Source organism: Crinia signifera, chromosome 8 (genome assembly GCF_055691185.1).
Source record: "Crinia signifera chromosome 8, ASM5569118v1, whole genome shotgun sequence".
In the NCBI taxonomy this organism is placed as follows: domain Eukaryota; kingdom Metazoa; phylum Chordata; class Amphibia; order Anura; family Myobatrachidae; genus Crinia; species Crinia signifera.
Window position 1 is genome coordinate 58290774 of NC_139224.1, and position 288358 is coordinate 58579131.

The window sequence follows — 288358 nt, forward strand, 5'->3', positions numbered from 1 at the left end:
CTTGCTGTTTCAGTAATTACACGGTTCTCCTTAAAAGTATATTTAATTAACGTATAAAACACATACATACATACATTTAATATGAAAATAAAAATAAATATGGAAATAAAAATGAGTGCTGGTGAATCATTTATCGCTAGAGAATATTTTATTAAATTATAAAGTCCCGTATTGGGGGAAATTGTGAGCTGACTGTATATTACCATCCAATCCGTCTGGTAAGATTTTGTGTCCAGAGTCTGTGTACAAGGGAACCTTGAGCCTTTGAAAACATAAGGCACCACAGAACCGTTGATGTCACAGACTCTGGACACAAAATCTTACCAGACGGATTGGATGGTAATATACAGTCATCTCACAATTTCCAAACCTCCAAAGGCTCTAGGTAACGTCATCTTAGAGCGGGTCATAGATGGGGGTTTGGAAGACCAAATGTATCTTGTTAACATGGATGTTCAGAGTTGTAGAGATTTCTTAGGGAAGGTATAGGGGATAGTACGGAACAGGTACATCAATTTAGGAAGCAGAGACATTTTAGAAGCTGCTATACGACCCATCCAGGAGATACCATACAACAGCCAAGACTTAGACACGTTGGTCAGAGTAGTGAGAAGAGAAGTGAGATTAACAGTGAAGACATTAGGGGGGACATTTACCAAAATGGATTCGTAGAAAAAAGGTGTATTCGTAGGGAGAAATACACCTTTTTTTTACGAATTTGTATTTTCGGGATTTACAATCCCAAAAATACAACAATTCGTAGTCCTAAAGATGGAACATTCGTATTTGTAGTTACAAATACGAATGCCCTACACCATCGATAGGATACGACAGAAATCACCATTCAAAAGAATGGTGGTTTCTGATTTACTAAGCAGCCGTACTGACAATACGGCTGCTTAGTGGTGTGAAACACCCACGCAAATACGACAGGAAAATAGAACACCATTTTCCTGTTCTATTTGCGTTTTAGCCTGCACGGATCAGTCAGATCCGTGCAGGCTACAGTGTAAAAAAATAGAAAAAATAAATAAATAAAAAAAAAACGGCGTGGGGTCCCCCCCACAGCCATAACCAGCACCAGGCTGAAGGAGCCGGGGCCGGTAATTAAAAATCAGGGAACCCGACAAATAGGGGTTCCCCGATTTTTAACAACCAGCCCCAGGCTCCAGGTCCGGGGCTGGTTCCCAAAATACGGGGGACAAAATGACTAGGGGTCCCCCGTATTTTAAGAACCAGCCCCAGGCACAACCAGCCGGCAGGGTAATGTCACAGCCGGGGGACACTTATAATATAAGGTCCCGCGGCCAAAACATTCTCCCTACCGACCAGTCAGCCTGGCCAGGGGCCCTGGGGGAGTGGGGACCCCCCCAATGAAGGGGACCCCCCCTCCAGGACTTACCTGACCAGGCTGAAGCCTGGTGCTGTCCTCGATGCCCCTGGGCGGTGGGCATTGAGCTGATAAATGGTGTAAAAAAAAGATGAACCTATTGTTTTTTACTGTGGCACTACAAGTGCCAGCAAGCCTCCCCAGCAAGCTGGGACTTGGAGAACCACAAGTCCCAGCCTGCTGGGCATTAAAGGGCCCGCTGGCACTTGTAGTTCTACAGTTAAAAAAATAGTGCATAAAACACACTGATACACTTTTAAAATAAAACTTTATTACACACAAAGCCCACACATACTAATACTTACCTATCTTCTTTCCGTAGGTAGCCCTGATGTCCTGTGTCGGCGTCTTCTGGTCCTGTGTCGTCGTCTTCCTCCATGTCGACCGTCGCTGTCGCCGTCCGGATCCGACGAAATCCATTTGGGAAGCTGTGGAAGGAAACCATACTCACCTGTCCCAGCGCGACGTAGTCCAGGTAAGGGTCTTTGCAAAAAAATAAACCGAACACCCCGAAACCAGACCGGACTGATGGAGACGCACGTGTGTTTGTTTACATCGTGCGGCTCCGCCTCCCGAATGCCGCTATTGGCCGCCTTGCGGCCTAGCGGCTCCTGATTGGCCGCTAGGCCGCAAGGCGGCCAATAGCGGCATTCGGGAGGCGGAGCCGCACGATGTAAACACCGTGCGTCTCCGTCAGTCCGGCTGGATTCGGGTGTCGGTTTGTTTTTTTGCAAAGACCCTTACCTGGACTACGTCGCGCTGGGACAGGTGAGTATGGTTTCCTTCCACAGCTTCCTCCATGGATTTCGTCGGACCCGGACACCGGACGCCATCGCCGACAGGGACGTCGACTTCAAGAAGGACGTCGACATGAAGAGGAACGCCGACACAGGACCGGAGGACATCAGGACCAGGTCTACCTACGGGAAGAAGATAGGTAAGTATTAGTATGTGTGTAATGGGTGTATTAAAGTTTTATTTTAAATGTGTGTCAGTGTGTTTTGTGCACTATTTTTTTAACTGTGGAACGACAAGTGCCAGCGGGCCCTTTAATGCCCAGCAGGCTGGGACTTGTGGTTCTCCAAGTCCCAGCTTGCTGGGGAGGCTTGCTGGCACTTGTAGTGCCACAGTAAAAAACAATAGTTTATCTCTATTTTTTTACACCATTTATCAGCTCGATGCCCACCGCCCAGGGGCATCGAGGACAGCACCAGGCTTCAGCCTGGTCAGGTAAGTCCTGGAGGGGGGGGACCCCTTCATTGGGGGGGTCCCCACTCCCCCAGGGCCCCTGGCCAGGCTGACTGGTCGGTAGGGAGAATGTTTTGGCCGCGGGACCTTATATTATAAGTGTCCCCCGGCTGTGACATTACCCTGCCGGCTGGTTGTGCCTGGGGCTGGTTCTTAAAATACGGGGGACCCCTAGTCATTTTGTCCCCCGTATTTTGGGAACCAGCCCCGGACCTGGAGCCTGGGGCTGGTTGTTAAAAATCGGGGAACCCCTATTTGTCGGGTTCCCTGATTTTTAATTACCGGCCCCGGCTCCTTCAGCCTGGTGCTGGTTACAGCTGTGGGGGGGACCCCACGCCGTTTTTTTTTTTATTTATTTATTTTTTCTATTTTTTTTTTACACACTGCAGCCTGCACGGATCTGACTGATCCGTGCAGACTGCTAGAAATAATTCGTATTAGCGGCCGTATATACGGCCGCTAATACGAATTGTTACACCATCGGAGGGTTACAAAGCAGTCGTATATGACTGCTTTGTAACTGATCCTCCGGAACACGACTTTGCATACGACTTAAACAGTCGTATGCAGTCGTAGGGAAAATACCAATACGAAAAACTAGGTTTTTCATATTGGTAAATTTCCCCCTAGATGTAGATGGGGGGATATGTATGCCCAGGTATTTTATTGAGTCCGTTCGCCAGTTGTACTTATAGAATGATTGTAAACGTGTTAGGGATCCGGAAAGGTTAATCGGGAGGGCATCCGTTTTGGTAGTATTCAATTTATAGTAGGAAGCTGCACTATTGGAGGCTAATGTAGTATGGAGGAAGGGGAGCATTCTAATGGGGTTAGTTACAAAGAGCAATACATCGTCAGCGAAAAGGCTTAGCTTGTGGTGATGCGGGCCTACCTGCAAACCCGGGTAATTAGGGTCGTTACGTATAGTAATGGCTAAGGGTTCTATTGAGAGAACAAATATTAGGGGGGAGAGGGGACAACCCTGTCTCATGCCGTTTGTGATCTGGAAAGAGTCTGAGAGAAAACCGTCGCTGAACACTAGGGCCGACGGTGAACTATAGAGCGTCATGATCGATGTGAGGATACGATCTCTGAAGCCAAAGCGTGAGAGCACCTCTCGCATATATTGCTAGTTCAGCCTATGAAACGCTTTTTCTGTGTCTAGTGATAGGAGAAGAAGGTCCTGGTTTCTGGAGAGGGAGTCTATTAGGTTGAATACTCTCCTCGTGTTATCCGAAGCCTGTCTTCCTGGCACAAAACCTGTCTGGTCTGGGTGCACCAGCAACGGGAGGAACCTATTAATGCGGAGTGCATCAGTTTGGCAAATAATTTAATGTCGCAATTCAGTAAGTAATTTTGGCAAAGGGCAAGGTCCTTACCGGGTTTAGGTATAGTGACAATACGTGCTTAAAATAATTCTGGAGGGGTAGAACCCAGGGAGGATAGTTCGTTGAAAAGGTCTGTTAGGTATGGAGTTAGAATTGGTGCTATCCTGTTGGGCTTTAATAGTTCTTTTGACAGCATTTTCGCCATAACACTGATCACTATAACCCCATTTTTTGTGGTAGTGTATGGTGTAGTGGAAATTTTTCAGGAGAATAGCCTAACCAGTGGATGTGTGGCCAAGCCCCCTTAGGCAACTGGATGTTTACACTTGGGGGAATGCTGGAATTAGCAGAGGAGTGAAAATGACTATAGTGTATTTAAAAATAATTAGTTTAAGAAAGCTCTCTGTAGGTTTTGAATCATATATCTAACATGAATGGTGTTCAAAAAAACTGCAGTAATTGGAGGCTTACCCTGCAAGGCCATGCCCCCTCTACTGATGCTAACGGTGCTGCCATGAAGCCACACCCCATGCATGCATGCAAAAAGTAAAACCCTATTTTTGGAGGCATGTGCTTGGAGACTCCGGCGTGCCCCCTCCCCCCATTGCCGCATGCTTACCTGTCCGCGCGTCCCGGCTCCCCTCCTGGCTTCAATAAATTCTATGCAGACGGACCACGATAAAATGGCCGCCCCCATACCGCAGACAGTTTCAGAGAATTGTAGACCCAATTTAGGGTAACGGTGATGTGGGGTGCGGTGCTCCTGGACTGGATGGGCTGGGTGGCTTTAGTGCGGCATGCCCTTACATTCTATTAACACTTTTCCCTCACTAACACTATCTCTATCCTATTTTAATTACATTCATTTATCTCTCTCTTTTTATATAGCTTTGGCTTCCTATCACTAATTATTAACACTTAGTATATCACTGGCATGCCGCACTGGGCTTCCCAGCTTATGATGGTTTTTTGGGGTGCCGCACCCTGCACCTAGATTTAGCGCTAGGGACCCCCAATATACAGAGAAGCCTTGACGCGGCTTGGGGGCATAGCATACACCTGCGCAGGTATATGTAACCAATATCTCTGAATTCTATTATCATGTAGTGTTCTAGATTGGTTACTAGCATTGCTCAGTGTGCTGAGGGAAAAAATTTCTTGTTTTACTTACCCAGTTTCAGAGAACAATCTGCTTTATGGGGCGGCCATTTTATCGTGGTCCGTCTCCATAGCATTGATTGAAGCCAGGAGGGGAGCCAGGACGTGTGACAGGTAAGCATGCGGGGGGCGGGGGGATTACTATAGCACTGCAGCCCCCCCCCCGGCGCCCCCATATGCACAGCGACCCCCCCCCCCCCCTGCGACCGCGGTGCTATAGTTACGCCACTGGTCAACAACCAATGTGCCACCACTGAAGTAAACACAGGAGGTCCACTTCTGTATTAGCCTAGGGCAGCTGAAACCCTTAAATAGGCCATGGATAAGTATTTATAGTTCTGGTGCTGCTAACTACAAGAAAACTGTATTGGCAAGTATTGTTTTCAATCATGCTATTCTCAGTACCATAGTATGGCAACTCCATCCTTATTAAATAGTTCACAAGCTCAGTTAACACAGTAATTATACAATACTAGGAAAACTGCAGGTCCTGGTACAGGTCACATTGTGCTTTTGGGGGCCGGGATACTTATGACCGGGGTGCCTGCCCCTACTCTCTTTACTTCCTATGCTGTGAGAGCTGTTTATGGTGAACTGGTGGCATAATTGTCCTAGCAGCACCAGACCTGTGGTGTAGCAGCTCTGGCTGGGGGGAAGGCTTGCCAACTTGGCTGAGAGATCCTCAAAATATCCAGCAAAAATGCCAGCGTCGCTCACAACGACTGTTTCTTTTTTTGGGTGCAATATTTAACTAAACTTCTATGAATTGACTTGGCCGTATTAGTATTTATTTATACTAAAAGAACAGTCCATGTGAGCGATGCTGGCATTTTTTAGCAGATATTTTGAGGATCGCTCACAGCAACGTTGGCACTCAAAGGGTTAAACCAAAAATATAAGCTAATTATGCATTAAACAAAAAAAAAAAAATTTAAAAAAAGTGTTACGGGTCATGGAGCTATTGCCCCCGGTCCCCCGCAAAGCCTTCCCGATCCTCCTGAATTTCCAAGTCCAGTTTCAAAATCCGGACTGCGCATGCGCTAGTCCGGCGCGATGGGGGGCGGAGCTTGGCACTAGCGTGCATAGTAAGCAGCACTGCCACGGCGCCCAGCAGACAGAGCCTCCAGGCAGGGAGACTTTACCAGCAGCAGCTGCGGAGTCTTCACCTCACCCCCGCATTGAGGAAGCTGCAGGGCAGGCTGAAGACAGTGGCAGGGGGAGTGACCGGGAGCTAGAACAGGAAGCAGCTCGGAGGACAGGCTGGGGGAGGAGCAGGAGTGCTCCGTTCTCAGGTTAGTGCATGATGACAGTATTTCTACCTCCAAGCTGGCTGGTACTGTGTGTGTGCAGTCAGCTCTGTGTTTGTTTTGTGTTTTATATACTGTAGCTTGCCACTGACACCAATATGTGTGTAGGTGACCTGGGTGTATCTATAAGAGCTGGCAGTGACCCCTGTGTGTGTGTGTGTGTGTGTGTAGGCTGGTAGTGGCCCCTGTGAGTGTGTGTGTGTGTGTAGGCTGGTAGTGGCCCCTGTGTGTGTGTGTGTGTGTGTGTAGGCTGGTAGTGACCCCTGTCTGTATGTGTGTGTGTGCTGGTAGTGACCCCTGTGTGTGTGTAGGCTGGCAGTGACCCGTGTGTGTGTGTGAGTGAGTGTGTGTGTGTAGGCTGGTAGTGACCCGTGTGTGTGTAGGCTGGTAGTGACCCCTGTGTGTGTGTGTGTGTGTGTGTGTGTGTGTAGGCTGGTAGTGACCCCTGTGTGTGTGTGTGTGTGTGTGTGTAGGCTGGTAGTGACCCCTGTGTGTGTGTGTGTGTGTGTGTGTGTGTGTAGGCTGGTAGTGACCCGTGTGTGTGTGTGTGTGTGTGTGTGTGTGTGTAGGCTGGTAGTGACCCGTGTGTGTGTGTGTGTGTGTGTGTAGGCTGGTAGTGACCCCTGTGTGTGTGTGTGTGTGTGTAGGCTGGCAGTGACCCCTGTGTGTGTGTATATATGTGTGTGTGTGTGTGTGTGTGTGTGTGTGTGTGTGTGTGTAGGCTGGCAGTGACCCCTGTGTGTGTGTAGGCTGGTAGTGACCCCTGTATGTGTGTGTGTATATAGTTAGGTACTGATCCCTGTTATTGTGTGTGAGTACACTGGCATTGTGTGTTTGTGTATAGAACACTGTCCTGTGTCTGTCTGTATTTGTGTGTGTGCGCGTGTGTTATGTGTAGGCTGGTAGCTGGCAGGAGGCTCAGCTTTTAGCCGGCAGTCCTCCCAATGCCCCGCATAGCCCTCCCAATACCCCCAGAATAATCAATCCCCATCTAAAAATCTGGACAGCACAGCGGAGCCTGGCACAATCATGCCTAAGAGGCCTGCCAAGCACCGCTGCCCGTAGTCCGCACAAGAGCCACCTAGGCCAGCAAAGCCTGCTAGTAGCCAGCCACCAGAGAAAAAAATTAAGAAAATGGGTGTCGCTGCACTGGGCCATGCCCACTTTACTGGAGACCACACCCACCTTTGTAGCCCCACCTGCATCCCGGATTAGCCACGCCTCTGGTGTGCAGGTCCTGGTTTTAACCATGCACAACTTGTGAGGCATGGAATCTCCCTGAAACCAGTTTCCGAAAGTAGGCAAGTATGCTGTAATATGATCAATAGAGTGGCCACCACATCACGCAGTGTAAGGGACAGAGCAGAGCTGCTGCACATGAGTAGTGTACCAGCTTCTTCTACCACATTTACTGTATGTGTGGGTCTGAGCCCTCAAACATCGCAATGGACCAGAGAGAAGCTGGCAGAAGGAAGAGATAGGAGCCTTACCATAAAGTGGGAGATTGTGAGCTTAGAAAGTGCATTACTGGTTCTATTATGTTTGTGCATTTATTTATTATATGTTTGACCTTTTCCTGACCACTTACTGTCACTTATTTAAATGTTTAAACCATTGTTAGACCATCTGTACTGTTAAATAGTAATACTGTATTCCATACAGTATCCATTGTATAATAACACCAATTTTCTGGGCATTTACCACTCCCCTAGACTCCCGTACTTACTCCAATGTGCTGCATAAAAATCCTGCGTTTGCAACTGCGTGGTTATAATGATACAATAACAATGGCCAGGCCCCCACACAAGGCTCAGTTGTTGAGCTCTGCCTCTGGCCTGCCCCTTTTGCGGCACACCCCCTGGCCCCACCACCTGCTTGCTCTATCTGGCTTAAATGTCCCTAAAAGTTGGCAACCCCTGTCACAATCTTGCCAGAACTCTGTGTATTTGTCCTGTCTTACCTGCCTGTCAGTCTTGTATCTCAGCCTGCTGTAGCAAGATCTGAGTCTTTGCTAGTAATGAGCACCTGGGTGAGTTCTATAGTTACCAGTGGAGAAGTGTCAGGCTAGTTCCCTGTTTGCCTCATCCAGAGACTGTGAACAGGTGTGGCCGTTTCTAATCACCCAGCTGCCCAATCAGTGCTGCTCTGAGGGGTTATCCTCCCAGCCCTGCATGAACACTGGGCTTTTGCATTGTTGTCAATCCCTTGGGAGGAAGCTTCAGCCTGTGCTCCTGCTTAAGCTCTGTGGTGTTCCAGTTACCCAGCATTTGCATCCAGCTATCCTGTACTGCTGGTATCCCCAGCTTCCAGCTATCCTGCACTGCTGGTATCCCCAGCTTCCAGCTATCCTGCACTGCTGGTATCCCCAGCTTCCAGCTATCCTGCACTGCTGGTATCCCCAGCTTCCAGCTATCCTGCACTGCTGGTATCCCCAGCTTCCAGCTATCCTGCACCTGTGCTCCACCTGCATCCTGCACCTGTGCTCCACCTGTGCTCCGTCTGCATCCTGCACCTGTGCTCCGTCTGCATCCTGCACCTGTGCTCCGTCTGCATCCTGCACCTGTGCTCCGTCTGCATCCTGCACCTGTGTGCTACAGTTCCTGCACCTGTGACCACCTGCACCTGTGCTTCCGAGTTGCCTGCACCTGTGCTTCCGAGTTGCCTGCACTTGTGACCACCTGCCTCTGCGTGCCTCAGTACCTGCACTCTTCACCTTCGACCACCTTCACCGCTGCACTCCGTGCTTCCAAGTAACTATTACCAGATTCCAGCTTCCCAAAGACTATTACAACCTTTCAATTGTCTCCTGTACCAGTTTTCATTCTATGCAATAAACATTACCCATTTGTATCCACGTGCCTCCGTCCTGTTTCCATTTGGTTGTCAGTTAGCCACCAAGGTCACTCCCGGGTCGCAAATCCTTAGTCGTGACAGTATGCAAAAGCCCATGGACTTGGCTAGTGACTTTAAAGTGGCTATGCAAAATCTGACAGCAATACCAATGGGAACCAACCACCACTCACTTATCCAGCTACAAGAACTCTTGGCAAAAAAATTTCCCATAATTACTACGTTACTCAGTTACACTCCTGAGGTTGTGAAGCCCATCAGTTAGTTCCAAAGTGAAAGGAGTCTCAGTTACAGTGTAGGATAGAAAAGGATAGTGGATAACAAGTTATCCACCGGTGTGGGGGGCGCAAAGTATATGGGTTGTGCTGCCAAGCTGCAGTGTAGGAAAAAGGGGATAGTTAGTCCCCAACTGGAAAGAAAAAAAGGCGAAGAACACTGCGCTAGGTACAATTGAATGACAGTATAAAAATTAAATACATAACAATAATTGCCAATGATATGCCTACCATTGGCACATCATTGGCAATTATTGTTATGTATTTAATTTTTATACTGTCATTCAATTGTACCTAGCGCAGTGTTCTTCGCCTTTTTTTCATCTCAGTTACAGTGCCTGTGAAATCTGAAAGGCCTTTCAACCTTCAGAGCGAAATTCCTGTCCAGGGCAAGCGGAGGTCCCAGCTTTCAGAATCTGAATGCCAAAGACTCTGGTCTCTCCGTTTATGTTTCTACTGTGGTAATCCAGACCACGTCATTGAGAATTGTTCCCTTCGCAAGCCCAAGAACAAAGTGACTCTGACCACTTCCAGTCTTCAGTTTCACGTAGCCCCAGGTAGGGGTCCTCAGTCGCCAGCCCCAGGTAGGGGTCTTCAGTCGCCAGCCCCAGGTAGGGGTCTTCCGTCTATAGCACTGAGTGGGGGTCTTCCGTCTACAGCACCGAGTGAGGGTCCGCAGCCCTCTGCCCCAAGAGGGGGTCCGCAGCCCTCTGCCCCAAGAGGGGGTCCGCAGCCCTCTGCCCCAAGAGGGGGTCTGCAGCCCTCTGCCCCAAGAGGGGGTCCGCAGCCCTCTGCCCCAAGAGGGGGTCCGCAGCCCTCTGCCCCAAGAGGGGGTCCGCAGCCCTCCGCCCCAAGAGGGGGTCCGCAGTCCTGTGTCCAATCCGGTTCCAGCCGGTTCAAGTACCTCCATTGATGATCCGGTTCCAGCCATCAGTCAGGAGGCTTATTCGGTTCAAGCCGATTCCGACACCTCTGGACCTCATCCGGTCTTAACCGTCAGTCCAGAGTCCATGCCGGTTCAAGTATCGTTAAGTCCCTGCCGGTCCTAGCCAGTTTAAGTTCCACCAGATGTCCTCCGGTTCCAGCCGGTCCGAGTTTGTCTACGTCCAAGCCTACACCGTCCTTCTGCCCAGAGACTCTTGCAAACTTGCCTGGTCCTGATAATTCCAGCCAGTCTTCTATTGTCTCCTATTCTGTTGAACAAACAGTTGACACTCCAGAGACTCTTTACTTTGATGGGGATATAGCTCAACTACGCATGATCGCCCGTTATCTCCTCTCTGAAATGGAGTCCAATCCAACAACAAATATCACTCCAAGTAATTCAGTCCGACATCTCTTTTGTTTTTTCAGAGGCAAAGCCTTGGATTGGGCTAATCCCTTTATAGAAAACAGTGATCCCATCTTGAATGATCTTCCTGCATTTCTTAAATTAGTTCAACAAGAGTTTGCCACAAAACGAACTGGTTCAAAGTCTTCACAAAAGTCTCAACCTCTGAACATTAATTACATAGCCTTGTCTCCTGCTCCTCAAGATTCCTCTAAGTTTGCTAGTCCTCAGTCTTGTCCTTGCCAGTGCTCATCGTCTTCAAATTCTACACTATTTTTAGAGTCCTCTGTGGAAAATTCCAGTCCACGAAAGCCTGTATCCATGGACCTGAGAGTCGGCACTCTCTCTCTCTGTCTCATCATCAAGTGGAACCTTCTACGGTACCTTGTCCCAACAGGTCTTCAGAAACCTCCAGTCAGAGCAAGGCGGTCTTGACTCTAGACATGGATTCTGATTCCAAGTATGATGAGGATTATGACTCTACCCCTTTCCTTGAAAATCCTGTTTCACCTTGCCATGTCTTACCTCTGAGAGAAATTCAGTTGGATGCTACAGATGGCTATCCAAAAGCCCCTGGATATCGTACAAGATTTAATTTGAGTCCTAGTGGTGCCTTAGCCTCAAGGGCCCGATCTTCTCGTCTCTCAGTTCCAGTCAAAAATACTTCAGTTATCCCTGATGAATATGATTCTACGTCTTTCTCCAGTGGTCCTCTTCGTCCTAGTCAAGTGTTCCTTCGGGACGGAATTCATCCTCATTATCATGTCCGAGGGAACGGGAATTCCGTTTACATCGACGATGGATGCTCCACTTGTTCTGATGATGAGGCAGAATTGTGTCCGGGGGCCACCCGAAAAGGGGGGGTACTGTCACAATCCTGCCAGAACTCTGTGTATTTGTCCTGTCTTACCTGCCTGTCAGTCTTGTATCTCAGCCTGCTGTAGCAAGATCTGAGTCTTTGCTAGTAATGAGCACCTGGGTGAGTTCTATAGTTACCAGTGGAGAAGTGTCATGCTAGTTCCCTGTTTGCCTCATCCAGAGACTGTGAACAGGTGTGGCCGTTTCTAATCACCCAGCTGCCCAATCAGTGCTGCTCTGAGGGGTTATCCTCCCAGCCCTGCATGAACACTGGGCTTTTGCATTGTTGTCAATCCCTTGGGAGGAAGCTTCAGCCTGTGCTCCTGCTTAAGCTCTGTGGTGTTCCAGTTACCCAGCATTTGCATCCAGCTATCCTGTACTGCTGGTATCCCCAGCTTCCAGCTATCCTGCACTGCTGGTATCCCCAGCTTCCAGCTATCCTGCACCTGTGCTCCACCTGCATCCTGCACCTGTGCTCCGTCTGCATCCTGCACCTGTGCTCCGTCTGCATCCTGCACCTGTGCTCCGTCTGCATCCTGCACCTGTGCTCCGTCTGCATCCTGCACCTGTGCTCCGTCTGCATCCTGCACCTGTGCTCCGTCTGCATCCTGCACCTGTGCTCCGTCTGCATCCTGCACCTGTGCTCCGTCTGCATCCTGCACCTATGTGCTACAGTTCCTGCACCTGTGACCACCTGCACCTGTGCTTCCAAGTTGCCTGCACCTGTGCTTCCGAGTTGCCTGCACTTGTGACCACCTGCCTCTGCGTGCCTCAGTACCTGCACCCTTCACCTTCGACCACCTTCACCGCTGCACTCCGTGCTTCCAAGTAACTGTTACCAGATTCCAGCTTCCCAAAGACTATTACAAACTTTCAATTGTCTCCTGTACCAGTTTTCATTCTATGCAATAAACATTACCCATTTGTATCCACGTGCCTCCGTCCTGTTTCCATTTGGTTGTCAGTTAGCCACCAAGGTCACTCCCGGGTCCCAAATCCCTAGTCGTGACAACCCCGAGGAGACCCATGTACAGCCTCCTCAGGCGGGGCCCCCTCTTTTCTCCTGGCTGCTGCAGTGCCGCTCTAGTGCACAGCTCAGTAAAGTCTGAGCGCTACTGCGCATGTGCGGAATCCCCAAAAATGGCGCAGCGGCCATTTTTCATCGATTCAAGCAGCGCTGTTGCCTTCATTATGGGACTCCAGAGGTGTAAGTATGTATGCGGTGTGGGCCACCTTGGGAGTCAGGGGTCCATGTGCAGGGGGGTCCATTGTCCCCTTTAGAAATACACTGCTGCCCTATTGCCTAAACATAATCCCCTGATTGACACTAAACACCCCCCCCCCCCCCCCCCCCAGCATACTTACGTTCACAGTGCAAATTATATAATTTCAGACTCCTCTTTGGGGAACCGCAAATGACGCCTTTTGGCTGAACTGAGGACGGGGCTTGATGACATCAGCGCACACCCTTTTCCCCCCAAACTGAACATCCCCCCCCCCCCCCCTCAATAGGAGTACAAAAAAGTAGGCAAGTATGGTGCTAGGACGCTACCCAACTTAGGGGCGTCTTAAGAAAGAAGAAGGCCCCTTCTCTGGCCGGGCCCCTTCCTCTCTACCGGGAGTTGCAGACCATGCTACAGTATGAGCACTACAGTGCTCGGGTTCCGCTGCGCATGTGCAGATCTCCGGAAAAATGGCACAGTGGACATATTTCTTCGATTTCCACAGTGCTGTGCCCCATCGCTGGACTCTGGAGGGTAAGTATTAAAAATGGGTGCAGCATGTGCGGTGTGGGCTCCCCTAGCACTGCACCCATTATAAATATGATCCTGACCAAACTCTTAAATATTTACAAGCACATGGCCAATTCTACTTGCACTACTATTAGGGGTGGGTAGAAAGATCACAACATGTCTCACAACATCTGAGCCCTGGAAATCAGGGCCCCTACCATGACTGAAAAGGACTATTTACTGTGACCATCTCGCTATCATCTGGATGTCAGCTTTAACAAAAAAAATATTTCAGTGCAAGTCTTTACTGACTGTCATTAGAAGAGTGCAGGAGTGCACCACCCTGTGGTAATCTGTGGTACTTGCTTTACAGGTGATTTTTTTTTTTTTAACTTAAATTTTTTTTGATTCACTCGGAAAGGCACAATCACTCTCTAATGGACAAAACCATGTACACTGCAGGTGGGGCTGATGTAACATGTGCAGAGTATGGCTGTGTACACACGGGGGTGATTTTTTTTCTAATATCGCGGGCAATATGGTCGCTGAGCGACCATATTTCCCGCGATGGGAGTGTGCACCGGCGATATATCACCGGGTGCGCGCTCCCGTTTTCTATCCCATAGTGATCGCTGGTTGCAGGAACATGCTCCGGCGACCAGCTGATTTCCACTGCCGGGCTCCCCCAGCAGTTTCTTTTTCATCAGCGACCATCTCTAGACGCTGATGCAAACGGGACACTGAGCGATGTGTCGTTCATCGCGAGCGATATATCGCTTGGCAATATATCCCCCCGTGTGTACGGGGCTTGAGTTAGATTTGGGTGGGGTGTGTACTTCAAACTGATATCTATATCGCAGTGTAAAAATAAAGCAGTCAGTATTTACCCTGCATAGAAACAATAAAGCACCCAAATCTAACTCTCTCTGCACATGTTACATCTGCCCCACTTGTAGTGCACATGGTTTTGTCCATTAGAGTGTTTGTGCCTTTCCAAGTGAATCAGAATAACCCCCTATGTTCCTGCTTTTTTTTTTTTTTGTCTCTCTTTAAGCCTAATAGGATAGAGATGGACTACACTAGACCTTGGAGAAAGCGCTATATAAATAAAATTGTAATTATCATCATTATTATAATGATGAACTTTATTATTATTACTATTATTATTATTATTAATAATAATAATAATAAATTATTTCTGGTACTTAATATAGGGTATACATATTTTTATCCCCCCCACCTATAAAAACAGCAAACATTTGAGAGAATCACAGAGCTTTACCCAGGACCACATTCCCTCTATAGCGAATCGCTCTGAGCCTTTGAGTCTGTACTGGATTTGCAGTTTTATTATATGATTTTAAGAGACATTATTGTTTTTTGAGAAACAAGAGGGTATAACATTAGAGCAGAGAGAGAGGGAGAGAAGGGGAGAAAAAGATAGATGCATACCCTCCAACATTTGAAGATTAAAAACCGGTACAACCTCAGAAAAGGGGTGTGGTCATGGGTAAAGGGGCGTGGCTGCGACTCCTTTTTCTATACTTTCAATGGACACATACTGTATGCTTAGAAACTTAAAAAAAACACTGCAAAGTAATCAAAAATACCAGCGATTAGACACATGTTTAAAAATAGAAATGAGTGACACATAATTAAAACTAGGTACAAGTAAGTACTGTGCCGCTCTTCCTTACCTCCCTTACATAGCTCCACAGTGTCCACAAATTGCAACCACGCATGCGCCGTCTGTAAGAATGCTCACACAGATAACCCCTCTGAGTGCGGGCGGGTCTGCGGTGCCGCGTGATGTCATGATTGAACTCACGCTGGCCAGGACCCACAATGCACCTCTGGGAAGGGGTTCCCGGACAGGTTGCCAGGAAGGGATTTGGTTGGTACCCACCAAGCCCGTGGATGAAGGGGGAGGACTTTCCGCCTGTCACAGCTAAGGAAAGAGGAGTAGCCTGAAGATCAAAAAACGGTACAGTCGGTACAGTCAGTGGCGTAACTACTGTAAGGCAGCCCTAGCTGCCGCTTGGGGGAGCAAGCGGCAGTGGGGTCTGTGTGGGCACCGGCACCCGCTAAATGCACTGACATGCTGCTGCTGCCTGCCTCTGCCCACTGGCTGTGCACCGGAGGTAGTGACACACCTCCCAACCTCATCACACAACCACAGAAGCACCCTACCTCCCTGACTGCAGCACTGGTGGAACAGGCAGACTCATGGTCACTGCGTGGGAGTATGCGGCTCACTGTCCCAACTGTACAGAGCATGGTGCAGGGAGATAAGACGCCAGTCACTGACAGGGAGCCCTTTACAGCATGGCAATGGAGTCAATTCCACTTCCAAACTTTGGAAGAGCATCTGCATGTGCTGCTCTTCCAATGGAGCTCTGCGGTGCACTTGCTGCTGTTGAAGAATTACTTGTTTCTGTCCCAGAAGCCTTACTAACACCTGCAATATGGGATAGGATGGCTCCTGCCTGGTATTGCTGCAGGAAGTAATGGCCAACCCACCACTTCTGCTGGACTATGAGATGGGACTAACCGGTCCATCTGCAGGCTGCAGACTCCTGAATTCTGTGAGTCTGACTCCGACCCACCAGCCATTGTCCAACAGTGCAGCTGTATCCAGGAGTGCTTTAAGAGAGGAGGAGGCCCGTGTGTAGCCTCCTCCATTCACTTCAGTGGCCGGCTGGGTCAGGGGGCAGGGTGCCATTTTCCCTGTGGTCCAGTTTATGGCAATCCCACTAACTTTTATAAATGCTTTAGGAAGGACCTTGCCCGTAGGTTACTACGAGTTTTCAATGAGGCATCTGAGTCTGGACGATTTCCGTAAGAAAGGCTGGAAGCTCAAATGGTAGCACTCACCAAACCCGGAAAACCTCAGACCACAGTTCAGAATTTTCATCCAATAGCCCTATTAAACTCTGATATTAAACTCTTTGCGAAGCTGATTGACAATCGTTTATCCCCTCTACTCCCCTCTCTTATTGCAGCAGACCAAATTGGCATTGTTTTGGGCATGCAGGCCACGGATAATACCTGTAGAGTGTTTAATATCATGGAACACTGCGATTTCAAGAAGGAACCATTATTGTTCATTAGATGCCAAAAAAGGCATTTGACAGATTACACTGGGGTTATTTGAAATCTGTGTTATCCCATTATCCCATTTTAGCTTTTTTGGTTGATTTTTGGTCTCAATATTTGCCCTTTATACAGCTCTATCATCAAAGGTTTTTGCCTGTCATGAGTGCTGCCCTTATAGCTGATCTGTGGGGTGCCATACGTTCCTTAAATTGTCTCTCGTTTTTACTGACATAGCACAGACCGCATGGGCAACAGGGGACGTATATCACGAACCTCAATGTACAAGTGAGGGGACTCGAGATTTGGGAATGCGCTATATGATCACCAATTGGTCTTTCAGGGGTTACAAGAGCCATCATTAATGCCATGTTATTGGAGAGGCAAAAGCCTCAGGTCCATACAGATATTACTGGGTTAGGGACCTCCAAACCAACAAGTTTCTTGCCAGTTCAGAAAAAAAGGCTGTTACAAATGCCCAAATTGTGTGACATTTAATGACAGGATGGCAATGCACAGATCCGCAATCAAAGAGGCATTAATTAAAGGGAGAAGTGAACAACCAGTTGCGAGGCATTCTGCCTTAGCCAGACAAAGTGTCTCTGCAATTCGATATCGCATTATCGATCATGTCCCACCACTCAGAAGAGGAGGTGATAGGGGGTAAGAGGCTTCTGCAGTTGGACCTTGATAAAGCTGACACGGGTCAGCGAAACGCGTAGGTGTTACATGTGGATTCCTCCCTTGCCACATCATCATACTTTGGACTTATCTGCCACACTTTCTGGACCTGAGCCCCAATCCCTGGGAGAACTTTCACCATCTTTGGACCTACACTGCATACATTGTTGAGGACAATTCCAAGTTTTGGGTAACCTTTGCCCTAATTCTTCAGGATCTACGTACCTCCAGCGGCATTCCAACCAAGTGGTCCCCCCAAGGACTTTCCACAAGGGACATACGCCCGGTCCAGTGCAGGTTATATCACTGATAAAGTCCAAAACCATATCAGCTATCATTGTACTTACTTTGAATATATCCGGATTAATTGTTATTATATTATTTATATACTTTTTATTGTGTCATAAAACTGCCTTTTTAGAATTTGATTCATTCGTAAGAAATAATTTTTAGCGCTGCTTCCATTCTTTTTCTGTTTTTTTCCTGTCAGTAGCTGACTACTCCCCCCCAGCTGCTTATTTTCCATTGAATAAACAGCCCAGGACAAGCTCTCCTAATCAACCTAGGTTGATTTCGTTTTTTTCTCAGCTGCCTAAAGCTGCCTAATGGTAGAGCCAGCCCTGGATGAGGGATAAGTCAGTTTTGACCAGCCAGTCTTTCAGATTCTTTCCTCTAGAGCAGGCATGCCCAAAGTCAGGCCCAGGGGCCAATTGCGGCCCGTCCTGTCATTCCAGCTGGAAGCGGGCAGAGCATCAGATGTGGGAATCACAGCACAGGACACTAAAGGTGGGCGAGCGCGCCTTTACCTTGCTGTCTGCTGCAGTGAGGAGGTGCCAGCCGCCACAGTCAGTTGTGTTTGGGATCCTACCCCTGATGCTGCACTTGTATATCACCCTACTCCACAATCACAGTGACAGCAGTGTTTGGGGAGGGGATCAGCAAGGGGGAAGCTTGCTCCCGTAACATGCAGAGCGGAGGAGGGCAGCAGCGGGAGCCCAAGCATCTCCTGTCCATGCAGTTCCTGCTTTGCCTCTCCTTCCTCTGGCTCACACAAGGGGCTGGGAAACATACAGAGAAGGGAGGGGGCAGAGTGGGGGACATACAGTGAAGGAGGGTCAGGGTGGGGGACATGCAGTGAATTACGGCAGTTATGGCCATCAGAGAAGGGGGAGCAGGGGCAGGCTGGGGGACATACAGTGAATGGGGCATAGTGGGGTACATAGTGAATGGGGGTCATACAGTGAATGGGAGTCATACAGTGAAGAAGGATCAGGCTTGGGGACATACAATGAATGGAGGCACTGATGGACATTAAGAGAAGGGGGGCAGGCTGGGGGACAGAGTGAATGGGTGCAGAGTGGGAGCCGCCGAGTCAGAATACAGGCGGAGAAACGTGTTTTTTGGAGTGAGCCTCTGTTACCTTACCCCACAGACCATCGAGTCTGCTGTAAGCTGCTTCAGAGTCCGTCCCACAGCAACTTCATCTGCTCAATTGGATTTACCCGGAGAAACTCCTTTAATTGGTGGAGATATGGATATACTGATACTCACAGCCCTAATTGGATTACAAATTGTGCGGGACTGGTAATTATCATATCATATTGTCATTGCCTCTGAAAGGAACTCTTAAAGTGACAGCGACCTCGGTTACTGTCACAACTCCCAGATTCTACAAATTAAGGGTACACACCCTTTATAAGAGGCTGCAAATCCTACTCAGCTAAATAAATCTTTTTACTGTGTGAATAGGTGTTAATTACAACTAGCGCTTCTATTGTGACCCTAGGGCCACTAACCCCATTTGCCAGAGACATAAAACTCCTGCTCCCCCGTTTTTTTCCCATTGCTCTTGGTCATAAAAGTGAGTATCCGGAGTTTGAGCTTCATAGGTTAAGGCAAAAGTTTGCCTTTAGGGACTAAAGATTTGAAAATTCGGCTACTTTCCAGTATTTCCTCCCTATTTTGAACTTTTTGGTGCTAGAATCAGAATCCTCTTTCTGTAGTATTGTTATCTACTTTCAAATTCTTGACAAATGATTTAATTTCACAGAAATTGTGATCTTCTTTCCACATTTGAGGAGCTTTTTCAACTAAGCTCAATCTTGTCCAAACACATGGTAAAGTAACCATGAGCTAGGACCAATAATAATTTTGTAAATGGATTCATGATTTTTAAGGCAGGGCAATAGTCTGCAGCTGTATACGGACCATCCTCAGCATAAGTGTCATGAAGCCAGCATCAAATTGCAGCCCTAGTTAAACAGTGACATAGATGCAGATTCTGGATGATTATATCCTTTCATCCTTATATTATATCCTTTTTATATATATATATATATTTTTTTTTTTTGGGGGGGGGGTCATAACCGCATCCAATCAGCAGGTAGTAATATACAAATGGGTGTTTATACAGTGCTCCAAGATGTGGCCCCTAGCGGCCTCCACCAAAAGACGGAGTCCTAATTCCCCAATAGAATAGAGGAGGAAATGGTGTTAGCTCTCTCGGGTTAGATGGTCCAGTCCAAGTAGTGGGGTGTTTAAAGTATGAAACAGTCTATTGGATGGGGCAGTCTGAAGTATTGGATGGTCAAGGAGCAATAACTGTAGGCTGGCTGTTGTTGTTTAAGTACAAAGATATCACAGTCTTTAAGTGGATATAGGTCCAGGATATGTCCCACAATGTCAGCGTGTTAAGCTGGAAGACTTGAGGCTGAATGTTCTGACAGTCACGTCTCAATGTGGGGAGTTATATGTCTTGTCTGTAGGTAGTGATGATGTACCTCAAACGTCAGGAAGAGGTTTGCCAGTAGTACTGCAAATAAGGAAAAAATGATAAACGGTGGTATATGCTTATGGTTATGACATACGCGGAGCTGCACACAGGGGAACCCATTCAATTGTGAGTGATTGTGAATGGATTTTGCGAGGCTGCAAATAGAAAAGACAGCGATGCACAGGGGTGGGGTTTCAATCTGCCAGGGAGGGGGCTAACTGATCACTTGGCTGCAAAAAATGGCAATGAGGTGTAAATAGACCCCTCAGTTTGAGTACCGCTGTTCTAGACTGACCCCATTAAACTATGTGCACAGCGGTCTGTCTGTATTACAAATATTGTAGACAGTATTATTTTTTATTTTATGTTTCAAAAACTTTCAAATTTAATTTTCAATATATGCACAAATAGAACATAGAAAACTATAGTTACATGACTATAACTATGCACATCAACAGTATATAAAGAAAATAAAGGCTACATGCCCAGGGAAATCAAAGAAAATGAGAATAAAAATGAACATAACCAATCATCTACAGATACACAAACTTCTACGATAAGCCCAGTTGTGCCCAAACTTTTTTCTTTGAGTGCCATTTAAAATAAAGAATGGCACTTATAGTTTTATTGTATACTGTACTAAAATTAATAAAGTAAAAGTATTTTTAATTATAAAAGCTAGGGATTTTACTCACTGATGAAACGCTGTACTAATGCAAATGGTGGAGTTGTGACTTTGGCTACATGCTACTGTCCCTGGTCTACATTCTCCACAGATACTGTACCTACCCTCAAATACAATCTGCAGTCTGTATTATATTCAGGTTATGGTAACTTTCCTCCTCCATAGATACTGGAGCTGGTTCCTATTCCCCTCAGATAATGGCCCTGTTCTCACTCTGAGCTAGATGCACTAAGCTTCAAAAGTGATAAAATGGAGTGCCTTGGAAGAAGAACACCAGAGGCTCAAAACGCGTCGACAACAGTGACTGACCATCCTTTTGAGTGAACCTGCCAAGTGCTAAGGTATTTGGGGCCACTGCAGGGTGCACTTCCGGACTGCATCCCTGCCCTAACACCATCCCTTGCTGGCTCCAAATACCAGTAAGGATTCATCTCCTTTTATTCATTTTAAAGGAATTTTATTGTGTTACAATTTTTTATTGTTGTGTCATTAATAAATTGGATTATACCTTCAAATTCGGGGCGCCTGGTTATATTAGCACATCTACCCCTTTTTTCAAGTATGAAAAACCACCTTTTTTGAAGAAAAAAACATAAAAAACTCATGCCGACCTAATGCTTGTGTGGACCTATTTCATGTATAGACCTAGTGACTGCGTCCCAGTCAGGGGTGGCTGCCTATTTTCATCATGATCAATGACTACATTAATATTATTATTTTATTTATAAGGTGCCACAAGTGTATCACAGCGCCGTACAAAGGAACACTACAGGGAGACAAGACTTAACATTACAGTAAATAAATAACAGAAATAGAGTACAGGTACAATGAATGCCACAGTTCAGTACACATTAGGGATGGGTAATCATATGATGTTTCATCGGTAACATCAGATTTACGCTTTCAATGTTCGATGTTTAACCCTGCAATGTTAAGGATCCAATGTTTCCTCATCATCGCTAGATTTCTCCCCCAATGTTTTTCTCAATTTTCAAATTTTTTTTTTTTTTTTGTGTGTGTGTGTCACTGTGTGGTGCTGTCACTGCTTTCGGCAGCAAGCTCAGTCCTTGTTTTATATTCATAAACAACTTAAAAAACATACAAAACAGTAACACACACCGGGCCAGATGCACTAAGCTTCAAAAGTTATAAAATGGAGATAAGCCCCCAGCCAATCAGCTCCTACCTGCCATGTCACAGACTGTTTAACAAATGTGAGGCAGGAGCTGATTGGATGGTGGTTTATCACTCTCCATTTTATCACTTTTGAAGCTTAGTGCATCTGTGTGATGATGATGCAGACTTTAGTTGAGAGAGGAGAAGAGAGAGATAAAGATTAACTAAAGAGGAAGTGAGAACATTAAAGCTACTGTATAGTATACTCCTAATATTGCAACAAATATTAAGGTACAGTATGATCTATTTTGCAATGTATGGACAGTTTTTTTGTTACTTTCTATGTTCAACTTAAGTTAGTAGCCTGTTGCTACTGTTAAAAATCAAGTTAAAAATGGTACTTCCTCATCTTTGCAGCCACCGCTTACGCTACGGAACTTAAGTAGCGTACGGTGAGCCGCGAGGGTTATTTTCGCGGTCCACGCCACCATCTATTACTTTTAGTAATGTTGTGGCAAGCGAAGCACAGTGAGCCACGTAGCCTGAAACATGGTGGAGCAATTGTGAGGGGACAATCGCGATTCACGTAGCGGCTAACGTAACTGGCGTAAGCAGCGGCCGTAAAGATGAAGTACCTTAAAAATAGCAGATTGTGAGCTGCTGTGAGTTGCTGCAATAAAGTTTTGCTAGTTAATGCTTCATTTTTTCCCCCCGTAACAAATTTTAGTTACCACATAACATGAATAATATATCCAATGTGTGTGTAAACTCTAAGCCATCAATAAGATAAACTTAATAGAAGGATTATTTATCATTTCATAAGCTTATTAGTGTATTATATGCTTAAGTAGGCAGTTTATTACTAAAATATGGAAACATCGGTTAACATTGGTTAACATCGGCTTCAGAGTACCAATGTTTAGGTATATATGATGTTTTGTAACCAATGTTGAAAAACATCATTCAACTGATGTTTTCTTTGGTACTTGTTTCCTAGCACGGCCATCACGATTTCTATTGTGGTGGTCGTGTCGGAAAAAATTGCGTCGGTCGTGTCGGGTGCATACCAAAACGCACACGACGCGACCGATGCGATGTACCCGATTTCTCCATAGGCTTTAATGTTAAAATAATTTAACATTGAAGCCTATGGAGAAATCGGGTCCATCGCGTCTCCATAGGCTTCAATGTTAAATTATTTTAACATTGAAACTGAGTACATTTAACATAGAAAAAATATGGGCCATTTCTCATTGGCTATGGCCCCGGCATGTGTGTAAAAAATAATGGCCCCCCATTGTGACCGCCACCCCCACGATTGACGAGAACCCGAAGCGTGGCGAGCGGCGCGGTGCGCATCCTCCGACCTTTTCATTCCCCTACTATCCACGTCGGCGTGGAGTTGAGAATATATAGTGTGGCGAGCGTAGCCCCCCTCGTGGGCTTGACAGGTATCCGCGGGGCTCGCCACGCTTCGGGCTCGGTGGCTCGCTACGCTCGCCACACTATATATTCTCAACTCCACGCCGACGTGGATAGTAGGGGAATGAAAAGGTCGTAGGACGCGCACCGCCGCCGCTCGCCACGCTTCGGGTTCGCGTCAATCGTGGGGGTGGCGGTCACAATGGGGGGCCATTATTTTTTACACACATATGACGGGGCCATACCCAATGAGAAATGGCCCATATTGGGCCATTTCCTATTTTTACCTATGTTAAATGCACTCATTTTCAATGTTAAAATATTTTAACATTGAAGCCTATGGAGAAATCGGGGGCATCGCGTCGGACGCGCATAGGCTTCAATGTTAAAATATTGTAACATTGAAGCCTATGGGGAAATCGCGGGCATCGTGTGCCTTAAAGTTAAGGCACACGATGCCTGCGATTGTGGCCGTGCTAGGAAACAAGTACCTTTTCTTTCAATGTCCCATCCCTAGTACACATTACAGCTTAAATGTAAGTAGTGAGGTAGTGAGCAACGTACTACTAGGGGCTGGTGGTCGAAGATGGACACTGAGGGGGAAATTTACAATGATGTGTATTCTACTTCACATGTGATGTTGCTATGGGCAACCAATCAGATCCTGTCTACTATCTTCTAGAGCAGTAGTTTTCAACCTCAGTCCTCAAGGACCCCCAACAGTGCACATTTTCCAGGTTACCTGCCAGGTGTACAGGTGCACTCATTATTCACTGACACATTTTAAAAGATCACAGGTGGAGCTAATTATTTCACCTGTGATTCTCTGTGGAGACCTGGAAAGTGTGCACTGTTGGGGGTCCTTGAGGACTGAGGTTGAGAACCAATGTTCTAGATGGCGGTAAATAAATAAGTAGATTCTGATTGGTTGCCCACAGCAACATCACATGTGAAGTAGAATACACATCTTAGTAAATTTCACCCTGAATGTTTGAGTATGGGAGTGCAATGTGAAGAGAAGAGGGCCCTGCTCTGAAGAGCTTAGAATCTAATAGGAAGGGGCAACCGATAGATTACATGAGGTGCAAGCAGTTGGGAGGTGGGTTGATGGCAGGATGTAAGCAGGCAGAGACGGTCAACGTGTGTGGCAGGGTCAGAGGGCAAGCCTCAGGACTAAGTTATGTGTCTTATTCAGCATGGTTATAGATTTGTTACCATGTTTGGCTTATACACAGTAAAAAAAAAATCTATTTGAAAAAAGGCGCAAATTGTGCTGGCAACAAAGTCTCAATAAGGGAGGGCATTTTATTCTCAATGTGACTGGGTTGGTGTGGATTAGCACTATGCATTAAGCACTAGATCGACACCGACAAAAAGGTTGGCATGTACTAGGGCAACATTTCCAAAAGGTTGACATGCACTGGGTCGACAGTGATAAAAAGTTGACACAATCAAAATATCGACATAAAAGGTTCGACGTGAGCTTTTCAGGTTGTTTTTTTCAATGGCAACACCTGAGCGCATGTACCTCCAGTTGGCGTAGCGAGGAAGTACCCTTCCATTCTGTGCACATACATTATGTCAGTAAATACTGTGTATTTTACTCATGCCTGTAAAATGTCACTCACCTATATTTCAATATATTACAGAATTTCAATTCATTTAAGCTTGAATAAGAATATGTAAGTAAAAATCGGTGATGCTTAGAAATGAAGGAAGCTCTACGTAATAGTATTGTATGGTCTGAAGGATGTTTGTATGAATCTTGCTGACACTGCCACCTCACCAGTGCCATGTTCTCCTTGCTAGTTACACGTGTATGGGAAACTACTAGTAAGCATTCCCACCAGGCTGTGTGACCTGTAACATTAACCCCATGAGCTGGCAAAGCTAAGAATCCTGATTCTAATTCACATCCTTATAACGTTGGAGGTGAGGCAGTAAACGGAAGATGACTGTCGGCCGGCCAGCCTCTATCCCATCCCCTTTAATCGGGCCGAGTCTAGCGATGTTGTGCTGCCTCCCAGCCCTCTCCTCCTCCTCCTCCTCCCACTCACTCAGTGCTGCCCCTGTGTCCTGCAAGCAGCAGCCACGTCACCCGCCAGCTGCGGAGTCCTAGAGCAGGATCAGGGCTCTCAACCCGGGGCACCCAGGGCATCCAGAGAACCCCACAGAACAGCTGTACAGTAGGGGATACACTGTAATTAGTTACCCATTTCCACAAAGTTTCGTGCTTTAGCTAGAGGGATAGTAACAGCGACTGGGGAAACTTTGTTCCTCTGTAACTCGCTACGCTGTGCACTTACTGTATGTGGTTACATTACATGTGCATTGTACTATATGTGGTTACATGTGTAATGAGCACATGTGACTTGTCCTATCAGTCACAGTAGTTACATTAGTGGGAATCCAGAGTCTTTGTTAGCAGCGCTTTAGGGTTCTTTATTTGCAGGAAAAATGAATGTTTTTAGAATTCTCGGAGATCTGTGCCATTTACTAGCGATGATCATTCTGCTGATGAAAATGTGGAAGACCAAATCGTGTGCTGGTAAGATTTGGGGATTGGAAGGAAGTCACTAATGATGTTATTATCTGGGGGCAGCAGAGCACTGTAGTGGGTGGGGGCAGGTTGCACTGGGCCAAGGAAAGTTCTGAGATGAAATGTGGATCTTATGCTAGGATACAGTATGTACAGATGTAGCTATGCCCATCACTGCTGCACTAATCACAAAGTGCGACTTCTGCAGCACATAGAAAAGCATTACTGTATGTTGTTACCCAGTTTGTTTTATCACTGTCTACTATTGTAAAGCGCAATGGAATCTGCTGCGCTATATAAGAAACTAAATAAATAAATAAATTGTGCAGCCGCGAGTCAGCGCAGAGATTGCACACTGCGGTTGCGATTTTGGCGTGACGAGCAAGCACGATATGCTATCACGGCAACGATGCGCATGGTAACATCTACATAACCTCCTGACTTTTAAATGTATTTCCCTTTGGTATAATGTATGATTCAGAAGGTATATGTGTTTGTGACTGTCTTTACAGTATTGTTTGATTGATTTAATGAGCCACCAGTCAGCCCCTTTAAAATGCGAGACATAAGCGGATTGGCTGATACTTTATCAAAATGCCATCTCTTTTTCTTTGAGCTTAATTAAATCTCTCCTTTTATGTTTTCTGTACTATAACCAGCATCTCTTTCCACGCTGCCTCGCCTTGGGGTGACAGAGACAGGGTGGAAATGTTATGCTTTTCATCTAGATAAATGTTAATGAAATAATCGGGTAGATTCAGTAAGCCACAGGTTCTACGCATAGCTATTCTCAGCCCTGAGCTAATCAATTGAGGTTCGGTAGCCTGCACTTTATGACCCAGAGGGTGCACTTAACACAGAATATTCCTCACGGCCTCAGGAGCGGTGTCAAACGCACCTTCTGAAATTTAACGCACAGGTTCCGGCTCTTCTAGTGGAATCTAGGGATTAGTGATTCCCATTGGTGTACCATGCAAGGGGTCTGATTAATGATTTAATAACTCGGAGCTTTACCTGTGTGGTAAACACTGCAATTCATTGACTCTAAATCGATAAAGCATTATTTATTAACGCACACAAATTATTCAGCGTGTCACAGAATGGTTTAATCATATTAAAAACTGGGTACACACTTACTAATATATTGTTCGTGCAATCAAGTAGCCAGTATATCATGAGCCCGTCAGTGGGTGTTTACCCTTGATATTTCGGTGAATGATGTTGGCTGCACACAGCCAATGGCCAATATATCTACAGATGTATCGGCACATTTGGCTGTGTGTAAAGGCGGTTATATCTGTCGTATACTTGCTCCAGTGACTGACATCTCAACTGTGTGGAAACATTTAAATACTCATTTGTGATGTCAGGCATTGGGTGGGCGAATGGTAAATGTGCATGTACTTACCAATTGTCAGATAGGTCAGCGGATTGGCTGATCTGTCGACCAGTGGTGTACCCAGCTTTAGTTCCCTATGTACAGTAGTGCCTCGCAAGATCCCTCTCTGACAAAGTTGCTTCCAGGTGTACATAATAAAGTGACAACACATGCTTTGCTGCAAAAATTCCTTACAAGGAAGCGACGTGTCCACACAGTAGTACCCCCATTCACCTATTCAAATTGCGCCACACAGTTGTACTCCTTGTACACAATACCCACAGTAGTGTCCCTCATACATATAATGTCCACAGCAGTAGTGCTCTTTACATTTAATGCCCACAATAGCAGTTTGTCTTGCCACAGAGATTGTCCACAGTAATAGTGCCCCTTACATGTAATGCTCACAGTAATAGTACCACACTTAAGCACAGTGGTATGCCTGGAAGGTGCGGGCTGTCCCGTAAAATTTCTGGGCATACCACCAGTATGTAGGTGTGCGCCAGTGGTACCTCCAGCTGTCCACCATTGGCCATAGGCGTGTGCAGCACATTTTATTAGGGGGTGCACCATCAAAGGAGTGTGCATAGCTCCACCTATTGGGCGTGTCTAACACTGCCAATCAGGTGTGTCTTCCATCATCTATTGGCATTTGCTACAATATAAACAGGCTCTCAGCCACACCAAAATCTCCTGCCTATTTCAGTTTTAATCTTATGATTACTCTGTGTAACGGTACATGCAAATACAGTCATACACATATATGGATGACGCAGGTATTTAGTGATATGACAATGGTCCAGTTAGTACAATTAATAATGCAAACACACATTATTGATTGATGGGTGCTTCTTTAAATGGAATACAGTTCTAAAAAGCAAAAGTCTTTGGGTTAAGGGTATTGCTGGTATTGTTAGCGGCAGAGGTGTTCATAAGGGTGAGGCACAGCATTAGGGGGTGCACCCCTAACACTCAATGTGCGCACATCTATGCCATTGGCGCACCACCTCTAGCACCCCCCCCCCCCCTTTCATCCCACCCCACAGCTCCGGCAATCGTACGCTGGAGCTTCCCTGACGCTTCTCCCGTCACCAGTGAGCTGGTGCCAGTGGCAGGCCCTGCTCGGGAAAGTTTGGGAGTTCAGACGCCCGATTCTCCCGAACATCCCCGAGCCTGCCGCCTGGTCACTGCTGTGAATGGCAGAGGGGGCAGCGGAACAGAAACCCTGCAGTCCGGGGTGGTGAGTTGGCTGGCGGTAAGCGACGGGGGGGGGGTTACACGACAGGGGGGCTGCCGCTAAGTTCTCTGATGGGTTTAGACTTGAATCCCCCCCATAAATTCTGGAGTATCGGGGTGTACCCCGCTATAGTTACAAAGATTGAATCTTAAATCACACCATTTCCTATCCCCTGGATGTCTGTTTCTGGAAAACGAGTGGAACTGGATGGCAACAATCTGTAAAGGCCCCCATACATTTATGCGATTTGGGGCAATTTCACCAGATTCCAACGGATCCTGCCAATAAATCCCATGCGGTCACGTGCTGGACCCCATCCAAGCGGTGGGGAACAGGGTGGCATTTGATAGCAGGTGGCTCAAGGGGGATTGGATGGCCATACACTGGTTTGACTTCTTGCAGTAGTGTATGGCCACCTTAAGTCTGTCATTCACAGTACTAACATTCAGGGTGGAGGCAGAGTTTGGAGGTCACAAATATCCTGTGATGGCTATCGACATTCCTAGTGTGCTATACAGTATGTCCTTTATGTGGTAAAGCATTATGTGCCCCCATTTATCAAGGATGCATTACCGCTAGGGGTTATGTTATCCTTTTAGTATTCATCAACTAAGTTTACCGCTGTTTGCCTATGTACTGCTCATGCCAGCTATAGTCTGTGCAGCGGAGGCATGTCAGATCTTAGGTCACCAAACATCCTGCAGTAAACAGGGCAGCATATTGTTAATTACATATTACATGCCATGATGCCAAAATACAGGTCCAGCGCACTGCTATAGAGGCGATTTCCCTTCCATGCTGGCCTATATAAACAGGAGGTTCCAGGTGGATCTGACCCCCACCTGCTGCCACCATAATAGGACCATTAGATGCAGAAGGAAAGAGGGGATGGGCCTGGAGGAGGCTGCTGTCTGTGAGGAGAGACAGGCCTGCAGACGTCAGAGTGGAGGACACACCAGGCCCAGGCTCTTCCTTTCCCACTATTTCAGTAAGTGGTGATTGTGAGTGTATCTGTTAGTAAGTGGAATCCATGTCATTAAAGGGTGTCTGTCAGTATTTATGTATGTGCCAATAAATGGTCACTGTGGACACGATGCACTAAGATTCAAAAGTGATAAAATGGAGAGTAATAAACCACCAGCCAATCAGCTCATAACTGACATGTTACAGGCTGTGTTTGAAAAAGGACAGATAGGAGCTGATTGGTTGGTTGTCCATCACTCAAGGGCCATTTTGTTTTATAGAAAACTCAGGTTGTTTTCTTCTCAAAACAATTTGCTGCTTAAAATCTGGTAACATTTGGCCCATTGTAAAAAATGGATCATCACCAAGGAAATAATGTATTTTGGTGTCTGGGTACTACAGAAGCTCTTCACCGACCAGCTGAAGGTGACAGGAAGGGACATTGCATTGTGGAAATCCGAAAAAAATCGGTATTTCAACAAGTTTTACAACATATTGTTCACTTGTTTACAATAAATATAGGTTGAAATACAAATTGGCATTTTTCTGATAGTGATATAGGAGTGTAATCTATAATACTGTGTATATTTTTGTAGGCATATCAGGAAAAAGTCAGTTACTGTTTGCCCTCGTATTTACCACACGTTACTTGGATTTGCTGACCACGTTCATATCCATCTATAACTCGTTTATGAAGGTAAGGAGAACATTTCAGGATTGATGGATGACATGTTTGGCTCTTTGGGAGTGCTCATAACATGGTTATACACTAGAACAGTGGTTCTCAAACTCGGTCTTCAGGACCCCACACAGTTCACAATTTCCATGTCACCCATCTGAACTAGAACTCCCATCTTAGTAAATTTCCCTCTATTTCACATGTGATTTTGCTATACCTATTTAATTGACATCTTCTGCAGCGGCACATGCACTAAATAGGACTCTCCAGAAAAGCCATGCCCCGTGTATGGTGAGTTCAGTGAGTGGGTATGCTTTGCTAGTGCTTTATTGGTCTAGTGATACATATGGGCGTTTCATTCTTCATGTCTCACTGACGGTATATTTACAAGAAGTGGCGATGTTACCCATACCAACCAGTCAGATTCAAGTTATCCTTTAGAAGGTTCTAGATAATAAGTAGAAACAAGGGTACTCTTTACCTAGAACGGCGCCCATCGCGGAGATCGCGGCATCGCGGGCAGTACATAAACGGCCGCGACGCGATGCCCGCGATCACCGCGATTTTCCCATAGGGAACAATGTTAAAAAGCCTGATTGACCGCGATTTTGCATTCAATGCCTCAATGCCCGCGATTTTCCCATAGGAATCAATGTTAAATGGGCTACAGAGCCCAAATAGGCACAATTAACCCTTAAATGTCCCCCCAATTTTTGTACGCCACCCCACGATCCACGCCAACCCGAAGCGTGGCGAGCGCAGCGAGCCCGCGAGGGGCGGCGGTACGCGTCCTCCGACCTTTTCATGCCCTACTATCCACGTCGGTGTGGAGTTGAGAATAGAATAGTGTGGCGAGCGTAGCGAGCCACCGAGCCCGAAGCGTGGCGAGCGCAGCGAGGGGCCGCGGATACCTTCACAGGTAAACGCGTCCCCTCGCGGGCTTCACAGGTGTCCGCTTTTCGCCACGGATACCTGTGAAGCCCGCGAGGGGACGCGTATAACTGTGAAGGTATCCGCGTCCCCTCGCGGGGCTCGCTGCGCTTCGGGCTCGGTGGCTCGCTGCGCTCGCCACACTATTCTATTCTCAACTCCACGCCGACGTGGATAGTAGGGCATGAAAAGGTCGGAGGACGCGTACCGCTGCGCTCGCCACGCTTCGGGTTGGCGTGGATCGTGGGGTGGCGTACAAAAATTGGGGTGACATTTAAGGGTTAATTCTGCCTATTTGGGCTCTATAGCCCATTTAACATTGATTCCTATGTGAAAATCGCGGGCATTGAGGCATTTTAAAGTAAAATCGCGGTCAATCAGGCTTTTTAACATTCTTCCCTATGGGAAAATCGCGGTCATCGCGGGTACACGATTTTTATGTACCCGCGATGACCGCGATTTTTTACCCCCGACGCCCGCGATTCTAATCGCGGGCGCCGTTCTAGGTAAAGAGTACCGAAACTAGTTATGTGCAACATCTCTACTTCTAAAAACTCATCCTTTAGTAACTTTTCCTGAGTCCCTCTGTGAATGTGAAGGTCTTACCTGTCACATTACTCCCTACCGCATAGATGTACACATCCTTGGTAGAGGTCATGGGGATTTCTGCACGAACACTGTGGGGTGAATTTACTATGATAGCATATCAACCAATCAGTTCTATCTATTATCTTCTAGAAGGTGCTAAATAAATAAGAAGTAGAATCGGATTGGTTGCCTATAGCAACATCCCATTTTCAATCGAACTCCCATAAATGTACCCTTTTGTCAGACATTCTATGATTTTCTTTGAATTCTTTTGGCCCTGACCCTCTTGTATCGAAATTCAATGTTGACACGCAATGTGTCACTATTAATATTGCTACAGACTGACCAGGACAATTATCTTTATCCCATGCTATAGACCAGAAGCTGGTTCCAGCTTGAATGCCAGGCACAGGATACCCAGCCTCAGCTTGTTTATTCAGAGCAAATTAACTATTGTTGCATTGTAGGTAACGTTCAGGATGACCCCACAAACATTGATGCCAAAACCATTCTTTTTCCTCAGGTCGTCTTCCTTATTTGTGCATATATCACAATTTACCTAATCTACATAAAGTTCCGTAAGACTTATAGCACGGAGAATGACACATTCCGAATGGAATTCCTTTTGGTGCCGGTGATTGGGCTGTCCTTCCTGCACAACTATGAGTTTACACCTTTGGAGGTGAGGAAAACTGACTTCTAATGATTTCAGCATTCAACAATAGTTTTTAGTTCTTTTATAGAGAAAACACTGAAAATGTAAGTTGTATATGTCAGGCGTAGCGATGTACTAACTGCTGATATGTTTTTGGAAGGTCAAGAGACTTATTAAAAAAGGGATGAAAACCGGTAACCTCCACAAAAAAGCCTGAGACCACAACTCCTTTTCTCCTATCATCCCCTTATTTTCTCTATTTAGTCACTGTGCCAGCCTCATGCTATCCCACATCCTTTCATCGCTCCAAAAACAGATACATAGTAAGGTCCTGCTCTACAATGGATATATATATATATATATATATATATATATATTGCTATTTTTCAGCAGGAACCAGCAGGAACTCAGTTCCTGAACCTCTAATTAAATATGATATCATCAGGAACTAAAAATCTACTTTTCATAAGATAAGTTTTATTTTAAAGTCACATGTGAGTGCCTTTGTTTCTAAATACAATATATACATCGATCTCTCCCTACCTCTCTATTATATAGGTTTCTTTTTATTTAATTGATCCAACCCCAGACCTGGAGTTCCTGAACCTATTTTTCCAGAGTGGATGGTTAAAAAATGAGTGTGCCTTAAACTACCTTCAATATCCTGCTCTGTATTCCATGTTATAAGGTTACAGCTCCATAGCTTATTTTTACAGTTTGTAAAATAAGGTGTGCGATAGCATTGGATTTGCCTGACAATCATATAATGTGAATAAACCACAGTGTATCCCTCTCTGCCTCCATATTACTGGACCTAAACACTCCCATACACTTATGCGACTTTCGGAGGTAGGATCCCGTGGCAGCTTCCCGGGTGGCAGGGTCATGTGTGATATATTACATGAGGTCCATAGGAACCCAGAAAATTTGGGAACCACAGATACTACTTTTATTTTATTTAAGAAAAACAAATCAATTGAATAAATGGGAATATATAGTCAATCAAGAATGAATATACAGTCACCAACTACTTTTAAAATGACAAAAGACATTTTTTAAAAAGTATGTTTTTTTTTACAGGGTGTAAATTGTAAGAATCATTGACATTTTCGACTTTCTCTGCGCTTATAGGTGTTGTTCTCATAATATGAGCAGTTGTATGGATAAATCTATAGGCCTATTTCTAGTCAGGTATCCACTGGCTATATTAAAGGGTTCTCTGTTCTCCATTGATTTCTATCTAGGAGATTTGAAGGAGGGAGTTGAGACCGCAGATCAGGGAAGCATATTATTTCCTTTCAAGCTTCATGTTGCCCAAAAGCTGTCTACTGTAGGTACAGGAAGCAGTGTTTAGGCTGACAGAGGACAGACCCTTCACTGGATCCTTCTCTCATGAATGCTGAGAAATTAACATTCTGCAGAAAATTATTACAGCAATAATGATAGGATGGACACAAAGTGTATTCAATGACTACATACAATATATGGCTAAAAGTATTTTGTTGAAATCGCTTTCTGCCACACCCATAGCTAACAGGTGGATAAAATCAAGCATTCAGCCAAACAATCTCCATAGTCAAACATTAGCAGTGGAATGGGTCAGTGACTTCCAGCTCAGCCCATTTAAAGGATTTTACTTTTCCAATAAGTTTGTTTCTGAATGTCTGTCCTGGTATCTGTACGGGTGAATACACATTAGGCTGAAGAGCAATTGGGATGATAGTTTATGCACTTTCCCTTCACCCCGGACAACTCTCGGATGCAATATCTTCTGATTGGCCACAGCTAGATGGAAGATGAGATCTACGGGAGCACACAATCCTGCATACACACGGCACGATGCAGATAATTGTGAAGCTTCAATATGGCAAATCATCTTGATATCGTGCAAGTGTGTACCCAGACTAAGCATTGTTGCAAAATATGGAATAGGGAATGGTTATCTGTGGATTGGATTTTTTGGCACAAAGCTAGCACTGCACTTATCGGGAGACCGGTCCGATAAAGGAGTATACGTATAGATAGGTAGGTTGTGCTGTGCTCGGCTCCTTGTTGGGTGTTTGATATGAATGAACAGCAATATGGTGTAATAAGCGAAAAATTTGAAACAATGAGATGTAATTGGTACAAATACATTTACTATACTTCAATGGATATATAGTAATACAATAAAGAGGATATTAAAATCAAGTCCCATTTGCAGGCAGGGAGAAATCATTTGATGGTTGCCGACCATCGAATGATCTCTCCCGTGCACGCAGTTCAGAGTCACTCTAAACTGCAGGCGCCTTGTGCAAGGACAGGGTGGGCAGCGGGCGCCGGTGATGTCAGCTGGCCGCCCCCTGCATGTCCGTCACAGGTTCATTACCCTGGGAACCCCCAGCGTTCTCATGGGAACGCCCATGGAACGCTGGGTGTTCCCATGGGCGTTCGGGGCTGCCCGGCACCTCCCGCCCTTCTACGTCCCCCCCTCGGCGTGTAAAGTTCGCTGTGGGTGCACGCACCCTGTGTCTGCACATGCGCAGAAACGCGCATGTGCATGCGCAGACACTAAACATCGATCCTCCGTGCGAACACATGGAGGACCGAATGAATCAAAATAAGGCCCTATACCTGCAATGGTTCGGCTTACTTAGATGAAGACCACAAGCAACAAGAATGTGGCATACCACCAGGGATTTCCTTACAATAGGTCCTTTTTTCTTTTCTTTCAAGAAGTCACTGCAAACACAGCATATTAAAAAAATATATATATCCTGACCTCAATCTCATTGAGTACCTATGGGATGAATTGGAAAGCTACAGGAAAAACCAAACCTCATCTCCCAGCATCAGTGCCGGGACCTCACTAAGGAACCCGTTTATTATCAGATTTTAGATCTGACCGTTATAATTTCTTACATGGATACCCTGAAATTATTACTATACATACAGTATGTAGGGACATCTAAGTTAGGTGATTGCTAATGGAATCACTTTATTTCCTGCTAATGGAGCTGGTCACTCCATCAGACCGCGAATGCGTGAGCATCTATAGCCAAATCACAGAAACCTTTGCAGTCATTATGGCAGCTGCTTCTGTGATTGAAGAACCCCATGTGGTTTCACGTACAGTCAAGGGAACCCTAAATTTTCAGGTACCCTATGTTTTTTTTTTTTTTTTATAAATAAGCCCATAGTCCTTTTGTGGCCAAATAGATGTGGACCCCCATAGCCAATTCCAAAATCTACAGCCTTCCTGGAGGTGCAGAGGGTGTTTTAGTAAAAAGGGAAAACTCCATATTAATTACCACAAATTTAGAATGAAATCTTCAACAAGTGTATGAATGTGTCTGCATCTTACTAGCCATTTACTGGATGTTTCTATAAAGCTTGGACAGGTTTAGGGTGGCCAATCCCGGGATCGGGATCGGCGGGATCCCGGGATTTGGCCCTAAAAAGTCCGGGATTTCAATCCCGGGATTGGAGTATCCAATCCCGGGATTTCGGTATTAGACTGCGCATGCGCAGTCTAATACCGGGCAGCGTCTGAGCACTCGCTCAGACACTGCTCAGTGCCCGGATGTTTCAGACCCCTGCGTGCGTCCTGCGCAGCGTGACGGTCACGCTGCGCAGGCCACGCACGCTGCCCACACTACTGACTACTGCCCACACTACTGACGCTCCTCCTGGCCGCCCGCCCCCCACCTCTCCTCCTGCGCCGGCCAGCCCGCCCCTTCACCGACGCCGGTCCTGCGCCTTCCTCCCGCTGCAGTGATGATGAGATGAGGAGGTGCACGAGCCCGACGGCAACGTGCACCTCAGAACCCACCTCCACTCCCGGCCGCCCGCCCATGTAAGTAAATCTGCGGGTCGGCTGGTGTGGGGGTGGGTATCGGGTATACGCCAGGAAACTAAGGATGCCAATCCCGGGATCCCGGGAATCCCGGGATTGAGCATTTTTCAATCCCGGATCCCGGGATTGAAAAAATGCCCCGGGATTGGCATCCCTAGACAGGTTGCAGTTTGTTGTATGATTTAAATTATAAAAATGTTCGGTGAAAAAAAAAAAGCAACAAACAGAAAATCCTTCCCCTAGATCCCTAGATAGAGAACAGAAGTAGGAATAGTAGTAGTAGAAAAGGAAGAGGTATTTCCAGGACCTACAATGAGGCAATATGCCAGAGCTGTCTGGAGATATTTTTCACTAGCAGACAAACCTGATCAGATTTCCTCCTGACATAAGTCGTCTTCAATTCTTATTGGACTTATCCCAAAAGACAATCAGCACCTGAATTAAGCAGTTACTGTAAAGTTCACAATTCCCTGAATCAATGTAGCATCGGAAAACCAAGCCTATAATGATTTATGTACACAAAGATCATTATATGGGATTCAAACATGTCAAAACCGCAATGCCTGCTGAATAAAGAAAATTTATGAAATTACAGAATATAAAGAACATAAAACAGAAAAACGACACGGTATCCGGACTGATCATAGATTCACTCTAGCTCCACAGTCATAAGGTCTACCACTATTGGTCGACAGTCAAAAATTCAACAGGGTTTAAAGGTCAACAATCAAAAGGTCGACAGGGTCCAAAGGTCGACAGTCAAAAGGTGGACAGGGTTTAAAGGTAGACAGACAATAGGTTGACAGGGTCAATAGGTCGACATGGAAAGGTCAACATGCATATTTTTACTAAATTTTGAGACGACAGGCGGTATTTCATGCCCTACCATCCACTATGGCGGACACCTGTGAAGCCCGCGAGGGGACGCGTATACCTGTGAAGGTATCCGCGTGCGCTCGCCACGCTTCGGGCTCGGTGGCTCGCTGCGCTTACCACACTTTCTATTCTCAACTCCTCACCACGCTTCGGATTCACGTTGATCGTGGGGTGGCCATTTCACACTTCAGGGTGCCTATTTGGCCTCTGTGGGCCATTTAACATTGTTCCCTATGGAAAATCGCGGTAATCGCATGCAATTTTTTTGGTCGCATGCGATGCGACCGACGCGATTTAGATTTTAACATGTATTTCTATTTAAAATCGCGGGCATCGCATGCCATTATAATGGCATGCGATGCCCGCGATGGGCGCCCTTCTAGGTAAAGAGTACCCAATCTTTCTACACAAGCTGAAGATTACTGAGCAGTCAGAAGTTGTTCAAGAATGGGAAACACATTAGGATTAATAGTTTTTTGGCTCATCCACCATTCATGGGATGATACTTGTGACACCATAAAATCAGTAAAAAAAGGATTCTTGGAATGCTGCAGCTTTTGCCTGTAACTTCACTATTAATGGTAGGAGAAAATGTGACCAATTTCTTCTTGCCTTTACTTAGTTGAAGTTCAATAGGAGTAAAGGGTTTGGATTGAAGTAAACATTAAGATTAAACCACAAGGTGTTTCTCTATGTAGATGTTTTTTCTTTCATGTCCTATGTTGAGAGAGATGCTTGATGCTAGGCAGATTTAGCACCACTTATTTCTTTCACCTCACTATATCTGCAATGGTTCAGCTTACTTACATGAAGACCACAAGCAAAAAGAATGTGGAATACCACCAGGGACTTTCTTACAATAGGCCCTTTTTTATTTTCTTTCAAGAAGTCACTGTAAACACAGCATATTAAAAAATATATATTTAACCATTTGGTTTAAACCAGCCCCAACCCTTCTGGGAAGTAGGCTTCCGCAACACAGCAGGAGGGTTACATGTTAAGCGGAATGCAGTTTAAATCCCGGCGGTCGGGATCCCGGCGTTCAGAATCCCGACCGCCGGAATCCCGACAGTTTCTCCCTCCGTGGGTGTCCACGACACCCCTGGAGGGATAATAAATTAGCATGCCGAGCGTAGCAAGGCACCGGGCCTGCTGCATGGCGAGCGCAGCGAGCCCGCAAGGGGGGGCAGATCCATGTCCCCCCCTTGTCGGGATTTCAACGGTCGGGATTCCGGCGTCGGGATTTTGAACGCCGGGATCCCGACCGCCGGGATTTCATACTGAATCCTGTTGAGCACCCTACCCTCTGAAAAGTTATATGCAGCTGGTCTGGTTTCACATATGATACTGGAACACTAGTCGGTGGTAATTGCATATCTTGATACGGCTGTATATTTACACTTTATTTTCAGTTGTATGTATCTTAATATACAGGAAATTCAAAATACACATATAGACTTAAAGTAAGTTCTATAATGTCATAGTGCACATGAACAATGATGTTCCTCCTCTTAGTACCTTACCACTGAGATGTAGGCAGAGTGCCAGCATTCACTTGCAGGCCAAAGACAAGCTCAGGAGTATTTGCTATGTCGGGGTAACTGAATTAAACAGTGGTGTACACAGCCGAACATCGCAATGGCAAATTGCATAGAATTACATTTCATTTCCCCTGTTAAATTCCTAATACAGGTTGAGTATCCCTTATCCAAAATGCTCGAGACCAGGAGAATTTTGGATAACGGATTATTCCGTATTTCGGAATATTTTAATATTTCAATGATGTATTTTGAAGTATCTTGCATTTATGCTGTATAAACACATAATATACACACAAATATATTTTATTACCACATAAAATACACACAAATATATTTTAATTGTTCAAAAAACAAGGTTTCAAAACGTGAAACAAAATGTGTGTACTATCTCAGCACTGAATTTGAATGCCAAGCAATCATTGTCTTGCACATATATAGTGCCAGTTACATATCATGTCCCCAGTGATGCTGTTACAAATGTCCCCAGTGAGTTTTTAGCAATAAAAAAAAAAAAATTTCACTTTCTGGAATGTCCGTATTTCGGAATAATTCGGATAACGGATATTCGGATACGGGATACTCGACCTGTACCAGTACTGTGACTTTGTTACAAACAGCATGTATGAATTTATGTGACAATAAGCACATTTACTCTGGTTACTTCTAGATCCTATGGACATTTTCCATTTACCTGGAGTCGGTGGCCATCCTGCCTCAGCTCTTCATGATCAGTAAAACAGGAGAAGCCGAATCTATAACTACTCACTACCTCTTCTTTCTTGGGCTTTATCGTTTGCTGTACTTAGGCAACTGGATCTGGCGTTACCATACAGAAAAGTTCTATGACCAGATAGCTGTGGTCTCTGGAGTTGTGCAGACCATATTCTACTTCGACTTTTTCTACCTCTATATCACTAAAGGTAAGTTGCTAACTATACCTAGCAATCTAAATGGGCAGTTAAGAAACATGTAGGCAATGGTCAAGGGAGCAATAGAAAAATAATGTTGATTGTTGACAGTCCCGATACGTAATGTATGGGGACTGTCAACAATCAACATGCAAATAATGGCCACTTTTATTTTCGGGTTATTTATTTCATTTTCTTACCACTTTTTTCTCCCCATAGTGCTACGTGGAAAGAAGCTGAGTCTGCCTATGCCTGTGTAATGGACTAGGTCTCCTGAGCCTGATATCTGGACTCATGCCCACACCACCAATCCTTGGACACCTTCACTCCTAATAATGTGTGCCCCATTAACTCTTTCCATAATGGGGCAAACATGGTACACTATATTTTCTATAAATGTAATAAAATATATTTGGTATACACTCTTGTAAATATCTGATACATAAATCTCCTGTTTCTAGCAGGAGGGAGGACAGAGATGAGAGAAACGGAGACAGGCTAGGGGGACAGAAACTAGAGAGTGGGAGGTAGGGGATAGGGATGAGAAGGGGACTGCAAGTGCTTACAGGTAGGAACAGTCCTGCAGTGTCCCACATGCTCCAGGAGGAACTGGGATAGAAATAGAAGAGCATAACATTCGGTACACATAGTTGAGAGAAAATGAGAAGTGAGTAAAGAGAGTGTGGAGTCAGGGGGGGGGGGGGGGGGGGGGGGGCGGTGTGAGGCAGAGATGAGAGCGGGTGGAAAAAACACTGGCACAAGTCACAGTGACCACAGTGTATGACAGCTCCACAACACCAGTATTTATATATGTCCAGGCTGAAGGAACCTAGTGTTCAGAAAAAACAAACATGTAAGTAATATTTAAATGTTTTACATCTAGGACACGTATGCCAGGTGGTTTTTGCTGACATTTTTTCCTGACATTGATGATCAATTGCTAATCTATACAGCCTAATTGAAGTATTCTGGTTACTCACAGTGAAGACAGACTTGAATGGGCTTATCCAAAATAAAAATGCAGCAAGTACTGTATATTACTGCTAAGGGCCCCAAATGTCCAGTGACCGCACCCAATTTGAAAGATTTATTCCCTGGAAATTGTATTTGTAAATGTCCTTATTTTAAAATAAAAACACTCCATAAAAATCTCTCTTGTTAATAAAAATGTTTTAACTGAAATTAATTCAATGGAAGTTAGTTTAATTAAAGTCAAGACTACAAACAGGTTTGGGCCTACTAAATGACAGAACTATACTGTAAGCCAGGGGTGGCCGGACTTTTACAACCCGGGATCTACCAGCATTCACCCCTGTGTAAAATATCCCCCTCCAATGCAATATGTCCCTTACACATTATGCAACACGGAATGAGACAAACTTCACATTACAGTATGCCACACATGATGAGCTGAAATTCACCTTCTGACACAGGGAATGTCCCCGATATTCACCTTCTGACACAGGGAATGTCACCGATATTCACCTTCTGACACAGGGAATGTGCCCGATATTCACCTTCTGACACAGGGAATGTCCCCGATATTCACCTTCTGACACAGGGAATGTGCCCAAAATTCACCTTCTGACACAGGGAATGAGCCTGAAATTCACATTCTGACACGGGGAATGACGCCGAAATGCACATTCTGACACAGAGAATGAGCCCCAAAATCACCTTCTGACCCAGAGAATGAGCAGCAAACTTCACAGTATGCCACACAGAATGAAAAATTATTTTATGCGGTGGGAGGGGCTCTCTTTAAAAATTTAAATTACAGTAATCCCAGTTGCTGCCTGTGAAGGAGTTTTGTGCCCCCTTAAAAACTGCATCACAGGCAGCAACTGGGATAAACTTACATTTGTAAAGAGAGCCCCTCCCACCACATAACATAACATAACATATAAAAAACAACACAAAAAAAACCTATTGACAAACTTATCCCGCCACATGCAGTGCACAGTCACTTAGTAAACTTACTATGATCCCTGCCTTTTGGGTACATCTTCCTGCTGCCACTGAGCGCAAGTCCTGTCCTGCCCCCGGTGAGCCTTCATGCTGCCACTGTGCGAGTTGAATCCTATCCCGCCGCCACTGAGCCTACCAGTCTGCTCAAATATGTGCTTCTCACTTGCAGTGCGCAGGTGACGTCACCTGTGCACCCGCGCACTGCATCCCTGGGAACGCTGAAGCCTCTGTTCTGTCAGAGGCTTCAGCAGCTACAGTATGTGCAGGGAACTTGATCGCGATCTAACTGCGGGACCTCCGCAATCAACAGGTAGATCACGATCAAATCTAAAATACTACACTATGGTGCGCCTCCTTTCTTTCTACTTTTATATATATATATAAAAAAAATTTTTTTTTTTTTTCAGGAGCCCAGCACTCTGAACCCCCCCCACCCCACATTCGTATTTGTAAATACAAATAGGAATGTCCCATCATTAAGAATACGAAAATATGTTTTTTTGGCATAGTAAATGCCAAAAATACGTATACACCCAAAAAAAATTTATTTTCTTATGAAAATACGATTTTTTTTCTACTAAATTTTTTTAGTAAAATTTTCCCCTTAATGTCTACATGTTTCGGGGATTTTCACCCCTTGAAGAAGGGGTGAAAATCCCCGAACATGTAGACATTAAAACAAGTAACCAAATACAATGCAAATCGTGAATAAATACCTTAAACTAAGCTGATGCCACATCCTCCTTCCCTCGCCCATGTGCTGCACGCCGTCATTCCTCTTCCTCCCCATCCTACGCCTATTCTCACTAGGCAGCTGACATAGGCGGAAGTTCCGCACTCAGCTGAGCTGCTCCGTGTGCCGGGAATGACGTGGTGTCTGTTACCTAGGTGACAGAGACACAACATAAACAAACATACAACACAATACACAAATGGATAAAGATATATTATATAATCTATCACAATCTAAATACTTGTCGGGAGTGAAAATGTGTAAGCTGTGTGCCGTGAAAGATGAGATCACCTGAAAAACGGTGAATGTATGTGTTATTGTGTTCGTAAGCAACCTGTTCTGTTTAAAAACACTGCCGTGCATAATAAAGGTGCAATGCATAAAAGCATGCCTCTCTGTATAAATAGCATGCAAAAATGGTATACCTGAAGCATACTGTGTCATGGGCGCAAAATAAATGCTAGTGATGTACGTTAAAGCTAAATTTGCATCAGAATAACTAAAGAATTAATTAATACAGGCAAGAAATTGTTGCACAAAACAATTGCAACACGCCAAAGCAGGGCAACTGCCCAAAGAAAAAATAATAATGCTAAGATGCCTATGTATGGACATAAAGTACTTCCTATAAGGGGACCCTGTCATGTGCTGATAACGCATTGGGGAGAAAGTCCCATCTCTAATGTTTGCATTGCCCAAGTGACAATCCCTTGCCAAAGGGACTCTCTGGTGACAAACAATACTATATCATCAAATATTTTGGAGACCAGCCATGTTACCAAAACACAAATAAAATGCATACTGAAATTTTGCTGAAGTTCTGCTACCAAAAAAGGGATTTTTGTAAGAACTTACCGTTCGAATCCCTTTCTCTGATATGGTCCTGGTGACACAGCTCAACACTGGGATGTAGGAGGGTCCGAAGGAGCCAGGCACCTAGCCTAAAGCTTTTAGAGGGTAGGCTCCTCCCCTACTGCATCCCGGACTCTTCAGTTCAATCTTTCAAAGCCACTGGAATACATTAACTCAGTACAAACGCCTGCACATATTATATGCACATTTTTCAACAATAACTTTTAACCAAATAACATGAACATCATGAACCTGGCATACTTACTGAGCGTAAGGGAGGGATCGCTGTGTCACCAGGACCATATCAGAGAAAGGGATTTGAACGGTAAGTTCTTACAAAAATCCCTTTTTCTCTTTCAATGGTCCTGGTGACACAGCTCAACACTGGGACGTTCCAGAGCCGGTCCTTTGGTGGGTACGCTCAGGTCTGCAGCTCTCATCACTGCTCGCCCGAATGATGCGTCCTCCGACGCGAACTCATGGAACCTATAGAATTTGGCAAATGTATGAACAGATGACCAAGTGGCAGCCCTGCAAACCTGCTCAGCTGTTGCCCCATGTCGAACCGCCCAAGAGGTGGCAACCGACCTGGTGGTATGCACATTAATCCTGGCCGGAACAGGCCTACCAACTTTAGTGTATGCAAACACTATAACAGAGCGCAGCCACCTAGCAATGGTCTGCTTCGATGCAGGCCAACCAATTTTGTGTATGTCATACAATACTAACAAGGTGTCAGTTTTTCTGACACTCTTTACTCTGTCCACATAGATGCGTAATGCACGCACAACATCCAAATTCATCAATTTGTCCCTTTTTCTCTAACCCTCTGGGGGTTGAAACACAGGCAGAACTATCTCCTGATTTAAATGGAAAGCAGAGACTACTTTTGGTAAAAACTGGGGTACCGTCCGAAGAACCGCCCTATCATCATGAAATATTAGGAAGGGAGACTTGCATGACAATGCTCCCAATTCTGACACCCTCTTTGCTGATGCCACTGCCAACAAAAATACCAATTTCTATGTAAGGAACTTAAGGTCAGCCGACCTTAATGGTTCAAAAGGTGCCTTCTGAAGGCATTCCAAAACCAGCGACAAGTCCCAAGGTGCCACTGGTTGTTTGTAGGGGGGTTTCAACCGAGACACCCCCTGTAGGAAGGTCTGTACTTCCGGCAATAACGCAATCCTTTTCTGGAAGTAAATGGACAAGGCCGAGATCTGCACTTTTAGGGATTGAAGGCTTAACCCAGAGGAAAACCCATCCTGTAAAAATTCCATCATTTTTTATGTTGTGTCTCTGTCACCTAGGTAACAGAGACGCCATGTCATCCCCGGCACACGAAGCGGCTCAGCTGAGTCCTGAACTTCCGCCTACGTCAGCTGCCTAGTGAGAGTAGGCATAGGATGGGTGGAAGAGGAATGACGGCGTGCAGCACGTGGGCAAAGGAAGGAGGATGTGGCATCAGCTTAGTTTAAGGTATTTATTCACGATTTGCATTGTATTTGTTCACCTGTTGTTTCTCTGGCTTGATAAAGGTGCGCAGCCCTGAAACGTTGCCTTTGTTTACCACATTAAACCCACTTGATTTGTTCTAGTATCCAGTCTCTGAGTGCCGCCTTTCCTGCCTGTCCATATGCACGCCACTATACATTTGGGAAGGCACCAGGGCATATTTGGATCAACAGCAACCAGGAGTGCCGGTATATATATACATAATAGTGACAAAGATGTGGCACTAGGAGTCTGGTGCAAAAAGAATATATTTTCAAAAGATGTCACAAGGTCCGACGTTTCAGAGGTGAATATACCCCTTTTTCAAGGTGTGATAACAAAAAAAAAGGGGGTATGTTCGCCCGGAAACGTCGGACCTTATGACATCTTTTGAAAATATATTATTTTTGCATAAGACTCCTAGTGCCGCATCTTTGTCGCTATTGTTTAACCCTTTGTTGAGGGCACAGGAGCAGTTGTCTAGGTAGTGGAGTGCTGGACCCCTTTGCCAGTATACACACACACACACATATACATACACACACACACACACACACACATATATACATACATACAGTATATAGGCACATTATATATTTCAATAAAAAATAAGAGCCAGATAGGTTAACACAACCATTTAGAACATTAACATTGTGACTAATTCCAAAACAAACTTAGTGATGCACAAAGTAAACACAAAAACAGAGCAATAATTATACAAAAATGAAGTAAACAACATTACAGGAACATCAACAGCATTTTTGAATAGCAAAAAAGATACGAAAACCTCCAACGTCTCAGAATGTCACTTGTCTGAATGTCCCATTATATGTAACTAGGAACTTTTGGGTGAACAAGGTAAAATAATTGCTAAAATATTGTCGCCCTGTGGTACCCAGCCAGTTACTTACAGCAATATGCTTGTGCAGTATTTTCCGATAGGGCTGGAAAGCTGATTGGTTTCTTGCAGTATCCGGCTTTGGTTATGAATGGTGACATAGAATGAAATTATGTCACTTACTGCTACGCCCCTTTGCACAAAGAGAATACAGAAGATCAATCTCCTTGGAATAGTCTTTGAACTCAGAGCTGGAATAGGAAAAGAAGAGAAGACCGTTAGAATTCATTTTCCTGGACAGACCATAACATTGCATGTTATTTTTAGATTTGTGTAGGAATATATACTGATAAATAGTCCACAGTTACAAAGCTATTTAGTGGAAAGTCTTGTTTAATTATTAAGTTGTAACTTATTATGCAGAGACTAGTTTATATTAGTATTATTATATTATATGAGTCAGTTTATAGTAATAGTCACAAACATCTACGCATACTCCCCTACTTGACAGTTGTTCTATATAGATTTCTCAGATTTACGTCTCGGACCAAAGTTAATTGTATAAATATAACAATCAACCATTTGGTTAGACTCACCCTGTGGCCCTTATTAAGATCTGATCGCAGTATAGATTTGTTTGGAAAATGGGCGAAACCATGTGCACTGCAGGTGGGGCAGATGTAACGTGCAGAGAGAGTTAAATTTGGGTGGGGTGTGTTGAAACTGAAATCTAAAGTGCAGTGTAAAATTAATGCAGCCAGTATTTACCCTGCACAGAAACAAAATAACTCACCCAAATGTAACTCTCTCTGCACATGTTACATCTGCCCCACCTGCAGTGCACATGGTTTTGTCCACTTTCCACATAAATTTGTACTGCGATCAGATCTGAATAAGGGCCTGTGTGTGGTGGAATTTACCTCACTGGGGATGCATTTTATTGTGCGCATACCTGACTTCCTGTGTGACTAAACTCAGCAGCTCTTAAGTCAGGTACACACTATACAATTGTGGATTATCCAATAATTGTATTATCAGACAATTATTTGGATAGAGCAGTGGTACTCTAACTGTGGGTCCTGACCATCTTGGCATGGGGTCGGAACTCAATGTTGCTGACTATCACGCTAATGACTCTAATCTCGGTTTTTGATCCTGAGATTGAAAAAATCAGTTGGATCGTATGTTATTTCAGACTCCTAGGATCACTGAATTAGAGATCAGAGGAGTAATCAGGCAGCTCTACCCCCAACTATCCTGTCTCGTCAACAAGAAGGCTATACTCCTGGATCCCTCAATTACATGTAGATATTCACAAGGGGCTTCCTGGGTCCTAGATTATCTTAGCTGTTGAAAACTTAAAGATAAAACAGGCAAACCATAGTCAAACTCAGAGCAGGCAGTTCTTCTAAGCAGGACCCTGAACCTGTAAAAAAACCTCTTGTAAGTAAGTGCAGCGTGGGAGCGGAGCGGATGGGGGACACACCTGGCAGATCTATCTGTGAATCGATGGAGCAGTTGATTTTGGCGATTATCCACTGAACATGCCAGTCCTGACGACATAGTTGGGCAGGCTTTTGAACTTTCCCACTGAGCTCGGACATCAGTCTCTGCAGCCAGTGTATGGGCAGGCATTAGGTTGCCTGCACACACAGCCAGACCTGCTGATATAGCTCAAAGATATATTGGGCCAAATGTATTAACACTTAACAAGAGATAAAGCAGAGAGTGATAAGGGACCAGCCAATCTACTCCCAAATGTCATTTTTTTAAACAGCCTGTTGTGTGGCAGTTGGAGGCTGATTGGGATGTCCTTTTGATCTCTCCATTTTTGTCTTGTTAAGGGTTAATACATCTGGCACTGGATTCGATATGAAATACAGACTGTCAAAATCCCAACAGTCAAAATACCGACAGCTATTGCCCGACTGTCAAAATTCCGACATGGTCAAAATACTGACATATAGAATGTAGACAGGTGACACAGTCGACATGGACACATAGTTGGTAGTCAACCGAAGCCCCTGGCATTGCTCGGCTTACTATTTTATTCTCCCACCACGCCCTACTGGATGGTAGGGCATGAAATACCACCTGTCAGCACATGTTGGGTCAAAAAACAGTGAAAAAACCCATGTCGACCTATCGACGAAAGTCATGTCGACTTTTTCACCTGTGTACATTCTATATGTCGGTATTTTGGCCTTGTCGGGATTTTAAATGTCGGGATTTTGACCATGTCGGGATTTTGACCGTCGGTCAATGGTTGTCGGGATTTTGACCGTCGGTCAATGGTTGTCGGGATTTTGACCGCATCCCCTGGCACCATTGTCATCGGCTGTGCTGTAGAACTAATGCTGTGTGTGTGAATGACATAGTTCACAGACATATCGGGGGTTACACATCTTTCACCCTGCTTGTGATATATGACCTACAATAAACGTACATTACAAAGCAAATCCAAATCACAATTCTTGGGCCTGAGATGAAATGTTCTGGTCTAATTTTTATATGAGAGAAGATAAGTAATTAATGCAGGTTTACAATAATTCATTTTAATTCGTAGTCTATATATAAATCCCTGTGTCAGAGGAATTGTTATTTTGTATTGCTTAGACACTGAATGGGTTATTGCATCACCATAACAACCTGATATTTAACATGTTGTGCTTTTAATTATTATTAGAATCATCACACTCAACTGCATGCAGCCGCCTCCCCAGGTCTCTTCGCTAATGACTATACAGCATCAACTTAGATAGGATTTACTTGTAAGGAGATCAGTAGTTTAGCTTCCTGCTGAGACGGGAGATCAGACCTGGAGCTAAAATTATAGGATGTATCTATATATATATACACACGTAGCTGTCCACGTTGTCACCTAGTTTCAGTCTAGCATTTTGCAAGGTTTTTTTTCATTCACAATCAAAAAATAATTAAGTCAGAATCTAGTCATATGGCAAAATCTAAGAGACTGATTCAGTGTGACCACACTGACAAATACAGTAGATGGGGCAGTACGGATGGTGTAATGGTTATGCATTACTGCCTCACAGTGCTGAGGTCATGGGTTTGATTCCCACCATGGCCATAACTGTGTGGAGTTTGTATATTCTCCCCGTACTTGTGTGGGTTTCCTCCGGGTACTTCCGGTTTCCTCCCACAATCCAATAATATACTGTTAGGTTATTTGGCTCCTAACAAAAATTAACCCTAGAATGTCTGTGTGTACGTGTACATGTGGTAGGGAATATAGACTGTGGCAGGGACTGATGTGAATGTTCAAATAATCTCTGTAAAGCGCTGCGGAATATGTATGCGCTATATGTGTTGTAGTGAATGTGGGTGTGTATTGTACTGTGAGTGGTGTGTTATGTGTGAAACATAAATAAATACATTTCTAAAAAGGTTTGTACTTTGTACATAAAGGAAAGGATATAGAAAACTATATCACCAAAAGGTGCTTCAGTACGAGTGTGCGTGGCTAAAAGCAGCAATCTAAAAAAAGGAAAGAGTGGTCGATTGCGCTAAAACTGTCACAATTCAGGGTAAAAAAATAATCAAAGGTGGTCAGGTGTGCAAGGAAATCACCTTGAAAAAGCTGCTGTGGACAGCGAAACGCGTAGGTGCTTTTCAAAAGTGACTTCAGATCCTTGTTAACCCTTTGCCAGACAAATCACCATCTCTCCAACGTTGTGGATCCTGCTAAGGTACTGTACATTAAGGAGCTATACTGTATCCTCCATTTGGGACATTTTTCTCAGGAAAAAGTGAACTGGTCTATCTACCACATTTCGAGGCACAAGACCATCTTGGAGGCATGCCACCTCCGTAAAGACCCAGTATTTCTTTCTGGAAAAAGTTCTACCAGCACCTGAGTTTCGGTACCCACAAAATTGGATTACAACTCCTGGACAAACCGACTATACCTGTGGATCCACACAAAACCTACTTTGGAAGTTTCCAAGAACTGGCACTCATTGGACAATAACGGGTGACTATTGATCTGAATGTCTGTTCTCTCATTTTTTAAATCTTCCTTCCTATTTTTTTGAATATTTATAATATATTTTATCATTAAAGTGTTATTTCCTTGCATACCTGACCACCTTTGATTAATTTATACCCTGAATTGTGACTTCGTTTTAGCGCAATCGACCACTCTTTCCTTTCTTTGTATATTGTACTTTGTACATACCTGGTATTTGTGATCTATAATTCAGTTGTAGTTGTAGTGCTGCGCTCCGCTCCTTTTAAGTGTGTTAATGATGACTGACAAGTGTGTGTATATTGCAAGGTGATTTTTACTTGGAAAAAACAGTAATAGAGTTTTCTTGCATGCAATAACAATTACAGTACGTTAAATCAAAATATATTATACAATAAATGTTGATAACATTCGGTCTATAGCATATAAAGTGAAAGACAATTATAAACAAATCAGTGTAGTGTCTCAGGCTTGACCAGCTGTTGGTCTGGAGCTCGAATGGCTGTGCGGGGTTATGCACCCAGGCAAGGCAAGGGTATTCGGGTCCGTGGTTGCAGGGGTTTTGTGGCAACGCATGGGGACGTTCAGGTTGCCGCAGTTCAGACGCTCCCCTTAGGGCAGTATTCAATGAAAATATTCTCCGTGCACGGCGAGCATTTTTTTTTGCTCGCCGTGCACTCTCCGTGTTCCGGAGGGCTCGCTGCCACTCCTGCTCCCACTATTCAACGTTTTTAAGACTCGCCGCCACTCGCGGCGAGTCTTAACCCCTGCAGCGGACGAGCGTCCGCGGCAGGGAGCTAACAGGGAGCCGGGGGACGGAAGCACGGAAGCAGCCAGAGAGAGATTAAAGTCTCCCTGGCTGCTCCAGAGGAATGTATAGGGGTGGTGGGCTCCCCTGGACCCAGGCAGCACAGGCTGCCCCCCCCTATAGCCAGCGGGGGACCCAGTATTCACTGCATCCGAACGTGCATATTAACTATCGGGTGCAGTGAATATATGAATATCTAATGAGCGGCTCGAGCGCTCGGGCCCCCTGCTGGCTGCACTGTGTAAAAAAAAAAAAAAAAAAAAATAATGAAAAAAAATATTTTTTTTAAAATTAAATATATATTCATGTGCTATAAGCACATGAATAAAAATAACATGCCCCTTCACAGGAAAAAAAAACCTGATTTTTTGACACCAAAATTAAAAAAAAAAACCTTTGCGTTTAAAAGTTCACATTCCAGCTCTCCATCAAAAGATGGAGAATTTCTACACGGAGAGAGACGGCGAAAATCACTTAGAAAGACGGAGAACATTTCACATTGAATAGGGTTGCTCGCTTTTGGAGAGCAAAATGCTCCGACCAAGGCGAAAAAAGCACAAATTCTCCACAAAAGACGGAGAACTTTTCTCATTGAATACTGCCCTAAGTGGTGGGTTAACGTTGAACTGTCAGTTCGTATTCAGGTTGCTGCCAACTGCGGAGTCAATCTATTCGGCAGCTTGCATTGTTTGTCCTGGTGATGAGGGGCCAGTCACTGGTGTTTATGGTGCGGGTTGGTGATCTGCCCGTGGGTAGGGGGCTTTTCCGAATGCCGGTGTCCCAGGTGTCTGGGGTCCGTTGGTGGTGTCAGTGCGAGCAGGGATGCTGCCGGGTTGGACACTGGTCGTTCGGCTCTCTCAGGTACCCTGGGTTGGTTCCGGGTGTCTGGGGACTGGTGTCGGTGTCCCCTTGGTGGTACACGTGTGGGGGAGGGGGTGCTGCCGGGTTGGACGTAGGTGGTTTCCCTCTGTGGGTTGGTCTGTCAGTACAGGTTGCCGGGGAAGGCTCGTGCACTGCCTGCTGCCAGTGGGGGGGTGAAACGTGGTCCCTCTGGCAGAGGGGGCAAAGACAACTGGTGCCAATCAGCCGTTTTGCCCTCCTTGCCGACTGATCCGCCTACTCACCTAGTCCTGCTCCGGTTTCCGATGGCGCTGCTCGTTCTCCTCTTTTTGTCCGTCTCCCTGGGGGGGGGGGGTTGGGAGTCGCCGCTCTTGCTCTCCGGTGTGCGAGTAATTTGGATGGCAGTGTCCTTTTTCACCAATGCATTTCGGCCTTCTCTGCAGGCCTTCTTCTGGGGAGTTACAGGATATGGCCTCTGGGTTGGTCTTTATTGTCTGTGGACGGGAGCTGTGGGGGTGGTCCATTCTGTGAGTGGTCTTGCTTTCCCTCATTTGATTGGTGTTCGTTGTCTGTCAATCTTCATTGTCAGCTGGGTGCCTGAATCTGAGGTTTTGAGTTATGCTGGTCATCTGGTGGTAATGGGTGGTGCATTTTGAGTGGTGTTGATTACTGTATGTGTGCGTGGTGTAACTGGTTGTCATGGTTATCCGTGGGGGCATTCTTCAGTGCTGTTCCATATAATTTCTGGGTGTTGGTGGCAGTGTATCGTGGGAGTGGTACAGATATCATCTGGTACATATGAGTGTCCTGGGTTATGCTCAACACATGCAATTAGGGTGGATGTCATGTACTTCCACGTATAGCAACCAACGTATGCAGTTTGTCTTAGGTAATGGTATATACGGGTGCTTTGTACATAAACATGGCAACTATTTGGTAACAATTAATGTGGTTGTCGTGTGCGTATATATATATATATATATATATATATATATATATATATATATATATATATATATATATATATATATATATAGTTGCATTAAACATGTTTTTGAAGTGTACTTCCGTCTACAAGTCTTTGAGTGCCGCTTGCTACACCACAAGGACTGTATTACTGGACCCAAGGGGTCCCACTTGAAGGCACCAAAGGGAGTGAGTCCTAGGGGACAGTGGAGTGCCGGAGCATCGATGTGGTAGGTATATATACATTTGTACTTCAATTACAGTGGGTATTATATAATCTTATGTGAAGTCACTCTATGGGCGGTATTCAATGAGCCTGATTCGCCATGTTTTTATGGCGAATTTGTGCTGTTTGGCGAATTTTTGACAAAAACGGTGAATCACCCTATTCAATGAGCAGATGGCGAATACATTTCAAGGTTTTTTTCGCCATGATTCACCGAGTAGCAATCGCTATCTTTTTATGGTGAAGTGGAATGTGAACTTTTAAAATAAAGTGTTTTGTTTTTTACATTTGGTGTCAAAAAAATCAGGAATTTTATTCTGAGGAGGGGCATGCTATTTTTATTCATGTGCTGTAAGCACATTAATATATATTTAATAAAAAAAAAAATGTAAAATATTTTTTATATATTTAAATTTTTTTTACACAGCAGCCAGCACGGGGCGCCGGAGCCGAGCCGTTCATTAGATATTCATATATTCACTGCACCCGATCGTTATCGGGTGTAGTGAATATACCCGGTCCCCTGCTGGCACCCCCAGGGGGGGGGCAGCCTGTGCTGCCTGGCATCCGGGGAGCCCACCTCCCCCCCACATACGCTCTGGGGCAGGCAGAGAGACTTCCAACTCCCTGCCTGCCACCGTCCTAAGGCTCCCTGCGGCATCGCCGCAGGAGCACAAATTCACCAGTCAGGGGCAGTCGAGGCTCCGGAACGTGGCGGGCAGTGGCGAATGTGCAGCGAATCCTAAACAGGATTCGCTCCACGTCGCTGGCATTCACATTGAATACCGCCCAATGTATGGATGTATGTTTAGAGTAGGTGTCTGGATATTTATTTATATCCTATGTGTGGATGTTTATTTGCAGCTGGTGTAGGTATCTTAGACATACACAGGTGATTAAACATTGGGGTGTGAGTGAATGTGGTTCACATGTATGTATGTGCATATTTTTGCGGTATGTGGGGCCACTCAGCTGTGGAATCGGTGGTCCTGTTGATGCAATCGGTGGTTCTGTTGATGCAGTTCGTGTTGCTGTAGTTTGGGTATCGATTGATGGGGTGCTGGTCATCGTTTTTTTCCGACTATTGATTTTATTTCATTGTCCAAGTTTAGTCCTCGTGGATTTAAGGTTTTCAGCTCATACATCCTTCTGTGCTCTGTTGTGTTTATTTTATGGGTGTAGTTACCCCCTCTCCAATTAGGTTGCACTCTTTCTATTCCCAAGAAGGAGAGTGATTTTGGGTCGCTGTTATGGAAGTCTTTGTAGTGCTTTGAGAGGTTGTGTTCCTCAAAGCCTTTATTAAGGTTTCTTATGTGCTCATTTATACGTGTCTTCAGTGGTCTTGTGGTTCGTCCCACGTATTGTTTGTTGCAGGGACATTGCAGTAGGTATATTAGTCCTTTACTGTTGCACGTGATCCTGTTTCTTATGGCGTATGATCTTCCTGTAATTGCGGATATAAAGTTAGTGGTAGGTTTGGGGCTTCTCTTCCCTTGTTGTGTGCATCCTACGCTGTATCTGCAGTTGTAGAACGCGTTAGTCGGGTCCTTCTTGTCGATTGTGGTCTGTTTGCTCTGTGTTGGTGGGATCTGGCTGTGTACTAGCTTATCTTTTAAAATCCTGTGATCTATAATAAATTGCACATTTTCATACACCTCTCAATGAATAGTCTAGCACAGCAGACCAGAATGTGGTTCTAGTGCCCATTGTACAAGGGTACCTACAGTATATGCCAAAAGAGTACTTAATGAACATGCTTGCATGGCAAACGTCTCGCATGACAATAAAAGCATGTTCAGACACATATGCTGGGTAGTACAGCACAGTCTCTAACAGGTGCATGAGCTGGCTGCAGGGGAGACAGGCCCAGGAGGTGGTTCGGGTAACACATCAACATACGCACCCAACCAATAGAAACAAGTGCTACAATACACTAAAAATAATTCATTGCAAGGCTTATGCGCATATGCCCAAAATGTACTAAATAGGAATCTTATACAATGAAAGACACTCATTTACTAAAGTAAAGGCCAAAAATTTTGCACAACAAGATAACAATTGGTAGAAGTGTAGTAACCGACCAAAACATTGTCAATTATACTTCAAAGTTACCAATAAGCTAATATATACTGTATAAGCACTTAATTTCGCGAGCAGTAATTTTCGCGATAATGACAAAATCGGCGATTTCGCGAGCTGAAAATTTTGCGATTATCTACTGTACCTGCTACTGTACCTGATGTAAATAGAACCCCCGTAGGGGGGGAGGATATTTCACGCAGCTTTAATTTTCCCGATTACGGAAGGCTCGCGAAAATCGCGAAAATTAAAGCCATGCGAAAATAAGTGCTTTTACAGTAATGACCAACAAGCTAAATCAAAATGGAGCAACATGATTTAATGTTATATTGCTCCAGCTATACAGTTATACACCAAATTCAGTCAGAAGACTCAGAACATGGGATCAGGACGCCTATCCTACATAGCTCCAGCGATACCAATAGACCGACAGTTATGGGAGAAGGTGCATACTGTATAACTCCTCTTTTCACAAAAAGCTGAAGATCTATAAAGAGAACATCTCCAGACATGAGAAAGAACCAAGATGGGAGTCGGATCATAACTGTAATTACTATACGGCACCACAGGAATCATGGATGATAGATACATTTTTGGTCATCACCATGTTCCCACATCTGATCTCTACCCCATGCAGTTATTGCTTACCGACTCCAAAAACACAGCCCTTACCCATGCCCAGTTTTTGTGCCACCCATACTTCTGCCTATCTCACTGGTGATGGTCCCATTGGCAAGGGGAGATCAGGGTAAGGTTAAAAAAAAAACAACATACTGTACTATGAAACTAGAAAAGGCCAGGATCTGGGATGCTGCTGCTGTGTAAGAAGCAGCTTGAAAGATTTACTGGGTAATGTAAAAAAAAAAAAAGAAGCACATCTTCAACATGCCTGGACAATGACCTGAATTCTTCTAACAAACATGTCTACCTGCCAATCAATATTTGCCCATCAGCTATAGGCTGTTTCCTATCTCTCATTCTGATCTGAAATCTCTAAGTGGAGAATGACGACTTGTGGTGTAATTTTAAGCATGCAGATACTTTGATGCTGTGGGTGTATACTTAATATTCATGGAGAGGCTTAAAGAGAACATGATGCTTCCCATTGTTGATCTGTAAAAAGGGAGATTATTCACATAGAAGCCAACAGTTGAGTTAAAGCCCCATACACACTTAGAAATGTTTTAAATGTTACTTATCACACATTTTCTCCTTCTGAGCTATATTGTTTAAGTTTGCTATTGTGTTTCTATTATATAATAATCTAGAACTGTCAATCTGTGAGTGTATAACACTGGGCGGAGTCACAGAGTGAACTCCACCAGAACGGTCAATCTGTGAGTGTGTGTATAACACCCGGCGGAGTCACAGAGTGAACTCCCCCAGCTGCAGGAATATCCCGCAGTCAGGGGGCATGGGGTATGGCTAGAGGCTCACAGAGCCTCTGGGTCATGCCCCCATAGCGTCAAAATGGGGACATGGCCTGGAGGGAGTGCCGCAATTATAGGCCACACCCCCTTTAATTAGCCCATGCCCCAAAAAAATTTGGCGCGCGTCCCTGTGTCCCTCCGTCTCCCTACAAGTTGGGAGGTATGCAGCCAGCAGTCATGAGGATGGTGTCCCCAAACCCTACTGCTGCTCGTCACAGTTCACTCAAAGATTGTCTGGTAATTCCGCCTCCTCCAGCACAAGCTCCAAAAGAGACCATGCCAGCAGCCAGACATACAGAGATTGGGACAGGCTGGGTGCAGGGTTGGTTTTATCTGTATGGGGTGCAGGGTAGGGGTACAGGTGTGTAAGGGATACTGCTGGGTTCAGGGTAGGGGTACAGGTTTGCGATGGCGTGGCTGGGTGCAGTGTGTACAGGTTTGAGGAACGTGGCTGGGTGCAGGTGTGTGAGGGAGGTGGCTGGGTGCAGGGTAGGGGTACAGGTATGTGAGGAAGGTGGCTGGGTGCAGGGTAGGGGTACAGGTGTGTAAAGAAGGTGGCTGGGTGCAGGGTAGGGGTACAGGTGTGAGGAAGGTGGCTGGGTGCAGGGTAGGGGTACAGGTTTGCGATGGCGTGGCTGGGTGCAGTGTGTACAGGTTTGAGGAACGTGGCTGGGTGCAGGTGTGTGAGGGAGGTGGCTGGGTGCAGGGTAGGGGTACAGGTATGTGAGGAAGGTGGCTGGGTGCAGGGTAGGGGTACAGGTGTGTAAAGAAGGTGGCTGGGTGCAGGGTAGGGGTACAGGTGTGAGGAAGGTGGCTGGGTGCAGGGTAGGGGTACAGGTTTGTAAAGAAGGTGGCTGGGTCCAGGGTAGGGGTACAGGTGTGAGGAAGGTGGCTGGGTGCAGGGTAGGGGTACAGGTGTGTGAGGAAGGTGGCTGGGTGCAGGGTAGGGGCAGGGGCTGGCTGGCAACTTTTAGCCTGGGGGGCAAGCCCAGAGCATCGGCCCATAAGTAATGGAGCATCGTTAAATTTTAGTTTTAAAAATATGGGTACTTATGTATTATCACGGAGCAATTTGCTAAGTGGGCTATTCTGCGTAGGAAAATCACATTGCATGGGCCATTTAGAGGGCCGTGCGATGCAATGCAATTTTCCTATGTAATTGATTCACTGCTCTCTCAGCCCCAGGGGATCGCATCACATTTTTTTTTTTTAAATGTCATTTTTCTATGGCCATTGCACCCACTATATCGCATGGCATGGCATCGCATCACATGTCCCGCAAAATCGCATGCGATTTTATAGGGTGTGCGATGCCATGACATTAGGTATACATATAGGGCCGCGGATTGCTTTACATGCGATTTTTCGGGAGGTGAGATGTAATGCGATGGCCTGGGGACATAAAAACAGTGAATAAATTAAAGGGGGGAAAAACGCATCGCATGCCACTAATATGGCATGCGATGCAATTTTTTTTACGCAGATTAGCCCTCTACGCAATTAACAAGTGGGCTCCGTGCTAGGTAACAAGTACCATGATGTTTTAGGGCCCCCCCACTATCGACGCCACCCCGAAGCGTGGCAAGCGGTGGCTGAACGCGTCCTTTGACCTTTTCATACTCCCACTATCCTCGTCGGCACGGTGTTGATTTTATATAGTGTGGAGAGTGCAAGAAGCCACCAAACCCGAAGCGTGGCGAGCGCAGCGAGGGGACACGGAATACGTGTAAAGGAATCCGCGTCCGCTCGCTACACTATATAAAATCAACTCCATGGCGACGTGGATAGTGGGGGAATGAAACCCTCGGAGGACGCATTCCGCCACCGCTCGCCAAGCTTCGGGGTGGCATGGATAGTGAGGGGGTACGTAAAACATCATTGAATGTCATACAATGATATTATGGTATAGGTAATGTCATTGCACGCACACCCTATAAAACCGCATGTGATGCGATGTGATTTTGCAGGAGGTGCGATGCGGTCCCCCGGGGCATACAGAGCAGTGAATATTTGACAGTAAAAAATCGCATCGCATGGCCCATGCGATACGATTTTCCTACGGTGCCATACGTAGGAAACTTGGGAGCCGTGATAATACACAAGTACAGGTTGAGTATCCCTTATCCAAAATGCTCGGGACCAGGAGAATTTTGGATAACGGATTATTCCGTATTTCGGAATATTTTAATATTTCAATGATGTATTTTGAAGTATCTTGCATTTATGCTATTTAGACACATAATATACACACAAATATATTTTATTACCACATAAAATACACACAAATATATTTTATTTGTTCAAAAAACAAGGTTTCAAAACGTGAAACAAAATGTGTGTACTATCTCCGCACTGAATTTGAATGCCAAGCAATCCCTGTCTTGCACATACATAGTGCCAGTTACATATCATGTCCCCAGTGATGCTGTTACAAATGTCCCCAGTGAGTTTCTAGCAAAAAAAAAAAAAAAATTGCACTTTCTGGAATGTCTGGTTTTCGGAATAATTTGGATAACGGATATTCGGATACGGGATACTCGACCTGTACCAAAATATGTAAAATAATAAAAAAAAAACACAATAATAGGACACAACAGGCTACTCCCCTGTATAATATCACCCCTGTAATATCAGGACATCACAGGCTACTCCCCCTGTATAATAAAATTAATGCCATGACACCACAGGCTGCTCCCCCTGTATAATAATTTATTATACAGGGGGAGCAGCCTGTGGTGTCATGGCATTATTATTATACAGGGGGAGCAGCCTGTGGTGTCACAGCATTATTATTATACAGGGGGGAGCAACCTGTGGTGTCACGGCATTATTATTATACAGGGGGAGCAGCTTGTGGTGTCATGGCATTATTATTAATAATAACACATTAAAAAGGAGGACACCTCAGGAAACAGCAGAATCTTTTTTTTGTGAATCTGATCCTCACCTGCTGCTGTGGCTCCCAGATTCTGTTTGCTGCTTGATGCTTCCTGCGGCCACATTCCCCGACTCCCCCTCCACTCCTCCACCTGCCTGCTGCTTCTATTCCTACTTCCTTCACAGATGCATGGGCGGGTGGCGCCATCGTCATGACGACCAGTCCACACCCAGCGTCTGTCGCCGCCGGGCAGAAGAGGGAACAAGCTGCCGGGCCCTCCTCCACATAGCCCTGGAGGCCGGCGGCCATGTTCCTGTAGCCACAGCCATATTTTAAAAGCCTACAGGAACATGGCCGCCAACAGTGGAGGAAAAGAGGAGGAGGCTGCGGTTGCCGCTGCGGCCCACAGCACTCCTGTTAGACCGGTCTGGGGGGGCACATGGCACCCTGCTCCCCGGCCCAGCACAGGGATACAGGTGTGAGGAAGGTGGATGGGTGCAGGGTAGGAGTACAGGTGTGTAAAGGATACTGCTGGGTGCAGGGTAGGGTACAGGTGTGTAAGGGATACTGTTGGGTGCAGGGTAGGGGTACAGGTGTGTGAGGGAGGTGGCTGGGTGCAGGGTAGGGATACAGGTGCATGAGGGATACTATTGGGTGCCCGCCCTCTCACTGCCCTTCCTCTGCTCCCCCTCTACATCCATAGTCAGCTGTAGGTCTGCGATGTGCACGGCAAGTTACTGCCTGTAATTGCCATAACGCCCTCACCCGCCACACATGCCTGCCGACCACCCCCACCCCTGCCTAAAGCGATCTCTGCCTGATTCCACTAATCTCCCTCTCCGTCCACAGCCGCACAGCGTTACAGTAAGCAGCCAGCCACATCCACGAGGAGGTCTGTGAACAACATGTGCGCGGTAAGCATATTTCACACGATAAAAGCCTTCACACGTTAAGGGGGCAGAGCCCCACATGGCGGTGTGAAGAGCGCCTGTAGGGCGCGATGAATCACCTAGTGCTGAATATTAGCCTCTGTCGTCCTGCATATACAGACCACTGAGAACATTGTTAACGAGGGCTGCAGCATGGCCTGCACCATTGCTTCCTACCGCCTGCATCGACAATTGTGTATTCACTTGCCAAAGCCAGCATCCCAATATCGCTGGGTACAGTCTAATTATTGTGGTGGTGGGAGCCCGGAGAATGTCCAAAGGCTAAATGACAGTGTTTGAGTGTAATACGCTGCGAGAATGTACAAACTCACATGTAAAGGTGCCCATACACGTACCAATTACCCGGTACTTTTTGTGCTAAAATAGCATCATTGTGCATATGTTGTGCATGGGATGCGATGCTATTTTAGCACAAAAAGTACCGGGTAATTGGTACGTGTATGGGCACCTTAACTTGCATTTCCACTGCTCGCAGATGTTTTCCCATGAACATAGAGGAGGTATATGTATAGGATTGGCGGGTGGCTGTGCAAATAACGGAACACACATGGGTTCCATCTTTTTCAAAGAGGAGTTATATGTGCATACAAATACACATGGAACGCCTCTCTTCTTGCCGGCGGCTGGCGATAGAATCGCACACACCCTTTACACGGAGCTCTCCGCCGCTCCCCAGTAGCTGCCCGCACCCCCCACCCTAACCCTGCCCATCTATCTGAAGCTCCCTACGCCGAATGACTGGGACGCGCGTGCGTGTGAGACGCTTGCGCCTCCCAGTCAGATGGAGTGCCTCTCTACCAGCCATCGCCAGCAGGGGCAATCTGTCGATTCACAGCGCTGAATGAGGGGCGCTCCATCTGTATAGCTCCTGGGGGGTAGTTTAGGGAACTGGGGAAGCACTTCTTCTGGAATCCCTACCTGGGCTGACTAGTTATGGCAATAAACCCCTGCTAATGGATCCCAGTGCTGGTTCTAAAAATACAAGGGACTTTTTTGATACAGGGACATGTCAAAGAGCCAGGAGCTGCTTATGCTGTTAGTGGGGATGTCTGTAGTTTTTCCCCCCCCTAATCTTTTTTTTACTTTTACAGTAACATATGCACAGATCTCAATGATCTGTGCATCCTTCAGTCAAACTCACACCTTCTAATGAAACCCACGACGCAGGAGTTTACTCGCAAATAAACTTGCATGAACTCAAATTTTAATAGCCTCAAGCTGTCCAACTAGTGCGAGCCATGGAACAAACTTGCAAGATGAGAGTTTGTTCTTGCAACTTAACTCGCACCCTATTACATCCATAGTCTTATGTGTATGGTCCTACTGGTAAACAAGAGTATAGACAGAGAAAGGTCCAGGCAGTAACAGCAGGCCAGGGAAGCGCAAGATAGGAGCGCACATATGTAGCTTGTGGATAGAGATCTTTCCTTATACATCTAGCCTCAAATACGCTATGAGGCACTAGATTACTGCCTAAAGTGTACAAAGAGCTGTTTTTTTTCATGCATATGTGCGTCTTACTCATAACACAACACAATCGCTTCACAAAAGAGTATGGATTAAATTTGATACGCGACACTTGTACATACCTCCCAACTGTGGTGTAGAACGAAAGAGGGATGCTTCATTGCGCCAAAAAATCCTGTTGCTAGGAGGTGAGGGACTCCCACGAGGCCACGCCTCATTTTCGCCACCTTGGGGGCATGGCCAGTGCTGTGTGAGCTGCTGGCCATGCCCCCTGCCCATCTTCCTACTGAGCAGAGGGGACTTCCAACTGCGCCCGCCACCATGGGACACTGCTGGCCCCGGGTGGATGTATCCCCAAAAAACAGGATGGAGCCGCAAAAATTCATGGGTCAGTTGGAGGTATGCTTGTATATGTATATATGTGTGACAGAGTCTGAATCTATAAACGAAGAACAGAACTTGGTGCTTAACAGAACCTCGCCACTGCATCATAGAGACATGGAACACCGATAAACGCACATTCCTAAGAAGAATACACAAAAAGACACTTGGTACAAGCAGAGTCACATGAGACCTGGCACAGGTATGGGTTGTTAGGTTGACAAGAGAAAAAAGGTCTAAAGGTCGATATGTAAAAGGTTGACATTAGCTTAACTTTGTTGCGTCTGTCGACATGAACACCATATAAAAGTGTACTAGTGCCCACTTGCCATGCTTCGGGCATGGTGCCTTGCTGCACTTTGCACACTATTATATTCTCCCTTTATGCCCACTACGATGGTACAGTATGAACAAGTCGATTTAAAAAAAAAAAAAAATCATGAAAAACTCATCTCGACCTTTTCAATGTTTCAACCTCTAGTGGTCGACCTAATGGGATGCAGTGAGTATCCCGGCGGTCGAAATCCCGACGCCGATAAAAGTCCCCCCCTTGTCGGAATTCCGGTGGCGGGATTTCCTACCGATCCCGACCTAATGACCACATACCACCTGGCACACAGAGAAAGGATGTTAGGCACAAATGCAGCAATAGGGTGTGAGGATGCATCTGCATTCTGTACCAAAGTCTATATAAGAGTTCATCCCTGTCAGCAGCTGACTCGTCACTTCTCTCGCTGCTGATGTCACTGTTTATGTAAATAAGAAGCTCTTAGGAAACTAGCCAAAAAGTTTGCAAATTGGTGGCTCATACTGATGTCTTGTATATATTCATATGAGCAAAGACAAATAAAGTGGTTATGTTCTAACAAGAAACATTATAATTAGATCTCTGTGTTCTTAAAATAAATATTGCTTTTCTCTACTCATCAAAAGCTGGCAAGAACAGTGTATATGCTGCCTGATATCATTTACATCTATAGGAATTACACAGGAACAATTAGCCTTTCTGCTAAAGATATCATCTCTAAGCAGGAAATTGTTATTATATGCACATCTTAACTAGCAAGTTATTATATTTGTAAATCTGTTTAATTTATCCTTTCTTTTCAACAACGGAATACAGTGATGATCCCGTCGGACAAGATGCTGACAGTTAGAATACAGACGCCGACATTAATCTGTCTGCTTCACAGTACCCTTCAGGGAGTACCAGACTAGCCAATCAACACAGTCTAATCCTTTTACCTATGTACTTTTATTTACATTGATTATCTACTACCCATCCTTTGCAGAGTTGCTGTTGTGTGGTGCCCTGCTTTGCCCAGTGCTGACAGTCATAAGAGCAGTTACCAGCTCACATGCAGCTTTCCTGGGTACTGTCACGACAGAAGAGAGAGGAGACCATGTGATTCACCTTCCTACTCTTCATACAACATGTGTGCTCCGACAGCTCTCCTGTCGGCAGTAAGGAGTGGGCATGGCAGAAGCCGGGAGCTGTTCCCTTTATCTTACCACCAGGGGGCCTCTATGTATAGTGTCCAGTGTTACTGCTCTACATGGACACCATACATAGTTATATAATGTTTCAAGTCAATTCAGCTGTATAAAATCACCTATAAGCTACATGTTTAAAAACTAAGAATGTGGTTGTGTGATTCAGCTTGCACATGGTTTTATTTTTTTATTGATTTTGGCAAGGAAAACAAACAAACAACAAAACCAATGTAGACAAATTAGGCAGGAGTGATATGTAACAACCAAATAGGCAGGTTGTCTCTACAGCAGGATTCCAATGTCACAAATACCCGAAGGCACCATTCAGGTACACGAAGTCAGAGGTAGACAGGATTACAGAATGAGACATTATTTAGTGGAATGTAGAAAACCAACCTGAACCAGTACGAAACAAAATACATATCAAGTAAAATAGCAAAGGCTACCTATTGAAGAAAAAGAGAAGAAAACTACACAAAGCTAACCTCCCCATAGCCCCCCACCCTGTATGATCTGCCCTCAACCCAAGTATACTTGGATCCCAAACTTACCCCGTTTCCCTACTAACCTAATTAACCACTCCCTCCCCAACCACCCAGATAACGGATAAGATCCATATGAACTATAGGAGTCAGTAAATTAGTGGTCTTTAGCTAGACTAACTTTAGCTTGACTCCCAGATCTGCATCAGGATAAAAAAAACATCATCTTAGCTAATCAATACCAAACTAATTAACGCCACCCGTCAAACCCACCCTATTAAACGATAGCAGTTATATAGACCGACTGGGCAGTGAACCTGTGGTCCTATTTAGGACAAACCTAAAGGCCCCAACACACTAGAAAGATTTTTGGGCTGATCGGTCCCATTTCCGACCGATCGTCCGATATATCGGCCGATATTTTACCTATAATCGGCAATAATTGGCCGATTACCGGTAAAAATCGTCCGATCGGTCGGAAATCGGACAATCGGCAAAAAAATCGTTCTAGTGTGTGGGGTCCTTAACTCTCATACGGCAAAAAGGATAAAATATTCAACTTTTGTCTTGTACAAAAAATCCTTACAACAGCATCTAGCTGTAGAAAAGGATCAGTATAATAGCATAGGTACAACATAGTGAAACAATATAAAAAGCTAAAATATATAGCATACAAAGAATAAAAACAACAATAAGCACATTAGTAGGAAATACGTGTTCGTCCGGCCAGGCCCTCAGCAATAGCAGAGCCATACAAAGAGTAGTTTCTCTATCATACACCCAAGGGTTTACATCTGGAAAGCGAGAATACCGAGACTAGAAACGAGTCCTGGAGAGTAGAACGTTCTGGGACTACAGAAGAATACTCCAGAAAAAGCTAAAAAATAGCAAGGTGGTGGCTAGCACACCACCCAGGCTCACCAACTAATAAGCAAGTAGGGTTGAGTACCCAGATAATTATTAAACATAATGTTATATTGCAGGGGTAATGAGTCTCAACACAATCTCTGGGATAATGAGTATCGCACAATGTCGCTCCAGGCAATTCAGGAGGTAGAAAAGATAGACAGGGAGAGGAGGTAGAAAAGATAGACAGGGAGAGGAGGTAGAAAAGATAGACAGGGGGAGGAGGTAGAAAAGATAGACAGGGACGGAGGCTAAGGCACAGGCTCCACGGATCCAACCCCGACAGAGCCCTCCAAGTTGGAGCTGCCGTGAGCAGAGAAAAGAAGCAGGCTGTGCACTGCACACTCACCCCTGCCGAACACCAGCTCCCGCTGGCCAGGACAGTTTAGCCGATTGATAGAGGAAGGCAAGTCTGTGCGAACAGCGTCTCTCCGCCAGGGGATAGAATTTTCAGATGTATATTTGACTGAGCTCAGTCACCAAGCAGCCGCTCAGACGCTTGGACAAGTCACGCCCACTAGCACAGGTTTTACCCATCATAAAAACAGTTTGATTTGTTCCTGGACCACCAACCCGCGGCACCATAGAGTGCCTAGGCAAGCCACTGATATACTCCAGAAAATGTGGAAGCTGCCAGACACCACCTGATTGTTGTCACTGTGTACTTTTTAGCATGTCCTAATAGGAAAACAATTGCAGGGTATACTGGGATCGGTAATCCCGCATCAGATGGAAGTATGAATGTAAATACAGATGATATACAAACTTCTTTAGGACATTGGCACTTTAAATCATTTCATGTAATTATGCTCCTTCCTAACATTCATCATTATCACCTCTGTCAACTACGTTCCAGCATGAGATGTCTCCCAGGGGTTCTGCGTCACTGCAGACACAAGCAGTGACCAAGGCACTGTGCTGCCATTGCAGCATTAGGAGAATGCAGCAGGACCACTAAGCATGCTGGGTAGCAGCAAGAGAAATACTGTACATCCTCCTTTCCAGCATCAGGGAAGGGTGGTAGTGGGGGAATGTTGGTTTCTTATAGAGACCAAGGGCCTGTTAGGCTTGTTCAGGCAGGGGTAACCTCAGTAAATGCCACAACTGAAGGGGGCTGTCCTCCGCAATGGTAGCAGCAGAAATGATAAGTCCTGGGTTTGGGACATACCAAAAAGTTTTTTTAGGTCTGCAGAGATGGCGCAAGGGTATTTGAGCTGATATGTTTAAAAGAATCTGGACCCGTTTAGGGAATATAATAACCAGAATTAATTTTTATTGTACATAAAAACAAACAGTTTAAAAAGTGCAAGTGCCAATTGTCACAAAAGTGCAAATGCAATCAAATACATATACATAAAATGTATCATGGGAAAAAACGGGGATAGATATAAAGATATTGATCTCACCAAACAAGGTGCGTGCGGTGGGCTTGGTGCTTTGCAGATGGTAATCCCGGGGAAGCAGTAGGGTGCACCACCGCACAGGCTTAATCAATATAGATATCAGATGGATCGTCTCCCGTCAATGTATTAGCATCCCGCGTAACATGTTTCGGAGGTAACTCCTTCTTCAGACGTGGAACACGTCCTTGTTTGGTGAGATCAATATCTTTATATCTATCCACGTTTTTTCCCATGATACATTTTATGTATATGTATTTGATTGCATTTGCACTTTTGTGACAATTGGCACTTGCACTTTTTAAACTGTTTGTTTTTATGTACAATAAAAATTAATTCTGGTTATTATATTCCCTAAACGGGTCCAGATTCTTTTAAACATATCAGCTCAAATACCCTTGCGCCCTTGAGTCAGTGTTGCTCTTTCTTTTGGTCAGCAGAGGGCAGCAGGGTCCTAGAGCTTAAATAGTGCGCAAATAGTGTCACCCAAAAACACACTCCAGTTTGGGACATACCAGACAGCATAAATTGCACTTCCCTGCACTTCCCTCTGACTAATAGAAGGGTTTGCTGATAAGGCTTTCTATTGAATTAGGATTTGGTTTTCATAGAGAAATAAGTATAGGCAAGGAGAGGCCTCCTACAATACCGCAGGTTACATATTTTGTAGTTGAGTGTGTTAGAAACCTACCAAAACACAAGGTCATTAGTGTGTTTCAGTGACAAAGCAGGGTAAGGAATTGCACAAAACAAAGATCAGCATTCACCAAGTGCAATCTACTTGAAGATAACACACTGCAGTAGACATTGCTTCAAATAAAAAATAAAAAACGATAAGGATACTAAAGAGTAATGGTTTAACAAAACCTATACTAACCTGTAGGGTGTCTCAAGGATCATGGGAATTTCATTAAATCTCGGCTCATTCATAATCTTTCTGAAACCCTCCAATCCAATATAACCTCTGCCAATGTTTTCATGGCGGTCAAGATGGCAGCCGACTTTACCTGTCATTATATTAGGAAACCAGTGTTAAGTTCATTTAAGTTTAATGGGGAAAAAAAAAAAAATCACTCAGTATTAGAGAGTTACTTACCAACATTACTTCCCTCCTCCCTCCTGAGTGCATCCTACACTCCAATTTGGTTAAAGGTTTGTCCACTATAATTAAATTCTTAAGGCCCCTATACACTACTCCGACAAGTCAGACCAGTTTTCCCTTGACCTCCGGGAGGCTCGCCTACAATTTTGCACTTGATGTACCATTTTTACATGCAATAAAACGCATGCGATTTATTGCAAGTAAAACACTCCCGGGAAGCTGGCAGCGGCGGGGGGCGAGGTCTGGCCAGCGGGTCCAAGTGGTGGCTAGGAGGTGGTAGAGGCATTTGCCGGGACTCGAAGTGCTGCTGATTTGAAAAACATCTTTTGAAAAGACCAGCCGGGTATCAGCGGCCCCCCCACATGATGGCTGAAAAAATTCTCTCAGCCAAACAGCATCCAGCCTGTCTTTTCAAAATATTTTTGTAAATTGAGCAGTGTTTCGCCCCGCCATCCGGCAAATGCCGTTACCACCTCCCAGTCGCTGCTCGGACCCCACTGCTGCAAACGGGTGTGCCAGTGGTGCTTCATTTATAGCACTTTGTTTTTGATTATGTAACAGCTTCACACATCTATTGTTCACTTTTTGAACACTACTAACACTGAGCAGCTACTTTCACTTGCCTAAAGGCCCCCATACACTAGTAAGATTTATCTGACCTGTAAATTGCATCTGATTTCCCTTAAACTTCCCTGGCAGCTTCGCAGGAGGCCTACATACAATTAAGGCCCCCATACACTAGCCGATTTTGGTCAGATTTCAGCCAGATCAGTCGGATCTGGCCAAAATCGGACCAAAATCGGCTAGTTTTGATGTCCCCTCAGATCCGATGCGCGGTCCCGTGCGCATCGGATCTGCGTCGGGTGGTCGGACCTGCTGCACGTCCGACCACCCGACTTGGGACCTAGTGGGGCGGCGCGGCGGTGGAGGGAGCAGGGGGGGCTGGGGACGCTGCGGGGGACACGTCTGTGTCCCCCGCTGCTGGGGACGCTGCGGGGGACATCGTCTGAGCGGCGAGAAGGTAAAGGGAGCAGGGGGGGCTGGAGACGCTGCGGGGGACACAGGCTGCATAGAGCCAGGCAGGGGAAGCCGGCCGGGAGCTGTCAGTTCAGTAATGAATAAAAAAAAAAGCCCATACAATGAATGGGCAGCCTGTGATTGGCTAAACGCTCTCTCAGCCAGTCAGCAATTGGCTGAGAGAGCGCTCAGCAGCCAATCACAGGCTGCCCATTCATTGTATGGGCTTTTTTTTTTTATTCATTACTGACAGCTCCCGGCCGGCTTCCCCTGCCCGGCTCTATGCAGCCTGTGTCCCCCGCAGCGTCTCCAGCCCCCCCTGCTCCCTCTACCTTCTCGCCGCTCAGACGATGTCCCCCGCAGCGTCCCCAGCAGCGGGGGACACAGACGTGTCCCCCGCAGCGTCCCCAGCCCCCCTGCTCCCACCAGCTCCCACCTCTTAGCGCCCCCCCCCCTGCTCCCCGGGTTTTTTACATGTGATAAATCGAGACGATTTATCACATGTAAAAAATGGCACATCAAGTGCCAATCTAATCAAGCTCCCCCGGGGAGCAGCCGGGGAAGCTCAGGGGGAAGTCGGGGGCGACTTGTCCTAAGGACAAGTCGCCCTAGTGTATGGGGGCCTTTAGACACTTGATGTGCCATTTTTTACATTCAATTTGAGTCAGATAAATCACATGTGATTTATCCTATAGATTGTAAGCTTGCAGCAGGGCCCTCTAACCTCCAAGCCTGTCTGTTGTTACCCAGTTTGTTTTATCACTGTCTACTATTGTAAAGTGCAACGGAATCTGATGCGCTATATAAGACGCTGTAACGGAATCTGCTACGCTATATAAGGAACTGTAAACGGCATCTGCCGCGCTATATAAGACACTTTAACGGAATCTGCTACGCTATATAAGGAACTGTAACGGAATCTGCTACGCTATATAAGGAACTGTAACGGAATCTGCTACGCTATATAAGACACTGTAACGAAATCTGCTGCGCTATATAAGACACTGTAACGGAATCTGCTGCGCTATATAAGACGCTGCAACGGAATCTACTGCGCTATATAAGATGCTGCAACGGAATCTACTGCGCTATATAAGACACTATAACGCAACCTGCTGCGCTATATAAGACACTGTAACCGAATCTGCTGCGCTATATAAGACGCTGCAACGGAATCTACTGCGCTATATAAGACGCTGCAACGGAATCTACTGCGCTATATAAGACATTGCATATATGAACTGACCGCTAGCCTTTGCAAATAAAACTGCTAGCTGTATGCACACACCATTAAATTTATTGGACAGATGTGGGGCGTGGCCTAGCAAGCTTGCAGCACGGACGCAAGTTACCCCAGCTCCTGTGCCCTTTTATACAAATCACCCCCTCATTGCCTCCATACCCCCTCCCTTGACCCCCACCCCGATCACCTACCTCCCCGATTGTGCCCTGTGTCCAATGGAGCGTGCCGCAGAGCCGGGGAGCGCTTCTAAGCGCTCCTGCAGGTTGCGGCCTTGTTACTGGGGAGAAGCCGGGGCCTCAATTTCGGCGCCTTCCCGACGCGCACGGCCGGATCAACGAGTGAGCTGCGGCGGGCCTGGAGGCTTTGGAGGGATAAAGAGGTAAGCCCCCAGTGCAGCTATTACCCCCCAGAGCTGGTGCGCTATTCAGGGGCTCCACACGCCAACCCGGAGCGGCGCCCAGCGGGGGATCTGAAGCCAGGAACGGCAGCGCGGGCGCGCGCTAACGGCTGCCTCCCGCCAGGCTGACAGGCGGGGAACACAGCCCCTGGGAGCGCCAGTAAGCTCACCTGGAGCAGAGAAGAGCGGGACCTTGCTCCCTAGTCTCCCCGCGACGGACACACGTCCAGGGGGGAAGACCATCAGCAATCCTCCAGCGGCGGCCATCTTGGGAGAGGCATACATAAATCTCCCTCTGCCCTCCATCTATTTCCCAACCTCTAACCCACATACAGGCTCCCGCAGCAGCAATAGAAATTGCCTACATCTCCCCACACTGAGCTGCCTCTCCCCACAGCGTAGGCATGTGAAAACGTTGTGTCATATCTTCAATATACTGCCTGCAGGAGAATGATGAAGTGGAGCTGAGATAAAGTGGGTGCTGGGTTATCTGGGCTTTGGACTTATGTGCCCAGCTCTCTCATAAGAATCACTGTTTAATAACAGGACCCTGTCCACAGCCTCTATCATCTGCTAATACAAACTGTTTTTGCGATCCAAGGATCACTGTTTCATTTTACCCAGTCTGATGGACTCATGTTTCCTATCCCAGTCAATTTGAGACCAAGTGGGGTTAGAGCTCCATCTTCTGCTTAAAAGGGGAGGGAAAAAAATAAAATAAAAAAATAAATAAAAAAAACCCACAAGTGTAACAACAGAATCCCAGCAATCAGACAGTTAAATAACACACAAGCTGGGTGGACTCTATACCCACGGCTTACGGGCAGCATTTTAAATCTACGCTTTGCTAGACCTATCTTGTCTTCAGTGTACCCTTTGGTCGACTGGGTGAGCTTGCATCGTGGGGTGTGACCGCGGACGCCCTCCAAAATTGTGTATAATCTGCAGAGGCCCCCCCTCTTTGGTCTGTTTGAGCCCGTGACATTTCGCTGGACACGGACATTACATTGCATACACGGTTCCTACCCATCAGATCTGAATACCCACCAGCAACCCCGTTATTCTATCTGTATTCACCCTTGCACAGAAGAACTCAGGTGATGTAAAGTTACTAGCTGGCCGTCCACCCGGGTTTAAATCAGCTATTTGATACTACAGACTCGGCTCTTTGCTATCCCGACAACCTCACTATGAGCAAAAGCAACACCAGAGGAGGTCGAAAAAACTCTCAACAAAGCATACGTCCACATTTTGCCCGTCCAGACCCAACCTTGCCGACACATTCTCCTTCCTCCTCTCCAGGACGTCTGTCTGATATGTCTCCTACAGCCGAAGATACTTTTGCTACCAAAAGCGACATTCAAGCTATGTTTGCGGACTTCACCAAAACTGTAACCTCTAATCTGCAACAACTATCTGTAGACCTACGCAAGGAAATTGCTGTTCTGTCTACACGCACTTCCAAAATGGAGGAAAAGGTTGACTCTATGTCTAAGGGACTTTCCGATGCCACTCACGATATAGACTACCTCCACCGGGAATTAGAATTCCTTAAGGAGAAGACTGAAGATCTCGAAAATAGAGAGAGACGGAATAACTTGCGGATACGGAATATCCCGGAATCGGTCCCTCCCAAATCTTTGGAAGCATATCTCAAACGCCTCTTTATCTCGCTGGTTCCCACGTTAGTGGAAAATCAGATTCAGATTGAAAGGGCGCACCGAGCCCTGAGGCCTAAGCCTAAAGATGATGCCCCCCCAAGAGACGTTATTCTGAAGTTCCTCTCATTCCAGGTGAAGGACCAAATTACTCAGGCCAGTCGCTCTTCCTCTCACATTCGCTTTGAGGACAGCTCCTTACAGATTTTTCAAGATTTGGCCCCCAATACTCTTATGCGGAGAAGAGAATTACGAGACATCACTAAATCTCTCAGGGACAATGCATTTAAATACAAGTGGGGATTCCCGTTCCGCCTCATAGTGGAAGTTAATGGTCGGCAAGAATCTGTATATAATGTCGCTGAAGGGAAGAGCCTGCTCCGCAGACTCCAGCTACTTCAGCTGGATGATGAAGCTTCTGCATCGGATAGTGCTACTCTACCTACCTGACATGGTTATAGAACAAATTGATAACTTATTTACATTTAGAAATGTGTTTTACTTATAGCCTTTTGCTAAATTGTTGCTCATGGTTGTTGGTTTCCCCTCCTCTTCCTCCTATCCCGTGAGCGCACTATTTTGCGTATGGGAGGAGGAGAGGACTTCGGAACCCCACTGTTGTTGCTATGTTGTTTTTTACCTTAGTTCCGAGTTTGTACTATGGCGCATAATACCGGGTGGATCACCTTATATCGTATTTACCTGTTCTTCCCATTTTTTTATTGTTCCGTTTTTCAACAAAATTTATTGTCTTTTGCATATCTAGGCCACGTTCCCTTTATTTTTTAGGGATTCCTGTGGAGTGACCTACGGGTTCCACAGCCTTCCCTAACTTTGCACCCTTATAGAACTACCTCCCATCAGGAGGTAGTCTTCCTTGTTCTTTCTCTTCTTTTTTTTCAGGGTGCTCACTCAGTGGGCCTTTCCCTCTTCTCAGGGCATTGGGGGGTAAAGTTGCCCACTCCTCTCTCGTATCTTATCCTTTTTTTTTTTTTCTGTCTTCTTCTTTCTCTCTTCCCCTCTCTCCTCCCTTCCTCCCTCTCTAATCCTTCCTAGACACTGGTGCGAGTAACAAATTGTACCTCGATAACATGACACTGACTGTACTCTCTCTCAATGTTAAAGGACTTAATACTCCCCACAAAAGGTCACTGCTATATAAAACCATCCAATCTAAAAAAGGTGATATCATCCTATTACAGGAAACTCATTTTAAAAAGCACTCCCATCCCTCCTTGTCCTCCAGGCGCTTCCCCAACGTTTTTCATTCCACTAACTTCTCTAAGAAACAGGGAGTTTCAATCCTAATACGCTCTTCTGTACCCTTCCAGCTCATCTCTAAGACTGTAGATCCAGATGGGAGATATATTATCTTAATAGCACAGATCGGACACCAAATTATGACTATTGTTAATATTTACGCTCCCAACACAGGCCAGACTAAATTCTTCCGTGATGTATTTGATAAACTACATCCCATCCGCAGAGGGTTAGTTTTGCTAGGAGGGGATTTTAATGCCGTACTTTCGCACACGTTGGACAGGAGTTCCCCTAAAAAGGGTCCTACCAGTGGTACGCAGGGGGATTCCCTCCAAAGGGTAATTACAGAGGCGAGGTTGTTTGACACCTGGAGAGCTGTCCATCCAACTTCCCGGGATTATACCTTTTATTCTATCCCTCACGACACTTACTCCAGGATAGATATGTTACTTGGGTGTAGTGGACTGTTGGCTACTTTGATTAAAGTCGACCACGTACCCGTGGTATGGTCCGACCACTCAATGGTCTCTATTACTATTGACCCCCTTAATTCAAAAAGAGGGCGGCCCCCATGGCGGTTAAACGAAACCCTGCTTCAGATCCCTAAATTCAGAGACCTTCTCCAGTCACAGATTAGGGAATATTTTGATCTTAATTCTTCATCTGTGACTTCTGAAGCGACAGTGTGGGAGGCCCACAAGGCTGTAATTAGAGGCGCAATCATTAAATATGCCACTTATAGGAAGAAAAAGTTGACGGGCAGACTCACAGTTCTGACTGAACTGGAACGCTTGGAGACCCTACACAAACAGACACGCTCCGCTGAGACACTTAAACAAATACAAGGGGTGAGAGGTGAACTTAATTCTATCCTAGCAGAACAGACAGAAAAATCCCTCCGTTGGGCCAATCAGAAGTTTTACGAAAAGGGTAATAAGTCAGACGCATTGCTAGCAAGACAACTGAGGGCCAAGCGTGCCGCCCAGGCCATTGTAGCTATTCGAGATAGTACTGGTACGTTAACTTACGACCCAGTCTCGATTAACAGCACATTTTACGATTACTACAAATCACTCTATAACCTATCTCCGTCTCAATCACCTAGGTCCGCACCATCTCTCCTAGCCCAACAATACCTGGACTCATGCAAGCTTCCAAAACTTTCAGATTCTCAAGCTTCAACCCTGAACGAGCCCATAACGGCTGAGGAATTACACTCTGCATTAAAGTCACAAAAATCATCTAAGGCCCCTGGCCCGGATGGTTTCTCTTCTGTATATTTACAAAACCTTCTCAACCATTCTGTCTCCATACTTATTATCCCTTTACAACAAAATTCTACTAGACGATAAATTTCACCCAGACTCCTTAAAATCTGTTATTATTGTCATCCCCAAACCTAAAAAAGATCACACGTGTAAAACTAATTTCAGACCAATCTCATTGATCAATTCGGACATCAAATTATTCGCTAAGATACTGGCCAACAGATTAAACCTTTTGCTGCCCCAACTTATCAACCCCGACCAAGTGGGATTTGTCCCTACACGACAAGCACTTGATAACACCAGACGGACTGTTAATCTGATTTCTTTCATTAACAGGTCTAAACTACCGTCTGTGTTGTTATCATTAGACGCAGAAAAGGCCTTTGACCGGCTATCATGGCCATTTATGTTTCAAACATTAAAAACTTATGGCATTAATGGCAATTTTTTTAAAGCAATTGGCTCCCTATATGACAACCCTTTGGCTCTTGTTTCCACTAATGGTATCTCCTCCCCGTCCTTTACTCTTCATAACGGAACGAGACAGGGCTGCCCCCTTTCTCCTTTGCTCTATGTCCTGAGCATCGAACCTCTAGCTGCTAAAATCAGAGAGAATCCAGATATCAAGGGTATTACGGTCAAAGAGAAACAGTACAAAATATCATTATTCGCAGATGATATACTATTGACCCTGTCATCTCCTCTGATTTCCCTTCCTAACCTGATGAGGGAGCTTTCTATCTATGGGGGATGCTCGGGACATAAGATCAACAATAGAAAATCTGAGGCTATGCCACTTCACCTGTCCCCAGACATAACAAACCTTTTACATCAGGGTTTTGATTTTACGTGGAAGTCTACTTCCTTTTCCTATTTAGGTATCCAGATCACAAAATCTTTTAGTCAACTTTTTAAAGCAAATTACGCCCCTTTATTACACTCCATTAAAACGGATCTAAAACGTTGGGCCACTCTTTTTATCTCCTGGACTGGCCGTATTAATTCTATAAAAATGAACGTTCTGCCAAGGGTATTATACCTTTTCCAAACAATCCCTTCTAAGGTCCCTTTTTCGTTTCTAAAAGAACTTCAGTCTCTGTGTGGCTCTTTTGTATGGTCCAATACTAAACCGAGAATTAACAGATCGATCCTCTCCAAATCAAGAACAACTGGAGGCTTAGGACTCCCCATTTTCGAGAGATATTACCATGCAACGCAATTGAGTCATATCTCGTCATGGCATACACCTCCAGGCAATAAAACCTGGGTGACACTGGAATCAGATCTCATAGGTTTGCCATCGGTTAGTTATCTCCCGTGGGTCCCCCCAGGATTGAGGCCTTCCTCAGTAGGTGAAGTCCCATGTGTGCACGCTATTCTACAGACATGGGATAAACTTAATAAAAAACTAACTCTTGCTGCCTACCCCTCACCACTGACCCCGCTTTGGAAACATCCTGATTTCTCGCTAGGGAATGTTAAATCATACTCAGCTCCCTGGATCTCAGCTGGCATCGATAGGGTGAGACATATTAGAGGAGAATTTTCCCCTCCAGATTTTAACTCACTTTGCGAACGCCATGGCCTCTCACCCACTTTTAATTTTGCATATATGCAAATAGTTATCTTTATTAACTCCATTAACAAATCAGACAAATTTAGAAATCCTACCCCTTTCGAACAGCACTGTATTTACAGCCCTGGGCGCAAGGGGTCCATATCTATTTTGTATTTATTGACCATCCCACAGACCCAGATGACTAAAGAAAAATTCGAGTTGGATTGGGAGCGGGACTTGGCTGTGAGCCTGGAGGACGAGGACTGGTCAGATTTGAGGCAGCATGTGAGTAAATCCTCAATTAATACAAACATTAGAGAGACCTCCTTCAAAGTTTACTCCCGCTGGTATATGACTCCAGACAGGATAGCTAGGGTTTTTCCAGGCTCCTCTGATCTCTGCTGGAGGCAATGCGGCCACAATGGTACCTTTTACCATATCTGGTGGGAATGTCCTGTAATTTCTAAATTTTGGGATGATGTCATACAGGTGGCCTCGAATATAACTGGCCAACCTATTCCTAAAACGCCTTTAAATGCCCTTTTGTGTAAACCCTTTGACTCCTTATCTAAAACCCAGAACGCATTTTGCTTCCAATTATTTAACGCAGCGAAACTTCTTATAGCAACATGTTGGAAGCAACTAGAGGCCCCATCTTTAAATGCATTGAACAACAAGATGTGGTATCTAGCATCTATGGAGTATATTACAGCCCTCCTAAACAACAAGGTTAAAACATTTCACCTCGTATGGGATTCCTGGTACAATTTGCATCAAAGGCAAATACCGGGTAGGGAGTGAGCTGGCCTCACCCCAAACCCGTTTAAATGTGCACAGTGTCTGCCTCTCCCTTTCCCCTTAATCCTTTCGTTAGCTATTTTTCTCTTTCTATTCTTTTTTTTTTTTTTTACTTTTTTTTTTTTTTTTACTTTTTTTTTTTTTTTCTCTTTTTCTTCCCTCTTCTTCCACATTACACACATCTATCCCTCTACCTCTCTTTACTATCTTTACTAAAAAAAAAGTTGAAAACTTATAGCCACATTTGACAGGATGTTATATGCAGACCAGTTTATAACTTATGTGACTAGCTGACTTCCTAACAGTATTGTTTTGTACTGGTTGACTTGTAATAAGTAATGTAGTAATTGATATTGTAATTGGTGGCTATTCTAATAAAAATATATTAAAAAAAAAAAAATAAAAAAAAAAAAATTATTGGACAGATGTGCCAATTGACGACTAAAAAAGTCAGCGATATAGCAGAGTGAGACAACCAAAGTGCTGCTCACATGCAAAACTGCTAGCCTCTGAAATGAAATGAAAAATAAACAAACAGAAAGCCGCATTTCATATGATACGGAGTGCAACTATCCTTTCATATGTACGATCCATGCGTCACCTTACTTAAAATTTATTAACAAAGGGGCAGAGTAAAACAATATGTGCATGAACAGCTAAAATCCATTGCATAAATAAAATTGCTAGTCGTGCACACACACCATCCAATTCATCCAAACGCTGAATCTACAATTAAAAAAATCAGCGATAGAGCAGAGTGAGACAACCAAAGTGTTGGCCACATAAAAAACTGCTAGCCTCCGAGTTATATACTACCCGCTAAGCCTGGAAAGCTCATAAATTGAACTACACGGGACACAGAGCCCTATGCAAAATCTCACAAGGACCATGCACATGCTTACTGTAGTCTATGCTAGTCTATCATGTCTATAAATATATATTTATTCCAAATAATATTAGGAATAGCATAATAGAGAGGCTCAAATCCCCTTGAATATATGTGTATATAAATAGTGTAAGGCAGGCACTGGTCATTCATGGCCATCATCTCTCCCTCCCTCTCAACAATATCCATAATTCACTAAGTACAGGTAGAGGCAGTCTATGCAATAAAGGGGTCCTCTGTGGATCTAGGGGTCTGTCTGTTGCGGCCGGAGCGATCTGAGGAGCTGAGTGGGTGACCCAGGGAGGCGGCAGCAGTGGCAAAGTATACAGCCGCCGTCAGTGCGTGCTGGAGTGGAGGACGCGGCAGTGACAGGTGCATAGCGGAGGGAGAGGCGCCGGTAAGGCTGAGTGACAGGTGCACAGCGGAGGGAGCGGCGCCGGTAAGGCTGAGTGACAGGTGCACAGCGGAGGGAGCGGCGCCGGTAAGGCTGAGTGACAGGTGCACAGCGGAGGGAGCGGCGCCGGTAAGGCTGAGTGATTAGTAATTTCACTGACAGCCTTACAGGACTCTGCGGCGGCTTCCGGCTTCCGGTAATGTTCGCGTACTGCGGGGGGCGGGAGCACGGTCCAAAACATAAAGATATATCGGATCTGATACATCATGGGTGCAAAAGCACCCACGATGTGCCCATGATGGGTCAGATGCCGATATATCTTATGTTCGGCAGGTCCGACCACCTGATCAGATCCGATGCGCACGGGACCGCGCATCAGATCAGATGTCAAACACATGCTATTTTTGCCGATTTCACCCGATTTATCGGCCCAAAGTGCCGACATCGGATGAAATCGGCCGAAAATCGCATAGTGTATGGGGACCTTAACACTTTGAAAAATCTTTGCTATTCTTTTATTTGTGTGGTGCCCTGGGGTGGTTTGGGGGTGCTTTGCATCCCAGCTGTGAATAATTATAATAGGACCTACTCAATGAGTGGGTAGTCTCATAATTAGAGACAGGATTATATGCATTTGCATATGTATTTGAATATTTTGCCCATTCTCACTGTTTATTTTTCCAAAGGGGGGCACTTCACGTATTAGAGTGTGCAGGCCGGGCCAATATGTGTGCAGTGTGGGGGACCTCGGATTTACGCTATGTCTGACACTGCTCTAGGCTGCCAATCCATTTTAATAAAAGTCAGTTGGGGCGGATGCCATCACGAAGCTTCTGAACCTTTGCCTGCCCCATGCCTGGGACTTTGCACCAAGTGATACCCCTTTCAGACATACGCGAAAATCCCGGGTATTTTCACATGAACGCGCCCAAACCCGGGACTAGTGTATGTCTGAAAGGGTATACCCGGGATTTCACTCCCGGATACTGAGCACCTGCAATTGACCAGGGTTTTTCCCGGTATTTAACTCCCGGGTATAATACCCAGCTTATGTCTGAATGGGTTTACCCGGGTTTTTCAGTTTTAAACATGTGATGTTGCTTTTTTTGGCTGCCGGGGCGTGTCCAATTTTAATGATGAAACACTGAAATGCTTGAAAAGCCTGGCTTATGTTATACCCCTTTTCCACTAGAAGAAATAACCCGGTAATCTCCACGGGGACGCGCTTCTACCCGGGTTTTGCTGCTAGTGGAAATGCTCCCTTTCAAATAACCCGGTTTGGATTCCCCGGCAATCCTACCCAGGTCATGATCAGGGTAGCACCCGGTTCGCACCCGGCTTCAAGGGTAGTGGCAACGCTCCCTAACCGGGTTATTTGACTGAGCATGTAAAAATCTTCACTGATTGGTGCTGCTGGGGCGCTGGTGAGTGATGTCATCACTCAGAGCCCCGCAGACTGCGCACATAGCACGGAGGACAGCGTTGTGTGCACATGTGCTGCATGTCTGTCCTGCTGACTTTCCCCTGCTGTATCAGAGGCTGCTCCAGCAGCCACCTTCCTCTCTGCCGCCAGCACCACAGGCTGCCCCAGCGGACACTGCTAATCATCCCGCAGCACAACTTCATTATGGCTGCCAGCAATTGGTCTGATGCTGAAGTGAAGGAGCTGCTGCTCATTAGGGCAGAGGAGGAAATCAAGCGCCAGGTGACTGGTACCGTAAAAGACGCAATCTTGTACAGAAATATTGCCCAGATGCTGGAGTCTAGGGGGATACACCGCTCTCACCAGCAAGTGCTTAACAAATTGAAAGCACTAAAGAGGCAGTTCACCAAGGTCTGTGACCAGAACAGGAAAAAAAGCGGTGCCGCACGTGTCGAGTGGGTCCATTACGATCTATGCTGCAGGGCATTTGGCAACACAGCTCTGATTAATCCTGTGGCACTGTCATCCTCGTTGGCCAGCCAGATGGAGAGTAGCCAGGAGCCACCAATGGAGAGTAGCCAGGAGCCACCTGACACACAGTCCACCATGGCAATGTCACCGTGCTGCCCAACTTCTCCGCTCCTGATTTCGGAAGATGGCGATGAAGAGTGCAGTCTACTTGATAGGTCTGCTTTGTCTGACACCGCACAGTCCATGGTGGAGGAGGTGTCCGAAACAGCAACGGAGCAAGCGACTGAACATCAAACACCAAAACTGCGTTCAAATAGTAAGTAAAAAAAAACATTTATCCCAGTAATCAACGGTATATGTTGCAGAGTGCCGCAAGTGTGCAGGTGGGATAGGGCCGCAAGCACAGGGCTGCAAACACCTCTGCTATTTAATGTTTATAGTGTATTTTTGTTTGTCCCACTTGCAGTTTACAAGGTGCCTCCAAAGAAGAAAAAAGCAAACCGTTCCGATCAAGCAGCGAGAGCTTTCTCTTCAGTAGTAATAGATCAACTGCATGAAATGGACTCCGACATGCAGGCCAATGAGGATGCTCGTATGGAGAAGTTTTTAGAAAATGAAAGACAGATGCAGCACTCTTTCTTGGATCAATTAAAGGACATGCAGGACAGACAATTGTCCTTCTTGGAACGGATACTTAATCGTGGGTATATGCCACCTCCTCATTATCCAATGTATCCGCCACATGCTTCACAGGCCCTAGCATACCCAGCACACCATGAGTATGCATATGGCCAATACAGTAGAGGGCCAACTCCCTCCGCCCCTAGCACTTCGTGTGAGCAACAGCCACACCGAGAGCCTCTACCATATAGAGGCCCCAGTAGCCACGCCCCCAGCACAGCAATTACCTACCACCCCACCACTGGTGCTAGCCACGCACCCAACACTTCCACTAGCTATGCCTCCAGCACTGCTACCAGTGCCCCACTAAACCCAGAGTATAGTGAGGCAAACACCACTAGCCGTGACAACACGCTGCTGCCAAACCTAGACTCCCCTGAATTTACGGTATATCGTAATTTGTCCTAAGAAATACTTGTTTTTTTTTCTTCGAAGTTCTTTATTGCATTATTGCAATAACAATGTTGAATACATTTATAGCATTCAGTCGCCTTGTGGGCACAGTTTGGTTAAAGCCTACATCTTGCATTTTTAAAAATTCTTATGGGCACTTGTTTTTTAACATGTTTACGTGCACTTTTTTCATTGTTATGTATGCCAAAGGCTCAGGTGTACGGAAAACATTTTACCTGATTGTGTTTGTTACCCTTTTTTGGCATGTCTTTTCTTGTCAATAGGTTTTTTGGTAAGGAATAAGGCGCTACATCAGATTCCTTACCAAAATACCTATTTGCATTGCTTCTATTGGGGCGAAGAAGGAATAGCCCTCAGGTTTAGACCAGTGGTTCCCAACCCTGGTCCTCAAGTACCCCCAAGAGTGCACGTTTTCCAGGTCACCCGGCAGGTGCACTCATTATGCAGGCACATTTGAAAAGATCCACAGGTGGAGCTAATTATAGCACTTGTGATTCTGTGTGGAGACCTGCAAAACATGCACTGTTGGGGGTACTTGAGGACCAGGGTTGGGAACCACTGGTTAAGGCAAGGCAGCATAACACCAGAAAGAAGCACCCAGGACTCTGTTGTTACCCTTTTTTGGCATGTCTTTTCTTGTATTGTCTGAAGAAACTTTTAAAAGTTCCAAATATTTAATATTTTACAGTAAAATATTACAAATGTTATTTAAAAAGAAATGTGTGGTAATATTTGCCAGTAAAAAAAAAAAGTTATTTTAAAAGAAATGAGTGTGGTAATATTTGCCAGTAAAAAAAAAAAAGTTTTTTTAAAAGAAATGAGTGTGGTCTCTTCTTAATGGTCTTAATTTTTAATGGTGGCCCTTTTGGTGTAATGGTGGCCCTATTTTGTGACCTCCCATGGTAAAGCCCTTTAAAAAGGCTTTTTCTTATGTTTATCTATAGGGAAAAAAAGGCCTTACCCGGGTTAAGTGTAAAAGGGGATGATCAGGCAATTTACCGGGTAGCACTGTAGTGGAAATGTGTCTCCTACCCATGTCCCACCCGGGTTCGAACCGGGTACAAATTACCGGGTCCGACCCAGGTTGCTAGTGGAAAAGGGGTATTAGAAAGGGGTATACCCGGGTATTTCCCGGATTTGAGGTGTAGTGTGAAAGGGGGTCTGTTACTAAAATCCTGGGAGTGACCTGGGTTGAAAATCCCGGGTAAACCTGGCCAAAATCCCGGGTAGTATGTCTAAAAGGGGTATGAGAGGCTTCTGCAGCAGAGGAGGCGGACGGAAGGGTTGAACTCCAGCTATCCAACTACCCTTGCTAACCACAGCAGGGCAGGAGCTGCTGCAGCAGGTACAGAAAATGCAAAAAAACCTCAACGAATAAGAAAACATTAAAGAGAAAAAAGAACTGACTGGGGATCGATCTCACGTGGATTTCATAACGATATTTAAAGGTGATTGAGTCACAGACCACTCTGAAGAGGAGTCGCTTATTAATTTCAGTTTGTCAAAAGTTTTGCAAAATAAAAATGTTTTTCATTTAATGGACCCTTATAGGCCTCTAAGGGTCCGCTTAAGGGAGTCTGTTTATTGTGTTGTATTCATAAAGTCATAAGCTTTTTAACAAAATATCAAAATGCATTAAAACAAAAGAAATAGTATGGACCCTTAAGTGCTTGTCCGATTAACCCTTTGAGTACCAACTGAATTTGTCAAAATAGGTGTGAAAATTGTCAAGCAAACATTTTTATTCATCATAATGACCTGTAATGTTTACTTTACATTGGAAACAGAATCTTTTTTTACACAACATTTTTAATTTGAATCTATATAAAAAGTGTGAGTGACACAATGAGCACTTTTAGTGGATAGTTTCACATTTCTCAGAGAGCTGTTGGCCCTCAAGGGATTAAACCCATCTTCGAACTTAGATTGTCCCTTAAGATGATGAGGTAGCGTCCAAAGTTTGAAGACGATTAGTTAAAGTGTTCGAGAGTACGAATTAAACAAGCAAATATAGAAATGGAAATGGCAAAAAGTGACTGACCTTTGGAATCATTCAGGTGGACAGCTTTGAGGTAGGAAAGCCCAACAACCTGATCGAATTCATCTAACATACCCTGGAGGCCTGTTTCTTCTGCCAAGTTGTGACCTGAAGCAATAAGATCAGAGAAAAATCATTGCCAATGGTCACATACTGTGCTTGAAATTCTATTAAAGGAGAGAATGGAATTAAAGAAACATGGAACTCACCGGCAGCAAAAGCGTGACAAGTGTCTAGGCACACACCAACACGAGACTTATCTGCGACATGGTCTATAATGCCACGAAGCTCTTCAAAACGACCTCCAACTGTACTACCTTGGCAGCACATATTCTCAAGCACTAAGGAAATAACAGAGTATTAAGAAATCTGCAGCAAGGATAAGACAAACATAGGGGCAGATACCATTCTACACATTAACACAGACAAAAAACAGTGGGCATAGTAAAAAAATACACAAAGGGGGTGATTCTAATGCCCAGTACAGACCAGAGCGACCCGCTCACAATCATGCTTAGCGCACGACCCGCTCACAATGTGCACTGTGAGCGGGTTCCGATCCGATCGTGACCCACACCAGGGTGTATGGTCATTTTCAGATCCTACCTGCTGCAGGTTGGATCTGAATAACGACCGACCTGCGGGGCTGCGCATCAGATCAGAACAGGCAAAAAAGGGCCCAATCTACCTACAATCTACATCCAATCAGTCAGGATTAGATCTAGATTGATGGGATTGGGCCCTCGTCGTTCTGGTGTGAACCCTGCATAATTGATTTGCTAAGCAGTGAAAATTTGCTGGTTAGCAAGCCATGTAACGCCATCCACATGAATACCCCGCCACTGTTTCACCTGACAACCATGCGAGAAGATGTGTAACAAAGACACATCCCCTCGTATGCCACCACGGCAGGAGAAATCAATGGATGTCTCTGACCATCCAATGATTTCTCCTGCCTTTGCAAACATAAGTCAGTCTCAACTGGGATGAAGACAAGGCGGGCGACTGACATCAGCCATCCGCCCCCGGCAGGCATCGGCTGGGCGTTTCCATGGCCCAGCATCACCACCACCCCTCCCTCCCCTCTGCGAAATGCGCATATGCAAACCGCGAACATCAGGGCACAGTCTAAATTTGTTTTAAAGAAAAGACTATGGGGGTATTCAATTTAGGATTTCGACTGTCGGAAGATCCAAAATGCCTCTTCTTTCGACAGCTCGAATTCAATATTCTGGCTGTTGAGTGTCGGAAAATCAGAGGATTGGCAAATACGTGGCCATTTGGTAAAAAAACGGGCACGGATTCCACAATCCATGGCCATTTCCAACAATACAAACTCATCTCCACAGGGAGGCGGGTCTGTAACAGGCAAGTTGAGGCCAGCATCGAATACCTTAAATGATGATATTTCGGTACTTGGAAGTTTGGTAAATGAACTAGGTCTCCCTGCGCACCCCTCAAATGCAGCCCTGGAATGATTCTGGGTGTTTTCCAGGACACCCCAATATGAACTGGTATAGAAGAAATTTAATAATTCCTTGGGCGCAAATAGGTAACAGGTAATTTATTGGTAAAAAGGTAAAATCATCACATAAAAAACAAATAGAACAAATGACATGGATAAATCCCTCTCACCCAGTGTAGGTGATGGAGCCACAGATGGTAAAAGCAGAGTGTCCCCAAAAAGATCCACAGGCTTAGCACTGGGCTGGGTCCTTAGGTGATAGCAGCAGTCCTGGGCCAACACGTTTCGAGTGTCTAGGACTCTTTGTCAAGGCTAATGAAGTTTTGTGAAGTGCTGCTATTTATGCTTACTCTCTGACAGTATGAGGCCAGGTCATCGCTCTCTCAGGCGTGGCGTCCTCCTGCTGGTAGTCTGGACCGCGGCGGTGTCTCCAAGTCCAGAGCCATCAGGGTCCTCGCTGTGCTGTGTCCTAGCCGTGTGGCTGGTGCTGGGTGTCTAGACCGTCTCACTCCTCCCAGGTGTCCCCTGTGCTCCGCTGCAGCTCTACAACATTACATCCAAGCCTGTGGGGCCTGCAGGGTGGATCTCATTTGGGGACACTCTGCTTTTACCATCTGTGGCTCCACCACCTACACTGGGTGAGAGGGATTTATCCATGTCATTTGTTCTATTTGTTTTTTATGTAATGATTTTACCAATAAATTACCTGTTACCTATTTGCGCCAAAGGAATTATTCAATTTCTTCTATATTTCGGTACTTGTTTCCTAGCACGGCGCCACCGATTTTGATTGTATTGATCGGGTTGAAAAAATTGCGTTGATTGCATCGCATGCCAACCAAATCGCATGCGGTGCGACCGACCCGATTTTTACATTGGAATCAATGTAAAACGGTCCCTGAGCCCCGATTTTACATTGATTTCAACGTAAAAGGCCCAAAACCCCCCCATTTTAATAGCAAACCTCCCCTGATGGTTGAAATGGCCCCCCATTGTTAACGCCACCCCACTATTGACGCCAACCCGAAGCGTGGCGAGCGCAGCGAGCCCACGAGGGGCGGCGGTATGAGTCCTCCGACCTTTTCATACCTCCACTATCCACGTCGGCGTGGAGTTGATTTTATATAGTGTGGCGAGCGCAGCGAGCCACCGAGCCCGAAGCGTGGCGAGCGCAGCGAGCCCCGCAAGGGGACGCACATAACTTCACAGGTATACGCGTCCCCTCGCTGCGCTCGCCACACTATAGAAAATCAACTCCACGCTGACGTGGATAGTGGGGGTATGAAAAGGTCGGAGGACGTGTACTGCTGCGCTCGCCACGCTTCGGGTTGACGTCAATAGTGGGGTGTCGTTAACAATGGGGGGACATTAACCATACTTTCTAACCCTATACAATGAGAAATTGGCCATATTGGCCCATTTCCCATTGTTCCCTATGTAAAATCGGGTTGATCAACCCGATTTTAACTTTAAAAATAATTTAACATTATTCTTTATAATGGGCCGCGATGGACCCGATCAACGCGATTTTGTCTTTCACCGGCAAATACACTGGTGATTGACATAAAATCGGGTCTATCGGGTTGATCGCATGCCTTAAGTACCTTAAATTTAAGGCATGCGATCAACCAGACAGGCGCCGTGCTAGGAAACAAGTACTGATATTTCCACTGTTGGAAATAACGGCAGACATTTAATGCTCCAATTTAAAAAAAAAAAAAAAAAATGTTGCACTTTTATCCAAACAATAACAGTTTTATAGTATGATTTACGGAGTTCCACGTGCACTACATTATTTGAACTGTTCTAGTTATTTTTGGAGAACAAATTGTTTAGCAGTGCGTCATTAGCACCCTTATGTCGGTAGCATGAATTATATGAAGTAGGGAGATACTCATTGTTTTGATTATCTAAATGAAGGTTAGGATTAATATCTGAACACTTCTTGTTTGTCCCACTAGTCTTCTCTGCATTCATGTCTGCTCCTACATTCCTTTATTACTCTGTTTAGGCTTGTGACTGCAGACTACATGGAGGATGAACATGAAACATTCTCGAAAGTCAATCACAAGGTCATGATGCAAGATTATAGCTAAATCCTGTTGATTCAAACAGTGCGCTAGCTGCAAGTAAGGCATTAGGATGCTAGGTCAATATTTCAACATCATACGGTCTACACGCCATTAGGACAGCGGTTCTCAAACTGTGGGTCCTGACCCCAAAGTGGGTCCCGGCCTTCTTAGCATGGGGTTGCGACTCCATGTTGCGGACCAGTAGGCTGATGACTTTTCTAATCTCAAGGATGGTTCAAGGAATCTGTTGAGTTGTCTGTTATTTTAGAATCCTCCCATCATTTTGTGCCATCACAATGCTGCCATGTAAGTGCTGTCTGCTGACTACACGTGATGTGATGGCCTTCTGCAGTAACTTGCTGGGGTCCTGTAATTATTTTATTGTCTGATGGGATCTCAGAGCAAAATAGTTTGAGTACCCCTGCATTAGGATGATAATTCTTATGGTCGACAGGTTAAAATGGTTGATCTGAGGTGGTTGATCTGACCCACCTCAATGATCGACACACCTTTTTGGGGGTGTTTTGTATATTTTTCCACTCACGTGGACTACAAATGGGAATAGTAAACTGCCAAGGAGGAGTAAAGCAAGGCACCTTGCCCGAAGCATGGTGATCAAAGCAAGACATGTGGGAGGACATAGTACACTAATTGAACTTAAATGGTTTTAACCATTTTTCATATTTACCCCTTTCATGCTTTGACCTTTTGACCCTGTTGACCATGTCCAGTGTCTACCTTTTACCTGTCCTCTGTATGTAAAGGGTAGTGCACTTTGGTTGGACACCAGAGGGAATGTCAGGAATCGCTATTTGGCACAGCGCTTCTTACCTGCGCACTGGTGCGCTACTCAGCAGAGATCAGGTTGGCGTCCATAGTGTATCCCATCTTCCTCTGGCATGTACCCTGCTGTGTTGCGGTCATGGCACATGACCAGATGGCCACTAAAACCACCTGACTCTGCACACCAATCTGCAGATGCAATGAATAATGTAGCTTCATAGAGCTACATCCTTGGGCTCCTGACTCCAGTTATCCTGTGCCATCAGTTCCAACCCGATAACCTGTACTATTGGCTCCAGTCCATCAGGCCCAGCCCAATAACCTGTATCATTGATTTCAACCTATTAACCAATACCACAGGTTCTAGTTCTACATCTGGTATCAACAGTACCAGTGCTGTCGGAGATTCACAGACATCAGAACTGGAAAATTCAGGCAGAGGGTCGCGTCCTGCACACGAGTTGCTGCAAAACTCACACGCCCTTGCTGGGGTCGCTGTAGAAGATCACCGGAGTATTATACTCCACGCCTACTGGGTATCTTCCAATTCCCTAGTACCTGTGACATCATCTCTCAGTATCTGTTATTTACTAGCAAGCACCAAGCCTCAGTTCTCCATGCACCTGCTCATGTGTACAATAGTTTACGGCGGGAAAATACAGATAAGCATAGTTGAACACGCCTAACTGACAGAGATAAAGAAGGGGAAGAAACAGGTAATTGTAATAAAAACAAAAACATTTTTCTTAAGTAATAAAAGTATGAGCTGCTACAATAGGATTGCTATTATTCATCGCTCTCAAACTGCTTACCCACGGTGACACCGGGCACTTGTAAGTGGGCATTATTGATGCCATCAGCAATGAGTTCCAGACACTCGTTAACTGGCATTGCACCCACATGGGATCCAGGGTGGATGTTGTATAAGGTAAGGCCAAGCCGATGGCACCGGTTTAACTCGCTTACTAGCATAGCACGACTCTTCTCAAAAACATCTGTAAGAGAGGCAATATGAAGCATGCCAAGAAAATGGAATAGTGAGACCTGGATAAATGAGAAATACTGTACCTGGCTTGGGCGAGCCTAAATTCATGAGATATGGGCTATGTGGCAGTATGTAGCGGGACTCAAACCCCATCTCGCTACATGTTTTTTTGAACCTCTCAGCAGCCTCTTCTTCTAGGGTTTTACTGTTCCAGGTTCTTTGCGACCCCAAAAATAGACCAAATGCCTTAGCCCCAATACTCTTGGCTTCCTCCACAGCTTTCCACAGTCCTCCTGCACCAACAAAAGAACATTTTGTATGTACTGTATAATGTCATTCTGTCCTAACATCATTTGAATGCGCTATCATTCGCTTACCTTGAATGGATACATGTGCCCCTACATACTTGTGGGAGCTCGTACAGTGGAGAGAGAGAGGATTAACTTTTGTCTCAGATACAGCCGCCTCGTCCACTGCTGCCTTGCTATTTTCATCATCTGGTTTCTGTGACACTCTTTTCTTTGTTTGGCTTCGAGCCTTACCTAAGATTATTATTACATTTTATTTTTAAATGTGCCGCAAGTGTTTCGCAGCGTCAAACAGAGGGCATACAATGGAACAGTACAGGGAGAAAGAACTTAAAACATTACTATAAATTAAAAAAACATAAGTATAGGTACCAAAGAGCACCACAATACAATACAGCTTAGATCAGGGGTAGCCAACTCCAGTCCTCGAGAGCTACCAGCAGTTAACGTTTGAGGTCTCCTCACAGAATCATAAGTGAAGTAATTAGCTCCACCTGTGGATCATTTATAATGTGTCAGTCAGTAATGAGTGAACCTGTGCCCCAGATAGGTGATCTAGAAAACGTGAACTGTTGGTAGCTCTCGAGGACTGGAGTTGGCTACCACTGGCTTAGATGTACGTAGTGAGGGTGTAGTCAGCATTCTACTATGGGCTGATGGCCATATGCAGGAAATGAGCATTTATCAGCAGGAGAGTATGCAGGCAAAAGATGGTCGCGGAGTAGGAGAGAGCAGTTAGTGAATTGTGAGGAGAGGGCTTTGCCATAAAGAGGGAAGAGGCCCAGCTCTGAGAAGCTTACAATCTAGTGGGAAAAGGGGGCAGAATGATAACATGGAGGCGCAAGCAAGCGGAAGGTAGCCTGATGGCAGTATGTAAGCAAAGCATGGTCAAGGAAGGAGGTTGGAAGAGCAGCCTTAGGACTAGGTTATGCAGCATAAAGGTACACTTTAATTAATAGGTTAGGTTTCAGTTCCTGTTTGAAGCGTTGCAAGGTTGGGGGGAGTCTAATGGAGCAGGGGAGTGTGTTCCACCGAGTGGTGCAGCACGGGCAAAATATTAAACTCGAGCATTGGAAGCAATGACAAGGGTAGAGGAGAGGTGATGGTCACTGGCCGACCATAGAGGGCGTGGGGAGTATGAAGGGAGATGAGGTGGGAGATGTATGGAGCCTTTCGAATTAGAGATGACCTTGTATATGAGAATGAGGATTCTGTAGGGGAATGGGAGCCAGTGCAGATTTTGTTGAAGGGGAGTGGCAGAAGTTGAGCGGCGGGAGAGGATAAGCCTAGCTGCAGAGTTGAGGACAGATTGGAGGGGAGCAAGATGGGAGCAAGCAAGGCCAGTGAGGAGAACGTTGCAGTAGTTGAGCCGTGAGATGACCAGTAAGTGTATCATAAGCATTCAGGCAGAGAAATGGACTGCAGTTTTGCATATCTGCAACCTACAGGATTGTGCCAGAGCTTGGATGCGGGGTGCAAAAGAGAGAGAAGCATTAAGAGAAACACCCAAGCAGTGGAGTTGGGGAAAGTGGGAGTGGACAGTGTGTTTAACAGTGATGGAGATATTATCTGGGGGAAAGATTAGGAGTTCAGTTTCATCCATATTGAGATTGAGAGCGCTCAGACATCCAGGAGGAGATGGCGGAGAGGCAACTGGAAACCTGAGAGAGGACAGTAGGGGACAGATCAGGAGGGGAGAGGCAGAGTTGTGTGTCATCAGCACAGAGGTGGTATTGTAGGCCAAAACAGTTAATGAGCACACCCAGGAAAAAAGTTTACAGGGAGAACAGAAGGGGGCCAAGGACAGAACCCTGAGGGACACCAACAGGAAGGATAGAAGGTGGTGAGATGGAACAGACACCAAGAAGGAACAGTCATTGGTGCAGGAGGTAAACCAGTAAGATGGATGAAAAAGGCAAGTTCATCAGAACTTTATAGCAGACAGATAAAAGGTAACATTGATTTTATTTTAGCAACACATATTAGCAGTAAAAGAGACATTGGGGCAGATGTATTAAGCCTGGAGAAGAGATAAACTGGAGATAAAGTGTAGATAACTTGGAAGAGTTAACACACCAGACAATCAGCTGTGTTTGAAATATGACAGTTGGGTTTCTGATTGGCTGGTGCGTTATCTCCTTCCACTTTATCTCCAGTTTATCTCTTCACCAGGCTTAATACATCTGCCCCATTAAACCCACTGGCTTCCATCAGTATTAGCGGAAAGGAATTTGCTGTGCTACATAGGAATGCTGAATAATTTGCATGACTATCCCAACAACTTCATTTAACACAGATTCACATCAGAATCAAATGCCAAAGGCTTGCACATGAAAATCCGCTCTGTGTGTCCCAAAGGATGCGCTTTATCCGCCCCTAGTCTAAAATTCCTCTGGAACCCAAAGCTTTACATAAGCATAAGCACTGTCATAGAAACATAGAAACATAGAATTTGACGGCAGATAAGAACCACTTGGCCCATCCAGTCTGCCCCTTTTTTAAACATGTTACCTCAAACCATATTTGATCCTTATTTTTTTGTAAGGATATCAATATGCCTATCCCAAGCATGTTTAAATTGTACTACTGTATTTGCCTCTACCACCTCTGATGGGAGGCTATTCCACTTATCTACTACTCTTTCTGTGAAGTAATTCTTCCTCAAATTTCCCCTGAATCTTCCTCCCTCTAGTTTCAGTGCATGTCCTCGTGTTCTGCTGCTCCTCTTCCTGTGAAGAATGTCTCCCACCTGTACCTTGTTAAAACCCTTTATATATTTGAAAGTTTCTATCATGTCCCCCTTTCCCTTCTCTGCTCTAAGGTATACATATTAAGATCTTTTAGTCTTTCCTGGTATGTTTTGTAGGCCATGCACCATTTTAGTTGCCCTTCTTTGTACAGTCTCTAATGTATTTATATCCTTCTGGAGATATGGCCTCCAGAACTGAACACAATACTCTAGATGAGGTCGTACCAATGACCTATACAGTGGCATTATTACTTCTTTCTTTCTACTGCTGATACCTCTCCCTATGCAACCAAGCATCTGACTTGCCTTCTTCATTGCTTTGTTACATTGCCTACCTGCCTTTAAGTCCCCTGAAATAGTGACACCTAGATCCCTCTCTTCCTCAGTAGTTTCCATTATAGTGCCATTTATACTATATTTAGTCTTTGGATTTTTGCAACCCAAGTGCATGATTTAGCATTTTTTGGCATTAAACTGTAGTTGCCATGCTCTTGACCATTCCTCTAATCTACCTAGATCATCAATCATTTGTTTTACCCCTCCTGGTGTGTCTACCCTGTTGCATACCTTTGTGTCATCTGCAAAAAGGCACATTTTACCCTCAATTCCATTTGCAATATCACCAATAAAGATATTAAAAAGCACTGGTCCAAGTACAGATCCCTGGGGTACTCCACTTGTAACCTTTCCCTCCTTTGACTGTACTCCGTTTACTACAACTCTCTGTTTTCTGTCCTGCAACCACGCTCTTATCCATTCAACTATCTTAGAATCCAATCCCAAGCTTTCAAGTTTATTTAACAGTCTGCGATGTGGGACAGTGTCAAAAGCCTTACTAAAGTCTAGATAAGCTACATCTACAGCCCCACCTTGATCTATTACTTTAGTCACCCAGTCAAAAAAGTCAATAAGATTTGTTTGACATGATCTTCCCCCCAGTAAACCCATGCTGTTTTGGATCCTGTAAATTGCTGGTTTTGAGATATTCTACAACTCTTTCTTTTAAGAGTGTTTCCATCAATTTCCCTACTACTGATGTAAGGCTCACTGGTCGATAGTTGCTTACCTCTTCTTTGCTTCCACTTTTGTGCAGTGGGACTACATTCGCTGTTTTCCAGTCCTCTGGGATTACTCCAGTAGCTAGTGACTGGTTGAATAATTCTGTTATTGGTTTTACCAGCTCCCCTTTGAGCTCTTTTAGGGCAGTATTCAATGAGAAAAGTTCTCCGTGTTTTGTGGAGAACTTGTACTTTGTTCGCCTTGGACAGAGCATTTTGCTCTCCAAAAGCGAGCAACCCTATTCAATGTGAAATGTTCTCCGTCTTTCTAAGTGATGTTCTCCGTGTCTCTCCGTGTAGCAATTCTCCATCTTTTGATGGAGAGCTGGAATGTGAACTTTTAAACTAAAAGGTTTTTTTCTTAAATTTTGGTGTAAAAAAATCAGGAATTTTTTTCTGTGAAGGGGCATGTTATTTTTATTCATGTGCTTATAGACATTAGATATTCATATATTCACTGCACCCGAACGTAACTATGCACAAACGGGTGCAGTGAATACTGGGTCCCCCGCTGGCTATAGGGGGGTGCAGCCTCAGCCACAGTCCTCTGGAGCAGCCAGGGAGACTTTAATCTCTCTGGCTGCTTCCGGCTCCCTGAAAGCTCCCTGCAGGGGTTAAGACTCTCCGCGAGTGGCGGAGAGCATCAGCCACATTGAATAGAGGGAGCAGGAGTGGCAGAGAGCCCTCCGGAACACGGAGAGTGCATGGAGAGCGAAATAAAAGGCTCTCCATGCACGGAGAACTTTAGTATCCTTGGATGTATCCCATCTGGCCCCATTGATTTATCCACTTTCAGTTTTGAGAGTTCTGTGAGGACTTTCTCCTCTGTAACTGTACTTGTTTCTCCCTCAGTTTTCTGACTATACTTGCAACTTAATTGTGGCCCCTTCCCCTCTCTTTCAGCAGTGAATACTGAGCAGAAATAATTATTAATATTATCTGCTATTACATTGTCCCCCTCAAGAAAACTTCCACTCTCTGTCTTTAGTCTTATTATTCCACTTTTTGTTTTTCAAACTGTCTGCAGTTTGTTGGCAGCATTCAGAAAACCAGCATCTTGTAGGCATCAACATTGCCAATTGTCCCACATACTCCATTGGTGCATTGGAAAATGTGCAGTGTTGCTGTACTTTTATTCTCTGTGATCTGCGCAGCTGAACATGGCAACCACATTCCTAAGAAGTAAATACTCCCTTTTTATGTTAGGGATGGAAGCAATGTCAATGTTTTGGAGCCCAACGAGTGGGAGCATCAATACAAATCGGGCCGGCTCTGATATTAGCATATTTTTGCACAGTTGCTGTGTACTGAATTGCAGCTGTAACGGCATGTATGTACATATCTGAATCAGGCCCAGGGTCTTTAAACTCACTTTTGTCTAGTTTTATATCTGCATGTATGACCTCAGCCTTCTGCTCCTGGGATTGTGCCGCGGTCCTGGATTTCTTTCTTTGCTTCTTGTAAGACCTAGGTTCGAGAACCAGGTCTGATCCAGGATTTTCTACAAATAGAGTTCAAACATATAGAACAACAGACAGGAGTCCTATTTCAGATGGGGTGTTGCTCTCTTTTATCTTCTAGAAGGTGCTAAATAAATAAGTAGAATCTGATTGCTTGCCCATAGCCACAACCCATCTGAAATAGAAATCACATCTTAGTAAATTTCACCCTATGGGGTATATTAAGTGCCTCAGCGGCAAGCTATGAGGGTGAGAAGTGCCGATATTTTGCCGTTAGTATCCACCTGCCCTTCTTCCCTCGCCATTTCCAACTCACTGGATCTTCTCAGCGAGGTGGAAACGGCGTATGTGCCCATTTGCAGCAAACCTCTCCGTTTAGGGGAATCCTCGGCATCTTCTGACAGCGAGGATTTCCCCGGAACATTGAATATGGAGAGCGGCCAATGAGGGGGCTGGATGGGGAGGATGGTTTCTCCTCTCCAAAAAAAGCCATCCTCGCTGTACAAACCACCCTTGCCATCGCTCGCCAACAGCATTGAATATACCCCTATATCTTCAAGTCTCTACTACCTCACAGGTTATGCATCACTGAATAAAATCTTATTGGTGTATTAATTAATAATAAATCTGATTTGTTTGTTTTATTAGGCTGTACCCATACGGTCGACATGCATTAGGACAACACGGTAAAAAAAAAAAAAAAGTTTTTTAGGGGTTGTGTTTCTGTGTCATCGCCTATAACCACTATCAGTGTAAACTTGTACCCTTGCGGGCCTGTATCACTTACCAAACTTCAGGAAAGGTGGCTTACTGCGCTTGTCACAGGTTACTTTTCCCAATCTAATGCTAGGTACACACTAGAACTATCATGATTGTGAGCAGATCGTTAGATGACCATACGATGGTTGCACGATCTGCTGAAGCGCACGATCTGCATACGATCCAATTCTAATCTTTACCCAGTTGAAGGGGTCGTTTTCAAATCCTGACTGCAGCACGTAGGATCTGCAAAATGACCAAAGGACCAGCGGGGGCGCACATCGGATCACATCTATAACATGCCAGCAAATGCCCAATTTGCATACAATCAGTCGAGACTGGATCGAAATTGGGGGAATTGAAGCCAATTTCTCAATGGTACAAGAAAAAAGTAGAAACTGGTATACAATACGGCGCAACAGGAAAATGCTTGAATATATGATGGAGTATGGTCCTCCTTATCCTGACATATGATTCCACTTTGGTTCGGTGTCCACTTCAAATGGATCGATACTCGTGATGAAGAAATAAAGTGAAAAAAAGGAAAAATTACTCCTTTGTGTCCTTGATATTACAATTATTAATGTGTTGGAAAAGTGATTTTTTTTTTTTTTATGGTAAGCGTACCAAACTCACGTTAAGGTAAGTTGGTGTGAAGCACATCAAGGTTTCTTTAGTGTTATATCTTGTATTTTCTTGAAGTGAATGTGACTCTTTCAATGGACTCCGAAGAGAAGAGAAAGAGAGAAAATGCAGTTTGTGTAGAGGTGACGTGAATAACGTGTAAAAAACAATTTGTGAGGAGCTAGCTTAGCGTACCTCACTCACCGAAAGTGAAAAAGGTATACATATATAAAGGTTTCTTTTTAGATTTGAAATGTGGGCGTACCCCAACTCACAGGAATGTAGATGGCATCAATCTCATAAAGGTATCTTTCCTTGTTCTTTTCCTTATATATGTCGTCGTGGTTTGTTTCTAATTTGTCTCGGAGAAAAACCAGATGCACCATATATCAGAATATATACCAATGTTTTTGAGACAGAAAAATGGGGGTGATGAGAATAATATATAGAGAATATTGTCTCTCACCCTTTAACCAATTTTGAGCTCAAGCAAAATTTATAGGTCAAAATATATATAAAAGAGAAGGTGGGCGTACCCCAACTCACACTTGTGTGTCGGGTAGTCCACTTATAAAGGTTTCTTTAATTTTTTTCCAGAGATTTGGAACCTCACAGCATTTTCTTCAAATTTCCTCCCAGATACATGCAAGACAAAGCATATATCCTATGTGTAGAGATCCCCTTTACGTATGGGTTAGATATAGGATAAACCATATGCTCATGGCGTACCTTACTCACCACTTTAGGTGGCGGCACGAAGCCTATAACGGTTTCTTTCAAATGGTGGTGCACAGGAAAAGACGCCTTATTCTTATATACAGTATTTCTCCAAGATCAACCAGGTATTGAAAAGGTAAAAAAGACTTTTATTCCAAGATATCCATAAAATCCAACTGAGACCCACCACGGGTATCAAGCAGCAAAACAATGAGTCCAAAAAAATAAAAAACAAAAAACACCATCAGGTGTAAAAACAGTACAAGTTAAAAACGATACATACATGTACCGTTTTTAACTTGTACTGTTTTTACACCTGATGGTGTTTTTTGTTTTTTATTTTTTTGGACTCATTGTTTTGCTGCTTGATACCCGTGGTGGGTCTCAGTTGGTTTTTATGGATATCTTGGAATAAAAGTCTTTTTTACCTTTTCAATACCTGGTTGATCTTGGAGAAATACTGTATATAAGAATAAGGCGTCTTTTCCTGTGCACCACCATTTGAAAGAAACCGTTATAGGCTTCGTGCCGCCACCTAAAGTGGTGAGTAAGGTACGCCATGAGCATATGGTTTATCCTATATCTAACCCATACGTAAAGGGGATCTCTACACATAGGATATATGCTTTGTCTTGCATGTATCTGGGAGGAAATTTGAAGAAAATGCTGTGAGGTTCCAAATCTCTGGAAAAAAATTAAAGAAACCTTTATAAGTGGACTACCCGACACACAAGTGTGAGTTGGGGTACGCCCACCTTCTCTTTTATATATATTTTGACCTATAAATTTTGCTTGAGCTCAAAATTGGTTAAAGGGTGAGAGACAATATTCTCTATATATTATTCTCATCACCCCCATTTTTCTGTCTCAAAAACATTGGTATATATTCTGATATATGGTGCATCTGGTTTTTCTCCGAGACAAATTAGAAACAAACCACGACGACATATATAAGGAAAAGAACAAGGAAAGATACCTTTATGAGATTGATGCCATCTACATTCCTGTGAGTTGGGGTACGCCCACATTTCAAATCTAAAAAGAAACCTTTATATATGTATACCTTTTTCACTTTCGGTGAGTGAGGTACGCTAAGCTAGCTCCTCACAAATTGTTTTTTACACGTTATTCACGTCACCTCTACACAAACTGCATTTTCTCTCTTTCTCTTCTCTTCGGAGTCCATTGAAAGAGTCACATTCACTTCAAGAAAATACAAGATATAACACTAAAGAAACCTTGATGTGCTTCACACCAACTTACCTTAACGTGAGTTTGGTACGCTTACCATAAAAAAAAAAATCACTTTTCCAACACATTAATAATTGTAATATCAAGGACACAAAGGAGTAATTTTTCCTTTTTTTCACTTTATTTCTTCATCACGAGTATCGATCCATTTGAAGTGGACACCGAACCAAAGTGGAATCATATGTCAGGATAAGGAGGACCATACTCCATCATATATTCAAGCATTTTCCTGTTGCGCCGTATTGTATACCAGTTTCTACTTTTTTCTTGTACACATGTTTCTGTAAGTGTGGGTGACACTTAAAGGGACTGGGAACATCAGGGCTGCATAGCGCCATATACGGTTCTGTCAATCCAAAATTCCTGTTGTAATTTCTCAATGGTGTCCACGAGGATAATAAATCAAGCAAAAGTTGAAAAATATATGTAAAAAATATATATATATTGTATCTACAATTGTCATGTTGAGCTTTGGAACTGGTTAACCATATGCACAATCTACCGCTTACCTGTTGACCGGTTGGATAACCTCCGTACAAGATTGACCGGTTGACTATACATTTGGGAATTAAAGGCTAAATTAAAAACAGACAAACAAGCGGTGGATCTCAGACGCATCCAGCATCTGTCTCAAAGCAAATGCTGGCAGCTGCGACATTCGCACATTTGCGCAGCCGCTGCGTACTGAATTGCAGGCTTCTGTGTACTAAGGCCCAGGGTCTTCACACTCACCTTTGTCTGGTTTTATATTTGCAGATATGTCCTCAGACTTCTGTTCCTGGGATTGCTCCGCAGTCCTGGCTTTCTTTCGTCTCGGTTTATTGTAAGGTTCCAGTTTGGGGACAAGGTCTTCTCCAACATTTTCTACTATTAAAGTACAAACATACAGAAGAAACATGTGCAATATTATATATTATAGACCTTAAAGCCTCTCAATATAACCTCACAAGTTATTTATCAATTGAACAAACTCTTATTTGTGTAGAAAGTGTAGAAGTGAAGGTTAGGCTGTATGTAGACATATTGGTCAGGGCTCTGGGAAAGAACCCTGTAATCAGTCTTCCTATCAGTACATGGCATTTTCTACAGACAAACACTGGCAGACACTTCTCAGCAGCTTTCTCAGAGAGCCATTCCAGTAAGAGGAATTATAGGAGCTTACAGTATCTGTAACAAAAACGCCTGTCTGGACATTGGGTCCCATTCAGTTGTGGACAGACTTAGAATTCCTTGGAATCAGCAGCAATGCTTACACATTGGCCCTTATTCAGATCTGATCGCAGTACAAATTTGTTTTCAAAATGGGCAAAACCATGTGCACTGCTGGTGGGGCAGATGTAACATGTGCAGAAAGAGTTAAATTCGGGTGGGGTGTGTTGAAACTGAAATCTAAATTGCAGTGTAAAAATAATGCAGCCAGTATTTACCCTGCACAGAAACAAAATAACACACAAATCTAACTCTCTCTGCACATGGGGTGTGGTATATGGTCCCGACAGTCATTAGCCCGACTTCCCAACTGGCCAGACTCAGACCGCATGGCAAGCGCAACAAAGCCCCTTGCGGGCTCGCTGCACTCGCCACACTGCGGGCACGGTGGCAAGCGTTTCTATTCGCCCTCTATGGGGGTCGTGGACCCCCATGAGGGAGAATAGCCGGTGGCCGTAGGGACCCCGGGTGTCTGGGTTTTAACTGTTGGGATCCCGACATCGGGGTAATGACTGTCGGGAAACTGTCCGGCACCCCTGCACATGTTACATCTGCCCCATCTGCAGTGCACATGGTTTTGCCCATTTTCCAAACAAATTTGTACTGCGATCAGATCTGAATAAGGGCCATTGAAATGTAGGAGGTGGCTTCTGGTTTAAATCGATGACTCCTGCATGCATGGGTGATCCTCCACTGTGTCTTCAAATGCAACATCGGATCTCTTTCGGCACCTCACACATCTCATTAACCATTTGGTTACACAAACCAGCCGCAACAGCTATAGATACTAAGAAATCTTGCCCAGGTTTTTTTGTACACTCACAAAAACAGAGGGGACACGTCTTCGTATTGGGAGACCGAGGCCATCGCTGCCCCAAATGGGTGCAGACTGTCAATCACCTGAGGTATGCAGCATCACTGCATGCAAGGACAAGGAACAATACTACATGTGTGCAAATCAAACTGGTTTTGCAGTGTAAATGGTTGCCGCTTTAAAAAAAAAAAAAAAAGAGAGATTTCTTACCAAATCTCTCACTTTCTGAATGTCTCATCCTATTAAATTTCACCCTTTGTCTGGATTATTTTTACATATATAACTGTATGTTGGGCATTTATCAATTAATGAGAAGTTAGAATTTTAATGCCAACTAGGCAGCTATACCATTAATAAACACAGTAACATTCCAAATAGAGGTAAATGGCGATATTGCTCATGATCAAAGCTGAACTGTGCATGGACAGCAAGCACATTCATAAACCGATGTATGTTATCAAGAAATATATAAAGATCAAAGCATTTCAGGACTTTGCTTAAGCAGACACAAGGGCATCAAGTTCATCACATCATCTCTGTGCCAACACGATTTCACCCATTATAGAATAAATATCTTGAGCAAGACGTTTACAAACAATAAATCAGGGATAAAGAAAGACAACAAAGTCTATGACATCAGAGGCAAAGAGTGTCCCCTACACAGTTACAGCCATATGAGCGGTTACAGAGTTTTTAATAATGTTGTGCTTGCGCCTCTTACAGTGTTTTTCTTTTCTTCGCTTCCTTGTTTGTACTGTAGACGTGGCATCTTCTCCCTGCGCCTCCATCCTAAAAGCATCGAGACAGGGAAATTGGTTTCCTGAACATAGACTATTAGAGTACAGTTACTAATGTGCAAGTTTACAGAAGTGGAGATGATGCTTATAGTAACCAACAAGATTCAAGCCATTATCTTCTGAAAGGTACTATATAAATAAGACAAAACCATACCATACCATTACAAGAAAGGCCGAGAGGCTCCAGAAATTTGGGTCCCCCTCCGGAAGGGTGGGCAACTTCCCACATCCCCCTGTGGCTCCTGCATTCTCCCCGACCTGGTTAAATACCAGCATTCGCGAGTATACGCAGGGATAATATATGCAAATCGAATCATTTTAGCCCCGGCCCTCCACATACACCCGCAAATAGCAACATTTCTAAGGGAGGAGGGCAGGGCTTAATGACGTAAGGCACTGGCACCCTGAAGAATTGCTGAAAGTCTCCTCTACGGGCCTCTTCCAGAGAGGAAAATCCAAATGTTGGCAAGTACATCCCCACCTCTTCAAAACCACACTTTAATAAATATATCCGTCAATGTGAAATGGAAAGAACATCGAAACCTAATTGACTTAATATAGCAATATAATCATTTATATGTCTGTAAAGCGCCTTGAGTCCTGTTGGAGAAAGTGCGCTATATAACTAAAAATTACGGTACTTGTGGAGTATCACGGCTCCCATCATATGGCATCGTATGCCATATGTAGTGGCATACGATGCGATATGATTTTTACCGATTTTTGAGCATTTTTGCTCAAAAATCGTATGCGATCGCATCGGATGTCATACGATGCGATGGCACCCGATTACGATTTTTGCTCAAAAATCGTATGCGATCGCATCGGATGCCATGCCATTTTGGTTTGCAAAAGAAGTAGCAAGTATTGTGAAAGCAAAAAAGTTGGCCTTAAAGAAATTTAAGCAGACGCAGAAGAATGAGGACAAAGAGATGTATCTTGTTAGACAGAAGGAGGCTAAGAAGGTAATCAGATGTGCAAAAGCACAGGCTGAAGAGAAAATGGCCCAGTCAGTGGGTAAAGGGCGGAAAACTTTTTTTAGGTATATAAGTGAAAGGAGAAAAACAAAAAGTGGAATAATTAGACTGAAGACAGAGAGTGGAAGTTTTCTTGAGGGGGACAATGTAATAGCAGATAATATTAATAATTATTTCTGCTCAGTATTCACTGCTGAAAGAGAGGGGAAGGGGCCACAGTTAAGTTGCAAGTATAGTCAGAAAACTGAGGGAGAGACAAGTACATTTACAGAGGAGAAAGTCCTCACAGAACTCTCAAAACTGAAAGTGGATAAATCAATGGGGCCAGATGGGATACATCCAAGGATACTAAAAGAGCTTAAAGGGGAGCTGGTAAAACCAATAACAGAATTATTTAACCAGTCACTAGCTACTGGAGTAATCCCAGAGGACTGGGAAAACAGTGAATGTAGTCCCACTGCACAAAAGTGGAAGCAACGAAGAGGTAAGCAACTATCGACCAGTGAGCCTTACATCAGTAGTAGGGAAATTGATGGAAACACTCTTAAAACAAAGAGTTGTAGAATATCTCAAAACCAGCAATTTACAGGATCCAAAACAGCATGGGTTTACTGGGGGAAGATCATGTCAAACAAATCTTATTGACTTTTTTGACTGGGTGACTAAAGTAATAGATCAAGGTGGGGCTGTAGATGTAGCTTATCTAGACTTTAGTAAAGCTTTTGACACTGTCCCACATCGCAGACTGTTAAATAAACTTGAAAGCTTGGGATTGGATTCTAAGATAGTTGAATGGATAAGAGCGTGGTTGCAGGACAGAAAACAGAGTTGTAGTAAACGGAGTACAGTCAAAGGAGGGAAAGGTTACAAGTGGAGTACCCCAGGGATCTGTACTTGGACCGGTGCTTTTTAATATCTTTATTGGTGATATTGCAAATGGAATTGAGGGTAAAATGTGCCTTTTCGCAGATGACACAAAGGTATGCAACAGGGTAGACACACCAGGAGGGGTAAAAAATGATTGAGGATCTAGGCAGATTAGAGAAATGGTCAAGAGAATGGCAACTACAGTTTAATGCCAAAAAATGCAAAATCATGCACTTGGGTCTCAGAAATCCAAAGACTCAATATAGTATAAATGGCACTATTATGGAAACTACTGAGGAAGAGAGGGATCTAGGTGTCACTATTTCAGGGGACTTAAAAGCAGGTAGGCAATGTAACAAAGCAATGCAGAAGGCAAGTCAGATGCTTGGTTGCATAGGGAGAGGTATCAGCAGTAGAAAGAAAGAAGTAATAATGCCACTGTATAGGTCATTGGTACGACCTCACCTAGAGTATTGTGTTCAGTTCTGGAGGCCATATCTCCAGAAGGATATAAATACATTAGAGACTGTACAAAGAAGAGCAACTAAAATGGTGCATGACCTACATCACAAAACGTACCAGGAAAGACTAAAAGATCTTAATATGTATACTTTAGAGCAGAGAAGGGAAAGGGGGGACATGATAGAAACTTTCAAATATATCAAGGGCTTTAACAAGGTACAGGTGGGAGACATTCTTCACAGGAAGAGAAGCAACAGAACACGAGGACATGCACTGAAACTAGAGGGAGGAAGATTCAGGGGAAATGCGAGGAAGAATTTTTTCACAGAAATAGTAGATAAGTGGAATAGCCTCCCAACAGAGGTGGTAGACGCAAATACAGTAGTACAATTTAAACATGCTTGGGATAAGCATATTGATATCCTTACAAAAAAATAAGGATCAAATATGGTTTGAGGTAACATGTTTAAAAAAAGGGGCAGACTAGATGGGCCAAGTGGTTCTTATCTGCCGTCAAATTCTATGTTTCTATGATGCGATGGCACCCGATTTTGCACTGAAATGCATCAAAATGCATTGAAATGTGTATTAAACTTGTGAAATGCCCCCAAATGCCATTTTTCATAGTGCACCACCCCCACTATCAACGTCAACCCGAAGCGTGGCGAGCGCAGCGAGCCCGCGAGGGGCGGCGGTACGCGTCCTACGACCTTTTCATACCCCCACTATCCACGTCGGCGTGGAGTTGAGAATAGAAAGTGTGGCGAGCGCAGCGAGCCACCGCGCCCGAAGCGTGGCGAGCGCCGCGGATACCTGTGAAGTCCGCGAGGGGACGCGTATAGCTGTGAAGGTATCCGAGTCCGCTCGCCACGCTTTGGGCTCGGTGGCTCGCTCCGCTCGCCACACTTTCTATTCTCAACTCCATGCCGACGTGGATAGTGGGGGTATGAAAAGGTCGTAGGACGTGTACCGCCGCGCTCGCCACGCTTCGGGTTGACGTTGATAGTGGGGGTGGTGCACTATGAAAAATGGCATTTGGGGGCATTTCACAAGTTTAATACATTCTGATGCATTTCAGTGCAAAATCGGGTGCGATCGCATCGCATGCGATTTGATCGTATGCGATGCAATGCGATTTTTAGCATACGATGAAGGTCGTGGGAGACGTGATACTCTACAAGTACCAAAATTACTTACTAATCTATATATATATCTATATCCGTGTGGCTCCGAAACACTACCATCTGTTGGCAGCAAGTGAAACTACATCTACAACTTTCGAAGCATTTGCTTTGAGGGGGCTTACTAGTAAAAATATAAAATATATTAATTTGTTCTTATTAGATACAGAAAATATATGTAAGACAGACTTCACTATTCGATACCAAACATACAGACATTCTGACTATAGTTAAAATGGCTGCAAATACAAGAGGCATTAATCCAATTAGACACAATTAATTTGCCAGTGCAAGGGAGTGCAATGCTGCTGACCCATGAAATGTGTAAGTACGGCACTAGAAAGGCCCACGAGGTATGCAAGATCAGACCCTGTTGCAGGCCTTTACACACCACTGAAACTGCAACTTACTCCCTTGGCTGGGAATATATATTAAATATCTATGTATTTGGACTCCTGGCTGGAGAGGACCAACAGAAGGCACCAGAACATTATAGTTGTTGCTAAAGTGTGTGCTGCCCTACTTGTCTGTGTACACTCCAGAGTCCTCCAATCATAACACAAACACACAGCAATATTTATATATATATATATATATACATATATATATATATATATATATATATATATACACATATATATATATATATATATACACATATATATATATATATATATATATATATATATACACATATATATATATATACACATATATATATATATATATATATATATATATATACACATATATATATATATATATATATATATATATATATATATATATATATATATATATATATATATATATATATATATATATATATATATATATATATATGCTGAAACAGAAACAAAGTCTGGCTCTCAATAATGAAATCAATACGGCTTATTAGCTGCGGTGCCCTCCCCAGAATCCACACAGTCCACAATATGATGCAGAGAATACAGACAGCACTCCAACAGATACACAAGGTTCAAATCAGGGCCGGCGCCACCACTAGGCAAATCTAGGCATTTGCCTAGGGCGCCGGCCACTGGAGGGCGGCATTTTGTGCCGCCCGGGTACCTGTCCTACGGCGCTGTGTATTTAAATCTGGCGGCGGAGGCAGCGGGAGTCCCTGCAGTCCATTAGAAATCACTAGCGCTATCCGCCGGGCTATGCGGAAGCGCTTCTAGTGTAAAAACTCTGGCAGCACGGCGCACGCTGATCTCAGCCAATCAGCGTGCTGCCAGTGTTTTCACACTAGAAGCGCTTCCGCATAGCCCGGCGGATAGCGCTCGTGATTTCTAATGGACTGCAGGGACCCCCGCTGCCTCCGCCGCCAGATTTAAATACACAGCGCCGCAGGACAGGTACCCCCCCCCCCCCGGCTCCGGGGCGCCCCCACCCCGACTCGCCTGGGGCGCTCCGGTGCCTTGCACCGGCCCTGGTTCAAATAAAAGTAATTTAATCACATTTTCATCTGAAATATACATACTTATCTGCGGACTTGATTATTATTTCTGTCAGACATACCGCAATTACCATATCCTGCTCTATAGGTATAGCAATGGGACATTTAACATTGGGCAGATTTATTAAGCTTGGAGAAGAGATAAACTGGAGATAAAGCAGAGAAAAGGTAAATGGAGATAAAGCACCAGCCAATCAACTCCCAACTGACTTTTTCAAACACAGCTGATTGGCTGGTGCTTTATCTCCTTTTACCTTTTCTCCGCTTTATCTCCAGTTTATCTCTTCTCCAAGCTTAATCTGCCCCTCACTCTGGTCGTTCCGGGCAGTGCATTAATTGAGCCTTTCCCTTTCATTTTGCCAGTGTTTAGAGGAGCTAATAAGTAGTATGGAAATGAAGCCAATGCAATCTCACACACACTATTAACAAGCCCCTCTCTTGTCCTGCATGTTCCGGCAAGAGAGGTCCTCATTAACCACAGCCATGCTGCAGCATAGCCCATCGCTGCCTAAACCCCCCACCCTTCCGAGCTGTCATCGGCATGTGTGTATGCACTTGCCATCCCTACCACCAATATCAACTAGTGTGTACGGGCTTAGAATCCTATTTTCTGTTATTATGTGTAGAACAGTTTAGAAATATCTGCTCATTAGACATACAATATAGACATCAAGTCACTAATGCGTGTACCCGAAGAATCAGAGATATTGGTGGTGGCAGTGCCCAACGTAGCGCCAGCATAGGCAAGTGCATAAACACTAATGTGACCTACACATGTAGCATTTAAGGCAGGGCTGGGCAATTGCGGCCCTCCAGATGTTGAAGAACTACACATCCCAGGATGCTTTGCTTTAGTTTTGCTATGTGGCCATGCTGAAACTGATGCAAGGCATGCTGGGATGTGTAGTTCCTCAACATCTGGAGGGCCGCAATTGCCCAGCCCTGATTTAAGGGGTATTTTCTAAGAACTCTCACTAGATCGCTTAGAAAATGCCCCTACATTGCTTCGTCTATAGGGGTATAGTGATGCGCGCATTGGCAGCGCTTTGGGCTCATAAGCCCTAAAAAAGCATGCGATATGGCTTCCGATGTTCACTATATCGGCAACATCGGAAGCCATATCGCCCCGTGTGTACACACTATTAGTGTACAAAGTTAGGACCTGATTGGATAGTTCTTTTTCTTCTAGATAAATACCTCCTTACCTGCTAGAAGAGATACCGATAAGCAACTAGAAGGCGAAAAAGCAAAATGATACAGCAATGTTATGGCTAATAGCAACCACCAGCTATAATCAAAAACTGTAAATATAAATGTCTGAACATTGGGTCGCTTAAAACTATGGGGTGAACAAGCAATTACCAAATAAAGTTGATTATTCACAGCTTTCTCATAAATAATTCCTAACTGCATAAATGCCAATAAACTGACAGGAATATAAACATCACATAAACTTCTGAAGAACCTTAAAAGTTAATTTTCACAGACTAGAGAGACCCCAGCAGATGAGAGCGAGGAGAGCACAGTATACTGCACATGCCTGGGTCTTTCAGAGGAGAGAGGTGAGCAGCAGTGTCTGTAGTTATTCCCTAACACAGCTCCGTCCTGCTATCACAATCAATGTACATACATATACAGCGTCATCTAGCAGCAGCAACTACAGCGCAGCACGCCTCAACCATACACACCAGATAGAGGCCAAATTAAGCTTTCATTCTTGGGTTACATGCTAGACGCCATTTTGGTGCAGCTTTTTACATAGCGAAAACAACCCAGGTCTCCGTCAAAATGGTCACCTTATGACCGTTGAATCAGGACAGGAGCTGCTAAAGACTTGTCTAGATTCTTTCAGAAAGAGTGTCCCGGGTGCTTAAAGGGGCATCATAATGTAGGAATTAGTAAAAGAAACGCGAACAGGAGATGCCCCTGCTGGTAAGGTGCAGTCTGACTTATTCTTTAACATTCATACAGCGGAATGCATTACTAATGCATATAACAATTACATTGTTATCCCTGGAGTGCTTGCACAAGCTGAACTGTGAGTGGTTGTTGGACGTCAGCTGCTGCTGCTAGCAGAGATACGGAGCATCCCAGACCCATCTATAGCTATACATTTATTGTACAGATGGCGCCCTCTTGTGGTAACAACACTTTCTACATGCACACATACACAATGCTCTACCCCTGGGGTAGGTAGTCAACTCCAGTCCTCGAGAGCTACCAACAGTTAATTTTTTCCAGATCTCCTCACAAAATCACAAGTGAAGTACTTAGCTCCAACTGTGGATCATTTATAATATGTAAATTAATTAATATGTAAAATGAGTACACCTTTGCAGCAGCTAGTTTGTCTGGAAAATGTGAACTGTTGGTAGCTCTCGAGGACTGGAGTTGGCTACCACAGCTCTACCCCCTGCCTGCAGTTACCAACAGCCCACGGTACTAAGGAATCCTTAATCTTTCACCTACAAGCAGGTGTGTGCACATTGGGGGTTATTCTAGTTCACTCTTTCGGGTAAGGGTAAAAACCGGACCAGTACAAGACCCCCAGACCGGACATCAAATTCTGCAGTCCGGAGCTTGGAGCTGACAGGGGGTGTCCTGTCTGGGGAGGCTGCCTGTGACACCTGTCAGCAGGGAGTGGAGGAGAGGGAGAATAAAGCCTCCCTGTATGGTCCGGGCATGTAGCAAAAACCGGACAGTCCGGACCACACGGGGAGGCAGCAATCTCCCCTTCCCCATGTCCCTGATGATAGCTATCACAGGGACTCCCCCGGACAAGAAACCCCCGGATGGGACGCCCCTGGACCGGACACTACAAGCTCCGGACTGAAGATTTTGATGTCCGGTCCGGTGGTCCGGGGTTTAGGCCGGGTCCGGTTTTTACATAGTCCCCACTCTTTCTGACAAAATCCTTCTTAAGCCCCGTACACACGGGGGAGATATATTGCTCAGTTTCTCCTTTTCATCAGCGACCAGAGATGGTCACTGATGAAAGGTGGGCAACCCTCCTCCTCCTCCTCCCCCCCCCCTTGATCGCGGCTTCTTCAATGTTATCAATAAAAAACATTTAAATGTTTGATACTCTGGGACACCGTGATACCAGGGGCGGGCTGGGCCGGGGGGGCAGGGTGCCACATGCCCCCCAGGCCGGTATGTGCTGGCTGGGCCGGCTGTCCCCTGCTGCCGCAGCCGCCGCCTCCAGGCTCCGTGTCCAGCCGCACTACCACACACTGGCTTCCCGACTGCCCGAATGTAAGGTGACTGCCCCTGCAAAAATGGCCACCTTGGAGGAGACAGACACTAGAGGAATTGCCATACCTCTAGTGTCTGTCAGAAGAGAACAGCGCGGCCAGCATTACCCAGAATTGCGGATTCGGGTAGCGCTGGAGCGCTATTTAAATGGTAGAGACTAGATCCCCTTCAGTTTTGATTACAGGATGTGATGTTCAGTACAAATTTGAACAATAACAATTGGTGCGCACAGGTATATAAGGTGCAGCTTAAGATATGGTGCAAGAAGTGACATCCAGTTCACTTCAGAAAGTATAGATATAGCATAGAAGAAATGCACAAAATCAGTAAAGCGCTCCCCATATACACCATGTGTAAATAAAAGGAAAGGTACTGTCCCTTTTAAGGCAGAGTATTTGAATCCTCAAATCCACGTATTTATGCTCTGTGGAAACAACCTTGGTTTTATGCAGCCCAATTTGCATGCATAATTCCAAGGAGAAATGTAACAAGATTTAGTGCAGACTGTTATACACTAATAAACAAAATGTGAAATGGTTGTAAACTCACACTTTACTAGTTGGTATAAGCATGTTCATGTCCTGGCATCGTTTTATTGACGACGTGCTTTTTATATGGAGGGGTGATGACAATCTTTTAAAAACTTTTAGTGAAAAATTAAATTTTAATGATTTTTCTATAAAATTGACTTATACCACTAGTCAAGCACATGTCACTTTTTTGGATCTGAGTATATACATTGAAAACGGAACCCTTAAAACTAAAACATTCCGCAAAGAAACGGATTCAAATAGTTTTATAGAGAGATCCAGCCAGCATCACAAAAATTGGCTGGATTCGATACCCTTTAGCCAGTTTTCCAGGATTAAAAGGAACTGCACCGATGAGAAAGTATGCAGTGAGCAAATTGATGAGGTATCAAATCGCTTGCTGGCTAGAGGTTATGATGAAAATGTGCTAGAAAAAGCAAAAGAAAAAATTGGGAACACCGATAGACAAGTACTTCTATGTGAAAAGAAGAAAATTATGAATGGTGGAGGTAAACACCAATTGTCATTTATTTCACAATATACAGGCATGCATAAACAAATTGAAAATGTCTTCAGGAACAATTGGAAATTATTACAAAATGATCCTATTTTAACTGAAATTCTTCCGCCACAACCATCCTTTATCTATCGGAAAGCTCCTTCATTAAAAGATCATCTAGTGAAAAGTAATACAGAGACAGAAATTAGACACAGTGAACGCACGAATGGTTTCCATCGTTGCGGATCTTGTTTAATGTGTAAAACAGTAAAAAGCAAAGACAGAAAATATACACATTTTAATGTTAAATCGGAAACTTTTAAAATTTGTAATTTTATCACATGCCATTCGAAAAATATTATATATGTACTAGAATGTTCATGTGGCCTTTTTTATGTGGGTCGGACATCAAGACAATTAAAAGTCCGCATGGCAGAGCATGTATACAATATCCGTAAAGGAATGCTCACCCACACTGTCTCAGCTCATTTTAAAACTCATCATGAATCTAAAGAAATTAATATTGTAAATTTCTGGGGGATTCAACAAATACAAGCAAGATGGAAAACTAGAGATATCGATAAAAGACTTGCTAAAACTGAAATGAGGTGGATTCACCGTTTGGGAACCTTAGTTCCAGGTGGCCTAAACGGTGATTTCGAGCTGAAACATTTTTTAACATGAGTAATATCTGTCTCTTTTATCTCTTTTTCACTTTTGTATTGTATATTATATCAATTATTTTATCGATGTATTTTTTAACTTTTTAAATAGGAAGGTTTTATGAATATCGATGGTATCGATAAATACAACAAGCACTTTATGTAAAATTTGCACCTTCTTTTGCACAAGCACTTTCCTCCGTTATTAAACTAGCACATAGCACTTTGCCGATGTATGTATTGTAACATATGATTGATGCAGTGTCTCTTTTTGTCTAGATCCTGAGTAATAACGGAGTGAAACGCAAAAAACCCGGCATTTCCGGGTTGGTGGAACGCACCACCATCTTGGATGGCCGTACTGCGCATGCGCAGCCGGCGGAACACAAGCCGGAGCTTGTGAAACGCACGGCCATTTTGGGACGCCGGACTGCGCATGTGCAGCCGGCGTCAGGTGTATTGAATGCCCGCAATCACTGTGCTAATAAATACAGCCTTCCATCAGTCCAGGATAGGCGCTATTGATAAAGGTGAAAACCGAAACGCGTTTAGCGCGTACTGGACTATTTGTGGACCCCTAACTGTGGACTTCTTGGCTGTCCTTTGGTTTCCGGAGTCTGACCTTTCCGGAGGGTCAGTGAATTCCATCAAGCCCGGTGAACCGAATGCTGCAGGAGGTTCCAGTTTGCCTTGTGGGACACTATTTATATGCTTTTACCCATCTCCTATATGTGAGTGTAAACCCCCAATAAAACCCCCTATATGTGTACAATCTGCACTATTTTTGCTTTTTTCTGCATTTATTTCATGTCTAACTGCTGGGGAATCAGGAGGAGCGGTTATTGCCAGTTGGATAATTATGAACATGCTTATACCAACTAGTAAAGTGTGAGTTTACAACCATTTCACATTTTGTTTATTAGTGTATAACAGTCTGCACTAAATCTTGTTACATTTCTCCTTGGAATTATGCATGCAAATTGGGCTGCATAAAACCAAGGTTGTTTCCACAGAGCATAAATACGTGGATTTGAGGATTCAAATACTCTGCCTTAAAAAGGATGTGATGTTCAGTTAGGGCGGAAGTTGTTAGATGCCCTCACAATGTTTTTTATTTTATCTGTAGTGCACATACTGTAGGTGTAGGTTATTTTGTTTTATTGTAGCTGCATTGTACCCTCCGGGTATACACACACTAACATTCTTCAAAATTTTGGGGTCAAAACTCATGTTTTACATGAAGACTGTCTTTTATTTAGGAAATTATTTGCAAAATTAATAGAACATATAGTCAAGACATTGGCAAGGTTAGAAATAATGATTTTAGTTAAAATAATAATTTTGTCCTGCAAACTTTGCTTTCATCAAAGAATGCGTCTTTTGCAGCAATTACAGCATTACAGACATTTGGCATTCTAGCTGTCAATTTGTTGAGGTAATCTGAAGAAATTTCACCCCACGCTTCCTGAAGCCCCTCCCGCAAGTTGGATTGGCTTGGTGGGCACTTCTTGTGTACCATACGGTCAAGCTGCTCCCACAACAGCTCAATGAGGTTAAGATCTGGTGACTATGCTAGCCACTCCCTTACAGACAGAATACCACCTCCCTGCTTCTTCCCTAAATAGTTATTGCATAATTTGGAGGTGTGCTTTGGGTCATTGGAACTAATTGGGTTAAATGAAGCGCTGTGCACAGGGTATGGTGTTAGCGTCGGTCTCAGACGCTCGGCTGCCGGGGGCGGGTGCACAGAGGGTGCACACGGCGCTTCCGTCTGTCACTTACGCCCGGCGGAGTGATGCAACTTCCGCCCGGCACAGACACACAGCACCCAGCGTTCCCCTGCAGCTGCTCAGCGGTTGCCTGGCAACAGGGGACGCCGGGAATCGCGCGCTCGGCCATCCTGACATTCACCTTCCGGAGGCCGGCTCTGCGAGACGGCGCCATGGATTGGCTGCACCATTCCTCTTAAGGGATGGGCACAGGCAACATGGCGCCGGTTATAGCTATTCAGCTACTCTTGGTCCCGTTTTCAGCCTGGTTCCTGGTCCATTCTGAGTCCGTGCTGCAGCATATTGGCTCCTTCTACCTCAGTTAACCCAGCTCCCCTTGCTTGGGTTCACGTGAGTGCTCCTGTGGAGCCTGGTTCTTTTCTATCATTACTGTTAAGGCAGATTGCCTTTGTTTTTTGTTCCCTTATTTCTGAGGCAGATTGCCTTCACCTCTGTTATTACCTCTATAGGTTACCCAGCCTATTGTCTTTATTTTCCTGGCTGTGTATCAGCCTTTTCCCTCAGCCCTGCTGGTCTCCGTCATCAGTAGGGACTGTCTGGGATTTCTATTATTTCCCTTTAGGGGGTTCTTGTCAGGCAGGATATTGCTCCTGAGTTAGGATTGTCATTTTGGGGAGTACAGTGTTTGTGTGATTGGGTATTCCCCGTACCCCTTTTATTGTGGTTGCGACTGGGTCGCACTCCCGGTGTTTTGGCCTGGTGCCGGCAGGTAGGGTGTCTTTCCCAGTTAGGCCCAGTAGTCAGATCTGCCTCTTGAGCATACCTCTGGGGATCGCTGGTCCTTTGTCCCCACATAAGACCTAGTTGCATCGGGGTTGGAGCGGGCCTAACTCCCTCCTTCGGATGCGGCGGCCACAGGTGAACACTAGCACTCGCAGGGGCCTGACATCTGCCAGAGGTACTCAACAGAGTGAGTGTAGGGTGCGCTGTGGCCGTCCTAACTGGCGGTCCCGGCTACAGGCTCACGCCTGATGTTCTGTACCCAGCCTTCCAGCGTAACATATGGCATGGTGTTGCAAAATGGAGTGAGGACTTCGTTATTTAAAATCCCCTTTACCTTGTACAAATCTCCCACTTCACCAGCACCAAAGCAGCCCCAGACATCACATTACCTCCACTATGTTTAACCGATGGCGTCAGACACTCTTCCAGCATCTTTTCACTTATTCTGTGTCTCACAAATGTTCTTCTTTGTGATCCAAACACTTTCAACTTCGATTTGTCTGCCCATAACACTTTTTTCCAATTTTCCTCTGTCCAATGTATGTGTTCTTTTGTCCATATTAATCTTTTCCTTTTATTGGCCTGTCTCAGATATGGCTTTTTCTTTGCTACTCTGCCTAGAAGGCCAGCATCCCGGAGTCGCCTCTTCACTGTAGACCAGGCATGTCCAACGTTGGCCCTGCAGATGTTGTCTACACATCCCAGCATGCTTTGCAATAGTTTTAGCATTCTCTAATAGCAAAACTGTGGCAAAGCATGGTGGGATGTGTAGTTTCACAACATCTGGAGGGCCAACGTTGGACATGCCTGCTGTAGACATTGACACTGGGGTTTTGCGCGTATCATTTAATGAAGCTGCCAGTAGAGGACCTGTGAGGTGTCTATTTCTCAAACTCTAATGTACTTGTTGTAGTTGTGCATGGGGCCTCCCACTTCTCTTTCTACCTATGGCCATTATTCTGGTTCACTCGCAAAGGCACATTCTTAAATGGACAAAACCATGTGCACTGCAGGGGGGGCAGATATAACATATGCAGAGAGATTTCGATTTGGGTGTTATTTTGTTTCTGTGCAGGGAAAATACTGTCTTTTTTATTTTTACACTGCATAGAGATCTCACTCTTGCAGTGCACATGGTTTTATCCATTTGAGAAGGAATTTGCCTTTGCAAGTGAACCAGAATAAAGGCCTGTTTGTAGAGCCCCTGTTCTCTGAAGGGAGTAGTATACACCATTACAGGAAATGTTCAGTTTCTTGGCAATTTCTTAATTTCGAAGAACAAGAATAGACTGTCTACTTTCACATGTTCAAAGTTCTCTTTTTATGGCCATTTTGAGAGTATAATCATACCCACAAATGTGATGCTCCATATACTCAACTAGATCACAGAAAGGGCAAGTTTCCAGCTTCTGTAACGAGCAAAATAATTTTCAGCTGCGCCAATATAATTGCAGAAGGATTTTCAAGGGTTTTCTTACCATCCATCTTGTATCGTGATTAGCAAACACAATGTACCATTAGTAAACTAGAGTGATGGTAATTGGAAATGGGAATGGGCCTCTATACACCTACTGTATGTAGATACTCCTTTAAAAAACAGATGTTTGCAGCTAATATAGTCATTTACCACATTAACAATGTATAGAGTGTATTCCTGATTAATTTAATGTTATCTTCATTGGAAAAAAAACAGTGCTTTTCTTTCAAAAATAAGGACATTTCTAAGTGACCCAAACTTTTGAACAGTAGTGTATATAGCAGGATATCCCTCATGCCCTCTTTCCTGCACTAGCAGCCGCGGCTGGATCCCCACCTTCTTTATTGCAGCCAGGCAGTCACAGTGCAGGCTGCAGCTCAACTTATTGGAGGATTCAGCCATCACAGCCCAGCATGGCTCTGCAGCGGCTGACACCGGTGAGAGCAGTGCCGCGGATGGGATCACTAACAGAGATCCAATCTGTGGCGGCTGATGGGGGGGCCCTTCCAGAGAGGGGGCCCAGGGGTACTGACTCCCAGAGCCCCCCCTTAATCCGGCTCTACCCACAGGGAGTAATGCGGGGAGCCAGAGATCACTGCTGCTCTGCTTAAGCACAAGGCATCTCTTCAGTGCAGGGAGGGAGCCGGGGGACACGCTGGACACGCTCCCTTAGCCCCGCCCCCTTTTGTATTGCAAATGTTGAGAGGTAGAAATCTCCTCACTCGTGTTGGCCAGTATCCACTTGTTGCTGCTGCACTCCACAGGCAGTGACTTCCCCTCTATGCTGCACTCTGCGTCCCCTCCGCACTGCTCTCTGGCCCTTATTCTGATCTAAGCGGTAACGGCCGCATGCGGCCGTTCCGCCGATGTTTTCGCTCTGCGCATGTGCAGAGGGCACTCTGCGCATGTGCAGGCGAAATCGCCGCACAATTTTTTTTAACGCCGCAAAGGGGGTGGATAGGGGCGTGAGGGGCTACTTAGCCTCATTTCCCTATGCATACGCCCCGCGTTTCATGGGCGTTCCCATGCAAACGCGGGGCGTACGCATGGTAATGTGGCTGTGACGCATGTGTTGGGGGTGGGCATCTGACATCGCCGGATGTCAGCTGCCCGCCCCCATACATGCTTTCACACGGACAAGTGTCCGTGAGGTCTATGGGTGCGGGAGCTGGTGGAGCGTGCGGCCCTGCCTTCGATGGTCGGTGACCATCGAATGCAGGGGGCTGCTCCAAGATGGTGGAGGCGTATCCCCCGCCATTTTCATGCGGACCGCCACATGTCCGCGTACGGACGGCTGTGGCGATCCGTATGGAAGGCGGGGATTCGCCTGCACGGTCGGAGCCGCATATGCGGCTCCGGCCGCACCAACCAGAATAAGGGCCTCTGTTTCCAAGCCTCTGGTGACTCCAGGTCCTCAGTCAATCACAGTGCTGCCTGCCAAAAAGAGCACCAAGTTTAGGACACAGAGAGGCGTGCCAATCAGCATCAGTATGTGTCCTAGACTCGGGGCTCTGCCCCATGTGCAAAGCTGACAGGGCTGGAGGGTGTGTGTCCCCCTCTGTCTGGCATCACTCCTTTTTGTCCTGATTTAGACCTTAACGCACAGCTGTGAATTTTCACAGCAGCGGCCCATAGTACACATGAGCAAGGCCATCCTGTGATGAAGTACTGCAACTTTTCTATACACATGCTGTTTGCAAGGTGATTCACAGGAAGTAGGCATCTTGGGGTGGAAACCAGCCATTTACTGGGAGTGCTAAGAAAAATGCTAGAGGTGCCTAGGAAACCACTGGAAGTGTCTGGGAAAATACTGGGCGGACCTGAATGTTTTAGTGGAGGATGTGTGATGTCAGCTCCAGCCCAGATATGCCTTTATCACAGGGTTGCCGACTTTGAAAAAATCCTCTCCGGGAGAAGCCCGGAGAGGAATCTTGCATTACGCGTTTTGGGGGCGGGGCTTAACTGTGACGTCATTAAGCCCCGCCCCCATTACAACAAATAGCCAAAATATCAGTTATCCATGGAGGGGGCGGGGCTAAAACGTCACGATTGTGCCATTTTAGCTCCGCCCCCTCCCCTGAGACCCGCGGATTGCGGCATATAAATGCCGCGATCGGGGGGCTCAGTGGGGGTCCCCCTGATTCCGGGAGGGTTGCCCACCCTTCCGGGGGCCGGGAGGAAGGACCCGATTTTCGGGAGACTCCCGCAAATTCCGGGAGGGTCGGCAACCCTGCTTTATCACACTGCTGAGTAGAACCAGGACAATGCGGCGCCTGCAATGAGTTGTACCCAGTGTAAAAATGATTCAATGGTGAGCCTGTTACGATGGATTTTGGACATTTTACTCTCAGTTTCCTTCCTCTCCCTGACAGTCTCTTACTCTTTCTCTCACTCACTGTCTCTCTACCTTTCTCTCCTTGACATCCTCTCTAACTCGCTGCCTCTCCCCCTTTCTCTAATTGACACTGTCTCTCACTCATGCTGCTTTCCCACTGCCTAAACGTGTAAATACCAGGTATTTGTAAACGGGTCTTTAAATGGGTAAGAGCTACAAAGACCCTTTCCCACTGCAGCTCTTAAACAGTAATTTGCCATTTAAATGCCGTTTTTGTCACATTCACATATACCCGTTTAAGCAACCCGTTTAAACCCATAGTAAACATGGGTTGTCATATAGAATGGACTTTGCTGCCCCCACAGGCCCACACTGATGACGTTTTGAGAGAACAAAAGGAGGGGTGAGGAGTGGTCTGATCAGTGTTGCAATAATGGCAGACAGAGCACATGTCTCTGCTGATTTCATGCTTGTTTCTGCTGTTGTGCTGCTGGATTCAGCATGTGATCATTTCAATGCCTTCAGCTTATTTATAATTTGCGTAGTGGTTCTTATAAATCCTGATGCTGCCATCATATTGCTGATATTACTGTATATTGCAGCATCCTTTACCGTACTGGTCATCTGACACATGATTTCTTTTTCCCCACGAGTTCCCTTATCTCCTCCTCTGTCCAACTGGGCATGGTAGCAGAATGTAAACAGCAGTACAGCACAAAAATGTTTTAGCTCTTCTCTGTCTACTGTCTGCTGTGATCAGTGGCGGATTCAGGGGGGGGGGGGGGGCACTTGGGCACGTGCCCCCCCCTGGCATTTATTTTGTAGCTGAGGACCAGGGCTTTCCAACGAGCCCAGCCCCGTGTCTCTAGCCCCCCGGGAACCGGAGATATCACCTGGCAAACCTGTAACGTTTTTTCCCCATAGGATAATATGGGACCCGTCAATTCCGACCCCCACCCAGTTCCGATGGCTGCCAGTTCCCGCCCTGGCATCACAGAAGCTTGTGGTTGATTTCATTCAATCGCTGGGCCTTCAATATGATATCAGGCTGGTCCAAATAGGTCAATCGGTTCCAGAGATATTGCGTGTAAACCGATTTTTTTTATTTTTGAAATGTAATTTCATGGCTGTTCATGTTCTTTGAGGGCAGATTACTCTGGAACCAAACATTCCAGTTTCACTGGACCAAAATCATTCAAAGCCCACTCAAAAGTTCTTCAATATAATACTTGTCTCATGTAAATGGGTCAGTTGGTTCCGAAGATATAGCCGGTTAAATGAGATAACTGGTTAAAGGAGGGAGGGGTGGTTTTCTCTCCCCCTCACACCAGAAAATGCAGAGACTAGGCTGGTATAAAAGGGGCCAAACTGGGAATGCATTTTCTGGTGTGAAAGGGGTATTATTTCAAATAGCCGGGACCTGCAGTGCTCTGAATACAGCCAGGCTCTGCCACTGTCAGTGGCTATCACTTCTGCATGGCGGCGGCTGTCCCCCATTTACCACGAGCATGTATTCCCCCTTGGCAATGAGCATGTAATCCCACATGGCAACGAGCATGGAACCCTTGGCAATGAGCATGTAGAGAATCAGCACTTATGTAGCATAATTTTTAATAGGCATTATGGTGTTTGGCAAAACACAAAATGGACATAATGGCGTGTAACTTAATGTGTAATGGACATTATGGTGTAAATGTTTAATGCGCGCCTTTGGTGGACAATGTCCCTGTTTATGAAGTGTATTGTGAATTTTGGCTTAATCCGTGTGGCATTATGTGAATTCTGGTTCAATCCATGTGGCATTATGTGAATTTTTTCCCAATCCGTGTGGCATTATGTGAATTTTGGCTCAATCCATGTGGCATTATGTGAATTTTGGCTAAATCCACGTGGCATTATGTGAATTATGGCTCAATCCACGTGGCATTATGTGAATTTTGGCTCAATCCGTATGGCATTTTATGCATTTGGCTCAATCCGTGTGGCATTATGTGAATTTTGACACAATCCATTTGGCATTATGTGAATTTTGTCTCAATCCGTGTGTTATTATGTAAATTTTGGCTCAATCCATGTGGCATTATGTGAATTTTGACACAATCCATGTGGCATTATGTCAATTTTGGCTCATTCCATTTGGCATCATGTGTAAGGGGCAAGTATAATGGGGTCTAATATTTTGTTGCATAATGTGTAGAAGTGGTATATGGTGTTGACACACTGTTGAGTGGCCACACACACCCTTTTCTGGAGCGCGCCTTTGGCGCGCGCACAACTACATCCTTCACTTTTGTCGCCATGGTGGGCCTGCGTACTTTAAATGCCAGGGCCTATTTTTAATTTCATTCCCACCCTCTCCTGCCGCTCTCTTAGCATGTACACTGGCACCACTAACACCGCCCCTCCCCCACCCAAACCCTTTTTTATCATGGTGCCCCCCCCCCTGTCATTTTATCCTGGATCCGCCCCTGGCTGTGATTACATCCTGGATGTGGTGACTGTACAGTCATCACAAGCAGGAAGCCAATCATGTTCTTAACCTTTATTATTATTACTAAATACCATTTAAGACCCTTTCCCACTGGCAAAAAAATGGCTCTTAAACGGGTAAAACTCTGCTTTTACCTATTTAAAAAAAAAGGTATATTTAAACGGGTACAGCAACCTGGAGCATTCCCACTGCAGCTCTACCCATTTAAAAAGGCTAAAAAAAATGGCAAATTACCGTTTAAGAGCTGCAGTGGGAAAGAGGTATTAGTCTCTCCCCCATTCTCTCCTTTACACCCTCTCTCACTCCATCTCTCCCCCTTTCTCTCCCTAACACCATCTCTCCCCCATTCTCTCCTTTACACCCTCTCTTAATCCGTCTCTCCCCTTTTCTCTCCCTGACACCGTCTCTCAATCTGGGGCAGATTTATTGAGCTTGTTACTGGCCAATCAGTTCCTAACTATGAAGTTACAGGCTTGGTTTGAAAAATGACAGGTAGGAGCTGAATGGCCAGTAATAAAAAACAGACACTTTATCACTTCACGAGCTTAATAAATCTACCCCTCAGTCTCTCTCCAATTCTCTCCTTTACACCTTCTCTCACTCCATCTCTCCCTGACACCCCCTCTCTCTTTTGTGACAATGGTGTGGGCTTCAAAATTCTATGGGGCCCACAAAGTTCTAGTTGCCTGTAGCATGGCAGTTAGGAGCGGATTAGCTGGTACCTTATCTCTGTTCACTTTATCACTCTCCAAGGAATTGCAAATAGACCCTTAAATCATTATCAATTGAAAATAGGAGATAGCTGACAAAATTCCTGTATTTGTGTGGGTCATGCTGGTTTTTTTTTACATTCTGAGACAATGAACTACTAAAGAAAATATTATGGCCTTGTCTGAAATGGGAATATTTAGGTGGACATGACCGAGTCTGTCTCTATTTTCTAATATGGAATGTTATCAAGTATGCTAGGCTGGCTGTCAAGGGTACAATACTGGAAGAGCAAAGGAAATCTTCTCTATGTAAATTGCACAGGCAACGTCACTGTGCTGCATTTAGGGCCTTAGTCTACTTTACTCTGACAAAATCCTTCTTATAGATGGACAAAACCATGTGCACTGCAGGTGGGGCAGATGTAACTTGTGCAGAGAGAATTAGATTTGGGTGGGTTTTACTTCAAAGTGAGATCTATATTGCAGTGTAAAAAAAAAAGCAGCAAGTATTTACCCTGCACAGAAACAAAATAACTCACCCAAATCGAATTCTCTCTGCAGATTTTACATCTGCCCCCCTGCAGTGCACATGGTTTTGTCTATCTAAGAAGGATTTTGTCAGAAAGAGTGAACTAGAATAAGGCACTTAGTTACAATGCAGAAACGTATCACCTAGGTGTTTTAGGCATGTGTAGCCCTGCAGCATGTTTAATACCTGCGATGGCAGGTTTTTAGGAGTGTCTAGCCTATTTTGCCACTTTTTTGTTTTTTGGGCTGGTGACATTCCAACATCAATATATGTAATCACCAGATTTGTGTTCCCACAAGATAGATTAGAGTCATTAGACAGATAAATCTTTAGATGTGTACTCAGCTTTAAGACTGAAGATATGACGTCAAACCTTGCTGCACAATGCTGGAAATCAGACAATAGTCATTCAAACAAATTGTTTAAAGCCATTTGATTTAACAAATTTACCCAATTAATATTTTTTATCCATTTTTCCCAGCGTTTGGGAGCAAATGGTTGACGGTCATGTGCTCCAATACATTGCCAGATCCCACCAGACAGGTTGGACAGACAAATCTGTAGGTACCAAGCTTAGCCACCGTGTATATCATGATGTAGTTAAGCCATCAGAGAGATCGCTATGCCCGCTGTGTGCACACGGGTTGATTCTGTCAAACCTTCTAAGCCACAGGTTCTCAGAGTCGGTCCTCGGGACACCACACAGGGCATGTTTTGCAGGTCTCCTTACAGAATCAAGTGGAATAATTTGCTCCACCTGTGGATCTTTTAAAATGTGTCAGTGAGTAATGAGTGCACCTGTCGGTTGACCGCGTAACGTGAACTGTGTGGGGGGTTTTCTTACTCAATGCCAGGGGTTACATGCTCGTGGCCAGGAGCTTCATGCTTGTTGCCATGGGGGGATTACATGCTCGTTGCCACAGGGGAGTTAAATACTCATTGCCAAGGGGAGTGAAATACTTGTTGCCAAGAGCACTGGTAAGCCCGGTTGTATCAGAGCAGGTCCACAGCTATTACAAATCTTGAGCCATCTCGTGAACCAATCGGAGCACTCGGTGTGGAGCAAATCAGGAGCCACCACTGACACTGATTGGCTTGCGAGCCAGCGCGTCTTTTGCAATAGCGAATTCCTTCCTATGTGCATGGCTGCGAATCCGTTCGCAGCCATGCACATGAGGAGAAAACCATTTGCAATCACTCACCATCAAATGTGCACATGCATCCTAGGGTCGGGTGGCTGACACACAATTCGACAGAAAGAGGCCATCTGAAAAGGAAGTATAGACTTACTTTTCAGACTGAAGGCTGGAAAAATCATGGCGAGCAACCATCAAATGATTTTTCCTCAATATGGACGCATGTGAGCGCATATGTAAGCGTACACATCCACTTGCATGCTAGTGCAGGGATTCCTCACTTATGCATCACCTGAAGTTTGTTCATAAGTCATAGTTCAGAAACTGTGGCTAGGACCGTAAGCAGTCCAGGGGACCCCTAAATCCCTTGATCCTTTTGTATCCAAAAAACCCACATCAGCAAGTTAGTACTCGTCAATTTCCTCCTCAATCGGGATCGAAGGTAGTCCTTCAGGCCATGTCACCGGCATGACGGACTCCTCTTCTATGCGGGATTCCTCCGGAGATCCTGCAGCACTACGCCTACTGCTGCTGTTGCTGCTGGGAGTCGTTCATCATCCCAGAGAGAAAGTCGGAACACCGCTATGTCTTTCACTAAGCAATTGACCCTCCAACAGTCATTTGCGATGAAGCAAATGGCAAAGCGGATAACAAAGCGGAACCTAGTCATTACATATGCACGGGGCGGGGACCCTCTCATTCAATATGCACTGTACTGGGTCCCCGCTTATTGGATATGTACAGGGTGGGACCAGCTCAGCACTCACTGCTGCCTGGGTCGCCTGTCAGTTCAGCCAGTTGCGGCCGCCACAGACACTGCTGGCGCTGCTCCTCCAAGCTGCCGCGGGGTCTGCCACATATGTAGCTACGCCACTGCCTGCAGCAAGGTCTTTCTGCTACAGATGCCCAGTGGTGTAGCTAGGTGCCACGGCGCCCGGAGCAAGGGCATGTTTCGCGCCCACCCCCACCAATTTGTAGTAGGTGAGGCTCCAGCGCAGTGAAAAGTGGGCACGGACCAACATTATACCACACAACGTAATGCCCATTGCACATTAGTGAACTTTGTAATTCCAATTACACATAAGCCCACACATAATGCCCATTACATACTATATAACACTCCGCAATGCCCACGACATACTGTATAACACTCCGCAATGCACACGACATACTGTATAACACTCCGCAATGCCCACGACATACTGTATGACACTCCGCAATGCCCACGACATACTGTATAACACTCCGCAATGCCCACGACATACTATATAACACTCCGCAATGCCCACGACATACTATATAGCACTCCGCAATGCCCATGACATACTATATAACACTCCGCAATGCCCATGACATACTATATAACACTCCGCAATGCCCATGACATACTATATAACACTCCGAAATGCCCATGACATACTATATAACACACTGCAATGCCCATGACATACTATATAACACACTGCAATGCCCATGACATACTATATAACACACCATAATGCCCATGACATACCATATAACACTCCGCAATGCCCATGACATACCATATAACACTCCGCAATGCCCATGACATACCATATAACACTCCGCAATGCCCATGACATACTATATAACACTCCGCAATGCCCATGACATACTATATAACACACTGCAATGCCCATGACATACTATATAACACTCCGCAATGCCCATGACATACTATATAACACTCCGCAATGCCCATGACCAGTGGTGCAAGTAGGAAAAAGTTCTTAGTGGTACTGTGCCGTGTGGTCGTGGGGGTGTGACCAGGGGCGTGGTCATATGACACTAGGGGGAGTGGCTGGAATATTGCATGCCGAAGGCACTTGGCCATAGTTTACACAGTAATGCCTGTTACGCGTCACACACCCAATACATATGACCCATGCCATAATGCCCGTTACACATTATTCCCCACACCATAATGCTCATTACACCGCACAACTGATGCCCATTACTAATATGCCCACACAGTGCCAGATATGCCCCCACAGTGACCCAGTGCCAGATATATGCCCCCACAATGCCACACATATGCCCCCAGTGCCAGATATGCTCCCACAGTGCCACACATATGCCTCCAGTGCCAGATATTCCCCCACAGTGCCACACATATGCCTCCAGTGCCAGGTATGCCCCCACAGTGCCACACATATGCCTCCAGTGCCAGGTATGCCCCCAGTGCCACAAATATGCCTCCAGTGCCAGATATGCCCCCAGTGCCAGATATATGCCCTCACAATGCCACAAATATGCCCCCACAGTGCCACACATATGCCTCTAGTGCCAGATATGCCCCCAGTGCCACACATATGCCTCCAGTGCCAGATATATGCCCTCACAATGCCACAAATATGCCCCCAGTGCCAGATATGCCCCCACAGTGCCACACATATGCCTCCAGTGCCAGATATGCCCCCAGTGCCACACATATGCCCCCACAATGCCACACATTTGCCTCCAGTGCCAGATATGCCCCCACAGTGCCACACCTATGCCCCCAGTGCCAGATGCCCCCACAGTGCCACACATATGCCTCCAGTGCCAGATATGCCCCCACAGTGCCACACATATGCCTCCAGTGCCAGATATGCCCCCACAGTGCCACACATATGCCCCCAGTGCCACACATATGCCCCCAGTGCCACACATATGCCCCCAGTGCCAGATATAGTGCCACACATATGCCCCCAGTGCCAGATATAATATGCCCCCACAGTGCCACACATAAATGTCCCCACAGCAGCACAACTCACCAGTGCTGGCTGTGTCCGGTCCAGTCAGGTCCTCTCCCCCCTACAGTCCCCCGCTGTTCTGCTTCCCTGGGGAGGGGAGGGGAGGGGGAGGGAGCGCATCTCCCGTCCCTTCTGCCTGGCTCTCTCTATCTCGCGGGCTGGCTCCTGATTGGCTGCCAGCCCGCGAGCTCTGATTGGCTGTCGCCTGACAGCCTAGTCTGAGTGACACACTGAGGGGAGGGAGAGAAGCGCAATGCGCTCCCCTCCCCTCCGCTAGCAATCAGCTGTGGCGGGGCGGCGAAAACCACGCCCCCCGCCACTTACATATGCGCGCATGCGCAATAAACACTTTGGGGGCAGATTTGTTATGGCGGTACGGGGTACCGGCAGTATTTATTTTAACGGTACGCCGTACCACCCCGTACCGCCAAACTTGCAGCTCTGCCCATGACATACTATATAACACACCGCAATGCCCATGACATACTATATAACATACCGCAATGCCCATGACATACTATATAACACTCCGCAATGCCCATGACATGCTATATAACACTCCGCAATGCCCATGACATACTATATAACACACTGCAATGCCCATGACATACTATATAACACTCTGCAATGCCCATGACATACTATATAACACTCCGCAATGCCCATGACATGCTATATAACACTCCGCAATGCCCATGACATACTATATAACACTCCGCAATGCCCATGACATACTATATAACACTCCGCAATGCCCATGACATACTATATAACACTCCGCAATGCCCATTGCATAATATATAACACACCATAATGCCCATTACACATTTGACACATAAGTGCCACTTACCTACATGCTCAATTCCAGGGGCTTCATGCTCGATGCCAATGGGCTTCATGCTCGATGCCAATGGGCTTCATGCTCGATGCCAAGGGGCTTCATGCTCGATGCCAAGGGGCTTCATGCTCGATGCCAAAGGGGACTGAATTTGCTCATTGCCAAGGGGGGCAGAACTGTGCAGCGGCCTGCTCCCGTCCGCTATTTTCAATTCAGTGCACCAGTGGCGGTGTGCAGCAGGGTGGGAGCGGTGGTGTGCAGCAGGGAGGGAGGGTGGGAGCGGTAGTATGCAGCAGTGTAGGTGGGTGCAGCAGGGTGGGTGTGGGAGGGTAAGTGCAGTAGGGTGGGTGCAGTAGTGTGCAGCAGGGTGGATGCGAGGGTGGGGTGCAGCAGGGTGGATGTGAGGGTGGGGTGCAGCTGGGTGGGAGTACACCTGACCTTACTCACCCCCCTGCCTGTGCTGCTGTGCTGCATCCTGATCCACCTCCCCCTGCCTGTGCTGCGTGCATTCTGAGTCCCCCCCTCCCTGCCTCTGCTGCCTGTGCTGCTGTGCCCCCCCTCCCCCGGGAGAGAGACGTGCTGCTGCTATGTAAAATTCATTCATATCTCCCGCTGGACCTCTAGCCAATGGGCGCTTGCGGTCCAGCAGCCAATCAACTGGTGGCTGCTGGACCGAGTGCGCCTATTGGCTAGCGGTCCAGCCAGTGGGAGCTATGAATGAATTTTATATAGCAGCACGGCCACGGAAGTCTCTCCCGCACACAGCGGGCAGGGGAGCGGGCGAGCGAGGGAGCTGGCGGTGACAGCACAGCTCCGGCGCCATGCTATGTTCCTGCGCCCGGAGCGTGTGCTCCGCCGGCTCTGGGCTCGCTACGCCTCTGCAGATGCCTGTTGCTCCTTTTACATATTTTAGCACAGCTGATGCATGCACAGACCTATCAGCTGTAGAACAGAGCCAGATTAAGAGGAAGCTCAGGGTGTCAGTACTCCGGACCCCCTGTGGTTGGCATGTATAATTTTTTTTAGCTAAAGGTTTTGTGTATGGCAGTGGGGTAATGCTGCAGCTTCACCTATCTGCTAATGTGACAATGATTAATGGTGCCGAGCATCAGGAGCCAAGGCACACTGACAGCACAAGTGTGCAGTGCATTACTGGGAGCTGACCAAGTCCCATGAGACTTTGTACAAGAGATCAGAGGCTGAGAGGCTTGTGCTTAGCTCTGCTTTGTGGAGCTCATCATATGCTTCTCATGTCCAAGCAGGATAGCAGCAGCACCCTCGTCATGGGAGGGTTTTTAATCAGATGCAGCACTGAGCCTGTAAGGTACAATGGGACAAAAACAGGCTTTGAATGTGGTAATATATTTTTTTTATCCCCCCCCCCCCCCTGCAGTTACCCATTGACCAAGTTTATACTGCCTATACTCTGCGTTTTGACAATATAATAATTGTAATATTCTCCCATGCAGTTTGCAGCCAGTAATGACAAGTGGAAGGGGCCCTCCCTGTCTAAAGTGACCTGGGCCTCCCGAAGGCTTCATCCGGCCCTGCTGTAGCTACAGCGTCCATCTCAGAATCAACCCTTGTAGCCCTAACCTTCAGCCACAGTGATGTTTTTTAGATAATATTAAAAAAACAAAGAAAACTCACATGTGCCCAAGTGCATTTAAATGTTATTTTCATTCTAGACATTTGTACAATTGCAGCAGACATTACATGCTATAAAAGCATTTTAAAATGTCATACAGGTCAGGTTGCCTTTTTTAAGTTTATCAGCAGCCCAAGGACACCAAGAATCGTCATTATAGTAAAGATCCATTAGAAAGAAAGTCTTTTCTTTTAACCCTAACAATGGTCTTCACAACAGAAAATCATACTTATAAACCAGATTGTGGTATAGGGAAGCTGATTAACATACTCAAGCGGCCAGCAGTCAGTACACAGATGCCAAAATCCTGACATTGATCAGAAGCCCAACATCACTCACAAGCCGATGCCAGAGTCCCGACTATTGCATACAATATCCCAATCGTAATATGCCGGAGAGGGTTATGGTGTGTGTTTGTGTTTGGGGGGGGGTTAGGTTCAAACACTATAGGGAGGTATAGGCTCGGGCTGTGCTGTGTGTATGAGTGAGGAACTGAGGGTACAGTAAGGTTTAGACCGAGTGTGTGTGGGGGGGCAGTTGGAGTTAGGCCTTAACAAGTAGGGGTATTGTTAGCATACATACCAAAAAGGTGTCTGGGTGCTGCTGCAATTCTTGTGACTGCTGGCATCCTAAGTGCCAGGATACCTATACCATCCCTGGTATGGTATAAATCAGAGGTTCTCAAAATCGGTCCTCAGGACCCCACACAGTGCATGTTTTGCAGGTCTCACAGAATCAAAAGTGAAATAATTAGTTCCACCTGAGCTTGAAATGTGCCAATGAGTAATGAATACACCTGTGCACCTGCCGAGTGACCTGGAAAACATAAAGTCCCGAGGACCAAGTTTGAGAACCCCTGGTATAATTTATATTCATCGTGCACTGATGCCTACTGCAGAAAAATAAAGCTGAACAAGTATTGCCTGCTGGCAGAGAATGTGATAACCTGTCTATAAACTGTATTATTTCTATGATTTACACTTGTGCCATTTTAGTACATTCCACCTCACGTTTTCACATACAGTAACAGTTATAAAGGGTGAGAGGGGAGACAGACACGCAGTGGGAGTATTATAAACTATGTCAAGATTAATGAAAAAGGGAGGGTCAGTCAGCAGACATCAGATAGGCAGAAGTAGTGGAGAGAGGAAGAAGTGCAGGAGATGCTGAGCAGTCTTGTATGCTGCATAAGACACAGGACGGCTGTAGTGAAGGCTCATTATAAATGCAGGAGCAGTTATCAACATAAAAAAGAACATTTGAAAGTTCAGTGGAGACAATACTTTAATAACTGGAGTAAATATTAATGAAATGGGGCCTTTGCAAAAGTACATCCTTTTCATCTGGATATTACATTTTGGGTTCCTATGGTCTCCAGTATTCCTAAGTCATGTAATTGACCACAGACATTTGGATGAGAACCAAGCAGACTTGGAGGTGAACTCTCTCCGACGCAGACTGTCTTCTGGCACCCGTCCTTATAGCCTCTCCCTGTCACCACTGGATTATCACTATTCTCCAAAACCTAAGCACCTCAAAGCCCCACGTCTTCTGCGCCTTCTTGGAGCCTCCTTTGACCCGTTCTGGATGTCTGTGGAGAAACCTGCTGACAATGACACCGCCAGCCATGTGTCTCCATTTAGCAAGGATCTTTTTGATGGTGCCAGTCGCTACCGTAAGAAGCTTACTCAGGAGGCTCAAAACATTGACTTTGGTTCACTGAAAATGCCAGAACTGTCAGCTAATGGAAGCCACGTCTTGCTGAATGAACTCCGCCACTGGCTTGTACAAAGAGCCATTTGCAAGCTAACCTCCACCTGGGTGGACCTGGGTCCGGTGTTTTGGCCACGTTGGGTGCGGCACACAAACTGTGATGAGAGCATTACTGCATGCTCATGGCCACCTGGAATGGCATGCCGCCAGGCACAGCTCACTCAGATCAAGTTACTGGCCTGGCATTGCTGGATGCAGGATCCTAGCAAAGGCTGGGCATCACAGAACTGCCAGTGGAGGCAAATACCCTATCCAGTGGTGGCTGCCTGTAAGTGTACCTGCCGGTAAAGACATCCCTTTCCCATTGGCGTTAAACTGTAGCAACACTACAATAATCTCCTGCAAGCTTCACCAATAATGTTGGACTTGTCTTACAGCTTTCTGCATGGCAACTGTAACAAAGATTTATCTGTGGATTTCTTATTGGATTCATTGACAGACATAAAACAATACGTTAGTAAATATTTCTCGGTGTTTCATGCATAAGTCATTTAAAAATAACCTTGGCAATGAAAGGGTTAACAGGGTGTCTCTGAGTAAGGAGTTGTGTGTGTGTTTGGCAGCTGATTTATAAAGAGTACACAACATGTCTGATAAGAACGAAGGTCACAGGGTAACCCAAACAAAGCCAACCGTAAACTAACCAATCCATGTGCATGCGTTAACAGAATGATACCGTCCTAGGCTTTCAAAGAAATGTACATAATTATATATACAGCTATGGATTCCTGGTTCAGGTTTAATAGCGCTATGCATTATACTGCGGATATTAATAACTATGGAATGGTCTGCATAATCATGTCTGTATGTATGCAATAATCACAGGTACAATCCCGGTCCTGCTTTTGAAACATTCTGGATAAAGGGATTCCTGAGAAGATATCATTTTCCTGTGTTATAAAATATCTCACATCTGTGTATATGTATCAGAATACTGCATTATATCCCACACAGGTGCATATTTATGCGGTATCAGAAGAACAGAATATCCCATCCCTGTGTATATGTATTATGTATCAGAAGCCTACTCTTTAAATACTCCAATGCTTAAGTTCTATGTTTAGCCATTTATCAAATAAAACTATTCCTTTATTTTTGTAGATCTAATGCTGTGTACACACGGTGAGATTCCCTTGCTATTAGACTTTAGATTCGAGTGCTATACAATCTTTGCTATATCTGTACTATTTGCATACAATTCATACAATCTACAATAGATTTGCACTATATGGTCACTGCTGCCCTGTCTATCTGGGTTTTGATTTGTGCTGTCACGGGTGTGCGCATCGGGATCGCAAGGTAAAAAAAACCTGTGCGATCTGCATGCGATCCCAATGCGATTTTTACTACATAGTCAAAATCTCATGCTGATTATACCCATGCGTACACAGTATATGCTGTGATTTCATATTCCAGAAAAGAGCCGCTATAATCTACTGACCAGTAATAACAGCATCTCATAGGTCAGATTTAATAACAATACGTTATTGGACATTGCTGTTCGACATAGTCAGGAAAATTAGGTTTTAATAGCTCCTCTGTGCACCATGAGAATTGTAGATTGTTTGCCATTTTATTATGAGGTGCTCCTCCATATATGACACAGCTAGAATTATACACAAGCTTGGGTGAATGTAATGCTAAAAATATTTTTAAGCCACATAGTATGCAGGCTTTCAGTGGCCCAAGGCAAAGTAATGGTGTGTACACAGTGTGAGTACCGTGCAATGGGATCAGAATGCATCGCACAGCATGCATGCGATCTGCATACAACTGTCTATATACTGCAGATCTGCACTATATAGTCAATGCAGCCAAGACTTTCTGCTTGCGATATGTGAACCGCAATCACAAGGGTTAAAAACCCATGCGATCCCAATGAGATTTTGACTGTCTACAATGTGCATGAGATTTTGACTATATAGTGTACACACCATTAGGGAGATAAGACCGAAATAGAACTACAAGCCAAGGCCTGCACCAGTAGTATACTCTATGTGCCATGCTCTGTCACTATACACATAACCATTTCCAGATCATAGACTGTTGGTAACATTTTCCAGTACTTGTGTAGTTTCACGGCGACAGGGTACGCTACGTTTAGCGTAGGCTAAGCTATGTTGTCAGCATAGCCCAACGGCTGTCTAGCGTAGTCAGCGTAGTGTCCCCGTCAGGCAGCTAGTCACGTACTGTCCCCAGGAGCTGCAGCTCTGTCCCTGGCAAGCCTAGTTAGCGTCTCTCACACAGCGCTGGTAACCGCCAGATCCCATGTGCTGGCGGGAGCCATCGGAGAGGAGCTCCATCTGTCTGGGTCGCAGGAGCATCTCAGACGCTTGTGCGTCTCAGTAATTATTGTGGCAGGGTACGGCAACCCTGCCTGTGTCCTCTTCAGAGAGACAGACAGGGTTAGGGGTTCGGTAGCGTGTGCAACTCGTGCACAAAGGGGGGTGCAGTGTGCAAGTGCGTCTCAGGAACAATAAAAGGACACATTTGCCAGTGCTCCATGTTACATACTTGCAAATGGTACTCCACGTCCTCCCAACCTGTTCATACCCCCACTATCCACGACGGCGTGGATTTGACCTTTATAAAAAAGAGTGGCCAGCCCCGCGAAGGGATGCAGATTACTTGCTGTGTATTCCGCGACCCTTCGCCACGCTTCGGGCACAGTGGCTCGCTGCGCTCACCACACTTTATAAAATCAACTCCATGCCAACGTGGATAGTAGGGGTATGAACAGGTCGGGAGGACGCGTACCGCGTCCGCTCGCCACGCTTCGGCCTGGCCTGGATAGTGGGGGTGTTTCAGGAACACATTAACACCTGTCATGTCAGGCAAGTTAAAATGGTCAATGGTTCACACACAATGTAATAAGTGCTGACTGACTACGCTAACTATGTAAGCTCCGGCCGGCCACGATCGGGCAGGAACACGACGCTGATACTGACAGGGACGCCTGACTGACTATGCTAACTATGTAAGCTCCGGGTAGCTGCGAACGGGCGGGAACACTACACTGATACTGACAGGGACGCTGCCTACGCTGGCCGCGGGAACACTACGCTGATTCTGGCAGGGACGCTACGCTAACTACATATCTGCCGCTGTGAAACTACACAAGTACCCATTTTCCTTTCAATGAGATCATTTGCTGGTAGGGGGCTGAGATTTCGGCTGCCTAGGGGCCCCCAGTGTCTTAATACTAGGACTGCATCTCTACAGCTCACAGGCTGTTACATAAGCCCCATGGAGCTAGGTAGTGACATACACAAGAGAGGACACTCTCTGGCTTACATTACAGAAGTATCAAGCATGAAGAGACAATGGGTGAGATTTAATAGGATGAGAGATTCAGAAAGTGAGAGATTTGGTAAGAAATCTCCAGGTTTTTTAAAGCGGCAATCATATGCACTTCAAAATCAAACTGGTGTTGCAGTGTGAATGATTGCCGCTTTAAAAAAAACCTGGAAATTTCTTACCAAATCTCTCACCAAATCTCTCACTTTCTGAATCTCTCATCCTATTAAATTTCATCCAATATGTACAAGTAACAAATCACATGAACATATATGCGTAACAAAAAGAGCATGTTTTTATTGAGGACAGAGTTGTACGAGTTATGACACTTTAGTATAAGGCACAGCCACCACATACAGTGCTAGTGCTAGGTTTCCTAATTAAGATTTGGAATGCTTACAAGGTTTTCCCAGTCCCCCACCTCCCCCCATGATTTTGACTGTCTAAAACAGACTAAATGATAGTGTTTCTTCCCAATGCATCTGTCTCATTCTATAGGTACACAGTGCTACAGAAAGGCACTATTCCGGAGCACATCAATTAAGTTATGCCATCAACAAATGTTTACTACACATGAACCTTGCATTTGAAACTATATGTAGTATTATCTTATGAAGATATTTGGTTAGGTACTTGTGTATTTGCAGGGCGCCCAATTTACATACATACGGCACCGTAGGAAAATCGCAATGCGATTTTTCTAAGTTAATTTTTAGTGCACCCCTGCCCGCATCGCATGCCATTTGCGGTGTGATGCGATGCTTCATTGTATAAGCACCCATGCGATGAGATGTAATGGTACTTGATTTTCAAAGCACCCATGCGTTTTTATCGCATGCTATTTTGCACACCCCCACTATCCACGTCACCCCGAAGCGCAGCAAGCCCCACGAGGGGACGCGGTTACGCGTCCTCCCGACCTTTTGATACCCCCACTATCCACGGCGGCGTGGAGTTGATTTTATAAAGCGTGGCGGGGCTTGCTGCGTGGCGAGCGCAGCAAGCCCCGTGGGTGGACGCGGAATATATGTAAAATAGTCCGCTTGCCACGCTTCGGGCTCGGCGGCTCAATGCTCTCGCCACACTTTAATAAATCAACTCCACGCCGACGTGGATAGTGGGGGGTGTCAAAAGTTCGGGAGGTGACGTGGATAGTGGGGGTGTGCTAAATCCCATTGCATCGCATAGACTGGGGGTGTTGTGAATCGCATCGCACACAAAATCGCATGAGATTTTGCGTGCGATGCGATCTGCGGCCAGGGTGCAGTGAATAAATTAACTAGTGAGATCGCATGGCACGAAAACGTGCGATGCGATTTCACTACGCAGAATAGCCTACTAAGCAAATAGCTTAGTGGGCGCCCTGCAAATACACAAAGTACCTTTGGTTATTACTATGGTTGTTTTGTGCTTGCACATAGTTCCATGTTATTTCAAGCTCTTCAGTAGGCCTAATTCCGTATTGCACAAGTGTTCTTATGGCTCTTCTAGTCATTCTTCCATCTCATTGTAGCACACCATGTTTACGGCCCACTTCTGTAAAAGCATCAACACAGCGGTCAATGTCCTCATCGCTATGAGCTGCAGAAATCTGGACACGGATGCGAGCTTTGCCCTTAGGAACCACTGGGAAACTAAATCCAATGACATAGATACCTAACAGGACAGAAGGAGGTGAAGGGCATAGGTTGTAATAATGGAGTTTTACACAGTTATTTGCGATAATAACACAGACAAATATTATATAGGGGCAGATGTACGAAGCAGTGATAAGGGCAATCAGCTCCTAACTGTTCCTTTTTAAACCCAGCCTGTAACTTGTCAGGAGCTGATTGGCCAGTGATAAAGTACCAGGCACTTTATCACTTCTCCTCCGTGATCACTGCCCCATAGTCTGTTCCAGAACACATGCTTGAATTTATTTGGGAAGTATAATCTCCCTTTCATCTTGGTATTCCCTTTCTTATGGCAGTGTACAATCCTGTACAATGGGAGAAGATAGATTTAGGCCTAAATAATAGTGTAGGATTCTGAAATAGCAGAGATTTCGTGAGATACTGTAGCAGTCACATTTAAAGGGGTTTGTCCTAATTAAACATTGTCTCTTTAAATGGGACTGCTAACTCATGGATGATTAGGTGGACTTGCATTAGGTCGACACGCTCAAAAGGTGGACAGGCCTTTAGGCCGACACAAACATTAGGTCGACATTGGGAAGAAACAGACAAACTGTGCTAAAATATAAACCACATTTTCAATTAAATAGGGGGATACGTTCATTGGATTACCAGCATGATGGTAGACAGATATTAGGTCAACATGCATTTAGGCCGACATGACTTAAGGTACACATGCAGGAAGGTCAACATGGGTTAGGTCAACAGGGTCATTAGGTCGACATCAATTTTTTTACAGTTTTTTTGAGGAAAATTGTGCCGACGGGCAGTATTTCATGCTCTACCATCCCCTAGGATGTGGTGGGAGAATTTCAATGTCGATCTTACCGATATCGACCTAATGACCCGGTTGACCTTACCCATGCCAAACTTAAGTTATGTCCGACTTCCTGTATGTCGACATTAACTCATGTCGACCTAAATGCATGTCAACCTAATGACTGTAACAACTTGCTGGTGACCAACTTTTCCACACCCTTAAATAGAATATGAAATAAAAACATATATACCGTATTTTCCGGCGAATAAGACGACTTTTTAGCCCATAAAAATTTGCTAATCTTCTAGTGGGGGGTCGTCTTATATGCCGGGTGCGGCATATATTCATTAAAGGGTACCTCTCCTCGCCCCCCCCCCCCCCTTCATATGCATATGGTACCGTACCGTACCTTAGTAATAAAAGATAGCAGTACGGTATTTGTCTGCAGCGTTTTCTTCAGCCTAACGGCCTGTCAGATTGCGCATTTGATGTCGGCGGCAGGCTCGGGTGTTTTCGGCGGGGCTCGGGGGGGGACTCGTGTGCCTGAGCGCTCCCGAGTCCCCCCGAGCCCCGCCAGAAATACCCGAGCCTGCCGCCGACGTCACTGCAGTGATGTCGGCGGGGCTCGGCTATTTTCAGCTGGGCTCGGGGGGGAACTGATTCCTGACCATATACTAGTCCAGGGCTACTCCTTAATATTAGGACACGCATACCGTACTGTGGATATTTTAAATTTAGAGGAGGGGTACTTATAAATTAAATGCCTAATCAAGGGGTACAGGAGAGAAAAAAGGTTGGGAACCACTGTGTTAGAGCATAAGCGATAATTATGTCAGCGGTAGCCGGTGATGTGCGGCACGGATATTCGAGAATCCCACCCTCAGTGAGAAGCAATGATAACAGCATTTTGGTGATGTTAATGGACCAGTCCAAAAGAACTTTGAGTTATATAGAATTAAGTCCTTGTATAGATACCGTATATACTCGAGTATAAGTCGAGGCACCTAATTTTACAACAAAAAACTGGGAAAACTTATTGACTCAAGTGGGACCCTCACTCGAGTATAAGCTGAGGGGGGCTTTTTCAGCATAAAAAAATGTTCTGAAAAAGTAGGCTTATACCAAAGTATATATGGTACATGAAACAGATCCCAATGAGGTGGTTTATAGATTATTGGAAGGATGAGTAGGTTAATGTCCGTTAGAATGATTTAAGCAGTCAATGAGATGTTATGATAAACAATTGTTAATATGAACAATACAGTATATTTACCACCCTTGCCAATTACCATCTGTAATTGAGGTTACTGGCCTCAGCCACATATGGATGAATGTGCAGAAATATCCACCCAGATGGCAATTATTAAAGCTGCAGTTCCCGGCCTGGTTGACATTTCAGTCTGCCAGACACAGCTGCTGGCCATGCCCCCATATTGACTAAAAACGCACCATCCCTGCCCTCTATGATACAGGCCACACCCCTTTTCCAGATGTGAGCTATGTTTCTGCGCGAGTGTCCCGATTTGTAAAACTCAAATGTTGGGATGTATGGTGAAGGGCTCAGAGGTAAGAGGGTAAGAGGGACCTACAGGGATCAGGCGCAGATTTAGAGGCGGAATGATCACCCCCATAACACAGTCCCTCAAAAAATCGTCCCCTCCAAGCCACTTCTTCCACAGAGCTGGAACTGTGACCGCTGGGAGGCGGGAGGAGACAGGTAGAGCTGCGGCACTGGAGCAGGCTGCAGATGTTGGGTGACAGTTTATACTAGAGATGTGCGGGCTCGGATTCCTCAGATCCGAGCCAGCACGGACGTCATCAATCCGGGCCCGGATACGAGCAGCGCTCGGCGCTTCCCGCCTTACTCGAATCCGGGCGCACGGGCAAAACGTCATTGCCCGGCGTCGGATTCTCGCGAGATCGCGGAACCCTTAAATTCCGCAACCTCGCGCCGCCATCTTCACTCCAATCTCGGAGAAGGGTAGGGAAGGGTGTGCTGCTGCTGTGTGTGGTCTCTGCTGGGGCCCGTGCTGCTGTGTACTGTGTCTCTGCTCAGTGATCAAGACATCACCATTGCAAGGATGACTGGTGCTGTGTTCTGTCTCTCCTTTGTGCTGGGGCCTGCCTCTGCTGAGTCTGCTCCTGTATAGTCAGTCACAGTGTGATAGTCCACTGGTGCTGCTAGTGCCACTGCCTGCCCTGCACTGCCTAGTGTCTGCTGCAGTCTGCTCTCTGCTGTTGCCACTGGCTAGTGCCTACCAGTACCTATTGCAGTATATAATTCCAGGGTGCTGTTGCCCCTGGCTATCAGTACCTATCACAGTATATAATTCCAGTTTGCTGTTGCCACTGGCAGTGGCTACCAGTATTTTATTTATTGCAGTATATAATTCTAGTCTGCTGTTGCCACTGGCTACCAGTATTTATCGCAGTATATAATTCCAGTCTGCTGTTGCCGCTGGCTACCAGTATTATTTATCACAGTATATAAATCCAGTCTGCTGTTTCCACTGGCTACCAGTATTTATCGCAGTATATAATTCCAGTCTGCTGTTTCCACTGGCTACCAGTATTTATCGCAGTATATAATTCCAGTCTGTTGCCACTGGCTACCAGTATTTATTGCAGTATATAATTCCAATCTGCTGTTTCCACTGGCTACCAGTACTATCAGTCCAGGGGTGCCCACATGTGTGCTGTATCCATCCAGGGGTGCCCACATGTGTGCTGTATTTGTCCAGGGGTGCCCCCATGAGTCCTGTATCAGTCCTGGGGTACCCGCATGTGTGCCGTATAATTCCAGGGGTGCCCCATGTGTCCCATATCAGACCAGGGGAGCTGCCCTTTTAAAAAAAAAAAAAAAAATTAAGGTTTTTTTTTTTTTTACTGCAAGGGCTGTTAAATGCGCTGTAGTCCAGGGGTGAGCCAATGCGCTGTAGTCCAGGGGTGAGCCAAGAGTGCTGTATAATTCATGGGGTGTTGCTAAGTAAGGTGTGCTGCTCTTTTTTATAATTAAAAGAATACACATTTTTATTTTTGCTGCAGGAATTTGTCTGCCGTATAATTCCATGCCTGCCGCCATGTGTGCCGTAACAGTCCAGGGGTGCCACCATCTGTGCCGTATAATTCCTGGGGTAAGCCAAGTCTGCCGTATAATTCATGGGGTGCTGCCAAGTGTGCTGTATTAGTCCAGGGGTGATGCTAAGCGTGCCATATCAGTCCAGGGGTGATGCTAGGTGTGCCGTATCAGACTAGGGGGGATGCTAAGTGTGCCATATCAGTCCAGGGGTGATGCTAAATGTGCCGTATCAGTCCAGGAGTGATGCTACCTGTGCCATATCAGTCCAGGGGTGATGCTAGGTGTGCCATATCAGACTAGGGGGGATGCTAAGTGTGCCATATCAGTCCAGGGGTGATGCTAAATGTGCCGTATCAGTCCAGGGGTGATGCTACCTGTGCCATATCAGTCCAGGGGTAATTCTAGGTGTGCAGTATCAGCCTAGAGGGTATGCTAAGTGTGCCATATCAGTCTAGTGTTTGTGCCGCACACTTGTGTGGCTTATCATAGTTATCCAGCTACCTCGGTGCAACCTTTTGCCCTAAAAACAATATTGTAAGGTGTGAGCTGTTCAGAATAGACTGTAAATGAGTGGAAATGAATGTTGTTGAGGTTAATATAGCGTAGGAGCAAAAAAAAATAAAAAATTCTGCGATTTTAGCAGTTTTTATGCTTTTTTAACAAAAAAATCAGAACCCAAAACCCAAGAAATCCAAACACAAAACACTTAGGAGGTGTTTTGGCAAAACCCATTAGAACCCAAAACCTCAAGGTAATCAGAACCCCAAACCAGAAAAGTGGCCGGTGCACATCTCTAGTTTATACTGACCCCAGCAACCCCAAGCTTACTGCCTGGGCTTCCACCGGAGCCCTGAGTAGTATATGGACGTGTACATCAGGAGCTCCTGGAGAAGAAAGACTCAATGTTCTGGTGGAATGTGTCACTGTACCATGGGCAGGAAGGAAACTGTGTAATATGTGGTGGTGGGGTTTAACTGTGTCTCAGGGGAGGTGGGTAACTATCGTGGTGAAGCTCCTTATGGGGGCAAGGGGCACTACTGTGGATATTATGTGCAAGCAGCATTACTCTGGGAATTACTATACTGTGGGCAGGGCTGTTTATAGCCTATTTGCCCCCCAGTTTGAACAGGTAAAAATGCACCCCACCCATACACAGGAAAAAATGCATGCACTCCAGAAAAGGGGAGTGGCTTTGCTGAAAGACAACTCTGAAAACCTGGTCCTGACACAGGAAGAGTCGAGCAGGATCCCCTACCACCACCACCACCACCAAAGGACTTGGCACAGAGTCAGACTGCAGGTTTCAGCAGAGGTGGGAAATTGTGTAGCCAAGAATACAGGACAGAGAAAATGGCGATGGATGCCGATTTCAGCATCTGGGAGGTGCACGCTGAAAAAAGGTGTATAATGTCTGTAGTAGTAGAGCCTCTCATACACATAATGTGCCAGTAGCAGCAGTGCCATTAGCAGCAGTGCCATTAGAGTTTGGAACCCTCCCCCCATACACACTAAAAATAGGGTCATTGCGAGCCAAAGGCATGCCGCAAAAAGAGTCGAATTATACTCACCGATAATTCCTTTTTCTTCCTAGAGATCCCATGGCAGCCATACATTGGGATATTCCCTTCCCCCACTAGAACAGACAGGATTGGTTTCTCTTGGGACCGCCCACCTTGGGTATAATGGACCCCTCCTTCACCTCCCCTGCATCTTTTGAGTGTCTCCGTCTCTTGGTCCCTAGAGAAAAACACATCAGAACACAAGGGAGGGCAATCAGTGGCTGCCATGGGATCTCTAGGAAGAAAAAGGAATTATCGGTGAGTATAATTCGACTCTTTCTTCTACGATCCCCATGGCAGCCATACATTGGGACATACCCAAGAAATAAACGGGAGGGTAAATGCATGTAAAATAATATTTTATTATCAAGAGGTATTTAGGAAACTGCCTCTTGGAGTACATGCTTCCCAAAGTGGGCCAGAGAAACGTCAAGAGCATAGTGATTCACAAAAGTGTGTACTGACGACCAGGTAGCCGCTTTGCATATTTCCGTCACCGACGCTTTGGCCTTGTTCGCCCAGGAAGTAGATACTGCCCGCGTTGAGTGTGCCTGTACAATAGGAGGTATCTTCTTGCCTTCCTGTTTGTAGGCTGTAACAATAGTCTCTCTTATCCATCTGGATATCGTCTGTTTCCCAGGTTCCCTTCCTTTCCTGACACCTTCTGGAATGACGAACAAATGTTTGGTTGCTCTGAAAACCTTAGTTCTTTCCAGATAGATAGAAATCACTCGGACTAGATCTAAAGTATGCCAGGCTTGTTGTTCCTCATTTTCAGGTCTAGGATAGAAACTGGGTAGAGTGATTTCCTGATTGAGGTGGAAGGCTGACACCACCTTTGGTACAAATTCTGGGTGAGTCCTTAGGACAACTCTGTCAGGGAAGATAACCAAATAGGGCTCTTCGATCCATAGAGCCTGCAACTCACTCACTCTTCTCGCAGAGGTAACTGCTACTAAGAATACTGTTTTCCAAGTTAAGAGTCTCAAAGAACATTCCGTTAGGGGCTCAAACGGACACTTGGTTAGGACCGAAAGCATCAGATTTAGATCCCACGGTGCCACTATAGCCTTGACTGGTGGCTGGATCCGCTTCATAGCCCTGTTGAATCTTTTTATCAGTTTTTCTTCTGCTAAAGATCTATCCAATAGCACCCCTAGTGCTGATATCTGCGATTTAATTGTGGCAGGAGCGAGACCCATCTGGAAACCTTCGTAAAGGAACTGTAGCACTCTATCCGTTGTTATGGAGGAGAAATCACCTCTGAATTGGCCCCAATCAATAAATTTGATCCATGTCTTGTAGTATGCCAGGGATGATATGTCTTTCCTGGCTTTCAGCATCATTTCCATAACCTGGGGGGACAGGTTATGTCTTTTCAGGATCTTCCGTTCAATCTCCATGCCTTTAGTGATAATTTCTTGGGCTCTGGATGATAAACCGGACCCTGGTGCAGCAGATCCACTCTGTCGGGTAGGGGCCAAGGTTCTTGTACTGCCATCTTCAGAACATTGACGAACCACGGTCTTCTTGGCCAGTAAGGTAGTATTGCTATGACTTCTACCCGGTCTTCTCTTATCTTCTTCAGGACCTTTCCAATCATAGGGAAGGGAGGGAATATGTATCCCAGTCTGAAGTTCCACTTTACTGACAGAGCATCTATTGCTCGGGCCTGCGGATGAAAAGATTTTGAAAAGAAGCTGTTCACCTTCTTGTTCCCAAAGCTTGCCATCAGGTCTATTTCTGGGCTGCCAAACTTTCTTTCTATTTGGGAGAATATTTCCTGATTCAACTGCCACTCTCCTGGGGACACTACTTCTCGACTCAGGAAGTCTGCCAGGGTATTCCTCCTTCCTGGGATATACACCGCTGTCATGGATTTCAAGTTGTGTTCTGCCCAACACATTATCTTCTCTGACATGCGCATAAGTTTTATACTTCTTGTGCCCCCCTGATGGTTTATGTGGGAAACCACAGTGACATTGTCCGACATAATTCTTAAATGGGAATTGCCGATTTCTTCTTTCAGACAGTTTATGGCTTCCCATACCGCTTGCAATTCCCTCATATTCGATGAGTTCCTTGCTTCTTCTATTGTCCATATACCCTGGACTGACCTCCCTTCGACATGGGCGCCCCATCCGAAGAAACTGGCGTCTGTGGTTACTATACAAAACACAGGTTCCTTTAGGCTGGTCTTTCTGTACTCTAGCCCCTGTGTCCACCATATTAGATCCTTCTTTAATTCCTGTTGTAATGAGATCAGGTGTTGGTCGCCACACCCTCTCTTTTGTAGAGGAATCAGTAGCCATTGGAGTTTCCTCATTTTCCACTGTGCCCAGGGAACAATTTTGATGCAAGAGGCCATCATACCCAGTAATTGGGTGGCCATAATTAGGGGAAATCTCCTCTTTTGTAGTAAGATGTCGACTAACTCTTTTATCTTTCTGCATCTGTCTGGCGACAGAGAAATTGAGAACTGCTGCGTGTCTATTATGGCTCCCAAAAATTGTATCTTCTGTACCGGTAGCAGCTGGCTCTTCTCTATGTTTATGACCCAACCTAGATATTGTAATAGGTCTATGGTCATTTTCACATTGGTTTCTGTCTCTATCAGAGACTCTCCTGCAATGAGCAGATCGTCCAAGTAGGGCCATACTTGAATCTTCTGCATCCTTAATGCTGCAATCACTGTCACTAGCACTTTGGTAAAAACTCTTGGTGAAGTTTTCAGCCCAAAGGGCAGACAAGTAAACTGAAAATGATGATTGGCCACTGAAAACCTCAGAAACTTTCTGTACCATCGATTGATCGGAATGTGGTAATAGGCATCCTTGAGATCTATCGATGCGAGGTAGTCTTCTCTTCTTATCCCCATCACAATAGAACTCAAGGTCTCCATCTTGAACCTTATCTGTTTTATATACACATTCAACTCCCTCAGGTCCAGAATCGTTCTGAATGAGCCATTCGGTTTCCGTACCAGGAATAGATTTGAATAGAAACCCTTTCTGCGTTCCTTCTCTGGCACTAACTCTATGGCCCCTGACTGTAGGAGTTGATCGATTTTTAAGAACAGCGCTTTTCTTTCTTCTGAAAGTCCTGGTATCCTTGATTTCATGAATCTGTGATGGGTGGGGATTTTTTCGAATTCTATACAGTAGCCCTGTTGTATTATGTTCAACACCCAGGTGTCTCTTATCATCATCTTCCAACACTCCGTGAACAGCATAAGTCTGGCCCCAATCTTCTTCACCTGAAGATAGTCATAATTTTCCCTTTTGGCCCCAATCCTTTTCTGGTTGATATCGGCCACGAAAATTTTGTCGAAAGGGCTGCCTGGAGGTATTAGCATTCCCTCTCTTGTAATACGTCTTACCAGGGCGGTAGGTCTTCGCCTCCCTATAAGCTTGTTTAGATGAGGCCGGGAAGTTGAAGCGATTCCTCTTTTCCTGGGGTAATCGGACTGACTTTCCCCCTGAAATCCTCTGGATCATAGTGTCCAGCTTGGAGCCGAAGAGGAATTTGCCTTCAAAGGGTAAGTTCGTGAGCTTATTCTTTGAATTAGCGTCCGCATTCCAAGGCTTAAGCCATAGAGCCCTACGCCCTGTTACACCTGCTGCCATAGCCTTGGTTGCAAAGGACACCCCGTCTAGTGAGGCTTCACACATATAGTCGATGGCCTTTTGCATGACTTCTAAATTTTTGAGAAGGTATTGTTTTGATACCTTTTCCTCCACATCCGTTTTCAGATTGGAGGCCCAAAGTCGAACGGCCCTAGCAACAGAGGCCATAGCCACGTTGGCTTTCAGGGAGCCTGCAGAGGCTGAGTGTACTTTACGGAAAGAATTTTCAATTTTTCTGTCCATGGCATCCTTAAATGCCGCCGCATCTTCAACTGGTATGGTAGATTTTGATATGATTTCTGCCACCGCTGCATCTACCTTGGGTAAGGTACACCATCCCAGTAGGTCCTCATCCTTAAATGGGTACATTTTTTCTACCCTATTACCCAAGGTAAACTTTTTGTCGACATTGATCCACTCCTTATTTATCATGTCTCTCACCATCTTGTTAAGTGGGAAGGTTCTCCCTTTCTTATCTCTGTCCTCATATAAGGGGTCTCTGTCCGATGAGGAGGCCGCCTCTTTGGAATTCATGGCTTTGTAAATATTTTTCAGCAGGTTTTCTACAAGCTCTAAGTTAAATGATCTGACATCTTCTACTTCACCAGATTCGTCAGACGACTCCTTAGCTTCACACTCAAACTCATCAGAAGAATCCTCTTCAGGTGTAAACTCTGCTTGTACTCTAGACCTTTTAGTAGATTGACTTTGAGCAAATTCATTCTTAGAAACAAAATTCTGCTTCATCCATGCCATTAACTCTTTAAGCATTTCCGACTGTTCTGGCTTCTTTGCCACTTTAGACTGTGCCATTTCACACAATTCACATACTGACTTTTTCTGACTTGAAGCAAAGGTCTGATCACATGTCATGCAAACTGCTTCTATGAACTTTTTCTTTGCTGTCCTCTTCTTGTGTACAGGAGAGACAGGCGCACTAAAATGTAGAGAAAACTACACTCAATATCTAGCTCAAAATAACAATACTGATGCCCAAAACCAAAGGGCTTACCTCACTGGGGCATCATCCGGCTTCTGGGGAGAAGGCGCTTCCATGGTCAATACTGCAGCGTTTCCAAACAGCATGCAAACACACCAAGCAGATAGACGCCATGATAGAAATCACTGCTGGCTATTTAACTGTTCCCTGTCCGCCCTCTGTGCTCAGCACGGCGAAGTGGAACTAAAACCACTGCCCAGCGTTTCCGGCGGGACTGGATTCAAAGACGCACCCAGCATCTGTGGGCGGAAGTGACACGTTACCGGCACTTCCGCCCCTTCTGCCTTATCTTCCAGCATGTGTAGCCGCGGCTTTACAGCGGGGCTGTGCACAGTCTCCCCAGCAGACCCGTTTCTTCCATACACCAGCATGCAGTGTATGGCGTCCGGACCAGGTACTGCCATGGCAGGATATCGCGTGCAAGGAGACAAATACCGCTGGCCTCCTGCACCTTCTTCTCCCCGGGGAGCCACCCCATTCAGCTCCATGCTGCTCTGAGGTAACCCTGCTTTAAACAAAAATAATCTGTCCTACTCTGTCTACTTCTAAACGGAGACAGGAAAAAAGATGCAGGGGAGGTGAAGGAGGGGTCCATTATACCCAAGGTGGGCGGTCCCAAGAGAAACCAATCCTGTCTGTTCTAGTGGGGGAAGGGAATATCCCAATGTATGGCTGCCATGGGGATCGTAGAAGAAATTTACACTGGAGTGCCCATTACGCATTATGCCGCAGGCCATATTGCCCATTACATAATTACGTGGCACACCATAATGCCCATTACATATACCACACGCCGTAATGCCCATTACGCATTATGCCACATACCGTAATGCATATTACCTATTATGCCACATAAGCGCTTACCTTCATGCTCGTTGCCAGGGGATTACATGCTCCTAGTCATGAGAGAGCGAGGTTACATGCTTGTTGTCATGGGGATTATATTTTTTGGCATGAAAGGGGGGGGGGGGTAAACCATGCTCATTGCCATTGAATTGTCCTTCAGAGCCCTTAAGTGGCCCAACCAGAGCCCAGACTTGAATACTATTTAACATCTCTGGAGAGATCTGAAAATGATGGTGCACCAATGCTTCTCATCAAACATGCCTAAAGATAGGTTGCCAAGCTTGTGGTATCATATTCAAAAAGGCTTGGATGCTGTAATTAAGTATTGAGCAAAGGCATATGTACATGTGATTTCTTGTTGTTGTTTTTTTTATACATTTGCAAAAATCTCCCAAAAACTTTTTTCACGTTGTCATTATGGGGTATGTGTGTAGAACTTTGAGTAGAAAAAAAAAAACGACCACCAAGAGGTTCCAGGTTTGAAATTCCATCACGATAGGCCTCACTAATGAAGAATTTTTGTGGGTGGCAATATTAAATAAATGTGGTTTCGACCTTATAGTATTAGCCGGGCATGAATTACAGCATGTTGTAGTAAAATAGGACGTATAGTAAATGCATGATAGTACCTTGAAGGATCCTAAATAGAGCTTTCTATGGTTAAAACTTAACCAACAAGAAATAGAATAGAACTGTTGAAATGTAAAAAAAGTTATATACAGATGGTGCCACTCTCAGCCAGCCCGCCATATTGCAGTTTCTGGCGGAGGGCGAGCATCTTACTCATTTGCATGTCCCATTCCCAAGAATGAGGATCTTGAGTCTCGTGCGCGCAACCCAAACCTGGTGGACGTAGTCTTTTCACAAAGGGTTTATTGGTGGCTCATGGGACTGCATCAGTCCAGATGCCGTTTTAACCCACAGTGAGACAACACAACAGGGAATATCCAACAGTGACAGCGGCTTTCAGTTTGCCGACTGAGAGGCACCTGCACAGAGACCCTTCTTTAGGGGTTCGCATGCGCACAGGGGCAGGAGCAAGTGCAAACCCACAAAATGGGGTGGCCAAAGGTCCTCAACAAGGGAGGCAAAGGGAACAGGATTTTAATATTTATTTTGTCCACACGGACATTAACGCCTGCGGAGAAGTCTGTTCTAAATAAGGACCTCTCATTTGTCCCGACACACAAACATGACGAATGAGTAGCAGTCTGACCTACACCAAGTTAGTCGCAAACTACTTTTACATGAATATTTAAAAATGAGAAAATACAGACAGCATAACTAGGTTGGATCGATTTATCAATAAATAGAAGTCCAACTTTGATCCCCAGTCTTCAATTGCTTCTATAAAGACATTTACCCGACTTATGGGACAATCAGTACACAGGTACAATGACACTCCAGTGAAAATGTAACCTGATATGACAAGAGACTAATTTAAAGCACTTAAAACTTTAAAGGTTGACAAGACAATTATTATACATCCAGCAGATAAAGGGACAGCATAGTAATCCAGGATACTCCACAATACAAAGCAGATATCGAAAGACAACTGGAATGTACAGAAACGTATAAAAAACTTAACAATGACCCTACCAAGACTTATCAATTGTAATTAAAAGGAATGCTACAAGTAGCTGTGGCTTAAGCTTTGATTAGCAGCAAGTTACAAAAAGCTTCATATACAGAGCACCCTATATTTTGTATATACTACCCAAGGTACATAAAAGCCTGACCAACCCCCCTCGCAGACCAATCATCTCTGCCAGGGAGTTATTATACCAATCGGTTTCCAAACTATTGGGTTTGCTTATACAACCCCACATTGTGAGTCAACCAACATACTGTACATGAAGGACACTACAACCTTCCTGAATCATTTAATACCAATCTAGATGAGGATGTATCACTCTGCACGATGGACATTTGCTTATTGTCTATTCCACATACGGATGTCATCTTTGCCATGAAGGAATTCCTAACTACCATACAGCATAAACTTGGATTTAACCAAGACATTTATTTAAGATTGTCGTGCTTAGTTCGAACAAGAAATTTCTCTCTGTAAGAAGGAGCATACTATTGACAGACAGCTGGTTGTGCAATGGGGAGCAACGTTGTACCGGCATACGTCAACGTGTTCATGTTCAAACAAGAACATGACTTTTTTTGCAGAAACTAGAATATGCTGAACACATTGTATGGTATATAAAATATATTGACAATTGCTTCATGTTGTGGAAAGGGGGAGAATCCATCTTCACACAGATGATGCAGGATATCAACCACCTGCTTTACCTTCCAGACAAGCAGACAGCATATTAACTTCTTTGAGGTTACAGTTCAGATTATCGATAACCTGTTGGAAAACCCAATGTCAACCTTTTGACTGTCAACCTAGACCATGTTGACCTAATGCATGTGTCGACCTAATGACCTCGATCCTTCAGGTGTGTCAACCTTGATGCATGTCGACTTTCAGTGGTCGATCTAATGCAGGTCATCCTTCCTATTGTTGACCTAGTGACCGTATCCCACTCAAATTCCCAGTTGGAAGGAATCAAACCGTAACATGCACAACAATAGTGGTCCGGAGCCTGTGTCAAGGTCACAATTAAGTGACCTTTTGCGTACACCAATAATACACAAATAAAAAGTCCAATTCAGTATTTATTCAAAAATGTAGTTTGCTTAAACCGAATTCACATCATCAAAATTCATCGATTTTGTTTTCACCTGACATATTATTGACCCTGATTATGTAAAGGGTAAGAATCACTGAATTTCGATGATATACCAATTTAAGAAAACTATTTTTTTTTTCAAATAAATACTGAATTGGACATTTAATTTGTGTATTATTGGTGTGCAGACCACAATAGGTCACGTAATTACTTAATTGTGACCTTGATACAGGGGGGGGGGTGTGTGTGTGTGTGTGTGTGAGATAGATAGAGATATTATATATTTTTTTTTTTCTCCTTACTGGAATAACATCTTCATATATGGACTGTACTTTTAAATTATAGGTGCCTGCACCACTAGATAGATAGATAGATAGATAGATAGATTATACACTCACATTATCTGGTACTTGTTTCCTAGCAGGGTGCCCACTAAGCTATTTGCTTAGTGGGCTATTCTGTGTAGTGAAATCACATCGTATCGCATGGCTTTTTGTGCGATGCAATCTCAGTAGTTCATTTATTCACTGCACCCTGAGTGAAATCGCATCGCACATCGCGTGAGATGCAATCTCAGTAGTTCATATGGTAAAACACCTAAAACAGCACCACTCTCCACGTCACCCCGAAGCGTGGTGAGTGGCGGCGGAACGCGTCCTCCGACCTTTTCATATCCCCACTATCCACGTTGGTGTGGAGTTGATATTATATAGTGTGGCAAGTGCAGCGAGACACCGAGCCCGAAGCGTTGCTAGTGTACGCGGATTACTTTATATGTATTCCGCGTCCACTCGCCTCCCTGCACTCGCCACACTATATAAAATCAACTCCATGCCGGCTTGAACAGTGGGGTTATGAAAAGGTCGGAGGACGCGTTCTGCTGCGCTCGCCACGCTTCGGGGTGACGTGGAGAGTGGTGGTGTTTTACTATATGAACTACTGAGATCGCATATCTCACGTCTCATCTCACATCTCACGCCACAAAAAAGGGCCACGTGATGCAATTTCACTCAGGGTGCAGTGAATAAATTAACTACTGAGCGTACGTAGGAAATCTGGGTGCCTTGCTAGGAAACAAGTACCCATTATCTTATTTAAATGACACCCATCTGGTAGCACTTACCCTTCTCTAACATATCCTCTGCCATCGTTGCAGCCAGTCGGGCATCTCCTAGCATCACAGGACAGATTGGGTGATCATTACCGCCAATGGTGAAGCCTGCAGCCGTCATCTTTTTCCGGAACCTGACAACATCAGTTACATGCAGAAATAAATGTACGCTGCGGAATATTAAATCCACCAAACTCTGCATGAGCCTCTTTATGATTATTGTAATTGTGAGAACAATAAAATGTTCTGTGAAAATCACTGTATTTTAATGCCCACACTGATTCAGAAGAATCTCAAGAGGTCTCCAGCTCTGCACAATTGGCACGTGTCAAGCGTACCTACACCCAGTTACACTTCCACCAAAATCAATCACAAGCACAAGAAATATGTACTGTATCATATGCTTTGATCGTAGAATAAGCAAACATTTGTGGAGCGGGCACTCTGAGGGTAGTAGTAATTGAGTTATGGGGAACGTTACCCATATTCATTACAGTACTGTATGGTCTCGTTTCAGAGGCTTGCCCAGTCTGTTACTTTTTCCACAGTTATTATGCCCTTCTGCTCCACTGGAGGTTTCTGTCCTCCCTGAGCTCGCTTTGGACCCCTTCGTTACGGTTTGACAGGTGTACCGCCCCAGTCAAACTCCCCACCTGCCACTGTCCCTGAAGCGGGTCGCGTGCATTTTAATAAAGTGTATACTGCATGTTTAAATTAACTATTATTTTCAGAAACAAATTGATATAATATAGGAACAATCAATGAAGACCGCTTCAGAGGAGAAGCTGCCATCGGGCAACCAGAGGCTACCAGCTAGTGCTGGGGCGGCCATCATTATAATGTGTGTATTTGCCCTGTGACTGATACAGCTACTTCCAGGATTATCAGGGTCACCATGGAAATACACGATTACGGTATTCAGACATCTTGACACCCCTTCACTCCTCATTCTGCTTCTCAATAAGGAATAATAATAGTGTCATATATGCATAAATATGTGGGTATGCGCAGTACAAATCTGAGGGGTAGATGTATGAAGCAGTGCCTGGTACGTTATCACCAGCCAATCACCTCCCAACTTTTTAAACCCAGTTTGTAGTTTAACATCGCGGGTGCGCAGCGATCCGTGCTTAAGCAGTTTGTGTATGCCCCTTTACTCTTCCATACATCTGAGACACATTAATATTAAGTGGACAGTCTACGCAACAAATGTCCAGCATTATGAATCTAGAGAAGGCATCCCCAACCACAGTCCTCAAGGCACACCAACAGTGCAGGTTTTAGTGATATCCAGGCTTGAGCACAGGTGACTTAATTAGTACCTAAGTGATTCTGATTAAACCATCTGTGCTAAAGCCTACATATCATTAAAACCTGCACTGTTAGTGTGCCTTGAGGACCGTGGTTGGGAATGACTGATCTAGAGAAATGTCCTAACCAATACTTCGGAGCGTGATTAACCAAGTACCAAATTCTCACCGTGCTGTCTTAGCGGCCATCGACTGCGCAATTTCATTGTTTTCCATCAAGAGGTCTAAAGCTTTGGAGGCACTGCCAACCACAGCTGGTGGAAGAGTATTGGAGAACAGGTATGGTCGGGAGCGTTGCCGAAGTAGATCAATCAAAGGCTTTGGGCCGGTTGTGTATCCACCTACAAGGATATGGGACATGATGCATTTTGTTTATTACTAGCAGAAAAGAAGTTAAAATCCTATAGAATATAAGACAACCACATGAGGACATGGCCAAATATACAGCAGGTTGAACAGTGCCAACAGTCTACATAAATGACACACACACACACAAACAAAAAGGTCAAAATGATAAATGATTGACAAAAAAGTTTTTCACAATTTCTTTTACTTTTTCCTACTTTGCCATCCACATCAACTACGATTTTAGCCACGGTAAAATGTGATGAGCACAGCCGTAATGGCTAACCTTGACGCTCCAGCTGTTGTTGCACTACACATCCCAGCATGCCCTGCTACAGTTTTACTATTTGGCCAGGCTAAAACTGTAACAGGGCATGCTGAGATGTATAGTTCAATAACAGCTGGAGTGTCAAGGTTAGCCATCACTGTCCTAGGACGACCTTATTGGCTTGACCCTGACACTGTCTACTCTATGACCCCCCCCCCCCCCCAATATATAAGGGGTCAATCAATGAGGTGCAGTTACCGCAATGTTTTTACCCAGACAATGACACCCAAACTTGCATCCTTCATGGGTGGAAATCAGCCCACATTTGCACAAAATCGGTCAGGGCCTTATGGGGCAGCGAACACTTTAGTGCTGCATGAAATAGAGGGTGCTGCTGTAAATGGATTGAACCCATAGCCATCAGATTACATACAGGGGGTATAAGAAACTGTTAATGAATAAATAAAATACAATTCTACCAATAGGAAGACAAGAAAATAACTTCAGGTTGGGATGACCAACCAATGGGATTTCCTGATTCCAGAGGAGATACATCAAGTATTTATGTAATAGTACTGTTAATCATGCTTGTTTGAATACATTTTCTTATCTTTACTTAATTTTAACCTGTTCAGTCCATGTATGGCAGTGAAAGAAAAAAAAAGGGATAGGTTCGGTGTGAATCCCTGAAAGGTTAAAAATAAATGGTAGAGAACCAATCAAAATATTTTGTTTTAAACAAATCAATGAGAGTTTATGAGAAAAGAGAAAAGGTCTGCATTGAAGAGGTCTTGGAAACCCTTGCCATGGCCGTAACTAGGTGCCAGCAGTGCCTTTCCCACTGTGCATTTGCCCTGTGGGCACACCATAGGCACCCACCTACTCTGCAGAGCGGGAAGATGTCAGGTCTTTGGTGCACACAGTCTGTTTTATGTGGGGATGGAGGGCACCAATGCACTTCTGGCATAGGGAACCAAAATGTTGTGTAACGGCACTAATCATTGTAATGTATACAATGTTCTTATACTGATCACTGACCTGCAGCTCCACCCAATGCTTTGCCAAGAGTAGAATTCACAATGGTCACCTGATCCATGACACCCGCTAGTTCATCTGTGCCCCTTTATCAAAAAAAAAAAAAGAAGAAGGGTTTAACAAATCAAATCAACAATATGTGGAACACACAATCACGCCGATTCGGGTTCACTCGCAAAAGCAAATTCTCTCTAATGGACAAAACCATGCTGCACTGCAGGGGGGGCAGATGTAACATGTGCAGAGAGAGTTAGATTTGGGTGGGGTTTTACTTCAAAGTGAGATCTATATTGCAGTGTAACAATAAAGCAGCCAGTGTTTTCCCTGCACAGAAACAAAGTAACACCAAAATCTAACTCTCTCTGCACAGGTTAAATCTGCCTCCAAACCCCCCCCCCCCCCCCCCCTCCCTATGTGTCTGCAAAAAGTCTTCCATGACACATAGTTCAATACTTTAGGTGCTCCCGGGATATTATGGTAACAGTTCAGGTTGATCTTACATGGGGTGAGGGGCTGTTACCGGAGCGCCCCAGGCGAGTCGGGGTGGGGGCGCCCCGGTGTACATACTGCGCCGTCTGGGGAGCGGGCAGGAGTGTTTGTGCTGCGAGGGTACCTGCGGCACTGTGTATAAACTGGCGGCGGCGTCCCTGCCGTGATTGAGAAATAACCAGCGCTATCCACTGGGCTATGTGGCGGCACAGGAAGCGCTTCGGATTTTGAAAACACTGGCCACACGTTGATTGCCTGAATCTCAGCCAATCAGCGTGAGGCAAGTGTTTTAAAACCCAGCAGTGCTTCCCGCGCCGCCGCATTGCGCTAGTTATTTTCTATTCACTGCACCGGCACCAGCTTTATACACAGCGCCGCAGGTACCCCCGCGGCACGGACATCCCTGCCCGCTCCAGCACCTACGCTCACCTCCATGCGGGGGGCGAGGGGCGAACTGCCGCCCTCCAGTGGCCGGCGCCCTAGGCAAATGCCTAGAGCTGCCTAGTGGTGGCGCCGGCCCTGCCGGTACCACTGCAATTAAAGCTTTAAGTGTCACACAAATGTATTATCTGAGCAGAGCAAAGTCTTCAATCCTGTGTTTTTACAAGAAAAGAGTGCTTATTTCTATATTTATCAGACAGCAGAAATGTCAGGTTGTGGAGGGGGGTAAGTACGGTTAGGCACTAAGAAATATGATTAGATGCTGTGAGGGGGCTTAGGCTGCAGGAAAGAGGTGTTTACAGGGTTATGGTATTTTACGGTTGTTGGGATTCTGTGCATTAGGATGTTGCAGAATCCCAAGCACCACCATCCTGTACCCAGCGCTGAGACTGTAAGGCCTATTTATCTAGTATTTTCTTCAGAAAATAATGTACAAATAGTAGTTTCTACAATTTTATAACTTTTTTTGCTTTGTACTGTACTAATAGAATAATGCAGAAGGCTAATTAATGCTGTGGATTGTGGTCTCCATTATTATCAGTGGGGACTATGGTCTGACCCATATGTACAAAATACAAAGCTTTTCAGAGTTTGGCCCAGTTAGTTTACACCATTATAATTCAATATAGCCTTTTCCGTATGACGCTTAGGATCTGATATTCCTGTAGATCATCACTGATTCTGCCAACGGATTGCCAATTGGCGGTCCTGTAGGAATATTCTGAGTCAGTACAGGTCCACCATATTTGAAGAGATACTAAAGAATATCCAGAGAATACTATTGATATTCTTAACTATCGACATTGGATATTGGCTGTTCACAGGGGATCCGTGGTGCAGGGCTGCTGCTCTGAGACACCAAGAAGTTCAGCCTATCACAGACTATCAGGACAGCAGGAGGGAACTGAGATGTGAATGATATAATGGCAGAATTAGTGTGCATGATATATCCTGTGTATTGTGGAAGATGAAACATCACATCAGACTGTAATACAGAGAATAAAAATACAGTATATCGGCGATCAATGCCGATCCCTAAAGGTGAATGCACACTGTGAGATTTCACTTTCTATTAGACCACTTTTAGATCTGGGTCTGGATCTGGGTAAAGTTACAGTGTTCACATTTGATTTGACTATATAGTACAGATCTGTACCATTTAGTCTTGCCTGCCGCGACTATGTATCTATTCGATGTATACTACACGGGAGCGCGCATTGGGATAGAATCTGCACCGAATATAGAAAAAACATTAGATTTTCTATTCGATTTCTATTAGATTTTGCTTCTATAAGCAACATTGAATAGAAAAATAGTGCATATCTTACAGTGTGTACCCTCTATAACTCTGCCACTTTCTAGTCTAACTAATACATAGTATACATCTGACAGGAGAAGTGTGATTTATAGCCACACCTCACCAGTAAATGAAAGATTAATAAATACTAAACAAGTAATGCTGGGAAAGTGGCAAAATGAGAAGATACTGCTCTCAAGAAAACAGTGAAAAATGATAACTAGAGCCCCAATCCCTCACCGTCCATTTGGTCCCATGAAGCCAGTGGCATGACATTCATCAACAAACACAAGGGCATTGTAGCGCTTTGCCAGGTCACAAATCTGACGAAGAGGGGCAATATCTCCATCCATAGAGAAAACGCCATCGGTCGCTATGAGGCGCAACCGGTGTTTCTGCAACAAGAGAAAGTTGTGGGATGAGAAACACCCAATTTTAGCTAAAGACAGAAATAAAAAGCGCATATAGACACGCACAAAACATACATGCTCGGGTCATTACAGCCACATGTAACTAACATACTAGTAGTAGTAGTACGTTTATTTATATGGCGCCGCAAAGTGTCCGCAGCGCCGTACATAGCAAACAAAAAAAAATGACGAGGTAACGTACAGGGTGTGTTGAAAAATACAGTATAAATGGGGGTATAGCTGGTAGAACTAAAATCAGCATCAGTTCAGAAGTAGGTGTCAAAATTGTCAAGGAGACTAAAGATGAAGTAGAGGAAGGGAAGAACAGGACAGGAGCACAGGTGAGGTAAAGAGGTAGGGTGAGTACGTGAGGAAGGAGGGCCCTACTCATAAGAGTTAACATACTAAAAATAGGTGGGTGGACGAACGAAAAACAATAGGATAAGTAGGAACGGAGGGGAACGGAGGCAGGATAAGAGGATCAAAAGAGGTTAGGAGGAGGGATAGGCTAGTCGAAAAAAGTGGGTTTTGAGGGAGCGCTTGAAGGAGGTAAGGGAATCAGAAAGCCTGATGGGTGGCGGGAGGTTGTTCCAGTGCAGGGGGGCAGCGCGAGAGAAGTCTTGGACACGGGAGTGGGAGGAGGTGATTAGGTGAGAGGTCAGTCGGCGGTCAGTGATGGAGCGAAGAGGACGGGAGGGAGTGTGGATAGAGATCAGTGAAGAGAGGTAAGGAGCGGTGGAGGAGGAGAGAGCTTTGTAGGTGGTGGTGAGGAGTTTGAAGAGAACTCGGAAAGGAATGGGGAGCCAGTGAAGAGATAGACAGAGGGGGGAGGCGGAGGTAGAGCGGCGGGAGAGGAAGATGAGCCTAGCAGCAGCGTTAAGAATGGATTGGAGAGGTGCGAGGCGGGTGAGAGGTAGCCCGGAGAGAAGGATGTTGCAGTAGTCAAGGCGGGAGATGACAAGAGAGTGAATGAGAATTTTGGTCGCGTCAGTGGAGAGGAATGGTCTGATGCGTGAGATGTTGCGTAGGTGAAAGCGGCAAGACTGTGAGAGAGCACGAATGTGGGGGGTGAAAGAGAGGGAGGAGTCAATGATGACACCAAGGCAGCGCGTTTGGTCGGTGGAGGTGATCTCGGTTTCACCAATACTGATGGAGATAGTGGGAGAAGAGGGGATGTTCGGGGGATGGAAGATTAGAAGTTCAGTTTTAGCCATGTTTAGCTTCAGGAAGCGTTGGGTCATCCAGGCTGAGATGGCTGTGAGGCATTCAGAGACCTTGGACAGGAGTGATGGGGATAGATCGGGGGAAGAGAGATAGATTAGGGTATCATCAGCATAAAGGTGGTAATGAAAACCATAGGAGCTGATGAGAGTGCCCAGAGAGGTGGTGTAGAGAGAGAAGAGGAGAGGGCCAAGGACAGACCCTTGGGGAACACCGACTGGCTGCGGGGTAGTAGGAGAGGAGGAGCTCGGAGTGGAGACGGAGAAGGAGCGATCGGAGAGGTATGAGGTGAACCAGGAGAATACCGTGCCAGTGATGCCAAAGGAGCGGAGTGTGTTGAGCAGGAGAGGGTGGTCAACAGTGTCAAAGGCAGCTGACAGATCAAGCTGGATGAGGATAGAGAAGAGGCCTTTGGATTTAGCCGATATTAGATCGTTAGTGACTTTGGTCAGGGCAGTTTCAGTGGAATGTAAAGGGCGGAACCCGGATTGGAGGGGGTCGAGAATGGAGTTAGCAGTAAGGTGGTTTAGGAGACGATTATAGGTCAGACGTTCTAGGAGTTTGGAGGCAAAAGGGAGGAGGGAGATGGGCCTGTAGTTGGATGGGGAGTTGGGGTCCAGATTTGTTTTTTTGAGAATTGGGGAGACAAGAGCGTGTTTGAAGGAGGAAGGGAAGATCCCAGAGGATAGGGAAAGATTAAACAGGTGAGCCAGGTGAGAGCAGACTGACGGACTGAGACGACGGATAATATTGGAGGGGATAGGATCAAGCGGGCAGGTGGAGGGAGAAGCGGATTGAAGGATAGAGTGGACTTCAGCAGCAGTGGTGGGGTAAAATGAGGACAGGGGTTGGAAGGAGGGGAGTGGGGATGTAGGAGGGGAGGAGGGAGAGGGTGGGGTCATGGCAGCAGTGATGGCAGTCCTGAGAGAGGAGATTTTGGTTGAAAAGTAGGTAGCAAAATCAGCGGCTACGATGGAGGACGGAAGAGCTGGAGGAGGGGGGGAGAGCAAGGAGTTGAAGGTGGCGAAGAGCCTGCGGGGATTGGATGATTGGGAAAGGATGAGGGACTTAAAGTAGGATTCCTTGGCCAGAGCAAGGGCAGAGCTGAAGGAGGAGAGAATGAATTTGAAATGGAGATAATCCGCGAGGGAGCGTGATTTCTTCCAGAAGCGCTCAGCAGTGCGAGAGCACTTTTTAAGGAATCGGGTGATAGGCGAGTGCCACGGTTGGGGGTTGGAGCATCGAAGGGGGATAGAGGATGGAGGGCAGGCAGAGTCCAATGTCGAAGATAGGGTGTCATTATAGAAGGAGGCGGCGAGGTTCGGGCAGGACATGGTGGTGATTGGGGCGAGAAGAGGACACAGCGTGTTAGAGAAGGCAGCAAGATCAAGTGTGTTGACGTTATGCCGTGAGACAATACTACAGTGGCAATAATAACTTGAGACAGCGGAGAGATTCACAGCAACATTTCTGCAAATATATATATATATATATATATATATATATATATATATATATATATATATATATATATATATATATATATATATATATATATATATATATAGGCCAATGTACTAAGCTGAAATGGTATACAGTCACTAGGTCGACATGGGGAAGGTCGACATGCATTGTGTCGACCACTGAAGGTTGACATGCATCAACGTCGACACACGTGAAGGTCAACATGGGCTTAGGTCAACAGGTCACTAAGTCAATGTGGGCTAATGCCCTACCATCCACTAGGGCATGGTGGGAGAATAGACTAGTGTGCCCAAAGCATGGCAAGTGCAGCGAGCCATGCGAGGGGACGTGCTGCGCTTTTTTAGTGTCCATGTGGGGATTAAAAAAAAAACGAAAACCCCATGCCGACCTTTTGGCTGTCGACCTAGTGACCTGTTGACCCAAGCCCATGTCGACCTTGATGCATGTTGACCTTCAGTGGTCGACTTCAGTCTGTCGACCCTATGATCCATAGCCACTGAAATGGCTATAATTACATCAGAATAAGTCGGTGGTCAGGGATCTCGGTCCTCATTACCCAACGCAGTGCATGATTTGCAGGTCTCCTCACAGAATCACAAGTGAATTAATCAACTCCACCTGCGGACCTTATAATATGTGTCTGAGTAATTAGTACACCTGCTGGGTTACCAGCAAAACATGCACTGTGTGGGGTAATGAGGACTGAGTTCCCTGACCACTGCCTTAAGTAATCCAATGGACAGGCCAGTAGGACCAGTGGCTTATGGGGGCCAAGGAAAGCTCCTATCACTTGAACCTGCGGCATCTGAGGTCTGTAAAGTCCCTGGCCACCTACTGTACCAAGGGTCCAGGGGACGCCCTACAAACTCACAGGTATGATGCAAAGAAGGTTTCTATTTATAAAATCATGTAAACATATTATAGACCATTAAACATACAGTATATGAAAACAGACAGTCCATACTCCATAATCCTACTCAGATAATAATCGGGAGCTCCGCTGCCGTACAAGAGACGGCTGACCATACCTGTGTTTCTTTCAGCTTGGCTTCTAAATCTGCTAAATCCATGTGTTTATAGCGGTATTTGTTGGCTTTGCAAAGACGGATACCATCAATGATGGAGGCATGGTTCAGTTCATCGGACAGCACGGCATCCTCAGGGGTCAGTATTGCCTAATACATTAAGCAATGCAGAATTAATAAAAGCAATGACCAGGAGAATTGTCCTCTACTGAACAAATGCAATTACAGATCACTTTCTTCTGTGTCAAAACACCTTTAGAAAAGGAGTGTGCTAAATAAACTTTGTCCTAACAGCAAGTTATAGATAAATATAATGGTTTTGAATTCTCATCACAATAAAATTTTAGAGAAAAAAAATGTAACTCTGAAAACTGTACTGGAATACTTGTGTGATCTTCTTGGGCGAAATGTAATAGGGTGCGATTTTTTAGACATGTGCGATTTTTGGTCAAAAACGGCCGAAATCGCACATTTTCCGAAAATCGCACATTTAATAGGTTGAAAATCGCGGTAAAAAATCGCACTTTTTACCGCGAAATCGCACTTTTAGAAGTGCGATTTTTAGTCACATTTCAATTCGCATCCAGATGTTTTCCCATTATAAAGTATACAACTCGCAAATGTAATAGGGTGCGATTTTTGGTCAATGTTACCAAAAATCGCAAAAAAATAGACCAGGTTCTGACAGGCGAATTTGACAGAACCATGCACAGATCATTGAGATCTGTGCATGGTTCTGTTAATAAAAATGTGTAAAAGTGTTTTTATAAAAAACAAAAACGGCGTGGGGTCCCCCCTCCTAAGCATAACCAGCCCCGGGCTCATTGAGTCGGACCTGGTTCCAAAAATACGGGGGAACAAAAAGCATAGGGGTCCCCCGTATTTCTGAAACCAGCCCCGGACTCTTGGACCGGTCCTGGTTCCAAAAATACGGGGGACAAAAAATCTGGGGGTCCCCCGTATTTTGAAACCAGCACCGGGCTCCAACAGCCCGCGGTGTCATGCCACAGCCGGGGGACACTTTTTATACAAGGTCCCCCGGCCAAAACATGAGCACCGTGGCTGGTCAGCCTTGGACGGGGTACCTGGAGGAGTGGGGACCCCCCCAATAAAGGGGTCCCCCCCCCCAGGCTTCACCCGTCCAGGGCTGAAGCCCGGGGCTGTCACCGGCGTCCGTGGCCAGTGGACGCCGGCCTGATAGGGTTAAATCCATCATACATATCATTACATTGCTTTTTACCGGCGAACTACAAGTGCCAGCAGACCTCCCCCGCATGCTGGGACTTGGAGAACCACAAGTCCCAGCATGCAGGGCATTAATGGGCCCGCTGGGACTTGTAGTCCACCTGTAAAAAGAATGTTTATAAAAAACACACACACAGAGAAGTACAAGTTTATTACACACACACACCTCAATTTTACACCAGCGTTACTTACCATTCCTGGATCCAGCGCTGGTCTGGCTGCTTTACAGCCGGCTCCCCCCGCACTGACAGGCAGCGGGGAGAATCGTCTTTCTCCGTTGCCTGTCACCGGCTTTCTCCGTAGCTTCTGTAGCTCTGTCCCAGTGCTACAGAGGCTGAGAGCGTGATTGGCTGAGCTATGCGTCTCCATGGAGACGCATACTGTAGCTCAGCCAATCACGCTCTCAGCCTCTGTAGCACTGGGACAGAGCTACAGAAGCTACGGAGAAAGCCGGTGACAGGCAACGGAGAAAGACGATTCTCCCCGCTGCCTGTCAGTGCGGGGGGGAGCCGGCTGTAAAGCAGCCAGACCAGCGCTGGATCCAGGAATGGTAAGTATGCTGGTGTAAAATTGAGGTGTGTGTGTGTAATAAACTTGTACTTCTCTGTGTGTGTGTTTTTTATAAACATTCTTTTTACAGGTGGACTACAAGTCCCAGCGGGCCCATTAATGCCCTGCATGCTGGGACTTGTGGTTCTCCAAGTCCCAGCATGCGGGGGAGGTCTGCTGGCACTTGTAGTTCGCCGGTAAAAAGCAATGTAATGATATGTATGATGGATTTAACCCTATCAGGCCGGCGTCCACTGGCCACGGACGCCGGTGACAGCCCCGGGCTTCAGCCCTGGACGGGTGAAGCCTGGGGGGGGGGGGACCCCTTTATTGGGGGGGTCCCCACTCCTCCAGGTACCCCGTCCAAGGCTGACCAGCCACGGTGCTCATGTTTTGGCCGGGGGACCTTGTATAAAAAGTGTCCCCCGGCTGTGGCATGACACCGCGGGCTGTTGGAGCCCGGTGCTGGTTTCAAAATACGGGGGACCCTATGCTTTTTGTTCCCCCGTATTTTTGGAACCAGGTCCGGCTCAATGAGCCCGGGGCTGGTTATGCTTAGGAGGGGGGACCCCACGCCGTTTTTTTTTTAACTTTTTTTTTTTTTTGCACAAAAGCGCATTTATAAAAATGCGCACATTTTCATGACTAAAAATCGCGGCAAATCGCATTTTTTTGCCGCTAATTCGCATCTCATTACATATGCGAATTCGCGGCAAAAAACGCGATTTTTAAAGGTGCGATTTGGTGCGATTTTTTTTTAGTCTAAAAAAATCGCACCCTATTACATTTCGCCCCTTGTGTTCTTTAATGGGGGTTGAGAAGGAGATCACCAAAATGTGGTAATATATCCACTATAGAAATAATAGTTTGGCTCGATGGCATTCAGACCAGTAGTTATCTTTTGTTATCAAGACTTCCGTAAAAATAAAAAATATGTAGAACAGATAACCCTATAGCCACAATTTCACCCAAGTCTGGATCAGTATTAGGTAATGCAAAATATTACAAATATATATATTTTTTTTCTTCTTTTTTTTTTTGGTGACAGACACTTATCCGTCCATAGAAGTCACTGAAGGTGTCCTTTAATACTGACGGAGTCTGCTTCCTGGTATTTGTCCTATTCTTTATCTAATTCCATGTCTGTGGACAGCGACTGGGCAGTCAACAACACTACGTGAACAGCTTTAGTCAATGTTTGTACCAATTAAACTCAAGGATCCCATTGAATTTTTGTACAGCTTTATTCTCCATATATACTACTTAGCCTGTCTTGAGTATACCTCCATATATACATTAGGAAACCTGTAAGGTTTCATTTTAATTTTCCTCACACCAGCTATTATATTTACTGCACTTGCCTGACATTGGTGGTGTGGATTAAATTGTTGACAACGCAATAAGACAACAATAAATGGTCAAAATGCAATAGGTTGACAGGGTCAAAAAGTCATCAGAAAAATGGTTGATTGCTATTCTGTACACACGGGGGCGATAGGGGCGGAAATCGCTGGCGCCCATATTGCCAGTGATTGGAGTGTGCCCCGGCGATAAACCGCCGGGTGCGCGCTCCCATTCTCAGCTTCTGCGACCAGCTGATTAGCTCTGCGGCTCCCCCGGCAGAGGCTCCCCCGCTGTTGAAAAGGAGAAACTGAGCAATATATTGCTCAGCCATATATTGCTAGCAATATCGTGTGTACGGGGCTTAAGAGTTGTGAAACTACCGATAGGGTAACCAGTCCCAAAATAAAATATTAATCAATACATTGAATCATTTACACAGTCTGGGACTATAAACGTTCATCTTGTATACTGTCACATTGTATAACCATCAATGTAGATGGGACGCGATGCGCCAAACCAATATTAAAGTGTGATTCACGGCGAAGAGGGCTATCGCAGCCAATCACAAGACAAATACTATACTTTTTTTAAATCACCAATTATATTGGGCTGGGATCATTTGGTCTACAGCATTATGGTTGACAGTCATTAGGTCGACATGGGAAAATGTCGACATGTCATTAGTTCCACATTGTCTAGGTCAACAGTCAAAGGGTCGACATGGGGTTTTTCACAGTTTTTTTTACCTTAATGCCAACACAGTCGACATGGACACAGTGCAATGCGACTGGCACACTATTTTATTCTCCCACCACGCCCAAGTGGATGGTAGGGCATGAAATACCGCCTGTCGGCACATGTTGGCTCAAAAAAACTGTGAAAATGTCGACCATTTGACTGTCCACCTAGACCAGTGGTTCCCAACCTTTTTTCTCTCCTGTACCCCTTGATTAGGCTTTTCATTTATAAGTACCCCTCCTCTCAATTTGAAATTTCCACAGTACTTATGAGTGGAAGTGAGCAGTATGCGTGTCCTAATATTAAGGAGTAGCCGTGGACTAGTATATGGTCAGGAATCAGGTCCGTCTTTGTCTGGCCGCCGGCTGTGTATTGTCTCCAGAGTTCCCGCTAACGCCTGTAGGATTAATGCTTTTTCCACCAATGTCAGTGTGGGGCAGATGTTCACAGGTAGCTCTAGTGAATTGCTGGTTGGGCAAAAGCACGAGTAGACGCTGATGACGCTGCAGATGGCACTGGAAATGACACAATGTAGCTTGTTTCCATGTAAATGGTAGACTTCTTTTGCCATTGGGAGACTTTTTCTTCTTCCGCCATTACCAATATTATTTCCAAGTACCCCCAACTGGTCTGCATAGTATCCCCAGGGGTACTAGTACCCCAGGTTGGGAACCACTGACCTAGACAATGTCAAACTAACGACCTGTCGCCCTAGAACCATGTCAACCTTTTCCCATGTTGACCTAATGCTGTAGACCAAATGACCGCATCCCATAGTGGGCCAGATTCTCTAAGCTTCAAAAGTGATAAAATGCAGACTGATAAACAGCCAGCCAATCAGCTCCTGTCTGACATTTTTCAAACACAGTCTGTGACATGGCAGGTAGCAGCTGATTGGCTGGCTGTTTATCACTCTCTATTTTATCACTTTTGAAGCTTAGAGAATCTAGCCCTATATCTTGTAACCTATTTTAAAGAAATCCAGATTAAAAGTTACATTTTAAATTAATTTCATATATACATTAAGAGCGCACCCAAAAAGCATTTGTCGTCTCCAGTTTGCCTCTCTGCAAACCAAGCCCTAAATACTCATTTTAGGTTATGAAATGCTGGGCGCACCACCAATCTACAACTACGAGAACCTTTCATAAAGTACTTTCTATATTGGTCTTACATAAAATCAATACTGTACTCTTACTGTCTGTGCGGACCCTTCTATACCCATTACAATCGTGCTATGAAGATCAAAACTGTTTAAAGGTCCACAGGTTTAAAAGATCGACATAAAAGTGGTTGACATATGGTGTTCTGATATTTTTACCCTAATCTTTATTTATTTATTTTTTTGATTTATTCTTTATTTAAATTTTTTTTTTCATATAAAAAAAAAAAAAAAAAAAAAAAAAAAACACACACATATATATATATATCACGTAGCACAAACAGCTCTACATCAAGATGCGCACATATAAAAGAATGTTCACAGAATTTTAGCTGTTTTGCTCTACAAATACATTGTACATCGTTAATACATAATTACATACATAACAGTGCCGTGGCGGCAAATTCTCTCGGGGATCACTATCCACCCACATTGTTGGATTACCGTTCCCAAGAGTCGTGGGGTTGAGGATATCTAATTTCTTGTGACTACTTTTTATCCCGGTATGTACAGGTACCTTTTAGAAAAAGAGAAAAAAAAAAAAAACTATACTTTTGAAATGTGCTACTATTTATAATACGTATGCCGTGCCCATGACTGTGATACAGTATTATACCCCTATATTTATTTATTTATTTATTTTTTCCGTTACTCCCTAAGTGGTTCTTACAATCTATATCAATCTTTATAGTGAAAATGTGCAGTTATCTAACTATTATAAATCCGTGTCCCTTATAGGTTATTTTTGATTGTGCGATAATATTTTGAAAGTGCACATTCGCGTTAATATATTTAGTTATATCAATTCCATTTGTGTTTCGTTTTAGTTGAGTGTATCATTACTCCAATGTGCGGAGGTTGTCCAATAGTGCCATATTTTTTCATATTTACTCATTGTGTTCCTATTTAAGTGCACATATTTTTCACATCTAACAGTGTAATTGACCAGAGCTTTCCAGCTATTGGTGTCTGGACCTTTGCTGGAGAGCCATGTTCTAGCCACCATCACCTTAGCCAGTGAACACATTAATTACATACTGTTTCTCCTCCTTTTTTTGTCTGCTATTGCTCATTATACCGAGTAGGCAGCATTTCAGGGTGAGGGTTTCTTTGGCTATCCCAGTATCTATTATTATCTGTATAACTTCCCCCCAAAACTTGGCTACCAACCGACATCCCCACAGCAGGTGCATAAATGTCCCTATCTCACTGTTGCATTTTGGACAGATATTTGATGTTCTACCAGCAAACTTTACCATTCTTGTCATTGACAGGTATGACCTGTGAAAGACAAATAGTTGCACCTGCTGTGTTCGTAGTGAATTGGTAGCCTTCGATATGGATGACATGGCCATGGCCCACTCACACTCCTCCATTGGGCCTACATCCTCCACCCATTTTTCTCTTAGTACATTCAATCCGTCACAGGTTTTAGCTTGGTTAAGATTTTTATATAGCCTTGACACTAGTTTTGCCTTTCCACCAGTTTTCAAGATTATCTTTATTGGAGATTCCTCAAATACTGGGGGTGAGTTGGGAAAATGGGACTCTAGAGCAGATCTCAATTGTAGGTACCGGAAAAAGTACGTCTTTGGTAAGTTGAACTCCTCTTTTAATTGTAAGAAGGTCTTAATCCCATCTTTCCCGTATACCTGGCTGATTGTTGTCACTGAATATGGCTCCCATACCTTTCTCACCTGTAAACCCTTTAATTCTTTTAACAATTTTGTATCACCTAGGGGGTGTTCTGGATCTATTAATTTAAACCCCTTTATCTTATTGGCCTCTTTCCATACTTTTATGGTTTGTGTAACCAATGGGTGGTCTAATGTTGTTACATGACCCTGTAAAATTTTGTTCAATGGTTTGACATTGGGGCCTGCCGAGTTTACCAGTGCTGCTATAAGTTCACTTTCCTGTTCTTGCGCTACCCATCCCCTTGTCTGTGCCAGTTGGGAGGCAATATAGTAGTTCCTAAAATCTGGCAGCCCCAATCCCCCCTCTCCTCTCTCCTTCATCAAGACACTCAACCGAATCTTTGGCCGTGCGTTGTTCCAGACAAACGATGACAACATACTGTTTATTTTTCGAAAAAGTGAATTGGGGAGATGTACCGGGGATTAGAGATGTGTCGTTCGCGAACGATCCGGTTCTTTTGAACGGATCCATCAAAAGAACGAGCGAGCCGCCGATCCCAAAATGGTGATCCGGATCCGTTTCGCTTAGCATTACATACAATACAATGCACATTGCATTGCTTGAGCTCAGCACTGCCCCCTTTGGCAGCTGAGATATTTTCTTCTAATTGGCTGCTTGTGCTGCTGCTGCTGCTGCTGCTGTGTCACGTGCAGATCTAGATTCTTCTGAATCTGGAAGCCCTGAGGGAGGTCTGGTGACTACACATCAACAGCAGAGCAGAGCAGAGGCATTGGCACTGGCAGGCATTTCAAGATTGCTTCACCTGAGTTCACCAGTAGTATCACAGAAAGGTGTGTAGTAGAAGTATGAACACACAGACACACAGACATAAATTAGGCAGTGCACATGTGTTTTTTTTTTTTTACTAGATCTCTGTTTGCTGGGCTGTGTAGTACATTTAACTTTAATTTGGAGGGGGAGGGGGCCTTCTTTTAACTTTCATTTGGGGGGGGGGAGGGGGGGCTCGGCAATGAGCAAATTTAGTCTCCCTTGGCAACGAGCAAATTAATACCCCTTTTACACCGCTGCAAAACCCCGGGTCTTCAGCGGGTCAGACCCCTGTCAGCGGCAGTGTAAATGGGACACGCCGTGTCCCTTTACACGGGACTTCTACCCAGGTCCTGGGAACTGGATTGTTCGTCAGACAAGCGTTGGTCAGACAGTCACTAGGTCGACATGCAGAAAGGTCGACATGGGAAAAGGTTGACATGGGAAAAGGTAGACATGGACGTTAGGATGACATGAGGAAGGTCATAAGGTCGACATGGGGTTTTCGCTGTTTTTTGACCCGAATGTCAACACAGTTGACATGGACACAGTTGGAAGTGAGAATCGGACCCTCGCATCGCTCGCAATGCTTTGGGCACAGTGTCTCACTTCGCTCGCCACACTATTATAATCTCACTCCATGCCCTAGTGGAAGGTAGGGCATGAAATACCGCCTGTCGGCACATGTCGGCTCAAAAAACAGTGAAAATCCCCATGTCGACCTTATGACCTGTCGACCTTCCTCATGTTGACCTATAACCATGTCGATCTTGTTCCACGTCGACCTTTCAGCATGTCGATCTAGTGTTGTTGACCTAATGTCGACCTAGATCAGTCGACCAAACGACTATCTATGTTAAGTGCACCACCTAGGTCAGGGTTAGAGAACCTTTGGCCCCAGCTGTTGTTGGACTACACATCCCAGCATTCCCTGCAACAGTGTTATCATGGCCAAATAGCAAATTGTAGCAGGGCATGCTGGGATGTGTAGTCCAACAACAGCTGGAGGGCCAAAGGTTCCCCATCTCTGACCTACGACTTTGCTCTGTTTCTGGACTTCCCTCTTAACGAATGATTGCTATTACCTGTTCTAAACAGGTAAATGGATAAGAACGGTGTTTCCACACAGGTAATAACAATCAAACATTAAGAGGGAAGTCCAGAAACAGAGCATTGTGTCCCTCCTGGAAAGGGTCATGTTGGGAGGTATGGTACACTAACTCAAACCATAAATAACTGTCTTTTTTACACAAACTGAGCCGCAGAGCCGCCCAAAGGATCTAGATCTTTTCACCGACCGACCCAGGTCGACCCGGGTCCGCGAAAAGATCCGTTTTGCCCATCTCTACCGGGGATTGCTGCATTACATACAAAAATTTAGGCAACAGGATCATTTTTACTAAATTAACCCGGCCGGTCGTTGCTAACGGTAGTTTCCGCCAGGAGTTAAATTTTTTCCCCATAAGCTCAAGAAGTGGTTGAATGTTTTGCTGTATAAATTCCTGCGGGTCTCTGGACACCCAGATCCCGAGGTATTTGAATGTTGTTGCCCACTTTAGTGGGTATGGGGAGGGAGATGGGGGATCAGCACTTTCTCTTAAAGGGAGTATATGAGATTTACTCCAATTGATTCTGAATCCCGAGTTATCTCCAAACTCTTCAATAATGTTCAGAATCAATGGGAGTGAAGTCGAATGATTGGGAAGATATATCAGCAAGTCGTCCGCATACATAGACACTACGTCCCTGCTATCCCCTACTTTGAAGCCGCCAATTTCAGGGTGCTGCCTGAGGATGCATGCCAGGGGCTCAATCGCCATTGTGAATAATACTGGGGATAAAGGACATCCCTGCCTTGTGCCCCTGGCGAGTGCAAATGCTGGAGAGGTCCACCCATTCACGGTGACTCTTGCCGTCGGGTTTGTATACAGTAATTGTACCCATTTTATATATTTAGGGCCTAGCCCAAACGCCTCTAAAACCGCCCATAAATATGGCCATTCGACTGCATCGAATGCTTTTATTGCGTCCAATGATACTACCACCCCATCTCTGTCCTTCTCTGTTGACATCTGTAGATGACTAAATAATTTCCGAAGATTCTGTGAAGTGGATTTACCCGGCATAAAGCCGGATTGATCCGGATGAATAATTTTAAAAATGTGTTTATTTAGTCTAGACACCAATATCTTAGCTAACACTTTGGCTTCAGTTGACAAGAGGGAGATTGGTCTGTATGAGTCCATCTCGCTCTGGTCTTTGCCCTGCTTTAACAGAACAATTATGTTAGCTTCGGTCATAGTAGCCGGGATGGCATTTGTCTCGAAGCATTCACACAAGGTTTCGAGAAGCAGGGGAGCCAAAGTATCTTTATACTTTTTATAGATTTCCGGTGGGATTCCGTCTAGACCAGGCGCTTTTCCGGCCGGCAGCTCTTTTATGGCCCTCTGCACTTCTTCCATACTCAACGGGGCCTCAAGGCTCAGGCTATCTTCAATATTTAAGAACGGCACTCCAATCTCGGCTATATAATCTTTGATTTCCGTTTGAGTGCGTTGCAATTTAGTGGAGTAGATCTGTCTAAAATACTCTCTGAAGGATTCTCCTATTTGTTTGTTTGTTTTTAGTATATTTCCAGCCTTGTCTTTTATACAGCTTATTATATTAGGTGGTCTCTCTACCTGTGCCAGATAAGCCATATATTTCCCGGCTCTATCTGCGCCCTGGTAGTTTCGCTGAGAGCGGTATAGCATAATTTTAGCATTTTCTTCTTCGAGCGTATTTAGCCAGGCCCCCTGAGCCCCTTGCCATGCCGTGTGTGTGTCTGGGGTACCCTCCTCCACGTATTTGGCTTCTAGAATCTCACATTCTTTTTCCTTGGCTGCTATTTTATCTCTACTTCCCTTCTTGACTTCGGCTATTCTCTTTTTAAGGGTGCCCCGCAAATACGCTTTGAAGGCATCCCACGTTATGGCCGGTGTTGCTGAGCCCCTATTCATCTCCCAAAATTCTGCCCACTGTTTTGTCAAGGCTTCTGCTTGGCCCATGCCATGCAACCAACCAGCATTAAACCTCCAGAAGCCCTGACCTGACTCTTTAGCCCCTGTTAACTCCATCACTACTGGGGAATGGTCAGAGATACCCCTGGGCTTGTATTCAATCTCTGCTATCTGTGATGTTAAACTCCGAGATGTTAATACCAGGTCTATTCGTGAAAAGGCCCGATATGAAGAATAGCAGGAAAATTGTGACACTTTTGGGTTTCTCTCCCTCCATATGTCCATCCAGCCCATATCCTGTACAAATTCTGCAAACCCTTTGTTACCTCTGACCATTCCCGTAGGATCACTCCGCCATCTATCGGCTCTGGGGTCCAGAACGTTGTTAAAATCCCCCATACAGACAACAGGGGCCTGGGGTGTCATTGCTGCGAACTCGGCTGCCTTAATAAGAATGTCGAAAGAAAAGGGGGGAGGAATATACACAGAGAGCAACAGTATTTGTCTGTTGTTAATTTGACAGTCAAGAAAAACATAACGACCTCCTACATCTATCTTAACCTTGTTACAGGAAAATAATAATGTTTTTTTAACTAGTAGTGAGACACCCCTAGATGATGATGTAAAGGATGAATGGTAGGCATTTCCAACCCAGGGTTTTTTTAAAGACATCAATTTCCCTCCAACCAAGTGGGTTTCTACTAAACAGACGATATCTGCATTGTACTGCCTTAGTTGGTTCATAACTAATGACCTTTTAATTTTGTCATTAATGCCTCTGATATTCCATGACAATAGTTTAATCATCCTGGTTTAGAAAGAACATGCCAACCGTTCATCCTACCCCTGACTCCCCTTTCGCCAATCCAATTCACTCCCAGTATTTGTACACGAGGGACTGCCGCCACAGCATAACAACAAAAAATAAAAAATGAAAAATTAAAACATAACATCACATAAAACCCCCCCTCATCCCCCCCTCCCCCCTCCCCCCTCCCCGTATACCATCCCCCCCTGTGGCATACCTGATTCTCAACCCTTGCCCTATTAACTAAACTTGTGGGGCTTTAAACTCAGACCGCCAACGTGCGGTGAGCCCCCTGGAATTTTAGTTACTTAAATCATTTCACAGTGCCTGCCAGCTGATATGCTCCTGGAGCCCATTTATCTATCCATTCTGCTGCTTCATTTGGTGTCTGGAAAAATACAGTTTCCCCTCCTGCGATCACCCTTAATTTAGCTGGAAACATCATGGAGTATTTCAGGCCTTTGTCTCGCAACTTTCTTTTCACTTCTGCGTATCTAGCTCTCTCTTTTTGAATCTCAATGGCAAAATCTGGAAAGAACGAAATTTTTGTCCCGTTATACTCTATTGGCCCTTTTTCTCTGGCCAAACGAAGCAGCCTATCTCGGTCCAAAAAATGTAACAGTTTTATAATCATTGTCCGTGGAGGGGCTCCAGGGGGCAAGGGTCTGGAGGGTACTCTGTGGGCCCTTTCAATTGAGAAAAATTTAGAAAAAGTTTCGTTGCCGAATTTTTCCTTGATCCAATTTTCCATGAATGTGATCGGATTAGTGCCCTCTTCCCGTTCTGGTAACCCCAAAAGTCTTATGTTGTTCCTACGACTTCTCCCCTCCATGTCTGAGATTTTATTTTTCATTTCTCGCATCTGCTCGGTTATAGCCCCCACTTTTACAATTAAGTGATTATTGCTGTCTTCCATATTTGAGACTCGATCCTCGACCTCCTTGACTCTCTCCTTCACACTTTTTATATCCTGTCTCATGACCGTGATGTCTGCCTGTATATCCACAATTTTTTCTGTGAGTCTCTGCTCACTACCTTTTATCGCCTCCAAAAGCTGCTGTAATGTAACATCAGGGACATCAGGGATATCTTGGGGTTCACTACCTTTCACGGGTGTCGACATAGGAGTAGTTGACGGGGTCTGTACCTTCGTAGTGGCCTGTGATCGGGCAAATTTTTCCAACCTTGCTGCCGCGGCAGTATTACCAGTTTTCCCCATTTTTGTGATTCCTAGTGGGATTTGTTCACAACCTCAGTACATAGGTTTTTATGCGCAGCTGCTGTTCCCAGCTGGTTTAATTTGGCTGTCAAGAAAAAGAGGAAGCTGGTATACAGTGGCTCTATCCCCTTGCTATTGTGAAAAGGAGAATGTTATGAACTCTGTATGTCGGGGCTGGTTATACTCGAGTCGGGACAGGTAATCAAAAAAAAAAAAAAAGAGGACAAGGAGAGGGGGAATATATGCGGATATATTGTTTATATATAGCACTGTCCACTTGCTGTTATTTTGGCGTGCACAAAAAATATACAGGCATACAAGGCTTTCTTCTCCAGCCGATTTGACTCACTGTGGATGGAAGGTGGATGGAAGGTGTGGATAAGCACTATCCCCTTGTTACTGCAGAAGGGAGAGTCCTATGCAAGCTGTTTCGCTCAACTGGTTGCTAATCAGTGCAGTGATATAGGAGATTTTTTTTTTTTTTTTCCCTCTCCTTCCTTCTTTTACTTCACCGCTGGTCTAGCGCTTGGTGAGGGGATATATGTATATGACACTGTCCACTTGCTGAATGAACAGTTTTAGGCATACAGTGGTGTAGTAGTGTGCAGGTTTTTACTTTTCCAACTGGTCTGTCATTCAAAAGAGGTGAAAATATATAACACTGTCCGCTTGCTGTATGATCAATTTAGACATGCAATAGGGTAGTATTATGCAGGATTACCTTTTCTTTTCCCCAGTTCAGAGAATTTCAGTGACTAAAGGTGCCCATACACGTTACAATTATTGTATACAATATTGGATACAATATCGCATCTCATCCGATCTCAGTTTTGCGATGACATCAGATGAGATGAGATCTAGTACAAAAAGTATGTGCAGCACGTACTTTTTGTACTAGATCTCATCTCATCTGATGTCATCGCAAAACCGAGATCGGATGAGATTCGATATTGTATACAATATTGTATACAATAATTGTAACGTGTATGGGCACCTTTAGCGTTGAAAGGCTTCTGTCCTCCTGCAGTGTTTGCGCCAGACAGCATATATCGTTTGCTCCCCCTCTCTCCTCCTGCCTGTTTTCCAGGCGCCGGGGTTCTGTACTGGAGCTTTCTCCCACCTGACCACCGTCCCCTCAACCTGCCTTCTCCTCTGTGGCAGTGCTGTCCCGCTGAACCTCTCTCTCTCTGGACTCGGTGACCGCTCAGCTCCCCTCCAGGAGCGTCTCACAGGCTCCCCCGCTGTGCACCCGGCGCGTGTCTGCCGCAGGTCACTTCCGTGCGCCTTGCCGGATGACGCGTCCGGTCCCCGTCAATCTGTCTCGCGGCTCCCACTACCGCCAACCAAGCCGACCGCAACACAGTAGGTCAGCCTGTCCACCTCTCCGTTTTGCACCGATCACCAGACGGCCGCCAGCAGGTAATATAAAACCAATGGCTCTTCTCACATTCGCCGGCTAGGACACTTTTATTTTTTTTCCTGATATCAGGACATATTCCAGGGAGCTCCCATACCACGCCACTCTACTCCCGCTCTGCCGTGGCCACGCCCCCTCCATTTTTACCCTAATCTTAACCCTCCCCCTAATCTTTAGCTTCCACAGCCAAATGCTAATCCTTTGTAACCAATGTCTAGACATAGCACAAAGTAACATTCACAGGACATGTATTACAATGATCACACTATTGGGACCATAATATAAAAACCAACCTCAAATATTCCAGCATTGGCATCAAAGCAGCTAATGTACAAGATGGCATCTTCCCTTTTATGGAACCGTGCAATCTTCTCCTCAAGGCTCTTGTGTATATTCTGAGGGGAAAATAATCAGAAAAATACTACTATTACATCCCATAAAAGTGATATACTGTATTTGAAAATTGTCATTTCTTATCTCTTGCAGAATTTGAGTTTACGGTGTTCAGTCATTCCCCCATTCGGCATTGCAGACACTTTGTGGAACCCATCTTATAAATAAAACGGAGAACTGGTGATTTCTTACCAAAATTACAATGTTAATACAGGTGGGGTCTCCCTTATCCGTGTATTGAAAAAAAACTGAAATATTCAGAAAACCATGGCATTTCAGAATATTTCGTTTCTTTTTCATACTTGCCTTGTCCCCCCGATGTCCACAGCGGCCTCGGGGATCCTCTTCAGCAGCATCTCCGGTCCCAGGGGTGCATTGCGCGAGTGCGCAGTCGCGACTGACGTCACCGGCGCAATACATAACTGTGACTGGAGATGCCGCTGAAGAGCATCCCGGAGGCCACCGTTGGGACAATCGGGGCACCACCAGGGGACCAGGTAAGTATGGGGGGAAAAAAATTCCAAAAACCAAAAAAAAAATCCCTTATCCAAAATGCTTGTGGTCCCGAGCATTTCGGATAAGGGATACTCTGTAATAATAAAAATATGTAGTAGTTGACCACCAGTGACCATAAGGCAGAGGCAATCTTTAAGACAGTCATGAAATTGCTATTGGAAACCACCCATGCATGGGTTATCTCTACAGTAACTCTTATATCCCAGTCATTATATTGCTATTGGAAACCACCCATGCATGGGTTATCTCTACAGTAACTCTTATATCCCAGTCATTATATTGCTATTGGAAACAACCCATGCATGGGTTATCTCTACAGCAACCCTTATAACCCAGTCACGATATTGTTATTGTAAGCCATCCATTCACCAGACATACTGTAGTAACCCTAGTTGTGAAATGAAACAAACCAACAGCCCACCAAGTTGTTTTTCAGAGTACTCACTTGTGTTCCACAGATAAATCTAACAGAGCTCAGCCCTGCCCCAAACTCTTCCAGTGTCTTGTGTGCAGCACGAATGACATCAGGGTGGCTAGATAGACCAAGGTAGTTATTGGCACAAAAATTTAAGATTCCTAATAAAAGAAAATTAGGGAGGGAAGAAACAGTCATAAAACATTACATCCAGCATCACATATTTCACAACAATGTTGAACCGAATTATTCATACATATAACAATATTTCATAGTAACAAATTTAGAGCGCATGTATTTTAAAGTGTTGTACCAGCATCATATATGCGAGCATTGAGCTGATTGGCTGGCTGTTTATCACTCTATTTTATCACTTTTGAAGCTTATACCGCTTTCAGACTGCACTCCGAACACGGCTTATTGCCGTGTTCGCGGGGCCTAAACACGGGTCACGGTGCGGTCTGAAAAGGCCACCACGGGTCGAGCAACACGGGTGTTCAACCCTGGTAATGACCAGGGTTGAACACGGCTATGACCCGTGTTAAGTGCAGTGTGAACGGGTGCCTGGGTCGAGCGACCCGTGTCCCGTTCACAGTATGGAGGAGGCAGCACTGTCAGCTCCAAGTACTGCCTCCTCCCGAGCCCCCGATGACGCGCCGCCGCCCAGCACCGCCCCATGTGACGTCACCGACTCGGCAATATGCCGTGTCTGAACTTTAAGACCGCATTGCCGTGTTGCTCTGGGGATGGGACCCGTGTCCTAATCCCATGTGCGACACGGCATTTGCGGTCTGAAAGTAGTATCAGAGAATCTGGCCCAAAGTCTGCGCAGCCCGAGCTTTTTGAACTAGCTTCAGATCACATTGCATGCAAACCACATGCGATTTGCGTGTGATGCGATGTGATCTAGTTCACAAAGCATGAAAATATTGTACCGTGTATGGGCACCTTTAAGAGTGCAAGGGTAGACTACTCAACCAGGCTTTACGGACCAACTAAAGGCCCCCATACACTAGTACAACTTATCGGAGCCTTGAAGTCACATGTGATTTCCCTTGAACTCCCAGGCAGCTTCCCAGGTGGCAGGATCGCTACACCACATGCAGTTATTTTGCATACAATGTATCATATGCAATCCCAGTCATGGCAGTGGGATACAATAAATCTTTGTGGCAGCCATGGGGATCTCCAGCACCAATCCAATATGCACATCAGCTCAGAATTAAAAACACATAGAATTTTACACTTTTCTCAGGTGAAAAGGGCACAAATCGCACCTTAAAACTAATTCTACTCTATCTAGTACCAGCTGCTGCCCATGTTCTGTGCTTGCAATGCATTAGTAACTCCACTCAGGCAACACAGAGTATAACACCATGTGGACAGGAGGCGTGCATCACAGCAGCCTATCAGAGTGGGAGAATGTGTACACCAGGGTTGCCGACTTTCAAAAAATCCTCTCCGGGAGAAGCCCGGAGAGGAATCTTGCATTACGAGTTTTGGGGGTGGGGCTTAACTGTGACGTCATTAAGCCCCGCCCCCATTACGGCAAATAGCCGAAATAACTGATATCCATGGAGGGGGCGGGGCTAAAACGACACGATTGTGTCGTGTTAGCTCCGCCCCCTCCCCTGAGACCCGCGGATTGCGGCATATAAATGCCGCGATCGGGGGGCTCAGTGGGGGTCCCCCTGATTCCGGGAGGGTTGCCCACCCTTCCGGGGGCCGGGAGGAAGGACACGATTTTCGGGAGACTCCCGCAAATTCCGGGAGGGTCGGCAACCCTGGTGTACACCCTGTCAGTGCTGGTTACCTTACTGCAGCCAGGTTTATCCTATTCCACAGCACTGACCTCCCTGTACTTAAGCCTTCGTAAAACGCAATATCAGCAGTTCTATACACTAGGGCGATTCACATAAGATTTGGTCATTTTTCATGTGATTGTGGCGGTAAAGTGTATGAAAAGCATCCAAATCGCACATAGAGGTCTGTAGCGATGCGGAGTCCTGTTCGCATTGGAGCCTGCGAGTTGCTCCGGCTGCAGGAGAGTTCTGTCGCATCACAGCTAAATGCATAAGTTATGTCACATGTGACCCTGCCGCCCGGAAGTTCCCGGAGGGGCGACGTCACGTCACACAAGCGGGTTGGGATCATTTGGTCAGCATGATGGTCAACAGTCATTAGGTCGACATGGGAAAAGGTCAACATGGGTCAAGGTCAACCTTGTTGAAAGGTCATTAGTTCGATAATGTCTAGGTCGACAGTCAAAAGGTCGACATGGGGTTTTTCGCTGTTTTTCACCTGAATGTCAACACAGTCGACATGGACACAGTTTCAAGTGCACCGCATCCGCTCGCTATGTGTCGGGCACACTATTTTATTCTCCCACCATGCCCTACTGGATGGTAGGGCATGATATATCGCCTGTCGGCAAATGTCGGCTCAAAAAACAGTGAAAAACCCAGTGTCGAACTTTTGACTGTCGACCTAATGACCTGTCGACCTAGAACCATGTTGACCATTATGCTGTAGGCCAAATGACCGTATCCCACACAAGCGTTTGGCCAGATTTACACTCGAATCCCTACTTGTTTTGGGGGATTTTTTTTTTTTTTGTGGGGGTGCACTGATACTGCAATCAATACCAACTATACTCTTTATAAATCATATTCTGTTCTATATGCTGTACCCTTTTTTCTTGACTCCCTCCAAATACTCCCCCTCCCTCTTACATTATACTAGTGATTATGGGGGAGATTCTCTAAACTAAAAATGCGGTAAAAACCCAGTTATCGGGTTTTACCGCTTATTGGGATGCTCTAACTATCCCCTGCCGGGTTACCGCGACGGGGGACATCGCCAGAAAAATCTGTCAATGCCCCATAGAAGCCTATGGGCTTCTACCGTGACCCACCACTGCCCCGCACCAACCTCCCCGCACCTGTGTCTGGGCAGCACAGAGCTGTGCTGCCCGGACCTGTGACCTCCTCCTCCCTGCACTGTGATCCTCTTCCGGGTGCAGGGAGGAGGAGAGCCCGGCGCAGCAGCGACAGGTAAGGGAGGGAGGGGGAGCCGCCGGGACCTGCTGACTCTTACCGCAAAGGACAGCTCTTCGCGCAAGAGCTGTCCTTTGCCATAATTGTCGCATATGTGATAATTATGCAGGCGATGGGTGGCGGAGCTGGGCTGTGGATGTTAGAACATCCCGCCCTATATCGGGATATGGTTGTTCAAAATCTTTGTGCTTATCATATCATAAGGGATATAGATCATTGGGTCACCAGCAAGTACAGTAGGTCAACAAGCATTAGGTCGACACCACTAGGTCGACATGGGTTAGGTTGACAGTGAAAAGGTCAGCATGTTTTGTTAATTTTTTGCAGAATGTTGACACAATCAACAAAAACACTAAAATGTAGCAGCGCGTCCCCTCATCATGCTTCGGGCTCAGTGCCTCACAATATTTTATTCTCCCACCACGTCCTAGTGGATGGTAGGGCATGAAATACCTCCTGCCACATGTCGGCTCAAAAAACAGTAAAACTAATTTTTTTTGACCTTTTGACTGTCAACCTTCCCCATGTCGACCTTCCCCATATCAACCTAATGATCCGGTTGGCCTTCCCCATGTCAACCTACTGATCCTGTCGACCTTCCTGCTGGTGACCCAATGACCGTATCCCATCATAAGGGTGACTATTACAGAGCATTCATTATCACAGTTATTATACCAAACACGCATAATTCACATGGTTGTGAAATGACATTTTAAATTTAGAAAAATCACGTTAAAGGGGACCACGTGCTGTTCTTTTTTTATAGCTCACACTGCTGTTTACATGTGTAATAGAACGCCCTCTCATTTCTCTGAGATTAGCCATACATGTCACAGTCTGCATTTCACACACACACACACGAGACACAATCTATTGTATTTGCTGGGGTGACCTTACTTAGAAGGTGGGACAAAGAGGTGCTCCCTAGAACTGGTAATGAAATGGTTAAGGACTGTTTGCTGACATAAACGTGTCATACATTGCAGCCAATCACTAGCATGGAGCTGAGAATCAGGTGCTTGTACCAGGCGTTATAGCGCTCTCTGCTGGTTGATGAAAGAAAATAACTTAAGCCCCGTACACACGGGGGAGATATATTGCTCAGCCATATATTGCTAGCAATATATGGCTGAGCAATATATTGTTCAGTGTCTCCTTTTCATCAGCGACCAGAGATGGTCACTGATGAGAAGGAACCTCTGCCGGGCGGTGCCGCAGAGGTAATCAGCTGGTCGCAGGAGCAAGCTCCTGCGACCAGCGATCATAAGGGGGCTAAAAACGGGAGCGCGCACCCGGCGATTTATCGCTGGTGCGCACTCCAATCACTGGCAATATGGTCGCCTGCGACCATATTTCCAGCCCCTATCGCCCCCATGTGTACACAGCATTACACTGCTACTAGGGTGGCCAATCCCGGAATCGGCAGGATCCCGGGATTTGGCCCCAAAAAGTCCGGGATTGAAATCCCAGGATTGGATACGGATTTCGGGATTAGACTGCACAAATGCCGGCCCTGGCAGCATCTGAGCACCCGCTCAGATGCTGGCCGGCTGTTCCCAAATCCTGACCCAGCCTGCGGCCTGCGTAGCGCAACAGTAGAGGATACGCTGCGCAGGCCACACTGCCCACTCTGATGCAGCCTCTTCTCCTGTGCCCGCCCCTTCCACTCTCCTCCATGGCCGCCCACCCACCTCTTCTCCGGCTGCTGTCTGCTAAGGAGGAGGTGCACTTGCCCGGAGGCACCATGCACCTCCAAACCCACTCCCTGCCACCCGCCCACTAATATAAGTAAATGTGCGGGTCGACCGGTGTGGGGATGTGTATGAGACATGCCTAACACAACTAGGGATGCCAATCCCGGGATTGAGCATTTTTCAATCCCGGAATTGAAAAAATGCCCCGGGATTGGCATCCCTAACTGCTACATTAGTAATGATTGTAGTACTCATACTGTACAGCAAGCAAGGGTAAACTACATGTGGCCCTTCATCTGCTGTGGAACTACACCTCTCAGCATGCCCTTCCACATGATGAATACCCCTGTTGCAGTGACTGCTGCAGCCTTACATCATGCATATTTGCGGGGTGTGGGTAAAAATAAAGCCTGTAGCATGTCCCCTTCCCCATGCCCCTGGTGAAAGCTATTACAGGCACACCCCCGGACTGGACAACCCTGGGACGGGACATCCTCCGGAACAGACACCACAAGCTCCATAATGTCTGGTCCGGCATGCCAGGGTCTTGTTCTGGTTATGACTTAGTCCCATACTTGTGTTATCACTTGGCAGCTGTATTACTTTGACTGTGTAAGTATTGTGACAAGGGTGTGCATTATAGAACGGATTCTGGAGGTGGGAGTAAAAAATAAATAAAGAGCAAGTAACAGAGTCCATGTTGCAATACAAGGGGTGCAAATCCATTATTGATTATTGCATGCAGGGTACATACCAGCTAGCTTTATCTTTAACATTTCAGTCGCCCCTCCCCATAACTAGTGCACATGGACTACTTCAAGCCTGCACGTCACCTGATTAATACCCCTTTCACACAGAAAATGAAATACCCGGGTGAAGCAGTTCCACCCGGGAATTTCATTAAATACACGGGTCCTTTTTCTGTGTGAAAGGGCACACCCGTGTCGTAAATCCCGTGTCTCCGACCCGGGAATTGACCAGGGTCAAGGACACGGGATTTATGACCCGTGTTGACCCTTTCACACAGAAGAAATACCCGTGTTATTCAGCAAATTACCAGGTAGAAATTTTCAACCCGGTAATTTAGTTCTTCTGTGTGAAGGGGGGTCAGGCTGCTCCCTGCAAATTGACACGGCATTTGAAATGCTGTGTATTTGCCGGGATTTTCAGACTTTTCTGTCTGAAAGGGGTAGCCACACAACCTGTGGAATCTACCAATCTGTCTTGGTATAAAAGGTATGGTAAGCACACTGTATGGAGCAGTTACATCAGGGGTGGCCCACCCGGTGGCTTTGCCGGGAGTCAAATACAGGGGAATTCTCGCGAGATTCCTCTTAATCAACAGCAGCCGGAGACTGTCAGTACTGTTCAGCTGCAACGTGGAACGGCTGCAGCAGGACAATTTGTAAGAGAAATTTTTACATATGGCTCTCAAAAGATTTTTTTCCCCATACAAACGGCCTTTGGCACAAAAGAGGTTCCCCACCCGAGTTACATAGATGAGAAATGCAAAGTAATTGCTAGATGGTGCATGCTAAATGCAGATATAGTTCTTCAATATATTGCTGGCTTTATTATAAAGATTCTAAATATAAAACAATTGTAGTATGCCATACCTCCCAAAATGACCCTCTCCACGAGGGACACAATGCTCTGTTTCTGGTCTTTCCTCTTAATGCATGATTACCTTCATCTGTGTTGAACAGGTTAATTGATCAGAAAGGTGCTTCAACACAGGTGATGAAAATTATCCAAGAGGGAAGTGCAGGAGCAGAGCAATGTGTCCCTCCTGGAGGGGGTCATGTTGGGATGTATGAATATGCAATAACTGCCTTATAGCCAATACTGGTTTGCTGGCAATACCTGTATTTTTTCCTTCCACTGTGATGTGAGGTCCTTGTTTAGAGGTGATGATCCTTTCCCCCTTCCAAGTTCCTGCCTCCTTGATACTCCCCAGTTCCCCCTCCAAAATATTTTTGAAGTGGGCAAGGGTGGATTGTGCCCGGCCAGGCCTCAGGGACCAACTGAAAGTAATTCTATTCCACATGTTCCCAACTGCTTCCAATGCCAGAAATGCACTGCGGCGAGACCCAGCAGAACACCATGTGGACAGGAGGTGTGTTCCACAGCAGCCAATCAGAGTCTGAGCATGTGCACACCCTGTCAGTATTGGTTACCTTACTGCAAGCAGTTCTATCCTATTCCACAGCACTGCGGTCACTGCTATTAACCCTTTATAGCACTTTCAGCAGCAGTGTTCCACTTCCACTATGAAATCTAGGAATTCCTTAGTGCACCCTGTTTTATGCAGTTCAAATCTCCAAATTCCTTTTTTATTTTCTCTGTACATCGTAATAGATCCTTTAAAAGCCAAAGTTAATGTCAAAGCTCATATAATGACAGTCGCTGTATGATCCTAATTTGTGCCATCTGCATAAAATAGCTACAATGACCAGATTTCTGTTGCTTGCAATGTGCAATCATTGCACCCCTCCCCTCTCCATTCCTTCCCCCTTTCTCTCTAGTCTTCACTCTCTGGGCCTGATTCACTACCTCTCGCTAAGCAGCGAGTCCACCAGCGCTGCCCGCATCCCCTCGGTAACATGTAAGGGTATGTGTCTGAGAGCACATCTCCTCGCATGCGGCCAAAGGGGAGTAAAATCATTCGATGGTCACCAACCATCAAAATAAAAGTCAGTCTAAACTGACTTGCGTCTGAGTCTGCCAAAGAGGGGGCGGAAGCTGATGTCATGTGACATCACCCTCTATCCCCTGGCAGTGCCTGGGGTGTCGCTGTCTGCTGTGGTGTTTCTAGCACAGGTCTGGTTTGCATATCAGTGCTGATATACAGACCACACTGTGCTAGAAGCACTACAGCAGACAGCGACACCCCAGACAGGGAAGAGGAACTGCATGGGTTTTCAAATATAGCGGGTGCTAGAATGAACACTAGGTTATTAACCTATATTGAAATAGGCCAGGGTTGCCGACTTAGAAAAAATCCTCTCCGGGAGAAGCCCGGAGAGGAATCTTGCATTACTCGTTTTGGGGGCGGGGCTTAACTGTGACGTCATTAAGCCCCGCCCCCATTACGAGAAATAGCCGAAATAACAGTTATCCATGGAGGGGGCGGGGCTAAAACGTCACGATTGTGCCGTTTTAGCTCCGCCCCCTCCCCTGAGACCCGCGGATTGCGGCATATAAATGCCGCGATCGGGGGGCTCAGTGGGGGTCCCCCTGATTCCGGGAGGGTTGCCCACCCTTCCGGGGGCCGGGAGGAGGGACCCGATTTTCGGGAGACTCCCGCAAATTCCGGGAGGGTCGGCAACCCTGAAATAGGCTACAGTATATATAGCATATATAGCATATATATCTTATCTCAGATATGGATGAAATGTGATAAAATCATCACCCAAACTTGCACTGCATTAATTAAATACACTGCAGGCATGTAACAATTACCGCATGCAGGGACAGGACTTGCAAGAATTCTCTGTCCTCGTGAATTCACTCCACACACTTCTCCTGAATTTTTAGGAAAAATCAGTGACCGTGTATTTGCGCATGTGTATTCAGACCGCACTCTGGTCAGGTTATTGCCGTGTCCTGGTGTCTCCAACCCGGGTCGAGGTGCGGTGTGCAAGCACCACTGTGTTGAGTAACCGGGGTTGAAAACGGCTCTAACCCGGGTTGGTGTTCAGTCTGAAAGCTCCCTACCCAGGTTATTCAACACTGCATTCATCAAACGCAGCTACAGTATGGGATGATTCCTCTGTCTCCTTTGATGAGGTCAGCGGCCAGAATCCGTACAAACATGCAAAACATACAAACACTGTCCATTTGAGAAGGAATTTACCTTTGCGAGTAAATCCGATAACCATAGGGAACCACGGATAACGCTTTCCCATCTCAAGATTACTATTAACATTACAATCACATGGCTTCCTCCAGGATTTATTTTACAATTTATTTGAGTAAATTCATCCAGATCTGATTACTAAACAATTGATATTAAGGGCTTGGAGAATTTTACGAATTTTCCGCCAGTACATTTAGCTGAAAATAAGGTGCTAATGTTGTGATTAAAAATAATGTTGATAAATAAGCTTGTAAATGTTAAAGCAACCCTAAACAAACTATATTATACTGTATATGTCATACAAATAGTATCCTAGAGCAGTAGTTCTCAAAGTCTGTTCTCAAGGTACCCTGACATGACAGTGCATGGTTTAAGGCAGGCATGTCCAAACTATGGCCCTCCAGCTGTTGTGAAACTACACATCCCAGCATGCATTGCAATAGTTTTAGGATTCCCTAATAGCAAATCTGTAGAAAGGGATGATGGGAATTGTAGTTTCACAACAGCTGCTGGAGGGCCATAGTTTGGACATGCCTGGTTTAAGGAAACCTATGCATAGTTTGTCCACGCCACCTTCCTGTGTCCGCGCCACCATCTATCACCTTTAGTAAAGCATGCCCGCGAGGGGACAATGGTAATTCAAATAGCGGCTGGTGTAAGCGGTGGCCACAAAGATGAGGAATTACCATAAAACTCATATCAGGGGTGAAATGTAATAGGATGAGAGATTCAGAAAGTGAGAGATTTGGTAAGAAATCTCCAGTTTTTTTAAAGCAGCAATCATTTACAATTCAACATCCAACTGGTTTTGCAGTGTAAATGATTGCCGCTTTAAAAAAACTGGAGATTTTTTACCAAATCTCTCACTTTCTGAATCTCTCATCCTATTACATTTCACCCCAGGAGTCAAAAATTGGTTCTAAAATAGGAAAATAAGTTTTGGAATGATTTTGTTTTGTTATTTTAAAATGTGCTGTCCCATCTACTTTCCTGACTCTAAAATCTGTACTCAGGTTACCACTCCAGGGTTTAGAGAGATCCCCCATTTTTAATAATCAAGGGGCCCCATTTAATAGCAATCATTATAACCATCATCATATTTATTTGAGTGTTGACGGGATATTAATGCATATGCCCTTGGTACTACATTCACGTTTCAGCAATGCCCCCTTCTTGGCAGCATCTTCTGTGCTCGTGTCAGTAGGCTGCCATTGCCAGTGATGGGTTCTGAGTCACGTGCATATCTGATGGCCAGTCTGCACATGCATATTATACCTTCGCTCTGCGGGGGCTCTGCAATACCTAGAAGACTTTGCTCAAGTCAGAAAGGCTTTTGCTGGGTCCCCACATGGGCTCAAAGAGCACCTAGAAGGGCTATTGCCCAGGGTACTGTGGCTTAGGGGCACAGCTATAGTCACACCACCAGAGCTAACACTCACATAAATACAGCGGGGAAGATGTACTAACCCCCCCCCCCCCCGCCCCCCCCTTAGCGCTTCTCAAATCCCGGGCCCAGCGTTAACGGCTCCCCTGGCGTCCTGCACATGGGCAATGTGCTCCCCCCCCCCCCCCCCCGGAGGTCTGTCTAGGCATGCGTGAGATCTCGCTAAAACAGCCGAAGCAGGGCTAGCATTGTCCCCACAGTGGGGGATTGGACAACGCTAGCCCTGAACTGGGCGGCTGTTAATACATCGCCCCGGCCGCTAATCACTGGGGGGGATTACAGGGGACAGCCACGCCGAGCATAACTCAGCGGGCTGTCACTAGCGCACGTAAGGTGCGCTAGTAATACATTGGGGAAAATGTAATCCCCCCCCCCAGTTAACCAGCGTTAAGTGCATTTCTGCACTTAACCCTGGTTCTTACATCTGCCCCATCTTTCACAATTCCATCTCATTGTCAGGACAGGCTCTTATACGAGCCCAACTTCTGCCATGAAAAACATAGTATATATGTGTGAAATATACTATGTTTGTATTGCTAGGATCCAGCCACAATTCCCACTGTTCCAGTACTCTGCATATATTGGCAAACCTGAAATTCAGGCGAGTTCACTCTGCTGAAATGACTGTATATAAACCGAGATAATTCCTCCTACGATTTTGGGAGAGGTTTACAGGCATCTGTGATTGCATGGTGACACATGTAAGAATAACCACCCAAGAGAATTCACATGCAGATGTGTAGCTGCACTTTATTATAAAGCCATCATGGAATTTGTAATGTTACTGCCAAAGGTATCTGGACTTTAGGTTGACCGTTATTTGATCGACAGTCAGTAGGTTGATCACTATTGGTCAACGTGGTCAATAGGTCGGTTTGATAATGGTCGACACAGCATATGTTCAACACAATTAAATTTTTTTGCACTTTTTCCTACTTTACCAACCGCGTGGACTGCCATTGGGAACGCCTTGCCAGGAGCTGGCTGAGTAAAGCACGCCATGGCACCTGACACTGTATGCTAATTGGGAGTCCATGTGCCGGCCATTTTCATGTTGACCTTTTCCTTGTGCATGTTGAACTTTTTGGGGCTACCTAGACACTGTTGACCCTATAAACAAAACCCACAGCTGGCGGCTGTGGTGTATAATGGTGGATGGTGGGTGGTGCTGTATCCCTGGCTGGGCGGGGGTGTTGTCCAGGGGGGTGGGGATGTGTATAAAGCTGGTCTATCCCTATGGGGGGGGGCGGGTTTGTGTATGGGAGTGTCCTAAGGCAGAAACTACGTGTGTAGAACACTGTCAATCACTCTTGTAACCCCGCCCAGCATTATACACACAGGGGAGGAGTGACAGATCTGGCTAAATATATAAGAGACATAATTAACTATACAAATATATAAAATAAATAATTGGCATGGGATATAAAGAATGAGTTAAATGGTACCCTTATGACACACTTATGATACTCCTATATTCAGGATATATTGAAAGTGACTGTGTGTGATGTCTGTATTATAAAGCAGCAAATTGTATTACCAGGTGGCCGATATCCAGAGATGAAATGTGATTATTGCAGATGAGTTCTGATTGTATGTCCGGCAAACCTGGGAATAAATTCGAATTTATACAACAGAAAAGGGGTGAAGAGCTGCGCTAATAAAAATATCAAGTACCATGGAAGAATACACTTACACAAAGGGGGTGTTTTTTGTATTTTTACTGAATATATTAAATCGTATTTTAATTTTAAGAAAACACAATTGTACATAAAAAATATATATAAAAATTCATATACTTTCCAGGTGGCCACATAAAGACAAATATCAATATACATTAGTACATAAAAATGCAATTATAAACGTATACGTTTTATAGTAAAACAGGTGTTTGTACTACACCCTATAATTTGGAAAAAAATCAATAAAAGAAACAAATCCTGTCTCCGTATTTTGGTACCACTTTAAATTTTGTGGTTGTAGTGCAGTCACTATTTGTGGTTATAATCTGGATCGAAAGTGTGTATGCAGACGCTGAGTGCGCGTCTCTCACCTGCGCAAAAAAAAAAGCCCCCCTGTTAGGGGCGAAACGCGTTAGAGGGAGAATTTCCAGCCTGCCCAGTGCATAAAGCCTTGTGGAACCTGTACCTGCAAACTTACAAAACTAGCAGAAAAATTACGGCACCTGCACCGGCGATTTCCACCTGCCACCTCGCTGCATATTCCATCCGGCACATCTGAGAACTCCAATGATGCACCAGTGAACCCAGCGTCTGTGAGAGAGACGACACCGCCCATAACATCAATAGCAGCAAGGGTCCGGAGGGTAAGAGCGGCAGCCAGCAACAACATCCACCTGGCCAGCTCCCCTCCACCGTTGCTCCGGAGGGACACTCAGATCTCCCAGCCAGCAGCGCACGGAGGCGCAGGTGAGAGACGCGAACTCAGCGTCTGCATACACACTTTCAATCCAGATTATAACCACAAATAGTGACTGCACTACAACCACTAAATTTAAAGTGGTACCAAAATACGGAGACAGGATTTGTTTCTTTTATTGATTTTTTGCCTTTTTTTTTTTTTTTTGCAAATTATAGGGGGCCTTATTCTGGTCGGTGCGTGGGGAACGCTATGCGCATGTGCCACGCATGGTCTCCGTACTTGTACTCAGTAATACCATACAGAAATGTGCACCGCAATCACTCGTGAAATATGGGCGTATTATGGGCGTCATTCGGAACTACACAGGGGAACTACACAGGGGCGTAGTTTCAAAGTGGGCTAAACTGGGTGGAAACATGGGCGGACACGAGGGAGTGCACTCATTTAGGTAGGCGTGCATTCGGACAGCACACCGAATGCACGCGAACAAAAAGCCAAGAAATATGCGGTGTCCATAAGCAAGTATTGCTTTGCGGACACCACTCGTTCATGCGCTAGGCAATCGGAACGCCTAATCACTACAACCAATGTCAGCTGAACACAATACAATCCACTCCTTTACTCCTTACTCATTAATTACACGCTTGTCAGTGCTTCAATTGGAACCATTGCAGCTTAAATGGACCATTACTAAACACACACATATATGCTGCACTTTTCACACACTTTTACACTGCAAATAATGGACACAACTTAATATTAATAATAGAAATACACATGTCACTTCTACATGTATCAATTAAACCACACATTTGGGGGAAAAAAAAAACATTTATTACCAGAACTTATAAAATAAAATGGAAACCGTAACAAATTAAAAGGTACCATGCCAGGAATAAAATTAAAAAATATATAATAAAGACATGATTTTTTTGACATACATAGCAACAGCAGAATCATTAGGAACACATCAGGTGGCTTCACAACCAAAGTATAGCACCAACACTTCAAGTACAGCAGACAGTAATGGTAGCCGAAAGAGGCCAACAGGGGAACCAAACATGACATTCGAAACGAGGGCAAATGTGGGTACCCTCTGCACGGAATTGGACACAGGAAGCTGACACACACAGCTCAATGAAAGATTTGGGAAGACCTAAGGGTGGAGATTAATGCGGACACAAGTTCAACTGCGGGCACGTTTGCCCCTGGCAGGCTCCTTGCCACGTGCAAGCTCTTCGGCCACCGCCACGTTCAGATGATGGGCCAGGTGGAGCAGATGCTGGTGAGGGGGGGTATGGTGTTCCCCCTCTGCCAGCAGGGAGTGCTGATGGTGGGAATGCACCAGAAACGGATGACAATAGGACCCTATTGCTGGCAACTAGCTCCACCATAAGCTCATTATGGTGGAGGAGGAGGTCATTTTGCCGCAGGGCTTGATCAGCCAGCACCTGCAGGCTAGCAGCAATTGATTGCTGGGTGGCAGCCATAGCCTGCAGGCTCCCAGCGATAGTCTGCTGGCTGCTGACCAAACCCTGCAAGACCTCCTCGGTCCTACGCATCCGCTCTGATGCCGACTCTCCCTGCTGCTCAATATGGGAAAGCACCTGCACCCACCTGTCGAATTCAGCCTCGGCCGGTGGCGGCTGCTGCTGCACGGGCCTGGTACTGGTGGCAGGTGGCACAGACTCCTCAACCTCAAGAGATTCTGGCCCAAGCGGTGGGGATGCTGGTGAAAGAGAACATTACAATTACAACACATTCCATGCAAAATTAGGACCAGCTACTTATGGCATGGCAAATAAATACCTTCAAGAAAAGAAGCCATGAGTTCCACTGGGGCCTCGCTGTCGATGGTGCTCACCCCCCGGACCCCCTCTACTGCAATGCAGCACTCTGCCATCTCCTCCAGGGGGGTGAGCTTCAGCTTTCCAGGCATGGGGCCAGCCCCAGAGGTGTGGCTGTGTTCCCACCGCTGGGACAATTTCTTCTTGAGGTTGGTTTTGTAGTCGTGCCACCTGCAATCAAAGTGTACATATTAATACATGTCACTCCTCATGTTTGCTGTAGCACACATTGCAATGTGCAACAGATGACAACATGTGCTTCATTACACACAACTTACATTCAATGAAAATATAAAAACAACCCTTAGAAGATACATTCACACTCACCCTACAATAACTATTGATTAAATGACATGGCAAACATGTCTGACCGGCCATTGACCAACTTCATCTAACATCTAATGTAAACATTACTGGTATTGTACTGCTCAAATGTAACACACATGAACTTGCCTCTTCTTAACGTGCTCCGTCTCACGAACTTGTGGAGCCACCGCATTAATCTCCGCCGTTATGTCCTCCCAGATCTTCCATCTCCTTGTGTGTGTCAACCTGTCCTGTGGACACTCGATCCAATCCCGTGCGCGGGGTACCAGGATGGCAAGCTCCTGCGCTTCGAATGCAATGTTTCTGCTGCTTGGTTCCTCTGTTGCCCTATTTCGGCCACGGCCATTGCCACGGCCACCTGTCGCTGTACTCAAAGTGCTGGCCAGGCTACTCTGTTGGAAAGCCACCTGTTGTGTTCCCAATGATTCTGCTGAGGCTGAAGATGGGCCAGCTGCCGATTGGCCTGATGTGGATGGCCCATCTGGCTGCTCTTCTGCCACTGGCTGGTCTGTGTTGAGGGGGACATAGGAGGTGCTGGAGTCCATGTGGGCAAACAGGTCCTGCAACACCTGGTCTTCCTCAGATTCTGAGCCAGCCATGTTTGCAACAACATTGCAGTTTTCTAACACACCTTTATATCCTATTTCTGTAATTGGCGTACATCAGCGGCACCCTGCGTTCCGTACGGCAGCGTTCCGTACGGCAGCGTAGACCGTGCGGCGCATAGGCCACGCCCCTACCTGCGAAAAAAAAAAAACCTGGCAAACTTAGTAAGTCTGATTTAGTAGCTAATTGCAGATTTGTACTCCAATGACCAACTAAAAATGTGTTCAGACATGAAATGTATATGTGAATGTACATCTGTACTGAGCACTTGTTTGGTATGTAGTAAAAATGACACTAACCATTCCATATGTAAATCCAGTCCACCACTTAGGCAATAGTAATCAGTGCTAGCATCCAAATCACATGTGAAAGGTCTCCAAAATCTGGCTTGATGCTAGCTACATTGCATTCCACATCTCTAGTGTGGGCCAGTAGAAGGTAAGTGTACACATGGCACCATGGCCTAATATTGGGAAAAGGTCTTGCACTATTTGCTATGTTTCTGCTGTATAGCTTTCACTATAATGAAGCTGTTTAGTACCTTGTAGAGTTAGGTGTAACTGGCCAGTGATGCATACTATTTCACCTGTTGTTTTCACCCATGTTTGGTGAATGTAATAGATTATATATACTGGGTTGCAATCTTCTTTCACCCTGTATGTTTAGGAGATCCTAAGTAATGGCATGGTCTGCTCAACTATGCAAAGGTACAGCAAGTGTTGTTTTGCGATGCAATGGGTTAGCCGTCTGTTGTGGCGCATACACGCTGTTAATGTCAAAATGAACAATAAAGTTAATACCAAATATCACTCTGAACAACCAATTACAGGACATGATTGCTTGAATTGTGCCATTGCTAAGATGGCGGCCTATGGCAGAGCAGCACCTTTCTCTGGCGCGGAGCTGAGGGCACTGGTCTCCGTTATGGAGACCAGGCTGGGGCGTGCGGGGCCCTTCATTACAAACCGACAGAAGCGCCAGGCGTATGCCGCTGCCCGCAGGCACATATTCGCGCGCACCCAGGTGCGCAGGACCATCGCACAGCTGGAGCGGCGATGGTCTGATCTGAGGCGCAGGGAGCCAGAAAAGCTCCAGCAAATAAGGGCCAGCATTGCACGATGTAAGTGTTTACACATTAAATGGCCAATTGTACATTAATGCTTCCATGACCTTTTCTTTGCCAATAAGATAACCTGGTTGATCATGAGTTAAACAGGGCATACACTATTTGTGTGGTACTTCATGTTTGACATGCTGTAATGTGGGTGTAATATGTCATTTTTTGGGATGCATGATGAATGAAAAAATCAGGTGACTTATTTAACACTCTGCATTTTGATTTTCCTTACAGCACGTGACCGTGCAAGACGGGCCCGTGAGCAGGGCCAGGAGGAGGAGGCCCATGAAGAAGTGGCAGAGGAGGAGGAGGCCACAGAATTAGTGGCAGAGGAGGAGGAGGCCCATGAAGAAGTGGCAGAGGAGGAGGAGGCCCATGAAGAAGTGGCAGAGGAGGAGGAGGCCACAGAAGTAGTGGCAGAGGAGGAGAAGGCCACTGAACTAGTGGCAGAGGAGGAGGAGGAGGCCACTGAACTAGTGGCAGAGGAGGAGGAGGCCTCGGAGGGATTATACGAGGAGGAGGCATGTGAGGTGGTGGAGGAAGAAGTAATTGGTAGGTAAACATAAGGCATCATTAATAATTGGTGATAGTACTATTTGTTAGGTACCACTGGTGAATCTTGTGTGTTTTACTCTATTATTAATTAAAAAACAAAAGTGGGTTACAACAGACACACTTAGGGGTTATAGGCCCAAGCTGCAAACGTGGAATCTGGAGGCTCAGGTAGGTGATGCGTTTTTGTTTATGGAGGGCCTTTCTATTTGTTTGGTGTAAGGAAGCGGATTAGTGCAGCAGTTTCACCTATCTGGCAATGTGACTATGATTCCGGAAGTAAGGGGTAGAGGGACTAGGCTAGCCTTTAAATGTGCTATCCATCCATCCATCCATGTAACCATCCATCCATGTATCCATCCATCCATGTATCCATCCATGTATCCATCCATGTATCCATCCATCCATCCATCCATCCATCCATGTATCCATCCATCCATCCATCCATCCATCCATCCATCTATGTATCCATCTATGTATCTATCTATCATGCAGTTTAGCTATTAAGCAGTGACATGCAGGTAAATATGTATGGCAAAATGTGGCATGTTGTATTGGATGTAGCTTTCTAGTAGATTGGTGATTGTTAAGGCAGGAGATTTTTTATCAGTCACATATTCAGTAGTGTAAGCCAGTGTGTGTGTGTGTGTGTGTGTGTGTGTGTGTGTGTGTGGGCCCATTTAATTTTTTACCATTACAAACAGTATTGGCTATGTAATTGTTTGTATGTATGATTTTGCATGCTGTAGGTACTTAGGATTGACAGTACAAGGTCGACCTGATTAGCATAATTTATGTTTATCCCCCTTTAACAGATGACCAGAGGCTAGAAGGCGAGGGGTTGCGAGGGGCCCTCCTCAGACTGCACCAGCACCTTGTGCTAATGGCAGAAGAGGTGAAGAATGTGTGCGACCTCCTGGTCTGAAGACCTTGTTTTAAGAAGAGAAAATTGTTGTACTATGTAAATACATTTTTCCAGTTAAAGTTATAAGTGGTCTGTGTGTTATTGTATAATTTTACAGTTTAAGTATAAATATAAGTATATAACTATATAAGTATAAATAGTGGGGTTTATTTATGTAAGGTGCAGAAAGAAGACAGGTGCAAAAGGGATATACAGTATATATAGATGGGTTTAGTGCATAAAAGTGGCTGCAAGTGAAGGGTAATGTAAAGATGTACATAGTGTGTTGATTTGTATGTGTGTGTTTGCAGGTGAAGAATAATTGATGATGTAATATGCATACAAAGAATGTTGTGAACTTAGCATGATGAAAGGGTTAATGTAAAGTGGTAGTAAAGTGTTTAATGATCAATTAGATAAATAATAGATGACTATTAAAAACAATCCCTTTTGAATGAGGTTGCCTAATTGCATAAGTGGGTCAGGTTACAGATTTGGGTGTTCTGATAAGAGTGGTGATTTGTGCGTAAATACACCGCATCGGTGCGTACGGCCAGGTTCCCGTCCGTTCTAATGCGGTAAGACCGTGCTTACGCTGTAAGACCGTGCAAAATCTGGGCGTGTCCACCGCACACGCAAGGTTTGTATGTCGTCCGTACACACGCCCTGTTCTTAAAGAGTGAGTCCGTCCGAATGCGGAGGCTCGGTCGGCGTTTCTACGGACGATGTCCGCACAGCGTGGCGTGCGGCCCGCTCCGTAAGAATTCGGGAAAGTACGTACCGATCAGAATAAGGGCCAGGGTGTAGTACAAACACCTGTTTTACTATAAAACGTATACGTTTATAATTCATCCAATTGCATTTTTATGTACTAATGTATATTGATATATGACTTCAGGTGGCCACCTGGAAAGTATATTGATTTTTATATATATTTTTTATGTACAATTGTGTTTTCTGAAAAATTAAAATACTATTTAATATATTCAGTAAAAATACAAAAAACACCCCCTTTGTGTAAGTGTATTCTTCCATGGTACTTGATATTTTTATTAGCGCAGCTCTTCACCCCTTTTCTGTTGTATACATTTTTCCTCTGATTCTCAGCTGGTTATACTATATTTCCAGCTAGAGATCAGTTGCAGTGTACCCACACTTGTACACTCAGAGGGCTGCAGCTCTTATAGTATATATTATTTATATATCACCAATTACTGTTTAAAAACACTTTTTTTCTGTGCTATAAATTGCATATAGCGCCCTAATTTCGACACTATATAGTGTCGACCATTCTATAAATTCGAATTGATGGCACTGGTCCAATCCTTTATAATGGTGGTAATGGGAGTGAGCATGTAGAGATAGTGAGTCCCGTGTCCAGTTTAGCTGTTTAATTTGTAATCCTCAGGAGTAAAGCTGGTGTCAAGGGTACAAATGAATAGCCTGAGCTTGACCTGAAATATGTCGACATAGCTGGAAGGTCGACACAAGCATTACGTTGACGGTCAAAAGGTTGAAAATGTGTTTTTTTTTTTCACTTCACTTTTGCACCGCCATGTGCCGATAGGCGGTATTTCATGCCCTACCATACACAAAGGCGTGGAGGGAGAATAGAATAGTGGGAATCTGCTGCTGATTTCTGGCTCCTGCTTTTTTCCTGTCCGTTACTTGCGGAAATGTAATCTACATAACAACTATCAGGGTAAATGTCTCTAGAGCAGCCCATATCACAGGAGAGTCTCCACCAGGACATTACTCCCACCCAAGTGTTAACCCTCTAAGCATGTCATGCTTCCAGGAAATCCATGGCACCTGCCACAACCAGCAGCCTATCCCCACTGTGATCCATGCACTATCCCATTGATTAATCCACCTTTGACTAGACAGTAGGCAGCGATCAACTCTGAGTCAGGCCCAGTGTCTGAGAGGCTCATACTGTGGATTCTGTCTCAGTGATTGCACCATTGGGAAAATCAGGACATTTCTAGCCCTAGCCACTAACCTCACGCTGACTGACCTGCACCAATAGGTAGTAGTCAGTGGCATTTTTAAATGTAGAAATAGAAATATAAAACCTTTCAAGCTCTATTATTTGCAAACCCCCCCCCCCCCCAAAAAAAAAAGGGAAACATTGGCTAGAAGTTTTGTTGTAGGACAAAGCAGTACATGTACACTTGACTCCCCATTATATTTATGTTTTACTTTCTCTAAACTATTCAAGCACATAGAAATCAACCAGGAATGTTTTCATTAATCTAAAAGTACTTCAGAGTAGGGTGGCCAATCCCGGGATCGTGATCGGCGGGATCCCGGGATTTGGCCCCAAAATGTCCCGGGATTTCGGGATTAGACTGCGCAGTCTAATGCCGAGCAGCTTCTGAGCACCCGCTCAGAAGCTGCCCGGCTGTTCCCGACCCCGGCGTGCGGCCTGCGCAGCGTGACCTCTGACTGTCACGCTGCGCAGGCCACAGCAGCCTATCACAGGTGACTGCTTCCGGCCGCACTGACCTCCCCTCCTGCAAGCTTCACCGTCCGCAGCGCTATGTGCCCCACTCCAGCCCGCCTATGTAAGGTAATCTGCGGGGCTGCAGCAGGCACCCCCCGCAGCGCTGCTCTGTCCGCCCGCCCGCCCATGTCGATAACCGCCCACCCCCCATGTCGATGCCCGCCCGCCCACCCCCCATGTCGATGTCCGCCCGCCCGCCCACCCCTTGTCGATGCCCGACCATGTCCACCCCCCCCCCTGCCATGTCGATTAAACGGGTGGACAGGGCATGTTTTTCTTTTAGGGATGCCAATCCCGGGATCCCGAGAATCCCGGGATTGAGCATTTTTCAATCCCGATTGGTTGTGGTAGTCAACTTTATGGTCCAATAAATATTCTCTGTGAGGCCTAGCATTAAAATACAATAAAATAATAATTAATTAACATTGATTGATTGCGGTAGGCATTGGCAACTGTATGGTCCACTATTGCAGACTGATGTCAATTAATAAATAAATAGTCTCTGTGTGGTGAGCAGTAACAGGCTCTGCAGTAATCTCAGCAACGCAACACAGAGCACTGCACATATAGACATATACACAAACCCAACCATATCATTTTGTTCTCAAAATGGTCAAAACCATGTGCACTGCAGGTGGGGCAGATGTAACATGTATAGAGAGAGTTATGGTGTGTACACACGGTACTTTTTGCCTTCTGATGTTGACGATATAGTCAACATCAGATCGTAATCGGATACAGATCGAAAGGGTTTTAACCCTTCAGATCCCAATCCGATTCCAATGCGCGTTCACATAACGCAAGGCAGAAAGTCTTGTCTGCCTTGACTATATAGTGCAGATCTGCACTATATTGTCAGACTTGTATGCAAATCGGATGTGCCTTCAGATACTATCCAAGATCTGATCTGATCGGATCGTGGATAGTATCTGAAGTCACATCTGACCGTGTGTACACACCATTAGATTTATGTGAGTTATTTTGTTTCTGTGCAGGGTAAATACTGGCTGCATTACTTTTACACTGCAATTTAGATTTCAGTTTCAACACATCCCACTGAAATCTAACTCTCTCTGCACATGTTACATCTGCCCCACCTGCAGTGCACATAGTTTTACCCATTTTGAGAACAAATTTGAGAACAAATTTGTACTGCGATCAGATCTGTATAAGGGCCATATTGCCATAAGGGCCGGTAGACATTGCTGGGAGCGAGCAAGGACATTGACGGGTGGGATTCCATGCCCAGGGCAGTGGCAAACGCAGGATTTTCAGAAGGGGGTTTCCAGAGGGGAGGAGCAAAGCACGGAGATGGACACTTAGGTGACCCAGTATATGCCGGGTCAGATAAAGTATTATAGATAGACCAAATGTATATAAATGAATAATAATAATAATAATAATAATAAAAATATATATATATATACATATACATATATATATATACAGTATATATACAGGGGCATCAACAGCAGTGTAGGCCCTGGGCATAGCAATATATTGGGGCCCCATTGATCCTCCAGCGGTAGGGGTGGGGGAAGCTTTGATGTCCTGCGGGCAGATATCGCCAGTTCCCGGAAATAGATTTCTTAGATTTTAATGGAATTAAAAACTAGAGAATCCCACATACCAAATGGTATTGGGGACTAGGGGATCAGAGTTAAGGAGGCAGAGCAATCTGCCAATGAGTATATAAAACTACATACCAGGTGTGTGGAGCTGGAGCAGTAACCAGCTTCTGGAAGGCTGATATCTCTGGTTCTGGGCACAGTAGAGACACGCTACTAGTGTCCATCAAAGGAGCAGAGTCCCAGCTTTTGGAATATGCCCTCAGAAAAACTCTAAGTCAGAAAGAACCTGAAATATCTGACTGGGAATAGCAATTAATAGGCTTGGATGGGGACCACTTTGAAGTCAGATATCTCTGGTTCCCAAGGGCCGATTTTTAAAATTCTTGTACCCTTGGAAAGAGGGGACCCTCAGCTTTAAGCCTAGGTTCCTTAGACTCCTGGGGGGGTTTCTGGGTACTCAGAAACCCCCCCCTGTGTGCGCTCCTGCAGGGACTGGCTGCAGCGCCATCTTCCCAGTTGTCACCGGCTGGCAGCTGTTTTCACCCAGCCGCTTCCAGTAATGCTCTGTTGGGTCAGCGTTGCACTGAAGGGCGGTGTCACGGCCTCCCGGACCGCGGTGGTCACTTACCGGGTCCGGGGGCGCCTCTGGTGCGGGCGGCTGCTTCCTGGGTCTGGGCGGCGGGTGCTGGCTGCACGCAGTCCCCTCCGGCAGCAGAGAACTCTCTCTGCAGCGCCGAGAGGGACAAACAGCGTGTACTTCCTGGTAGCCGGGCGCGCGCTCACTAGGGGCGCGCGCGCCGCGTTCATGTATAATTAAAGGCACAGGCAGGATATTGGTGGGGGTGCCTGCAGGGATAAAAGGAAGTCCCTGACAGGTAAACCCCGCCAGAGTATAGGTTCACTTCACCTACTCCAGCGTTCCATACTGTTTCTGATCCAAGTGTTACTGACCCGTGCTATTCCTGACTACTCTTACGTTTAACCCCTGTGTACTCATCTTCGTGACTCATAGTGTATTGACCCGGCTTGATCCTTGACCTCCCGTTTGCCTGACCCCTGATACCGTACTTACCGATTGTTACCAACCCGGCTTGCCTTGACCATTCTTCGCTATATCCCTTGTACTGCATTGTCCATCTGGTTCTGACCCGGCTAAGACGACCACGTCAATATCCACCGAGCACTTCCACTCAAAAGGAAAACCTATCCAGGGGGCCGCGACCGACGTGTCGGGAGCCGCTGAAGCCCAAATCCCGCTTGGAGGGGTCACTGGCAGAAAACCCCCGGCACGGTTAGACTCCGCGCCCCTGTGATAGGTCTAGCCAATTCCCAAGTGGAAGTGTCGCCAAGTTTTTGTGACAGGCGGCTAACATTGTGTCAAACGGTGCCGCAGATCGGGCGGAGTTTTGGGTGAATTATGGGGCCATTGGGCAACTGCCCATCAAGCTTATGCATTAAGATGGCCCTGGGTGGCAACAGTGAGCCCCATAGATTTCAGGGCCCCGATGCAATGCACCTGCTGCACCAGTGGTAGTTCCGCCTCTGGTGGAAATGCTAATGTTCTTTATACCTCACAGTTAAGTATATGGGCATGATATAATGCTATTTCTCTGACATTCGCCATGTAGTTTTGATGTCCACCTTTTACACACAATAGCCCCTTAAATATACTGTACTACATACAGACCTGACCTTCAGAACTGATAGTCGATTGCTAGGATGACTTTATGTGTAATGGCTGACACTGTGCTCAGGTGTCGATATTGACACTTGAAAAACTTCTTATGCCAACCTTTTTATGTGTTAACCTTTTCCACATCAATGTTTGTTGATATCGACCTTGTGCATGTCGACCTAATGGCTGTCGACCTATATATTGTCACCCATGTGTAAGAGGCAACCAAATGTGAAGTGTAACTGGTAATGAAATATGAAAATGTCATACATTGTCGCCAATTCTGAGAATAAGGTGCTATAGCGCACTCTGCTGGTTACCTAAAGGAAGTAACTGTAACTAGAGTATGCAATACTGATCATGAAGGGTATCAAACCTGCAGCCATCTAGCCCAGTGATAGCCAACCCTAGCCCTCGAGAGCTACCGGTACCAACAGTTCACATTTTCCAGACAACCTAGCTGCTGCACAGCTGCACTCATTAATCACTGACACATTTTAAAAGATCCACAGATGGAGCTAATTGGCTCACTTGTGATTCTGTGAGGAGACCTGCAAAACATGCACTGTTGGTAGCTCTCGAGGACTAGGGTTGGCTACCCCAGATCTAGCCTCTGCGAAATTGCATGTCCCAGCATGCCTGCATCATGTTAAATACCCATGTTGCAGTGGCTGCCACAGCCTTACATTGCACATGAGGGTCAGCCACCACAATAAATGCCCTTTCATGTGGAGATCACAAGATGATAGAACTATCCCATTAAAAGACTGAGAACCTGGGATTGCCATACAATTCAAGATCATTGCATTGACCACAATACAGTGAGATTACAGAAATTATCCTAGTGATTAAATACAATACAGAAATTATACTAATGACCATATAATACATTCCAGTGGCTGAGAATCAGTACAGAAACCATACTTCTGATCACCATGCAATACAGAGAGCACCCTATTGACGACCATAAAACATAGAGAGAGCATTATGGTGACTGAAATACAATATAGACAGTTTGCTGTGCTGTGCCAAACCATAACAAATGAAATAAACAGTTATATAGATAGAGCAGTAGTCTCCAACCTCCAATCGGGTATGAGCAGCTTGAGACAAAAAAAAAATCTCTTTAAGAGCTACTAAAATAAAAAAAAAAAAATCTGGTTAATAACCGAAAAATGCCCCTTACACATCATGCCAGACACCGTATTGCCCCTGATACATTATGCCATATAAAGCAATTCTCCTGACTCAGGGCCAGATTCTCTAAGCTTCAAAAGTGATAAAATAGAAAGTGATAAACAGCCAGCCAATCAGCTCCTGCTTGCCATTTTTCAAACACAGTCTGTGACATGGCAGGTAGGAGCTGATTGGCTGGCTGTTTATCACTCTGCATTTTGTCACTTTTGAAGCTAAGAGAATCTGGCCCTCAATATGCTGCACACACAATGCCCCGGACACAATATGCCACAAACTGCAATGCCCCTGACACAATAAGCTGCACAAGGTAATGCCCCTGACACATTATGTTCCACAGTATGGCTTCTAATTTATTTTAAATGACCTTTTTGCCAGGGGTCAGTGCTTGTTGCCAGGGGTGCAATACTTGTTGCCAGGGGTGTAATGCCCATTTCCAGGGGTGTAATGCTCATTGCCAGGGGTGTAATGCTCCTTGCCAGAGTTGTAATGCTCATTGCCAGGAAGTTACATGTTATAAGATGCAGCTTTGACAAAAGCTGCATATTTATCCCTGAGTTATGTGGCATCAGTGCTAAGCAATTCTGTGGTGCTGAGCTCCCTGTCAAACATAGAGGTCAAATACAACCTCTAGCATCTCTCTCCTCCAAGGTGGAGGAGTGCTGTGGATGGGGAGACATAGGAAGGCTATGAGCAAGCAGGTGGAGAAAGGCTACAGACAGACGGAGGAAGGCTATTGGCGGGCAGGTGGAGGAAGGCTATGGGCTGGCAGGCGGTGGAGAGGGGCGGGCAGGCGGAGAAGTGGTTGAGCTACCCAGATTACTGTGGTAAGCTAGCATTAGTTGAGAGCGATGGGTTCACAACTGCGGGTATAGAGAGTATCTTAGTGGTGAGCTGGCTGAGAACAGGCCAGGGTCACAACTGTTGGGACATCACCACAATTGTGACCCGGGATTGAATACCCCCCTAGTCAGTGATGTTTAGTCGGTAAAGTTATCTCCTGCCAATTTTTTTTCTCCTATACTTTCAAGGGATGGACCAATTGAATTTCTTGACAGTTAAGGCCCCCATAGAATATGTAATTTGGGCTCAATTTCACCCGATTCCGGCAAATCGGGTTGAGAAATTGTGTGAAATCGACCTAAATAGCATGTATGTGACATCTGACCCAATGAGCGGTTCTGTGTGCATCAGACCCAGAGATAATAGTTAACATCTTCGGGTCGGACCCCTTCCCAGCGGCAGGGAACGGGGATCACATGTGATACAACACATGCAGAAGTACCGCCATTTAGAGGGGGGGGGGGACATGGTTGTCAGCCATGGGGTAGAAGAGAAGGGGGGGAGGAGAGACAACTGCAGGTGGGAGAGCAGGGGACTGTACCTCGGTAACACTGGAGCCAAATTAGTTCACCACTGTGCCACACTCTTCTCACTTATTCTCCACAGTCAGTCCGGTCTGTGGGCAACATCGCAGGGGGGAATAGACATCCCCACCCTTTCCACTTTCCGGGAACCAATATTAGAGTGACTTAATTGAATAATTCCACCCCATATTGAATGAGTGACTAAACCAGTCACTCCTGGGTAGTAAACACCCGCGAATAGCGTGATTTTGAAAATTAGACAAAAAAAGACTAAACAACTCACCACTGCCAGTTTGATTTTGAAATATAAATTATTGCCACTTCAAAAAAAAATGGAGATTTCTCACCAAATCTCTAACTTTCTGAATCTCTCATCCTATTAATCCCATTCTTATGAAATCATCACTTGACCCGGTTTTTCTCTCCAACCGGGTCCATCGGCAGCTGGCTGTGGTGTGAGGGGAGTGTTTGACTTTATGGTGTGACTGCACCCTGTGCATTATACACCTATGACCATCGGGACTACCAAATCCCGACAGAAAGGAAGCCCTGAATGGCAGAGGTGGAAACAATGCTAGGCTGCCAGTGCTGTATTTAGTGTATGTACAGACAACAAAAGCAGCATTTTATATATAGCATGGGCCGTAAGCCAGTGGGAATTTGTGGACCAGCAGCCAATCAGAATGGGACATAGCTAGGGATGCCAATCCCGGGGCATTTTTTCAATCCCGGGAATCAGGATTGAAAAATGCTCAATCCCGGGATTCCTGGGATCCCGGGATTGGCATCCCGCCCCTGTCCCCCACTTACTTTAGTGCAGTGGAGCGGGGCTGGCAGCGGCTGTCCCCCATGAGTGGTGGAGCGGGGATTGCGGCGGCTGTCCCCCATGAGTGGTGGAGCGGGGCAGGTGGTGGCTGCAACGCCGGATGGAGAGAAATGCTGTCACTGTGCGTGGCCGTGAGCGTGTTCTGGCGCCGGAGGTGCAGCGCTGCGGCCTGCGCAGCGTGACCCATAGGTCACGCTGCGCAGGCCACAGCGCTGTACCTCCGGCGCTGAAACCCGCTCGCCACCCCTCCCCTCCAGTTAGTGTCACGGAACAAGTGAGTTCAGAAGTGACAGGGCAGAATGACCGGAATCCTCTCCCCGTCTGACCTCTCTCGGCCGTATCCCGCGTCGGTAACAGCCGGGCAGCGTCTGAGCGTGTGCTCAGAAGCTGCCTGGCAATAGACTGTACAATCCCGAAATCCCGGGATTGGATAGTCCAATCCCGGGATTGAAATCCCGGACATTTTGTGGCCAAATCCCGGGATCCCGCCGATCCCGGGATTGGCCACCCTAGACATAGCCTATCAGGATGGGCTGAGTCCGGTTCCATATTTTTTCCACTGTTCTTGCATTTTTCCCACGTCTCCACATGGTTCCGCTGTTCTTGCATGTACATGGCTGCTGCCTACCGGTGCATTAGATACATTTGTGGCCTGTCTCTGGCCCCACCACTGCCACCCAGGCTTCCACTCTGTTGGGCTTGGGACTGAAGGCTCAAAATCACCCCCCTAATGGCACCCATGACTGTAACTTAATTGTCATTGGCCTATCCAAAGTCCTCCTCACCTGTTTTCGGTATGTCCTCAAAACCGCTGTCCAATACATTTTCCTATCTCACCATTACACCGCAACTGCCTTTCCCTGCCAGTGTTCCACTCATTTTCTACCCTATAAAGAAACAAGTTTCAATTTGTCTCACTCACCTACTAAATCCTCTCCACAAGAGCTCTGAAGATGAAATAGTCTGTGGCCATGAACCACTCCATAAATTAAATGCCTCATGAAAAAGGATCTGGATTATGGGAGTTATTCAGACCTGGTCGCTTCTATGCTAATTGGCAGAGCCTGGGATCAGATAAGAGCCATAGTGAAATTCCGCTTGTGCAAGTCTGCGAAAGACTTGCAATAATTTCTGAGCAAATCCAATCGCAACTCAGTCACCATCTAATGATTTTCCCAGTCTGTGCGTAACCCAGGACCTACTGTTAAGGGCCTGAGATGATGTTAGATGTCCTCCCTGAGGGCGGGAAGTACTAAAGGGAAAATGCGGTAAAACGGGAGTTTTACCGCATTTTCCTATGTACCAATACCCGTCCGCCCCGTCTTCGCCTGGCAGGGTATCACCACCCTCTGGGTGGCGATACCCTATAGAAGCCTATGGGTTTCTATCGCCGCCAGCCGTCCGCACGCCACCCCTCCCATCCTCCTCCCCCAGCAGGTGTAACAGCCGGGAGGACATCCGGCTGCAGGGGGGAGGAGGAGATGCGGGGGATACTGGCAGCCGCCAGGATGTGACTGAGACCCCCGCAGACCACATCACAGGTATCGTGGGGGTCTCCGTCACCGCAACCCGATGCTAGCCGCATATGTTAGTACATATGCGGTAGCATCGCGGCGGCTGTCAGGCGAAGGGCGGCGATGTATATTAATACATCCCGCCCTGAAAACGCTTGCATTTTTCCTGACATTCCCATAAAAAATGGCCGGCTACCACCCACAAATGCCAGCTTCCTGTCAATCAACTTGTGAACAGCTTGCAATAAAAAAAAATAGGGGCTGGAGTTTATCGCATGATCTGTACATATGCAGTCAATTGATAGTTATATAAGTCCAGCGATAAGGTCTAAATATCCCCCTTTGTGCAAAAATTTACATCATTTACATCATTTTAGTTTTTAGCTTTATATTTGACAGTTTAGATTTGGCTACCTACCTATCCCTTTATATTTAATGATTATGTAATAAGGAATGCACATAGGGATTCATTTAATTATACATTTTAACTTACAACTAATGGAAATCCTTTGGTTGCCCCAGTATTTTCACTAGAACTCAATACATAATAGGCTTATCTTGGATAGAACTGTTTAGGATTATGTGACCTTAACAGGCTTTAATGCACTAATGGTGGCTAAAACAGATGTATAGGGGGAAATTTACTAAGATGTGTATTCTACTTCACATGTGATGTTGCTATGCGCAACCAATCAGTTCCTGTCTACTATCTTCTAGAGGGTGCTAAATAAATAAGAAGTAGATTCTGATTGGTTGCCCATAACGACATCACATGTGAAGTAGAATACACATCTTAGTATATTTTCCCCATAATGTCTGTCTGGGAAAATGGAGTCCAATCATTCCATATGCCTTCCTTGACAATTGTATTGCTCATTTTATTGTTGATTATGCTACTTGTGATTGAGTTTTTGGGCGAGTTTAAAAGGTTATTCCTAGATACATATTTTTATTAATCTTTACATTAAATATTGTAGTTTTTTTTTTCTTTGCAGACTTAGAGCCCAGGGAGCCAAAGTTCTCAAGTTAGGTACACAATGGAGTGACAATTGTTCTGACTTTGCTGATGATTTCCCCTGAGCTCAGAACTAGCCTAATTGGGTGTACACACAGTAGTTTTGCTAACGACCAAACGATATATATGAGATTGTTTGGTCGCATGCACATTATACCTGCTTCTGTCCACACTAGATCAACCTTCATTCCACTCTGTCGTAGGGCATGAAGGTGACATCGAATCAATCTGTAAAGCACTGTGGAATATGTGTGCGCCATATAAGAAACTGTTAATAAATAAATAATAAAATATGCACCAAGTCGCTAGCAATATTGCTAGGTTTGATGTGCAGCAGATAAAACCTGACGACGTCGCTACAACCCCAGGAGCTTTAATATTGAGCATACACATTGAGCGATGTAGATGATAGGTCATTTCGATCTGCCCGATCAGACAACATATCATTCAGCTGTATTCCACTGAACTGGCATTGAGAGCTACTCTCAACCTTTATATTTTCCTGTAGCTGAAATAATGGGCCTGATTCAGACTTGATCACTGGGCTACTAATCTTCGGAGCCCAGTGATCAGGCAAACACTGCCCCGCCAGAGTGAAATACCTCCGATGTGCACACCTATGAATGGAATCACAGCCACACAAATCCTGTAAATCCACTTGTAGACACTCACCATGGATTGATTCTCTCCCCCCCCCCATGTGTGCAGTGGCAGAGTAGCAACAGACTTACAGTACTCGGTGGTGAGAAGAACCTGGCAGATCAGGGCTGGCGCTGACATCAGATGTCCTCCGTTCAAACGTCTGGGTCCTGCCTGTGTTTTTCCCGAACACTCCAAGGAAGCAGAGGATGCTGCCCAGCATTACACTGCACCTGTGTAGTCTAATCCCAAGATTGGTAACTTCAATACTAGCGATTTTGGAGCCAAATCCTGGGATCCCGCTGATCCCTATCCCAGGATTGGCCACCCTAGCTGCAGGTGGTGGGCAGGGTTGAAGTTTATTGTTATGTGAGTGGAGATGAAGTGCGGCTATTTCATTTAGCTATAAGAGCTTACTTTTAGATGGGAGCTGTCATTTATTCAAAACCATCTAAAAGTCAAGCCAAATATGTTATTTTAAAATGAGTTCTTATACTGGTAGAAAACAAAAAATAGACCCAAGACGCTGGAATTAAAATATCAATATGCCAAAAAGGTGTATTTCAATCTACCTTGATAATCAATAATAATGAGTGAATCAATGTACTGTGAATGCAAATGAAGACTAAGCAAGAGATAATGCTTTGACCACATAACATTTATATTTTAATCCATGGGCAAAACCATATACTAATAAGTCTGCATGAACGCCCCCCCCCCCCCCCCCCTTGCATGCCGAGCTCCCCCGCAGGTGTGTGAATAGATGTTTAGCATAACCATCCATTCGCAGCTTGCATGCGGAGAGGAAATAATTCAATGGTCGCCGACCATCAAATGATTTCTACAGTGCCCACATATCTAAGACACTCTCTACCTATTCTCTAGGATGCGAACAGGTCTGAATCAGGCCCCTAGAATGTTGTTATCAGATGACTGTGCTTGCATACGGATCGCAGTATGCATGCGCGTGGCAAAACAGTGATAAAAAACTGCAAAAAATGTAATTACAATACTCTCTCAACTGGACTAACAGAAAAACCAGGGTTTGGGGGTGGTAACGGGCCATTTTCTGGGAGTGGCAAATAAACGCAGGCGTGCCCAGGCATTTCCAGGGAAGATCTGCGACTTCTGTTCCGGCCTCGATCCGTTAGGCTACTTGCACAGACTGAACATTTCATTAGATGATGAGTGAGGTACGAATTGCTTTGCAACTGGCGGCTGATCAGCAAGCAAGACAATTTGCAAGTCACTCACAAACTTGTACAAGACGGGTTTATTACTGTCTGTGCAGCAGCTGATCGCAGGGCTCTGTAAAATCACCCATCAGCATTAACCCCTTCCCGACGGGGCCTTTTTTGTTAACTTTTTTTTTTTTTTTCCTCCTCGCGTTCAAATAAGCGTAACTTTTTAAATTTTCCGGCTATATAGACACATGAGGGCTTTTTTTTTGCGGGACAAGTTGTACTTTTTAATGGTACCATTTACTATACCGTATAATATTCTGGGGAATCAGGAAATAATTCAATGTGGGGTAAAAAAAAAAAAAAACGCCATTCCACAATTTTGCGCTGGTTACGTTTTTTTTGGAGTTCATAGTTCGTTTAAAATGATGGGTTATCTTTATTCTATGGGTCGTTACGATTCCGGTGATACCAAACTTATATAGTTTTCGTTACGTTTTACCACTAAAAAAAAAAATAGAAAATTTTACGGTTTTTCTATTTTGCGTCGCGTCGCCATGTTCTGCGGCTTATAACTTTTTTATTTTTCCACCTACGGACCTGGGTGAGGGCTCATTTTTGCGGGCTGAAGTGTACTTTTTAATTAATACAATTATGGGATATGTGCGACTTTCTGATCTCTTTTAGTTACATTTTTTTGGGTAGGCGATGCGACCAAAAAACGTAGTTTTGGCGTTGGGAATTATTTTCCGTTTACGCCTTTAACCGTGCGGGATAACTAATGTTATATTTTAATAGATCGGACTTTTAGGAACGCGGCGATACCAAATATGTTTATTTTTTTATTTTTTATTTATTTTTATTTGTGAAATGGGGAAAGGGGGGTGATTTGAACTTTTAATATTTTTTTTTTTTTTACTTTATTTTTTTTTTTTTTTTACTTTTACTACAAGGCCCCCTAGTGTACTTGACCACTAGGGGGCGCGATCGCCTGTACTAGGTTCAGCCATAGAGCTCTATGGCTGAACATAGTGATTTTCAGCACTTCCTATTACATCCTGCCTCAGGCAGGATGTAATAGGAATGCTGACATGGCCAGCACAGGGGTCTACATTAGACCCCTGGCTACCATGGCAACCGATCGGCACCCTCCGATCTCGCCGCGGGGGGCCCCAATCGGCGCCGGAGGGGGGCGCCCCCCCTCCGATCAGCTATTTAAGCACTGCGGGCGCTTTGCCCGCGGTGCTTAAAGGGTTAAACGGCCACGATCGGCGAACTCGCCGCTCGTGGCCGTGAGAGCAGGTACCTGGCTGTAATATACAGCCATTACCTGCTCTCTTTCAAGCCAGCTCACTCCGTGAGCTGGCTTGATTCCCCCGCAACCGGCATATGACGTACATTTACGTCATATGTCGGGAAGGGGTTAAAGTCTGAATTACCCCCCCCCCCCAAAAAAAAACCCCTAAAATAATCCATTAATGTTTCCAGCATTTTATATATATATATATATATATATATATATATATCCAAGAGAAAGATCGGCACCCAGGACTTATAATGAGTCCAGAGAGGTAGCTTGCCCTGGTGCCACCCTAAGGGCCTCGCAGCCCGTGAAGACACAAATGAGGAAAGAAGGGCACTCAGGGACTTGATGCTGGTGAACGTAGGACAAATTTATTGCCTGGTGGTCTACGTTTCGGGGTCTCCCCCGTCGTCAGGACAAAACAACTATTGTTTTGTCCTGACGACGGGGGAGACCCCGAAACGTAGACCACCAGGCAATAAATTTGTCCTACGTTCACCAGCATCAAGTCCCTGAGTGCCCTTCTTTCCTCATTTGTATATATATATATATATATATATATATATTATCTTCATTGTTCCTGTGCGTGTTTGGGGTGAGGCCCCTGAACTTCACAATCTTAGCGGGGATCTGAGTCCATCACAGGTTTTCCCACCAGACTCTGATCTCATATGGAGGTAAAACTTCATCGTATCGCTGTTGGATTCTTGTGGGTTTTTTATTCTATTCAAATCCCTGCTTATCGGCTCCATAGTCACTCCAGCTGTTAGGCACCTTGCTTTGCTGAGTGCGCCCGTGGCTTGGTGTTAGGCGCCGTGCTGTGCGGCACTGCCTCCCCATTGTCGTTCCGAGCTCTGGCGGTGCTGATTGCTCCGGAGACTCAAGGAAGGAGGTGGGAGGCGGCCATGTTCTTCCGGGCAAGCTCCCGGCTCGGAGGAGTCGAGGACATTGCTAGGCAACACCCCCAGCTTACGTCCTCTCCCCTGGCTGCAAGGCATGCATGAGTGATGTCATCAATCGGCGGGGCGGGTTTTTCAAATAAATTAAAATCCGGCCAGACTAGCTGTCTGATGCCGGATGTAGTGTTTACAGCCTGTTCAATGTGTTCCTGGTTCCGGCCTGCTCCAGCCTTGTGTTCCTGTCAGTGTCCTGCAGTGTTCCTTTGCCAGAGTCTGCTGGCAGTCATCTTTCAGGGATTTCAGGGATTTCCCTGCAGTTTTCACTTGTGTTTATCTTACATTTACCATCTCTGCATTGTTGCAGTTGCCTGCTCTGGGAAGGTCAGGCTTAGCCTGCTAGGGGTAGTTCCCTTCCAGTGCAGGCAACAGGATGATTTGTTACTTGTAATTTACCATCTGTGCATTGTTGCATCTGCTATTTAGTTTTGGGGTTTTCATTCAGGTAACATCTATGCATTGTTGCATTTGTGGTTCTGTACCCACATTTAGGTTCTCTGAGTGCAGCACCTTAGTACCCGATTATTGCAGTCTCCTTTGAGCAGCCTTGTACCTCATAAGACCTGGTGGCACCGGTATGGGGCCGGACCTAATTTGGCCCACAAATGTGGCTGTTAGAGGTGAAGCCTTAGCCTGCAGGAGGCAAGCAGGACCCTTTGTATTCCGCAATTGGGTATCTCACACTCAGACTGCCTTACACCAGCATTAGAGAGTGTGGCGGACAGACCTGTGTCTGTCTGACTGGGTGTGCCGTGGGGTAGGTGCTGTTTAGTCTGCTGTATCAGTCCAGGGGTGATCTGTCTGCTCTGCTGTATCAGTCCAGGAGTGCACTGTCTGGTGTGCTGTATTGGCCCAGGGGTGCCCTGTCTGTTTTGCTGTATCGGTCCAGGTTGCCCTTTCTAATCTGCTGTACTGGTCCGGGGTGCCCTGTCTAATTTGCTGTATTGTTCCACGGGTGCCCTGTCTGCTCTGCTGTATCAGTCCAGGGGTGCCCTGTCTGCTCTGCTGTATCAGTCCAGGGGTGCCCTGTCTGATCTGATGTATTGGTCCATGGGTGGCCTGTCTGCTCTCCTGTATCGGTCTATGGGTGCCCTTTCTGCTCTTCTTCATCAGTTCAGGGATGCCCTGTCTGCTCTGCTGCATAAGTACAGAGGAGATGCCCTGTCTAAAAAACAACAATAATAGTGTTCCCAATTCCCCTAATCCTATGTGTCGTAAACACTGTGTGATAAATTTAGACACACTGGGTGACATTTATTAGAGATCGATGTTGGGTTTTTGGCGATTTTTATCGCAAAAACGTCCGTTATCGCATTTTTTCCCCAAATTGACTACTTAATGGGTGGCGATTTGCAGCATAAATCGCACTTTTTGCCGCTAATTCGCACTTTCTGAAGTGGCGATTTCCAACATCGCATCCAGATGTTTTCCCATTGAAAAAGATACAAATCGCTAATTTAATGGCTGCCGCATTTGGAAATCACCAGCAAAATGCGATTTTTTTCTAAAAAAAAAAAATAGACCAAGTAGAGGGTGGCGATTTCCTCAAAATCGCCAACGTTTGACCGTAGAAAAGGTTAAATCTCTCACAGGTGACCCACATAGCAATTACTAAGTCCCCTACATATACCCCCACATGATTATGGACACCTGTGAGGCTGTTTGAGACGGAGATGTTGCAGAGTGGACTGGAGGTGCTAGTGTGTGAGCTGTGGCGTTTAGAGGAGCTACGCAGAAGGGATGCTGCTGCCCACCAGATCCAGGTACCCCGACCACTCCGTGCTTCTCGTCGGTACCGTGCTAGGGTGTACCTGGACTCCCTCTCTGATCAACAGGTGGTGGACATGTTTAGGTTGAACTGACAGAACCTGTTGAACTTATATGAGCAGGTGAGAGATGATTTGGACCCTTGTGGGGGGGGCCAACTATGCAGTGTCTGGGCTGCAGAAATTAATGTGTGCCCTCCACTTCTTTGCCACAGGCTCCACTCAGTCTGTAAGCTCATGGGCCTTGGGGGTGTCACAAGCCACTTTCTCTAAACATTTATCTTAGGTGTTAAATGCATTAAAGAAGCTGTGGCGCACATATATCACATTCCCACGTTGTGAGTCCGAGTGGCAGGACCTGAAGGTGGCATTCTATCGGCTCTCAGCATTTCTAAATGTGCTGGGAGCCATAGACTGCACCCACATTGGGATTCGGGCCCCGCACGTGAGGGAGCATGTCTATGTGAATCGGAGGGGCAGACATTCCCTCAATGTGCAGGTGGTCTGCGATGCCAACCTCAGAATTCTAAGTGTGGTTGCAGGCTATCCCGGGAACTGCCATGATGCCTATATCCTGCAGCACTCAGCTCTCTGGGACCATTTCTACAACCACACCATGCCAGAGGGCTGGCTACTTGGTAAGTCACTTACCACTGTTTACATGATGTTTGCTAACCTATGTCTTTCCCTTTGACATCCATGTGGGTAACCTTATATTAAAGAGTCATTTCTGTTGTAATTGTTTATACCAGCCCAACAATATAGTATAGGCTGCTACTATTATGTGCAAATTACCCACATGATATGTGACCACACAAATCCCTTTACATGTTAGGTGACTCAGGATATGGGAGTCATTCGTTTCTCATGACACCTCTGCGGAACCCTCAAAGCCCTGCACAGCACCGCTACAATGCTGCACATATTGCTACTCGCAATGTAGTGGAACGCACCTTTGGGGTGCTGAAAAGCCGATTTCGGTGTTTGGACAGGTCAGCGGGTACACTGCTATACCACCCTGCCAATGTGGTTTTAGTTGTCCAGGCTTGCTGCATGCTGCATAACATAGCTTTGGGTCAACCAAATTATGTAGATGTGGCCACTGCAGCAGTCGTGCAGGAAGCTCAAACTACTGATGTTGTAGTGCGAAGTACACGGAGGGGGAATGTGGTTCTTACACAGATGATACTTCAGCATTTCACAGGTAATTTTGTTGTGTACAATGAATAGTAAAGGGGAACCTGTAACACACATACATTGTTAACATTACATTTTTCCCTGTCCATGTTAATTGCCCAGAAGCAGACCAACAATAATGGGCAACACCTGCAAGCTGCCACACCACAGCATACTTTATGCCTGTCAACATAACACCTATAACAATGTCAAGTAAGTACTGTACTTTTCTGTTTCTACAAATGTTTGCAAATGCTAATTAACATAGGCTTAATTGATGGAGGTGACATGGATCATTGATCTGAGGTGGTTGAAATTGACCAAAACAAGTGGCACCTACATACAGTATGCAATTCCCAATGCTTATCCCCCTCAAATTTCACTATTTCCTGACAATTCCATGACAAATAAGCACACACACACACAAGTCCCGTGTCTGCTAAAATGTCACTATTTGACACCACATAAAAGAACAGTGTGGGTAATAATTTGTAAAGAATGACAACAAGTTTGCTGGATGCAAATATTTTTTACTTGCTGAAACATTTAGGCAAAGCCCATACCATAGAAAAATTTCACATGAACATTCACTGCATGAGTGTTGGAAAAAAAACAGCACATGATACACATGTAAATGCACACAACATTAATCATTTTTGGCTAGCGCCCGGGTATTAGCACCCTTACCATTAGTGGCACCACCACCCCTAGTACAGATACTACGCCGTGGGGGAGTAGTGGGGGACCCACTCATGGGTGTGGAGGACACACTACTACTTTGCGTAGATGTGGTTTGGTGCTGACCTAACAAACTAGCTGCACTGAGGCTGAGTTGCGTTTGTAGGGACATCAACACAGTTGTTTGCCCATTAATAGCTTGGGTCTGTTCAACCATATTGGCATTTAGTGCTCTAAAATTAGTAGTTTGGCCCTGAATGGCTTGGCCAATTTCTGATAAGCGTGTGTCTAATGTGGAGACCACACGAATTTGTGTCTCTACATTAGCACGCACACTTTGGGAAATTCGTCTCATTTGCAGAGCTATGTTACACACATACCCCTTAATGCTTTCTAGTTGGGTGGTCTGCACCTCCATAAAAGATATTTGTTTCCCCTTGAAAAGATGGATGGATTGCGCCAACTCCTCCGCACTAGTGGGAGTGTTGGTGGCTGCAATGATTGGGGGCTGCTGCCTATGTGACTGCGTATAGGGGCCTTCATTGACTGGGTGTGATTGGTTTTGTGCAGGTTCCAACGATGGCACCGTCTCTAGGATGATTTCACTCATGTCGTCCATATTTTGCATGGGATCCGTGGGTTCTGGCATCGGTTGTGAAGGTCCTACAAATGAGATAACAGTGGTAAGTATGCTATGCAGATTGGTGTAGGGTGGGTCATGATACCTTGGTTGGAATGGTGAGGTGTTGCTCATGCATTATGCATGCATTGGCACAGGCTACTGTGGTGGGGCCAGCCATGTGTGAAATGTGCAATGTGTTTGTGTAACAGTATGATATCTCACCTGCAGACTGGACATTGTGAACAATCGGATGTGGCTGATGTCGATCAACAGCAGGCTGGGACTCCAGAGATGGAGCTGTTTGAAAGAAGAAGATATTTTCCATTATGAACATTTGCACCTAACTGGCACTTTTTCAAATATGCAGATAAAAACTTTACCAAAAACAAAAAATTTTCCTCTGATATGATTACATAAGGAATTTGATGACTTTGAACTGAAGTGGTTATTTCAGTATTATGACTGTGAACTATATTTTTCATCCACTTGCTACTAACAGGAAAGACCATCAGATTACACATGTAAAAGTGACTGTGAAGTGCTTTTCCAACTACCCAGAGGATTGATATGGATTAACAATCAAATACACTGCAGGCCTACAGTGATTAGGACAGCACACATTATTTGGATCTGTGGAACTACATAACCCAGCAAAATGCACAGTCCATTATTTAACAATGAAACCTAGCTAAATGTGTTTTTGCTGGGATATGTAGTTCCACACACAGCAATCTATAGGACACATAAAGCATTACACCATAATTGCATGCGCACATGACATAGCAAAATGTGAAGTTGACATGTGTGGACACCACTTACCAGTTGGCGGTGGAGTGGGGGGCCTGTCTGTGTCGGCAATGTGGATGCCGGGAAGCACCTCCAGTGGGATGATTTGGCGTAGCAGCCTCTCATAGGCCTTAAAGCGGACTTCCTGCCTAGGGCCACCTCCTGTACGACAGGCCTCTTTCTTCTCAGGGCAAGCTTGGCTTTGAGGAGGTGCTTGATGTCATTATATCGCTTTTTGACGTTGCGCACACTCCTCTTGTGTGTGCTGACTGCATTAACCGCGGAGGTGATATTGTCCCACATCCCCTTCTTTCTTGCCACACTTGTGCGGTGATGGTGAGGACCAAGTAGGCGGTCATACAGGGGCAAGAGTGCACGCACCAGGGCCATATTCTCCTCATATGAGAACCTGACTTTCCTCCCACTAGCTGTACGAGCTGCATCATCCTCCTCCTCCTCCACATTTTCAGGCTCACCCTTCTCCTCCTCCTGTTCTGCTTCTTCCCCCAGCACCTCCAAGTCTGCTTTATCTTCCTCCTGCAGAGGCTAGTCCACCTCTGAAAAATCACCCTCTTGCAGCTCCTCCTCTGTGTGCCTGGCACTCGGTTCCTCCTGTGAGGACACATGGCTTGTGCCTGCTTCCTCCTCATCCTCCATAGCCACCTGCTCAGCTTCCACCATGTGGCCTCTCCCTGGCGCAGCTCTTGCTGGGAGCATGCTGCCTCTCCCTGTCCTGTCTCTCACAGTGCTGCCTCTCACTCCCCTACCTCTCCCAGTGGTTGGGGTATTTGGGCCCAAGCTGGCTGTCCCTCTGCCTCCTCTGCACCTTAAAACTCCTCCTCTCCATCTCAAACGCCTTACTCCCTTTCAAAGGGGAAAATGGCGCCTGTGCCCCTTTATATAGGGGGTGTGATGCGTATTGCAAGGGACTAAGGTGGGCCAATAGGTTAGCATGTTGTATGGGATCAGGTGTATTGGTGTAAATCGCATTCCGGTTGGCCGCAAATACGCACATGACTTAACCCGGAAATCGCACTTTTATGGCGTATTACATCGACTCAATTCGCACCATATCGCCGTATATCGCCATATATCGCACTTTTCATGCGGCATTACGCCAGCCATTAAATACGCGATTTCTGAAAAAAAAATGCGATATAAAAAAACGGCGACATAGGGCGATTTGAGAAAAACTTGCAATTTGCTAAAAACGGTAAACCCACTAAATCTCGCCCACTGGGTGAGATTTAATAGGATGAGAGATTCAGAAAGTGAGAGATTTGATAACAAATCTCCAGTTTTTTTAAAGAGGCAATCATTTACACTGCAAAACCAGTTTAATTTTGCAGTGTAAATGATTGCCGCTTTAATAAAACTGAAGATTTCTTACCAAATCTCTCACTTTCTCATTCACTCATTCCATTAAATCTCACCCAATGTCTCTTTACACACGGATGAGAGGGAGAAAGGAAACCCCAAAATTGGGCGCACAATAAGGTTGATAATATATCTAAAAAAGGTGTCAATTATTCAAAGTGTCACCTGCAGCTCTCAAGTGAGGACCTCTGTGTCACTCAGGAGCTTATTCTAGTTCACTCTTTCGGATGCGCGTTAGTTCGGAAATGACCGAACGCAACGCACGTTGGACCTTCAAAGAACACACGCCTACATGTCGTCCGCATCCGTTCGTACTGACTTTCAAAGAAGAGGGAGTGTCTTCGAACTGCATCCACACGTCCGTGTGCGGTCGGAACTCAAAGATTCAGCACGATCCTACTGCGTCCGAACGGACGGAGTTAGCGTTTTTGCGCCCACACTTCACAAATCTATTCGGAAATCATGCTTCACCCATATTACACACTTATCCAATTATGGTACCTCCTAACATATATATTATTTTTAATTGTAATCAATTACTTCCTAATTGACACTTAAACACATTACTTTCTATTGAGATTAACCCTTACATCATGTTAAGTTTTATTACTTTATTGTTGCACCTTTACCTGTCTTAGTGGTTCCAATTGAAGCTGTGGAAAGTGTTTAATTAATCACTAATGACCAGAGGACTGGATTGTATTGTGCTCAGCTGCGAGTATTTAAGGTGCGGGCGTACTAATTGGGTGATCCGAATGCCTAGCGCATGAACCATTGCCTTCCGAGAAGTGAAAGCTGCTTGTTTACACCGTAGATTTCTGCCGTGTTGGTTCGCTTGCGCTCGGTGTCTGGTCCGAATGCACGCCTACAACAGTTCGTGCACTCCCACGTCTACGCCCGCATTAACGCCCAGTTTCGCCCACTTTGAAACCGCACCCTTATACATGCCCACATGACACCCATATTACGCCCATCTTTCCCGAGAGTGTTCGGTGGACATTTGTAGACTGTATTGTTGAGAACAAGTGTGGAGACACAGCGTTGCACATGCGCATTGCATTGCTTACGCATGCGCAGTTAGCTAATAGTTGCCTTCCGAAAGAATTCGGAACGGACCGCATCAACCAGAATAAGGCCCTCAGTGAAAATCGAAGCATATGTAGTTGTAAACAATAAATTGTTTAAGAGAGCGCATATTGACACTTATAAATTACTAATAATTCATTTATTTTAATATATCACATAAAAAAACACAGTTTTTTATAAAAATCACATTTAAATGAAAAAACAAAGAAAAGCCGTGGAAATGTTTTTACAAGACGTTATTATGCTGTAATTGAAGGTGGGGTCTTTTTTTGCAAAAGACCAGTTTATTTGTAGTTTCCGCAGTCAGTTAGTCCATAAGGCAAAGATTCTTCCATTTAGCAAACACAATGGAATTTGTCAATTAACGGTGTTATTCCAATTTATGGAACAAAGTCCCAAATAAGCTGTAATCCCCGTACTGATATTGCAATATGCGGGCACAATACCTTAGTAGGTTGTTATACACAGTCTTGCAAGGAACTGTTGCAATTTTGTAGCAAAGTGTCGTTTGTAAGATAGTATGCTTTAAGGACTGTTAACTTATTTCTATATACCAATAAAAAAGGGGGTAACACCATGCGCTGCTTAGTGGACAAATGTAATTTGGAGGAGAGGTGCCCCCTTGGGAGCAGGAGCCCGGTGGCAGATGACTCCATTGCCTCCTAGAGTTCTGCCTCTGACATGCATTATTTTAATTATTACTGATTTGCTGCAACTGAAATCTATGTATTTGTTTTGTTTATATTTTATTAAATTGCATCTTTGCATATTATCTTTATAAATTCATAATCATACAGTGTGTCCAGTTTACATTTTATTCAGCAAGGTAATTACATTTGTCCACTAAGCAGCGCATGGTGTTACCCCCTTTTTTATTTGTTCTAAATTTCTTGTGTGGGTACTAGCGGGATATTAGAATGAACTTAGGTCTACAGTCATTAGGTCGACCCCACTAGGTTGACTGGCAGGAAGGTCGACCTGACTTAAGGTCGACATGGGCCAAGGTCGACATGACTTAAGGTCGAATTTGCATAAAGGTCGACATGAGAAAGGTCGACTGGTCATAAGGTCGACATGGGTTTTTCACTGTTTTTTGAGCCGACATGTGCCGACAGGCGGTATTTCATGCCCTACCATCCACTAGGGCGTGGTGGGAGAATAAAATAGTGTGCCGAGCGCAGCGAGGCACCATGCCCGAAGCATTGCGAGCGATGCGAGGGTCCGATTCTCATTGCCAACTGTGTCCATGTCGACTGTGTCGACATTCGGATCAAAAAACAGTGAAAAATCCATGTCGACCTTATGACCAGTCGACCTTCCTCATGTCGACCTTTATGCAAATTCGACCTTAAGTCATGTCGACCTTGGCCCATGTCGACCTTAAGTCAGGTCGACCTTCCTGCCAGTCGACCTAGTGGGGTCGACCTAATGACTGTAGACCTAAATGCAGTCTGACGAATGATCCCATTCCGTACTAGCAGACCCATCAGAACACCTGCAGCAGCAGTGGACAACTATTATAACCACCCGTGTCTAAATTTAAAAACCACAACAACACTTAAGCGCCGGATCTTGCAGTTTTGATAGGTGGCTGTTTTTAGCTACCTTCATCCTGCAACCTCCTGTTCTATTTCTACATACCAGCCCAATCCTGGATGAAGAGGGATTGCGGGGAGCAGGTGATTGCAGCGGCTGCTGTTCGTAGAGGCAGACCGCAGTGTGAGACCAGCTCATTCCAACTGCGTCTGCGAGTAGTCCGCTTGCACTCAGCTGGGGGCGGACACTCATAGATTTGCAGTCTTGATGCCGCTGCTACACAGTAATTCCCGCTCCTCCGTATGGATGCAGCTTAGGGTGCTCAGCTGATTTGATAAAGCTGTGTGGTGGGACCGGTATGTCCTTTTGATGAAGAGAGCTTATGTAAGGCAAGTAATTAAACGTCCATATCCACTGGCAATTCTAATGTCTGTATAGCATTCCACCTCATCATCGAGATGCCCTGTCTGCTGTAGAAGTCAAGGGGTGCTGCCCTGTCTGAAGTATACGTCAAGGGCTGCTGTCCTGTCTGACATATAAGTTAAGGGGTGCCCTGTCTGCGGTATATGCCAAGAAATGCTGCTCTGTCTGATGCATAAGTCCAGTGGTGTTGCCCTTTCTGACATAAGTCCAGTGGTGCTGCCCTGTCTGCCATCTAAGTAAAGGGGTGTTCTGTATGCCGTATAAGTCAAGGGGTGCTGCCCTGTCTAAAGTATGTACAGTGGTGCTGCAATCCACACCACCAACACCCTCATCGTCAATTTCCTTCTCAATCAGTATTGGAAGTAGTCCTGTAGGCCATGTCCTAGGCATGACTAACTTCTCTCCTACGATCTCATCCAAAACACACAGTGCATTATTAGTCTGACTCAATTCTGTCTGCATTAATGCTGACAATCAGTCTATGCATTGCTGGCTCATTGATTGTACACCTGGAGATAATCCAGCTTGAAGCTAGATCATCTGTAACCCTTCAGTGGCCTGTTCTGTGTTCTATCACATTTTAGTTCAGACTGTAGCTCCCTGAGTCCAAGCCATGGATTGCAGTGTCCCTTTTGTACTCCCTTCCAATTATTGCAAGGCATGGGGTTTAAAAGTTCAGATCCAGGACCAGGAAGTTGCCTTGAGCAAAGTCGTCATCAGGCATCAGTTTCAAATGATACCTGGCCTGTGCACCTGGCTCCTGTTTGCTACCTTAGCTGAACCAGTTTCCAGCCTTCGCCGCAGTCCAGTTTCTTGCTGTGATCCTGACCTTACCCGCAGCCTGGCCATCCAGCTGAGATTCAAACTCCAGCTGTGGTCTGGCTTCTTTGCTGGAATCCTAACCTCGGCGGCTATCTGCCTTATCTCGGATCCACGATGTTTGGCAGTGAGTCGTTAATTCAGCTGCCAATCTGTTACTGTATCTGCAGTTACCTGGAATTGTGTGACTACTCAGATCCTGTGACGTCAAGTTGCTATTGCCTCCGTGTCGTTAATAGGCTAACCTGATGCTAATGCTACCAGTTTCTGCAGTCATTCTCCCGGAGTTCTCTCTGCATCCAGGAATTCCCTCATGACCAGTGGCAGCCTTTATTTTAGCAGGGTCGATCCATCAAGTTATTATTTAATCCTTAGTTTCCGGTGCTTCAGATTCTGTCAAGTTGGCGTTATTCAGTTTTGCTAAATAATCTCAGTTACCACTGCACTGACACACTTCAGCCATTTGCCTAGTGGGCATTCCAAAGTTACTACCAAGTGGGCGTTATTTAGTTTTACGGAGTAGACATACCTCAGTTCTTGTCTAAGAACATTCCGAAGCTACTGCAAAGGGAGCAGTTCAAGTAGCCCAGTCATTCTTGGACTCCTTTTGCAGCCTGTTTTTATTACCAGTCCCCATATCTTGGATAACTGTGGGAACTTCCAGCAGGAGGCCGCACCCATACTCTCTCTGCTGAGATGTCGAATCAACTCCCACATTTCCCAGTATATCTGCCAATGAACCACCACAGTCAATACTGGGTTCTCAAATTCAGTCTTTTGACATGGTGTTAGACATGCATACAGTATCCGCCATTAGAGCATAGAGATTTACACAGTTGATGGAAGTACTGTGTCCCCGGAACTAAATACCGTCTAGATTCCACTTCACTAGACAAGCAATTCCCAGACTGTACAAGGACATTTAGAAAAAAGAAGTGTCAGAAATGTTACCTGTCCACATAAATAATTACCTGTCCACATAAATAATGTGGACAAGTGAAACAGGGCAAAGTACCATTTTCATTGCACAATGGCTTATCTCTCTTGGACTCTCCTGGGAATTTGTGATAGTGAGGGCATTACATCTGGGCAAATTCCCTCATGTCCTATATTTTGCTCACACAATTTGGTGGTATAGAATTATTAAAAAAATGACAGGGGTGTGCAGGAGATGCTGTTTGTGGGACAAGCAAATACGTGCCCTTTTCGATATTCAGCAACTGTGTCGAAGGCTGGAGCACCAGCAAACACTCCTGAACTTGCCCTGACATCATCTGAAGCAAGAGGTAGTAACGAGGTGGTATTCTATCCTCTATATACTTCAGATGATGGAGGAGAAGCAAAAGGCCATTCATGCCAACACATCCATCTATGACATAGGGAAAAGACTCAAGTGCAGCTGACACAATGTAGCTGACTCAAGTGCAGTGAAGTATGATTACCATGTTGTGCAAGGTTCTCAAGCCCTTTGAACTTGCCACACTTGACGTTAGTTCAGATACTGCTGTCTTGAGTCAGGTCATTCCACTTATCAGGCTATAGGAAAAGCAGCTGGAGAAAGCGAAGGAGGAGCTGAAATGGAGCAATTCTGCTAGTATTTCAGACGTGTTGATAAAAACTTTCAATTGCTTTGACAGGAATCAAGGGTTGTCAATCTGTTGAAGTCAGATCCCTACATTTTGGCCACCATACTTGATCCTAGGTTAAAAGTCTACATTATATCTTGTTTCCCATGGACACAAAACCGCAGACTTGCTGGTGAGAAAAATGTCAGCTCAAGTGGAACGTGACAATGGCAACATCGCCATAATTTTCTCCAGCAACTGCGACTGAGGAAAAAAATGAAATTTTCTTAACAGACCTGATGGTGATGCAGATCAGTAAGTAAAAGTTTTGACATCTGGTACTGAAGGAGCTGCGTACAATTATTGACATGCCTACTGTCATTGCATATAATGCTGTCTCCATTGAAAGAATGGAGGAGGATTATTTCAGAGACAGCATCCAAGTAGGCATGCCAGATAGTTCATTTATATACTGGCAGGTAAAAGAGGCAATTTGGAGGCCCTTGCACAAGCTGATGTGTTTTTTTTTATTAAATTACCCACCCTCCAGTGCGTACTCAGAAAGATTTTAAGCACAGCCGGGAACCTGGGCAGTGATCAGAGCTTACTTCCTCAAAATGTGGACGGGAAGATGATGTTCATCAAAATGAATTACACATTCCATGAGGATGACCTTTACCAGCAATTACCTCCACAAAATAAAAAGGAGGGACCTGTGATGGTGGATCCCAGCGGTGACAAATTAATAAACTGTGAAGATGAGGATGTACACACTGATAGGGGTGAGGAATCGGAGGATGATGAGGACATCTTGCCTCTGGAGAGCCAGTTTGTGCATGGAGCAATTCATTGTTTTTTTTTTGGGGGGGGGGGGGGGGGGGGTTTGGGGGGGGGTTGTGGGGGCCCAAACAAACCAATCATTTCAGTCCCTGTTGCTGATATGATTGGCATGTTAAACTGTGCGTATCCTGTGTATACAACATATCCCAAGGACAATTCCATCTTGCACCTCTTTTCTTTGTATTATGTGCTCTTTGGAGCATTTTTTTGGCATAGTTTATAAAACTGCCATCCTGTCTGTCACTTTTTGAAGTTAATAATACTGTGGGAACAATAAGCACACCCAAATTCGGTTATTATAGCTAATTTTATGATTTAAAAAATGGGTGAGCACTGGGCCATTTTTGGGGTTTCGAGTGTTTGATCTGAATCTCCTTCATGTTTTTGGATCTGGAAAGTTTTTGCCAAAAACACCCTTGTGGGTTTTGGATCTGTTTTTTTTTTATGATAATAGACAAAGAGAATGTGAAGAGGACTGAAGAGGATGTGATCTACTCCGGAATTAGGTGAGTACACTGCTTGGATTTCTACTGAACAAGGGGACCAGCTTTACGTGGCAACATAGGTGAGTATGTGTATGTATGCTGTGAGTGCATGTATGTTAATAAAATGTAACTTTCTATGGTGTGTGTGCATGTGGGGAGGTTGTACCCACCACCAGGGGTGCCAGCGATAGCCCCAGCTATCAGCCCTGGCCTTGGGTGACCTGTAGGGGAACCTTTTATTGAAAGGGACCCCACTCCTCCAGGGACCCTAGCCAGGGCTGACCAGTCATAGGGTTAAAGCTTTGGCCAGGTGACCTTACATAAAAAAGTGTCCCAAAGGCTGTGGCATTACCGTGATGACGGTGTTGGTTTAAAATATATGGGGGGACTTCTTTTGTCCCCTGTATTTTGGAACCAGGACCGGCCCAAGAGCCCGGTGCTGGTTTTGGAAATATGGGGAAACCCTTGTAAATGTTTCCCCTTATTTCTGAAATTAGGGGAAAAAAACCCTCTCCTACTGTTTTATTTTTACTTTTAACTATATAAACACTGACCTGTGCATGCTTCTGTCAAACCAGCCAGATCTATTTTTGGGCATTTTTTTATCCATGTTAGGCGTGCATTGTGAAAAATCACACCCTATTAATGTGCTATTTCTATACTTTTAAATTAGAAAACATCTGAATGCGATTGTTGATGTATTATTTTTTGGCCACAGTAAAACGTGCAATTTTTTGGCAACGGCAAAATGCGCCATTACACATCTCTGAGCTTGGTTGGCAGGGTGATGCAGGGATAGACGCTGCAGGTGTTTGCTATTGGGGAGTTGGGGGTTATCTGCTGTAATAACTTATGCTGGACAGGTAAGCACTCTATATGGGGGGGGGGCAGCATCTATAATACATTTTGGTGGCTTATGTGATGCTTGGTGACACAGGTGACTGTGTGTTGGCTGTGTATGTATATATGAATACCATGGGCCTGATTCTGGTTCACTTGCTAAATCAAATCCTCTCTCTAATGGACAAACCCATGTGCACTGCAGGTGGAGCAGATGTAAAATGTGCAGTACTTCAAACTGATATCTATATTGCAGTGTAAAAATAAAGCAGCCAGTATGTACTCTGTACAGAAACTAAATAACACCCAAATGTAACTCTCTCTGCACATGTTACATCTGCCCCACCTGCAGTGCACATGGTTTTGTTAATTAGAGAGAGAATTTGATTTTGCAAGTGAACCAGAATCAGGCCCTATGTGTGTTTGTGTATATGTATACCATGAGTGTGTGTATATTATGTATGTGTGTATAATATGGGGGTTATTCTGGTTGATTCACAAGGATGCAAATTCACAGCTTTGCCAGTCCCCCAGATGCTGATCGCCGAATACCGCTGCGCCCGTCTCCCCTCCTTGCACGCCGTGTTCATGCGGGATGCGGTCATCTATTAGAATGAACTTAGGTCTACAGTCATTAGGTCGACCCCACTAGGTTGACTGGCAGGAAGGTCGACCTGACGTAAGGTCGACATGGGCCAAGGTCGACATGACTTAAGGTCGAATTTGCATAAAGGTCGACATGAGGAAGGTCGACAGGTCATAAGGTCGACATGGGGTTTTTCACTGTTTTTTTGAGCCGACATGTGCCGACAGGCAGTATTTCATGCCCTACCATCCACTAGGGAGTGGAGGAGGTTATTAAAGCTGTGGCGAGCGAAGCGAGCCACCATGCCCGAAGCATTGAGAGCGAAGCGAGGGTCCGATTCTCATTGCCAACTGTGTCCATGTCGACTGTGTCGACATTCGGATAAAAAAACAGTGAAAAACCCATGTCGACCTTATGACCAGTCGACCTTCCTCATGTCGACCTTTATGCAAATTCGACCTTAAGTCATGTCGACCTTGGCCCATGTCGACCTTCCTGCCAGTCGACCTAGTGGGGTCGACCTAATGACTGTAGACCTAAGTTCATTCTGACAGATGTACCGATTCCGTTCATACGCACTGGCTGCGAATGGATGTTTAACATAAACATCCATTTGCAGGCTATGTGGTAACCTTGCATCATTCGATGGTCTCAGATCACCTTAGATATGCTGAAGAAAAAAAGCACTACGGTATGGCGCTAGATGACATGTAAAAAAAATCCATTTATTATATAAACATCATATACATACAATAATTCATATACCAGACAATACATAAAAAAAATTAATGAAAAGAAAAGGAAAAAAATAACACAATAGAAAATCTATAAAAATAAATATAAAAAGGAAAACCAGTTAACATGCAGTTACCAAGAAATATAAATTGAAATGCAAAAATAACTTATAAGCTAATATGTATTCTATCACAAACATATATACCCTCCCGGGGGTTTAGTAAAAATATAAAAATATAGGTAAACGTAGCCTCACATATGAGTATATAGTTCATATGCCATATGCACTAAAGGGCCATACACACTGGGCAGATGTTCACCACCAGATGAGCGGCTTTGAGGACGGCTTTGCATAGAACTGTGCTATGCAAAGCCATCCTCAAAGCCGCTCATCTGCTGGTAGATGCAGCAGCGCTCACTGCTCATCGCCTGGCCACACACACTGGGCGGCTTTGGGTTGAAAGCCACTCAAACTTGCTGTTTTGAGCGGCTTTCATCTCAAAGTCGCTGTGTGTGTGTCGGCGCTAGGCAGGATGAAAGTCGCACAGTGTGTATGCACTGAACGGCTTTCCCCCCCAGTGATGATGGCAATGATCGCTGTCTATACTGTCTATACACGCTGAGCATAATCTCCCATTGTGTGTGGACGGTTTCACAGAGAGATGAAAGTACAGTATGTGTGTGTCTAAATACGCTCCTATTTGTAGCTGCACAATTAGTAGTTGGAATAGACCAAATAAGTAATTAACGCAGTTTAATTGGATGAATGATGACAAAGTTCTTATGTCAATTCTTAATAACACACTTTTGAATATGCAGTAGAGCTCAACGATAGTCAGCACATACCCATAGTTCAATCTCACTGGGCTGTTCAGTCTCACTGGGCTAACTCCGAACTCCCAGTGTCCACTGGACAGTAAGTTGGAATGCAACAGGTGGCTGCCCCGTTAATTAAACAGCAAGTTCATACTGTAAGTACTATTCCCTTCTGGTGCATCTGGAAAAATGCTTGTTCGGAGAAGGAAAGGTGAGCATTACCTGCTCACCTGCCACTTGCCACACCACCTGTCCCAGATGCCTTAGCAGCTAGCACAGAGCGCTGCCACTTTGCATGGATGGGTGAGCAGCAGGCACACAGCATTTTGGTGGGTATGCCCAGGAAATGCCTGCGAATGCCCCCTGCCCACCTCCCCCCCTGTGCGAGCGCCACAGAGACTATGCAATTCTTTGAAAGCACCTTCACAGAAGCCCTGCACATGCGTATAAATGAATATGTGCATATGCAGCACTTCAACACCGGTCAACAGTGCGAACACACTGGGGACAGAAGCTACTAGAATGAAGGCCCAAGACCAAAATTTGGGACACATTGTTAATCTGGGGATGACAGTTCTAGTCAACACTGCAGTCTGACTCAGAGGTGGACACGGATATGCATCAGGACCATTTTCTGGGCATTCAATAGCCTGCCACTTCACATTCGTTCACAGCTGGTATGGCCCCAGCTTCGTAGGAGAACTGCTCTGTCTGAGAAAGCATGGGGTTGCTCAGAGGTCTGTTGGAGCAATCAATGTGCTTCTGATGTTTCTGAGCTTCCCACTTATGTCAAACTTAGTTGCATTGTTGGACCACAGTTTTGAACTTTGCATCACTTGGCAAAAGTGTGCAATATGGCTGACAATGGGATTTGTACTAGGTGGATCTGCTCACGATGCAAAATGCAATGTTTGTGGTGAGTATGCACAGCATGACATCTTAAAAGGAGAGGATATATCTCAGCTAGTTAAAGGATTTACTTCCCAGGTACATACTTGTTTTTCAATTGTGATTATATGAATTCGGCAGTAGTATTTAAGATTTACAATGCATTGTAATTGTTTTCTAAGTACTTCCACATTAAAGAGATTCAAAAATTGTATATAAAATGACACAATCTGGCAGCTACTATGTCCCTGTTTATAAGCAGTCTAGAAATAAAGTGATATTCAAAACAGCTAAAACTTGTTTAACACATATCTAACAGCAGATTCGTTTTTTTTTTCAGTCTACGCCTATAAACTGTCAAGTATGTGATATGCAGTAACAAAAAACATTACGCCTCTACATAATCTTCATACCAATAATTAGTGGTAGCTGCCTAATGGTTTCTCAATATACTGATTGAATACATGTGGCACATTCATTTATGCCGGTAGAGTGATCTAATGCATTACATTAACAGCTGAAGTTATGCTACAGGTTTAACTCTTTCAGTGCTAAAGAGCTATATACATCTCTATATAGAAGTAGATTTAATGTTTAGTCAAGTAAAAAAGCTTAGTCAATGTTGATATGGACAATTACGATGCCACATGCAATCATGAAAATCTCCTGTATTTTTATTAATTACAATTGTTTGGTTCTTTTAGAAAAAAAAAAATCTGTATTCATATAGGCATCACCACTGTGAAAGTGCAGAAAGGAAAGTTTTTGTAAAAGGCTCAAAAGAATCCTCTATAAGAATAGATTTTCTGTTCAAATGTAAGGCAAGGTAATCACAGGTGATAATAAGCAATGCTTCTATGACTTGGAATTAAAATTAGGATCGGTACACACAACACAATGGGGTGTACTCAATGATTTTTGTGAGCTGTGACAGAGAGTAGTGCTGACTGCTCGCTGTCACAGGTCAGTTGAATACTGACCCTGCGACCTGACCCCCTCGCTAGATTTTTGTAGTGAAGGGGAGATTCATATGTGGCCGCTAGAACAGCGATACTCGTGGCTAAATGCAGCAGGCTCCCTGCTTTAGCCATGAGCCTTGCTGTTTGGGGGAATCCTCGCTGTCCTCTGACAGCAAGGATTCCCCGGGAATGTTGAATAGGGTGAGCGCCCGGCGTGGGGATTAATCGCTTGTTTTCAGCTATCCCCGTCGTTTAACCCCCTCGCCGGCCACGTTGAATACAGCCCAATGTATGTACCCAGCAACCAATGGCGTAACTACTGTAAGGCAGCCCCAGCTTGGAGGAGCAAGCAACCGTGGGGTCTGTGTGGGTGCCGGCACCCGCTCGACGCACTGGAATGCTGCTGCCTGTCGCTGTCCACTGACTGAGCACCGGAGGCTAGTCAGCCACAGCATGGGTGCGGCCATGGCAGATATGACAAATCCCTCCACTGATTCAATTGACTGTACACAGAGCCGGCTATTGGCTACTGTGTACAGGATGGGCGGGAGGATGGACGTGCTCGGGCGGCCTGGGATGCGCCAGAGCCATGGGAAGCAACAGTGTCTGCTGGTCTCTCTTCCTCTATCCTTCTTCAGCTTCAGTGTGGGGAAACACACTGGAGAGGAGTCCGGGGGGGGCAAATTTTTTGGCAGGGGGAGCAAAATTTGTAGTTACGCCACTGCCAGCAACATTCATTTTGATTTATCCATCTGTGCTCAAAGTATTGATAGCCTTAAAATTGTGACTGTGTGCCTTAAAGACAGAGGGTGAGATTTAATAGGATGAGAGATTCAGAAAGTGAGTGATTTGGGAAAAAATCTCCAGTTTTTTTAAAGCGGCAACCATTTACACTGCAAAACCAGTTTGATTTTGAAGTGTAAATGATTGCCGCTTTAAAAAAACTGGAGATTTCTTCCCAAATCTCTCACTTTCTGAATATCTCATCCTATTAAATCTCACCCAGAGTTTGGAAATTATTGGCTTAATCAAAGGTGGTATTTCTTGATCTTCTCTAAGCATCCATTTTTCCTGTGCTCTGTCAGTCATGTTATACAAATAATTTTGTTAACCAATTTTAGATGGCAGCAGTGTGAGTGGGAGGATCAATCAAGTCAGAATCTCTTGATTTAGCCCCAAGACTCTGCCAGTGGAGCTCCTTTAATAAGAACACATATGTAAAACTGGAACTTGCACTTGAGATTAACCCTATAAACATAAAATTTAACTATTGTTAATAAAAAACATTCTGCATTGGTAGAAATTAGTTTATTCAAGCAGTTATACATTTCGGGAACTTCTGAGTCCTTGTAGTGGTAAATGATAGAGATGCGCAGGTCCGGATTTACCCGGATCTCAAAATGGGATCTTATTGGCTATATACTGTCACATGTTTTTGCTCCAAAACAGGCGACAACTGGATAGCCAATACGATCCCATTTTGAGATCCAGGTAAATCCGGACCTGCACATCTCTAGTAAATAATTTGCTGTATTTATTCTATAGAGGCATTTATCAAAGTATGGAGAGAGATAAAGGGGGAATCCAATTAGCCGCAGTCTATTTGATTTTTTTTTACCAATTTTTTTTTTTTGTCAATTCCATAATGCTAGGTTTATTTCCATGGATTTACCCATTTCCATGCAAAATACACAGGATAAGTCCCAGATCCACTTATTTTTGCATTTGTGGTTGCATAAAAAGTCATTTATTGCCGTTTTTGTTTATATATTGTGAGAGTTCGGGCCACGATGAAACTCAAATGGATTGATCCCTATGTTGTAAAACAATAGCAGAACAGAGTCATTTCTCTTTAGGAACAGTAGATAGGTATATAAAGTTACAAAAAGAATAAGTATAGCACAACATGGAATTTTAAGACCCTTTAGCACAGGCATTCCCAACCACAGTCCTCAAGGCACACCAACAGTGCAGGTTTTAGTGATATCCAGGCTTGAGCACAGGTGACTTAATTAGTATCTGAGGGATTATGATTAAACCATCTGTGCTGAAGCCTGGAAATCACTAAAACCTGCACTGTTGGTGTGCCTTGAGGACCGTGGTTGGGAATGCCTGATTTAGCATTTTAAGTATTTATAATAATATCCCCACTATGTACCATCTGTAATTTGCAGGGACAGCGGTAGCATTTTCCCATGTAAATTGGAAGTTTTTCACTTCGTGGAAGACTCCTTCAGGGAATCTGACACTGCGCATGCCCACAGGTTCAGCTTTCAGATTCTGTGCTGACCAAAGTTGCAGAACAGGGATCGGAACAGTTTTAACCATCTTAAGATGGGGCAAACTAACAGGGTACATAGGGGTCATATGGTAGTCCCCATTGATAATAATTGGAACTTTAGTGTTAATTAGCAATATGCAGATTTCTGCATTAAGCTATTAGTACTTATATTTACTTATTAATATTTGATTTAAAAAAGTCCCTTACTTATCAGTGCAAACTGATAACAAAATCAGAAAATAAAAGCTGATACCTTTTAAGCTCCATTATATGACTGGAAGTGAAGGGTTAATGCAAGCATCATGAATACATTAGTTACCTATATCCAATCAGAAGAAAATGATGTTAAAAACATGTGAGAAGACAGATCAAAGACCACAATACATGGTTTCTGTATTTTTATTTTCAAATTAAAGAATACAAAGGATCAGATTTGTTCAGAGCTAAACTTCAAAGCAACACACACATGATGAATCAGTTTTTAAAGTTAAGGACAAAAATCTATAATTACAACTCATTTACTGAAGAATACAACTGATCAATAGCCCACCTAGTAAATCTAAAACAATGTTGAAAATATGACTTCTATTTAATGTATTCTAACCCACATAAGTGAAATGTGAAAGTGCAAATCTTCTATAAGTTTACTTACATTATTTATATTTGTTTTTTTTTATTTAGTGAATGTATGTTTATTAAACCATTAATAAAAAACCTCCTTAATAAAATCTTGATGATTACATGGTCATACGATGTAGCATAAAACAGATGTAGTTTGCAACCAGGAATTCAGAGCCCCACGAACACACAATGTATGCATTAAAGTAGGACATTTTAAATTAGTGTTTCAGACAGCTAGCCCAAGAAAGGTTAAATGAGTGTACAAACTCACAGCATGTTACCAAACACATCTAAGATAGTAATGGCTAGAGAATAAAATAACTGGCAGAGGTAACAATCAGTAACATTAGAGTTCTATCGCTGGACATTCCAGTGACAAGGTTTAACTAATGAGAGACCAGATCACATCCCAGAACTCGGTCATACTACTTATTTTGTTAATGAAAGCTTAAACTATATATGTGACAAAGATAAACGTAGAATAATGACATATTAATTTGATTACACAACAAATCACTGATTAAAAAGTAGTGGCTCATTATTGTAGAATAGATTTGTACAGCCCAAGTATAATATATGGCTATAATTATTCCAGCAATTTAATTCCTTAAATTTACAAATCTAGCATGGGCATATGATCACTATAAATATATATATATATATAAAAGCAAAAATAAGCATAAAACCAAAAGTGATTTTGGCCTTCACAAGATGAAGTTGATTAATCCGCCTGTCTATTCGCAGTATTTAGCCAATTTATTTAATCTAAAACATACTGTCATTTTTTCACTATAGACTAAAGCTTTTCACTGATATTTTACTAAACTACCTATACAGGATTAAAATTAGTGCAGGTAAAACAAAATCAATGCCTTGAAAGTCTACTCCAAACTCCTTCCTCGCAAATATTTAAAAGAAAAAAAAATGTACATAAATAAACATATTGTCCTTAGGAATTACAGGGAAGCTGATCAAGCTTTAGAAAGTTGCACTGGAGGACAAAAAGTTAAAGATTATAAAACTATGTACACAAGTTATTAGGAGCTGTCCAGAGACTGGATGAGCTTCATTCACTTCTTGCGTCCAGATTTCTTTGGACTGGCTTTTGCCTTCGGCTTGGTTGGCTTGGCCTTCTTCACCTTAGATGCCTTTACAGGTTTGGCTTTCACAGTCTTAGTCTTCTTGACTTTTTTAGGGGAGGGAGCAGCTTTTTTCTTTGACAGCTTCTTTGTCTTCTTCTCTGGCACTTTAGGCTTCTTGGCTTTGGCTGGGGATTTGGCAGCCTTCTTGGGCTTTGCAGCTTTCTTGGGAGAAGCTACCTTCTTGACTTCCTTCTTGGGTTTCTTTGCTACTTTTTTAATAGGCTCGTCCGCCTTAGCCAACCTGAAAGAGCCAGAAGCTCCGACACCCTTAGTTTGTTTTAGGGTGCCAGATGTTACAAGCCTTTTAATTGACAGTTTGATTTGTGAGTCTGCATTCTCCCCTACTTTGTAGTGGTTCTTGATGTACTTTTGGATAGACTGGCGTGATGAGCCAGACCTACTTTTTTCTGCCTGGACAGCAGCCACTATCATGTCAGAGTACTTTGGGTGGTCATTTGACTTCTTGACTGCCCTGGACCTCTTGGGCTTGGCAGCTGGAGCAGAGGATGAGTTTTCTGCCATTTTATCGTTTACCACAGGTGGTCAAAATACAAACTTTCTTCAAAATGTCCAATGTGTCTGTTTTATGGTCACCCCAGTCACTTGGTCGGAAGGCTGCCTATTATACAATAGTGGAAATGGAAGGTGCAATCTGTCTTCCAGCAGCAACTGTGGCAAAAAAAAAAAACACCACAAAGTGGATTGAGCAGCAAACGCTCAGACTTCACTCTCTGTCCTCTCCCCGATTCAGAAGTTCATGAAAGGAAAGAACCGTGGTCTTTTCTCTCTCCAGTCAGTATTTATTTGCCAATATTTATTCCTCGATGTGTAAAAGTCACTGACTTGAGACTAGTTGCACCTGTATGTCTTTGTCAGTTCTCCTCACTCTCGGGATAAATAGCAGCAGCTCCGAATATTTCCTTTTTTTTTTTTTCTTCCTCTTCTTGATTTCTCAGCGTGTGAGATCTTGTTTTCCTTCCCTGAGCTGTCTCCGCCTCAGCTCTGTTTACTGCTGTCTCTTTGCTGCTCAGTCAGTGACAGCCTGGAACACTCTTACTCCACAGCACCTTCCCTCCCTCTGCTAGCCCCTCCCGCCGGTTCCCGCCTTTTATTTGCTGGGGTCGGACCGAGTTGAGGACTGGCGGCTGCGGGCGGGAAGAGGCAGACATGGCGCCGCTCCGCAACTATCTGTGTTTCTTCCCGGACACAAAGTGTCCATTCCCTGAGCCCCCGGAGACGCTGACAGCCTCCTATCCGTAGCCCCCGTGAGCACAGTCTTTGGTCTCTCGCATCCTTCTGTCTCTCAGCCCCGGGACTCCCTGCAGCCTGCGTGAGAACCCCGAAAACTGCCATGGTGCTGCAGAAATCACACTCATTTCGTCCTTTCTGGCCCCTGTGTACAGGTCCCTGGGGGCCCCTTAGAAGGGAGACTCTGGCACGTTGCAGCTGCAACCCTGAGCAAGCAATGGGGTTCATAAAAGGATAAGTGGGTGCTCCCCTGTGTGTACTGGGGTGAAGTAAAGCAACCCCAACTAACACAGAGACCTGGGAGCACAGTATGTCCATCAGGGAGAGGTGGGAGGATCTGGAGCCCTCCTGGGGGACAGGGCGACAGCATGGGGTACACCCCAAGTTGTATCACACTAGCACCCCAAAAATCCCCAGTGTTGACCCTTTTTGGCAACATCTATCAGCTTCTTGCCAAAAGTTTTCAGCTGACTTTTGTAATGTAAATGCCTCCATTACTGTGTCTTGCATTGTGCTTTTTGGGGGATAAATTGGATCCACTCTCTGAATTCCACCAACAGTAGTCATTGCCACTCACCCCAAAAGAGTGTCAGTGTACCCCTGCTCATGTGCATAAAAAAAGCACAGAAATCACAATGTTAGTCATGACTTTGTAGCACATTGTATATGACTTGCAACATTACTAAGAATTAAAGGCACATGAATGGGGGAAACAATCACCCCACAAACTGACAAGCACCCCCAAATGAGTGGGGTATTGTATCACACATTACTGTAAGATAGTTAATTATGAATTAATGTGTATTACTCATTGTCACTGTTATGCAGCAAAGTCTTGTATTTGTTATGAACCCCATTGTGATTTAAGATAATAGTTGATAAAATAAAGCCAACCCTAAATCATGCTGCACATATATGTTTTGGAACAGTATGATCCATGGCAGCTGTTGGGCTGGAGCTCTGTGGTGCTCAATCTGCAGCTGTGTACATCTTGATAGGGCAGTGGGAGTATTTGGGGGTGTCATTGCTACATAACAACAAGCAGTAATTTTGCTTTCATCTTTTTTGGTTTATTAAATTGGTGCATAATTTATAAAAAAAATGTATCAGTTTATCCAGTGTGTTACTAGATGTGCAAGGATGCATTTATTGGTTACAAATGAATGTAAACAGCTTGTTTCATGTGTAAGATCAGAGACTGTACAAGGTACTGTATATTAAAGCAAGAAACGATTATGGTGGGGGATTATGATGCACTATCCACCCATTCTCAAAAACAAACAGAGGATGTGTGGTTTTTAATCCCAGCCTGCGTGGGTCAATGACTAACACAAAGGGATTAAGCAGATTTTAAAGATGTCAACCCTTAAATTGTTTTGCCAAGAGCATTGCAGCTCGGATCGCCATCTTGCTAGAGGGAGTTGCTACAATTTTCCTCTCTCTCTTGCCATACAAAATACACAGACAAGTTTGCTACAAAGAAACCACCTGGGCTCTTCTGGAAAAGCAACTGCATCTGCTATCGGGGATAGTTTTAAACCAGGGTGATACGGAGAATATGGAACTTGTTTTATGTAAACACAAGGCTGAAAATAACTTGCAGAAATCTAATCTGTTTCCCCCTTTCTGCAGCAGGGATCGTGGTGTCACTTCACTTTGACATCTCCCCAGTGTCTGAACACATGGTACTTCCAACACATACTGGAAAGAACACAATCGTATTTAGACATTAAAAAAAATCATTGTTACACACTGTTAATAGATCTTTTTTTTTTCACAATTTAGTTTGCACAAACAAACACACACACACACACACACACATTTTTTTGTTGTTGTCAGGATTACATAGAATTGATAGAATTTGTCAATTGTGATATTTACCACTGCTATCAACCTAGCTGTGTTGTGTTAACTATTATTTATTAACTATAAATAGAATGCACACGTAATATAAATTGTTAGGGGAAAGTTCATCTCAGGCACATACAGTGCCGCGACATATACAGTGTAACAGCACACTATAAATAAAAGTTAGTAATAACAGTGCTTAGTATGTGTCTACATGCATTTATGTTTACTAAAATGTGCTACTGTATGTGAAGGATGGTGTGGACAAGAAGGGGTGGGGGGTTGAAGCAATATGTCAAATACAGGAGAGTCCATTGTAATGAGAGGTAAATGAATTCTATAGCTTGAGTATTCTTTTATTACTAGGGTTTATTGATGAAACATAAAGAATACATAAACAACAGGTATGGATCATATGGTTGACCTAAAGATGGTCAACAGTCATTAGGTCGACACCACTAGGTCCACATACTGCAAGGTCGACATGGGTCTAGGTCAATATGGGACAAGATCGACAGGACATTAGGTCGACACAAGCATTAGGTTGACATGGTCTAGGTGCACAGTGAAAAGGTCGACATGGGTTTTTGACCTGAATGTCAACACAGTCACATGGACACAGGATTAAGTGCACCGCATTCCCTCACCATACTTCGGGCACTATTTTATTCTCCCCCCCATGCCCTAGTGCAGGGCTGGGCAACACCGGCCCTCCAGATGTTAATGAACTACACATCCCAGGATGCTTTGCATAAGTTTTGCTATGTGGCCATGCTGAAACTGATGCAAGGCATGCTGGGATGTGTAGTTCATTAACATCTGGAGGGCCGGTGTTGCCCAGCCCTGCCCTAGTGGATGGTAGGGCATAAAATACTGCCTGTCAGCACGTCGGCTCAAAAAACGGTGAAAAATCCCACGTCGACCTTTTGACTGTTGACCTAGACTATGTTGACATTGTCCCATGTCGACCTTGCAGTATGTCGACCTAGTAGTGTTGACCTAATGCATGTCAACTATCTTTAGGTCGACCAACCAACCGTATCGTATAAACAGCCTAGAGCATTAATTTAAATTTTTTTAAGTGATCTCATTTAAATCAACTGATAAAAATATTCATTATTTTTACGTAAGATTATCTTCACATTCATTTTCTGTTTTTGTTCAGGGGTATGGGTCGACCCATATTTTTAGACTTGCATTTGGTCGAGCACTAAAGGTTGAATTGGCTTAGGTCGACACATGACATATGTCAACATGCTAAGGTCGAGATGGTTGGAAGGTCAATAGAAGAATTAGGTCTACAATGGGAAGGTCCACAGTCAAAAGGCCAACATGACTTTTTCAATTTGTTTTGTCCCAAATGTCGACATGTTCACCATTAAAGTGTACTGTGTGTGCTCGCCCTGTTTCAGGCTCACTATTATATTCTCCCTGCAAGCCCTAGTAGATGGTAGGTCATGAAACACCATCTGTTGGCACATGTCGTCAACCTTTCCATCGTAGAAGCTTGTGTCGACCTTCCAATCCTGTCTACCTTAGTTTTGTTGACCTATTTCATATGTTTACCATCAGTGGTCAACCCAATGCATGTTGACCTAAATAGAATCGACCTAGTGACAATATTCCATTGTTCAGTGGTACATGCGTGTATCCTGGGTTTTTGCACATGAACATGCATTAAGCTGAGATTTTGGTATGTGGAAACAACCTGTGACAAAGTCCTGGGTCCCTAATCCTGCTTTTTACCACAGTCAAACGTATACTATTTTTATACGTGACCCATGAATTTGCTAGGTCTATAAAGCCAGCAAGTTCCTAGGTCACATGTGTGAAAGGAGTATTAGTAGCAATGGTCAGCAAATAAGGGGGCCATTCACTACACAAAAATGTGAAGGTGTAACAGCTGTTACTTTTTTTGTGCTGTGACACTTCTATTTTTGCACAAATTTATCTATTTTAAGAAATGACAATTATTTGGGAAAGGTAGTGTTGATTGCAATCGGTGTGCCACTTTTAGCTCTGGGCCATATAGGACCAGCACTCGTTGCACATATGGCAACTACACCCTTGGTTGAAATTATATTTTGTTTTATAGACAAAATACAGTAATAAAATTCTTTGGGTGGAGAATGGACGTATTTTGGAGTAGAAATGGGCATCAGTGGCTGATGATTGTTGACCATCAATGTTTTCCTTGTGACTGTAGTGGGTTATTTTACCATTCAATGGCACCAATCTAATGTTTGCAGCCATCAGCTGATAATGATCTGATAGTGTTTCGATGGTTACATTTTATAAAACAACATATGCTGAGAAGCTGTGCCGTCCATAATTTCAGCACTTTCAATTGGCCATCTTGATGTTTGAAGTATATTTGTGGGTGGTATTCAATCTCAGCAGCTATTTCAGCCTGTGGGAAATAGTGGCCACCACCTATTCAATTCTTCCGTTTACAACAGTATTGAAGGCAGATTCTGACAAGTCAGATCCATCTTTAAAACAAGTCGAATCTGTTTTGTAGGAAACAGCCGTAGATTATTGAATTCCGCCCGTTAATCGACAGTCTGTGGCCGTTTTAGCCGACACACCCACTTTCCAACACTCAACAGCTGGAACATTGAATACCAGCTGTCGAGTTACAGTCAGGCTGAGCGAAAACAGCCCAGAATTCTGACTGTTGGGACGATCCAACAGTCAGAAACGGGTAGGACCCTGCATTTTAACCGGTTTGAAAAAACGGTATTTTCAAACCGGTTAATTGGATCTGCACCTTTCAGACCACACAGATTACCGTTTTAAAACGATAAAAAAACGGCAATATACCGTTTCCAAAGTGCGGTCTGAAAGGGGCATTAGGCAGCTGGTGAACTGTTTCAGTTTGGAAACACTGGGCTCAATTCAGACCAGCTGGAGAATGGAGTAGCATTTGACTCTACTCTGGTAGTCACATCATACAATCAGATGCAGGCATCATAAGGCAAGATGTTTATTGCTCAGTGTCTTTAAAAAGACCTGTCGGCAATACAATCCTTTTATGATGTTCAGAGCAGGGCTGGCCAAACCGGTCCTCGAGATCTACCAACAGCCACATTTTTCACATCACCTAGCTGCTGCACAGCTGCAGTCAATACTAACTGTCACATTTTCAAACATTCTGCATTCATTCCGGTACTTCTGTAGTTTCACGGCGCTGGAAGTAACAGAAACTTGGCAGCCTGCCAGATGCTCGCGTGCCGCTCTAGCTAAAGTGTTATAGTGTAACGTGATGTAGCGTAGCGCTGCGCGCGTGCCACTCTAGTTGAAATGTAACGAAGTGTAAAAAGGAGACAAACGGGGCTTATAAATCGCACACCCCGGCACACCGCTACCACAGGGGGTGTCCCGAATGTAGACGCTAACTTATATTGCGGTTTGAGATGCTTTTAGCGTCTCAATTCACACTCCCGGCACTTCGGCTTAGACGCGCGCGGACAGCGTTACGTAGTCAGTCAGAGAGCTATGCAGTTTGCGTAGTCAGTCAGCCGAAAATTTCGTCTTTACTGTCTCAGGTGTGTGAGTGTGCAGGTGTGCAGGTGTGAATGTGTTCCTGAATCAGCCTCACTATCCACGCCCACCCGAAGCGTGGCGAGCGCAGCGGTACGCGTCCTACGACCTTTTCATACCCCCACTATCCACGTCGGCGTGGAGTTGAGAATAGATTAGTGTGGCGAGCGCAGCGAGCCACCGAGCCCGAAGCGTGGCGAGGGGACGCGGATACCTTCACAGCTATCCGCGTCCCCTCGCGGGCTTCACAGGTGTCAGCGTCCGCTCGCCACGCACCGAGCCCGACGCCACACTAATCTATTCTCAACTCCACGCCGACGTGGATAGTGGGGGTATGAAAAGGTCGTAGGACGCGTACCGCCGACGCTCGCCACGCTTCGGGTGGGCGTGGATAGTGGGATTTACACGGTCCACAGCTGTGGCGTCCACTAGTGGCACTGAGGGTGGGTTTCAATAGCGTTCCCCTAGGGCCACCTAAATTTAGATGCTTCATAGCGGCTATCTATGTGATTCGAGATTCAGACGCAGTTGCGTCTGAATCTCGCGTACAGTGTAGAAGCCCCGGCATCACTGTGCCGGGGTGTCCACTTTAACATACCCCCCGTTGTCAGCGGTGCCCAGTCGCTGCCTATTTCACTGTGGAACTACAAGTGCCACAGTGACATTGACCTGTCAGCGCCTGGGCAGCGCCGCCGCTGCTGCTGCTGCTGGCCGACCGATACGCTGTTTACGTACAGCTAGAGCGGCACAAGCTTAGTCAGACAGAGCTAGAGCGGCACGCGCACAGTGAAACAGAGCCTCTGGCAGGCTGCCAAGTTTCTGTTACAGACTGTGCGCGCGGTGGCGCCGTGAAACTACAGAAGTACCTTCATTCCTACTATAGATCCACAGGTTGCCTGGAAAACAAGCACCATTGGTAGATATTGAGGACAGGTTTGGCCAGCCCTGGTTCAGAGGATACACACATTGGGTTGCAGGTCCTCTTTTTAACAAGTTTTAGCACACTTTGTGCCACTTAACCAATCAAGTTAAGATCATAACACATTTAACAGTGTCTCTGTGTCTGAGACCACCCGGACAGGTAACTAAGGGCCTTATTCTGGTTAGGTTGGTGAAACGTACGTACGGTCCATTTCACCGTACGTTTCCTGTACACGGACGGTGAGCGAAAGTCCGCCCACAGAACAGCCGCATACGGACGGTCACAAACACCGACAATGGGGAGTGGCGTATACTTGAACGTACGCCACCGTATACGGACGGGTCTCTTCTTAGACACTGTTAACTGGCGTACAACAGAGCGTATGCCACCTTATATGGACGGATCTTGTCCGTTTTCACACCGACATCTTCCGTATATCTGAGCGTACGCCACAGTGCACGGACGGGTCTCGCCTTTTTTCAATGAAAAACTCAGCGTGTGTCACCGATCGTGAGAGTGAGCGTACGTCCGTGCACGGTGGCATGGGAAGCGGTCATCTATTAGAATGCACTTAGGTCTACAGTCATTAGGTCGACCCCACTAGGTCGACTGGCAGGAAGGTCGACCTGACTTAAGGTGGACATGGGCCAAGGTCGACATGACTTAAGGTCGAATTTGCATAAAGGTCGACATGAGGAAGGTCGACTGGTCATAAGGTGGACATGGGTTTTTCACTGTTTTTTGAGCCGACATGTGCCGAAAGGCTGTATTTCATGCTCTACCATCCACTAGGGCGTGGAGGAGGTTATTAAAGCTGTGGTAAGCGAAGTGAGCCCCTGTGCCCGAAGCATTGCGAGCGAAGCGAGCGATGCGAGGGTCCAATTCTCATTGCCAACTGTGTCAAAAAACAGTGAAAAACCCATGTCGACCTTATGACCAGTCGACCTTCCTCATGTCGACCTTTATGCAAATTCGACCTTAAGTCATGTCGACCTTGGCCCATGTCGACCTTAAGTCAGGTCGACCTTCCTGCCAGTCGACCTAGTGGGGTCGACCTAATGACTGTAGACCTAAGCGTTGTCTGACAGATGTACCGATTCCGGTGGCATACCCTTCACATATATGGCACTGCAAATCTTGCCTTTCAACTATAATTAGGACAATTAATTCTTCTAACTGTTATTCAATAATTGTTGGTACTCTTTACCTAGAACGGCGCCCGCGATTGGCATCGCGGGTGTCGGGGGTAAAAAATCGCGGGCATCGCGGGTACATAAAAAATGGGTGCGACGCGATTTTCCCATAGGGATCAATGTTAAAACTGTGATTGGACGCGATTTTACTGTTAAATGCCTCAATGCCCGCGATTTGGCCATAGGAAACAATGTTAAATGGGCCACAGAGCCCTAATAGTGCCTTTGAACTGTGAAATGGCCCCCACAAGTGTTAACGCCACCCCACGATCAACGTCAACCCGAAGCGTGGCGAGCGCAGCGAGCCCGCGAGGGGCGGCGGTACGCGTCCTCCGACCTTTTCATACAACCACTATCCACGTCGGCGTGGAGTTGAGAATAGAATAGTGTGGCGAGCGCAGCGAGCCCGAAGCGTGGCGAGCGCAGCGTGCCCCGCGAGGGGACGCGGATACCTTCACAGGTAAACGCGTCCCTTCGCGGGCTTCACAGGTGTCCGCGTCGCCATGGACACCTGGGAAGCCCGCGAGGGGACGCATATAACTGTGAAGGTATCCGCGTCCGCTCGCCACGCTTCGGGCTCGGTGGCTCGCTGCGCTCGCCACACTATTCTATTCTCAACTCCACGCCGACGTGGATAGTGGGGGTATGAAAAGGTCGGAGGACGCGTACCGCTGCGCTCGCCACGCTTCGGGTTCACGTTGATCGTGGGGTACGTTAACAATTGTGGGGGCCATTTCAGACTTCACGGTGACTATTTGGGCTCTGTGGCCCATTTAACATTGTTTCCTATGTTAAAATCGCGGGCATTGAGGCATTGAACACTAAAATCGCGTCCAATCTCACTTTTAACATTGATCCCTATGGGAAATCGCGGCCATCGCGGGCATCGCATCGCACCCGGTTTTTAGTGCATTCGATGGTCGCGATGGGCGCCGTTCTAGGTAAAGAGTACCTAATTGTTTTCTATTAACTCAATTGTCTACCTTAATAAACACCCTAATAAAACAACATTTTAACCCTCATTACATGTATATTTATTATGTTCTAATGTGGCATTCTTATCACTATCTATGTGTCCCCACATTGGTTTTACTTCTAAATAAAGTTATGTTGGTGTTACAGTGAAAAAGTTGACACATGTCGACTTCTGTGAATTGAGTGTACTGCTTTTTAAAGTATAAAAAAACACTTTCTGAATGGGTGTAGATGGTTATAAAATAACTACCTTGACATATATAAGCAGGTCTTAGAATGAATCTTACCTAAAAGTAAAACAACCTTTACATGTAGAGAAGTGTAGAAAGATATGCTTCCAATGTGTTTGAGGGCTGTGTGTGGCTTGCAGGTAGTGAAATCATGCTTTTCACTTAATAGGTTGCAGCATTGCTTATTACATTCAGGTGTAGTAATCAGCGTTAATTAGCAGACCCAGGCGTCCGCTGTCATATGGTATTTCTAGGGGTGGTCTGGAGCTATCTTTGGCGTCCGCCTGTTTTTGGGCCAAAATGCAGATCGAGCGGTTGTAGCACCGTACATTTTTGGTGCACACCCCTGTGTACGCCCATGTTTACGTCCAGTTTTCCACATTATTTCGGCCGCTCCCCTAAAAACGCCCCCATGCCGCCCACAATGACCATACTCTTGCGGACAGGTTTTTTCGCATGGAGAGACCCGTCCGTGAGCGGTGTGAGGTCGCCGCACCTGCGCATTGCGAAAGCTACGCATGCGCAGATGGTAAAAAAAAACCGATCCGCTCGTATACGGTCCCTCCGTATCGAGCAGAATAAACCCCTAAATACCAGGTGCCAGCCTGTTTGGAACAGAGGATGTTCCCCCAAAACTTGCTTCTAGGATTTCTTCTGAGGGACCTTATTCGTATCTCTTGAATTTGGTTTCCAGAAGCTGAGACCGTTTAAGTGCTGGGGCATCGCTAGCTACAGAACAAGTTGAATACCCATGACCATATTTGCCTACCTGACCCTCTCCATGCGGGAGAAAATGCTCTGCTCCTGGACTTCCCTGGTAATTTATGATTGCCATCACCTGTGGTGAAACACCTTTACCTAGCTCCCTACAGGTGATGGCAATCATATATTACCAGGGAGGACCAGGAACAGAGCATTTTCTCCCGCATGGAGAGGGTCAGGTAAACAAGTATGCCCATGTGTAAACCAACAAGTTGCTTGCTGTTTGACACCCAGTAATTGCACCTGACTTATTATTTATTTACAGTTTCTTATATAGCGCAGCAGATTCCGTTGAGCTTTACCATTGTAGACAGTGATAAAACAAACTGGGTAACAACAGACAGACAACTTGCTCAAAGATATGCAAAGATGCAATAAATTGCTAGATGTGGCTGCATTTGGTCAAGAGTACAACTCAGAATCAGATACCTAGGCAGCATTTTTAAAATCTATGTATAATTTAACGTGATTGATTTATTTTTTACCTTATAGCACTATTAAACATGTGCCTATGTTTTGGGATATACTTCTTGCCACTAATAAAGCATAACTACCATACGTTTTTCCATTGACTTATCGACTGTGCCTAACCAGAGCCTAACCCTAAAATCGTCAATCTGCATTACTAGTGTTGACATTCCGTCACTGTCAACATTATGAACATATATCAAGGGGTGCATTCAAAAAGACGTAACAAAGTTGCACCTGCGGTTAAGTATGGCTATATTCCACAATTGAGGTATCATCAGACATGTTGCTCTATCTCTCCAACCACATGGAGCTGTGTAAAGAAATCCATGTCAGGAGCAAGACCGGGTCACAAGGGAAAAACATCTGGCTGCCATTGTTGGCTTTTCTATATCATAACAGCAATTCGCCCCCTCCCTTGCATATACAGTAATTGAACTGACCCCTTTGTGTGATATGACAATGGACATCATACCATATTGCATGTTGTATATTGGAGTATTAAAACATGGCTTTAGAATGAACCATCAAATACGATGCTCAGTGCTTAATTGGAATTCATCACTGATTTCATGTCATGGTAACTCATTGGTTTCTAGACCTTTCTGCCCTGGAATCATCAGTTGGATTCCTACATGGATCCTCTTTGTGGAGTTTGTATGTTCTCAAAGTGTATGTGTTTCTCCAGTGCTGTGGTTTCCATCAATACTACAAACATATAGGGGGAAATTTACTAAGATGTGTATTCTACTTCACATGTGATGTTGCTATTTGCAACCAATCAGATCATGTCTTCTATCTTCTAAAGCAGGGGTGTCCAAACTTTTTGCAATGAGGGCCATATTGGTGAGGTGAAAATGTGTGGGAGCCGATCATTCAGCCTGACATTCTTTAAACCATTAATCACATCAGAATGGTCCCCCACTCTGCCCCCATTCACTATGTCCCCCAGCCTGCCCTTTCACTGTCACATCTAACTGTGGTGACCGGCACCTCCTCATTGCTGCACTAAAGGTGGGGACCCGCACTCGCCGGGCCCCCACCTTTAGTGTCCTGTGCTGTGCGTCCCGCATCTGATGCTCTGCCTGCTTCAGGCGGGAGGCTGTGGGCCGCTTGAAGTGACAGCACGGGCCGCAATTGGACCCCGGGCCAGACTTTGGACATGCCTGTTCTAGAGGGTGCTAAATAAATAAGAAGTAGACTCTGATTGGTTGTCCATAGCAACATAACATGTGAAGTAGAATACACATTTTAGTAAATGTCCCCCATATATTGTAGATTATTTGACTTGTGACAAACATGTGTGGTATGTAATATAGATTGTAAGCATATTTGGTGACAGGGACTGTCTAAACATTTTTGTGACATTTTTTTAGATTGAGTACTGTGCAGAATAGACTGTTTGCAGAGGTGCAAAGTTATAAGGCCAGATGCACTAAACTTAAAAATTGATAAAATGGAGAGTTATAAACAACCAGCCAATCAGCTCCTGCCTGACTTTTTCAAACACAGTCTGTGACATGGCAGGTAGGAGCTGATTGGTTCATTGGTTATAACTCTCCATTTTATCACTTTTGAAGCTTAGTGCATTTGGCCCATAGTGATACATCATTCAGTTTAATGTTTGTTTTCTTTCCCACACTGTGTTAGGCACTTACAAGACCATCCTTGACTGTTTATGCCAATCAGTGTTGTGGGCAAACTAAAAACAGCATTAGAACATATTAGTGTTGTTCAGTCAGGGTAGGCAGTAGGGATGGCCATCAGCCATCAATGGTTTTATGGTTTATTGCCATGGATGGCCTCTGTACAACCAACGGTTCTTTTTTACTACAATGTGCCATGACACGGAGCATAGCTCTGCCCCCGTGAAGCCACAACCTTAGGTTATAGTTGTCCCACAGGCCATTACGTAAAACAGGGATGACCATCATTTTGTGTGACCATCGACGGTCATCCACTGAATAGTTTGTAGCCATCAATGGTCACCTCCCAGTTCACAATCATTGGCAACCATCGATAATAAACATTCCAATCGTCATCTCTAGTAGTTATCAGGGACATGCAGTGAGGTACATGGCTCAGGGGGTACTGGCTGGTACCAGGGCCAGATTTACATACAATATAGGAGCCCAAGTGATCATGTGGACATTGTACGCACCTGCAGTAGTATATACTGCTGGAAATTGGCTGTGTTTTGATAAGAGATGCGCGGAAGGCAGGTGAGACATTTTTTACTCCAGAATTCTGACCATAAAAATTATTAGAATAAAGCAAAGAATATATATATTTAGAATATATTCTTTGCATTTTTCATGTATTTTATATAAGCAAAGCTCCCACTTATAATCACTTGCCTGACCGCACTGCACTTCACTGGAAGCAGGTGGAGCGGGGTGGGTGCTGGAGAAGTAGCGGGACTAGCTGGACTAGGAGTGCAACGGGCTGGAGGAGTAGCGGGATGGAATGAAGCGGGCATGGGACTGGCTGGAGAAGTAGTTTGGGAACCCGAGGATCTAGGAGCCAGGAGGGTATGTTGGCCTGGGAGCCAATGGAGGGCACTGTCAGTTAGGGAACCTATAGTGTATTCTTCAACCTGGGAGCTGGGGATGGTTGCAGAATTGACCTGGGAGTCGATGACTACAGAGTCGACCTGGGAGTTGATGTCGGCAGAGTTGACCTGGGAGTCGATGATTGTGTCGGACTGGGCACCGATGGTCCTGTGCTACACTCTGGAAGCTAACGGTAAGCTGGATGCTGGAGATAATATAACAGCAGCTATAGCAGATGGAATTACCCAGGCAAGGTGGTAGTAACAACAACAGCAGCAGGATGAGATTCACTGTAGCAAAAATGAGGAGCCTTGGAGTCAGTCTCTGGGGAAGTCTCAGGAGAATGATGAAGTTTAGAGTTGATGCTTGTGTCGACTAGGGAGTCGAAGATGGTGATGGCCCTTTAAGAGCCAGTAGTAAACTCTGCTGTGGGATGCTGGTGTGCTCTATCCTCTTCCCTTGGGAACTGGATATGGTAAACAGCGAGGAAGGTAACCTGGCAGGTGGAGAGTACCAGGGAGCAGGCAGCAGAATTCACAGGTCAACCACAGGGACTCTGGAGCCTAGAATGCTGAGGACTGGATACACCATACCTCTCGACATGTCCCATGCCAGGAGGGACAAACTACTCTACTCCTGGACTTTCCTCTTACTTTATGATTACTGTCACCTGTAATCTATAGAATCTTGATCTTACTGGCCAGGGCTTATTTGCAGTATCTGATCATTGGTGTTACAGTATTTTGGGTGTGAACCCACAGCTGTGACCACTGTTTAGGACGGCCATGGCGAGTCCTACACTGACTCTGTTCATAATACACGGAGATGGCTGATACCTGCAGAACTAAAGGCGGCTTGCCATAAATAGCGAACACGGCTAAAATCGCCAGCGACCTCGTAGCAAGACCACAGGCGACCGAGGCAAATACACAAGTTAAATACACCACACCAAAATGGCACACGACAAACAGAACAAACCACTAAAAAAACTGAATCTGCCGTTACAGGGTTAACACCCAGATGGCACCAAACAAAAGTACAGCACAATGCTGTGGCCCTCTACAGGCAGCTCCAGAGAGGAAATAAAAGCAAAGGATAACGCCTTGACTGGGGAACTTATGGCACCAAGAAAAGACTGCTGGACTGCAAAAGGACCTCCAGCAAATGTACACCAGGAACAAGCTGAAAGACAGCAGCTGGGAGCAGGCAGGTGTGTAGCTGCAACAAGAAGCTAACCGAACCAGGACAGATGAAGACGGACCGCAGGAGTCCTCTGGAACAAATACCTGGTTATCCAGGAACAGAGGATAATGCAGTAAACTGACAGGTGACCAGTAAGGAAACTATCACCGGCGGAGCAGTGCTGGGGAGAATGCCTTAAGGTGCGCACACACGGGGGCGATTTTGTACAATATCACGGGAAATATGGTCGCTAAGCGACCATATTGCCCACGATGGAAGTGCGCACCAGCGATATATTGCCGGGTGCACGCTCCCGTTTTTACCCCCGGCAATTTAATTTTCATCAGCAACCATATATGGCTGAGCAATATATCTCCCCCGTGTGTACAGGGCTTTAAAAAGGGCTTAAGTGATCAATCACCTGGGAAAGAACCTGGACAGCTCCCCAGTCCTAATGCTGACAGCTGAGGCTGAGATAACGTGGTCATTATACCACAGCCTTGTGTATAGAGCACCTCACAGAAGATTGAGTTGCAAAGGCACAGACTCACCACCGGAGGCCACCTGAGAGTCCATTACCAGAAACAGACTGAAAAGTCCACAGAACTGACATGAAACTAATGAGCCACAATAATGGCTCATGACAATTGACTGGCTGTACTGTAGCTACAGCTGCTGTGGTTACACGTTTAGCTCTGTCACTTGGGGGGGGGGGGGGGGTAAATATTGTTTCCCAATATTTCTAATCTGCAGAAATATCGGTTAGTGAGTATACAATCCCTGACGTTTTCAGGTAGGACTTGCAGCTGCAGATTCAACTTTTTGAAAAGACAAATCTTCATTCGTGGAAACAGGCGCTAAATTTGAGAATTAGCGCACGATTCCACAGAAAAAGACATGGATTTGCGAATCCATGTCTTTTCCAACTTTGTGATTGTTTTCCAAAATTCAGAAAAAAATTAAAAAGATTGAATAGATTAAATCTATTCTGTGTAAAAATGACCGATACTATACTGTATATCCGTGGATCAGAGACATTGAATTACCCCCCTGTATCCAAAAAGAGGAGAGAGAAAAAAAGAGAGCTTTTGGTCTGTGTGTACAGTATACAGTGCAGTAACATCACAGTTGTCATGGTCCCTTTGCCACAGCTTGTACTGTACAGATGGAACCACAGCGTTGTGTGCCCCCTACTCGCAGCAATGGAATGCTCGAGCATCTCACATGCAAGAACATCCCATGCTACGCAAATGGCACACCTTCATCTGTATATCAATCCACCACTGGATTAGTGGAGCATTATCCACCCAGTGGCGGTGATGTGTATTGCATGCATATTGTATGTCGTGCCTCAATGTTTCTGAGCGCGCTACAACAGTGGCATGCCAAAACCCTCTTCTAGGCGTGCTGTCGGGATGAAGGAGCGTGACTCCACCTGAACCTGCGTCACTGTATTTATGCCAACTGTGAAGTTTGGTGGAGGAGGGATAACGGTATGCGGCTGTTTTTCAGGGTTATCTCCAGTAAAGCTATTGTTTATATAGCACATGCAGCATAAGCTAGCATGTGCTATCAAGAGGCGCAGCCGTGTTCAGTATAATTAAATACAGCTTTTTATAAACAATATGAAAATGTATTAAAAAATAATTCATAAAATATTTGAAGTGCACTTCATATTCCCAATTAATCAGACATCACAAGACAAACTACACATTACAAACAACATAGATGGCTGGCATATATGATAACTATTAAGAGGCTGGAAATGGCTCAAAACTACTAGGCATCAAAATTCCATTATAGTTGCAAGGCAACGATCCTTTAAAACTACCAGTCCCGCATATGAGAGGCAATGGCAGGTATTCAATGCCGGTGCGAGCGGCCGGCGAGGGGGTTAAACTGCGAGGATCACAGAAAACCAGTGATCCTCGCAGTTTAACCCCCGCGCCGGCCGCTCGCACTATGCAACGTTCCGGGGGAATCCTCGCAGTCACAGAACGGCAAGGAGTTCCCTAAACTGCGAGAGCCGAGGCTAGTGCAGCAAACTCGCTGTAATTAGCCTTGATTCTCGCAGTTTTTGGAGGCACATTCGCAAATTCCCCCTCGCTCAAAAAACGGAGCGAGGGGGAATTTGCGTATGAGGGGGGTCAGTTGAATACTGACAGGGTGAGCGGTGACTGCGAGCAAAAAGTCCTGCTCGCAGTCACCGCTCGCCCACAGCATTGAATATATGCCAATGTCTTCAGTGGCTGTATAATGCGGTTTCCGCCTTTTGTTTTGAACCAATATTTACAATGTCCAAATGAACTGTCCTTCGCTCCGGATGCTGGAGAAGGAAGGGGAGTGAATCTGCAGCCACAATAAAACCTGCCCAATAGCTGTAGGCTCAGCGGTATTTATATGGTGTGCGGTGACCAGGTTCATGCAGCTCCAAAAACGCGTTTCTCCTCCTGTACAAATAGGTCAGCGGCTTCCTCAGTTTGTGCGGTACTTGTTTCCTAGCACGGCGCCCATTGCATGGCATTGTGTACCGTTTTTAGTGCTGTGCGATGTGATCTCCATGTTAAATGCACAGGAGTGCTTGTACAATGAAATATCGTATAGGAACGCATGCCAGCAAATGGCATGCAATGCGAATGGTATACGAGCCTGAAGCGTGGTGAGCCCCATGAGGGGACGTGGAATACATGTAAAGTAATAGTGTCCGCTCGCCACGCTTCGGGCTGGTATTATACGTGCGCTCGCCACGAATCCGGCTCGTTAGCTCGCTGCGCTCGCCACACTATCTAAAATCAACTCCACGCAGTGTGGATAGTGGGAGTATGAAAAGGTCGGAGGATGCTTACCACCGCCGCTCTCCATGCTTCTGGTTGACACTGGGGGTGACACTAAATGATGGGTTTCATTATATACCTAGTTGATATATCTATTATCCTTAAGATTTCTAATTTATTTTTTATCTTTAATGTTATTTTCATTCATATCTTTATTATCATCAGATAGACAGACTATTCACAGCGTGACCCATATATACATATAATCTACATTTAATATATACAGAATATTCTACCCTCCAATTAATAATACATATGTCATAATTAGAGGTTACATTCTACACATCAGGATTAACCAGTGTAGCCACTAACTATAGGATCCTTAGACCCCCCCCATTAAAGATAATGCTAAAATTCAGACCATTAATATCACCGCAAAAAAACAACAGATTTTTGTTGAGTTCTATATTATCATTGAGGCCTAGTGGATTTAGTGATTTCCGGAACACCACTGTATTCCCTAGGTCTACCTCTTTATTCAGAACCTCATCTGATTTTAGAAGGTACATGTTTCTTTTTCACTATTTTCTTTATTTCGATAGCTTTTGTGTTTATATTGTGTCCCAAATACTGCTTTTTTCTTTCTCTCAATTTTCCCTTTTCTTCATCAATATCCGGTTTTCTTTTATTATTTCTTCCCTCTACATTTTATTCACTATAAACAAGGACTCATCTAGTATTTTAGTCGGATTGAACTTTTTCTCAAAAGCAGCAAAAGTTGAACAGTTCCTTCTAACTCGCCTGAACTGACTTGTCACAATATTATATTTCCATTTATTATATTGGTTACTTCAATAATTCAATTCAATTAACACTTTTGACAGATTTCAGTTTGAATTTTTCTCCCCTCTACGGTGAGAGCAATATCCAGGAAATAAATACCACCCTTGTGAAGATTACTCGTGAATTTTAAACCATATATGTTCTTATTTAGACTATTGGTGAAATTAACAACTGAATAGTGATCCCCATTCCAAACAAAAATTAAATCATCAATGTATCTTTCAGTTAAGGACAATCTTAATGCTTCAGCATACCACATTTGAACAATACTATGCGTCCAACTTTGTCAGTTTGGGGGAAGACCCATTTGCACAAAGCAAGGACTATAAAGACATGGGGCCAAATGTACTAGCCTCCGAGTTTGGGGGCCTGTGGGATGTAGGCCGAATTGTGAGGTTTTTTTTTACAAGTGCAATCATTTACAAGGCAAAATCATGAATTGTAAATGACTGCCCCTTTAACAAAGAAAAAAGCTGCCAAACTCTGGGCGAAATGTAATCGGGTCCAAATTTGTGAATTTTGCGATAAAAAATTTAAAAAAATATCACAAAAAACGTCAGAAACTGCACTTTTCCCGCAATTCACACATTTTATAGGATGCGAGTTGCGGGGAAGAAAACAAAAAAAAAAAAAAAAAAATCACACTTTTTGCCGCAAATTCACACATTTTGAAATGGCAATTTTTTTGGGGGGTAAACGTTACCGGCTGCCTCTGATGTACACAGCTGCCACCAGAACCTCCTGCTGCCCATGGCGTCTCCCCACATTAGAGGTAGGGAAAGTGACATGGCGTCTCCCCACATTAGAGGTAGGGAAAGTGACACAGGCCCATGGACTTTTAATCACTTAAGAGTGTACATTTTTTTTTAACCTTTTTCAATTTTATAGGTGCTTCTTTCTCTTTACTTTAATCGCTTATACCATTACCATTTACTTATCGCTCATTTATCCACTACTAAATGGCTCCTGATTGTATCAGAGAATCTCATAATTATGCTATACGAACCCAAGATAAACTGGACTGTCGTTAAGTAGTCTCTGGTGTGGATGGATACTGGTGATTCTGGATGATGAAGAGTACCTACCAGCCCTTGTAAGGTATTGGCATACTGTGGTAGAATTTTAAACAGGGGTGCATTTTTATTTATTTCTATACATAGGCACTTCGGGCCAGATGTAGTAGCCTGAGAGGGATGCCGGGCGAACCCAATTTTTTTTTTCTAAAGGGGTAATCATTTACAAGGCAAAACCATACCTTGTGAGTTAAGAAAACTTCCAAGCTCACCGTGATCCCGCACAGCCGCCAAACTCTGAGGCTTTTACATCTGGCCCTTATTCTCGGTGATTTTACATTCTAACAAGGTTATAGATTCTTGGGCAATACAGAGCATGGTATAAAGTGCATTGAAAGGTCAGTTAGATTTCTTGTGGTTCCTTCACACATCAGGTTTTTCTTTAATGGTCGAAATTGTCTTTGCATATAAGAGTCTGTGTTGTGCCATGGTGTGATTCTATGTGGAGAGATATACTGCAGTTCTCTAAAAGTGTGGTATGCAGAGAAAGAATTGGGGGGCTCTTTTTTTAGTATAATACAGTTTTTATAGGTTTTTGGACAAAGGTCTAATAGAATGGAGCCACCTTCATTATTCTATTGGTACCATACAAAAAGAGGACCGATTATAAATTACTTATTAATTACTAAATAACCATATCCCAGTATTTGTTATACAAAGAGTGTGCCCCCCCCCCAAGTGTTTTTGGCTTTCGTTTGCCTCTATGCAAACACACCCATTGTATACTCAGTTACTCATACTGAATAAGAAAAACAGAATTGATCGGTGCGCTACTAGATGCAGCTGGTACTGAGGTTGTCAGGTCCCCAAATATATACTGGTAAAAAACAAACAATGGTGTACCAGCGCAGGCTGAAAAAAATGGTTGTAGTGAGAACGGTATCCTTTACAAAATATTTTATTGTGTTAAATAGCTGTAATCCGCTGTAATTATGGAATTCCATAAAACATTAAATGAATAATTAAAATGGAAAATTAATACTGGACATTCAATATAAAACAATGTAGCGAAACATCACATTATAATTATCGATTGTGTTGGCATATTACCATGAGGACATCATGGTTTAGTTGAATCCCAAGTATAGCAGGTGAGCACCAGGTGGCCAATAGGTCCCAATGACAGAGTCCATAGATGAATTAGGTTCCTCTGGAGTGGAAGTGGGTATGACCTGGATGACTTGATTAGTCTGTAGCTGCCTCGGATAGCTTTCCGGATGGGAATAAAAGAATGGATGAGCAGTGTCCTTATTTCATGGGTTGCCGCAAGTGATGTAGGTAGAGAGTGTCCAGAATGTTAAAAACAGCTCAACGCGTTTCTCTGGGATTAGCCTCCCAGCTTCTTCAGGAGCAGAGTGCTCACCTGCTATACTTGGGATTCAACTAAACTATGATGTCCTCATGGTAATATGCCAACACAAATGATAATTATATTGTGATGTTTCGCTACATTGTTTTATATTGAATGTCCAGTATTACATTTTCCATTTTAATTATTCATTTAATGTTTTATGGAATTCCATAATTACAGCTAATTACAGCTATTTAACACAATAAAATATTTTGTAAAGGATACCGTTCTCACTACAACAATTTTTTTCAGCCTGCGCTGGTACACCATTCTTTGTTTTTTACTCATACTGAATGCTGGGCGCACCACCAACCCAGAACTACAGTACATTACATTTTGCTCACAGGTACAGTAATTATTTAGGTTGGTTCACATACATTTTATACCCTATGACGATATACTAACTCTGTGCTGATCCTCCCATACCTACTTAAACCTATTATAATGTAATTTATACGGGATCAGTATGAAATCTCGGTGGTTGGAATCATGACCGCCGCAATGCCGACAAGGGGGGCCATAGATCGCCCCCCCCCCCCCCCTTCCGGGCTCGCCACCCAGCACACTATTTTATTCTCCCTCTATGGGTATCGTTGACACCCATAGAGGGACAAAGTGCCGGCATTGCGGCGGTTGGGATTGCGGCGTCAGTATTTCGACCGCATCCCATTTATACAATAGCTAGCAATGGATATGGCACTTACGGAGTATACAATAATGTTTTTGAACAAGATTAACTATATTTTTTTTATACCTTTAAAGGAAAAAAGAAGGAGCTGGTACTCATGTAGTAACTGCAAAGCACCAAGACCTAAAGACCTACTGCAATGTACAATCTAGTGATACAGGGGGAATTCAAAATCGGCACAAATCATTTAGACAAGTATAAGATGCACCTGGGCAGTGTCATCACTGACTGTCACTTGTTCCACGGGGCATAATTCAGAGATGTACAAAGACACAGCTGCCATCTGAATCTCCTAATTAGGCCCTGTGTCTTTGTACATCACTAAATTAGGCCATAGTACACTACAAAAACCTATCACAGAAATATAGTAGATACAAATGGAACATCATTTTCGCAGTCCAGACGTACTGAAATACAACAACCATCAAATAGATAAAATAGATAAGAACTTTATTAAAAGTGAGTGACAAAGATTAAACATTTGGGGGTGTAGCATGTGGTAGAGAGATGCAGGTTGTCTTTATGGCTATCAATCCTAGGATATCACAAGCTAAAAAGGCAATCTTCCACCCTTTAATTAAAGGCACAATGGCAATGTATCATTCACTCTTACGAGTAAAACTATTAACATGTCCTATTCCCAATCCAGTGCAATCTTGGAAATTAACAATTCCAGTAGTGGGAGAAGACATAACAACAGAAACAGCAATACTTCTAATAATGGAGTTCCTGGCTGAAATATAACAGTGTATAAAACTTCAAAAATAGGACACCCACAAATTTTGGAGTTACACAAACATCATGATTCTAGAATACAAGAGGGAAATACACAATTTGTAGTAGAAGAGTTGGTACGTTTCTGAATTTGTGCGGTTTGCTGTGATTAATAAATCAGGCCTAGCATTATCATTACATAGAACTAAAAGGCCTGTGAAAATGGTTCTGTTTCCACACAAAACATGCATAATGGCATTTATACCGGAACATGCTAACCTTTTCTAGTCACAGATTTAGCCCTAGCATAAATAACCATTTACCTCTCCAGTTTAGTTGAAGAAGCTGATCAGATAAATATTTGGCCTAGTTAAAATACGAAAAAAATATTTATTGATTGAAATGAATGTCAATGATGGCAACGGTTATATAAAATGGACACTTTATAAAAATAATTTCCCATAATGGAGCGAGATACAACACTTGTGAGAGAAATACCAACCAGCCAATCAGGTCATGTATGTCAGGGTATTTAATATGGGATTCCGACTGTCTGAAGGTCCCGACAGTTTGAATCCCGGGCCGTATTACTTTGATCCGACAGCTCATCTGAATTGACTGTTCCGGCTGTCGAGTGGCGAAAACGGCCGCGGATTGTAGAAAAACGGCCATGAATTCTTCAAACCGCATCCGTTTCTGACAAAACAGATCAGACTTTAAAAAAAAAAAAAAGATCTGACACCCTTCAATGCGGTCATTAACGGCAGCATTGGATAAGTGAGTGCATTGAATACCCCCCTTAAGCTGGTTAGCTAGTACTTTATCTCACACAATTTTAGCTCTCCCAGAGCTTTAATAAATACCCCCTTAAGGCAATGAAATAAAAAAAATACATAATTGTATGCCATCCTTTCTTTCAAGGTTCTAGTTACATACAGAAGACTGTTGTAGAATTTCTGGTAATGGTTTGTGATAATGCAGCTAATTGTACACCATGGAGTTTCCAGCATGTAATAAGTAGCTAGCCTGGCAAAGCAGACTAAAATCCCTGGAATGAGAATGAAAGCAGTGCTATAGAACTGATAAAAAGGACTCAAGGATTAGCGATCTTTGGGGATTTTATGTTGTGCAAGTTTAAAGTGTACCCATTATCTACTGTAGGTACCATGAAGCCAGTCCTTCCGTAGGCCAACCTAATAGTCACTCTAATCAATAATTATTTGGGAGTGGGGCCTAGGAGGGTATTAGGAACTATTAATATCACTAAGGCATGATTGATCATAAGGTAAAACTGCTCATTTTGAATAAATTGTTATCAATCAATATTGTTCGGAAAGCAGGTTAAAAAAAAAAAAAATACGTCTGCTGTTGTGCCCAAGTGCCATCACAAATAATATTCTAAAAAATAATAATAAAAAACAAACAAACACCTTCTTGAGCAACAATTGACATGCCTTTAAAACTGCTGCTTCCAATGTGTTAATGGGTTTCTGTAATCTAGATTTTACTGTGTAATCATGTAGGTACTGAAACTCCTCCAAGTTAATCTAGAGTGGTGCCATATTTACATAGTGAAGGAGGCCAGTAACTATATGCACAATGAGAGGACTGAAAAATGGGGGGAAAAAAAAAGTCACAGGCTCCATTTAAATCTAGACACAAATGTATCATAACCTGAGTGGTCATGTTAAGACCATATTGGCTTGTGTGTACAGATTTCAAAGGATACACACTAGAACATTATCAGATTATAGGTCAATCTTTTTGGTTGGAATGAAAATGTGGTTATGTGTGGGAGCAAATGACAATTGCCTATTTGCTCTCAAAATCTGGAAAATCTGCAAAAATGATTGTTTGGAGAAATTTGTTAAAATCAAAATGGATTGAACCAATATCCACATACAAACATTTTCTAGTCTGTTTTCCAGTGTTTGACAATTGATCATTTGTTCTCACTTACTCCTATACATAACCAGATTTTTGTTCCAACCACCAAGATTGGACAGATAATCTTATAGTGTGTATCCAGCGTAAAAATGGACAGATCACTGCACGTGGCAAATTTAACATAATTTCCTAATCAGATTAACATATGTAGTACAGTATAATGAACTATATGATACACAAAAGGGTAGGAGATCAAAAGGAGCAATCCAAACTTCAGTATGAAAAGTATTTAATGCCAACTGCAGTTGCCCTTTGTAGAGGTCACCACTGGTAAATATGTAGTCTACAGAAACATATATTTCAGCCAGTCACACTCCAGCTCCCGCACAGCACCATTGGTTTTAAAACATCCAGCTGCAACATTGATCCAATAACCATAAGCCAATAACAAGCATACTGGGCACTAGACTGCACCGAGGAACGAGGACACTGCTTTCAGTCTCACATGTTTTTTGTTTGTTTTTTTAAAGAAGAATTTGCGGCATATATAAGAGGTTTCCATGTCTTCCCGCTACAATCAGTGTTTGTACGCTCACCCTGCTACGGATTTTCTCTACTCCCCCTCCCACTAGCTTACTGATACTGCTCACAGTACACTTTTCTCGGCCCCACCACCGCCAGTGCTCTACCACATTTCCCAATCATCACGCCCAGTGCATTTACACCACCTGCCAACATATCCACATACACAGTTGAACTTTAAATACAATCATTTCCCCATACGTAACAGTAAAGTAAGGTATGTTAGAATGCCTCAAACCTAGTGACACCTCTTTTGGGCTATATGACCTAGTGCCTTTGTCTGACACGCAGCAGAGGATCCCCCTGTTTAATAATAATAATAAAAATAATAACAATAATAATAATGAATTGTATAAAATTCTGTGATTCACATATAAAAAAAAGCAGTTTTGTAGCATAGGTGGAACTTCGTTGATGTCACAGTGTCTACATGTGTGCGATATCCATCTTCATGACGATGCAGCAAAGGAATCTGTGGTACAGCATAAATATAAGCAGAGGTCAGTGGTGCACTTTGGCAATTCATGCACTACATCCTAGTCATTTTACTTGGACCCCATATTAGGTTGGTCGCACGTTTAGTAATGGATAGGATTCAGAACTTACAAAGGAGCCCGTATGAACAGTTCTCACCATTACTCTCCTATACTGTTGCGCAGAACAGCCTCTTCATGTAGAGCTGCCATAGCGAGCCGCAGGTGTTCCTTCAGCTGGTCAATCTCGCGCTCTGAGCGAGACTTGATATTATTTAGCTCTACGTAGATATCTTTATATTTTTCGGAGGCATACCTCTTATCCTTGAAGTGATGGAAAGAGTACAAACCATGTTAATAGAGTAAAAGATACTACATAATGTATACATAAACACATGTATTACAGGAGAATTAAACACAACACTTTGTCCTCAAAAAATCATCAGGTGCAGGGTCACTAGCTATTATATTCTATCATCTTTCCTTATGCGCACAAGGTGCGTGCAAGGAGACCGTGATTTATATCCCCGCCCTCTGTGCAGGGGGGGGGGGGATGGTCTCCAAGACAATTGAGCATCCAAATCAAGGATTCTGGGTCCCTGCAACACCTCTATGGGAAGTATTCAATGTTTGTATTCCCTGAGTGCAGTGAATCTGGTTTAGGATTCGCTGCACATTCGCAGGGTTCAGGAGGGCTGCAGCATTCGCGTACGTACCTGTCCCTAAGCACGTGTGCCTAATTCGCACACATGACTCAAAAAAAGCATTGATCAGCACATGGAGCAGCATGGTACTAGCGACCATATCGCAGCAACAATGAGCGTGCGCAAGAGAGAGCGCGCAAGAGAGAGCGCGCGCGCAAGAGAGCGAGCAAGAGAGAGCGAGCGCGCAAGAGAGCGAGAGCGCGCAAGAGAGCGAGAGCGCGCAAGAGAGAGCGAGCGCGCAAGAGAGAGCGAGCGCGCAAGAGAGAGCGAGCGCGCAAGAGAGAGCGAGCGCGCAAGAGAGAGCGAGCGCGCAAGAGAGAGCGAGCGAGCAAGAGAGAGCGAGCGAGCAAGAGAGAGCGAGCGAGCAAGAGAGAGCGAGCGAGCAAGAGAGAGCGAGCGAGCGCGCAAGAGAGAGCGAGCGCGCGCGCAAGAGAGAGCGAGCGCGCGCGCAAGAGAGAGCGAGCGCGCGCGCAAGAGAGAGCGAGCGAGCGCGCAAGAGAGTTTTTGTATTTTTCGAATTGTTATAAAAAATAAAAAATGATGTTTTTGTTTGTCTCCCTATTCATGCAGACATGCTTGGGGATGAGTAGATTCACAACAGCTGGAGGGCTGCATGTTGAGGACCCCTACCAAAGCAGCATAGATCTCTCAGCGAGTCAGAAAATGTGAGGAACCTGAACAATATCATTATGTATTGCCAGAGATCAGAGGGTCTGATCTGGGGAATATATCAAACGTAAAAATGTGGTAAAAATCCATTTCAACAGTTTTACCGCATTTTTAGATGTATCAACGTGGGACTGCCGGGTTTACGCAACAGAGGGGAACGCCAGCTTTTTCTGGCATTACCTTATAGAAGCCTATGGGCTTTTTTTCACATCCCCTGCACCCCACCTGCTGACCAGGCAGCCTCCTGCTGTGCTGCCCGGACCCAGCGACCTTCTCCTCCCTGGCAGCAGTACTTCCCCGTCCTGGTGCAGGGAGGAGGAGCCTCTGAGTCCCTGCAGCAGTCAGCTCCCAGGCGTAGGAGGTGAGAGGGACCCGCGGGGAAGCAGAGAAATCAAATTTGGCAAACACTTTTTCCTCTACAGATATCACACAGCCCCAATTTTAGTAAAGGGAGTAAATATGGATATTTTACATTATTAAACTAGGTATCTTTCACCTCCGTGTTATCGCTCAATTGATTATTTATTAAATAGTAATATTTTCTTTCAGCCAAACTTTACTATTCGTAACGGCATGCTTGGGTGGTTCCATATTGTTTGGTGCTTTGGCGGCGATTGATGGAAGTAGGACTAACTAAACTTACAACCGTGTCGGCAGTTGGCATAATGATGTTGCTAATGTCCTGTTGACATACCATTTTTCAACCTATTGAAAGGTGGACAAACTGACTACATCCCAAAGGCCCACCCCATTAGAAGCAATAATACATTGTATTATTGGGGTGGGCAAGCAGTTGCGGGAACACTGATATTATAATAGATCATGCTAATCGTTCCAATTATTGATCAACATGCAAAGATGGAATTTAGATTTTGCAGCATTAAGGAACAACATGACTCAGAGGGACTCCAGAGAAACCAGGCATATCATCATTTCACTTCCGGTTGCATTTACATGTATACAGTACTTATTGGAGCCTCTACTACTATTCTTACTAAACACGGTCCTGCTAACATTACCTTCGCATCCTTACCTTCTGCAGGTTTTGGAGATCCTCACGTAGGCAGGATACCTCTTTTCTTAAATATTGCAACTCAGTCTCTTTTACTCGAAGTAAAACCTGAAGGAGAGAAAGACACTATGTTAAAAAAAAAAAAAATAAACCCAAGGAATAAAATAGTGTTTGGAATTGGCAAGAGTAGAATTGAAGAAAAATAAAATGCATATGGGATTATTATTAATTACTACTATTAATATTGATGAACAGAAAGTTACCTTTTTTTTTTTAGTAACCAACTAAACAATATTGGGCTCTGCATTGGATGCCACGTAATGGTCATTAACCAGTTTTATATTATGTGTGCCTTGTACGTGAATCCTTTTTTCAGTAAGCAGAATTGTAGTGCCCAATACATTACATCAGTGGTTCCCAAATTTTCTTGGCTTACGGCTCCCTAGAGCAGTGGTTCCTAACCCTGGTCCTCAAGTAGCCCCAACAGTGCACGTTTTCCAGGTCACCCAGCAGGTGCACTCATTATTCAGACACATTTTAAAAGATCCACAGGTGGAGCTAATTATGTCACTTGTGATTCTGTATGGAGACAAGGGTCGGGAACCACTGCTCTAGCGCATCAGCATTGTTTTTACGGCAACCCTAAAATTATTGATACTGTATGTTTGGAAAGTAAATTGTGACCTATCATCCTTATGGTCAGTTATGTGATGGTGTACAGTTGTGCTTCTGATTGTCCATATGTTCTATGATAGGCAGCCACTAGCACTGGTTTTGCGCTCACTTTGACCATAAATAATTTTATTTGGTCTTGGACCAACTGCTATGGGGGCAGTGTGCGCACGCTTATGTGTTCCTGTGGTGGCATTGCGTGTGTAAGTGCAGCTATGAAGGCAGGGTGTGTGCAGCTAGTGTTCCAATATGAGGCTACCAACGTATTTATAACCATCTTATTTCTGATGGCTGCCCTGCAGGGAACAAGCACAAAAATATATGAATTGTGGTTCCTCTGGAGCAGACATTCCTAGATGTGGCTAAGAAATATGTTTTCTTTTAATATGAAACAGCTATTTATAGGAAAAAAGGACCAAAACAAGTTTGAGGACCCCTGGCCTAGTTAATTATCTGAGCTTTAGTTCATTTGATAAAAAAAAAAAAAAAATCTTCAAGTTTGGCCCATAAATTGCTGTCTAGTTGCTAGCATCACCATGCCATTGCATTGGAAGCACTCATCCCTTGTGGATGACTGAAAAAGAATAGATTTAGGAAGCAGCACTCCGTTACAGTGTACCAGTTACCTCCAGCTCAGTACTGCTTTTCTCTCCACCATGTAATTGTCCCTCGTTGGGGCCATTACCCGCCATGAAAGAGCGGAGTTTTGAAATCTCTTCTGACAGTCTGCTGTTTAATTCCTAGAAAATAAAGTCATGAGAATTAAGCAAAAATAAGACAAAACTCTTCAAACTACAATACCCAAAAAATAAAATAAACCCCAAGCAAAACATTGTCACTACATTATGGTTCACAAATTAAATCCTACCAAACAGATACTGTACTTTAGGGGGTACATTTTCTAAAGTGTGAGTTTTTAGAAGTGAGAGATGTTGCCCACTGCAACCAGATTCTAGCCACTTTCCACTAGTGTTTATTCATCCTGCATCTTTATAAACCCATGCAGGTCCTTATCCCTGCCTGGGGTATCGCTCTCTGCTGTGGTGCAGCTAGTACCGTTCTGGCCCTGCATATCAGGGCCGAAATACAGACCAGACTGCAGAGTGGGACACCCCAGGCAGGGAAGAGAACTGCACAGGTTTTGAAAGATGCAGGGTGGTAGAATGAACGGTTATCGGAGTTATCATTTATCTAGAAGCTAATTGCTGCTCTTCACCTCTATGGGTGGACTTAAAGTGTTCTGGCCTCTAGATGGCACAATTCAATTGTTTCTCTATTCCAGGCATTCCCAAACACGGTCCTCAAGGCACACCAATAGTGCAGGTTGTAGTGATATCCAGGCTTCAGCAGAATCCCTCAGATACTAATTAAGTCACCTGTGCTCAAGCCTGGATATCTACAAAACCTGCACTGTTGGTTGGGAATGTCTGCTCTATTCAGTCACACACAACCGCTAGCACTATCATTACTATTGTCTTTTTCCTTCATTTTGACAGGCTGGTAACTAGTAGCTTATACCCCTTTTACAGCAGGTGTGGATCGTTTGGTCTACAACAACTAGGTCGACACCACTAGTTCAACATGGGTCTAGGTCGACAAGCATTCAGTCGACACAAGCATTAGGCCGATATGGAGTTTTTCGCTCCCCCCCCCCCCCCCCCCCCCCGAATGTCAACACAGTCTTGGAAGGTAGGGCATGAAATACGGACTGTCGGCACAGGTTGGTTTAAAAAAACTGAAAAACCCCATGTCAACCTTTTGACTGTCGACCTTGACCCATGTTGACCTAGTGTTGTAGTGTGCAGAAACCCAGAAATGTCCCACCCAGGTTGTGAGACCCGGCATTTCAACCTGGGTAGTGAGCAGGGATGAACACAGGTTCAAACCTGCTGGTTGTGCAGTGTAAATGGGTAACCCGTTCACTGCAATGCAATAGCCGGTGCTGGGAGATATAGGTCATCTCCCAGCGCAGGCTCAGTACCCGCCTCCAGGACCTGCTGTAAAAGTGGGTCACAACTGGGTCGGAGCCAGGTACAAACTCCTATGTGTAACCCAGCTTGTAGGTGTAAAAAAGGGATATAATAGTAGTGTATTCCAGAACTTGTACATATGCCTCCCTCTGTGTAAAGATAGTTGGAAACTTTAAACTTTAGTTTGTTTTGTTTTCAACTGCAGAGCTGAGCAGTAGCTGTAAAACATGTTTACACATTTGCAGAGTACAGTATTCTATTCATTCAAATAGATCCATGGCTGTCACTGATTTTACCAGTGATGACAGGGGTTATTTTCTTCAGAACTCAGATACACAGTTCACCAACAGGGCCAGATGTGTTTGCAAAATGAGGGGTCACCAAGTGCTTACAGTACAGTCACAGGAAATCCCACTGACGTCACAAGTGATTTCCTCCTCATAAGCACAGCACTGTCCAGTATCCCAAACAAGGATTTACTAGTAGGTGCACACTGACATGGATCTAGTAGTATATAGTATGCACAGCACAACTAGCATTTAATCTAATCTAAACAAATATGATTCAGGTGTAAATAAATGTTATATAAAAAAAAAAAAAAATTACAATGTTTAAAAATATTTATACAATATAGTTATTGATAATCAGCAGCAGATTTCAAGAGAGTATCTGTGGTGGTGCACATAGATTTCACATATAGGGTGGGATGTACCAAGAGGAAAATGCGGTAAAACCCCTGTTTTTCCGCATTTTCCTATGTATTAAAACCACGCCGCCACAGTGTAGGGTATCGCCACAGTGTAGGGTATCGCCACAGTGTAGGGTATCGCCACCTTTGGGTGGCGATACCCTATAGAAGCCTATGGGCTTCTTTTCGCCGCCCAGCGCCTCTGCAAAAAAACAGCCGACCCCCCTCTCCCCCTCCCTCTGGCTTACCTGGTCCAGGTCCTCCTGGACCCGGAAGGTAAGCCCTTCCTCCCCCTAGTAACGCAGCCGGACGTCCTTCCGGCTGCAGGGGGGAGGAGGCCGCTCCGGGGACAGGCAGGCTGCAGGGAGATGTCAGCCGCATATGTTAGTACATATGCACTGGCATCGCAGCGGGCAGGCGGCGATGTATTTTAATACATCCAACCCATAGTGAACCAAAAAAGAGAAACAAATTTTAACTTGTTACATAAACTCAATAACTAAATACATTTCTTATACATTATTTATTAACAGGCTTCGTATATAGCGCAGCAGATCATAAAAAAACTATCATTGGTACTCTTTACCTATCACGGCGCCCATCGCGGGCATCGCGGGTACATTTATGTCTGGCCGCGACGCGACCGACGCGATTTCCCATTGAAACCCATGTTAAACATGGAAATCGCGACGGTCGCGTCCGGCCATAAATGTGCACACGATGGCCGCGACGCGATGCCCACGATTTGCCATAGGAATCTATGTTAAAAGGCCCGATGGACACGATTTTCATGTTAAATGGCTGAATGGACCCGATTTTACCATAGCAAACAATGTTAAATGGGCCTTAGAGCCCAAATACTTACCCTGAACTCTGAAATGGCCCCCCCAATTGTTTACGCCACCCCACGATCAACGTCAACCCGAAGCGTGGCGAGCGCAGCGAGACCGCGAGGGGCGGCGGTACGCGTCCTCCGACCTTTTCATACCCCCACTATCCACGTCGGCGTGGAGTTGAGAATAGAATAGTGTGGCGAGCGCAGCGAGCCCGAAGCGTGGCGAGCGCACGCGGATACCTTCACAGGTAAACGCGTCCCCTCGCGGGCTTCACAGGTGTCCGCGTCGCCACGGACACCTGTGAAGCCCGCGAGGGGACGCGTATAGCTGTGAAGGTATCCGCGTCCCCTCGCCATGCTGGAGTGACATTAGCGCTGATGGCAGCCATGAGGGTCGTGGCATCTCGCCTTTCAACGGCGGTCAGGAAGCAGGCCCATGTCTCCCTGCATATACCACCAAATAGCCATTCCTGGGGCAGCATCCTCCCAACATTATATTTCCTCTTCACAAAGAGGCTCTCGTCTACCTCCACTATCATGCCAGGGCCTCCAATTTGTGTCTGCGGCTGGGACAAGAGATCCATGGTGCACGCCTCCCTCATGAGGCCGTTGTACTGCACGTCGTCTTTATAGACATGTGCAGCTCCCTCTCACAGTACTGCACACTGGTAAGCTCCTGTGCCCAAGAGTAGACAAACCGGACCAGGGTCAGGAACGATACCCGCCACCCGAGGAACCAGTGGTCCGCTCGAACGCTGACGTTCTTCCGGCAAGACTTAATGTGGCAGCGTCACGTCCCTTCCTTTACAGAGAGCCTCATCGGATGGCCGTTCACGCAAGTCTGCGTAACAGGCAGCAATTGCTTTTGCTGAAAAAACAGCACAGCCTCCTCCTCTGATGTAGGTAGGGTGAACATGGACATTTGCTCACCTGCCATGCACACCGGTCACTGTAACACTGGGAGAACTCTGAGAATCATCCATCACTGTCAGCTTATCACCTCAGAGTGAGTGACCGGGAGCACTTACGCAAGTTCTTAAGCTTATTCAGAAAGCATAGCTACGGTAACTGACAAACGTCTATCAGTACTCTATGCATATAAACTACTGGGATGGCACTAAAACGGGACATGCGATGATATTTCCTTCCGCAAGCGTACATATGTAAATTGGGCACCCATCTACTACATAAGTACCATCAAATGTCTGTGCGGACAAGGCAGATATCAATAGGGCTGCAGGGATTGAAAATGATGTACTGCAGGTGCACGCTCTCCGTTGCAGGAGAGTTGAAAGGTGCAGTACGGGTCCTTTGCACATTTGATTACCTTCTTAGGGGTCTATTCAATTAGAGTCTGAAACCGCCGTTTGTCGGAAAATGTTAGTGTGAACCCCCCCGACAGGTCGAAATGTTCCAACCTGTCGGAAAACACATGGATTGGCGGAATAGCTGACAATCCACATGTTTTTGTCGGAAATGGGGCCAAGTTCAACAGGTTTTTGCCCGTTTCCAACAATATCAATACAACTTTAAAGTCAGATTGAGGAGATGAGGCGGCATTGATGGCGCTGGGTGAGAAGCAGCAGCGGTGGTGCTACTGCTGCTCACCCATTGCCATCCTCCCTGCTACTTACCCGGTTATCTCCCCTCTCCCGGCAGCACTCCCCGGCCTGCAGGCAGCTACTGGCTGAGCGTGGCTCCCTCCAGCAACTCCGTGTGAGCAGCAGGATAGGACATCAGGAACGGCCTAATCAGACAGTCGGATTTGACTTGAATCCAACAGTCTGACTCGGCCGCTCATTGAATATGGCTTGTCGGATCCATTACGACAAATGTACGTTGGAATGGATCCCTTAATCTCCTTCAGTCTAACAAGATACATCTTTGTCTTCATTTTTGTGTCTGCTTGTAAAAGCCATCTTTTTTGCTTTTACAAGACTTGCTACTTCTTTCGTGGCTTTTTTCATTGTGCTTTTCCGAACCCTTTTGATACAAAGTTCCGTTTCCTTTAGTATGGCACTTTTTAATTTTTTCCACCTCTCCTGCACTCCAAGTTCCCAGTCTTTATTCTAAACCAGTGATGGCTATCCTTGACACTCAAGCAGTTGAACTACACATCCCAGCATGCCCTACATCCTTTTTAGCATGGTGAAATAGCAAAACTGTAGCAGAGCATGCTGAGATGTGTAGTTCAACAACAGCTGGGGTGTCAAGGTTAGCCATCACTGCTCTAAACCATACTGCCAGATAACTGGATCCTAGGGTTTCACCCACTTTTAAGTCAGATATTCGGTCTCCATTTCTAAGTGTTAGGTCTAATATTGCATCTTTGCACGTGGGCTCCTTCACCAAATTGCTGGAGAGATGCTCCCTCCAAGGAATTCAAAATATCCCTACTTATAATGGAACTAGCAACAGACGCCTCCCAATTTACATGAGGAAGATTAAAATATCCCATGATTATTACATCTACATTTGATGCAATTTGCCCAATGTTATCCAATGCAATGATTTTCGCGCCAGTTCATCCGGAATCGGTACATCTGTCAGAATGAACATAGGTCTACAGTCATTAGGTCGACCCCACTAGGTCGACTGGCAGGAAGGTCGACCTGACTTAAGGTCGACATGGGCCAAGGTCGACATGACTTAAGGTCGAATTTGCATAAAGGTCGACATGAGGAAGGTCGACTGGTCATAAGGTCGACATGGGTTTTTCACTGTTTTTTGATCCGAATGTCGACATGGACACAGTTGGCAATGAGAATCGGACCCTCGCATCGCTCGCTTCGGGCACGGTGCCTCGCTGCGCCCGGCACACTATTTTATTCTCCCACCACGCCCTAGTGGATGGTAGGGCATAAAATACGGCCTGTCGGCACAGGTCGGCTCAAAAAACAGTGAAAAACCCCATGTCGACCTTATGACCAGTCGACCTTCCTCATGTCGACCTTTATGCAAATTCGACCTTAAGTCATGTCGACCTTGGCCCATGTCGACCTTAAGTCAGGTCGACCTTCCTGCCAGTCGACCTAGTGGGGTCGACCTAATGACTGTAGACCTAAGTTCATTCTAATAGATGACCGCTTCCCGTTCATCCACTTTAAACCAATAATCCCCTTGAAATGGAAGGGTGTATAATGTATTTCAGACTTCACACAAAAGTAAGCAATATTCTAAAAACATTTAGCAGACATTTGCTAAGAGGCAGCACCTTTTTAGTGTGTTTAGAAGTCTAAGGAGGTGTAGGCAGATGCCCTGATCACATTTATCAGATGGTGCAGCTTCATGCACTGTGCTTTGTATTTACTAGAGGGGATTTGGTAATAACAGTTTGTGTTCATCATAAGCTACATGCAGATTTATATGTGTATGGCGACTCTAGTCCCATTCCTGTTCCTGATCATTGCTACACTTGCCTGATTCTGTCTCAATAGTTCCTGGCCTTCCTGTTGGCACCTTTGCAGCTCTCTCTCCCGCTCTGCTGCAGAGTGGTTCAATGCTCCGATTTCCAGGCACTTCTGGGAGTAACGCTCAGATAAGGTCTGCAGTTCTCTTCTTAGGGCCTCCATATCAGATCTGCCAAAAGAAGAAAGACGATGTAACAAAGCACTATAGATAATGATCGATAACAAGAAGTCGCAATGAATGTACTACAAAGTCTTGCTTTGTGCCGAGTGCTAAATAGTTACATGGTGAAACCATTGTGTTTTAGGTTTTCTGGCAACACACCGCAATCTTCAGTTGTTGACTAAACCGTCAATATAGCAAGAGTGAATACTTAATCTGTACAGACTCATTAAAGACAGTTTGTACACAGCCTGTATTATTTATAATTAAATATCAAAGTGTTTAGGTAATTATAGGCACCCTTTTATAGGTACTTTCTAGCGCCAGGACATTGGAGGTAAGGGAAGACATAAACGTACTGGTGTTGCCGCCGTAGCATCTCATTTCCTGCCGATCCCCCATGTTGGAATGTTCGAGCCTTCTCTACCTCTCTTTGCAGCTCCTCCTTGTGGGCAGCCCGTATTGCCTCAATCACTGAATGAAAAAGACGAGAAAAAAACACATTTTAAAAAGATGCTAAAATTTAAATTATAATGGCATACAATGCGACCGATCCGATTTTACATTGTAAGCATTGTATGTCATGTTAAATTCCTATGTAAAATCGGGTCCATTTTATGCCATTATAATGGCATACAATGCGATGGACCCGATTTTACATAGGAACCAATGTTAAATTGCCCCCCATGCCCAATTTTTGATTGTATACCCACCCTGATGGGTAATTTCTATGTCAAATGCCCCCCATTGTTAACGCCACCCAACGATGAACACCAACCCGAAGCGTGGCGAGCGGCGATGGTATGCGTCCTCCGACCTATTCATACCCCCACTATCCACGTCAGCGTGGAGTTGATTTTATATAGTGTGGCGAGCGCAGCGAGCCCGAAGCGTGGCGAGCCCCGCGTAATACGTCTGAAGTAATGCGCGTCCCCTCGCCACTCTTCGGGCTCGGTGGCCCCGGCACTCTCAGAAAACGCTGGAGAGCCACCCACAAATGTCAGCCAGCTGTTAAATCTTCTTGCAGGCGGCCAGCAATGACAAGCTATTGCTGGCTTTGTTTGCTGAAGATCTCGTGCATGAGCACTAGGAACCTTGAGCCTACTAGGTCTCCCGATAAACATCAGACTTGCGAATTTACAGCCCTGTGTAGAAGGTCTGAATCGGGCCCAAAGTACCAACCAACCAGATCCTACAGTATATCTCTCAAAGACTAAAGGGGCATACACACGTATGTGCTAAGAAATTTTGCCAAGCTATTTTGCTAAGCACATCATTTAAATAGTGGGTGGATATTACCAGAGGGGAGGTTTCATTCAGGTGTCAGTGTAAAATAAATATATATTTATTTAAACGGCGTGGGGTCCCCCATATTTTAAGAACCAGCCCCAGGCCCAACCAGCCAGAAGGATAAAAGCCCATACACTAGGGCAGGGCTGGGCAACACCGGCCCTCCAGATGTTAGTGAACTACACATCCCAGCATGCCTTGCATCAGTTTCAGCATGGCCACATAGCAAAACTAAAGCAAAGCATCCTGGGATGTATAGTTCACTAACATCTGGAGGGCCGGTGTTGCCCAGCCCTGCACTAGGGCAACAGTGCACACAATCCTTCGATTTCGACAGCAACTGTGTGATAAATCAAAGGATTGTATGCATGAACAATGGGTCCCAGATGCGCTGCGCAGGCCTGGTGGTCACATTGATAAATATTATGTGCAGGACATAATATTTTTTTGGGTGGGGTGGCGTTAACAATGAGGGGGCATACAAACAATGTGGGGGCCTGGGGGGCATTTTCGGGGGCCATTTAACAGTGATTCCTATGGAAAAATCGGGTCCATCGCATCGCATGCGATGCAATTTTTCCAACCCGATAAAAAAAAAAAAAAAAAAAAAAAATAAAAAAAAAAAAATCGGGAGCCCATATAATACACAAGTATTATAAGGCTCCTGGGGTAGACTGGCTCCATATTGAAATCTAAGACATTTGACATTTTTAGCTCCAAAACATCTTTTGTTATTTAACTCATTATTGGCTGGTGGTATATTATACCCCTCTATGGCGGAAGCACTGTTGGTATTAATCCCTAAGCTAGGGACGGATTTATTGTCCCCTGATGTGTACCTCCCCATCTCCCTGATCAAGTCGGATAGACAATATTTTTGCCATTATCTTTATGCCATGGTGCTTGAGTTGGTGCATGCGGACCAGACAGGCTTCATGTCTAGTAGGTCAACTGCCCTAAATCTCCAACACCTTTTCACCTATCTTCGGTGGGCTACTAGTGAGATGGACGATGCCATTATAGTGTCACTAGATGCTGCATGTGCGTTCAACTAGGTGGAGTGGATTTACCTGTGAGAGGTTATATCTAAATTCGGTATTGGCCCTAAATTCTTTGCCCGTGTTAACTTGTTATATTCTGGCCCAGCTGATCGAGTGTCCATTAATAGCTTCATCACTGACACTCTGGCATTGGGAAGGGGGACTCGGCAGGGTTGCCCCTTGTCGCCATTGCTTTTTGCCCTAGCAATTGGGCCCCTGGCATGCCATATAAGGACTTCTTCTTAGGTGTGGCAGTTTCGGGTTGGGGGTGCTGAGGAAAACATAATGTTTGTATATGGATAATATGATAGTCTACCTGACTGAGAGGTCTTCTTCCCTGCCAGCACGCCTTTGGTGGAAGCTGGGAATCTTCAAGGCAACCTATCTACTGACCCCTGTTCTCCTATTTGGAATCAAGAACTTGAATTTTCCTGAACTTAAGATTTTAAAGGGTGGCTCGGCATGGGTGCAAGGGTGCCTATGGGTGAAACCGCAATAGGCCAGTTGTTTCATGAGGGGGTCCTCCACTCATTTTGATGCTTTAACTAATATGCTGTGACTGCACAGTGGGTGGGAGATCCTCCGTAACTTTCTGAAACTCCGGAACATACTAGGTCATGCCGAAGAAACTATTTATTTTTTATAATCCTCTCTCCTTTCCTTCTCTGTGACAAATGGCCTGTGTGTGTTACGTGTTAAGTCCATGACTCATTTGGGCCCACTTGATGACATTCGGGACTATATTGTTAGTTCGCCTAAGCTTGCCATTGCGTATGCTTGCTTCCAGCAAATTAAATGATATATTCTGCATAGAGTATATTGGACCCCTACTAGAATGATTAGAAGCGGTGACTAGATTTTGGCATCTCCTTTGGTGGTGTCCTCGAGTGGTCTCCTTTTGGGAAGCCATGACCGCTAGTGTTGCAAGTACAGGTATTCCTATTCCTCTTATGTCCCCTCGTATCTGTGTGTTTGGCTTGGACTTGGAGGATTATCTATCTTCCTACCTTAGAGTATACGTGAAGACCCTACTTACCTTGGCCAGAGTATACATTGCCCGTACCTGGATGGTTCTTAGCCGCCTTTTCACTTATCCTGGGTTGCATTAGTGAATGTCACCCTGTGCCATGAATGCTTCAGGTATACGAAGTGTAACTGTGCTTTGATAAGGTTTGGGGTCTCTGACAGAATTCTCCACTCGCCTTTAACACAATGGATTAATCTATTTTCTATCTGTGCTTTGCATACGATATCTGCCCGGTGCCCATACGGCTGACCAGAAAACATATCTAAAGGAGCAATGTGAGTGTGTGAAGTGGATAGGTTTTAGCCTCGGTTTCTTATTTGTAATACAATTACTACTCTTTCAATTGCCGCCGATTTATTACCTGGATCTCGTTTTCGGGAAATGTGTTTATTATTTTTTATTGGTACGGTATTTTAGGTGTTGAAAACTAATAAAAATTCATGATAAAAAAAAAATAAAAACACACACACACACACACACACACACACACACACACACACACACACACACACACACAGGAAAAAAGTTATTCTCGTCATCTCCTCTATATAATCACTCACCAGAGGCCGTGGCTGCAGTTTCCTCCGCCAGCAGCTGGTCCTTCTCCTGTCGCAGTCTCTGAATCTCCAACGTGTGGTGTCGTTGTAGTTCAGACAAAAGCTGCTTGTGCGAATTCTCCATCTGAGAAAGGCTGTACTCACATGCTTCCTGTAACAGAGAGACAGAATGACACACCAAAACACACTGACCTATTGGTTAAAACCGCACTATAGCATAGGACAGAAGGTGGCCACAAATGCGTTCTGCCCGTGCTATGCGTGCTCCTGTGCACATCACATAGCACAAAAAGTATGTGCGGCACATACTTTTTGGAGTAGATGGCATCACATCTAGTTCAAAACGCACGCTGCTTTCGCACATTGCAAGCATTTTGAAATACATATGATGTGATCTAGTCCAAAAGCATGGTGCGCTAACTGAAGGGTGAATTAGAAGCAAAATAAATGACAATTTTAGAATGAAAATAAAAATAAAAAAAAAGTACTGAGATTCAGGGCATACGGAGCTGAAATAAGCACCATTCATATATGGCTAACTGTCTACATCAGATGCGCAACACCAATTGATTTACTCAAATCAATTAGAATTGTAAAGGCAAAAAATCTTTAATTTGCAATACCTGCTCTTTGCAGCACCAACATACGGACCTCAATATAAGACACATACTGTATTTACATGAAATAATCCTAAAAATGTCAGTATATCCATTAAATGATTCACAAGACTACATGCAAGACATTACAAAGAAGAAAACCGTTATAATAGTTCATTTATTTGCACGCTATCACCTACTTTAAAAACTTAAATCATGCTTTTGTTTCACGACATGGTATAAAATTTAGAAACACTTGAGCACAATGATCCTCTCTTGGGTGCTCATGCTTTCCTAGCATGGCCCTTATGTCTGCCTCAACATTCACTTCTGCTCTCATAAACCTCTTCCTGACCAAGTACTGTTTTATTGTACCACTGATGTTTTAGTCTTCTAACAAGGATTGTCTACACCAGGCTTGTCCAACCTGCGGCCCTCCAGCTGTTGTGAAACTACACATCCCAGCATGCCTTGCCATAGTTTTAGCATTCCCCAATATCAAAACTGTGGTAAGGCCTTCTGGGATGTGTAGTTTCACAGCAGCTGGAGGGCCGCAGGTTGGACATGCCTGGTCTGCACAATGCTTTGTTAACATTCTTTTATATTATTCACTGTACAAGTTATGTATTTATGCTTTAACTCGTCACTAAAAGTTATTATTGGAAAAAAATTTAATAAAAAAAAAAAAAAAAAAAAAAGGTGATTATTAAAATAAATATTTCGCAGCCTTACAATCAACAGCTGGCATAACCGTGACATTTACCGGTGTCCTAGTGCAATTTTCGCTCTCGCCATAGAACCTGTAGCGGCTAAAATTAGACGAAAGGATTCCATATGCTGCCTCAATGCTGGAATATAGAAAAACTGAGCAAGGGAAGAAGTATTTAACACATTTAACGGTACTTGTTTCCTAGCATGGCACCCAAGATTTTCATCTTATAGCATCTTATGCAATCGCATTGCACGATGGTATACGATTTTTTATTGTACAACCACCCTGATGGGTCCTTACAATGTTAAATGCCCCCTTATTGTCAACGCCACCCCGAAGTGTGGCGAGCGCAGTGGTACGCGTCCTCTAACCTTTTCATACACCAACTATCCACGTCGGCATGGAGTTGATTTTACATAGTGTGGCGAGAGCAGCTAGCCCCGCGAAGGGACTCTTATTACTTTACAAGTATTGCGCGTCCCCTTGCGGGGCTTGCCGCGCACGCCACGCTTCGGGCTCGGTGGCTCGCACTATCTAAAATCAACTGCACACTGACGTGGATAGTGGGGGTATGAAAAGGTCGGAGGATGCGTACCCCCGCCCTTCGCGGGCTTGCTGCGCTCTCCACGCTTCGGGTTGCCGTTGATCCTGGGGGGAATTTAACATTGTAAGGACCCATCAGGGTGGTTGTACAATAAAAAAAATCATATACCATTGCAATGTATGCCATACGATGCAATATGATATTTTATAGTACAATATCGCATCGCATCACATTGTATACCATATTTAGTCTTATGGTATACGATGCGATGGGCGCCGTGCTAGGAAACAAGTACCTATTTAACTCCTAAACTGGCCAATAACAATACATAATATATATTTATATTTAGTTACTGGCCAGTACAGCAGTTAAATAAATCTGTATTAAATAAGTCTTGTGCATTTGTTACATATTCTTGTATGTTTAGGTTCCGAAAGGGCTGCGCATTCCCTTAAAAATAGCTGTAAGAGTTATGAGAATACCGAGTAATCAGTAGCTCTGGGTGATTGATTAGGCATCTGATTGTTTCTTTTTATACCTCAATACGGGTGGCTCTTTTAAGACTAAGGGACCCCATTATTATTGAATATCTGCAGCCAATTCCCCGAAAACACCCATTTTCATGGGTTAGCCGCAAATATTAAAGTATCCTCTGGCACAGAAGATCGCAGGGAAGGTCTTAGCCCCTGTTCCAGGGTTTGCACGGACATACACCTTGGGGAAAGTCTGGGCGGTAGATCCTGCCAAGATCGCATTGGGAATGCGATCCTATGGTAAAAGGGCCTTTAAGATGTTTGCAGATTATATTCGGTTAAGTTTAATATCTACCAATATTCATGTTGAAAACGGCTCAAAAATGTAAAATAATCTGATAAAGAGGGTGTTATTTTGGAACACCTCTTAAGGAGCCCACACACAGTGCGTTTTTGGGCTTGCGATGTGTGCTTATCACATCAAAGAGTACAAAAAAAAAAGATGTGCAATATGTACTCTTTGAACTAGATCGCATCTCATCTAGTTTAAAATGCATGGAGCACATTGTACTGTGTGGGCACCTTTATGAGAAAGACTTTATAGAGGAACAAAGAATCGTGAAAATGTAAAATACAGCTGAAATAGATGCATGCTTGCTATGGCAAGCCATTATGGCATTTACCAACGAATGCGTGAAGAAAATCCCAAAGGACAGCTCTTGCACTAAGAGCGGTCCTTTGTGATGCTGGACTTATGGGTTTAGGCATGCATGCTGCAGGGGGGTGTTGGAAGAAATCCTACTGGATCCCACTGAGAGAAAAAAGCCAGACTCCTATAGGGGAATCCCGATTGATGACAGCATCAAAGCCCCAGAATTTAAATACAAAATGTATCTTAAAAAAATAAAAAAAATGGAACAAAATGGCACTGGAGCAAAGTGCCATATTATTCGCTCCGCTAAATAACATTTCTTCAAATCAGCCTCATTATATGGAAGAAAAGAAAAGGAAAAATAAAAAAAAAAGTGTGACTTACCTGAGAGATGAAGCCATGGGGAACAGGCCTCTCACCGTCTCCCTTCTGAGCTTCTATTTCCTTCTTGGCTTTCTCCAGCTGCATCTTTAAACTCTGAATCTGTATAATGAGAAACATATGGAACCTCAGAGACCGTAGCATTATACAGCAATTCACTTTTCATTCAATAACTGATCCTCAGACTTTAACATAATAGTAGCCAGTAATAGTTATGAGCAGATTTTCAATTCAGAGACAACCTATCCTTCCCACATGAATAATAAATAGCTTCTGCCAAGTTATTTCTCTAACTGCCAATCAACAGTCTTCAAAAAGGTACAGAATGACCACAGCCCCACAAAGAAGAAGTCAGACTGCCCTCTATGTGTGGACATGCATTTTTAGTCCCACTTTCTAAAGCATTACCTGTTACATTGACAGAGAATTAAAGGGGTCCACAACGCCTTACAAAGTACATACAGATGTGTCCACATTCATCTATCCTCCACGCGATACAAGTGGTGTTATACAGAACACGTAAGCTCTGTGTGACTATGTAATAAAGAGTATGTATTCCTACTTTTTCGTTTAAATCTATTATTTGCAAAAACGGTACTTGTTTCCTATCTGGGCGCCCGTCGCGGGCATCGCGGGTACATTTATGCCTGCCCGCGACCGACGCGATGCCCGCGATTTTCCCATTGAAAACCATGTTAAACCTGAAAAATCGCGTCGGTCGCGTCGCGGCCGGCCATAAACGTACCCGCGATGCCCGCGACGCGATGCTCACGATTTCCCATAGGGAACAATGTTAAAAGTCGCGATGGACCCGATTTTAGTGTTAAATGGCTCAATCAACCCGATTTTGCCATAGGAATCAATGTTAAATGGGCCACAGAGCCCATTAACCCTTAAATGTCCCCCCCAATTTTTGACGCCACCCCACGATCGACGCCAACCCGAAGCGTGGCGAGCGCAGCGAGCCCGCGAGGGGCGGCGGTACGCGTCCTCCGACCTTTTCATGCCCTACTATCCACGTCGGCGTGGTGTGAGAATATAATAGTGTGGCGAGCGCAGCGAGCCACCGAGCCCGAAGCGTGGCGAGCGCAGCGAGCCCCGCGAGGGGACGCGGATACCTTCACAGTTATGCGCGTCCCCTCGCGGGCTTCACAGGTGTCCGTGGCGACCCGGACACCTGTGAAGCCCGCGAGGGGACGCGTCTACCTGTGAAGGTATCCGCGTCCCCTCGCGGGGCTCGCTGCGCTCGCCACGCTTCGGGCTCGGTGGCTCGCTGCGCTCGCCACACTATTATATTCCCACACCACGCCGACGTGGATAGTAGGGCATGAAAAGGTCGGAGGACGCGTACCGCCGCCCCTCGCGGGCTCGCTGCGCTCGCCACGCTTCGGGTTGGCGTGGATCGTGGGGTGGCGTTAAAAATTGTTGGGGACATTTAAGGGTTAATTGGGCCTAATTCAGGGTTAATATGGCGAAATCGGGTCAATTGAGCCATTTAACAGTGAAATCGCGGTCAATCAGCCTTTTTAACATTGTTCCCTATGGGAAAATCGCGGTGATCGCGGTCATCGCGGGCATCGCGACCAACCAATTTTACCCGCGATGACCGCGATCACCGCGATTTTTACCCCCGATGACCGCGATTTTGATCGTGGGCGCCCAGATAGGAAACAAGTACCGCAAAAACAATTAAAACCCACAGGCAGCTTATACTGACAAAAATGATATGTGGCATATCTATGGAATTCAGCCCCTCTTCCAATGGGGCCTGAACTGCGTATATTCTATAATGCTCATGTACAGGGCCCAGCTAATTATTCCTTCGCCAAGGTGCTTACAGTCTGAATAAAAAGGCAGGGAGTGTTCCCTGCTCGGGTGGGCACATGACGTCGGCAACCAGTCAGAATTCGCATCACTACAAGCAGCTGCCAAGTGAATTCAGAGTCACGCAGCTACGTGCGAGCGCAGGACAGAGGAGGAGAAAACCTTTGATGGGGGGGGGGGGGGGGGGATTGCTTTTTGGAAATTCTAAACCTGGTGCAGGGCATGCATAGTTTTACAAAAAAAAAAAAAAAGGAACAAGGAACTCATTTTTCTGGGGGCAGGAGTATGATAAAAGTAGTAAAAGTCAACTTTTAAATCATATGTTAAAAAAGAAAAAAAAGATTACAGGACAAACAGCTTAAAAAAAAAAAGGCCGATTAGGTAGCTAAAGTGAGCGAGGCTTTTTTTTGGGCGCAATATTTAACTAAAACAGACTTCGGATCAGTCGGTCCTCAGGACCCCACACAGTGCATCTTTTGCAGGTCTTCTCACAGAATCACAAGTGAAATAATTAGCTCCACCTGTGGATCTTTTAAAATGTGTTAATGAGTAATGAATGCACCAGTGCACCTGCCGGGTGACCTGGAAAACGTGAACTGTGTGGGGTCCTGAGTTTGAGAACCCCTGACCTAGGGCATTGGTAGAGGGATGAGCGATACTTTATTACAGGTAGTGTTGTGAAGGAAAAAAGGGATTAGATAGTGGTGTAATCTTCCTTGGATGGTATGGGCCCTGATACCAGTGTCATAGCAGGGTCACAGAAACCAGCATCAGGCTGACTACAGAACCAATAAGAAAGGGTAGAAGTAACCTGTAGTAAACATGACTTTACATTAGGGAGAAAGAATTAGGAAGTCATACTGAGGAAGCGCCAGTGTGAAATGTCAGTCTATCGAGATCCAGATCACCCGCGTTGCAGGAGCGGGTCACCCTAGCAATATTTGGTCACAGCACACTACCAGAGTAAAATATTTGGTACTTGTGTAGTTTCACGGCGCCACCGCACGCACTCTCATGAAACTTGGCAGCTTGCCAGACTCTGTGTTTACTGTGCGCTCTAGATGTAATGTACGTTATCAGCATAGTGCTGGCAGCAGCAGAGCGCGCTGCCCAGCGCTGACAGGTCATTGTGGTACTTGTAGTTCCACAGTGGACACCTCGGCACACCGCTAATGAACGGGGCTTCTAAACTAGACACCCCGGCACATCGCTATCAAAGGGGGTGTCCCAAATGTAGTGCTAAAATTTAGACGCTTTAGCGTCTAAATTTACACTCCCTGCAAACCGCTAAGAAGGATGCACCTAAATTTAGACGCTAAAGCGTCTGAATTTAGTTGGGTCTAGGGGTACATAGGGGTGCACTGTGCAAAACACTCTTAAACCTGTTCACAATGACACTAGCCGACGTAACAGCTGTCGACCATGTTAATTCCACTATCCACACCACCCCGAAGCGTGGCGAGCGCACCCCGCGAGGGGACATGGTACACGTCCGACCGACCTTTTTATACCCCCACTATCCACGTCGGCGTGGAGTTGATTTTAGAAAGTGTGGCGAGCGCAGCGAGCCACCGAGCCCGAAGCATGGCGAGGGGACGCGTATACCTGTGAAGTTATGTGCGTCCCCTCGCCACGCTTCAGGCTCGGTGGGTAGGAAAAGGCCGGTCGGTGGCATACGGAGTCCGCTCACCACGCTTCGGGTGGCGTGGATAGTGGAATTAACAAAGTCGACAGCTGTTACGTCGACTATTGTCATTGTGAACAGGTTTAAGAGTGCACCCCATGTACCCCTAGACCAAACTAAATTCAGACGCTTTAGCGTCTAAATTTAGATGTACCCTTTCTTAGCGGTTTGCAGGGAGTCTAGATTTAGACGCTTTAGCATCTAAATTTAGGTGCACCCTTCTTAGCGGTTTGCAGGGAGTGTTAATTTAGATGCTAAAGCGTCTAAATTTTAGCGTCTACATTTGGGACACCCCCTTTGATAGCGGTGTGCTGGGGGGGCCTAGTTTAGAAGCCCCATTCGTTAGCGGTGTGCCCACTGTGGAACTACAAGTACCACAATGACCTATCAGCGCTGGGCATCTAGAGCGGCACGCGCACAGTAAACACAGAGTCTGGCAAGCTGCCAAGTTTCATGAGAGACTGTGCACGCGGTGGCGCAGTGAAACTACACAAGTACCAAAGTTTTTATATGAAAAGTTTAATTCTTTATCATAAAAGGTCCATACCCACTGGGCGATTATGCTCAGCATAAGCGATGTCATACACACTGAGCCGCTTTCCCCCTGCCTAGTGCTATGCAAAGCCATCCACAAAGCCACTCATTTGCTGGTAATACAAGCAGATGAGCGGCTTTCCTGGCGATGATGCGGGAGCTCTTTGCCGGGCCGTAAACACTGGGTGGCTTTGAGCTGAAAGCCACTCATACTTGGTGGTTTCAATGGCTTTCAGCTATAAAAAAATAAAATAAAAAAATCGTGTGTATGGGCCTAAAAGAAAAGTTCCCTTCTTTTTTTCCCCCCACTACTTTATAAAAACTCCGTACAGGTGTGATACATTTAACTCATCCAATACAAGATCCATACCCTTATACACAATAAAAGAGGTCTACAACTTAAACTCTTTACGGTGTAATGAAAAAAAAAAAAAAATGAAGAACCAATTGTGTTAAAAAGTCAGTGAAGTGACAGTATACCTTTATATAAAAACTGCCTCTTATAAGAACCATACTCACTTGTCTTTCAAGAGCAGATGTGTTTTCTCCCCCAGTTTTGCTTCGACTTCCACCCAGCAAACATGTAAGTGACGTTTGTTTTGTCTCCCGCAAGGGCAAGCGCTCAAGTTCTTTCCATTTTGCCTCAATATCTTCATTTAGCCGCTGTTTCTGCTCTTCAGATAGACTTGTGGGAGTAATACGACGAGTGGAAGAGGTGTCACCGCCAGGAGCAGCTTCAAACCAGCGCCTGCGTTCTTCTGACCTCTGATCCCGCTCCTCTCCTGGGGAAAGCGGAGACAACTCCACATAATCAAATGAACCTTGCCGAGATCCTGTAAGCTCCCCTTTTCTCTGTCTGACTTCGGAACCCAGTCGCAGCTCCTCAGGCCTTTGAGTGTGGCGAGAGGGTACAAATGTATTCTCCTTATTGCCCTCAGACAACCTAAAAATGAGCAATGTTAAAATATAAGAACAACTGTATAAGTCACATAAGCCACACTGCAAATCTAGGACCCACAATACCACAATATTCCACGAAATCCCAAATTACAGTTGTGTAAAATTAGGGACAACAATATAAACACAGAGATGACACATTAACTATAGATTGTGCTTTACTGTAATCCCAGAGCCTCCTGTACACCGAGGGTGTATGAACACCCAATGATGCTAACCCCCCTCTATGACAATATGGGGCGATACAGACAGTATGTATTTCATTTCCATTGACATTTATGATCAAAGAGGCAGAACTGGGAAGTGACCTAGAGGTAGATGCATAAAACGTGCAATAAGCGGGACATCGCGCCCCTGTCATTATCGGCACTGCTAAAAAAGGGAGCCAATGTGCAAGACAATACTGTATATGTACAGTCAGTGGTACTGATAGCCAAGTACTGTACATAGGATGAACAATAAAGTTTTGTCCTTTTTTTTCTGCTCTCTCCCTCTCTGCGACCATAGGTGTCACTGGGGGAATTTTGATTGACGCATGTGCAGAATGGTCAGTGGCATTAGAAAGAGCTGAAAGAATGACAGTGTACTTTAACCCACAGGTACTTAACCCCTTCCCGACATTTGACGTATATATACACGTCATGGCCGGGATGTACTTCCCGACACATGACGTATATATACGTCATGACTTTAAACTGTCACCGCGTCTATAGACGCGGTGACAGTTTAAACATGTCTGCTGTCCCTGACAGCAGACATATCCCTGCATGCCCAGGGGGGGGGCGGCGATGCCTCCCCCCCGTCGGCGATCGCTGTGATTGGCTGTTCAATGTGAACAGCCAGTCGCAGCGTTTTCCTGTGTTACCGGCGAATCAGACGCTCGGTAACACAGGGATCAATCACCGCCGGGTGGGAGGGGGCGTGAGGGGGTCACCGGTGATGACCACACCTCACCCCACCTGCCCCCAAGGCTGTGATTGGTCCGTCGGACCGACGGACCAATCACAGCCATGGCGCGTGATTTAAACCAACGGTGACTGCGCTGCAGACGCCATTCCGGTCTGGAATTGCGTGCAGAGCGGTCACCGTGCCAATCTGTCGTGATATACTGACCTGATCCTTGCCTGATACTTACCTGATCACCGCTGGTAGCGTGCTGCCAGCAGCTGGATGCTTCCTGGATCTTGTGACTTCCTGTGTGCTGCTGCTGCAGTGTCATAGAGTCACAGATAGTGAGAGATAGTGAGAGATAGTGACAGAGAGTGCTATATTTTGTGTCTGCTGCCCCCCCTTTTGTGCTGATCAGCAACTTTTTGGGGGTGCAGGTTTTATATATATATATATATATATATATATATATATATATATATATACACACACACACACACACACACACACACACCTGTCAGTTGCACCAAAGGTTGTGCTGCCTGTGCAACTGACTGCTGCCCCCCCTTTTGTGCTGATCAGTATAAACTAAGTGATCAGCACCTTTTTTGGGGTCCAGGGTTTTTTTTTTTTTATATATACCCTGTCAGGTTGCACCCACAGTTGTGTGCCTGCTGCCCCTCACTGCTAATCAGTGTTGCATCAATGCATCACTGATCTGCAGTTTTGTTTTTTTGGAGAGTGCAGTGTTTTGTTTTTACACCCACGTTGCTTTTGTGGGTGTCCTGTGGCCGCTGAGCGCTGATCAGTGACGTACATCACTGAACAGCATTTTTGGCACAGGGTTGATATAATTTTTTTTTTTTATTGGGATCAAATTCCTGTATAAAGTATTTTTTTTTCTGCACTACATACACACTACATACCCCCCGTGTTGAAATAAAGTTTGTACCCCCCCTACACTATACACGTGTTAAAACATTACACTTACAGAAACACAAAAATAAAAATGGCATCCCAAATGTCATCCCAGTCATCCAGAAGAATGTATTCAGTGGAGGAGGCATATGCCATGCTTGCCTCTGACTGACACAGCCAGTGATGCAAGCGGGGAATTTGAAGGATTCGTCTTAACCTCATCTTCCTCCTCTAATGATGAGGGACCCCCTCAAAGACGCCCCCGTAGAGCAGCTGAGACCCCCTCCCAAATGATCGATCCCGTATGGACCCCACCACCAGACAATTTTGAGCCCCAGGTTCCTGAGTTTTTGGCCATCCCAGGAATCCAATTTGATTCAACAGGTCTCAGAGAAATTGACTTTTTCAAATTATTTTTCTCTGATGATTTTATCAATTTAATGGTGGACCAAAGTAATTTATATGCCCAGCAGTTTATTGCTCAAAACCCCACGTCATTATTTGCTAGGTGGACCCCTGTAGATGCAGTAGAGATGATGACGTTTTGGGGTCTGGTGTTACATATGGGCATAGTAAAAAAGCCAGAAATTAGGCAATATTGGAGTACAGATGTTCTGTACAGCACCCCACTTTACCGTATGGCCATGACTCGGACTCGTTTTGAGATAATCCTTAAATTTTTACATTACACCGATAATGCACAGTGCCCACCCAGAGATGATCCCACCTTTGACCGGCTATTCAAAGTCAGGCCGGTCATTGATCATTTCAGTGCCAAATTTGCAGAGTTGTACATCCCTGAAAAATGTATTTGTATCGACGAGTCCCTTATACATTTTAAAGGAAGGGTTAAATTCCGCCAGTACCTTCCCAGTAAGAGGGCAAGGTATGGCATAAAAATGTATAAGCTGTGTGAAAGCACCTCAGGGTACACCCACAGGTTTAGGGTATATGAAGGGAAGGATTCAAGAATTGAACCGCCAGAATGCCCCCCCTCCCTCGTAGGTGTTAGTGGAAAAATTGTCTGGGATTTAGTGCACCCCTTCCTGGATAAAGGTTATCACCTCTATGTGGATAACTTTTACACTAGCATCCCCCTGTTTAAGGCCCTTGGTTCAAGAGGTACAGCAGCTTGCGGTACTGTGCGCAAGAACCAAAGAGGCCTCCCAAAAACGCACATTGCCCAAGTACTGAGAAGGGGTGAAAGCAGGGGAATATGCACCGAAAATATGTTGTTGGTCAAATATAAGGACAAGAGGGATGTCCTTATACTGACAACAATTCACGGAGACAGTACCACCTCCGTCCCTGTACGAGGTACCAGTACCCACACCTCAAAACCGAATTGTATCCTAGATTACAATAAGTACATGGGCGGAGTGGATCTTTCAGATCAGGTACTGAAGCCGTACAGTGCCCTGCGGAAAACAAAAATCTGGTACAAGAAGCTGGCCGTGTATATCATCCAGATGGCACTGTATAACGCTTACGTGCTATTCCGTTCTACCAGCCAGAGGGGGACATTTATGCACTTTCAAGAGGAAGTCATAAAGGGCCTAATATTTGGGAACCAGCAGGCAGAGGGCCCCAGTACTTCTAGTACTGGCCCCCGTATTGTACCAGGGCAGCATTTTCCTAACGAAATCCCCTCCACTGCAAAAAAGGGCAGGACACAAAAAAGGTGCAAAGTTTGCTATAAAAAGGGAATAAGAAAGGATACTATTTTCCACTGTGAAACTTGCCCCGACAAACCCGGCCTATGTATAAAGGAGTGTTTTAAAATATACCACACATCTATGGATTATTAGGTTCATCATTTCACCGTGCTTCGGGGGTCTTGCTAATGCCACATAGCACCCACCATTCATTCTGTGCTGCAAAATCCAAAAATCACTCCTTCCCTTCTGAGTCCTGCCATGCACCCAACTGGTATTTTTTGGTCACATATGAGGCATTGCCATACTCGGGAGAAATTGGGGCACAGATTTTGGGGCGCTTTTTCTCATTCATACCTTATGAAAAATTGAGCCAGAACTGCATTTTTGTGTAAAAAAAAATGTAATTTTTCATTTGCACAGCCCAGTTGTATCAAAATTGGTGAAATCCCTGGGGGGTTTGAAATGTACACTATAGCCCTAGATGAATTCCCTGAGGGGTGTAGTTTGCAAAATGGGGTCACTTGTGGGGGGGTTCCACTGTATTGGTGCTTCGGGGGTCTTGCTAATGCGACATAGCACCCACCAACATTCCACCAGAATCTGTGCTGCAAAATCCAAATATCACTCCTTCCCTTCTGAGTCCTGCCATTTTTTGGTCACACATGAGGCGTTGCCGTACTCGGGAGAAATTGGGGCACAGATTTTGGGGTGCTTTGTCTCCTTCATTCCTTGTGAAAATGAAAAATTTTGAGCCAGAACTGCATTTTTGTGTAAAAAATTTAATTTTTCATTTTCACAGCCCAGTTGTACCACAATTGGTGAAACCCCTGGGGGTTTGAAATGTACACTATACCCCTAGATGAATTCCCTGAGGGGTGTAGTTTGCAAAATGGGGTCACTTGTGGGGGGGTTCCTAACTTTTAGCATCTTATGGTGCCTAGAAACCTACATGGTGCCTAAAAAATAATCTCATAAAAAGGAGGCTCCAAAATCAAGTAGGTGCTCCTTCTATTATGAAGCCTGTGGTTTGGTCAACGTGTACACTAGGGCCACATATATGATATTTATGAAAACAAAAGAATTGGGGGAATCAATTTTTAGTCACATTTCTCTAGTAAAATCTACTGTGTTCCTTAGAAAAATGTATTAAAATTGAAAATCTGCAAAAAAAATGAAATTTTGAAATTTCACCTACACTGTTTTAATTCCTGTGAAACACCTAAAGGGTTAACAAACTTCCAAAATGCTGTTTTGAATACTGTGAGGGGTGCAGTTTTTGAAATGGCATCATTTATGGGGGGGTCTCACATACAAGTCCCTCAAAGTCACATCAGAACTGAACTGGTCCCTAAAAAAATCAGTGTTTGAAATTTTCTTGAAAATTTGAGAATTTGCTATTCATATTTTAAGCCTCCTAGTGTCCAAAAAAATTAAAAGGAGGTTGAAATAATGATGGCAACATAAAGTAGACATATGGTCTATGTTAGTTATTAACTATTTTGAGTGGTATGATTATTTGTCTCACAAGCAGAAAATTTAACATTTTGAAAATTGCTAAATTTTCCATTTTTTTACGACATTTTGGTATTTTTCACAAAAAAACACAGACTGTATCGACCCAAATTTACCACTAACTTGAAGTACAATGTGTCACGAGAAAACAATCTCAAAATCACTGGGATAAGTAAAAGCAAAAAAAAGTTATCCCCACTTAAGTGATACATGTCAGATTTGAAAAAAAGGGCTCTGTCAGGAAGGCAAAAACAGGCTGCGGCGGGAAGGGGTTAAACACTGGGGTATCAGTGAAGGTGTTCGTTCAAATGAAATCTGTGCAGATCTGGATATAAGCAAATAGTCACTGGAGATCTCGCGTTTCGAGAGACAGGCTCTCTTTGTCAAGGAGAGCTGGTCTCTCGAAACGCGTTGGAAGCCTGGGGAGAAGCGAGTCCGCACACCGCCGCCGATACCGGAAGTCACCAAACCCGAACTTCCGGCCAAGCGCGGCACACTCGCGGAGGTCCGGAACACGGCATGGAGGAAGATAGAAGGCCAGAAGACCTAGGTAAGCTTAGGGACAGATAGGGCTACCAGGTGCCACCTATCATTACCACAGCACGGACCAACAACCCCAACCACCAGAAAAGGGCTGTAAACATTGTTTTTACTTTCACTTTTATCTTTTGAGCGGTAAAGCACCTTTCCATTTACACATTAAACCTAACAAACCCAAGCGCTTTTATTTTATCCTTAAAGCTTCAGATATAGGCATTTTTTTTCTGTACATGATTCGGGATTGGTACGAAATCCTGGTGGTCAAAATCCCGACGCCGGAATCCGAACCCCCGAAATCCCGACAGGGGAAGGGGGGGAGGGGGGACGTAGATCGCCCCCTTTGAGGGCTCGCTGCGCTCGCCACGCAGCGGACCCGGTGCCTTGCTACGTTCTGCACACTAATTTTTTCTCCCTCTATGGGTGTTGGGATTTCGGCGGTCGGGATTTTGACCACCGGGATTTTAACTGCATCCCCATGATTCTTTTGAACAAAAGTATGGCCAATTAACGGTCACCTCTGCATTAGGCCCTATGAGGTTTACGTAAGACGATATGGGGGGGGGGGGGGGGGCTGACCTGGATACTGCAAGAAAGCAATAATTACTGGCAAATGCGGGGGGGTGCTCCTGTCTATAACGGCATTGCTATCTACAAGATAGCACGCCGATGTGCTGGGTAATGTATGAACAGTGGAGCCAGCTAGGGGTGAGAGATAGCACAGCAGGATAGCCAAGGAGGTGGTTTGGGGAGTACAAGGCCTTCTGACATCCTCACAGTCACTAAATCTTTCGTGACACATACACATATCTGCCCTGGTTAGCATATGGGAAGATTTATTTGAAGCCAACATATATATTTGAAGTAAGCATTTTTACAATGCACTGAAAAAAATTAGAATTTTCTGTGTGGTCGAAAACTCTGTGCTAGTGGGGTGAAACTTGAAAAACCGTTTTGGAATAGTCCAAGGTCAGTGTTCCCCCACTCCTTTTTAACTCACTCTGGGTGTGATGTACTAAACTGAAAATGCAATAAAAACCCTGTTATCAGGGTTGTTTTTACTTTTTATTATTCCATTTCTTTTTATTGATTTTATGGAAATGGTTACATCTTCATTAGACAATACAAACAAATAAAAACAATAGATTACAATATAACAAATTGTGTGGTCTCATTTGTGGTCAGCAGGCATATAGAGGAAAAAATAAATAGGCTTGCATTACAAAAATACAATATAAATACTGTTAAGGGCATACACACAGAGCGTTTGTGTGCTATTTTCTAAGCAATCTGACTAGATTGCTTAGAAAGTAAGCAGAGATCTCTCTGTGTGTATGCTCCGAGAGATTAATTATCTCCTGCAAACTAATGCCCCTTTCAGACCGCACAAAAAAAAACGTTATTTTGCCGATTTTTAACCGTTTTGAAACGGGAATCTGTGCTGTCTGAAAGGTGCAAAGTGATTTTACCGTTTCCCAAAAAAACGGTTTTTTGAAACGTTAAAAAAGCAGGGTCCTACCCGTTTCAGACCCGTTTTTTTTTTGTGTCAAAACGGATCTGAAACGGGATTCCTACCTCCCCCTCCCCCCTAGGCAGCGAATAATCGCGCTAGGGGTAGGGGGTCCCTACAGTGTATATTATATCAGTGGCGGGGTCCCTGCAGCTACTAGTTCCCATACGCTGCAGGGACCCCGCCACTGATATAACATACACTGTAGGGACCCCCTGCGCTGGGACCCCCGGGCAGCCTCTCTCCCCCACCCCCGTCGTGTCCATACCGCGCTGTTTTGCGGGAGGACCCCCAGGCAGCCTCTCTCCCCCTCTCCGCCACCGCCCCCCCCCCCGTCATACCTCCAGCGTGAGTGTCCAGCCTGTTAAAGCGATTGTGAAAACGGCTCACACTGCTCCCCTGTGCACTGTGGCCGGTCCAGGCTGAAAGGGGGGGGGGGGGGGGGGAGGAGAAGAGGGGCTGCCCGCGGGTCCTCCGGCAAAACTGATAATGTACGGGGGGGGGGGGGGGGGCGCGCGCGGCTGCCCAGGTGTCCTCTGCAAAAATGTATATATATATATATATATATATATATATATATATATATATATATATATATATATATATATATATATATATATATATATATATATATATATATATATATATATATATATATATATATATATATATATATATATATATATATATATATATATATATAGATAGATATATAGTGGGGCAAAAAAGTATTTAGTCAGCCACCAATTGTGCAAGTTCTCCCACTTAAAAAGATGAGAGAGAGGCCTGTAATTTTCATCATAGGTATACCTCAACTATGAGAGACAAAATGAGGAAAAAAAAATCCAGAAAATGACATTGTCTGATTTTTAAAGAATTTATTTGCAAATTATGGTGGAAAATAAGTATTTGGTCAATAACAAAAGTTCATCTCAGTACTTTGTTATATACCCTTTGTTGGCAATGACAGAGGTCAAACGTTTTCTGTAAGTCTTCACAAGGTTTTCACAAACTGTTGCTGGTATTTTGGCCCATTCCTCCATGCAGATCTCCTCTAGAGCAGTGATGTTTTGGGGCTGTCGCTGGGCAACACGGACTTTCAACTCCCTCCAAAGATTTTCTATGGGGTTGAGATCTGGAGACTGGCTCGGCCACTCCAGGACCTTGAAATGCTTCTTACGAAGCCACTCCTTTGTTACCCGGGCAGTGTGTTTGGGATCGTTGTCATGCTGAAAGACCCAGCCACGTTTCATCTTCAATGCCCTTGCTGATGGAAGGAGGTTTTCACTCAAAATCTGACGATACATGGCCCCATTCATTCTTTCCTTTACACGGAGCAGTCGTCCTGGTCCCTTTGCAGAAAAACAGCCCCAAAGCATGATGTTTCCACCCCCATGCTTTACAGTAGGTATGGTGTTCTTTGGATGCAACTCAGCATTCTTTCTCCTCCAAACACGACGAGTAGAGTTGTTACCAAAAAGTTCTATTTTGGTTTCATCTGACCATATGACATTCTCCCAATCCTCTTCTGGATCATCCAAATGCTCTCTAGCAAACTTCAGACGGGCCTGCACATGTACTGCCTTTAGCAGGGGGACACGTCTGGCACTGCAGGATTTGAGTCCCTGGCGGCGTAGTGTGTTACTGATGGTAGCCTTTGTTACTTTGGTCCCAGCTCTCAGCAGGTCATTCACTAGGTCCCCCCGTGTGGTTCTGGGATTTTTGATCACCGTTCTTGTGATCATTTTGACCCCACGGGGTGAGATCTTGCGGGGAGCCCCAGATCGAGGGAGACTATCAGTGGTCTTGTATGCCTTCCATTTCCTAATAATTGCTCCCACAGTTGATTTCTTCACACCAAGCTGCTTACCTATTGCAGATTCAGTCTTCCCAGCCTGGTGCAGGTCTACAATTTTGTTTCTGGTGTCCTTTGACAGCTCTTTGCTCTTGGCCATAGTGGAGTTTGGAGTGTGACCGTTTGAAGTGTTGGACAGGTGTCTTTTATATAGATAAAGAGTTCAAACAGGTGTCATTAATACAGGTAACGAGTGGAGGACAGAGGAGCCTCTTACAGAAGAAGTTACAGGTCTGTGAGAGCAACAAATCTTGCTTGTTTGTTTTTGACCAAATACTTATTTTCCACCATAATTTGCAAATAAATTCTTTAAAAATCAGACAGTGTCATTTTCTGGATTTTTTTTCCTCATTTTGTCTCTCATAGTTGAGGTATACCTATGATGAAAATTACAGGCCTCTCTCATCTTTTTAAGTGGGAGAACTTGCACAATTGGTGGCTGACTAAATACTTTTTTGCCCAACTGTATATATATATATCATAGTGTCCAGGGTGTGCAGTTTAGGGCCCTTCCCCCGAGATTCAATGTCCTGCCAGCCAATCAGCGCAAAGCCACGAAAACCGCTGTGGATTGTCGATCTGCCGCCGGGATTGGCAGAACGGGTCCAACAGCTTCTAAAGTCAGGCCCGTACTGCAGTGATCCCACTTCAATGCGGTCGCTAAAGACAGCATTGAATAGGAAGCCGCCGCTATTTCCCCCATCGGGAACAGCGGCGACACATTTAAGGAGCAAGTTCTTGGTAAGAGAGTAAGAGAGTCCTGCCGCATTCTCTCAGAAGCCGAAATAAGGGGGAGACAAAGCCATTCACGGAGACTCAAGCTACTGGGGCAGAATATAGCACCCTAATGAAACGAATGAACCTGGGACCAATACCAAAAGATTTCATGGAACACCCACTGCACAGAATCAAATGCTTTAGCAGCATCAAGAGAGACTATGACGAAGTGGAGGAATCCCCATGGGAGACATGCAACTGAGAGAACAGGCGCCTAAGGTGAAGCATGGCAAATCTACATAGCATGAACCTGGTCACCATGTACAATTTGATCTATTACCTAATTCAGTCTTGTGGCTAAAACTTTAGCAAGGATTGCAAAGTCTGTCACCAGAAGGAAGATTAGCCTATAGGATTCCACGTAGCGAGGAAGTAGGTTTTGGAAGTACCACTATCAGGGATTCAGACATGGACCCAGGAAGAGAACCTATTTCATAAATCTGATTGAAAAGTCCTAGGCGTATAGAACTGCTTGTGCTTTTTATACAACTCAATAGGAATACCGCCTAAACTCCCCCCGGGAAGGAACTGATGGCTATTATTAATTTATACTGTAAGAGGTGTGTCCAGCATAGACCGTGCTTCTGGAGCCAATGTCGGAAGCACCACCTCCGCGAGATATAAGCGGGTTTCAGATACAGTGTGGGATTGACAGGCGCTATACAATTGCTGATAACATACGAATGTGTTGACAATATCAGAAGTTTGTGTAACTGGATCCTCTCCCTGTGCAAGAATCTCAGCCATTATTACTGAGGGGCGATCCGCCCCGGCCAACCTAGCCAAATAACTACCTGGCCTATCACCATTGGCATACCTGGCATGAGTAATTTGCAGATTCAAAAAGAGATAACAATAAAGCGCTCTGTATAGACAAATGCCAGTCTGTTAGAAGTTTTAAAACATATTGTTTATAAAAATTTGTCATTAGCGCTACTTTTATACCTCTTTTCCTAATTTGCAGATTGGGATGCAGTTAATATCCCGGCGGTCGGGATCCCGGCGTTCAGAATCCCGACGCCGGAATCCCGACCGCCGAAATACCGACATATTCTCCCTCCGTGGGTGTCCACGACACCCCTGGAGGGAGAATAAATTAGTGTGCCGAGCGTAGCGAGGCACCGGGCCCGCTGCGTGGCGAGCGCAGCGAGCCCGCAAGAGGGGGCGATCCATGTCCCCCCCTTGTCGGCATTTCGGCTGTCGGGATTCCGGCGTCGGGATTCTGAACGCCGGGATCCCGACCGCCGGGATTCAGTACTGAATCCTGCAGATTGCCTTACCAATTAATACCCCTTTTACACCAAGAAATAACCCAGGTCAGCATTGGTGTAAAAGGGGTCAACCCAGGTCCAGTAACACTGGTCTCCTACCCAGGTCCTGACCAGGGTTGAACACTGGTTGGACCTGGGTCGTGGGCGGTGTAAATGGTACCAACCCAGGTTGGGACATCTGGGTAGTGCTGAAAGGATACCAGAAGTGCTGGATGCCTTTCCACAGTGCGCTGCAGTGGCAAAATACAGCAGCCAGGAAGGATACGGGCAGTGCACACAGAAATCATAATTGGATGCAGTATCATTTATATTATTAGATTTTTTTGGGGGGGGGGGGGGGGGGGGCACATGGGAGATTCGGTCTGCTGCTGCAGTGGAAGGGGCTGGGGAGAGCACATGGGTGATGCTGCACCTTTATACCGCTATGTGCGCTTGAGCAGTGAATAAAACTTTTTGAAAAATATTTTACTAAATAAAAAAAAATAAAAACATTTTTCAATGCTAACTAGTCATGTCTTTTAATTTTTATTTTAAATCATTGAGGGAAAGTTGGATGGCAGTTTATCCTAAAATGGACATTTTTAATGTCAGCCATAGGGAAAAGCAGTGCTGACCCAGGTTCAGTGTAAACAGTGCAGACCTGGGTCATAGTGCTGTGTAAATGGGGTATGAAGCTGGGTCCAACACTGGAAACTCCCATGTTCAAAGACCAGGGTCCGACCAGGGATTTTGGTGTAAAAGAGGCATAAGCAACTCCGCCATGCCCCCTGCGCAGCAAGCCACAAGGCTCTAGATTCGGCTGAACCGTCCGCCAGGTAGGCCACCTCTAAATTGCGGCAAGAGACCAGCAACAGAGAGTGGTCTCAAATGTAACAGAACAAACTCTAGGTAAGAGATTTCTGGTCGATTCTAGAGAAGGAGGAAAGTGGCGCATAAGATAATTGATATTTTGACAGATTTCTCGTCCACCAAGGATCAACCAGGCTCATCTCCTCGATCATGGCTGCAAAACAAGCCCCACTCCCTCTAGAGCAGGGGTGGCCAAACTGGTCCTCGAGATCTACCAACGTTCCACGTTTTCCATGTTACCTAGCTGGTGCTCAGCTGTAGTCATTACTGACTGTCACATTTTAAAACATGCTGCATTCATTCCTAGTATAGATCCACAGGTTGCCTGGGAAACATGCACCGTTAGTCGATTTCGAGGACAGGTTTGGCCACCCCTGCTCTAGAGACCGCACCTGTCCTATTTTTTTTGTCCAGCAGTGGATCCAGTACGTTATTGAAATCACCCAGCAGAACCATTGAGCTTCCAGGAAAAAAAGGGCAATGAATTCCGCTGCTTTCTTTAGGACTTCGCAAGTAAACCAGGGGGGGGGGGGGGGGGGGAGATATCTAGCAGCAATAGCAGAATCAAGCTTCGCTTACAACTCACAAAAACAAATAGACCTCCCAGACCAGTCTGGACCTGCTCTAGAACAAAAGGGGTATTTTTACATTCTTAAAGGGAGACACTTATTGATGCAGCTGTGTATGTGGAGTGGTAAAGCCGCTCCACCCAGGGTTTCTTGAGGGCCAGCAGTCTACCTCCCCACAAGATGCATCTCTCAAAAGGGGTGTACACACGGGGGCGATCTGTGCTATTTTCTAAGCAATCTTACTAGATTACTTTGAAACTAAGCACAAATCTCACCGTGTGTATGCCCCGGGCGATCCCGATGCGCGGGCCCGCACATCGGGATCGCCTGATTAGTAAGTCAGTGCATGCAGACGCAATCTAGTAAGATTGCTTAGAATATCTGCATGTCTGACTGCGTGTGTGTGTGTGTACAAGACGCGATCACTTCCGCGATCACGTCCTGAATCCACTCCCCCCTCATCACTTGTCCCCTCCCCTTGTTTTCCCGCGCGGAGAGGGACTGAGGGAGACGAATTTTGCCGCGCGGCTGCCTGCATCTACAGCCATTGCCGGATGCCCGACCGCCTCAGCTTACCAAGGTATATTGGCTGCACAATTTATGCCCTCAGAAAAGGAATCCTCCCCTCTGGGAAAATCCGCCCACTATTTACATTTTTGTCTTAAGTGAAATTGCTTAGCACAAAACTCTGCGCGTGTATGTGCTCCTATGAGGAGATCTTGACACCAGCGAAATTGCTTAGCAAAATAGCTAAGCAAAATTGCTTAGCACAGATTGCACCCGTGTGTACACCCCTAAAGACATAGAACATCAGCTGCATACTGCTTCATCTGATGCATGACTATTGAACGCTTCAATTAGTACATTCCAAGAAAGTATCTTATCACCTAACATTAAAAAATAACAACAGGTAAATAATAAACCTGAGCTCCTCCTGAGACCATAGAAATAGAACACAACATCAAATTTGAAAACAGACTACTGTACTGGGCGTTATCAGGGTTTTTACTACATTTTCATATGCATTAAAGATCCATCGCCACATAAGTTGATGCCCACCCCCCTCCTCACCTGCTTCCGGGCAGCATCCTACTGTGCTGCCTGGACCAGTGACAACCTCCTCCCTGCAACAGTCAGAGCAGGAGGCTGCCAGGCACCGCAGGAGGGAGAGAGCCACTCACCCCCCCACCTGTTGCCCTTTTCAA

General features: G+C 45.1%; 7 protein-coding genes and 1 long non-coding RNA gene across 16 annotated transcripts in view; 3 read left to right on the top strand and 5 right to left on the bottom strand.

The window, feature by feature from the left end:
• Positions 1-25329: 25329 nt before the first annotated feature.
• KDELR3 (KDEL endoplasmic reticulum protein retention receptor 3) lies at positions 25330-40064 on the top strand. The gene is made up of 5 exons (XM_083156481.1): positions 25330-25795; positions 29961-30061; positions 32085-32243; positions 39136-39388; positions 39596-40064. The coding sequence occupies exons 1-5, from the start codon at positions 25705-25707 to the stop codon at positions 39634-39636; spliced, it is 645 nt and encodes a 214-aa protein (XP_083012607.1). The 5' UTR covers positions 25330-25704; the 3' UTR covers positions 39637-40064.
• A 4979-nt stretch (positions 40065-45043) lies between these two features.
• Positions 45044-105900, bottom strand: LOC146026099 (putative endonuclease 4). 5 transcript variants are annotated; one of them, XM_083156484.1, is made up of 11 exons: positions 105850-105900; positions 99140-99207; positions 97128-97262; positions 92957-93085; positions 87847-88011; positions 87553-87762; positions 87297-87479; positions 82374-82505; positions 82168-82272; positions 66434-66563; positions 45044-45512 (listed from the first exon to the last, which is right to left on the bottom strand). In XM_083156484.1, exons 2-11 carry the CDS (start codon positions 99204-99206, stop codon positions 45437-45439), a joined length of 1332 nt encoding a protein of 443 aa, XP_083012610.1. In that variant the 5' UTR covers position 99207; positions 105850-105900; the 3' UTR covers positions 45044-45436. The 5 variants fall into 5 exon arrangements, with proteins under 5 accessions (XP_083012610.1, XP_083012608.1, XP_083012609.1 ...); XM_083156482.1 differs by lacking the exon at positions 105850-105900 and adding an exon at positions 105792-105845; XM_083156483.1 differs by lacking the exon at positions 105850-105900 and adding an exon at positions 105702-105840.
• A 126-nt stretch (positions 105901-106026) lies between these two features.
• LOC146026101 (uncharacterized) lies at positions 106027-125541 on the top strand. Of its 2 annotated transcripts, none has more exons than XR_014454359.1 (2): positions 106027-106093; positions 125362-125541. It is a non-coding gene; the product is annotated as an uncharacterized LOC146026101 (long non-coding RNA). The 2 variants fall into 2 exon arrangements; XR_014454360.1 differs by lacking the exon at positions 106027-106093 and adding an exon at positions 125121-125248.
• A 567-nt stretch (positions 125542-126108) lies between these two features.
• On the top strand, positions 126109-128405 carry LOC146026100 (noggin-like). The gene has a single exon (XM_083156488.1). It carries the CDS (start codon positions 126852-126854, stop codon positions 127599-127601), a length of 750 nt encoding a protein of 249 aa, XP_083012614.1. The 5' UTR covers positions 126109-126851; the 3' UTR covers positions 127602-128405.
• A 2482-nt stretch (positions 128406-130887) lies between these two features.
• On the bottom strand, positions 130888-178411 carry GCAT (glycine C-acetyltransferase). Of its 2 annotated transcripts, XM_083156490.1 has the most exons (10): positions 178165-178411; positions 171582-171712; positions 170521-170622; positions 161701-161835; positions 156284-156430; positions 152380-152534; positions 149916-149998; positions 148434-148605; positions 146967-147088; positions 130888-132266 (listed from the first exon to the last, which is right to left on the bottom strand). In XM_083156490.1, the coding sequence occupies exons 1-10, from the start codon at positions 178346-178348 to the stop codon at positions 132115-132117; spliced, it is 1383 nt and encodes a 460-aa protein (XP_083012616.1). In that variant the 5' UTR covers positions 178349-178411; the 3' UTR covers positions 130888-132114. The 2 variants fall into 2 exon arrangements, with proteins under 2 accessions (XP_083012616.1, XP_083012617.1); XM_083156491.1 differs by lacking the exon at positions 161701-161835 and having other exon boundaries at positions 178165-178404.
• Positions 140818-142957, bottom strand: LOC146026102 (uncharacterized). The gene is made up of 2 exons (XM_083156489.1): positions 142323-142957; positions 140818-142247 (listed from the first exon to the last, which is right to left on the bottom strand). Exons 1-2 carry the CDS (start codon positions 142394-142396, stop codon positions 140951-140953), a joined length of 1371 nt encoding a protein of 456 aa, XP_083012615.1. The 5' UTR covers positions 142397-142957; the 3' UTR covers positions 140818-140950.
• A 47319-nt stretch (positions 178412-225730) lies between the features above and the next one.
• H1-0 (H1.0 linker histone) lies at positions 225731-228203 on the bottom strand. Its single transcript, XM_083156492.1, has one exon. The coding sequence runs from the start codon at positions 227630-227632 to the stop codon at positions 227039-227041; it is 594 nt and encodes a 197-aa protein (XP_083012618.1). The 5' UTR covers positions 227633-228203; the 3' UTR covers positions 225731-227038.
• A 20988-nt stretch (positions 228204-249191) lies between these two features.
• TRIOBP (TRIO and F-actin binding protein) overlaps positions 249192-288358 on the bottom strand; it is a 50389-nt gene continuing 11222 nt past the window's right edge. For all 3 annotated transcript variants that reach the window (XM_083156495.1, XM_083156494.1, XM_083156493.1), the window contains exons 6-14: positions 274372-274795; positions 269814-269912; positions 266456-266603; positions 262898-263012; positions 262388-262547; positions 256102-256215; positions 254825-254911; positions 252579-252742; positions 249192-252417 (exon numbers count right to left, since the gene is read on the bottom strand). In XM_083156495.1, coding sequence (XP_083012621.1) covers positions 252581-252742; positions 254825-254911; positions 256102-256215; positions 262388-262547; positions 262898-263012; positions 266456-266603; positions 269814-269912; positions 274372-274795 — 1309 coding nt within the window. In that variant the 3' untranslated portion in view covers positions 249192-252417; positions 252579-252580. The remainder of the gene's footprint in view (positions 252418-252578; positions 252743-254824; positions 254912-256101; positions 256216-262387; positions 262548-262897; positions 263013-266455; positions 266604-269813; positions 269913-274371; positions 274796-288358) is intronic.

What these genes read in the sequence shown, in the direction of transcription:
- KDELR3 (XM_083156481.1), top strand. Translation starts at nt 25,705, where the DNA reads ATGAATGTTTTTAGAATTCTCGGAGATCTGTGCCATTTACTAGCGATG. An exon ending in GAAGACCAAATCGTGTGCTG is followed by an intron (nt 25,796 to 29,960) that starts GTAAGATTTGGG and finishes ATATTTTTGTAG; the next exon opens with GCATATCAGGAAAAAGTCAG. An exon ending in ATGAGTTTACACCTTTGGAG is followed by an intron (nt 32,244 to 39,135) that starts GTGAGGAAAACT and finishes GGTTACTTCTAG; the next exon opens with ATCCTATGGACATTTTCCAT.
- H1-0 (XM_083156492.1), bottom strand. Translation starts at nt 227,632, where the DNA reads ATGGCAGAAAACTCATCCTCTGCTCCAGCTGCCAAGCCCAAGAGGTCC.
- GCAT (XM_083156490.1), bottom strand. Translation starts at nt 178,348, where the DNA reads ATGTGGAATAGAATTACTTTCAGTTGGTCCCTGAGGCCTGGCCGGGCA. An exon ending in AGTGGAAGGAAAAAATACAG is followed by an intron (nt 171,713 to 178,164) that starts GTATTGCCAGCA and finishes TTCTTTTATTAG; the next exon opens with GAATCTTAAATTTTTGTGCC. An exon ending in CCAAGCTGAAAGAAACACAG is followed by an intron (nt 152,535 to 156,283) that starts GTATGGTCAGCC and finishes CTCTTGTTGCAG; the next exon opens with AAACACCGGTTGCGCCTCAT.
- LOC146026102 (XM_083156489.1), bottom strand. Translation starts at nt 142,396, where the DNA reads ATGCTGTTTGGAAACGCTGCAGTATTGACCATGGAAGCGCCTTCTCCC. An exon ending in CCGGATGATGCCCCAGTGAG is followed by an intron (nt 142,248 to 142,322) that starts GTAAGCCCTTTG and finishes TCTACATTTTAG; the next exon opens with TGCGCCTGTCTCTCCTGTAC.
- LOC146026100 (XM_083156488.1), top strand. Translation starts at nt 126,852, where the DNA reads ATGGGGCCTTTGCAAAAGTACATCCTTTTCATCTGGATATTACATTTT.
- LOC146026099 (XM_083156482.1), bottom strand. An exon ending in CCACCTGAATGATTCCAAAG is followed by an intron (nt 66,564 to 82,167) that starts GTCAGTCACTTT and finishes ATATAATGACAG; the next exon opens with GTAAAGTCGGCTGCCATCTT. An exon ending in ATCCTTGAGACACCCTACAG is followed by an intron (nt 45,513 to 66,433) that starts GTTAGTATAGGT and finishes TTCCTATTCCAG; the next exon opens with CTCTGAGTTCAAAGACTATT.